This window comes from Corythoichthys intestinalis, chromosome 8, assembly GCF_030265065.1.
Source record: "Corythoichthys intestinalis isolate RoL2023-P3 chromosome 8, ASM3026506v1, whole genome shotgun sequence".
Taxonomy (NCBI): domain Eukaryota; kingdom Metazoa; phylum Chordata; class Actinopteri; order Syngnathiformes; family Syngnathidae; genus Corythoichthys; species Corythoichthys intestinalis.
Window position 1 is genome coordinate 53,308,584 of NC_080402.1, and position 248,136 is coordinate 53,556,719.

The following is a 248,136-nucleotide window of genomic DNA, read 5'->3' on the forward strand; positions in this document are numbered from 1 at the left end:
AAATTTGATGCACTTCTGTTGCTAAACGAGGGGGACTCCTTCTGCCTGTTTGTTGAAGCGCGACATTTTTTTGTTGTTGCTGTTGCCCTGTCATAAGTAGATAGGTTTGCTGACAGGTCTACTCATGTGATTTTATTACTATATCAATAGGTATTATGTAAATTCAAATGTCCCTAGCACCAAATAGGTCCTGGGCTCGTTGTTTTTTGGCCTGTCACAGGGTAAATATAAAGCCTATCTATAAACAATCCGCCAGGCCCTTATGTATCAAATACATCTCAATAAAACAATAACTATTGTACTACAACATCAACATCAAGGTCTGCCTATTTGAAGAGGGAACAACAGCATCAAATAGATGCTGCTTTGACTGGGGAATTATTATTTGATCACCATGAAATCATTATTAAATTAAAATTAGGATTCATCCAATATTTTCACGCTGCTGTGATTTTTTTTTTCTCTCCACCAGGAAGCCAAACATAAAAAATTAAGCGGCGGAAACCCTCAACACGATGAAAAAAGCGTTGCAAGTCAGTCGTCACCCAGTTTCCCAAACTCAAGAGAGTGTGGGTCGAGTCATATGATGACCCAAGTGATGCGGTGTCCAGCGATGACGACTGAAGAGATCCTATGAGGCTTGCCAGATGCTGAATTTCTTCCGTCTGCGACATCAGATGACAATGACTTAGGAGAAATAAATGTAGCAAATTTTGATGACATGAAATCATAAACTAGTCATATATACAGTACACATTTTTTAAAAGAAAAATCTAGTTACCTTAATATTTTAACAATGATTTATCTTTGTATAGAGGACACTTAATGCTACAAAAAGAGTAAATACATATTTCCCACTGCCATTATCATTTTTCAATGTTGCGCTAATCCGTTGCTATCCTAACTTTGTGTTGCTTACTAAATTTATGTTCTTTGTTTTTTTGTTTTTTTTTTTTTTTGTTTTGTTTTTTTTTTAAACCTGTCCTGTTCAGCTGTTTGACACAGAGAATGGAAGTCTAAGTGCCCGGGTTGTCTGAACAGTTTTAATGTTTCACATTGAGAATCTGATATACTCCCATTGTGATCATTCAAAATACCTTTTTATTATGACAAAGCAGCGAACAGGAAGGGATTATGGGGGGACAGAAGAAAAGCAACACAAGAGAAGAAAGAAAAGAAACACATACACAAACAACAACAAGAAATACATAGAACATCTAGACTAATTATTAATATGCTGGTGCCATCGTCAGCGAGATGTATTTCCGGTTTACACCATGTGGGGGCCTATTGGCCAGTGAAAGAGGGGGACAGGGGTGTCTATAAGCTAAGTGATTGAAAGAGGTAGAGTGTACACAAATCAGTTCTGTGATCTAGAACCCAGTAATCATGTGAATCTCTTATGAATGTAAGCCCGTTGGCGACCAACCCTACGCCGCCCCATCGCCAATCCCGGCACCAAGACCCCCAACCCGAGCATGCACTACCGCATCCCGCGGCACGCGAGCCCCACCGGACGCGCGACAGTCACGCAGACGGGCAGAGAAGCCGCGCGGGAGCCAACCCAGGGCCACGGCCCCCACCCAGCCAGGCCGGGGAGGGAGGGCCGGCAGGGGGTCGGGGGGTCCAGCGCAGCCCATCCCTCCTCCCGCAGCCCAGCAAGGGAGCCATCGCGCCCCCCCCCCCCCCCCCCCCAGGATCCAGGGTGGTCCCCCGGGCCACCCGCGCACCCATCAACCGGCCTTCAGGGATGGCAGGAGGGGACGCACCACCAACCCCACATCTATCCCCACCCCCGCCCGCCCACCCGGGCCACGAGCCACAGCCGCAGCCCCCCAACCGGCACGGCACGCCACGGGAACCCCAGCAGCCCACTAAGCCCAAGGCAGGGCAGGGCCCCCCGCCAGTGCAGGCAACACCCTGCTGATACACCGGCGCCCAGCCAGCGACCCGCGACAGAGCGCAGGGCGGATGCCCAGTCAGAGAAGAGGGGAAGGCGGAGGCAAGAGAACGCCGAGGAACTGCCACGGTGCGATGCAAGATCGGAGCCCCGACCCCCCCACCCCACTCCCGCAGCCGACAGCCCAGGCAGAGGGGAGGCCACACCCCAGGAGCCACGCCATGAGGAAAAAGTGTGGGACGCACCTACCACCCTATTACTGTGGCTGCCAGGTTCCCGGCTGGCAGCCATCACCCAGCACCGTGATGGGATTGTGAGGGGAGGGTAGTGCAATGTATGCATTAAAATAGGAGAGCTTGGCTTGGGGCAGTGGGACCGCAGCATGGATTTCTGCCCAGCCGCCCGTCCCACCGCCCTTTGCCGGAGCTCTCCTGTGGAGTATGATGTGTGTGGTGCATTTAAAAAAGGTGCAGGGATGGCGGGGCCTGTCGTGAGGGGGCAACCGTGAGGTACCCCCCCCCCCCCCCAACAGGTCCCAACCATCCCACAACCTTGGTGTGTGGTGCATTAAAAACAGGGGGGAGCCGGGCCGGGACTGTAAAGCCCCGTCCCAACTCTCCCCGGAGAAATGTATGAGCATGTAAGTGCCAGAGTGAAAGATATTTACAGTGCCGGAGTGAAAAGTGCGTGAGTTAAGAGGCAGGCTCCCGCGGGCGTGGCCCCGTCCACCAGAACCACCGGCCGCAGGCCACCCACGGCGCCTCCGCGACCGCCCCCCCCCACCCACCGAGCACCCACCCCGCACCCCGAGCAGGCGCCACGCCGAGCGCCGGCGACCAGGGGACGTCCACCCCACCGGCAAGGGACAACAAGCCCCACCCAAGGCCCTGTGGGCCCCAAGAGGCCCCGTCGATGGCCCCGCCGGCAGGGGGGCAGCGGCAGCCGCGGCGGCCCAGAGAGGCGGACGGGGCCGGGGACAGACCAAGGGGACGGAAGTGAACCCCTCACGACCCACCCCCGGGCCAGGAGGGCCGCGCGGTATGACACCAGAGGGCACCTCCCCGGCACCCGGTACAGGGAGACGCGACTCCAGCCGGGCGGACCCGGGAGGGAACCATGGCCACCCCAACTCCACCCCACCCCGGCCGGCCGGGGAAGGGCCGCGGCCCCAGACCGGCACCCGCGCGGCACCCCCACCCGCCCACGACACCAGCGCGCGCCCGGCGGGACCCCTGCACAGCCAGACGAGCAAGAGCCTACAGAGGCTTCAGTATGTCCAAAACAGCGCTGCCAGGGTCCTGATGAGGGTGCGTAAACATGAGCACATCACCCCCATCCTCCGCACCCTACACTGGCTCCCTGTTCACCTCCGTATTGAATTCAAAATCCTCCTTCACACCCATCACTGTCTACACGGTGTAGCCCCCACCTACCTCACCGAACTCCTCACATCACATACTTCAGACAGAACCCGGTCAGGCCAACAGCACCGTCTACTCCCGCCCAGGACTCGGCTCAAGACTATGGGCGACAGGGCCTTTACAGCCGCTGCTCCCCGTCTGTGGAACGCCCTCCCAGACCATCTCAGAGCCCCACAGACGGTGGATGCATTTAAAAAAGGACTAAAAACTCACCTTTTTAAAAAAGCTTATTCTAGGTAATTTTATTTGACTGTATTACTTTTATCTGATTGGTATCTGATTTTATCTGTGCTTGTGTCTGTTTTGCTTTTACTGTTTTATTCTTAGTCTTATTATTTTCTTTTTTTGCCAATGTGCACTTTGAGATTTGTTTTTCAAATGTAAAGTGCGTTACAAATAAAATGCATTATTATTATTATTAGACGCAACCAGACAAGCCCCGGCCGAAATCCCCGGGGGCCAAGACCAGCGACGGGACGGCCCAGGGCAGGACGCCAACAAACTCCACCTGTAAAGCTGACAGAAGAAGAGGTTTATCAAACACCATTAGATATGTGCCAAGGACCAGTGAAGTGTATTATTTAAGCATAGTTCCTTAATTGTTCCAAGTCTGATAAGTAATATATAGGGTGTTCCAAAAGAGTTGCATACGTTCCCAGCAGCTGGAAACCAAATTGTCTGTGGGTTTCTTTGTACATTAAACCCATTGACTGACTAAACTGTGAAGGAAGAAAAAATATTTATTATATGCTGCTGGGAGTGTATAAAACAGTTCGGATTTAAACATATCCAGTTTCCAGCTGCAAAAGGATGCATACAACTTCCCTGGACACCCCGCATACATCAATTTATGTATACATTTTATTATTTTTGTGACATTCCTTCGCAGGCGAGAGAGAATCCTTATTCTATGTTCATCATTCTTGCGACCGTTCTCCACTGTTGTTCGTATTTGTCCATTTTATTTGTCTGTTTGGCAGATATTTTCTCTAATGTTATATATTCAATGATTAGATTTAGCCATTGGTTAATGCTAATGTTTTGTTTGTTTTTCCAATTCAACAATATGTTTTTTTTGGCTATCGTTAAACTTGCTAGTAGTGGACGGGTTTGATGGTTAGAGATATTCACTGTATTCAGATCGCCAAGCAGACAAAGAGTTGGAGACAATGGAATCCTGCAGTTCAATAGGAAAGAGAGTTTCTTCGTTACCTGTGACCAAAACTCTCGCACTGATTTACATTGCCAAAGAGCATGAAAGTATGTGTCTGAAGAATCTTCGTTGCAGCTTGTGCATTTATCTGATTGGGAGCACCCCATTTTGTACATTTTAGATTGAGTAATATGCCATCTGTGCAGTATTTTGAATTGTATAAGCTGAAGGTTCTTATTCTTTGTCATTATAAATGTATTTTTACAGATGTTGGACCAATAGTTATTATCTAATGTTACCGAAAGTTCGTTATTCCATTTTTCGATTGGTAGGCAAGTTGAGTTGTTACATGAGAGGGCTTTATAGACTTTTGAAAGTATTTTTTTTTGTTCAGGGTGGATATTTATTATTTTATTTACGAAAGGTGGTGGGTCTAACGTACCCGTTAGTGATGGGAATTTGCTTCTGATGGCTGCCCTGATTTTATTGTATTGAAGGAAATTGACCCCTTTGATCTGGAAATTTTGTAGTATTTTTTCATATGACATGAATGTATTATCTTTAAACATGTGCTGTAGCTGGTTTATTCCCGTATCATCCCATGTGCTGAAATAAATAGGAATTTTATCAACTCCAAAGTCTGGGTTGTGCCAGATTGGTGAAAATTTACATGGGGCTTGTTGTGATTGCGTAATTTCCATACCTCTCCACCAGGCTTTCAAGGTACATGCTATCATTGGGTTTTTGAAGCAGCTATGGTGCTTAATACTAGAACTAATAAAGGGCAGGTTTGCCAATTGTATTTGGTTGCAGTCTATTTGCTCTAATTCTAGCCATGACTGTTGTTCAGTGTTAAGATATAACCACCGAATAAGATACTGTATTTGATTTGCTATATAATAGTGTTGGAAATTAGGGGCCTCTAGACCCCCCTCCGGTTTATTTCTTTGCAATTTATTAAGGCTAATTCTGTTTTTGTTGTTCTTAAAGTAGAATTTTGTGACGGCTGAGTCTAGGTCTTGAAACCATTTTTGAGTGGGTTTAAAGGGGATCATTGAGAACAAATAGTTTATTTGTGGTAATACTTTCATTTTGACTGTTGCTATCCGGCCCAAAAGTGAGATGGGTAGATTATTCCAGTGTGTCAAATCTTCACATATTTTTGCTAAGAGGGGTGTATGATTTAGTTTAGTTAATTCTGTAAGTTTTGGTGAAATGTTGATTCCAAGATACTTTATATTCCCTATTGGAATATTGTGATTTAGATTTTGATCTGCAGGATTCCATGAGTTTGTTGATAAGGGCATTATAATTGATTTTGACTAATTTATAGCATAATCTGATATTTGCGAAAATGTTTTTATTAGTTCAAAAGTCTCATTTAGGGAGGATTCTGGTTTTTCTAGATATAATAGTATATCGTCTGCGTATAAGTTAATTTTGTGTTCTGATGTTTGCGAGCAGATCCCTTTGATATTAGCATTTTGTCGTATTGCAATTGCTAATGGTTCGATAAATAGAGCGAATAATAGGGGTGAGAGTGGACAGCCTTGTCGAGTTCCCCTTTGAAGACAGAAACTTTGTGAAATGACCCCGTTTGTGTTGACAGTGGCTTTTGGGCCGTTGTAGAATATTTTTATCCAACGGATAAATGGCTCACCAAAGCCAAATTTTTCCAAAATTTTGAAGAGAAAAATCCAGTTGACTTTGTCAAATGCTTTTTCTGCATCCAAAGAGAGGATAATTGTTTTCCGTTTATAATTCTGTGCAATATTAATAAGATTTAACAAACGTCTTATATTGTTTGTAGAATTATGTCCTTTAATAAAGCCGGTCTGGTCTTTATGAATTATAGTGGGAAGAGTTTGTTCTAATCTAGTAGCTAAAGCCTTTGCAATAATTTTAATATCTGTATTCATTAAGGATATTGGTCTATAGTTTGCTGGTTGGGTTAGATCTTTCCCCGCTTTTGGCGGTAGTTTGATTACTGCAGTGTTCATATTGTCTCTAATTTGACCCTTGGCACTGATTTCTTGAACCATTCTATAGAAAAGTGGTGCCAGCATATTCCAAAAGTGTTTAAGATATGATGTCGAGAACCCGTCGGGCCCCGGTGCGCGACCTGTTGGCATGTCCTTTACAGCATTCCATAATTCAGCGAGGGTAAGTGGGGTATCTAGCAATTGTTGGCTTTCTAAGGTTATTTGGGGGATGTCAAGATTACTGACGAATAAGTCAGTGTCTTCTTCGTTATGATCGTTTGTCACCGAGTATAAGTTTTTGTAGTAGCTATAGAAAGTTTCGTTAATTTTTTCTGGTGATTGTGTTATTATGCCTGCTGAATCTTGTATTGTTGTAATTAATGTTTTTTCTTTGTTACGTTCGAGTTGGTTTGCCAAATATTTCCCGGATTTGTTATTATGCTCATAGTTGGTATATCGTAGTTGTTGTAACAGAAACTGAGTTTTTTTAGACAGAATACTATTGAGCTGTTCTTTGGCGCTGAAAAGTTCTTTTGTGGTATTGGTAAAATTATGTGGTAAATTTATGTTCTTTGATGTGTGCCATTGTGTGCTTGGTATAACTTAGCTTATATGTTGTGTTACAATCTGACATCGAAAGCTGATGCTGATTCAACATAAATCTGGTATCATTTATTATTGTGGCCTATTGAATATTGTTTCAGAATGTAATTTAATTACAATATGTTATATACCAATAGAATACATTAAACAGTCAACAACATGTGTCAATGTTGTTTACAATTTATGGTTTTATTTTTTTACTGTAATTCATGCCCCTGTCAGTGCTTCAGCCTCCTCAAGTTTGGCTCTCACGTCTGGTATCTCCTGACAACACCGGCATACGCTTGGAAGGGTAATTACTTGACAGTTTACAGAAACACCCGGAAAATAAAATCGTTTTGTCATTTATTTTGAAAAATCAATACCATACCATTCATTTAGCCACATTTGGGCTAGCTTTACCATATTTAGATCGGTAGGAGCTGTCCCATTACCTAATATCCAGTTTTAGCTGTGTGGAGAGCATGGAAAAATATACAACCATGTAATCGCATTCTCTCTAATAAAAAAATCACGATGCTGGATTTAGGCTTACCACTCGCTCTCCCGTTCGTGAAGGGTCGAGCTGTCAATTGGCGTCATGACGCCATCTGTTGTGTCAAGTAAATCGCCGTCATCTGACACCTCAGGTTCAAACATGTAGGGATTATTTGTAGTTCATCTTTCCTGGGAGCCTTTGCCATCGGTAGTGTCATGAAAGAGCGATCCTGAATGATTACCTTTGGTGGAAATATCACTGACATCGTTGTTGCTGCTCTGCTAGCTGTGGATAGTCCTCTCTGTTGCGTCGGGGAATCTACGTCACAATTCCGGGTTTGCGAAGGGACCATTAACGGAGTGCAAAAAAACTAAAAAAAACGCTAATTATCCTTGCAATTACGTTTTGATAATGTCATGGTTGTTATGACGAACTCGTCCAAAGTTTATATTCGTAATATTACACCAAAATCTGGAAAGATCTTCAGTTGCCCTTTAAGGCAAAACACTACCACTTTTGTCCACCGGCGTCGCTAAAATCGACCAAAACTAAAAAGTTAAATTGTCTTGCTTTAAATGCGATTTTAGTGAGAGGCTCTCAAGAGCTTTGTCTAATATTATGTTAAAATGATATGTGGTATTTGGACTGTATCAATACTGATGCTATTTATTGCTATTTGTTTATTTGACCAAAATGAATAGAATCCATAGAATCAATCCGTATGAACTAATCTTTGGGATATAACTGCTTACAATTTTGTATGTTGTCTCATCTGAATTTTCAGCTGTATTACAAGTATTTTATTTGTCACTGCAGTCCCCGTAATCTGTAACAAGATGTATTATTTTTATTTTGAATTTGACTCAAACAGCAGTACTCTTGCAAATGGATATTAGAAAGTGATTTGCTCGCAGCAAGGAGGAATGAGAGAGGTAAGCTAGATAACTCCCCTAGGCAACATAAACAACTTTTAGGTCACAACCTACCAGTTGGAAAACACTGATTAATTGCATAACCGTTACAGTGATATATCCCCATTTCTGAAAATTTAAAAACTGTTTTTAAGATGGATTCAAGTCAAGATTGTGCCGATTTAGAAGTATTTTGGATACAAAGTTCATTAGGTTGGCTTGGAAGGTTCACTACAACAGCTTTCTAGGGAAGTCTACTGATTTAAGATGGCGGCCGTTTACCAAAGCCGGCAAGTCTGTCATTTTGCATCTAGTTTTCTATACATGTGCTGCTAACGCCGCTGAGTATGTCATTTCGCATCTAGTTCTAAATACATATGATATCTATTATTTAACGTAGCATTATTTGGACGTAGTTTGTAGCTTGCCTGGCACAACCAGACTGTTCTCCCTGTAATTTTCAAACACTGTGAGAATAGTCTGGAAACCAGCTCCGTAATGGCCTCTCGAGGCCAACGAAATCAACCGTCCAATCAGATTCGATTATTTGTGTGACATGTTGTTAACGAGCAATGTCATTCTTGCGCGTCGGAAGTCGTCTCCGCAACAACACAGATGGTGAACGGGAGAGCCGAGAATATGTTCCAATCTGCGGTAAAATCAGTTTTAAATGACCAAAAACACATTGACACAAGTCATTGACAACAGTCCATCTCGCGCTAGCAATGTTGAATAAACTTCTCCATTCTCCGCTCGCGCTAGTTTCTTGTCGCTTTATCAACGTCATGATCGCCGGTCGCTGATTGGTCCACTCCGCTGTCTGTTTGCTGTGGCTTGCGCCGCCCTGGGAATTTGATCCGCTGGATAGTCGCCAGACTCAATCGCTGGAACAGTGAATAATCTAAGAATTGGACATTTCCCACACCTCTACAATGACTGAAAAACAAAAAAAAAGTGACTTTTTTTTTTTTTTAAAGATAAGTGCTTAAGAAAGTTTTGCTCGCCTGCCAGTGCCCCAGTATTGTATTAGGTCTAGTGACGCCCCTGGATGGCGGGCTTTCAAGGTTGGACGGAGCAGCATCAACTTTTTTAGCAGAACACGAGAGACAGAAACATTTGAACATTTTGGAGACTGCAAGACAGGAAAGGACTGAAATAATGGCAATGCTCATTAAATCTGTATATTTTCTTTTCCACGTGGCTTTCTCAGTGGCGGTAAGGAATCCAATCTCATTCTTGAAAATGAATGTTGTTATTTTTGCAATTTTTAAGAGGATCCAGCATTTGGTGGTTTTTGAACCAGTTAAACCAAAACACGCCAAATCCAGCAGAACTTTGATGGATTTGTTGTGTTTTGGGACTTTTGTTTTGCTGGTCAAAAGATATGCTGGATTTCTAAACAGGGATGTCATATTTCATTTTTCAAAAACTACCAGTGAGAGGCAATACAATTATATCTAATTTTTTTTTTCCAGTTGTTGCGTACCCTATTATTACAGTAGCAATCAGTATTTGTAATGAATACACCTTTAAAAGTTTGCTTTATGGTCTTCTTTTCAATTCATGATGAGTGATGGAGTTCTTATGTAAGTCCCACATTAATATGAAAGCAAACATTTGATTTTTTTGCCCAGGTACCTGTTCCATGTGAGCAGCAAGTGGTCCGCCTTGAAGCAGAGATTGCGGGTCTGACCAATTTGATCAATGAACAGCACCGGTACATCCAGGTGCTCCACAGCCATCAGGCTGAGCAGCTCGAGCACATCCCCAACTCTCATCTGGGCAGCCAAAACCTCTACAGAGGTATACTGTGTTTCCAATCGATTATTTCGGTAATCGATTAATGTAGCAATTAGTTAGTTCGAATAATCAAGTAATCGGATGTCGAACAATTAATACGTTGCAAAATATATTTTAGGATATGTAAAACAAGTGTTTATGCTTGCAATAACACTTATTTTGGCTTGGTAAAATTACACTTTCAAAAGAGCATTAAATGCAAATTCAATATAAAATTCCTGAGTGTTTCCTCAAACTATGCAGAATTGCACTTTCGTTTCACAAGACCACTAAATGCATTTCAAAATAAATTAAAATACCTGAGCTTAGCCTCAAACGATATAAAAAAATTAATAAATGAGGATCGAAATACAACAAACGAACAATTGGCCAACTTGAATAGCAAAAGTCCACTAGCTTAAATTATATAAACTGCTAACATTTTTTTTTTACAGTGCTCTTAACAAATCATCTAAACACATATTCCCACAAAAAACTGCTAAATAAACTAAAAAACGAAGGCATTAACAAACATATTAGCTCAAACAAAACCATACTTTATGTTGGTCTTAGCAGGGAGCAGCTGGATTCAGCCATGTTAGACGAGTTATGGCATATTCACTGTTGCCACTAGAAGGCAGCGTATCCACCCAAATCAATAAAACTAAATGCAACACTTTAAAAACAAACCATTAAAACGTCACTCGAATTAAACCAATCCTCGAAGCAGCAACATTTGATTCAAAGATTTTTTTCTAATCGAATTACTCAAGCAGCACTAGTTTCCATTTTAACATTTGTAACAAAAATTATAAGATGGCTCCAAATGTTTTTTTTCCACACCGCTTACAGCTCTTTGTAATCAATGGTACGATTCATGACTGCATCAGAAAATACTATGTGCTTTGCTTTGTGTGTAGACTGCTCTGAAATTTTTGCCAATGGAAACGTGGCCAGTGGCTTGTACGTGATTCGGCCCGACGGCTTCCCCACAGCCCTCAGTGTCTACTGTGACATGAATAACGGAGGAGGGTGGACAGTTTTTCAGAGGAGGAGGGATGGCAAAGAGGACTTTGACAGGTGCGTGAATGTAAGATTAAACATTTAAGTAGTAATTTGAGAAAATGGTCTTTGCATATGTTGCAGAGCGTGGGTGGAGTACAAGCATGGCTTTGGGGACCTGCATTCTCCAGATGGAGAATTTTGGATGGGCAACGATGCTCTACATCATCTCTCCTCACAAGGTTTGTGTTGCTCTAGGGCCATTTGTCAAACATTTTGAAGATAGTTCAACAAAATTCTTCTAGGAAACTATGACCTTCGCATCAATATGGAAGACTTTGAGGGGAAAGAAAGCTTTGCAGAGTACAAGAACTTTAAAGTGGACAGTGAAAGGGTAAGTTCACATCCCGTTTCCAAGTGCCTTATCTTTAACCTCGACCTTCCTGCTTTTCTCACAACAGCACAGCTCTTATTTAGACTAAGGTTTGCCGGTTCGAAGCACAAGCAAAGGTGTTCGGATTTGGACTTTCCGTGAATTGTTCAATGATGACGTTCTTTTCATGATCCACAAGGTGGGTCAGATAACTTTGTGTCACAAATGGATACATTTCCACTACAGACTACTCGTTAGGGGTGTGACAATATATCGAAATGGTGATCTATCGCGGTATTTTGCATCTTAAAAGGTTATCGATATGCTCCCGTCAAGAATTGATGATCATTTTGCCACTGTGGAAAAAAAGGTACCAACATGTTTCTACCAAAATCTTCAATTAGAATAGTGTGTTATTGTTAGCTCATTGGCTGCCATTGACGGCTCTAGACATTTAGTTCATTTTGACAAAACGGATTGGACGTCTAGCGCCGTCAATGGTACTCAAACATGACATCTTCCTGAATTTGGGGGCATTTATAGGTCAATTCGTGTTCATTTTTACTGCATTTACAGGTCATTTCCTGTTCATTTTGAGTCACTTCCTATTCATTTGGGGACATTCCGGGTCACTTTCTGTTCAGTAACCCAGAATCAACAGGAAGCAATCTGGAAATGCTAGAGCATAGACTTCATAATGTATTGACAGGACACGGGGTGCGGGTCCAATAAATAGGGGGCCTGCATTGTTGGCGAGGCCATCAAAGGTGACAGAGTGGAATCACAGACAAAGAGCTTTTTTCGTTGAAAATTCTTTCTAATAAATGCTTAAATCCCTGAATTCTTTATAGATATGGACGTAAAACTGTCTCGAATCTTGGTTAAAAGAAAAAAAAAAAAACGTTCCGTTAGCATTTATTTTACATAAATATGTCGAAGTACAAAGCTAGTCTGTTAGTAAATGTAGCTAGCGGCCGCCTAATGTAAACAGAGCTTTTCCGGTGAAAACTGTTGTGAATAAATGCTTAAATCCCTGAATTCTTTATAGATATGGACGTGAAACAGTCTTGGTTAAAAGCAAAAAAAACGTGCAGGTAGCATTTATTTTACGTAAATATTGCAAACTATGAGGCTAGTCTGTTAGGAAATTAGCAGCCGCCATATGTAAACAAAGCGCTTTTTGTGTTTAAAATTCTTGTGAATAAATGCTTAAATCCCTGAATTCTTTACAGATATGGACGTCTCGATTCTTGGTTAAAAGCAAAAAAAACAGGCAGTTTGCATTTACTTTACGTAAATATGTGGAAGAATGATGCTAGTCCATAGCGGTTAATTTCTCCCATTGATTTTTTTTCACGATGTTTCAAAATGCATGCATGGTACGAAAAATATAATACTTACCTTGAATCCTCGAACAAATCACTTTTGAGACAAACCTGTTTGTATGCAGTAGTTTTCATACTTTTTCAATCCTAAATCAGGTGTTGGATCACTGACTTTGCGACCGACTGCGAATAATGAAGTGGACTGTAGGGCGGCCCCCAACTTAAAGGCGTTGTGCAGTGAAGGTGGAATCTGACCCGTCACTCATTATAAAGTCTATGGCTAGAGATCGACCAATATGAGTTTTTCAGGACCGATACCGAATATTAGTAGTCAGAGGGGCCGATAAACAATTTTTGGAGCCAATATTCATTTGCAGTAAAAGTGTAAAAGATTGGTGTAAAAAAAAAACAAAAAAAAACAATGCAAACAGTGTACTTCATTGAAATGCTGAAAGCATGTCATAGACTTCACCATCAGTTGACTAGACAGCTCCTACAGACATTGCGCCATGCCTTCCTGTATGGGGCCAGGCCAGGCAGAGCGGCGTGTGGCTTTCACTGCTATGAACTCAAAACACATGCTGCGTTCAAATGCCAGATTTAGGTGTAAAAGGACGAAAGTTTTACTGCATACAAGCAGGCAGGAGTGTTTCAAGAGTGATTTGTTTGAAGATTCAAGGTAATCATTATTTAAAATAGCACCACACATGCAATTGAAACGTGAAAAAAATGAATGGGAAAAAATTAGCGTAACTTTATCTTGAAATATTTACGTAAAATGAATGATACCTGCCCGGTTTTTTGCTTATAACCAAGAATCTAGACTGTTTTGCGTTCATATCTATAGAAATTCTGGGATTTACGCATTTATTTACAAGAACTTTCAATTTAAAAAGCACTTTGTTTTGTGACGGCCGCCACGTTGGATTACACAATAGCGTAACTAGCTTGAAATATTTACGAAAAATGAATGATAACTGCCCCTTTTTTGCTTTTAACCAAGAATATAGACTGTTTTATGTCCATATCTATAGAAACTCCGGGATGTATGCATTTTTTTACAATATTAATAATAAATTATTTACAAGAATTTACAAGCTCTGTTTTGTGATGGCCGCCGTGTTGTATCCATACACAATAGTACATCTGTACAACTTTACATTCAAACGATCAGGTAATTTTCAGCCAACTGCCCATTTTTTGGCAAAAAAATATTAATTTAGACATTTCTGCATCCATACAAAAAAAAATCGCATCGCGTTTTATTTTTAATGTAAAATTTCAATGTAAAAATGACGAGGGCCCGAAAGCCTTGAAAGATGTGCTGAGGCAATTAACATCGGAATTAAACCCAAATAAGTTGTGATTGGAAATAGAAAATGAAAATTTTGCCTTTGTTGTGTAAAATTAAGATGATTCTGCATGCTTTCCTCAAGTATTAGTTTCTGACATGAAAATTGAGTTATTTATTAGCTGTTGAAAACTTGCACTAAATTAAAAAAAAAAAAAAAAAAAAAGTTGCTATTCCGAGCAAAAGCTTATGTCATATGTTAAATATTGCTATTGGTCATGAAAATATAGGTGATATTCTTTGCATTTAGTGATTTTTGTGCATCTGGCGGAAAATTTGAGAATTTTATAGCCATTTCAAGTTTTGTTATACTTATATAACAAAATTAGTTGGGATTTTATTAGGGAGCAACTATGAATTTTTAATGTCGATGCTCATGGAGACTCATATATGCCTAAGGGAGGTTCCTGTTCCGGTTTTAGGTCGATAGTGGCTTTAGTTTTTTGAAAATAGGCCCCCTAAGGATCGACCTCGAGCACCGTGTCCCGTCGACTGATAGTGAAGTCTATGAGCATGTTTATTAGGAGTGTGACAAAATATCGAAATGGGGATATATCATAATACTTTGTATCCCAAAAGGTTATCAATATGCTCCTGTCAAGAATCGAGATATCGTTTTAAAAAGGTGTCAATAAAGAAAAAAAAAAAGGCTGCCATTGACGGTGCTTGACGCCCAATCCATTTAGACTGGGAACGTTCATTCATTCAAAACCAGAGCATTCACAGACATTCGATCCGTTTTTCGGGGCATTTACAGGTCACTTGCTGTTCATTTTAGGGCATTTACAGGTCATTTCCTGTTGAGTTTGAGTCACTGCCTATTCATTTGGGTGATTCACAGGTCACTTCCTGTTCTGTAATGCAAAATAAACAGGAAGTGACCCATAAAATACCCCAAAATCAACAGGAAGTTACTGAAAATCAACAGGTAAATGACCTTAAATGGCCTAAAATTACCTCATTGCCTGGCATTGGCTGCTACTGACGGCCATAGACATTCAATCCGTTTGAAGTGGGAGGGGAACATTCGCCATCCCTCCCACTTCAAACTCATTCCAATTCACAGCAAAAGCTTGTTTTTCTGGTTATTAGTTTTTTGTAGAATATCCTAGAATGATTTCCTGACCAGTATATCGATAATCGTTGTATCGCCATATCGTCAGATCATTGTTATCGTGAGTTTTGTATCGCAAATCGTATCGTATCGTAAGGTACGAAGAGGTTCCCACTCCTAATGTTTATTGAATCACACAAATAAAAAAATCTCCAGAAGTGCCTAAATTTCATAGACTCTGAAACAACTCTTATAAAGTTGAATAAAAGGTGAAATAAATAGCTCTCCGGAAAAAAAAGTGTTGTTCCAAAAAAAAAAAAAAAAAAAAAAAGTTTTAAGCATGTTACTGTGCCACCGTGCCGCCTTCATAATACGAATATTTTTAAAACAAGAACAATGTAGAAAAATGCTTGTTTTCATTAAATGTTTTATTGAGTGAATCCAGTCAAACTAAGAACAGCTGCGCGCACACACATACAATGAGTTCAGAGCTGAAACGAATACTCGAGTAACTCGAGTTTGAAAACTGATCCGAGTAATTTTATTCACCCACGAGTAATTGTTTATTTTGATAGCTCTAAGCATCACGTTTTGCCCGGAGTACTTTTAATGCGGGACAACGCGGTGATGTCTCGTGCGTAGAGGAAGAAGGAAAAAAAAAAAAAAAAAAAAAAAAAACTTACTGCAGCTGACAGCCGCTACAAACGACGCCAACGTTGCTAAAAACTAGCCCGCATGATGCTACGTTGGTAGCAGGTAGCGTCTGATGCGTCTCATACAGATCACATGTATGTTGAACTAGATGCGAAATGACAAGAGTCAGCGGCGTTAGTAAACAGCCGCCATCTTAAAGCAGTAGAGCGCTAAGCGCTAATAAAGAGCGCTAAGCGCTAATACATTAGATTAACGTTACTGTCACTGGCTCACGTAACGTTAGCCCTGCGGAGGGCTAGGTTTCTATTAATTATGACCACTGTCGATGCGTGGCTAACGTGTGTTACATACAGGCTTTAACTTAACATAGCATCGTGGAGTGATGAGGGTGTAAAATAAAAACTTAATAATGCTAACTATCAATTTTAGCTCAGTAGTCATCAACTCAAAATCCTATCAGGACTTACATTTTAGACTAACTTCAAACATAACTAGAACTTAAAAATAGCTTGACACAAATACAAATTCAATTGAAACACGTGGGAAAAAATCCTAGCTTATAAGTGATGTGTGTTATCAAGCGTAATGGCATTTTTAGGTAAGAAATATATATATATATATATATATATATTTTTTTTAATAAGATCTAAAAGTTTTTTGAGTGAAAGCAGTGAATGTCTTTTTTTATTCTAGTTCCATCTGACATGCAATTGTTGGCTGTTTTTCAACAATGTACATAGAAAATAAAGACATTGACTGACTGAAAATGGTTCAATATTAGATGAAATGTCTTGTTTTCTCATGTATATTTCTAATTGCTCTTCACCTAAGAATATATGTTTTATCCGATTACTCGATTAATCGATAGAATTTTCAGTCGATTACTCGATTACTAAAATATTCGATAGCTGCAGCCCTAAATGAGTTGCTAGTGTTTAACAAGCTAAACGATGATTGACACATTCGGTGTCTTTGAAAGTAGTCCTGCCAAGCTTTTCTGGCAAGATCAAAGCTTCAACGGCTGTCAATCATCATTAACTTTAACAAACAAAACTCGCAGTGCACTGCTGACCAAGAAAAGCAGCAGGAGGGAGAGTAAGGCTGTACGAGCATGAAGCAGAAAAATATATATTTTATTTAAAATTAAAAATCCGATATTTTTCACCCGATTCCGATCCTATGAAAAATGGTGCGATCCCTAGTCCCGATCCCTAGTAATTTAATGGACTTTTTCATATCGGCCGGTCAGATTTTTTTTTTTTTTTTTAAAAAGGCTGATACCAATATAAACGTCATATTTCCAAATATTGGCCGGCCAATATATCGGTCTATCTCTTGTAAATGCCCCAACATCAACATTAAGTGACCCAGTAATGTCTCAAAATCAATAGGAAATAACATGAAAAGTCCCAAACTTAACTTAGTGGTTGACATAGACGGTCATTGACATCCGTCCCGTTTGAAATTGGAGGGATGCCACCCTCCCATCGTGAATTGTTGTCGTGAGCCTTGTATCGCATATCGTATCGTGAGCTACCCAGAGGTTCCCGCCCTTACTACACGCTGCCCATAGGAAGGATCTCTTAGGAGATGCACTGGTCAATCGTATTGCCCATATTCGAGGGAAAATCCTACTTTCTCATTTATATGAGCATTTTCACAATTGTTGGACCATTTTACATTGTCACGACTAATCTGTTCAAAGGACATGTACCAGTTGCATTTGGGGGAGTACAAGGGGACCGCAGGGGATGCCCTGGCTGATCTGCACGCCACCGAAAAACCAGCTCCAAAATTCAGCACCTATGACAACCAGCCTGGCGACGAGGTCAAGTGTATCAGACACAGCAAGTCGGGCTGGTGGTTCAGCAGGTCAGTGACGTTTTCTCATTTTCATGAATCCAGGGTTCCCACTGGCCCTTAAAAAGTCTTTAAAATCCGGATAATCAAGGTCCTAAATCGTCTCAAATGTTTGTGGAAAATTGCAGTAGGTATTACATTTCCAGAAGATGCATTTAATGCCAGGGCTGCTACCAAAATCTTCCATTAGAACAGTGTTAGCTCACTGGCTGCCATTGACAGCACTAGACATCCAATTCATTTTGACTGGATTGGACGTCTAGCGCTGTCAATGGCACTGAAACTAGGGCAATCACAGCCAGTCTTTTGTGTCCATTTTACGGGTTACTTCCTGTTCATTTTATGGCATTTACAGGTGACTTGCTGTTGATTTTTGAGTCACTTCCTATGCGACTGGGGACATTCTCGAGTCACTTCCTGTTCAGTAACCCAAAATCATCAGGAAGTGACCGTAACTCAAGAGGAAATGACGTGAAATGCCCCAAAATGAATTCATTGCTTGGCATTGGCTGCCACTGACGGACATATATGTCCAATTTGTTTGAAGTGCGAGGGATGGCAGCCACCCTCCCATATCAAATGAGTTGTACGTCTACCTAGTGATACTCATTTCAATTCAAAGCAGAAGAATGAAAAGGGTTTTTTTCTGTTAAGAATGATTTCCTGACCCATGTATCGATAATTGCACATTTGAGGAGGAAAAACACCAGTTACAGGAAATAAAATCTTAAATTGTATTTTGAAGGTCTTAAAAATGTCTTAAAAAGCATTAAATTTGACTTAAAGCTGCAACAACTAATCGATTAAAGCGATTAATAAATTACTTGCAACGAAATTGATCATCAAATTTTGCAGGCAGGTATGAGCAGTCCTGTTTGGGTCCTTGTTTGTGTGTTATGTGAAGCTGCGTACACGTGCCATTGATTTGAGTGAGAGTTCACTGCTACACTCAGGTTGCTGAATCAGTAATATTACGAAGTGTCGAGAGTTGGATTGTCTTTTGTGTTGTTAGATCCAGTGTGCCTCCATCAGAGTTGAGTAAATGAAGCCAATTGTATTGTTTGTATTCTTTGTTGATGAGACGTTTCTACTTAGCATGAAGCGCTAAGCTAGTTAGCGATTATGCTAATCTGTCTCTTAAGTGTCCGTTTGTAATGTTTTGGAGAAGCATATTAGCACTTGAGTTATTGTTATATAGTAATTTTCTCATTTCTTTTTAGAAATAAACCACACAAATAAACCCATTCATATAATACCTTAGTCTCCTTTCAAACTGTAAATTTTCATACAAGCGTGTGTGCTTTGAAACTGGATTCGGATTGTATTTATGAACAACTGTATGATAAAGAAAACGGATTCATTACAATCTGCTTCCTCCTTATTCGATTTTGTTTCGTTTGTCTAAAGGAAATAAATGAGTCATTGACGCAATTTATATTCGCGCTTTACCCACAAGAACAAAAAAGTCAATCAGCAGCACTTTAAAAATATATATATATTTTTTTGAATGAACAGGACTTTTTGTCTGATTTGTGTACCGAGAAATTATTTTTGTTTTATACTCAAAATCTTTATTAAAAACCTTAGTTTTATGTACTCAAAACAGTAGTTTTAGTCGACTACAGCTAAATCAGGAAGATGTCATAAAATATTATTTTTGAAGGAAATATTCATTTTGTCTTCATTTTTAGTTACAACATGCCTAAAACAACTTCAAGTTAATTTGTGAAGGTAATTGAAAAAATTGAGATTTATCTGATTAATCGTTTAATTAATCGTCCGATTAATCAATTGTAAAAATAATAGTTAGTTGCAGCACTACTTTTAAAACGGTGCAAGAACCCTGGAATCCACCGTGTCATGATTTTTTTAAAATACAGTAATCCCTCGCTACTGCGTGCTTCAAACTTCACGCCCTTAGTCTATTGCAGATTTTTCTTCCAATTATAAAAAAAAACAAAAAAACATTAATACAGATGAGCTGTCCTGATCCGATCTCATAGTCTCAAACTTCCTCCTGCTGCTTTTTTTTGTCGGGCAGTGCACTGGAGTTGCTCATTCAAGTTAATGATGATTGGCAGACATTAAGGTTTGATCTTGCCAGAAATACGTGGAAACCGAAACTTCAAAGCACTGCATGTGTCAGTCATTGTTTAGCTTGTTAAACACATGCATTGGCAACTCATTGTGTTTAAGTGAACAGTGTGAGCGGATTTTAGTGGACTCACTCAATGAAGCATTTAATAAAGACAAGCATTTTTCTACATTAGTCTTGCTTAAAAGTATTTCGGTGGGACATTTTTAAAACTTATCATAGTTATTAAAGTGGTTAAAAAACAACTTTTTGGACTATAAGCCACTTTTCCCCCTCATTTTGAATGGTGTGGCTTATAGTCCTGTGTGGCTTATTTGTTGGTTTGTTTGGTTCATAGGTAACGCTTTATTTGACAGTGATGTCATAAGACTGTCATACTAATGACATGACACTCTCATGGGCATTACTGAATGCTTATGACAGATGTCATTCGGCAAATTATGTCACTAACTTCATTTATGTCCAGCTCTGATCTTTTACATCCATTCAAAAGTCAAATCATTTGCCACATGACACTAAGTGACATATGTTATAAGCATTCATTAATGCTCATTATGGGATATTTACACCAAAAGATATTAACCGGTAACACTTTTATTTGACAGCGGCATCATACCACTGTCATAAGACCAAATGAACCACCATGACTAATTGAACCAATTGGCTGCAAAGCTTCATTGCTTCAAGAAGCTGACATTGTCATGTCAAAATTATGATTGTCTTATGACAGTCTTATGGCGCCACTGTCAAATAAAGATAAAGCGTTACCAAATACCACAACTAGCAATTAATGAAACAACATAACAGTAACTGAAAAATAATTAGCACAGAACATGAATTTTGATTATTATTTACACCTGTAGCGCTGCAATGCATGCTAGGAGGGAGGAGTGTGACAAAATATCGAAATGGTGATATATCGTGATACTTTGTATCCAAAAAGGTTATCGATAGTCAAGAATCGAGATATCGTTTTATAAAGGTGTCAATGTTTAAAAAAAAAACAAAAAAACATAAGGCTGCCAGTGACGGTGCTTGATACCCAATCCATTTAGACTGGGAACGTTCGTTCATTCAAAACCGGAGCACTCACAGTCATTCGGTCCGATTTTTTGGGCATTTACAGGTCACTTGCTGTTCATTTCAAGGCATTTACAGGTCATTTCCTGTTGAGTTTGAGTCACTGCCTATTCATTTGGGTGATTCCCAGGTCACTTCCTGTTCTGTAACTAAAAAAAAAAACAGGAGTGACCCATAAAATATCCCAAAATGAACAGGAAGTTACTGAAAATCAACAGGTAAATGACCTTAAATGGCCCAAAATTACCTCATTGCCTGGCATTGGCTGCCACTGACGGCCATAGACATTCAATCCGTTTTAAGTGGGAGGGATGGTAGCGAATAAACGCTGCCATCCCTCCCACTTCAAATGGATTGGACGTCTACTAGTGATAAACTCATTCCAATTCACAGCAGAAGCTTGTTTTTCTGTTTATTAGTTGTTTTTAGAAAATCCTAGAATGATTTCCTGACCAATGTATCGATAATGGTTGTATTGCCGTATCGTCAGATCGTTATCGTGAGCTTTGTATCGCAAATCGTATCATATCGTGAGGTACCAAGAGGTTCCCACTCCTACTAGGAGGCATGTTGGATGACAGCAGGTGGCAGCAGAGGTTTTGTCTCCCCCAAGGGAGCAGTTATGGCCAAATGAAGCTTCTTGAAGCTTTTCAGCCAATTGGTTCAAAGCTTCATGGTGGTTTATTTGGTCTTATGATGCCACTGTCAAATAAAAGTGTTACCGGTTAATATCCTTTGGTGTAAATATCTCATAATACAGTGAGGACAGCTGCGGCTTATAGTCCAGCGCGGTTTATCAATGAACAAACACATTTTCGTTCAAATTTGGTGGGTGCCGGCTTATAGCTAAGTGCGCCTTATGGTCTATAGATTATAAAAGTTTATTTTTTTAAATTATACTTTGGGGGGAAAAAAGCGGAAAAAACCCATCTCATATGTATCACTTTCCAATGCTAAATCTGAATCAATACATTGACCACACAAGAAAAAAAGAAACAGATGGGGGCGCTACTTTGCGATTTTTCACTTTTTTGCGGCGGGTTCTGGTCCACATTAACCGCATAAAATGAGGGATCATTGATTGTATCTATTTTTTCTTTGTCAGGTGCGATTCTGGTAACCTTAACGGCCACTACTACAAGGGACCGTACCAAGCCATGACCGATGACGGGGTGGTGTGGTACACATGGCATGGGTGGTGGTATTCCATCAAATCTGTGGTCATGATGGTACGAGCGGCCGACCTCGAGCGTCCGCAAGCCATGGTGTCGGGTCAATTGGACCCGATGAAAGCGGCAGGTGATATGCACTAATTCGGTTACAATGGCATACAGTATTATGTAGTCCCTATTATACAGTAGTATTGCTGTTATTGTTTTTGAATACCCCAAATTAAAACATTACAAGAATTGAATGTCATACTGCATTTATCCTGTTTTCAAAATAAAAGAGAACATGCTCTACTGAGGCATTGTGGGTACATTTGAGGTTTATAAGGATTCACAGAAAAAGTCCAATGTTGTCACTGTGGGAAAGGTTAGGCAATTGTGACAATATAATTAGCGATCAGCTACAAAATCAATGTGATTTTACAAGGTTTCGATGAATTCTACTTTTCTTTAGGATACAGCAGGAATATAATTACACGTGTTAACCTCCTCGAAATGGGAGGCAGGGTCTAATCTGGCCTGCACAGACATAACATCCAAGGAGAATTACATTCCACATAGTAGAGTAAGGTTGGAAGGAGCAAACATAGAACAAGAACATCCATCTGACGTCAACTTGAGTAGACGCTCTCGTTTGCCTATATAAGCATTTGTGAAGTCACATCTTCCGGAAGTCTGAAGCAGACCAGTGATTGAGCTTCGCTCTTTGGGGAGAAAACGGTCCTCGTTAAACGAACAAGAAAGGCCATCAATTCTTGTCAAACGTTGAAATGACAGGGGATGATTTGCAGACCAAACGCAACCCAAGTACATATCCCGGGAAGCTCCTTAATGTGAACATAACCAAATTAAAAGTAAAGGTAGACATAACATGGGTGACACTATATACAGACCCTGAGATTTTCCGTTAATTTTCTTTAGGAAAAAAGTTGTTGGCATTTGGTAGTCTGAAGCTGAACGAGCCCATCGCTCGCATCGTTGCGCATCTGTGACGATGTGGCAAATAGTTCATCGCAAAATGTGCAGCTGACTAGGTCCGATTTTGGGATCCTTCTCGAAATGAGTTCAAAGGCAAGGAGTACGCTGTTATCTTGGAGATAAGGGAGCGGCGGCGGGGAAAGACGCAGAGTTCCGAGGTGAGCCGAAGGGAGAGGTGGGGGACAGTCGGCGCGGGCTCCCCATCAGGTCACCGTTATGAAGTTTCCACAGCAGCTCCTCGTTCTCCATCGACAGACGTTTGTTGACCTTGGACTCTTTCTGCAGTGTCTGCTGGAGAATAGCTTGCTCACTGGACAGCTGCCTGCAGACGCAAGTAAAAAAATACTTAGAAATATTCAGATTTTTAAAAATGTATCATATTTGGTTGAGCTTGATAAACGTAGAGGGCGCTATGTGCCTCCCATCACTCACTGAAAAACACCCCTAATCACTGTTGTTGAGTTTAGGCACACCTTTATGCTGAGGAATTGTTCAATTCATCAAACAAAAGTAGTCCTTGGCCACCATCTTGTGGTATCTACAGTAGTGTTGCAATGATTAATCGATTAACTCGAGTAATTCGATGAGAAAAAACCTTTGATCAAATTCTGCTTCAAGGATTCGTTTGAGTGACATTGTAATGGTTTGAAATTGTTGAAAAATTTAGTTTTATTGATTGGGTGGATGCATTGCCCTCTCGTGGAATCCAGCTTCTCCCTGGTAAGACCAACATAGGGTATGTTTTTATTTGATCTAATACGGTTGTTAATGCATTCGCTATTTAGTTCAGAAGTATAATTTAGTAGTTTTTTTGTGGGAATATGTGTTTGAACAATTTGTTAAGAGCATTTTAAAATAAAAAAAAGTTGCTTTTGCTATGCAAGTTGACCCTCCGGTCTGCCGGGGCCGCAGCAGAACGACGAGCCGCAACTTGCTCGCCAACGGGCTGGCCGATTGGTGAAGACAATCAACCTCGCCGCAGTGTGTGACATGAGTCGGGGTAGTTTTGTGTGATTTTTCGTTTTCGAAAGGCGAGGAAAAGACTTGGAAAGCCGCTCGGTTCGGGTTAGCATGTCGCCTAGCTCTCACGCCTTCTGCTTTGATTACGCTCTTTCCTCCGTCTCAGAAGCCGGGGCAGGGAAATGACAAAAGCCGGACTAATTCTCGTGGCATAAATTCAATTCAGGAGGTTTAGGAAGTTTTGACCATTATGCAGTACTTTTGCCCTGTTGTACTGACTAAATGCATTTTTAATATTTCATATTCCATTTAGCACAAGACTGATATTTGTCATGACCATACCATTTATTTCGCAATTGGGGAAAAATATTTAGATAAAATTGTAAACATTCCTGTAAAAATATTGCAGTACAGTTATTAAAACAATGATGACATTTCGCATTTTCCTGGTTCTGAATCTTCCCCCTCAATGGGCTGAATTCTAAATCAGCTGAAATCGTTACTCTGCCGACGTTGTCACCCAGATGGAGGCGCTCGAGTGCTATAATGACAGGTGGGGCTAATCGGCAGATTAAAAGATTCATTTCTCGTCATTTGTGCTTTGCCAAATTGGTGTATACAGTCGAATCGTCTCGGTAATTCACATAATAATGCCATTTAAATTTTTTTTAATGGTGTCACAGGCACTTTAATGCACTTTTGAAAGTATAATCTTAGCAAGCCAAAATAAATACAAGTCCTTCTCAAAAGATTAGCATATTGTGATAAAGTTCATTATTTTCTGTAATGTACTGATAAACATTAGACTCTCATAAATTTTAGATTCATTACACACCACTGAAGTACTGAAGTAGTTCGAGCCTTTTATTGTTTCAATATTGATTCCTAGCCTATTTGTTAGGAAATTCCTTTCTGTGTCTAAGGGCCCAAGTACACCGCATGCGTGATCGTTGCGGTTCTGGTCCGGTTCAGTGTTGACTGCGTGCCACGCAGTCCGTCAAAAACAGGCAAATCATACCGGCTGCTGCACGGCTGCGGTCCGCCAACTCCGTCCCCTCGTGAGCTCTCGCGTGATCGCGCGCGATAATGTGCCATTTAAAACAACGACAAACACACGGAGTCTGTAGTATGTACTCATCAGAGAAGCAGAGAGAGAGCACATTTTTTCCCTTGCATATTGATATTGTACCGTTTGCTAAGCGGAAGTTTGGCCGCGAAAACAACACACGAGCTTCAACGCCTTTTTCCTCTTTTTCTTTATTAACTTACCGCCACCTCATCAATGCAAAAACAACAACTACAGTGGGGAGAACAAGTATTTGATACACTGCCAATGTTCCCATTGTCAGTGTATCAAATACTTGTTCTCCCCACTGTATTTACACTGACGCTATCTAGTCCACCAATCGGAGCGTCGGGCTGGTGCACCAGCACACCAATGACAGCCCCGCGTTGGTGCATAAATTAACCCACCGATGACAGCCCCGGTCGGCACGACACCGGCGACACTACAATATTTTAGTTGTGTCTGTCTCTTAATTCCAGATTGACTGCATCATGTTGAGATCAGGGCTCCGTGCAGGGGGGCTATTATGCCCTTGGTTGTCTCAGTGCGTTTATATCTTTGTGCACATTTAAATTTATGGTACGTAACATCTCATAGAGCTGTTATAAACAACTGATAAATAATCATATTTATAAAATGGATAGCGAATTATTTACGACACGAACTAAAAAAACAGGGTACTTGGAATTGGTGTCTCAACCCTGCAGATTCATGTGCCCAGCGCAAACTGTTGTTTTTTCTATTAAGAGTCAAGTGAAATGTAGGAAAGAAAGAGAAACGTCTTGAATAGACCACCAGGTCGAAACTTGTGGGTGTCTCTTTTTTCTCTTTCGTACTTTTCCCCCTCGACTCTGTATACAAACCGAGATTGTTTGTGCGCGGGGCACGAGAATGTCTGCAGTGGAACCACTTCCAGATACGCTGCCTTTTTTTTTTTTTTTTTTTGCTTAGCACGTCGTGTGTTTGATATCATTGCCAGAAAAACACACATAATAGGACACTTTGCAGTTTCGCTTTTAATTGTGTCCTTATAGTAACGATCTGCTGCATGTATATCACTTTGTGACTTTCCACCTCCATGTTGAAGCGCTCATCATCCATTTTCGCTCGTGTTTAAACCGTGATTAGGCACCTGGGCTTTTGACGTCAGGCCCAGCTCCGCCCATTTTGTCGGATGCATGTCCGGCAGAAATAGAAAATAGCCTATACCATCCGGCGGGCATGCGGCACGCCAGAGGTGGTTCGCAGTCAATCCGGAGCACTGACGCGGCCGGTATGCGTTGAACAATAGGATATAATGGGAACGGATTGGCTCCGGCGCTATTTTTTACCGGAGTCGGACCGGAACCGCAACGATCACGCATGCAGTGTACTTGGGCCTTCAGCCTCTAGCTTGAGGGTGTCAATGGCGGCCTTCTGGACAGCAGTCAGGTCAGCAGTCTTGCCCATGATTGCGGTTTTGAGTCATGAACCAGGCTGAAAGTTTTTAAAAGCCTCAGGAATGTTTCGCAGGGGTTTTGAGTTAATTCGTTGATTCAGATGATTAGGTTAGTAGCTTCTTTAGAGAACCTTTTCATGATATGCTGATTTTTTGAGATAAGATGGTTTTTGACTTTTTTTTTGCCAAAATCATCAATATTAAAACAATGAAAGGCTTGAACTACTTCAATTGTGTGTAATGAATCTAAAATATATAAAAGTCTAATGTTTATCAGTATATTACAGAAAATTAGGGCTGACAAAATTATCGCATTAACGGGCGGTATTTTTTTTTTATTAATCACATTAAAATATTTGACGCAATTAACGCACATGCCCCGCTCAAACAGATTAAAATGACAGCAGAGTTACTTGTTACTTGTTATTTGGTGTTTGGCGCCCTCTGCTGGCGCTTGGGCCCAAATGATTTGATGGATTTCAGCAGTATGAGTGAGCATGGTGTAATTATTGACATCAACAATGGCGAGCTACTAGTTAATTTTTTGATTGAAAATTTTACAAATTTTAATCAAACGAAAACATTAAGAGGGATTTGAATATAAAATTTCTATAACTTGTACTAACATTTGGTAAATGGTGTTAAATAGCGCTTTTCCACCTTTCAAGGCGCTCAAAGCGCTTTACACTATCTCGCCATCCACCTACTGGTGACGCAGCACCAGGAGCAACGTGGGGTTCAGTGTCTTGCTCAAGGACACTTAGGCGAGTTCATCAGGGCGGAGAATTGAACCCACAACCCCTGGGTTGGGGGACAACTACTCTACCACTGAGCCAAGCCACCCCCACCCCCAATGCCCTCATCACCACCCCGCACACCACATTTATATTTAAAGAACTACAAGTCTTTCTATCCATGGATCGCTTTAAGAGAATGTTAATAATGTTAATGCCATCTTGTTGATTTATTGTTATAATAAACAAATACAGTACTTACAGTGGGGAGAACAAGTATGTACCGTATGTTGAATGTATATATCAGTCTTGTGTCTTATCTTTCCATTCCAACAATAATTTACGGAAAAATATGGCATATTTTATAGATGGTATGAATTGCGATTAATTACGATTAATAAATTTTTAAACTAGATTAAAAATTTTAATCGTTTGATAGCCCTACAGAAAATAATTAACTTTATCACAATATGCTAATTTTTTGAGAAGCACCAGTATTCTTTCAAGCTTAAACACTTGTTTATTGGTTTTAAAGCTCCTCAAATTTATTCTGCAACACATTAAATGTTCGAAATCAGATTACTCAATTATTCGGATTAATTCACTAGCAATTACAGTAAACTGGAGGACCTTTTGGGAGGGAGGGGGTCACGTAAACAAACGTACATACCTGGAGAGAGCAGCATGTTTGTCCATCCTGGCTTTGTAGTCCTCATTCTCCTGTTGAACCTTCTTTAGACATTCCTCCAGTTTAACATTTGTCTCCACCTGTGACATGCATATTTTATGTGAACTCATTGGCTACCATTGGCGGCAATAGACGTCCAACGTCTACTATTAACAGCAGAAGCATGAAAACAGTCACATGATTGGACCTCTATCATCATCAATGGCACTGAAAGTGTTAAATGTAAGACTTTAGAACAGCGGTCTCAAACCGACTCCACAAAGGGCCGCAGTGGGTCCTGGTTTTTGTTCCAACAGATCCAGCACAAACAGTTCAACCAATGAGGTTTCTACTAACATAAGCAGCACCTGATTGCAATCAACTGATTACACTTGTAAGAAACCAGATTGGTGAAAAGGTATTTGTCTCGTTTGGTTGGAATGAAATCCAGTACCCCCTGCGGCCCTTTGAGGACCGGTTTGAGACCACTGCTTTAGAACGACAGGAAATACTAAGTCAATTCATTGTCTAGTATCAAATCCTATTTCTTTTATTGCTAAACTCTTTCGGCGCGGTGCATACACAGCCCACAGACTTTTTATTAAATTATATTAAATTAACACATGACACAGTTTACCTTTCAATATTTACCACCAAACAACAAATGTATTTTTATTACCAAAAAAAAGCCAATTTTTATTTCCAATTGCGAAAACATTTAGAATTTCAAATTATATCTAAACTAGTGCTGCAACGATTAATCAATTAACTTGTGTAATTCGATTAGAAAAAAATATTCGAAACAAATTTTGCTGCTTCAAGGAATAAATAAATTGGAGTGGCTCTAATGGTTTGTTTTGAAAGTGTTTGCATTTAGTTTTATTGAGTTGGGTGGACACACTGCCCTCTAGTGGCAACAGTGAAGTTACCAAGTGTTGCTTTAAGACCAACATAAGGTTGTAAGTTTTTGTTTCAGCTAATATGATTGTTTATACATCCATAATTTAGTTTAGAGGTATATTTAGCAAGTTTTTGTGGGAATATGTGTTTGAAGAATTTGTTAATAACATTAAAAAAAAAAAAAAAAAAAAGTTGCATTTTATAACATTTAAGCTAGCGGACTTTTGCTATGCAAGTTAGCCAAATGTTGTTTTGCTGTACTTCGAGCTTTATTTATTTATTTATTTCTACCGTTTGAGGCCAAGCTCAGCTTTATATTGAAATGCATTGATTGATCTTGTGAAATGAGAGTGCAATTCTGCATAGTTTGAAAAAAAAAAAAAACACTCAGGAATTTTATTTTGTATTCGCGTTTAATGCTCTTTTGAAAGTGCAATATTAACAAGCCTTTGTTTTACATCTCCTAAAATTTATTCTGCAACACATTAAATGTTTGTAATTAGGGTTGTTCCGATCGTGTTTTTTTTTTTGTGCTCCCGATCCGATCCCGATCGTTTTAGTTTGAGTATCTGCTGATCCCGATATTTCCCAATCTGATTGCTTTTTTTTTGCTCCCGATTCAATTCCAATCATTCCTGTTAATTTTTCCCGATCATACACATTTTGGCAATGCATTAAGAAAAAAATGAATAAAACTCGGACGAATATATACATTCAACATACAGTACATAAGTACTGTATTTGTTTATTATGACAATAAATCCTCAAGATGGCTTTTACATTATTAACATTCTTTCTGTGAGAGGGATCCACGGATAGAAAGACTTGAAATTCTTAAAGGATAAATGTGACTTTGTATATTGTGACTAAATATTGCCATCTAGTGTATTTGTTGAGCTTTCAGTAAATGATACTGTAGCCATTTAACTGTTCTGCCCAAATGCATGATGGAAGTGCAACCATGACTGTGCATAGTGACACCAATTACCAACCGACATATCTTCTCTGCGTTGAGAAATAACATAGGGTGTTAAGAAAAAGATCAACTAATACCTTTCTTCCCCACATTGCTTCCCACGATATTACTAATTGTTGAGAGAGGGATTGTAAGGCTTTAGTCATTTAAAAAAAGGCTCCAAAGACTGCCAAAATTCACTCTACTCATTTTACGCTGCCTTTTAGCGCTATATATAGGTAAAATGGCGCCATTATAGATGGAACGTGACAATGCGTGAGTGGGTCGTGCAGCGCATGCGTTAATTGCGTTAAATATTTTAACGTGATTAATTTAAAAAATATTAATTACCGCCGTACACGCGATAAATTTGATAGCCCTACTTTAAGCCAAAACTAAAGACTCTGGATGAGTGTAAGACATTTTGTCTGTAACGTTAAATACAATTAGAAAACGATTTAATAAAAAAAAATATATATATATATATGTATTTATATATATATTAAAAAAGGCATGTCCGTTATTTTTTTGCCGATTCCGATACTTTGAAAATGACGTGATCGGGACATCTTTATTTGTAATCCGATGACTCGATTATTCTAACTAGGTAGATTAATCAATTACTAAAACAATTGATAACTGCAGCCGAAATATAATAATCCTTTTTTCTTTTAATCCAATTCAAATAAATAACTAATAAAAACGTTCATCTGCTCAAGTTGCACAAACGTTGTATGCAGATTTTGAGTTCTCGAAGATATATCACGTACTGGACAATTTGGGAGTATTTTTACTCCAATGTTAACTTTATTTGACTCACAAAAACTCCCCAAGGAAGGCCTCCAAAATCAACAAGAGGTTTACCAACCAGCATGAAAGCATTCATTCGCAGTTTTATAGTTAAAGGATCATATGATTAGAATAACGCTGAAAAATGAAAGTAACTAACCATTTTGTCCAATTCCATGAGTTTCTTTTCCTTTTGGTGCAGCTGGTTATTCTTCATCTCCAGCACCACCTTCAAACTTTCAAGCTCCTGTTCCAGGTACAAAGTGTGGGAGTCCTTCTGCATACACATACCCACACAAACACTGCATGACTAAACATTGCACATACTTTTTGCTCGAATGGATTCGTAAAATCATCGAGTATTATAAACTCCTCTATCAGGCATAGACACACATAGCCACTAGGTGGTACTAAAGCACACATTTTTTTGTCTAGATTCTTCCTTTCACCTCCTTTGTTGAAAGTTGGATTATTTATTGTATTGGTTGTGTTAAATGATTCACACAGATTCCATTTTTTTTTTATGATGAATGCCCCTTACCCAAGTCTGCAAAAATGTGTGAAGTGCTTCTGTTTCCATTTAATGTGTTGTATTTGTCAGCCCTTTTAATTTTCGTCTTGGTGTTTTGGATAAAATACTTTTTAGCTAGTCATATTTTAGTAATTTCAAAATGTGTTTCTTTTCGTCTAGTTTCAATTGATGAACACTCAAAATGTTTTAGTACCTCCGTGAGGTTTGGCCCCCATCAGACGCAAATTCACCATAAATAAAAATGATGTCAATTGTTTGTGTTACGTTTGTGCTTGTTTGTGCTGTAAAAAGTTTCATTTGTAGTGCTATGGTTTTTGAGATACTGAAATATTAATTTTGAGTGATGACGTCACGCAAGCTCCCATTTATTGCAAAATGGACCCGAAGTGGTGGCATTCATTTATGCCATGTTTGTGCTGTACAAAATTTTTGTTTGTGCTGCTATCGTTTTATAGATATTGAGATATTAATTTCGAGTGATGACATCCCTCGCAACTTTTCCATATCTAATTCCCGCGGCTGATGGAGCCCACCAACTCTCTCAATAACAGATGTCCCAACAACTCGCGCAAACGTAGCACAAAGAAATGGCACCCCTTCGGGCCTTTTTGCAGTAAATGGGGGGCCTTGAGATATTAATTTAATGCAAAATGAACACGAAGGGTGCCATTCGTTTGTGCTACGTTTGCGCTAGTTGTTTGGACACCCCTGTTATTAAGAAAGTTGGTATGCTCTGTCAGCCGCGACGGAGGGGCGTCATCACTTGAAATTATTATCTCAATATCTATACAACGATAGCAGCACAAACGAAAAAATATACAGCACAAAGACCACGAATGAGTGTCACCATTCCGTTCCGTTCCGCCATAGATCGGGGGGGCTGCGTGACTTCATCTCTCGAAACTAATATCTCAATATTTAAAAAAAGATAGCACCACAAACAAACTTTTTTACAGAACAAACCAGCAAAAACAAAGCATAAACGATTGACACAATTTTTAGCCATTTTTCATCAAAATGGGGGGCTGGTTGACCTCAGACTGACCTATAAAAGACTTGTAAATATCTTAAAAATGATAGCAGCACAAACAAAACTTTTTACAGCACAAACCAGCACAAAACTACTGACATTAGTTTTATATATTTTATATATATTTTAATATGCGTCTGATGGGGGGCCAACTTCACCCGGGTTTTAGTGTATAAAAATTCAAAGGTTTTAGTCCAAATATAAATTTCAAAATTAGGTTTCCAACAATATCGAATGAACACAAACACAAGAGCACATATTGTAGCGCCTACAAGGAAACGCCAACTTGTTGAGGGTTTTCCAATGGTTTTATTTGCAACCATAGGCACGGAGCTCTACTACTGTAAGCCAGAACTGATTCCAACAAAACGAAAATAACACAACAACAGTTTCAGAGGACCCTTGATTTGCCAAAGCTAAAGCTAACGCGGTTGCTATGACCATGGTACGATTGAGTTATTATTAGTGTGTGATAATCACTAAACACGGACCTTTAATGGCTAAAGCAGCATTGCTTCTTCTCTATTGCCAAGATAGGAAAACACATGCCAACATTTGTTTCAATACAAGCAGGCTTGGAGCGCAGCCTGGCTTGTAAAAAATTATTTATACATCTTATACATGTAATTCAATGTGTTAACCACCAGTGAAGGTCAGGGGGGCAGCGCAAGACATGTCACATGAGTGACAGGACTCAAGATTCAGGCTGACTAACTACACGTACAATGAGAAAATGTCATATATTGTGAACACATGACGGAAACTATGGCGCATTTTTGTCTCGTGAGATGAACTTGGCATTCCTGTAGTTATGTCGAAGTCTCCCAAGAATCGTTTTAGCTCGTTGTCGTCATAAAATACATTCGTTATTGTCATTGTTGACAAAGACAACAATTCATTTGATTTTGCATGCCTGATTAATTCTGTGACCAGGATTCATATTTTGGGTGGAAGTCAGTTGAGCCTTGCGTTTTGATATTTAAGATTGCAAAGTGGCTGGAAAGTTGAGCGTTTGTGAAGTTGTAGCAATAATTTTGCAAATCAGCAGAGAGTGGCTGTTTTCATATCTGCCTTTCTTGTTCTTCACTACACCTTGAAAATGATTAGCTGAGTCATATGATGCCTTCTATTCATGCTGAACCATCATTACCAGATTCTTGTCTGAGAGTTGCCGCCTCTCTTCCTCTGCTTTCAGCTTTTCGTTCAAGGCTGCATTCTCCCCCGTAAGCTCAGATATTTTTTCCTGGTGGGAGAGAGAAATCAGAATGAAAGACATTCAAAGACAGACAACAACAACAACAAAAAAGACATTCAGAAAGGAGTTTTAAAGCAACAACAGTTAAGTTTTCCGTTTTGGTCGATTTTAGCGACGCTGGTGGACAAAAGCGGTAGTGTTTTGCCTTAAGGAAGACTGCGTTTCCCATGAGGACCAGCGCACACCCGCACAGTGTTGTAAAATCATTAGTCAATCAAAAATCAATCTCCCAGTCGCCTGCAGATGGATTAAACAACATTTTTGTTTCCAGCGGCTGTGTGAAGGATGAATAGTAATAAGGTAATGAATCCAGTTGTGGCTAAACAATAGCATATGACAGCAACCGAGTTGCTTAGTGTGGCCAACCCCACCCACCAAACCCGTTATGTATGCCGTAAAACAGTCAGCATATTTGTCTTTTTTTTCTGTGTGGCAGTGTTCTTGCCACCCTCCTCAAAGTTAATTCGTGCCGGTGAAAGCATTACAGACCACCTCAAGATATAAAAAGTGTCATTCAACTAGTTGTCAGTCGACATATCATCACGAATGTTATGAAAATATTCTATAAAGGTTGAAAAGTTATCTAATGTTGCTTTTAATTGATTCTCAGTCAAATCAGACTAAAAAACTTAAAATTGCTGTTCCTGCCCGGTACAATAGTGCTGGTTTATTGAAGATGAATCAAGTGATGTCCTGATTGAAAGGTGAAATAGTCTTACTGAAAGAGTGGTTTCTGTTTCCTTTAGTGTTTTGTCCAGGTTCTGCAGATCAATTTCCTGAATTCTTTTAAGCTCTGAAAAGGACAGTTACAGAAACCCGTAAGTTGTATGAAGTTTTGTTTTTGTTTGTCCTATGGGTTGAAGGACTCACCTTGTAGCGAGGTCTCATGCTGCTCTTTGAGAGACTCCACAAGTTGGTTGTGACTCGCTTCCTGGTTCTTCCTCTCAGCTTCCTCTCTGGTCCTCATCTCCTCCACCTGTGATCAGTTTTGGGGGGTTTTGTTTGTGTGTTCTAACCAGGTGAGAAATTTAATGGTGCTATGAAATGGTGAGGATGTCAAAAAATGAAAATGACTGCACTAATGTAATTGTACATGGAGACAACAAAATTGGCACTCAAATGTGGCTGGGTCGTTTATTTTTTACAGGGTGCCATTTGTATCCCCAGTATAAATTTAGCACTATATTCACTAAAATTGGACAAAATACTAATTCAACTTTTTGTTGGGGTGTATTATCAATTGCCATCTATTACAATTTCAATTCAATTTTTTTAAATGTAACGTACTTCTGGCGAAATGTTATGGAATTTTGCCATGTCCCAAGTGTGTTTCATTTAAATTCAGTCTACAAAATAACAAAAATTGCTAAATAATTGTGATGATTTTATTGTCCTGAACAAACTATCTTTAACCACGTGTTGTTTATAAATTAAAATAAAAATAAAAAAAATTGATTAGATAATGTAAGTTATTTTCGTCCCCAGAGTCACTGTTCACTCTGTTTTGTTAGCGTAGCGTCCCTTTAAGAAAATTCCCCATTCTTTAATGACATCACTCTTGTGCAATACCATCACACCAGTGGCGGGAAATTCAACTGTGGGAAGATATATTATTGTTTTACCTCCACTAAAAATCACATTTTGCAGTTTTATGAAGTGAAATTAATTGAATTGAATCATTTCAAAAGGTTTATTTGTAAAATGATAGATTTCTCATTAAGTATCCAAAGTCACGCTAGCTGTTATGCTAGCAAAGTTAGGCTGGGGGCGAACTTTGGCACAAATTGTCCCGTCTGTTAGCATCCACTCTGCTACTATTTAAAAAAAAAAACCTTTCTGGGTTTTTTTGTTTCGTTTTTGTTTAAACCATTTCATAGTTATTCCACCCAAAACAATGCATCAGCGAATACCCAATTATTTCAGCAATTCTGGTGGTTGATCATTTCTAGCGCTACACTGGGTCGTACATGTTGACAGGGAGAGAAGAACGGTCACACGGCAGCAAGAGAATAGCGCATCTATGGCTAACTTTAGACTGCGAAAATCTGCTCTTCTTTTTGGAGATTTTTTTATTGGGTGGGGCCAAGGCAGCTGAGAAAGAAAGACTAATGAGGATTGAACTTTATATTTAAGCCTTTTCCGTCAATTTTTTTGATGAATTTGTATCCAAAATATTCTCAGCTAGAATTTTGAAGTCACTTGCTGTAGTATTTCATAGCACCTTTAAGAATGCTTGTTTATGTTCCCTGACCTGCTGTTCCATTAACATGCGACATTTGTCAGCCTCCTCCTGGTAAGCTTGGTGGACTTTGTCCCACTCTGTTTGGTAAAAATTCCTCAACCTGACAAAAAAAAAAAACAAAAACAACATTAGACACAGATTTGAGCAGTTTTCTGCATATTTTCATTATAAGTGCCTTTGACAATGACAGACGTCAAATCATGTAGCATGTTTCATCCTTATGCTGCAAATTTAATTCGTCACCAGTAAACACCCGATGGATTACACGTCTATCACTGTCAATGGCAGTCAATGAATTAAGTGTTTTACCTTTCCTCCAGTTGCACCAGCTCCTCCTTATGCTGTTTATCGAGCCCTTTCAAGGTCTCTTCTGAACTGATGTGTGCCTCCTCCTTCTCCTTGTGCAAACGGTCACAACACTGAGATGATGCCACTGCACAGAGACAAGTAGGATTCATAAATTCCAACTTGTACATTTATGATTCCAGACCAGCAAGTCTCAAAGAATCTGAGGGATTCAAAAATAAGCAAAATGGTAACAACTATTTCATTCAATTTTTTTTGTAATGCTTTGACAAGAAATATGTGTTTGGGAGAGATCAGATACTACAATACCATTAAGCCTGTCATGATTGTAATTCGTTCTTAACCTGGGGACTACCCGTATAGTTGAAAATATAGTACCGCAACAACAGTCGTCTTTAGTTGTGACCAGAGCCGTATAAAGAGAGTCGCGACACTCTCATAGGGATCCATTATACAATTTTACTTCCGGGTTTTCCGGGAAGTGGAGCCTCGGGTAGTTCCAAACATGGCTTCGACGAGAACAGACCACATTAATACGAATGGCAGGCTGTCAAGTATATTCGGAGGTAAGTTGATGATTAAAACGATCCCTTTCGAATTTTAAACAGTCTATATTCTATAAGAGGCGCTTTATAATGAATACGTTGAGCTTTATTTGTATGTACATGGCGTAATTATACATATATTTTATTATGGTGACGAGCGATTTTCTCCTACTTTTTAAGCTGACTCTGCTAACTGGGAATGTATCGCCAGGGATAAATTCATTAAGTCGCTACCTCTTTTAAATTGTCAACTCTTTCAGAGGCCCTTTGTGACGTTCACACTCATCTATATTTGTGAGTATTGGTTGACGACTGGCTTTCACATGCTTATTAGCTTGATTTTGAAAGCTTTGAACCAAGGTATCACCCTAATGGAAGAGTACCAAGTCAATGCATGACAACCTGTATTCTTTCTACCATTAGAGATCTGTATAGATTGAAAAGTGATGTCAACAAACAATGAACCCAAATTTATAATAAAAAAACTAATTAAATGTTCTTTTTTGGGTCACATTTTCAAGATCCGCTTCTGCTGCGGAATGCTGCTGGTGCCTGCTGGCTGTGGGCACGAACCCCATTTTTCAAATAGCAAAAAACATTAAAAAAGCCTTTTATTTCATGTTTTGATGGCTGACCATTGCCATCCATTTTTTCTGCTGCTCTTGTTCTTTGCTGCACAACTAACCATCACAGGCCACTGATCTATAAAATGTTAGGCGTAAACAATGAACCATGACACCAATTTCACCAATTGTTCAATAAAAAATGTTTTTCTTTATCAAAGGGTAATAAAACATGTTTTTCTTTATCAAAGGGTAATAAGTTGTTATTCTTATGCATTACACCATGTTACAGAAAATAATACAATTTTGTTCCTGTCTTGTCATTATTTCATCTTATCTTATCATCATCTTATTTGTGTTGGATGGGTTCAAACTAAATGAAAATTGTCTCTAAAAAGGTATAGGTTTGGTTTTGCTAAAATTAGAGGCTATATTCAAAATTTGAGTTAAGCGGGAAATATTTGTTAAACGTAATTTCTTTGTGTTTCAGGTCAAACTAAGTCTATAAAACAAAAAGGAAACTGTACACACATGTATATAAGCATTAGAAAGTAAAACAGTAAAGATAAGTGGAAAATACAATTTAAAAGTCGTGACCTCCAACTTTTTGGGAAACAAAAGTGCTATCATATGTCAATGCGACGAAACAAACTAGGATGTGCCATTTAGAACTTGGGAACAAACTATGTTCTACATGGTGTTACCTTTAATATATTACCACAGGTAGGTGAATCAAGGAAATCTGGACATTCTCTGGAAAACCAATATTCTTGTGAAAAAAGAAAAACCTAAATCATCTTGCATTTCAATGTAAAAGTCGATTCCTCGTGCAAATGCTAACACAAACATGAAACTTTCACTCCACATGGGAAAGTTCCCTTCTTCCTAACATTTTACATAGCTTTCAGTTATCGCCTTACCCCTCCAAATGTAAAACTAGCATTTAGATATATGTTATAATGCAATGACATAATCAAACTAGTACTTAGATACGAGATTTTATCCATTTTCCCATAAATGTCGCAATTACCGCTCTCATTTCCATTGAAAACCACTACAGCGCTGCTTGTGCTTGGAACTACCCATACCCTAAAGGAACCACGTGACCACCTGCAGCGACCTCAAATAGTGTCACGACTCTCTTTATACGGCTGCGACCGACCGACCGACCGACCGACCGACCGGCACCGACACTGCCAATAGGAAAACCCATCGGCAGTGTATCAAATACTTATTCTCCCCACTGTATATATATATATATATATATATATATATATATATATATATATATATACATATATATATATATACATATATATATACACACACATAATGTATTTATTTATTTATTTTCCCCAAAGAGCTACATAATTGGATGTGAAATCATTGCTATCAAGGTTTTGTCAGGCTGTTGCTTACCTTTGCAAAATAGGAAAAAGTACACTAAACCCTAGTAGACAATCGTTGAATAAACCTTTGGCTCTCAAAAGCCAAAATAGTGCTAAATTTGTGAAATTAATGAAACATGTATAATACTAGCCCAACAGTAAGAAAGTAAAAATGAATTCATAATAATAAACTCTGAATGAACTGAATAAACTTTTTTAAACATCTCAAAGTCCAAACAGTGCAACTTTCATGAAATTATTGTCACATTCTGCTGCTGGTTAGATTGTGTTTTGTTGCTGGGCTGGTAGTGGGGGCGTTCCTGACGTCGCACCTGAATCCAATGCAGGCTCATCAACGCAGCATTTAAGCACGGGTGATCTCAGAGAAGGCTGCCGAGATATTTGCCTTGCTGATCACCATTTGACATCTCGCACTATAGTCTCGCTACATTTGCTTGTTACGCCCCTGCATTGGGTTTTTTCTGTTAGTGTGCTACTCTCGTTTGTAACCTCTACCCTGTGCAGGTATTTGAGTGTTTTTATTTTGACTTTTTGGCTCGCTGCCTATCGTCTTAGTTAACCTTCGAGTTTGTAGCATTGAGCTCCGTCGACCTGCTGTCACGGACTCCTTTTCTTATCTCTACTATCCCGCGATCGTGAGTTATTTTTTGTTTGCAATCATTAAACCCTTGTATGTATCCCCCGCTTGTTGTCTGCTTCGAGGTTCAACTTTGTTTCCGCATTTGCGGACGCTAACAATTATAAGTAATAATAATTGACCACAGCATCCTGTCTCTCTATTAGCCTCCTTTTCTTCGGGAGGGGGGAGTCCCTTATTTTAATTTCTGAAAGGTGGCAACCCTACTTTGGAAACAGTTCCCAAATTACAGTGGCATTTCTTTCAGTAAAACACAATAAAAGTAAAGACGTAGTGAACTGACCAGAGATTGTTGCTCTGGTCCAGCTCCCTTCCTCTGGAGAGCAGTCCTACTCTTCCAGGCTCAAACTCATCGTGTTCGTTCATGTTTCATCTTCAAATGTTTTATCAGGTTCGAGGTATTGAAACTAGGGCTGGGCGATATGGCCTTTAGTACGTATCACGATAAATTGAGCAGATTTACCTCGATAACGATAAATGACGATAAATTCGCCCAAGCAAACTGTTATATAATTTGAAAATTTGAATCAATGCATGGAATACAAATTAACAGTTTCTCATTAAATTTATTTACCAGCTTTCAATTTAACAATTGCACATGCAGTCTAAACATTAGGTATTAAAAAAAATCTTGTAAACAATAAGAATTCTTGTGTGAACATTTATAACAGCTTGTATGACTTGAAAAATATCATCACTTGAATTTCATTAAATTCATTCCGCATTGTTATACACTAGATAGTGGCATACGTTTAGATATTTAGAATAGATAAAAAATACGACACATCCACCCGCCCCCCAGACATTATACTTAATTAAAAAAATAAAATGTTTCACAAACCTTTCCTTTCTTTTATTCGGCTCAATTATTTACATCTTATGATTTTGGAAATCCTTACAGTATGCAATAAATAATATTCCTGTTCCCAAGCACTGTGCTTACTCTACTGTAATTTTTACAAAAAATAAACAATACATAGTTACTCCCCGTCATCTAGGACGAGCCACTTACAAGACTAGCACTGTCGTGTATTACAAATACTGCTTTGAACACATCTTCACAGACAAAAGCAATGACACAGGCTTAAAGAGGTCAACTTTAATTGTGTAAATCACACTTAATAACGACACGATCTCCTGGTTGAAATAGACGACATCCACTTAATTCTATTGAAGATATGTAATGCTGAGGCAATTTGTCAACTTTACTTTTAAAAAGAAACGTGCACTGTTTATCCAGTAGATGGGGCTCTTGCAGTGTGTCAAACAGTGATTCAATTTAGGGCAATTGTCTTAAAAGTGGTTCATTGTTTCAGAAAGCCTCGGTTTTTCCATCCCTATCTGGAACCCGTCAAGAGTTTACTTAATGTCGGGTGAAAGTTTGGCGAAGCTAACTTAAGCCCGACTTCATCCCGTTTACTTGTAGCGTTAGCCGCTAGCGTTAGCTGCTAGCGTTAGCCTACTGGGCTTCTGTTTGATTGGCTTCCTGAAAACCATGTGACTCCAAACGTAAGCGCACTGTCTGCTTTCTTAAAGGGGAATGAACATAGCCGAACAACACAGAGTCAAAGCGGGATGAAAAGACTATATTTTCTTCTTTTATTAAATTACCGAATTTACCGACATGGTCAAAATTACGTCGGTCATCGTGAAGACTTTTGGTAACGGTAAATTTTCGGTTTACCGCCCTGCTCTAATTGAAACTGACCGATTTAACTCCACATCTCGAAATTTTCAGGCCGCAATGCAGCCATTGATTTTAATCGACGGGATTTCTATTTTGAAATATTTCCTAACCGCCCCCATTTCTCCTGGTTTATTTTTCCTCCATATGAAAAAGCGCCCTTGTCATTGGTCAGAGTGGCTATTGGCCCGCTCTCATTGGTCAGGAGCAGGCCAATAGCGATAGCTGCTTGGTGTTCACGTGTCATCACACAACACAGAGACAATGTAGTGAGCGCCAGGAGGTAAAAAAAGGCTGCGGTCAAATGTTATAATAATGGACCGGTAAATGGTATCGGCGCCGTCTTTGCTGGTACTCGCCGATACCGATACCACCATTTCGGGCCGGATCGGCGCCCCCTGCCGATACTAGTATCGGTATCGGTGCATCTTTATAATTAATCATATTTATTATTCAAAACGTCTGTCGTTTTTAGCTTAGAATCATTAATTGATATATATGTGTGTCATATTTCGTTAAAAAAAAAAAAAAAAAAAATCGACGTTAAAATTTTTTTCACTCAAATATTTTAAACTTTTAGACAAATTATGTCACAATGAAAAAAATGGCGTCTGTAAAAAAGTCACGGATATATCTACCTCATAACTATCGATTAATTTTTTTTTTTAATTGTCGCATTTTCTCTGATATGTTAGATGATAAATAATCGATCCAAACAAAAAAAAAACAAACAAAAAAAAAAACAAACAAAAAAAAAACTTTTAAAGGCTAAATATATGAAAAAGAAAATCTCGACCACTCTTTGATGTCTGCGATTTCTGCATCGCGACCCTTGTCATATTTCCATGTTTCACCAATAAAATCTCCCCAAAATCCGGCTGTGGCCATTCACAGCTGTGTCTTGACACTCGGTGATGCATGCTACATGGACTTTGGGATCGAAACAGGGTAAGTACGCGATAATATCTCGTTAAAGTCATGGCGTCTGTAATTCTTGCTCGCGTGCTCTCACCTCCAGATGGGGTTTGCTATTTAAAAAACTTTTTTTTTTTTTTTTTAATAAAAATCCCCTCCTCTTCAAAAATTTTCTTCCCCCAGAAAATAGAGATTTTAAGCTTTCCAGTGATGTATCACACATGCATATCGGACAATTTTGAAAGTTGGCTAAATTGGGGGTCTCGGAGCGGAACTTCAAGTGTTTTCCGCCATATCCATGTGGTTGTTTTATCTAAGTTGTAGCAACCGGTTGGATTTGGAAGTGAGTACCAAAGTGGGCTCCCTTTGTCACATGCCTTTCTTATTTTTAACTCATTCACTCCCAGCCATTTTCACCGGAGCAACCCCCTTTGCTCCCTGCTGTTTTAGTGGATTTTGACTGATTTTGCAAGGCCCACAGAAAATTCTGTTCTATTGCTATATAAACATGGAACCCACCAAAAGAACGATTAGACTCTCTTCTTTAAGCAGAAAAAAAATAGTTAATATCTTTTTCCATTCTTTAGAAATCAGCATTAGAAAATAGCTTGGTTTGAGCAATTTTCCAATTTCTGATGAAAAAACAAGAGAAATTGAGCTTTTTGTAAAAGCATACATTTCAAACATAACTTTGACTTCAACACAGCTGTTTTGTGACATCCCATACATGTGAATGATGTTTTCCTTCTACAAAATAACAGAAACAACAAGACAAATAGAAAATAAAGCTTTTGATAGCAAAGTAACAATTTATTTACACATAACTAAACTATTGAACTGAGAGATGACGCTGTTGTGGCCGCGGCTGACGGGGTAAATTTTTCCCTCATCACCGCCTGAGAGATCATCAAGATAGATTTTTTTTAATCTTTTTTTTTTTTTTTTTTTGTAGTGACCACTACCTCATAACAGAATTCACCTAGGGAACTTGTGTTTGGGGCATGTGCCTTGTGTTTTTACATTGTTCTCCACATTTTTCTCACGCTTCTTACTTCTTCCAGCTTCTGTTTCCTGACTATTTCTTTTCATTCACTTCCTTTCATGGTCCGATATGAGTTCTTACCAAATGCACTACTGCCCTCCAGTGGCCACTTTTATTGCTTTAAAATGGATTGTGAGCATTGTGCTTTGGAGCAAAGTTGGATCAGAACCTAGAGATGTCTCTTGTGGAAAAAAAACCCCGTAAAAGACGTATAAATATGTTTTTAAGACACTGAAACAATTAAAAATAGAACGCATTTATACGTTTTAGGGAGCAAATGAGTTAATGAACTAAATTCCAGCTTTGAAAAAATATAATAATAATGATCAAACAGATCAAATATTTTGATGCATCACATCCCCTCAAATACATGTAGGAAAACACTACACATTTCCAAATTGAAATAGCAAAGAGATTAACACTAAAGTATGTTTAAAGCAGAAAGGAAAACCGCTGTGTTTACAGTTGGTTTGTGCAGTAGAGTAGAATGTAGAATTTATTGTGTAAAACTAATGGCTGTTATGAAAACATTTTGAGCAAGCACACTCATGCTTCTTCATGTTGTAGATTTCAATGTTGACAGGATTATTGGCCTGGCGTTTTTGTTTTTACTCGCAGATTTTGTTTTTTTTAAAATCTATCTACTTTGAAATTGTGTCCCATCACACTTGCAATAGTAGATATACGTAAGCTCCTTCAGAAGAAGCAGGTGTGGGGCCAGAAGCGGCTCCTGTGTAGCTACATGTTTAGTCTTTACACATGAGCGACACCAAAATTCAGCACCTCGCAGCTGGTAACAAACTGGCTGGTAACAAACTGGCTTTCTGTGCACGTCAACTACATTCCAGTTTAATTACGCTCATGAATGACAAGTCAGACGGAAACATCTGCTAGTGAGCTAAGAATTAGGAAGCAGAAGCAGAACTTGCACCTTGCATGACTAATTCAACTTTCACAAGCTGATGCATGCCTACCTGCACATACGTACATACTGAATTATATGCATTCCAATCAGAAGCTCAAGTGCTTTAAAAACACCATTAAATAAACGGAATCTGCTAGTTTTGATGGTTTTTGTGCTGGTCTTACTAGTGACATCAGTGTCCTGTCATACAGCTGTGACTCAGGACTCAGGAGTAAAGTTAACTTAGGTATTTCAGTAGATTTAAAGAGTTTTTAAGTACCGTATTTTTCTGACTACAAGTCGCACCTGAGTATAAGTCGCACCAGCCATAAAATACCCAACGAAGAGAAAAAAACATATATAAGTCGCATTTTGGGGGGAAATTTACTTGATAAAATACAACATATAGAACAGATATGCCATCTTGAAAGGCAATTTAATATAAAAATAAAATAGAGAACAACATGCTGAATAAGTGCACAGTGCATGAACAACGAAATGCTAATAAGTTTACCAAACCATCAGTGTCACTCCAAAACACCACAATAACATGTGAAATGATATCATAATGTGTTAATAATTTCACACATATGTCGCTCCTGAGTATAAGTCGCAACCCCAGCCAAACTATGAAAAAAAAAACTGCGACTTATAGTCTGAAAAATACGGTACTTTTAAGGCTTATATCACTTTATCCAGTAAGATTTAAATTACTCTTAGGCAGTGTTGTTTTCGTCAACGATAATGATAGTGGAAATATTTTGTCGACGAACACTTTTTCCATGACGATGATGGGCTAAAAATGTGTCTTGGGGGACTAAAACATAATGATACAAATGCCAGTTTTCATCTGACGAGACGAGAATGAGATAAAAATGCTCCATGGTTTATGTCATAAATTCGCAATGTGGGACATTTTCCTATCGTATGTGTAGTTAGCATGCATCGTAGCATTGTTTGGTCGTGCCACTCATGTGCCGTGCTGCGCTGACCCCCCTGCCCAACATGCACGCTTACTAACCGGCCACTCACGGCTCCCTTTCTGAATTGTGCTGCTTGGTAAGTTTTGTTTTCTTATCCTGGCTAGATAGGCCATGTTGCTTTAGCCTTTTTGAAGGTCGGTGCTGAGTGATCACCACACATAAATTTAACTTTTAGCATTAACATAGAGTTCACTTTAGCATTAGCATGTGGTGTCATCTTAAATTCTTTTAACATACAGTTCGTGGCGTCTAAGTGAGTTGAATTCATTGAAAATAATGAACTGTTTTACTGCTGAGTGTGTACACAAAGATGGTGATGTCTTTGTGCACTTCACAAGTATGTGTACATTAGTCAATGTTCATTCGATATTGTTGGGAACCTTTTATTTATTTATGTATTTATTTATGGAATAACACTTTTGAAGTTTACAAACGTAAACAGTTTGAGTAATTGTCAACACTTATTGGTATAGGATAGCCAAGGATTTCTGGCACCATGGCATTAACTGAAGGGCTTGAGGTAGGAATGGTAAATGGTGTTACATAGTGCTTTTCCACCTTTCAAGGCGCTCAAAGCGCTTTACACTATCTCGCCATCCACCTACTGGTGATGCAGCACCAGGAGCAACATGGGGTTCAGTATCTTGCTCAAGGACACTTAGGCGAGTTCATCAGGGCGGAGAATTGAACCCACAACTTCTGTGTTGGGGGACAACTACTCTACCATTGAGCCAAGCCACCCCCACCCCCAATGCCCTCATCAGATCACGTGATCACATTAAGAAGATGGCACGGTGGGACAATAACATGTTTAAAACGTTTGGTAAAAAAAAATCAGGACGTTGTACTGACAGATCATTTTTGCCAGTCATTTTCACGGCAAAGACAGCTAAAAAAAAATAGGTGTTTGTTCTTGCCCTCCTGGTAGCGGCTTATTGCATTTTGCACACATTATACAAGAAGGGCTTCCCCTTAAACGTGACAAAGAGTACAAGGTAACCGTTGGTATTGACAAAGCATGCTCAACAACCCCACAGTAACTGTGATCAAAAACGTCTTGTTATGTAACTATGGAGTAACAACTGGCTGGGGCAGTTGCTGTATCCCTTTGAATGGAACTTGTGCTGTGTGTGTGTGCAGCTGCTGCAGTAGTGATGGAAACAAAAAGCTAATAACAGCTGAGGAAAGCTGAAACTACAGCTCGTGCTTTCAGGCACACACTGAGCAATATAGTGTAAACGAACGTCACGTCCTCTTCAGAAACAAAAATATTGTAATCAAGGAACATGTATTCAAGAAACGAATTGCCTTTAAAACAAGGAAGTTGCAACAGGTAGAGCACGTGACTGTAGTTTGTCACAGGAAAACTATTAAACTGTTAAAGGGACATAACAGGTCGTTCCTGTTAAGACTGACTGGAGGAGTAGAAAGGTGTTACTGACAACTATGTCTCTTTGTGTTTGTGTCTGCACATGTCTGACATGTTCTACACACTGCAAACATTCTTCTGCTCTGTGTAAATGGTTTAAGCCAAAGGTCAAACACGCAGTGAAAGAACGTGGTGTGACAAAAGATGGAATCAAACTGGGAAGAAATGGGAAGTGTTCGAGGAAAAATGCCAGATAAAAAGAAAAGCTTTTCAGTGCTTTGATAGAATATTTGTGTGTTTTAGTGAAAGCTTAATACTCTACTGAAAAGCAGCAACAAAAAATATTTATCCATTTTGTATCATTACCATTCCTTACAACTGACGGTCGACTGATATATCGGCCAACTGAGATATACGTCCGATATATGGACTTTTTTCCAACATCGCCCATCAGTCGATTAACAAAAAAGTAAGCCAATAAAATAGGATTTTGATCAGGCACCTGTGCGGGCAACTGTGGCCACCGCTGACTGATGGTAGGACCCCGTGACTAGCATCAGCTTGAAGGCAGGCTGCTACAGATAAGTTCAGGCTTTTTTAAATCTTGCAATACTGAACATGCAATGATGCATCAGCCTTTTAAGATGTTTAGTGAGTGATCCTTATACTCTAAATGTAACTCGTAGCATTAGCATAGTATTCGCGTTAGCATTAGCTTTAGCATAGTGAGCGTCCTCTTCAACTCTCACTTGTTTACACCTCATCGTGACGTCCCGTTAGGTTTAATTGTTTGAAAATAATGTACTGTTCTTGCTGAGTGTGTATAATCATACAAATAAGTGCTGTGTTTAGAAGTGTGTTAACAGTGCACTAGACTGTATTAATCCTCTAAGTCTCAAGTCATGATTGTAAGTTTGAAGCTGTTCTCTACTGATGTTACCCGGTGAAATGAAGCTTACATACATACACATACATCTCGTTACATAGTAGGAATTAGACAGACCTGTTCCTCTTTTGATTATAATAGTTTACATGCATTTTTTAAAATGCACGCTGTGTTATATTACTAATGGCCAAAAGAAAATTGACTACAGTGGTATGAAAAATTATCTGAACCTTTTGGAATTTCTCACATTTCTGCATAAAATCACCATCAAATGTGATCTGATCTTTGTCAAAATCACACAGATGAAAAAAACGTGTTTAACTAAAACCACCCAAACATTTATTATTTTTCATATTTTAATGAGGATAGTATGCAAACAATGACAGAAGGTGGGGAAGTATGTAAGTGAACATTCACATTTAATATTTTGTGGGCCCACTTTTGGCAGCAATAACTTCAAACAGATGCCTTCTGTAGCTGCAGATCAGTCTGGCACATCGATCAGGACTAATCTTGGCCCATTCGTTCCTACAAAACTGCTGTAGTTCAGTCAGATTCCTGGGATGTCTGGCATGAATTGCTGTATTTAGGTCATGCCACAGCATCTCAAGGCGGTTCAAGTCTGGACTTTGACTTGGCCACTACAGAACGTGTATTTTTTTCTTCTGCAACCATTCTGAAGTTGATTTACTTCTGTTTTGGATCATTGTCTTGTTGCAGCATCCATCCTCTTTTTAGCTTCAACTGTCTGACTGACGGTCTCAGGTTTTCATGCAAAAAAAAAATCCTGATAAACCTTTGAATTAATTTTTCCATTGATGATTGCAAGTTGTCCAGGCCCTGAGGAAGCAAAACAGCCCCAAATCATGATGCTCCTTCCACCATGCTTCACGGTGGGGATGAGGTGTTAATGTTAGTGAGCTGTTCCATTTTTCCTCCACACATGACGTTGTGTGTTACTCCAAAACCATTCAACTTTGGTTTTATCAGTCCACAAAATATTTTGCTAAAACTTCTGTGGAGTGTCCAAGTGCCTTTTTGCGAACATTACACAAGCAACAATGTTTTTTTGTTTTTTTTAGATAGCAGTGGCTTCCTCCGTGGAGTCCTCCCGTGAGCACTATTCTTGGCCATAGTTTTACATATAGTTGTTGTGTGCACAGAGATATTGGACAGTGATTTCTGTAAGTCTTTATCAGACCCTCTAGGGTTCTTTTTTACCCCTCTGAGTATTCTGCGTTGAACTCTTGGCATCATCTTTGGTGGATGGCCACTCCTTGGGAGAGAGGCAACAGTGCCAAACTCTCTCCATTTGTAGACAACTTCCCTGACTGTCGATTGATGAACATTCATACTTTTAGAGATGGTTTTGTATCCTTTCCCAGCGTTATACAAATCAATAATCCTTGATCGTAGGACTTCAGACAGCTCTTTTGACCGAATCATGATGCACATCAGACAATGTTTGACATCAAGACAATTCTTACCAGGTGTGTGTTTTATGGTGGGTAGGGCAGCAATAAACCCCTAATCAGTGATTGGGCACACACCTGACTTAAATTGTTTGGTAAAATTGGTTTAAATTGCTGTTTATGTCTCCTTAGGCCAGTGCTTCTCAAATAGTGGGGCGCGCCCACCTGGGGGGGCGCAGAGCGATGCCAGGGGGGGCGCGTGTGACCTCGGGGAACATGCTTTTTTTTTTTTTTTCTGCCGTACTGGAATAAAGTGTACTTGCGCATCCACTCAGTGGGTGGCAGTGGCGCTCTCATTTTCAGAGTGCGTGCAGTATTTTTGAACTAAGGAAGAGCACTCATCACACAGAAAACAAATATGAAGAGCAGTGCGCCGCCGCCATTTTCGAAAGCCGTTTTCCGACCGGACTCACTCACGCAGCGACCCACTGTCTTGTCCGGTGTTCGGCCATTCCTTACTACGCGGCGAAACGTCCCACACCATGCTCAGGGCGCTTGCGCATGCATTCACACGCATGCGCACATCGGTTAGAGGCGGCGATTACTCACTATTTCTGTTTTTATTTAGTTATTTAGAACCTTTTCACAGCCTCAAAGATACTTGTGGCATGTATTACCCGCTCATACTTTTAATCATTGTGTTTTTTTGTGTTAGCTTTGAAGCAGTTGACCACATTAGTCACGTAGCGTGTTTAAACCGTCCTTATTTGATATAACTACATTTAAGTATTTTCTGCAGGCATTTTTTTAGTACCTTATTCCTGTATGCATCTAAACAAAACAAGTTTAGAGCGCACGGTAGTACTTTAGGTGTCAAATTCGACTAATGTAGCACGTTTCGCCGATGTAGGATATTTTGGCAGAACACCGGTTCTCACGCCGCCGCCCGATAAGTGCCATTTTCGGCTTGGGATCGTCACGACGACCGCCCTCACCTACGGTTCTACCTCGGCCGCCGAGAATGCGCTTTGTTCGTGCCGTTTGCCTTTTAGCTTTGACTTTTAATACTGTGGGTGATGAGGAAAGACTGTTTACTGTGTCTAAAAATAATTATAGCGGACCGCCAGAAGCCAAATCAATTAAGACGCCACTTAAAGACATTCGACCCCAATCTCATTGATAAGCCGCTTGATTGTTTTTCAGCGAAAACGTGCCGAATATTGCCAACAATTGTCCTGCTTTGTCAGTGTTATATCAGTAAACCAGTGAGCATTGTTAGCATGTTCATTGCAAAATGACTCCACACCATTGCAAAGGAGGTAATACTGAGTGTGAGCAGCAAAAATAAAAACTGTCCTTCTGTCCAAGGACACTCTTTTTTTCCTTTATTCATTTTTGTTTTTTCGGTCAAATTTTTTGGCATATTGTCCTCATGAGTGAATGTTTCTAATCAATTTGAATTTGTTATTATTTACTGATTTTATTACATTTTATTTTTCTGTATCAAATGGTCAAAAATGTACCTTGAGTGTATTTTTACAGTTTGAAAGTGACTTTTTTTTTTTTTTTTAATTCAGGCAAATTGATGCACGTCAAGTCTTCTCTGTTACAAACAAAACAATGTTAATAAAGTTATACTTTATTATAAGTTGATCTATGTTACTTTTTTTCTTTATTAGAAAAAAAGGACACAATATTAGGCAGATGCGTATTTATAATAGTAATTTTATAGACAAATAATACTATTTACAGTGGCGGCAGAGAGTTTGGGGGGGGCGCGAAACATTTACGTCTTGCTTGGGGGGGCGTAGCAGAAAATAATTGAGAAGCACTGCCTTAGGCAGAGGCTTCACTTACTTGTTTTTCCCCTTCTGTCATCTTTTGCATGCTATCCTCATTGAAATATGACAACCTGTAAATGTGTGGGTGGTTTTAGTCGAAGGAGATACTTTTTACATCTGTGTGATTTTGACAAAGATCAGATCACATTTGATGGTGAATTTATGCAGAAATGTGAGAAATTCCAAAAGGTTCAGATAGTTTTTCATACCACTGTATATAATAGCTATAATTTATTAACAATTAAATAGCATCAGTGTTGTAAAACAAATCAGTCATCTTAGTTATTGGATGCCATTGCCGGTGCTAGACGTCCAATACATTTGAGCTGGAAGGGCTGGTGGCAAATAAATCGTAAAGATAGCCAATAGCTCAGTCGGAGGAAAATAACCGTTTGGGGCAGCCCTAGTAGTTGCATATCCACTCCAAAAGGTGGCACTCTCGTCACTATGGTGTAGGCCTTTCTTACACCAAATACTAGTAATTGTTTTTAAAATTGCCTTTCACAATCTACGTGCTTTAGAGGGATCCATGGATAAAAGACTTGTAGTTCTTAAAAGATAAATGTTATTATGAGTTAAAATATTTAGATATTGACACCTCTCTTGATGTTTTCGTTTTTGAACAACTTGTAAAATTTGTTTAACTAATAGGTCGCCATTGTTGATGACGTCGCAGGGCGGTGACGTTACATGGTTACCCTGAAGGGCTTCCAGAGTTTGACTCTAGCGACATAAACATGTCATCTGTTCAACCCTTTCAATTTGAACCCGAGGGGAACACTAGCGAGTATGACAGCACTGTCGATATTTCACAAAACGAGCAGCAAAAGCAAAATGAACACGAAAGATGGGATGAGACTTGACGAGAGTAGGGGGGAAAAAAGTGCTACACAGGCGCAACGTTTACAAGAGGCAAATTTGACACCCAAAGTACCACTGTACACTTTCAACTTGTTTTTAGATGCATAAAGAAAGAACATACTAAAGATGCCTTAAGAAAATACTTAAACGTAGTAATATCAAATAAGGCCGGTTTAAATATGCTACGTGACTAATGTGGTCAACACATCAACAACCTGTTTTAAAGCTCAATGCTTAAAAGCATGACAGGCAAACACATGCAAACTGTATTTTGAGGCAATGAAAAGGTAATAAAAGACTCAATAAAAACACAAATAATAAGTACTCGCCGCTTTTAACCGATGAGCGCATGTGTTTCATGCTCACTGCGTAGAAGGAATTGTAGTAACCTGGTAGTATTCGTCGAGTGACAGTGACAATATACATCATCATCCCCGAACGTCCATAAAACATGCCTCCTTAGGTCAAAACGTACTAAATATTATAGACTTTTAAATCAATGGCAGTATTTGATGTGTTTCTAATAACATATTTTAGTAAAAGAAAAGAATAGTGGCTTATTAGAGCTTACAAGTCTCTTAGTCTGAGGTTCCCTATTAAAAAAAAAAAAAAAGTTTACCGCTAATTGGCAGAAAATATTCTTAGTTATCGGGTATTGGCATCGACCTTTAAAAATCCCACACATGTATCTTGTTGACCTCTACTTACAACTTTCTTTTATGTTGCCTAGGGTGACAACTAAGTAAAACAATCATAAACAGCGTATGTATGTGTGTACATCACAGACGGGTTAGAACCTGTGAAGTCGCCCTACAGCTCTATTTTCCTTTTTCTCAGAAAGGTGAGGAATTGCACCTCACCATTAAAAAAGTGAAATAAAGAGAGCACTGTTTGCATGGGATGCATTTTTTTCCTGTAAATACTGTGCTTGCACTTACCAAGCTCATCTTTGAGTTTTGCCAGTTCCAGTGACAAGTCATTCTTCTGCTTTAAAGCCTTTTCACGCTGTAGACAGAGAAGAATAAGACCATCACATGAATAATTCTTAATACCATCAATACATTTGATTTAAGTGACATACACAGTCAATGAGATCCAATTTAAGAAATGTACTGTACAGTATATAAAAGCTCAAATGCTGAACTATGACTGACATACTGTTCATGCCTTGTTGTATTGTGGTAGTGGTTTGAAATTTTGTTGCTAGAAATGGCAGCCAAATATTAGAAAACTCATGACCATAGGCTTAATTCATGGCGGGAATAGGTGGGTTGCAACCCTGTCAATCTAAACATGCCATCACAACCCATCCAATTTCATATCATAATTATTTAAAATAATAATTAGGTATTATAAAAACGACAATGAGATAGACTTTTGCAATAGCAGTCAAAATTAGCGACACTGTCCTCAAACCCCACCCCTGCTGAGATTTATTTTTGCCCGCCACGGACCCGTGTTCCTGTTACACATTTACAATATAGAAGAGATCAGCGCAACCAACAATATTAAATTGTTTGGGAAAAGAATGCAAAGGCCTCCCCAACAGAGGTAAGCTACCCCTCCATGAAGTTGGCCCCCCATCAGACGCAAATTTATATAAAAATGATGTTAATCGTTTGTGCTGCTATTGTTTTTAAGATATTTGCATTTCTTTTAAGGTCAACCTGAGAGTTCAACCAGCCCACATTGTAATTAAAAATGGCTAAAAATTGTGTCACTCGTGTAAGCTTCGTTTGTGCTGTAAAAAGTTCTGGTTCTGGTATCGATTTTGAGATATTAATTTTGAGTGATGACGTCACACAGCCCCCCATTTATTGCAAAATGTACCTGAAATGGTGGTTTCGGCCACATGTTCGCAATGTGTGACATTTCATGTGTAGTTAGTCTGCATCGTAGCCAGTATTGTTAATCTTACTTCAAAAAATAATTAATTACAGTTCTAAATTACTTCTCTCAAAAAGTAATTGAGTTAGTAACTGTTACCTGAATGTAAGAGTATTTAGTTACTTGGCAAAGTAACTGGTGTTTTGCCCAATTCTTTACCCTAAACTTAACTAGACACAGGGGTATTGTGGATATTGCGATAACTAAATAGTAACCTTTGCTATGTTTGGAAGTCATTTAATGTTGTGAATCAACCGTTAAAAGTTGTTAAAATTGCTCCCGTTATTGCATTAGTTCCCTTCTGTCTACTTACAACATGTCAAAGTTTAAAACTGTTTCGTCCTTTAAAGATAGTTTCAGGTCAAGATTTTGCCGATCGAGGAGTATTTTAGATAAAAAGTTACTTAGGTTCGCTAGGAAGGTTCTCGACAACAGAGCCTCCTGAGAAGTCTACTGCTTTAAGATGGCGGCTGTTTACTAACGCCGGCGAGTCTATCATTTCGCATCTAGTTCTCTTTACATGTGATATCTATCGTAGAATCATGTGGGCTTAGTTTGTAGGCTATCGGCTACAGTCAAGTATGGAGCCACCTAGCATCGCGTTTACAACTGAATCAGAACTCCCTTTCCTCCTCCTGCTCTGCTTTCTCCGTGAGTCCCTATCTCTCACTTTTCTCGCGTCATTCAACCAACGTAGTAACACATAATAACACACGCCTTTACATCCTCAGTAACGGTAACGGCGTTGCCAAGATGAGAAAACTAATTAATTAGATTTCTCATTACTGAAAAAAGTAACGCATTTAGTAACGCCGTTGTACTCTAACGCAGTTATTAACAACACTGATCGTAGCAGTGTCTGGTTATGTCACTCATGACGCGCTGTGACCCCCCCCCCCCAGTATGTCTGCTATAGTCTCCATGCACGCTTGAATATGCAATGCTGCTTTAGCCTTTAAAGGTCTGTGCTGAGTGATCATCACGTACTAAATGTAACTCGTAGCATTAGCATAGCAGGTGGAAATAATACATTGAAAAATAATGTAGTGTTTTCCTGCTGAGTGTGTATATAATCACCAAGTTGCCATTGTCCACGTAGACGCTACAATATGTGCTATTCTGTCAGTGTTCATTTGAAATAGTTGGAAACCTTTATTTATTTATTTTGGGAGTAAAACTGTTTAATTTTACAGACGAAAACATGTTTAGTAAACATAGACTAAACTATACGAAATTAGTCTTGAGTTTGTCAACAAAAACTAGACGAAGACAAACACATTTTGAGATGACTAGAATATGACTAAGGCTAGGTTCATACCACAGTTCTTATTGCACGAATCCAATTTTTTCTGTTTTTTCCAACTCGAGTGAGGCATTAACTTGATGGTCTGAACGGGAAAAGTAGCATAAAATTGGACCATTTCAAATCCGACCTAGGTCACTTTCATATGTTTCGTACATTTTTTCAGAATGTGGCTGCAGTCTGACTTGTCAAGTCCCCCAAATCGGAATTCATGCAGAAATAATGTCAGCAAAGAGGAAAAGAGACATGGCGCTACGGTAGCAGTGGAGCTGTGCATTAGAGTTAGCGCCTAGCTTGAACGCGGCTTTTGGGGAAGGGGCGGGCTTGACAACAGCCTTAAAAAATAAAATGGGTTGAGGATAAACCTGAAAATGCTCGGTTTTCTTTCTGCTCCAAATGAGCAATATTTCAAGATTGCTTACACAGCCGAGAGTCGGGGCAAACTGTCCGTATGTGTGTGTGTCATCCACAGACAGTCCGTGCATCATATCAATCCATATAAACTTTGAATATAAGACTAAACAGGAATTATTTATGTCTGTTATTTGTGTCCTCTTTTTGGAAATCTAAATATGATCACCCTTGAATAATGTTAAAACAGAATGTGTGGTCATTGGTTTTGATGCTCCTGCACATGCTGGTCAGTTTGCGCAGTGAATCTCGGACTGCGAAGGCAGTCTGAAGAAGCACGCCAAAAAACAGATATGACAGAAAAAAATTGGAATTGTGCATTAGGACCTGCGGTATGAACCTAGTCTAAGACTAATAAGTATTATAGACTAAGATGAAAATTAAATGGCTGCCACAAACAACACTGGTTATAGTACAGAAGAACAGAACAGAAAAGCCCTTTATTGTCATTATACAGTTGTACAATGAAATTGTGGAGCATCTCCCTTTACAGTGCACGATAAGCTAAAATCTCAAATGTGACTTGCAAATGTAAAAGTATAAAATCTAAATATAAAATGTGTAAGAGATAGTCCTATTTTCAGGTAGCGCAATTAATCGAGGTTAAGTAGCAGCAGTTTGACAGTGAAAGCATTGAATATTGCACGTTAATATTGCACGTAAGTAAGCATTGCACATAGAATTGAAGTAACAGTTCATATAGATTATCTTGTGCTGAGAAAAAAAAATACCATTGTTTAAAAAAAATATCACACTAAGAAGTACTCACAAAGTTACTCATTACTTGAGTATTATTTTCACTGGATTTTTTACTAGCACTTCAGTAAATTTTTTGGATGACTACTTTTAATTTTACTTGAGTGATATTCTTTTGAAGTGATTTTTTGGCTACTCTGATCACTTCTGCACCCTTGCTCTTGACACATGACAGTGCCACATACAGCAAACTACATGCGCAATAAACATGGCTAAGTGAATAACAAACTTAGTATTATATCGGCAAAAGTGGAATTTAGTTCATAAGAAGGTATATGAGAACATTTGCCGACAAAAAAATGAGTGGAAGTCCCTCCTGCATATTCATTCATACATGTGTCTGCCTACACCGAACCATTCATGCATGCACAGATTACAGACGCGACAAGCAAAATGAGCAACAATCCCAATAATTTTTGTTTTCAGTCCTACATCCTTTACAAACATGCAAACACATAATCGCAACAGTACAATTTACAATCATTAAGAAACTGGATTCATGTGTCTGCCTGTCTACACATACGTATGAAAACGCGCACGCACACAGCCATAAAGTCCATCTGTTGCCTAGGGGTCAGTTAAGTGAAAAAGCAGATTGCGGAGAATGAAAACAGTGAAAAGGAAAACAAAGTACAAAAAAGTCCGGCTGCCCCCCTTCAGGCAAAGTGACACGCTGGTAGTAAAAGCAGATGTCATAAAACAACATGATAAGAAAAGTTCAAGCTTCACTGTAGCATTGGTTCCAATTGCTTGTTTAACCAACACGGAAAGTAAACGTTGTTTTAGTATTTTGTATAGATAATCAGCAATTGTAAGGGAAAATAAAGTGGATACGCTGAAATATAGTCCTGTAATTTGACACATTCCTTCTTTATCCTAGATCTTTTTTTAGACCTCCAAAAAGGGTTCCCACAGAAAGAGTGTCTGCAGTGCAGAACACTTAAAAGACACACAGACCTTACGTTTCTTCTTGCGAGTGAGAGATTGAGTCTTGTAATGGCCTTTGCTGGCTGTGGAGCCCATGATGCTTTAAATCAAGACAGGCATACCCGCAAACACACATCAAACACAAACACACACATCCACACACTCAGTTCATTTCTCTTTCCTCATCCTTTCAGCAGCAAATGAGAAAAGACACCAACTCCAGCATAGCCTGTTGTGGAGGCACATTCAGTCATCTGAACTCCTCCCACACGCTACCTGTTCATCATAGAACTCCTTGTCCTCCCTCCTCCTGCTGTCCGTCCCGCCCCCTCCAAGTCTGGAATACTGTTCAATGTAGGAATTCAAGTTATTTTGACACCCACTTCACTCTCTCCCACATGAAGTACTTAGGTATTCTTAACTCCATGCCTGTTTTTTTTTTTTTTAATAATTATTATTATTCTTTTGATTTTTTTTTTTGTCATTTACATTAAAAACTTGAAAATCTAAAATAAATTGAAGTGTCTAACCATTTTCTCTGGTTGTTTACCAACATATGGTAGAAGCTCAAATATAATTGAAACCGCAGAGTTTAGCTTCTATACATTTCTAAGGTTTGTAGTTAGGCATGTGCCGGTGTGAGATTCTGACGGTATGATAAACTTAAGCAAAAATATCACGGTTTCACTGTATTGCAATTACAGCTCTAAAATGTGTTACTTTAGCTATCTGAGTTAAAATAAATAAATAAGTAAACAATTTTCATTGAACAAAATTTTTATTTTCAAAACATATTAGCAAACTGGAACATAAGTATAATGTTAAGTTAAAAAAATAAATTAAAATACCCGAAATGTTCAAAATAAAATTAAAATAAATGCAATTCTTTAGGTAAGCATAAACCCACAGCCACAGCTAAACATTATTACCATCACAGCAAAAATAAATGAATTATTTTCCATAAAAAGCACATGTGCATGACTCATATCATGTTTACCTTATACAGTATATACACACACACGCTCTCTTTGTCAACACAGACAGTTGCCAGTGAGGAAAAAAAAAATGTTTTACCACAGCTAGACATATTAAACACTAGAGGTGGGAATCTTTCTCTCTAACGATTCGATTACGATTCAGAGGCTACGATTTGATTATAAATCGATTACTGATGACCCCCCCCCCCCCCCCCCCCCCCCAAGATATTAGCTGCTTTTAATGTTTCGTACATTAGTTACAAAATTTGTACAAAAAGCCTCTCAGGCTCAAATAAACAACTATTTCAGTAGCAAGTTCTCAGTTCAAAACAGTACATAAAATACTCAAGTCCCCATTCTGTATCAGCAGCTTTAAACTACATTCAATTAATTTAATGTTGTCAATCAACCATTAAAGTTGTTAAAATTGCTCCTGTTATTCCATAATTTTTCTCCTGTCTACTTTCAACATGTGAAAGATTTAAAACTGTTTTAAAGATAGATTCAAGTCAAGATTTTGCCAATTTAGGATTATTTTAGATAAAAAGTTAATTAGGTTCGCTTGGAATGTTCGCTACAATAGCCTTCTAGGGAAGTCTAATACTGTAAGATGGGAGCTGTTTACTAACGCCAGCAAGTCTGTCATTTCATATCTAGTTTTCTATACATGTGCTGCTAACGCCACAGAGTCTGTCATTTCACATCAAGTTCTATATACATATGATATCTATTATCTATCATAGCATTATGTGGACGTAGTTTGTAGCGGCTGTCAGCAGCAGTCAGGTATTATTTTTTTTTTATCTAGCGGCATGAGTTGAGCCAGAGCCGTGAGTTGAGCATTGTCATTACTAGAGGTGGAAATCTTGGGTACCCAACGATTCGATTACGATTCAGAAGCTACTATTCGATTATAAATCGATTATTGATCACACCTACCCCCAGCTTATTAGCTGCTTTTTATGTTTTGTACATTAGTTACAAAAATTGTACAAAAACCCTCTCAGGCTTAAATAAACGACTGTTTCGGTATCATGTTAACAGTTCAAAACAGAAAATAAAATACTCAAGTCCGCATTCTGTATCAGCAGCTTTAAACTACATTCAATTAATTTACAGTTGTCAATCAACCGTTAAAGCTGTTAAAATTGCTCCTCTTATTCCATAATTTTCCTTCTGTCTACTTTTAACATGTGAAAGATTTAAAACGGTTTTAAAGATAGATTCAAATGAAATTTTGCCAATTTAGGAGTATTTTAGATAAAAAGTTAATAGGTTCGCTTGAAAGGTTCGCTACAACAGCTTTCCAGGTAAGTCTACTGCTTTAAGATGGCGGCTGTTTACTAACGTCGGCAAGTCTGTCATTTCGCGTGTAGTTTTCTATACATGTGCTGCTATCGCCGCAGAGTCTGTCATTTCGCATCATGTTCTTTTTACATGCGATATCTACCATAGCATTATGTGGACGTAGTTTGTAGTGGCTGTCGGCAGCAGTCAGGTATTATTATTTATTTATTTTTTTTATTTAGCGGCATGACTTGAGCCAGAGCCGTGAGTTGAGCTCATTACTCATTACCCGAGTAATGACAAGCATGATGTTTACTATCGGTCCGTTCCTCATTGCGTCCCGAAGATGGTGCTGACTGTGTTTTAGTTCCGCTTTACTTGACATATTTCAGTAACGGAATTTGGATGTTTGTGAATTGTTCTCGAATCTTCCACGGCTGAATCGCGAATAATTTAAGGATCGGAAAATTCGCACACCTCTACTCAACACGCTGGAGTTCACTCTCGTAGCTGGTGGGAAACATTCATGATAGTGTTTACTAACCTTTAATTTTGTATAAATGCGAAATCATGTCAGCGGTATTGCCTCCTCGGCCATATTTTACATGTCGGTTAGCCCTCCTCCTCTTACCCGCGGCCGTCTGTAACTTTTCTGTAGCCGAAGTATTCCCATAGCAGCGATTTCGTTTTCTTCGATGGGGGAAAAAGTTCACGAGTTTCACCTCCTCCAGCCATCCAGCCACCTCATTGACACTGAGCAACAACTGGTGGGGGAGGGTTAAGCCTTTCAACTGCAAACTCCCAGCATTTTTGGGACATAATAAAATTTGAATTTTTGCGATTTTCAAACCGTGACATTCCATACCACGGTATACCTTGAAACCGGTAATCGGCACATGTCTACCTGCAGTATAAAAATTTGAATTTACAGGAATGGTCTGTCATATAATTCTTTAGCAACAACTGAAAATGTTAAAAAAAAAAAAAAAAATCATATACCACTATAATTTGGGTTGAAATTTAGAATTCCACTGAAATGCTGCTATTCATGGCTGTAAATACCCGAAAAAGAAGACAAGTCGTTCTACAAAAAAAAAAAAAAAAAAAAAAAAGGCTTGAAATACCAATGTGGATATTAGGAGACGTTACCCTGACAAGCACTCTAAAAAAAGCTCCAGGCCTCTTCCCAACAGCAAAAAGCCAAACCCCACCCGAAAACCCTCAGGGGAAGGTGTTAGCCTTCAGTCGATATTCACCAATCACCTTTCAAGTGCAGGAGACAGATTAGATAATCATGGAATTCATGGACTCTTTATCTCACACGAATACACTAAAGAGGGATGGGAAGGCGGCAGCTGCATTCCTTCACTAAACTAATAATAACACCCTTCATCCTTACAACTACTTTTCACCATCCATCCTAATCGGGAGCAAACATACAAAACACTTAAACAGGCATTTTATTGCTAGTTTAGGATTTTTCTACAGATAAGGAGACACTTTTTCTCATGGCAACCGTGAACAGTATCCTGTCTACAAGAGCTACAGTGTTCTGTTCAAATATTACTTGGTGTGATTATGTACATTTGTAATGTAGATACACATACAGTAGAAATGTGAGAGTGGTGCCCGCTGCTTCCACAAACATGTTTCTCTCACCAAATATTTGTTTAAACTCAGCACACAATTTGGGACTTTCTTGTCAGTCAGTATCAAAGTAAATCATATCAGTCAGCTCAAATAAATACATACAGGTGGTTTCCTACGGACAAAAGAGAAGTACGATTTGGACAAGACACATGCAAACTATGGCCCGAGGGCATTTTAAATTTTCTGGCCTGATTAGCTGAGATTTTTTATTTTTTATTTTTTTATAATGACAAAGTACTACCATGGGATTCAACACCCCCTCACCCACTATTTAATAATAATATAGGTCAAAATGAGTGTGTGACCGAGTAGTTGAAGATATCATCTATGCCGTTTCATAGACTTCATAATGTTTTTGACGGGTCAGATCGGTCATGCACTGCGCATCGCCTGAAAGTAGGGGGCCGCCCACATCAAGAGGAGCTATTCACAAGCACACACACACACACACACACACACAGCTATCTAACGCCGGATTTTTGTTGAAAAAGTACGACACATGATTGACACGACCAAACACTGGATTGATGCGTGCTAACTACACATATGATAAGAAACTCACATATTGGGAACTTATGACTGACACTATGGCGAATTTCCATCTCGTTTTTTATTATGTTTTAGTCTCCCAAGACACGTTTTTAGCTCGTCACAGTCATGTCATCATCGTGAAAAATCTTTGTTGATGAAATATTTTCAATATCGTCATCGGCGACGAAAACACTGCTGTCCCGTTCACACAAGACCCTGAAACAGCACCACAAGAGGTGCATTTGGAAAATATCAAGTTTCAGTCCAACTAAGTCTTAGATGAGAAGTTCAGGTCTCTGAAACGTTTATGCTTCGTAATAAAGCCTCATTTCTAAACCTTCGCAAGACAGCACAGAAAATTGCTCGACCTACTGTACGGACGTGAGCAGATATTCAGCGTCCTGGACATCTACAAAGCTCTATACAGATCTAAAATAATTGACCAACACCTAAGATCTCCCATGAGAATAGACACAACTAGTTATACAACAAGTTATACTTGACTATGATGCCCTGCCAAAAAAGGCAGATCTCGCGTCCCACTTAAAATAAAAGAGTCGCTGCTACAACTGGCAGGAAAAAAAGGCGCAATCCAGGAGCTTACATTGAATAATGAGCAACTGATACATATCCTGAACTCTGAATCAACCACATCCTGGTCCCACCCAGAAATGGTGTTTATCCCTTAGTGATGAACGAAACCAGCTAGGCTAACCAGCAAAGTTCTCAAAGTGCTGTCCCTGGCTGTATCCTGTGCTAGTCCTCACATGGAACAGAGTTGCTTACATGGCCACACAACACAACCAATTCTGCTTGCAAACCTTGTTTTAGGGCATCTGTACACATGATTGAAATACTTCATCAATGGCAAAACAGAAAACAGAAGTACTAAGTGATGTACATTCAAATGCTTGACTGTCCATATTGTGTGTGGGAGGTGTGGCTCGGATGGGTATGTTGTGGTTCAAGTGTAACTGGGCGTGGACTCAAAACAACCTCTCCCAGTTCCTAAGTGTCCCTACTGACATGATCCACTCATACTTACTCATAAAAACAATATGATGTCTAACAGTTGTTGACTCATGCTTTAATGCAAGGATGCAGTTGCACTAGTCAAATAAGACAGGCTCCCGTATATCCTTTGAGACTGAGTACGAGAAACCACGTGCAAAAATGAATAACACATCATTCAACATCTCTCCTTTCTTCGTTACTCTACAGCATTCACTAGTCAACATAGATGAGATTTGAGCAATAAATGAAAAAAAAGCAACTAGTGAATTCAGCATCCATTATATAGAACATTATATCATATTAGTTAAGCTAGAAACCGCTCATGATTGTATTGTGGTGGTTAAAATACTAACTAACAATAGTTGGGTAGGAAAATTATTCTTATTTTTAATACATATATATAATACATATAAAAAATATATTGATGGATTTAAACATATACAAAATATAATAATGATGGATTATTCATTTCTTTTAGATGAATGCATTTTAGAAAATATTAGAGGTCAACCAGTATCGGATTTTCACCCGATTGCCGATATCCAAAGTCGATTTGGTAAGCCGATATACTTTTTTTTTTCTTTTTAAGCATATAGAATATTAAGGCAATTTTTAAAAAATTGCTTCAACCGCTTAAAAATTGCAATGATGACCTGAGACTTAAAGGATTAATTCGGTCTAGTGCTACCAAGCCAAGAACTCAGCACTTTTTAAAAATGATTTTACACACTCAGCAAGACAGTACATTATTTTCAAATAATTCAACCCACCAGGAAGTGACGACGAATGTGAACAAGTGAGAGTGAGTTTAAGAGGATGTTCGTCATGCTGAAGCTAATGTTAATGTGAATGCTATGCTAACGCTGCAAGTTACATTTAGAGTGTAAGGATCACTCCATAAAACACCTTAAATGGCTAAAACAACATTGCATATTGTCATGCAAGATAACATAAAATCTATCAATATTCACAAAACAGGCAAGCCTGAAGCGTCCTGTAGCAGGCTGCCTTCAAGCTGCTGTAGGGTCCTACCGTCAACCAGCGGCGGCCCCAGTTGCCCACACAGATGCCTGATCAAAATCCCCCTTTTTTTTTTTTTTTTTTTGTATCTGCTTATTTACACTACCGTTCAAAAGTTTGGGGTCATCCAGACAATTTTGTGTTTTCCTTCAAAAGTCACACTTTTATTTTTCAAATGAGTTACAAAATGAATAGAAAATATAGCCAAGACATTAACAAGGTAAGAAATAAGGGTTTTTATTTGAAATAATCATTTTCTCCTTCAAACTTTGCTTTTATCAAAGAATGTTCCCTTTGCAATAATTATAGCTTTGCAGACCAATGGCATACTAGCTGTTAATTTGTTAAGGTAATCTGGAGAAACTTCACTCCACGCTTCCAGAAGCACCTCCCACAAGTTGGATTGGCTTGATGGGCACTTCTTGCGTACCATACGGTCAAGCTGCTCCCACACCACTCAATGGGTTTGAGATCTGTTGACTGTGTTGGCCACTCCATTACAGATAGAATACCAGCTGCCTGCTTCTTTCCTAAATAGTTCTTGCATAATCTGGAGGTATGCTTTGGTCATTGTCATGTTGTAGGATGAAATTGACTCCAATCGAGCGTTGTCCACAGGTTATGGCATGACTGCAAAATGGAGTGATAGCCTTCCTTATTCAAAGTCCTGTTGACCTTGTACAAATCTCCCACTTTACCAGCACCAAAGCAACCCCAGACCATCACATTGACTTCACCATGGTTGACAGATAACATTGGGCACTCTTCCAGCATCTTTTCAGGTGTTTTGCATCTCACAAATGTTCTTCTCCTTAATCCAAAGTCAAAACACCTCAAACTATGATTCGTCTGTCCATTACACTTTTTTCCAATCTTCCTCTGTCCAATGTCTGTGTTTTTTTGCCCATATTAATAGTTTCCTTTTATTAGCCCGTCTCAGATATGCCTTTTTTTTTTTTTTGCCACGCTGCCCTGGAAGCCGGCATTCCAGAGTTGTCTCTTTACTGTTGACTTTGACACTGGCGTTTTACGGGTACTATTTAATGAAGCTGCTAGATGAGGACCTGCAAGGCTTCTATTTCTCAAACTAGAGACTCTTATGTACTTGTCTTCTTGCTCGGCCGTGCAGCGGGGCCTCCCACTTCTCTTTCTACTCTGGTTGGATCTTGTTTGTGCTGCTGAGTGGTACACAGTGTTATAGGAAATCTTCAATTTCTTGACAATTTCTGTTGTGGAATAGCCTTCATTTCTAAGAACAGATAGTCAGTGTCATGTAAAAAGTTGTCTTTTTCTGGCCATTTTGAGAGTTTAATCAAACCCACAAAGATGATGCTCCAGCAGAGGTTGCGCTAGACTTTTTTGCTGTCTGTAATTTTGACTGACAGTGTCATAAAAATCCGGTCATAATCTATTTTTACCCGTCACTTACAATTTTAAAATGACAATAATGACATATTCAATAGTATTTAGTTTCCATTCATTTTTAATTAATATTCTGTCCCAACAAGCTTAACAAGAGGCAAACAGACAGCGGAGTGCACCAATCAGCGACGGGCAGACGTGCCGTTAGCAAAGCGACGAGGGCAGGACGAGGGACTTGCGCGCGGAAGTAAACATACGAGGAGAACGGAGTTTATTCAACATGGCTAGCGCGAGACAGACTGTTGTCAATGTCTCGTGTCGATGTGTTTTAGCTCATTTAAAACTGAATTTACCGCGGATTGGAACATATTCTTGGCTCTCCCGCCATCCGTGTTGTTGTAGAGACGACTTTCGGCGCGCAAGAGTGAAGTTGCTCGTGAAGAACACGTCACGCAAATAAACAAATTTGATTTGTCGATTGATTTTGTACCTACTCGAAAGGCTGTGTCCCAGACTTTTCTCTCAGTGTTTGAAAAATACAGGGAGAACAGTCTGGCCGTGCCAGGCAAACACTCAGTTGCCTTGACATTTTTCCGAGTAAGGACAACGACGTCATGCATCAAGAGAGACAATAGCTAATTAATATGCTCACTCGCCACCCTGTGGTCTGGGGTGTGAATTGCAACCTGTCAAAATGACGGATGGACTTCAGTTTTTTCCGTCACCGTTTTAAAAAAACGGTCAATGACGGAAAATATTCAGTTAACGCGACCCCTGTGCTCCAGATACCCAACTACCTTAAAGGAAGATCACTTTTATAGCTTCTCTAACCACCTAAACTGTTTTGAGCTGTGCCAACATAATTGCACAAGGTTTTCTAATCATCTATTATCCTTCTAGGGCAACTAGCAAGCACACTGTACCATTAGAACACTGGAGTGAAGTTTGCTATAAGTGGGCCTCTTTACAAAACTACCCGGTACGTAGATATTTGCCTGGCACCGCCAGACTATTCTCCCTGTATTTTTCAAACACTGTGAGAAATAGTCTGGGACCCAGCCCATTAACGGCCTCTCGAGCAATGTACAAAATCAATCTTCCAATCAGATTCGTTTATTTGCGTGACACTCTTGCGCGCCGAAAGTCGTGTCTACAACAACACAGATGGCGAGCGGGAGAGCCGAGAATATGTTCCAATCCGCGGTAAAACCAGTTTTAAATGACCAAAAACACATTGAAACAAGTCATTGACAACAATCAACATGGCTCGCGCTAGCCATGTTGAATAAACTTCTCCATTCTCCGCTCACGGTAATTACTTGTTGCTTTAACAACGTCACGTCTGCCCATCACTTATTGGTCCACTCCGCTGTCTGTTTGCTGTGGCTTGCTTTGCTCTCGGAATTTGATCCGCCGGACGGTCGCCAGACTCAATCGCTGGAACAGCGGTGAGTCTGGTGTACCAGGCAACGTAGATATTGCATTAAAACCGGACGTTACCAGCTAGAATAGTCATTTACCACATTAAAAATGTGTAGTGTTTTTCTGGTTAGTTTTAATGTTATTTCCACTGAAAAAACAGTTTTTCTTACAAAAAGGAACCAATTTCTAAGTGACCCCAAACTTTTTAACAGTAGCGTATTTGGGTTATTCGGCTAATGGCCGATGTTGGAAAAAAGTCAATTTATCGGTCCGATATATCGACCTCTTAGTATTATTCACCACTGATTAATAATTTTGTATGAATACGATAAAATTACATGTATTATTTTCTTGTTAAACAATTTTACATTAACGGTTTATTCAATTATTGCATGTGTTAATTCATTCAAAGAAGACAAATAAAACTTCTAAAATACATTGTTAGAACTATACAGGACATTACATTATCCCCTTTATCAATTAATTGATTTTTTTTCAATTAATTTAAATGAAAAAAATGGAATATTTACAATTGAAATAAATTAGTTACACCTATTGCTCAAGCACACTAGAAATTCTTTAGCTGTTGTTGTTTTTAGCCTCATCAACAAATGACCTGTCCCAATTTAAGAATCATACGAGCACAAAAGCTTTCATACACATTCTATACGAGATGGTCCATTTCTCTCTTAACATAGAAAACATGAATAAATCATGACTGAGAAAATATACCTCATTGAAGAGATGTTGAATCACCGTAGCGAGAACCTCCACTTTTTTATTTGCTTGGCTGAGCAGTTTCCAAAGCTGGCTGGCCTGGTTCTTCTTTTCAGCTGGTTCTTTGCCCTGGTTGTGTTTTGCAGCGACCACACCAGGCTTGGGCGCACTTTGCAAGCGCGTCCCATGTTTAGGGCTTGACCGAGTGCTAGTTTTTCCTTTCAACGTGGGCGCAGGTGGTCCTATGGTTCCACTGTTGGTGGAAACACTGACAGGCACTGCTGGAACCGTTGTCACAGGCGCACTGGCATATACCCCGTTTGGTGCCTTGTAAAGAACAAACAAAAATCACACGCATCATCTTCAGATTCGTGGATTTGCAAAAATCTCAATCACATTACTTTGACAGAAAATTTGAGGGGATAGCATACCTGTGCTCGTGATGGATTCTGCTGCTTGTTTCCTGCTGCGAGTGCTGGAGCTGGAGAGCTGCTGCGATTATTTGCAGATCTTGCGTGGACGTCCCTGGGCTTGTTTTTGTCAACTGCAAAAGAATGACATCCTCTTATTTTGTGGTTGACGGGCACAACATTCAACATGGTGTGAACCCCCTTGACACACAGAGAGTACACAGTTAGACCATTAACAAAATATTGCAGCCAACATGGCAGGATAGCAAAGTTAAACTGGCTGAGCACAAAACAAAATCAGAGGGATACATTTGTACAGACGAAAGAGGAAATTAAATCCGAGAAAACGACACAAACATTTCCCATCCATCCGCCGTCGTCAGAGAATACGCCCTTCTGACTATCTAGGCTTGGACAGATGCATTATGGGATATTATGTTATTGATTGCGAGATTGTATGGGTGTTTGTGAGTGCTTGTGTGTGAGATGGACTTCTGGGTGTGCATTAAGGAGTGCATTATAAGAGAGAAAAGCCATTAGAGAGGAACTTAAAACATCACTGAATGTGCTTACTAGCAAAACTCCCAATAGTCCATCCCAGAACTCTGCATTCCCTTCCTATTAGTATCTCTCTAGTTGGCAAATATTTATTGATACAGCTGACAGGAGTAGCTTCCTGACTGAAAATACAGCTTCAGATACACAAATTAACCTGAGAAGCACCACCAGTGTAACTAGATGCAACAAAACAGATAGCTATGTATGTCCTACTACTGAAAAGACGAACAAAAAAACGTCTGTACGTAGGTTCATGTAATTGTAAATCCTAGAAATGATTGTCAGCAAGCTTTATGTACAGGAGGGTAATCTGAGTGATGTGAAGCTGGAATGGTGGTGCCATTTGAGTCTACAGTTGATTTAAAATTTTGAAAAACTAACTTTCTATATTTACTGTACTGGTTTTCCTAATTGAAATAGGATTTTGCATTTGGAGTGGCTGCCACCTGCTGGCAGAAACGACAAGATGATGCAGTACTTGTTGAATATAATTTTTGAGACACAGTGGGAACGAAAAGTGGTATTTGACATATGGCAAAATGGCTTTGGCATATGGATTTTATTTGGCTTATGAGAAAATGGTTTTTGGTATATGGCATTTTTTGCATATGGCAGTTTTTTGGTAAATGTCAAAACCGCTTTTGGTATATGGCATTTGTTTTGGCATATGGCAAAATGGCTTTTAGCATATGGCATTATTTTGCCTTGAAAATGGCATGGACGTCCATGCCACTGACGGCCATGCACATCCAAATTCCCTAATTATTTTGAATGGCAGAAAAATGTGGTTTTGTTTTTGGACCATACACGTACCATTACAATGTTCTTTTGCCATTGAAAATGAATGGGAAATTTGGACGTGCAAGGCTGACAATAGCATCGCCTTACTTTGCTGGCAGTTGAATGTCAATGCACTGTAAAAGCCATTTTGCCATATGCCAAGTATTTCACGTTAAAAGAAGAAACCGCTTACTGAAAAGTAACTTGAACCCAGAGTGTCTTTTACCAAAAGCTTATATTAAAGTGCGTATGACACCAACAAGCAATTTTATTTCATATTTCACGCGGTGTTTTATGCTCCTGAATGAAATGGACCGCTTGGAAGTGTTTGGAAGCGATCGTTTTATATATTCAATTTTTGAATCCCACGCCATGAAAATTTGTGACTTCCGGCTCCAGTCTCGGGCTTAGGACGAATGCGAATGTCACGTCACCCGGGTTTGAAACATTACTCGGTTCGGGTTAGCATGTCGGCTAGCTGTCACGCCTCTTGGTTTGTTTACATTCTCCGAAGGCGGGGCAGGGAAATGACAAAAGCCCGACAAACTACGGTGGCATAAAATATCGTTCGGGAGGTGCGAGAGTAAAGGTGGACAGTTTTGACCATTATGGAGTAATTTTGCCATGTCGTACTGAAAAATGCATTGTTATTATTTCATATTCCATTTAGCAGAAGACTGTTATTTGTAATGACCATACCATTTATTTAGCTTTTGCGGGAAAATACTTGGATAAAAAGAATATCCTGTAAAAATATTGGAGTAGAGAGACTGAAACAATGACATTTTGCGGCACTCGTCATCACATTTTCCTCGTTCTGACCGGCATATTAAAAGACTAATTTCTCGTCATCTGCGCTTTGCCAAATTTTTGTATATAGTCGAATCGTCTCAAAATATGATTCTAATTCACATAATAATGCTATTTAAGACATTTTTTTCTCATGTCGTACGCACTTTAAAGCATTTCATATCAAAGGTGAATGGGTTTAACATTAGCACTTACACTGTTAGCACTGTTATAGGTCTATATGTAAAAATGATGCTTTTTCTCCCCCACAGTAGTTCTTAATCATGAATTTCGTTCATGTAAGGCCAGAGGAAGCAATAACTCTGCTCAAAAGCCTTCGGTTGTCATTTAGGGAACGGTTATAGGGCCCTTCGCAACCATAAATGAATTCTGCTAGCCACAAACACGTATGCTATGTTTACAATGCTTGAAGTTCAATCAATCACTCAATATTCTCCCGCAATGGAAGTCTTTTCTTGTTACAATTCAATAGTAAAATTTGTCATTTATTATAATTCATCATACATAAAGCTTTATTTGTGGGCTGTATCCACATCAAATGGCTCATTGACGAAACCACTTCATTGTTAAGTATCTGAATAATCTAATGCTTTTTTGTAATTTGATCATCAGTTCATGTTCATTTAGAACAACCATTTTGCTTAAAGGCTGGTACATCAATATACATGGGCGCACATAACTGGTACGCACCTACGCATGGGCAACAGAAATCACATACACGTATAATGCCATGTGCATCATGAGTCATGCCACGCTTTTGCGTACCTGTAAGTTAAATGCCCCAAAAAAGCCCCAAAGCCTTTATGCGGCTTCTTTGGTGGTTCACTATTGAAAGAAAAACACCTAATTGAGCTGGAACTGAGCCGAACAAGTGTTTTTTTTCTGAAAAGTGGTTCCAAGACGTGCCGTGGCTAGAAGCTAAAGATGACATCACCGAAGTGTAGTGATGAAAATTTCCCGCTCACACCCACAGCTAGCAGTTAAAACAGGTGTGTTTTATAGAGTCAAAAGAATTTCAGCCATCTATTATTTGACAAACACGAAAAGAACACAGAGCACATAAAAATAGCGCAAGCTGTCACTAATAAACATGCTAGCCAAGAAGAATTAGCTAATATTGAGGAAGACTGGTTAAGACCACTCAGTGATTAACAAAAGCAATCTCCTGGTATTCATGTGAGTAATCCATGAAAAAAAATTATGTGCACCACTGCACTCCTATTTATACATATTTTTATATTGTTCATCTACGATAGCCACCATCACGACATCTTGGTAAAGTAGGAAATGTTGATTATTTTTTTTTCCCGTCATTATTTGTCTGTGTGTGATGTTGCTGTACCTGGAGTTTGCCAGTCATTGATGGAGAGCTGCTGTGCCAAGACTGAGAGAAATTATAGTTAGCATGAATACTACAAGTTTTTCATGTCATGATAATGTGCATACAGTACAATACGATGGCTCTCAAAACAAAGTAAAAATAGTAGTTGTAAATAGAAAAAGCTTAACTGTTAATTAGGTGACTGTAATTATATAAAGTGTGTGGCAACATTTTATACTTTCAAAGTGACATGAAAAATAAGGATGATAAGAAACTCGTCTTGTCAGCCATCTCATGTACGTAGATGCCCCGTTCACTACAAGGGAGTTTAGGGAAAGCTTGAGTAGGAAAGGTTATTTAAGATCAAAATGAAAATGAGTAGTGGAGTGCAAGATTTGAGATCTAGGAAAGTCACAGAAGGTTACATTTTTACAGCCCAATACTGAAACGATACATATACCAGAACAGAAAATAAACCGCAGTTGTTATCTCTATGTACTGAATGATTCGATTGTATCCCTCTGTCTCTGATATTGTTTCAAAACTGGTCAATGATATAACTGGCAAACAGGCAATAAATACATGGAGTAAAAGTTAATACACTCATGTAAACCTGTCATACACGAGGGGCGAATGAAGAGGACGCTGGGATACACACATACAATAGAGGTCCCTCATAGCCAGTTGGTTTCCAGGAATGTTAGGCAACAGCCAATGGCAGAGCAGCTATGTAGCTGCCATTCGTATCCCAAAATTTTTTTCCTAACAAGAGCCAATATTTTCCCTTTGAGGCGTGTCTTAACCTGAAAATTCTGTATGTAGAGATGTTCATAAGTAGAGTAACCACTGTATCACAATTTCAATACACGCACTTTTGTCTCCTAAAGTTATTTGTTTTTGACTAAAATGTACAGTGACTCTGACGTGTCATCTTTACATTGGCCAGCTCACTGATTACAAGTTTTAAGACACTTTTGATAGTAATGGAAGACATGTCATACAGTAGTTTGTAGTGATGCACGACAATACATTTTTCAACCAATATCGATAACCGATTATTTTCTGCCCCTTCCACCCGATAACCGATAATGTCACGCCGATAATTCTATTCAAATATGTATGTAAAATTTTAAAGTATACAAATATCAAATGTTACTGTGCAAAAATGTAATTTAGTGCTATTTTTTTCCACATCAAACGTGAATAAGTAGTAAATTCCAACAACTAAACAATTGCAATGACGTTGTGTAATGGTAAGCTTTTGGCAACAATTACTTAGAGAGTAAACACCCAAGTTGCACAAAAATGCCTTTAAAAGTAAGCCATTCCCAACATATATTACTACACTGCAAAAACACCTCCTTAAAACTAGCAGATTGGACAAAACTGTTGATTGCGCACATTTGGAGGCTAAATCAAGTATATAATTATCGGATTGCATTATCGGTTGAATTTCGTTTTATCTGGATTATCTGTGTGACATCATAATTGCCATTATCGGCCGATAATTATCGGTGACCGATATTATGGTGCATCTCTGGTAGTTTGCATGTCCTTTGGTCCAAGTGTTTTCTTGGGCTGTCACTTTTGGCCATGCCAGTTTATAAGGTTTTAATTTTTCCCCCACAGTAACTGACATGGTTTTAATTTTTCACCCACAGTAATTGACATGTGAATTTTATGTTTCATCCACTTTATTTCATTTTAACCAGACTAGCTAGTGTTGTGCTAACTGCCATTTGTTACATAAACTGATCAAGCCTACTCTTTAAGAGGCTAAGCATCTTCCAAGTAACCAGAAAACGACCTGATATGACCAGGACACGCCCACCAAATGTTTCCAAATGACCTGATATGACCAGGACACCCCCCCTAAAAGTCCCCAAATGACCTGATATGACCAGGACACGCCCCCCAAGTGACCTGATATGACCAGGACCCCCCCCCCCAAAATGACCTGGTATGACCAGGTCACGCCTCCCATATGTCCCCAAACGACCTGATATGACCAGGTCACGCCCCCCAAATGTCCCAAAATGACCTGACATGACCAGGATACGTCCCCCAATTATCCCCAAATGACCTGATATGACCAGGACATGTCCCCCAAATGACCTAATATGTCCAGGACATGTGCCTGAAATGTCCCCAAACGACGTAGTATGACAAGGACATATCCCGAAATGTCCTCAATTGACATATGACCAGGACATGTCCCCTAAAAGGTCCCCAAATGACCTGATATAACCAGGACATGTCCCCCAAATGACCTAATATGACCACGACATGTCCTTGAAATGGCCTGATATGGCCAGGACATGTCCCCCAACTGTCCCCAAATGACCTGTTATGACCAGGACATGTCCCGAAATGTCCTCAATTGACATATGACCAGGACATGTCCTGGTCACCTCAATTGACATATGACCAGGACATGTCCCCCAAAGGTCCCCAAATGACCTGATATGACCAGGACATGTCCACGAAATGGCCTGATATGGCCAGGACATGTCCCCCAACTGTCCCCAAATCAACACCCCCCACCTGATATTGTCCCTGAAATGTCCCCAGACCAACCTGGGAGGGGCTAAGATCTGTATCTCACCACACCAAAGCCCCATAGTAATTTATGCAGAAATTGCCGTTTCTAGTTGGTTATTTGCAGTGTATGTATGTATGTAGACATGTGCCATGGTATGAAAACATCACAGTTTCAAAACTGCAAAAATTTTCCGTCATACCTTCCCTACGGTATTAGCTATTTTTTCTGTCCCAAAAATATAAGGAGAAATTCCCCGCTTGCAGCTGCAAGGGTAAAACCTCCCCCACAGGTTGTTGTTCAGTGTCAACTGTGCTACACGATGGCTGGAGGAGGTGAAACTTCTGAACTTTTTCCCCCCGTCAAAAAAACCCCCAAATTGCTGGTATGGGAATGCTTCGGCTACAGAAAAGTTACAGACGGCCGTGGCTTAGAGGAGGAGGGCCAACCAACATGTAAAGCCGGTTTGCGGAGGGTGGCTGCTGAGGAGGCAATTCCTCCAATATGATTTTGCATTTTATTTACAATATTTCAGTTATTTTTTATTTATCTTAACCCAATTACAAATATACTTTTGTTCCAATTTGTAATATGTATTTGTTACATGTTTCGATGCATTTTATACACTATAAATGATTTAGATCTAAATTTTAGGGGGCTTGGAACGGATTACGGCATTTATATGGAAAGCGCGTCTCTACTTAAAAGAATTTTCAAGTTACTAAATTACTTCCAAAACCAATTAATTTCGTAAGCAGAGGTACCACTGTAAATGCGTAGCGCTTAAGTAACTGAGCGTGAAGTCCCCTGATGAAGCTTGATGGCAGTAACGATCACAGGATTAATTTCCGGCATTTTCAATCAGAAGTGATAACACCGATGGCCTTGATCTTCACAGAGAACATCTCGAATTAGTGACAACATTTTTTCCCCACATCTTTGCTGAGATTGGAGAAAATTCCGGTCAGTTCAGTAGATACAGCCTTTATAATGCCCTCATCTGCCACTGCATTAGGTAAAACTCAACATCAGATTAAAGCTTGCACTACTGGAGGAGCTTCAATTGAATCCCAGTGCAGTGTCTCCATGAGTGTATGTGCATGTATGTGTGTGTCTACACATGCACTCGAGCGCTGACTAAATCCTCTAACCTACATTTTAGGGTGATGGCAGGCAGCAGTGGGGAAGTGGGTCGGTGGAGCTCAGACCGAGAAAGGCATAGTAGCCAAACACGTGCAGCTGGCTCAGATGGCTCAGGGAGAATGATTCACATGATGATGATGTACGTAGCTGCGCACTCAAACAATTCACCAAAATAATTATATATACACAGTGGTACCTCTACATACGAAGTTAATTCATTCCAGGACCTGGTTTGTAAGTCAAAATGGTCGTATGTCGAGCGGGATTTTCCCATAAAAATGCATTATAATTAGATGTTCCACAGCCCCAAAACCTACGCTAAATCCTTAATAAATACTGCTGGTACAATTACAAATAGCAATTACACAGAGCAAAACAAGTAAATTATAAATATAAATCAGAACAATAATATCATACTAATGTAACGAATCAGGTTCTAATGTGGCGATTGTGTTTTGCATGCTCTTCCTGACTCTTGGCTCTTCCGTGTGACTGAAAACAGAGTGAGAGAGATGCGGAAGAGTTTTTAGTTTCTCTTTTTGCAATAATTGTAAACTGCTTTTGGCACAGTTATACCTATAACACACACAAACAGACACAAAAAAAACAACAACTAGTTTTACACATACATTAGGCTACTTCATTACACATACTGTCACAAGGCATACATGAGAAGCTGATTTTTTTTTGGATGATTTACAAAATAACAGTGAACAAAAACAGCAGTTAAGCTATCTCCTGATTTTTATTTTCCCTCATTCATTTCCTTATTCAGCTACATTGTTACATAACAATACGACCTTTATTCTCGTAGTAATAGTCCGAGAAAAAAATAAATAAAAATAAAAAATCGAACATACGAAATTAATTCGTTCCAGGACCTCGTTTGTAAGTCGAAATGGTTGTATATCGAGCAGGATTTTCCCATAAGAATACATTATAATCCCATTAATTTGTTCCGCAGCCTGAAAACCTACACTAAATCCTTAATAAATGCTGCTGGTACTATTGAAAATAGCAATTACACAGAGCAAAACAAATAAATTATGAATACAAATCGGAATAATAATAAAAATAATTATAAAAATACCTGTAATAATGTAACGAACGGGGTTCTAATGTGGCGGATGTGTTTTGCGTGGTGTACCTGAACGCACTGCGTGGCTGACTTGACAAAGTGAGGGAGGGATGGAGGGGGTAAGGACATTTTAACTTTCACTTTGTTCAGCTGGGGCGGACATTAGGCATGTTGTGTTGCACAAGTTCTCAAATAAATGATTAAAAATCTGACAAACCCGGCGATTTTTTGGTGATGTTAGTACAATAATAAATGTCACCTTAACTTAAAAAGACTGGCGAACGGAGTTCGGAGGAGGACCGTCGAGATTTTAGACATTCCTACAGCCGTATTGTCAAGTCAGTTCACGGACGCACCCACCATGCTCATATTTTTGCATCATTTTCATCTTCATTTCAATGGTAAGCCTCACCTTTTTCCATCACCTGCACTAACATTCTTGGAACCCGTGTTGGTTTCACTCACAAGAAAATCCACTGTCCGTCAGTCTTGCAGGAAAACAAAGTAACTGCGGCGCTGTCATAAATCGTTAAAGTTAAATTTTACGTCGGATGTTGAAACGATCGTGTGTCGAAGCGATCGTATGTCGAGGTACCACTGTATTACTACAAGAATAAATGTTGAATAGAATAAAAGTCGTATTATTACGTGGGGTTATTAATGTAGCTTAATAAGCAGCTATGTACTTCACGTAGCACGTTGCCGCCTCTGTTAGAATCAAGATTTCTGAAAGCATCTTGTGTTTTAGACTCAGGTTTACAAATAGGGAAATCCTTAATATTTTGCCTTATTTTCATCAAATTATAATTATCAATAGAATGATTTATAATGATGCTTTGTCATAGCTCCCAGCTGAGGTACAGTGGTATGAAAAAGTATCTGAACCTTTTGGAATTTCTCACATTTCTGCATGAAATCATCATCGAATGTGATCTGATCTTTCTCAAAATCACCCAGATGAAAAAACAGTGCCTGCTTTAACAAAAACCACCCAAACATTTATAGGTTTTTATATTTATATGAGGATAGCATGCAAACAATGACAGAAGGGGGGAAAAAAATAATTCGGTGAACCTTCTGCCTAAGGAGACTTAAAGAGCAATTGAAACCAATTTTTACCAAACAATTTAAGTCAGGTGTGTGCCTAATTACTGATGAGTGGTTTAAAGCTGCCCTGCCCACAATAAAACACACACTAGGTAAGAATTGTCTTGATGACAAGCATTGTCTGATATGCATCATGGCCCTGTCATCTTCATCTGTGTGATTTTGACAAAGATCAGATCACATTTGACGGCGATTTTATACAGAAATGTGAGAAATTCCAAAAGGTTTAGATACTTTTTCATACCACTGTAGATGAGAAACTGATTTTCATTCAAAATTGCATTTTTTAAAATCATTTGCAAAATAACAGTGAACAAAAACAGCAGTTACGCAAACCTCCATCTCCTGATTTTTATTTTCCCTCGTTTCCTTATTCAGCTACATTAGTGCTACATAAAAATATGTCTTATTACGTAGGGCTAATGTAGCTGGATAAGCAGCTACGTACTGTACATAGCGCGTTGCCACCTCCATTAAAATCAACAATATTGAAAACATCTTGTGTTTTACAATCCGTTTTACAAATGATAATCCTGAATATGTTGCCTCATCTTCATCAAATTATAATCAATAGAAGGATTTGGAAATTGTTAGATTGTTTTCGTCTTGGAGATGAAATGAGTGTGTGGCAGCCAGGCAGTTGTTATTTAACATGGGGTTTTGACAGTTGCCGTCATATTTTCGGAATCAAAGCACCATTCCGGCCCAGTTTTACCGCTGATGAAAACCTTGACTTCTTGTACATTGACTGCAAATGAATGAGATGATAATAAAAATTCTAAGTAAAGCCACATGAAAATAGGGGCCACGTGAGACACAAACCTTCCACAATAAGGAGCTATTTTATTGGATATATTAGTAAAAGCCAGATGAAGATTGTTGGCTAGTTAGTAGTGCATGTGTGTTGAGTCACGTGGCTGCTGCTTCTCTAGGCGTGGGTCGCACAACTAAAAAGGAGAGCCAAGCCATAGCTATTCATCACGCTACTGCTTAAGCACTAGTGCATAGCACTCGTAAAAATCTGCAGACTGATGCAGGCACACGAGTGTAAAGTTGACAGATGGCTACATTGAGCCCACATATACATAGTGGCTTCAGAATAACAAAAAAACCCCCACAGCTAAAGAGAGTGGAGCAACAATGGCCGCCAATGTGAAAGCGGAGCAGTCGGTGATGAGCGGCAAGGGGTTGCATTGGATGCATGTTAGTACTAAGGATGAGGAAAAAACAGCAGAAACAATCACAACAAATGATAGAAAATGTTGGGAACATATCAAAAAAGACAAACATTGATGTAGTCTTAGCTGTCAATGTACAAGATAGGTTGCTTAAGGATTGCACTTGTCACTCAAGGGATACTTGACATTGATGGGGGGGGGGGGGTGATTTCATAGGAAAACGATAAAACTGACAGATGGCAAAGAAGGACACGAATGTGTGACAAAAATATTAGAACTTTCTCAAATGGTTTCGGGTTTTGTCACACTGTCACATCAACAAGATGGTGGCTGATGGAATTGTTGGGAGACAGAGAACAGTGACATCTCCAGACCTGCATGGAAGACCACCGTGTTCTTCCTGTATCCTGAAAGCAGCTGAAGATTTCGGAAAAGTCCTTTAGCCGTCAGCTTCACATGGAAGTCTGACAGCGATAGTCTTGGAGACCATAACATCTTCTGTGCCTTTTTTCCCAGAAGTAAAAATCCTCTTCAGTTAAAAAAAACAGTAGCTAAGGCTTCAAAGGTCGACGCAAAAGTCTCTTCTCACCTGTTTGATTTGATTGGCAATTGCCCTTTTTGCCTTTTTAAATCAGATTTAGACAAAAAAAAAAAAAAAGTCCAACTTGTTTGTTAACGAACTGATTGTGGTACAAAAGCAGTTTGTCACATTTTAAAAACTAAATTCTTGACTCGCTACAAGAAAATGGATTAGGGGAATACAGTGAAAAACAGAAAATGGAAATCCTTTGAGTTGCCCTCCATTGAATCCGTGTAGAAGCCACAAAGGACTCCTTTCAAAAAACAACAACAACAAAAACAGCAGGCTAAAAATAAGTAGCTGAAGAAGAGAAAATGGCGCCAAACGAGCTGAAGATTTCACAGCTGTCAAGGTGGTAGTGAACCACCCAGCGACAAAAGATGGAGAGGGAGAGAGGGAGAAAAGCGGACGAGCAAGGGGCACCCTGGTATAGACGTTCTATTAAGGGAGGGAGGGAGGAATGGGAGGGGAGAAAATCCTCAGAGCTGCAGCTGATTTGTAGTCTGTCTCCGCTTCTACATGCTGGAACACAAACACATCCACCCAACTGGATTTATTAGCATATATTAGCCATGACGAATATAATGTACGTAGTTTATCTGACCGAGCAAAATGGTGATTTACGGCGCAGTCCATAAAAGCGATTTTGCTGCTATTCTGAAGATATGGAAAGCCAGGCCACACACAAACATAGATGAAATGGCGCATGGAGAGAAGGGGGAGGGGAGTGGGCGGGATATGAATAATCATCGTGTATTATCTCCCTCCGCTTCCATTTCTAAGACATCTTGCTCCTTGTTTTCGTTTCCTGCCGCATCTTCCGTCATAAATTTTGTTTTAATATTACATTAGTTGACTTTAATCATAGGGCTAGGAGTCAGAAATACTGTTTTAGTATGCAGCCATACAGTAATAAAGAAAAAAAGTACAGATTCAGAATACATGGAAAAACCTGTCTAGATTGTAACACTTATTCTGTTGCTGAATCTGACTTGTTTGTCAGTCTACAGCATTTCACAGTTACTTAATTATCCAAAGGACAACTCTATACTTAACAATTAACTCTGAATTAAAAAGCTGTTATGTCTCAAACAGGGCCGCAGCTATCGATTATTGAAGGAATCGATTAATCTATCGATTAGCTAGTTCGTAATCAGTCAGTAACCAGATTATAAACATTCAATGCGTTGAACCCGACAGGAACATTAATGAGCAAGACAGCACTGTCGTTATTTCACAAAACGAGCAGCAAAAGCAAAATGAACAGGAAATACGGGATGAGACGAGAGTAGACAAAATCGGTGTTTTGCGAATATGTTCTACACCGATGAAAAGTCCTAGAAGAGAAGAATTTGACACCCAAAGTACTACCGTGCGCATTCATCTTGTTTTGTTTAGATGCTTACAGGCAGAACATACTAAAAATGCCCTAAGAAAAAACTTTTAATATCAAATAAGGGTGGTTTAAACTAGGGATGTCAAACAATTACAATTTTTTATCGAGTTTAGGGATGTCCCGATCCAGGTTTTTGCACTTCCGATCCGATACCGATATTGTTTTGCACTTCCGATCCGATACCGATACTGGCCGATACCGATACCGACCTATCTGAGCATGTGTTAAAGTTATTTAGCCTCCTTACTTAGTTGTCAGACTCATGTTGAAAAAGGTTTTAGTACTCTTGATAACAACTAGCCAGCTGAATTAGGTGAGTTTGAATAACACACAACGGTTGGTAACAAGAAACTGACCTGTTTATTCAGTGACAAACACAAAACATTATAAATAACAAACAGAAATGGCAGTCAGTCAGTAAAACGTGCAAATAATATAATAACTGTATTAAAAAAGCAAAGCACACCAACAACCTCAGTGGAAAATCCCACAAATCCCCCAAGCTATTGGATCCTTTTAATGTTTCGTGCATTAGTTACAAAAATTGTATAAAAAGCCTCTCAGGTTTAAATAAACGACTATTTCAGGATCAAGTTAACATTATAAAACAGTAAATAAAATACTCAAGTCCCCATTCTGTATCAGCAGCTTTAAACTACATTCAATTCATTTAATTTTGCGAATCAACTGTTAAAGTTAAAATTGTTCCAGTTATTCCATAATTTCCCTTCTGTCTACTTTCGACATGTGAAAGTTTTAAAACTGTTTTGAAGATAGATTCAAGTCAAGATTTTGCCGATTTAGGAGTATTTTAGATAAAAAGTTAATTAGGTTCGCTTGGAAGGTTCACAACAGCCTACTAGGGAAGTCTTCTGCTTTAAGATGGCGCCTGTTTACTAACGCATCTGGTTTTCAATACTTTAATGTTGCTAACACAGTCGAGTCTGTCGTTTAGCATCTAGTTCGATATACATATGATATTTATTATCTCCAGTAAAACGACGTTGACATAGTTTGTAGCGGCTGTCAGCAACAGTCAGGTATTCTTGTGTTTTTTATCCAGCGGCATGAGTTGAGCTAAAGCCGTGAGTTGAGCATTGGCATTACCCGGGTCTATGACAAGCATTATGTTTACTTTCGGGACGCAATGCGGTCAGTTTCTCATTGCGTCCCGAATACCGCGCTGTGTATTAGTTCCGCTTTACTTGACATATTTCAATAATCGGAATTTGGATGTTTGTGAATCGTTCTCAAATCTTCCACGGCCGAATCGCTCAAGGATGTAATGATGGCTGGGCATGTTGTACCGTGGTTCTAAGTGTTGGATGGTGAGTCTTTACTCACATTAGATAATGGCTCGTCATCCAGAATGAATTCTTCGGCAATGACTCTTGTTATTCCCTGGGCTTTGGGACTGTCGAGTGCCAGTTTGTCACGCATAGCAAAAGTTTCTGCCAGTGTTAGTTGGACCTTTCTTTTTGTCTTCGGTTTTCTTAACATACTACTTATATTGTTTGTGGTGGTATTTCGCTAAATGCTTGATTAGGTTGGTTGTATTAAAACTTATTACAGCTTTACCAATACGCTTGACTTTATTGTGGCATATGTTGCACTCTGCCTCTTCGTCTTTGTCGTCCTTTAGGGTGAAATGATCCCACACAGCTGACATTTTTACCGATAAAGTCTCTCGGTAAATTGGGAGACGGTAAATTAGTGTGTTGAAGGTGTGCCGTAAAATGCGGACCGGATTTTAGGGAAACCGAAGCAAAAACTGGATTGGATTATGTAAATCGGTGCGATGGAAGACCCGGACCAGACTTTAAAAAAAAACTGGATTGGAAGTCTGGATCGGAATTTTTCCGTGTTCCAGTCCGATACCGATGCGCATTTTTTTTGCCCATATCGGCGTCCGATCCGATATTACATCTCTAATCGAGTTAATCACGGCTTAAAAATTAATTAATCGTAATTGATCGGATTTCAAACCAACTATAAAATATGCCATATTTTTCTGTAAATTATTGTTGGAATGGAAAGATAAGACACATGACGGATACATACATTCAACATACTATACATAAGTACTGTATTTGTTTATTATAACAATAAATCAACAAGATGGCATTAACATTAACATTCAGTTAAAACGATCCATGGAAAGAAAGACTTGTAGTTCTTAAAAGATAAATGTTAGTACAAATTATAGAAATGTTATATTAAAACCCCTCTTAATGTTTTCGTTTTAATAAAATTTGCAAAATTTTCCATCAAAAAATAAACTAGTAGCTCGCCATTGTTGATGTCAATAATTACACAATGCTCATGGTGCCTAAACCCATAAAATCAGTCGCACCCAAGCGCCAACAGAGGGCGACAAAACACCAAAAAACACAAGTAACAAGTCGACATGACACTGTGCTGTCATTTTAATCTGTTTGCGGGGCATGTGCGTTAATTGCATCATATATTTTAACGTCATTAATTTAAAAAATTAATTACCGCCCGTTAACTCAAATTTTGACAGCCCTAGTTTAAACGTGACTAATATAGTCAACAGATTAACAAGCTGCTTTAAAGCTTTCACAAGAAAACAATGCTGAAAAGGTTATAAAAGACTCAATAAAAACACAAATAGTAAGTACTCCCCGCTTTTAACTGATATGCATATGTGTAGACGTCTGACAGCGTAGTAAGGGATTACAGAACAATGGTAGTGTTCGTCTAGTGACAGTGACAGCTACAGACTCCGCATTGTTGCTGCATGCAGGTAGCGTTCAAAAGACCACTCTGTTTAGTAACTTATACTAACACCGCCAGGACCATGTTAACGATCTACTAGCTACAATCATTAACAAGTACTCAGATGAAAACAAACAAATCTGTTACGGTCCACAAATGCGGAACCAAGCAGACAACAATAACAGAAGGATTGCGTAAAAGAGATAATTGAACACACAAACAACACACGATCGCGTAAAGGGAGACAAAAAAAAGGGTCTGTGACAGTAAGTAGGGATTTAAAAAAAAAAAAAAAACCCGAAGGAAAACCGCGGTGAGAGGGAGACGAACGAAAAAACCAAGGCAAGGACGCAATTCGCAACGAAGGGGTCAAGAATACAAACTGTCAAATGGCAGCAAGTCAATAGCTCGGCAAGCCGCCTAGGACCGGTTTAAAAACACTGCTGACGAGCTGGAATTAGATGCAGGTACGACGTCAGGAACTCATCCCACAGCTCTGTAACAAAACAGTACTGTATGACCAGCAGCAGAATGTGACAAAATCATGCCAGTAGTCATCCTATCTTTGCTTGTATAGAGAACAGCTAATCTCCCAGTCCAGTGTAACCACACCATCATCACCAGTGTTCAATGCGCGTGTAAAACATGGCGCCCTCCGTAGGTCGTGGACTAAATATTATAGATTTTTAAATCAATGGCAATAATATATGTGTTTCTAATAACATAATTTAGTAAAAGAGAACAACTGTGGCTAATTAGAGACTACAAGTCTTAAGCCTGTGGTTCCCTTTAAAACCAGAGTGCTGTGCAAGTCATAGAAAGGAAGGGATATATCAAAATATTATTAAAAGAAAAAGAAAAGAAAAAAAAAAAAAAAAGAAAGATGACTGATTTAAAAGCCCACACTAAAAGCCACTATCGCCAGACATATGCTACAGTACATGCTAGAATCAGATGCATGTGCACGACTTCTGAGGTTACAGTATGTATGAGTGCATGGCACCAGAAGGCTGATAGCCCCTTATTGACTATTAGGTCCCCACAGGACACACAGAAACTTCCAGAGGCGACCACAAAGGGGAGGCAGCCTGGGGCTCTGGTTCAAACCAGAGCTACCACATAGAGGGACGCTGCCAACACGTTTCACTAACACACTGTGCTAAATCGTTTTAACTCTGCATCCTTTTGGTCAAGATACTGCATACCTTTTTGAAAGGAACAAATTTCTCTTTCAGCGGCTCCAAGTGAGGTTTTATGACATAACATCAAACATGTTAAGATTTCCCCACAAAACATTAGACTGTATGCAGATTAAATCCAAATTAAATATTACTGTAAATGTGGTTCATGTCGAAACTGTGTTCGCCTGAGCGTGTCTAGGGGCAGTGAAATAATTACAGAGGGACAGCACAGGGATAATAAGTATGTTTGTATAAACTCCAACTTAGAAGGAGCATAAGGGTGATGTGACTCAGTTTTAATGATAATCTCATATGATCTCAACTGATACAAAAAGTAGAAAGTGCGTCATCTCCACTTAGCAAATATTATGGGATCTTGAGGTCTTTTCTCATGTGGTAAGTGTAAACGCAGTTTGCTGGCTCAGCAGACATGGACATGAGTTTCAAGTCCGGTGAACATGACCAGCTTGTGCTATGTCTGAATGCAGCAAGTAATGGATGACATGTGGCATGCGAGTACAGCGTGCTGCACAACAATCCTCATTTTTCCTCACCCTAAGACAAAATACCATTTGACACAAAGAAAACCGATAACTAATTACTAACTTATTAACAAACTAGATTAGGGCTGCAGCTATCGATTATTTAGGTAATCGATTAATCCATCGATTAGTTAGTTCAAATAATCGAGAAATTGGATTATGAACATTTAATGTGTTGCAGAATAAATATTAAGAGATGTAAAACAAAGAAGCAAGTGTTTAAGCCTGCAAAAAACATTTATTTGGCAAGGGGAGTCAATCAAGACGAAGCCGAGCGAAGGGGCTCCCAGATGGATTAAACAGCGACACCCAGAGGCGGTGTAGAAGTCGCGGGGGAAAAAAGACAAAAAGAGGAAGTAGTCGTGCCATAATAGTATTGCACTAAACCACCGTAAATGCACATGAATCCATTTACAATTAGAGATGTGAACGAAAATTCGGCGCCAAAAACTTTCGGCCGAAAATAGCTAAAATTACATTTTCAGTTAAAAGGCTGGAAGTTTACCACCAAAAAGTGTGAAGAACCTTAGTCCTCTAATGACGTAATCAAAACATGGCAAGCTGCCACTATTTTGGCTCACTGCCAACACGTGGAATGCATTTTGAGGTATCAAAGAAATATATCAATTATTAAATGAAGGAAAATAAAATAAATTTGCTTCATCGCTGCTAAATGTTCGTTCTTAAGTTGCTTTCCATTGATATCCCGCATCATTTTGAGTTCAGTGCATTTGAGCCCGTGCGTGAGTAGTTTGGGGTTTGTTTGTATACTGTCCGCTTGGTTAAAGTAGTATTTAAATGAATAAATGTGGATATGCTGTGGATTAGTACATTATGTTTATAGGATGACCTATTCTTTTTTTTTTTTGTCACTTTTTTTCTGCGACTCTGTCAGTCGCTGTTTAATCCAGCCAGGAATGACTTCGCTCAGCTTTGACGCCACGAGATCTCTGCCCACTCACTGGCTCTCAATCGATTGTTCTCAACCACTGTTCCACACGAACGTACGTCGAGATCTCATTTAACTTAGCAATTGAAGGCATGAGACCCATTTTTCGAGTATCCCAAACTTGCCGTGAGTTGCAATTTTTAATGGAATGAAAAATCTGACAGAACACTAGGAACGCAACCTCCAATGGGGTTTCAGAATCGGCACCTTTCAAACTAAATGTCTCAAGCCTCCGGGGTTGTAGAACCAATTCCAAGGCAACGGGCATTAATCGGAAAATAATGAAATAAAATAATTAAGGGGGGGGAAAAAAGAAAGACTGAATGAATTATATGCATGTGTATTTTTCGGCCATTCGTTTTTTTGGCCAAATGTCTCCAATGTTAAATACTACTTTATTTGTATACTGTTCGCTTGTTAAAACTGCTCACGCCCGGGCTCAAATGCACTGTACTCAATGGGACACTGGACATCAAGGGAAAGCAACTTCAGAACGAGCGTGTAGCTTGCCTGGTACACCAGACTCACCGCTGTTCCAGCTATAGCCCCTACTCACATGACGTCACAAACACGCCTTCGCGCCATATTGTCCGTCAACTCGTCGTGTTGACGCATTACTGCTACGTAAATTCCTCCTATTATAGCGTGTTTTTCTGCTCGTTAACATTAATCATCAAAATGGTGAAGGCGTGTGTGGCGGTTGGTTGCAATAACAGAGAAGATAGACGGAGAGACGTGAAGTTCTACCGTATTCCGAGAGACCCGGAGAGGAGAGCGAGATGGACTGCTGCAGTTCGACGAGAAAACTGGGCTCTAAATGATTACCACGGATTATGTAGTAGTCATTTTATATCTGGTAAGATGCATTTAATATATATTTAGAGGGTTTTGGGTTGACAACCACAATTAAGATCATTGCGAGGCTAATCGCCGACAACATACAGTTTCAAATTCAAGATGCTTATTTCTTCCACCATCATTACATTTTGAATAATATTAAACTGGTACCAAGTGAAAGAAGCTGGCCTCGTCTACGGATCATCAGTTAAACAGGTGTGTCCAAACCTTTTGCAAAGGGGGCCAGATTTGGTGTGGTAAAAATGTGGGGGGCTACTTTGGCTGATTTACATAGAACAATATATTTAAACAAATTTTAGCAAGCCCTTCTGTGTGTCACATTTGCTTTATTATTTTTTTTAATTCATAATTTCAACAGTCTCGTCTTTGTGGTGTTCTCTTTCGACACTCGGGCTCTTGCGAAATACTGCTGCTGTGAAATTAAACTAGCTTCAAGTTGCTATAATTTCTCGCTGCGTATCTTCCCTGTAATGTTGTCGTACATGTCAGCGTGTCTTGTTCGGTAATATCATTATCGCGTCACATCGAACTCTTTGAAAACAGCGACTGTCTCTTTGCAAATGAGGCAGACACAGTTGTTGCGTGTTTTATTGAAGAAATAGTCCAATATCCACCTATCCTTGAAGCGTCGGCCATCGCAATCAATTTTTTTTTTTTTATTGATTGTCGCCATTTTAAAAAATTGGAAGTAAAGGGTCACACGGGGTTGCTTAGAGGGCTGCACTTAAAGTTTTTCAAACTTTCGTGAGAATAGGCTGATTTTGTGTGGACAAGATAGTTGTAGATATCAGGGTAGCAGATGTCAGGCAGAGAGGGCAAGACAGCGGGTCGAAAAATATCGAATTAGGCATCAAATATGGATCTGGCGAATGGATAGACTGAAGCTTTTCCACATAACGCCTTTTGTGCAACGCATCCAATGAGTTTACAGCGTCTGAAAGCACCGGGGTTCCATGAATTGCACTATAAATTGCACAACAAATTGAAACCATTGAGAAAACGGATAAACAATGACGGACAATATGGCGGCCGGATACAGCGACATATCATTCTGTGACGTTGGTGAGTAGGGTCTATTGAGTCTGGCCACCATTCAGCGGATACAATTTCCAGGGCGGAGCAAGCCACAGCAAACAGACAGCGGAGTGGACCAATCAGCGACGGGCAGACGCGACGTTAGTAAAACGACGAGGGCAGGACGAGGGACTTGCGCGCGGAAGTTAACATACGAGGAGAACGGAATTTATTCAACATGGCTAGCGCGAGACAGACTGTTGTCAATGACTCGTGTCGATGTGTTTTGGTCATTTAAAACTGATTTTACCGTGGATTGGAACATATTCTCGGCTCTCCTGTTTACCATCTGTGTTGTTGTGGAGACGACTTCCGAAGCGCAAGAGTGACGCTGCTCGTTAAGAACACGTCACGCAAATAAACGAATCTGATTTGTCGATTGATTTTGTACCTGCTCGAGAGGCCGTTAATGTGCTGGTTCCCAGACTTCTCTCTCAGTGTTTGAAAAATACAGGGAGAGCAGTCTGGCCGTGCCAGGCAAGCGTGTAGCAGCGATGAAGCAAATTATTTTATTTTCCTTCATTTAATAATTTATATATTTAGACAGGCTGCTGAGAAATATTGTGTGCCTAACACTTCGGATCATTTTCATGGACTTTGCACAAAATTCAAGCCTTTTTCAAACCGTCTACACTAGGACAGATAATGGCTTTAAACGTTCAAATTATTATACTATACGGCATGTCAGCTACACTTACTGTATGTACATCTTGTCCGGATATTTTATTACACAGGCTAGAGAGTCAGCTGATTTGGTAAACGCCGGATACCTTGTCTAGTGTAGCCGCTGGCTACCCATGTAAAATTGGAGCCAACGGAAATGACGTCATGGGTCATACCATCACCATTTTTTTGTGTGGCATTACGGCAACGTAAACAATGGAGGCAAATGATACAGATGCTGATTTTCTGCTCTTCTTTTAACAACTGAAAGAGATTGTAAATTTTACGCTTGAATATGTCCGAAGAAGACATCGAACAACGACCACAAATTATAAGCTTCCATTTTTGACACACACACACACACACACAAGCAAATGCAAGCGTCCCTTGCAGGAGCGTGGCATTTAACAAAACACCTTAAACGTTGTGCAGACAGGTATAAAATATTGTCTGAATGACAGAGGTAAAAAAATATCCTTTCTAGTACAGACGTAGCTTATAAAGACAAAAAAAAAACTTCTGTAATTTCTCTACTCAGAAGATCTTCTATAATTTTGTACCTGTTCCATTAAGTCCATTGAGCCTTGCCGAGCCACGTCTTTGCAATGAATGGGGAGCTTGCTTTGTCAGCACCTGAGTGACAGTTGATGGTATCTTTGGTATTTGATTGGCTGTTGCGATCTTGGCCAAGTTGTGGTTGCTGACTGAGGGGGCCTTCAAACCTAAAAGGGTGACAATAAAGACATTAAATCCGATTGCAGGTTTTGTTTAAATGTTGTGAGTTAAGGCAGGTGAATTCGTAAACAAATCGAAGTTATTAGATTTGATTTCACCCAAGATAATAAACATTTTTTCAGCTTCATGAGTTACACAACTTAATTAGAAAATGTACAACTGAGAGGAACAACATTGTTGAATTTAGGAATATGGGTTTGACGATATATCGAAAAGGTGATGTATCGCGATACTTTGTCGCCCAAAAGGTTATCGATAAGCTCCCGCAAAGTACAGATATGTTGTTTATAAAATGTTTCACTGTTTACAGAAAAAAGGAACCAACAGATTGCTATCAAAATCTTCTATTACAATTGCGTCGATGTTAGCTCATTGACGGTGACCGACATCCAGTTCATTATGACTTTATTGGAAAATTAGCACCTAGCACAGAGAATTCACAGCCAGTCTTCCCGGTTTTGTGTGAATTTACAGGTCACTTCCTGTTCATTTTAGGGCATTCATATGTTACGTCCTGTTGATTTTGAGTCACTTACTATTCATTTGGGGACGTTCCAGAGTCATTTCCTGTTCATTAATGCAAAACCAACAGGAAGTGACCCGTAAATGCCCCCAAAATGAACAGGAGGTGACCAAAAATCAACAACAAATTACAATAATTTCCGGAATATAACGCGCACTTTTTTTCCCCCAAATCAACTTGTAAAATCATGGTGCGCATTATAAATGGGTACAGGGATGGAGAAAAAATATATATATATAAAGACCGATTTTTTTAAATTGACACAGCCATGTTGTGTTGAAGAAACGTATGCGGCGATCCGTTGCCGACCATTACGGTACGTGACGTCACCATTTTGTTTCGGTTGTGGCGAGCTAGGGAAGGAATCGGAGGCGGAGTATCCAGAGGCGTAGCAAGGGTCCCCGAGGGCTCCAGGCAACACTGGGCCCTTCGAGCGTGTGCAAGTAAGGGGGACAGTTTGACTTGGAGCAATAGAAGAAAGACTAGCAACACAAAAATACCACCATCGGATGCGGAGGTATATACCTTTGTGTGAAATCAGTAGTCAGATTGGCCCTACGACCCACCAAATTCAAATTATTCCGTAAAAAACACTGATTGGTGGACTACCGACCGAAATGAGTATTAAATTTGCAAATAAAATTGTTTAGGAGTATTTTAAATGCATACATGTTATATTTTTCTTACAGAGTATTCGACGAGGAATACGAAAGACCCATTAATAGACTTTTTTGGGAAAAATCATCATATGTTTAAGTAAACACATGAATAATGAGGTGGCCTGTGAAAATCAGCGTAAAACAATTCGGCAAAAACTTTCCAGAGAGTAGTTGGTGAGTCGCTCTTTAAAAAAATCATGTGGTATTAATAGCTGATTGGACTTTCTTAAACATGTATAATGTAAGTGACATGATTAGTGCTGATTGGGATTCATAACAGAATCGTTAGATAATCTGCCAAATGATTCCATGGTATTGAAACACTCCCTACACTTGTCGCTGCGACAGTGCAGTAAAGCTGCGTGTGCTAAATCTGTTGGCCCTCTGGTGGCCCCTGCTGGCTGGGGGCCCTAGGCAATTGCCTGGTTTGCCTAATGGGACGCGACGCCTCTGGGAGTATCAAACAACGGAGCTAATCCGCGTTGCTTTATTGAAATTTAGGCTGCAACAAAATACGGTAGCAATGTCTGTCTCACATGCAACCCGCGAAATATAACTATCTTTCCGGCTGTTCCCTCAACAAAATACCGGGACCTATACAACGTGCCAACATAAGTTCCGCCGGTGAATTCTTTTATAACTCGCTACACGGTAATACTTCACTCTGATTGGTCGAATGATTTCGTCTGTGTTGAATTCTGATTTTTTTCACTCTTCATAAAAAAGCACAGAATTTAGTTTCTTGAATTCATTTGAGTCAACGTTTATTGCAGCTCCGCAACTCGGACTGTCACAAACGTACCACAACACAGACTTTCTGTGTCTGTCAACTATATCTGTCCCTGGGGAAACTCAAATCCAAATAACAATAGTTCCTATTGTTACTGTCGTGTCGACAGCGATGAGTTCTCTCAAATTTCCGACTTACGTTCTCACTTTCATTTTACCGTATCAATCCATGGAGGAAACATTTATTCATAATGATTAAACGAGCAAGTTATACAGTAGCCTTTAAAAGAAAAGTCACATCTGTTTTGTTTTCTCCTGGATTCAGGTGAGTTCAAGAAGTTATAAAATCATATTATTACCTACCAATATTATACTACCAATGTGCTATGCTTGTGCTGTGTTTCACCAGTCAGTAAAATGACATTTCTGTATCTGTACACGAGCTCTGTTTTCTTGTATTCTTCTATTTATTGGTGCTAAAATTAGGGTGCGCGTTATACAGGGGTACAATAATTTTCCCTAGATTTTACAATTAAATTTGGGGTGCCCGTTGTACACGGGTGCGCCTCATATTCGGGAAATTACGGTACCTGAAATGCCACAAAATTCACTCCCTCTCTGGCATTGGCTGCCACTGACAGCCATGGACAGCCAATCTGTTTCAAGTGGGAGGGATGAATGTTTATTCGCTGCAACCCTCCCAGTTCAAATGGATTGGACGTCTCCTAGTGAAACTCATTCCAATTCACTGCAGAAGGATTAAAAGAGCTTGCTTTTTTGTTTATTAGTTGTTTTGTAGAATACCTAGAATGATTTCCTGATTCATACATCAATAATTGTTGTATCGCAACATCGTGAGCTCATCGCTATTTTGAGCCTTGTATTGCAAATCGTATTGTGAGGTAACTCGAGGTTCCCATCCGTATTGCGGAAAGTGTCTAGACATGCTACCTACAACTCTAAAACCCATGTGTTGTGGCAATCTTCAACATCTGTTGAAACTGCTGACATTTTCAGTAGGGGCAATGCAAGTACATATTTTATACTTTGGTCGGTACAAAAGAACAATTAGTGAATTAGGGCACTTTCACATTAGTCCAAGAGGACTAGGGTCCGGTTGGGGAGCTACCTTACAACTACACTTGTGAATTACTTGTTGAAAAGGTTCAGTCCAGGTAGTCCCCGGGTTACGAACGAGTTCCATTTCTACGCTGGCGACATAACCCGAATTTCCCTAAATACCCTCTAAATCTTAAAATAACAATTCAGAAACATAATACAGCGTTCTAATTAGACAGTGAGCTAAACTCCGAAATCTCCGTGTGGTATGCTGACTTTATTCAGCTGCCATTGATGACATCAACCCTTGCACAATGAAACTAAAATAAAAACTAAATTAGTTTCATCTTCAATGACAGCAATTCAACATTTGCGTTTATAACCAGCGCTGATACAGCAATAACAATCCACACAAATGATTAGCATGTATCAGTTAGCATCCGCACATCATCAAAAACAATCACATAAACTCGCCCTAGTATTCAACCACAATTGAAAATGCACTAAAAACAGCACAAAAGGTGTTATATACAGGTGAAAGTCCCTCACACATTTACACTTTGAATATTGCTATATGTGCTTGGTGACCAACTCTACGGACCTTCATGAAGTCACCCCCCCATCAGATGCAAATTTATATAAAAATGATGTGAATCGTTTGTTTGCTTTTCCATAGCCTAGCTCCCGCGGCTAGTGGAGCGTACCGAATGTCCGGGTGTCCAAACAACTAGCATGAACGTAGCACAAACAAATGGTACTACTTCGGGTCCATTTAGCGGTAAATGAGGGGCTGAGAGTGACGTAATCACTCGAAAGCAATATCTCAAGCCCCCTATTTACAGCAAAATGGACCCGAATTTGTTTGTGCTATGTTCGTGTTAGTTGTAGGGACACCCCTCTGTTATTGAGGGATTCGGTACCTTCCATTAGCCACGGGAGCTAGGCTGAAAGCAACTAGTGACGTCACCACTCGAAATTAATATCTCAATAAAAGCATAATATCTACAACCCCTAGCAAAAAGTATGGAATCACCAGTCTCGGACGAGCACTCACTCAGACATTTTATTATGTAGAACAAACTCCGCTAAAAAGCTTGAAAAAAAAAATGAATTAGTTCAAAAGTGCAACTCTTTAGCATTCAGAAAAACTAAAAGAAATGAATAAAAAACATTGTGGTGGTCAGTAAATGTTACTTTTATAAAGCAAGTGCAGGAAAATAAATATAGAATCACTCCATTCTGCGGAAAAATATAAGGAATCATCAGAAACAAAGAAATAAAAATCAAAACACATCTTTAGTATTTAGCTGCACCACCTCTGGCTTTTATGACAGCTTGCAGTCTCTGAGGCATGGACTTGATGAGTGACAAACAGTATTCTTCATCAATTTGGTGCCAACTTTCTGATTACAGTTGCCAGATCATCCTTGCAGTTCGGAGCCTTGCTGTGGACCATTTTTTTTTCAATTTCCATCACAGGTTTTCACAGGTTTACCTTCTTCAAGAAGTTTGATAATCCTCTCCTTGGTCTCAAGAGACATCTCTCTTGTTGGAGCCATGATTCTTGTGAATCCACTTGGTCCAGCAGCCCTCCAAAGTGTGAGGGCCCAAGTACACCGCATGCATGATCGTTGCGGTTCCGGTCCGGTTCAGTGTTGCCTGCGTGCCACGCAGTCCGTCAAAAACAGGCAAATCATACCGGCTGCTGCACGGCTGCGGTCCGCCAACTCCGTCCCCTCGTGAGCTCTCGCGTGATCGCGCGCGATAATGTGCCATTTAAAACAACGACAAACACACGGAGTCTGTAGTATGTACGCATCAGAGAAGCAGAGAGAGAGCACATTTTTTCCCTTGCATATTGATATTGTAACGTTTGCTAAGCGGAAGTTTGGCCGCGAAAACAACTTTATTAACTTACCGCCACCTCACCAATGCAAAAACAACAACTACAGTGGGGAGAACAAGTATTTGATACACTGCCAATGGGTTTTCCCATTGTCAGTGTATCAAATACTTGTTCTCCCCACTGTATTTCCACTGACGTTATCTAGTCCACCAATCGGAGCGCCGGACTGGTGCACCAGCACACCAATGACAGCCCCGTGTTGGTGCATAAATTAACCCACCGATGACAGCCCCGGCGACGCTACAATATTTTAGTTGTGTCTGTCTCTTAATTCCAGATTGACTGCATCATGTTGAGATCAGGGCTCCGTGCAGGGGGCTATTATGCCCTTGGTTGTGTCGGTGCGTTTATATCTTTGTGCACATTTAAAATTTATGGCACATAACATCTCATAGAGCTGTTATTAACAACTGATAAATAATCTGTCATATTTATAAAATGGATAGCGAATTATATACGACCCGAACTAAAAAAACAGCGTACTTGGAATTGGTGTCTCAACACTGCAGATTCATGTGCCCAGCGCAAACTGTTGAATTTTCTATTAAGAGTCAAGTGAAATGTAGGAAAGAAAGAAACGTCTTGAATAGACCACCAAGTCGAAACTTGTGGGTGTCTCTTTTTTCTCTTTCGTACTTTTCCCCCTCGACTCTGTATACAAACCGAGATTGTTTGTGCGCGGGGCACGAGAATTTCTGCAGTGGAACCACTTCCAGATACGCTGCTTTTTTTTTTTTTTTTTTTTTTTTGCTTAGCACGTCGTGTGTTTGATATCATTGCCAGAAAAACACACATAATAGGACACTTTGCAGTTTCGCTTTTAATTGTGTCCTTATAGTAACGATCTGCTGCATGTATATCACTTTGTGACTTTCCACCTCCATGTTGAAGCGCTCATCATCCATTTTCGCTCGTGTTTAAACCGTGATTAGGCACCTGGGCTTTTGACGTCAGGCCCAGCTCCGCCCATTTTGTCGGATGCGTGTCCGGCAGAAATAAAAAATAGCCTATACCATCCGGCGGGCATGCGGCACGCCGGAGGTGGTTCGCAGTCAATCCGGAGCACTGACGCGGCCGGTATGCGTTGAACAATAGGATATAATGGGAACGGATTGGCGCCGGCGCTATTTTTTACCGGAGTCGGACCGGAACCACAACGATCACGCATGCAGTGTACTTGGGGCTTGATAGCGGCACTGTTTTTAACTGCTGACTAACGAGCAGATCTAATCTGAAGCAGTGGCCCAATTAAGGAAAGGAAATTGACTGGGTGTGTATGTATTTTTTACTCAAAATGGAGTCATTCCATATTTTTTTCTTCAGAATGGAGTGATTCTATATTTATTCCCCTGCACTTGCTCTATAAAGGTAACATTTACTGACCAACACAATGTTTTTTATTCATTTCTTTTAGTGTTTCTGAATGCCAAGGAGTTGCACTTTTGAACTCATTATTTTTTCAAGCTTTTTAATCAGAGTTTGTTCTACATACTCATTTTCTGAGTGAGTGCTCGTCTGAGACTGTTGAGTCCATACTTTTTGCTAGGGGATGTATAAATTGGCGTCTGGTTTGGAGACTTCGTGAAAGTCCGTGGAGATGGTCACCACGCACATATAGCAATATTCAAAGTGTAAATGTGTGAGCGAATTTTTTTTGTCTATGTTTTCCAGCTATGCACGTGTGTGGAAATGATGAGTTGCGGTTACGTAGTAGCAGGAGGAGGGCAGTTGTTCTAGTCCTCATCTCTACTTCCGTGAAATATAGTCTATTTTCGGTTCTTCCTCTTGGAGTCGCGCTGTGGCCATTTGCTGTCGTGTTGTGGCCATTTGCTGTCGTGTTGTGGCCATTTGCTCACGTGTTGTGGCCATTTGCTCTTGAGCTGTGTTGCGTTGTGGTTATTTGCATTTGCGTTGTGGCTATTTGCATTCGCGTTGTGGCAATTGAGGTTCGTGCTTTTGCCTATTTGTAATTGTGCGTTTACAATTGGGGCTTTGTGTTGTGGCTGTTTGCATTTGTGCTTTTTTCTTTTGCAAAGCATTTGAAGTTGGGGTTCGTGGTTTTTTCTTTTTGCAAAGTGTTTGGAATTTGCATTTCGCCTGACAACTCTTGGCCAGCGTAGCTCAATGTTTCCCGTGCCAAAATAAAAGCGTGCATCACAAAACGAAAGTAGGCATTATTTAAAGACTGAAAACAAAATGGCGAACGAAACCCTGGCGACGTAAAGTCAAAATCATGTAAGTAGGGTACGTCAAAAGTCATAACCCGGGGACTAGCTGTATTCACGCAGCACCGACTGACCTTTTCAAGCAGCATCACGTGGACAAAAGGCGCACTCATTGATTGGACAAATTTAGAAGAGGAAATACTTCCCTCCTGGGAGGAGAGGGAGCATGGAGTGTCACAGCGTGACCAGAATTCGTTTGTTTAGTCTGAAATACAGTTCGTATGCGCATTAACATTTACAAAACGGAGCGGCCTATCTGAGAAAAAGAACTCTGGTCCGTTTATACAAGGACCAAACAGTGGTAGTGTGAAAGCGCCCTTTGTGATTTGTCAAAAGAAAATTAATATTATCAAACATTTTTTGAGCGAAAGAAGCACCTGCACTGACACCATAAAAAAAAAAAAAAAACAATCACACACGCAAGTATACCTGTATTTGTTGATCGAGACTGGAGAGACGCAGCTTTGCTTCTTATTACAGGAGACTTTGGAACATCAGTAAGACAAGGGCTGTTGAAATAGCTAACAGTCTCAAAGGAACTAGCGGGACCTGCCAGGGTTTTCCCGCTCTGACTGCCCAGTGAAGGATTTTTGCTGGCCCTCTCATCTGACTTGATACCAGAACATGAAGATTTGAGAGAACCTGAAAAATACAATGATTGTATAAATTAAGGGTGTAACGGATGTAGTGAACCATTTCAGTTTTGCAAGTTTGGTTTGCTTCACCTCGTACCATTTTGTTCTTCATAAAATTTATTATTAGCGGAAGCGCTTCGTGTGGAACCTAGGGAATACAGTATTGGGAGTTTCTGCACAGATGCATTAAAGCGGAAGTTCAGAATTTTTGACATCAGGCTTAATCTTCGAGTTAGCGGAGGTTTAATTAGTTGGAGGAGTTCTTTCAAAATATTCCGTGCAGTTTGTAAGTTATTTGTTAGTTTCAGGGCTCCGGAGTAGCTAAACTAGCGTGAGTCAATTGGGCCGATTTAACATGCCAATAAAAAAATTATACAGATCTACGAACGGATCCAACATAGTCAAATGAATTCAAAATGCAGATCGTTGCTTTATAATACTCATGCAGCCAAAACAATGTCACACTAAACGCTGTTCTTCATTTCATTCATCAGGACTATTTTTTTTAGATGCGTAATACAATCACAATAGAGAGGAGTGCTTCGGCCACTTGTGCTCACGCTGCTTTCGATGAAGGTGGGAAGTCGGATTTATCCCACTCGGATGGTACCAGTTGCGACCTCAAAGCTTTACTTTTTTTATTTTGGCCAAGACATTTTGACCTCCAGAAAACCTGCCTTCTCGTAAGCTATTAAATAGTGGAGGCATTCCAATGATATTTTTCCAGATCAGAGGTTGGAAACACTGACTTCCCACCGTCCTCGAATGCAGCATCCGTCTGCTGAGTTAACTGACAGCAGGCAAGATGGTGAAATGTGCATTTAGAGGCTGTAGAAACAGAAGAAATTGGCATAGAAAAGTTTCCACAAATTCCCTTTGAAGAACGAGGAACAATATAAACTGGTTACTTGCTGCTGGCTACGACGAAAAGTCTGATCCAAAATACTGTAGTGCTCCCGATAGGGGGGAAGAAGGAGAGGAGTTGGTATTGGCTTACCCACTTTATTGTGGCAACAATAACAAAGAAAACCAATAACAAAAACACAGCGGGCTGCCGCGACATGCGACCGCTATCTTGCCCATGCTCCTTCTCGCTTCCTTGTACGTCACAGCTCGTCTCTTAAGAGGGCCGCGCATAGTTACGGACATTACAATACACAACGAATAGTTTGCTGCTGAACCCTTCACAATAGGCTGCCGCTAGTTTGAAACAGCCTTTAAAAAAATCTCATTTGCAAGGCGTGACGGCTTTTATTTTGGTGTGGCCATGCGCCACAATAATTTATTTTTAGGGGAAATCCTGAAATGTTGCTGCTCATACTGCAGTTATTGACATGCAATGGTAAGTTTTAATAACTTTATCCTGAAAATATAGCCAACACTATTGATTGCATGGGTCATCGATGATTTTCATGTGTGTAGACAGTGTGTTGTTTTTAATTGGCATGCTAAGTCAGTCCAATGACATACCGCACGCATGATATTTTTAGACCGTGACGTCGCATCGTAAAGCGGAAGTAAAGCAGAAGTGTGAGATTATAGACCCGCCCTCGCATAGATACCATGTTAATTCTGATACTTTTCTCCGGTAATCTTTCAAAAACGAACATGCCAATCACACATTGCTTTTTTGGAACTTGTAGAAACGACTCTAGACATTACAACATATGAAGGATGTTTTCTTCATACGTTTCCCAAAACCAAAAACTCGGAGGAAAAAATGTTAAGAATGTATCAACTTGTGCGGACTTTTAATGCCAGCTTGGTGAATCCATTCACATTTCATATGCAGTAAACATTTTGTTGGGTTGCCATGGTCTTTCAGAGGACAAAGAGGTAAGCCATTTTGATATTTTTAACTAATTTTTTAGCATGACGTTGTGTGGTGCCGTTTCTGTCTGATAATGAATGACCTGAAAAGAATTAAAATGGTATCTGACTGCCACTGTTACCTTTTCTGTTGTAAAAAAAAAAAAAAACTTAGTAAGGGTAAGTGTAAATAAATTATAGAATTAAGATTTGTTATCAATGAAAAAATTAAAAGTGTTCGTTGGCTGTCAATGAGTAGCATTTGCGATCGCTACACAAAACTAACAATATAAATTACCCCCCAGAATGGTCATAGACGTAAGACAACCAGAGGATATAATATATAAGGAAGACAGGGCTGGTGGTAAAGGATAGCTTGTTTAAACAGGAGAATGTCATTGTCAGTCACGTAAGAAAAGGGTGTCGATAAAAAAGCTAAGGCTATGCTTAGGTCGGCTGTTTTTTTTCTCGTCTTTTTCAGCCCTCGACACTCAAGCCATCTCTTTAGCTGAACATTTTTAAGTTCTTCCACATCTTTGCCAGTGAATTTGGCACCAGAGACATCATTTTCTGAGATAATTGGTAGGTTTAGCTCTAAACATCTCCTTTGTACATGATTTCCATTCATTTCCTATTGGGGACAAACAGTGGCATGTCCCCCCTTAGCAACAGTAGCTAACGCCATGAATATTATTGAGCGGAAGTGACGTGCTACTTGCGGTACGCCATTGACTCGGGCTAGCTTAGCCACTCCAGAGCCCTGAAACTAACAAATAACTAACAAACTACACGGAATTTGTTGACATCAACTCCACATACTAATTAAACCCTTGCTAACTGAAAGATTAAGCCTGGTGTCAGAAATGCTGAACTTCCCCTTTAAGTGCCAGATGCTCGGGCTTCCTTTAACCTCACTACTGATAAGCCTGGCCGCCAGGAGCAGCTGACGGTGTTCCAATGGACGCCCAGGCTACGCACGGCGGGAGAGCCTAGAGCTAGTGGCTTAAAAGTGTTCGAGTGGGTTCTCCATTAAACTTACCAATGAACCAATTTTTACTTTACTTTCTTTTACTTTCTTCTTTCCCCTTTAGCATGGATTTAAAGACAGAGACAAAGCCTGTATGCTACACTTATAGAGAGGCATTTTTTAAATGCGATGATTGCATTTTCACACAACCAGAATTAGACAAATTATTTAACACTTACTCATAAGACTGATGATTACATGCAAACATGATCAAAAATGTTCACTTGTTAAAAACCTCATGAACCTTAGTTTGCCAAATCAAGCTCCATTATTGTCCTGAAAATGGTTAACAGTGATTCACGTGTCTGTGTTTACAATATCCTGACCAGATGTGCCCCTTGACCTCAACAGAGGAAGACTGAGCGCAAATGTCAGCACACACATACATTCAGGAAACTGTGGAGGAGGTGGATGTATCATTAGCTCACCTCTGCTTGTGGGTCCGCTGTTCTCATTGAAAATAAGGTTTGAAGATAATCCTTTAACAGGAAGCTTGGATGCAGGGTTTAAAACTGGTCGCCCACATAACCCAGAGGCCGGCTGGTGACTAACTGTAGATTTTGAATTGAAATTGGAAGAGCCAGGGGCCGTTGGTGAAGCCGTCTGTTCCAGAACGGTGTGAGGTTTGGAGACACCTGCAAGCATTGTTCATTAGCTGTTATCATGCTGACTTTTAACTTTAAATGGAAAAATGTAAAACACCTTTATATTTAGTGAGCACTTTGATAGAAAAATTACACAGGTTTATACTTCAATGTTGTTTTTGGCAGCCCTTTTAATTTTTGTCTTAGTCTTTTGAACAACAATACTTTTGAGTCTTTGTCATATTTTAGTCATCTCAAAATGTATTTGTCTTAGTCTAGTTTTTTATTTTTATTCAACAAAAACTCAAGCCTAATTTAGTCTAGTTTTAGTCGACGTTTACTAAAAACGTTTTCGTCTGTAAATTAAAAAAAAAAATCCAAATGAATAAATGAAGGTTTTCAACTACAGGCAGTCCTCGGGTGACGTCATACCCGACTCACGCGATTTCGACTTTACGACGCCTAAGTCTTGTCCGCTATTTTGTCTCCTGTCGTTTTTTTTTTTTTCAAATTCCATAAACAGTACCTTAATATCCCTCACAATATTAAAAAAAAAAAAAAAAAAATATTTTTTTTTTTTAATATGGTGTGTTCTGTCCTCACTAAACGTGAAGTTGTCCAGCTTGACAGACAGCTAACAAGGCAATTGTGCTTTGGCCAAACCAAAGCGCAGCTGTCCTTAAGCCATGTCAGATGAGTCTGCTCCTAAGTCAATACAAGGCTAGATTCAGCCAGAACTAACACTGCCACCAGAGGGCAGTGTATCCTCCAACATTAAATAAAATTCAATACAGTACTTTCAAACAGTTCTTTTGAAATTAAAGGGTATTTGGGGGTACTTAAAGGGTTAATTCCCACTTATAAGGAAATTCGGGTTACGTCGCCAGCATAGAAACGGAACTCGTTCGTAACCCAGGGACTACCTGTATTTTGATTGACAGACGAGCACATATTGGACCGTTTACAAGGACAACGCCAACTTGCTGATTATACACACCCAGCAGGAAAACAGTATGGTATATTATTTTCAATTAATTATACCCACCTGGACGCCACAAAGTCAGAAAAGTTGTCCGAGAGTTTAGGAGGACGCTTGTCGTTACCATTAGCCAAATGCTAACACATATGCTATGCTAACGCTATGAGTTACATTTAGTGTGTGTTGATCACTCAGCAAAGACCTTAAAAGCTAAAGAAACATTGCATATAATCTCTGGCTAAGATAAGAAAACAAATCTTTTACCATGTGTGCATGCCTACATGGAGGGCACAGCACGTCAAATGAGTGACACAAAAAGACACTGCTACGATACAGGCTAGCTATACATTAAAACAGGGGTCCCCAACGACCGGTCCACGGACCAGTACCGGTCCATGGCGCATTTGGTACCGGGGCGCGAAGAAATAATAAAGAATTTATTAAAGACTGCGTTCTGGCCGATTGACTTTGGCCTGTGCCGCTTAACACACCAATATCCCTGTCTACTCTAGATATACAACTACAGAATGGGAGGTCGTCATAGAAATGCCTGGAAATGCTTGGCCTCGATAATAACATATGACGTAGGTCGTCGCCCATCACATTTGTTCCCGGAAATATTTAGCCTCCACACTAGAATGACTGAAAAACAGACGTCTTTGGACAGATTTTTACGGGGAAAAGGGAACCTCACGAGCCATAAGATGAGCCTACAACCTCGAAGAAAACAAAATCTATGCTACTTCCCAATCACTAAAGACCCACGAACTGCGAAGGAGTGGATTCGTGACCCGTATGTGAATAAACCGAGTGATTCAAGCATGTCTGTGTAACAGGAATATCAGCTTGTAGAGATCGCAAATCACGGGGACCTTAAACGTACATTTGAGACAACAACTCTACCGACGTTCTGGATTAAAGTCATCTCGGAATATCCTGACATCACTAGGAGAGCACTGAAACAAACCAAACAAGCTCAGGCCTCCCACTGATTCAGCGAGTGAGTTCTATTTTTTTCCCTGCACTTAACACGACGGGGCTAAAAACAAATGTTATTTTATATTTGCTGTATTTTTCTGCCGCACATTGCCGGTGTTCTGACAAATATGGCATGCGCATAATGTTAAAAATGACGCGAATGCGGCGATTCCAAAGTCCACGCTACAAACTTTCTTTAATGAAAGGAATATTAACTTACGTTTGCCATGTTAGCTGCACACAACAACTGCACGCAGCTCTGTCACTTAACGACTTCGCCATGTCATTAAGCATTAATTTACGCCATTTTCGTGTTGCACATGTATGTTTATGATGTAAATATTTTTTTAGCACCGTTGGATAACATTGAGAGTCCAACTGAATATAAAAGAGGGATTTTTTCACTGCCACAAAAGCTTTGGGAGCAAAATTTTATAAGGGTGCAAAATTTGAAAAAAAAACACCGGTCCGTGAAAAAAAGACCCAAATCACACTGGTCCGTGGTGCAAGAAAAGGTTGGGGACCCCTTCATTAAAATGTCATATATTAGCAACACATGACATTGCGCATTTTCGTGTCGTTCTCGTCTCGTCAGACGAAAACTAGCATTCATCTCGTTATGTTTTAGTCTCCCAAAACACGTTTTTAGCTCGTTATCGTCTCGTCATCCTCGTTAAAAGTGTTTAAGGACGAAATATTTTCATCATCATCATCATCATTGTTGACAAAAACAACACTGGTATTAATATAATTCGGCAAAATTGGAGGCACTTTTTTCCTTCTCCTTCTAACTTTTTTTTCCAAAACCCACGTAATTGGGCAGTGTGTTGCATTGTCTCTTTTCTGTTTAAGCAGAAGGGGGATGGGTGGCGGTAACACACAGGAGAAAAGGAGAGACAAGAGAGAAAAGCACAGGACCACAAGAAACAATAAGCGAGCACAATGAATAGTAAAGTTTAGAAAATTACTGTCAGCAAGGAATACAAATTTCTTATCAAGCTTCCTATTGTAGGAAATCCAGTCAGGCTGTTATTTCACACTCAGGTACTGTGCCCACTGCCCAGCCAATATTTAGCAAATCGTTTGCTTTTGTCAATCAAGGCTTGTATGATACTTTCACTTACAAGTCATTCACATTGCACATTTGCATTCAATTGCACTTTACTTTCACTGATCCAAATGGGCAAGCAATCCACATTCCTAGTAGACCTCATAAGAATGTGTCCTTTCTGACTAACGGAGGAAGAAAAAATGAAATCTCTTCATATTTTTTTTCTTTTTTACCTCAGTTACATTACGTCACTTGAACAAGAGACCCTCTGTTGATGAAGGCTGAGCAGCAGTAAAACTGTGTGTGTAAGTGACTGAGGCTAGCAGGAAACATCTGGCTTCATTCTCTTTGGATTTTAATGACACATCAGACCAGTGAAAGCAGCTGGATTTTGTTACCTAAGAAATCAATGTTCTGTAAGAACGGGACAGCACAAATCAGGAGTAAATAGGACCCGTAGAAAGAAAACCTAAAAAGAACGTTTTTAGTCCAAAGTAAAAAGTCTTTTTGTTTTTGTCTAAGTTAATAATTCTCAAATAGTGGGGCGCATCCCCAAGTAGCGCTTACGACCTCGGGGAACATACTTTTTTGCCATACTAAAATAAAGAATAATTGCACATCCACTCAGTGGGTGGCAGTGGCACTCTCATTTTCAGAGTGTGCGCAGTATTTGTGAACCAAACAAGAGCACACAGAAAAAACCACTGGAGATATGAAGAACCAGAGCCATGTAGAAAGACAGTTGTAACACTCTGTTCTCGCCACCTTAGGTCGCTAGTCCACGTAGGCCTAAATAGTTCCAAGCACAAACATCGCTGTAATGGTTTTCGATGGAACTGACAGCGGTAATTGCGACATTTATGGTAAAAATTGATAAAATCACGTAACTAAGTACTTGTTTTATTATCTCATTGGGGTCCGCCCTCATCAAAGTGATGTTTGGTACTATTCAAGGCTCCATTATACGGAAGTAAAATCATATAATGGATCCCTATGTGAGTGTCGCAACTCTCTTCCTACATGGCTCTGTGACGAGCTAAAACGAGGAAATACGGTAAAGTGTACGCAGCAATTGGCAATTGGCTTTGACTTTTAATAAAGTGGGAGATGAGGAAAGACCAGTCTGTTTACGGTGTCTAAAAATGTTTGCAGCTGAAAGCAGGATGCCAAATTAAGATCTCACTTAGAGACATTAGACCCCAATCGCATTGATAAACCGCTTGATTTTTTTTCTCTGCAAAAACAACTTTGTCAGTGTTACATCAGTAAACCAGCAAGCACTGTTAGTATCATATAAGGTGGCATGCCAAGTTGCAAAATAACCTCATACCATGGCAAAGGAGCTGATATTGCCTGCAGCGAAAATAAAAACAATCCCTCTGTCCAATGACACTGTCGTTTTTGTTCTATTCATTTTTGTTTTACAGACAAATTCTTTGGCATACTGTAATCTTAAGTTAATGTTACGAATCAATTTGAATTTATGATTATTTATTGATTTTATTTTTCAGTATCAATTGTCAAAAAATGTACCTTGAATATATTTTTACAGTTTGGGTGTGATTTTCTTTCTTAAGTAAGGCAAATTGATTCTAGTTTGGATGTGACTTTTTTTTTATTTTAAGGCAAATTGATGCACTTGGTCTTTTCTGTTCCAAACAAAACAATGTCAGAAAAGTACTTATTGTAAGTCGATCTATATTACTTTTTTCTTTAATATTAAATAGGACACAATGTTATGCACAGGTGTATTTATAATTTTATAGACAAATGATAGTATTGACAGTGGCGGCAGTTCAATTGAGACGGGTGCGAAACATTTAGATCTTCCTGGGGGGGGGGGGGGGGGGTAACAAAAAATAATTGAGAAGCACTGGTCTAAGTCAACAAAGCTGTTGTTCCTAAAAGTGCAACTTAACACAAAGTACCCCCCCCCCCCCCCAAAAATAAACCAATATATACAAATATGGGTACGCTGAAAAAATTAATCATCCCCTTAGTCACATACTGACTTTGTAATTCGTACTGTATTTGCAACATAACTTCAAAGTTTTCAATCCCCCCCCCCCATTCTTAATGGGCAAAGGCCTCTTGTTCATTGTAATTCTTGGGCTTGCAAATCACAGCTGGCCGCTTCAAGTCCTTCCGGAGATTCTCCAAGACTAAGGCCTGATAATGCTGTTGTATTTCATTGACGGCTAAGGCCTGATAATGCTGTTGTATTTCATTGACGGCGGAGCGACGGCATAGGCCCTACCTCATTGAGAATTCGAAGTTCTGTGTCAAGGGAACATGTTGCTCTGTAATTCACCACCAAGCCACTAGAGAGGTGTGGCGTTGTCTTTGTACGGTTTTAGGGGACTCATGTCAAATTCCTTTTGTTTTCCTCTGTTCATAGACGGCAATGGTAATGGGGATGGAAGGTGTGTATTTGGCAGCTGCAGCTAATCAATATTGAAAAACAAATGTTGTTAATACAAATGTTGAAGCGTTGGCAACACAGACGACGTTCACGAATGTTTGAAAATAGCGGCGTTATTGTACTGAAACAGAAACAACGTTCTGATTAGAACAACCACATTCCTCTGGCGTTCACAACGTGTTGACGTGACGTGTACTCAAGATTTTTTGGAGGCGCACGTCAGGCTACGGCGTAGGGTCGTAAACTAGGTCTGCGTTAGGTCCGCCGTCACCACAACGCAGAAGAGGCAGAAGAATAAATCAGCTTTAAAGACCCATTCAGACATACGCAGAACTCCGTTTAAATCTCCGGATTCAAACGGGTAGCCCTCATGTCTGAAAACAATTTCCCGGGTCGACTGACACGGACATTAACCGGGTCACGTCCTAGTATAACCTGGCACGTGGCATGTGTGAAAACAGCCATTTAATTCACGAGTCACAGCGCAAAGGGTAATAACGTAAATATTATAGCGGGCTGATCGTCATTTCCTCTTTCTTTGCAGTAAGATGAAAAGCGGTAAAGAAACATTGCAATTATCAACATGGCAAACTGGAAATAAAGCAAAATGATACTGGAAACATGACGAAATTGAATTGCTACTGCCAAGGACTTAGAGCCAAGGACGAGACCGTCCATCGTCCATCTTCGGAAATGTGTTGTTTATCTTGTTGCCAAACCAACTAAAATGACATAATCATTGTTTTTATGCCTGATTTTTTAATGTCTTTGCAATCTTGTTTTTATCAACATCTTCGCTTGACTTCTTTGCGATTCCCTGGACTTCCACCATTTTGCAGATTTAACTGTCTGGAAGAAGTACCGTAACACAGTCGTTTTTGATCTACTTATCTGTTGCCGTTCATGGTTCTGTTTCCATTTACACTTGGTTTCAAAACCTATTTGAAAACACCTGATTGGAACCTCTGTTCTTAAGAGGAGAAATCTTTAAGGGGATGAATAGTTTTGCCGGTGAGGAAATAATAAAAAGCACATTTGTTGGCTGATGAAAAAGAAAAATACTATAAGTTGTGTCTTTGATCTGATGATAACAAGAAGAAAAAGCATGTCAACTTGCCAAATTTCACCTATGGTAGCGAGTATCATTGGCTGAAAAAAATATGTCCTGGAAGCTAGTACAGCAGTAAAAGATTTGGATATTTTGGTATGTGCAGGTTTCTAGCTTAAGACTTGATTTATTGTCATGTCACAATTGTTTGTTTTATGTGTACAATTAATTTGTTCTGATGCTATTCCGTGAATACATTCAGGCTGAAATAGGACCATAAAATTAATAATAATAATTAAAAACAGATTTGAAATTACTGTAAGCTATCACTTGCACACATTAAGAGTATTTCCGTTCACACAAAAGAATCTATTCATGGCATTCTTAGTCTAAGGTCAAGAAGCAGTGGTCTCACAAAAGCCAGGACAGGCAAGCCATTGTCCACTAGAATGTGAACTTCACAACATACAAGTTTCATTTTACATATGCACAGCATACGCATTTTCCACAATGCAAATAACATACGACAGCAAGTCATCATGGCATACAAGGGCCACATTACCCACGAGAGTGGAATTACAGGCTACAGGAAAGTGGAAACCAAGCTGGGGACACCATGCTTAAGTTGAGAGGTGCAGTGTCTCATTACACTACTGATTCTATGTTTACAAAGACAAACAGACTAAGTAAAATATTCATTCAGGAAAGAAAAACAAGGATGAGGATGGCGAGCAATCAGCAGCTGAGAAACAAATGGGTTCTTCCACACGGTTTGATGATTAGAACACACCTTAGCTGCGCATGCAAACAAACTCAAAGGACTTAAAGTTTCCAACTTGATTAGAATTGCTGTCTGTCATCTTCAGTCAGAAACGTCACATGTCTAACAAAGGGTAGGCGTCACAATGTGTACAACTGTGTGGTTCAATGGTATGTGGAAGGTATTTTAACTCTTAGCTCCAGTGTGTCCGACTGCTCATTTCTTGAACCTGCTCCAGAGGAACTTGATTTTTTTGGTCCATTACACACGCAAGAACACATGCATGTCTACACTCAACTAAGTATTGTATGACTCTTGTTCTGTAGCGGTTTTGATTTCAGGTTTCATACAGTAAATGATGCACAGTATGATGATATAGATTAGGTTTGACTTACCATGGCTCTGATTTTGAAGATGTTTTACTCTCAATGGAGACCCATCTCCGGCACTCTGGCTAACTTCTTTCAAATTAGGTCCATTTGTATGGCTTTGCCGGTGCCTGAGGCTCTCCGGTCCTGGAGGTCCAGTCCCTGGAGGTGGGACTAGTCCCTTTTTCCTTGGAGGTCTTACAGTAGGCCCCAATTTAGATACTTTCTGTAGGAAGAGTTTATGCTTAGTGACAGAGTTCCAGCCAAGGGTCCTAAGCTCAGAGCTGTGCACCGAGACCATAGTGTTAGCCATTCCCTTCTTCCAGCCAAAACTGAGAGAAGAGGAAGGAAGGCAGTGAAGGAGCAAAGGGGAGGAGTGAGGGAGCGTGCATGTGTGTAGCGCGAGTGAAGGAGGGGAAAAAAAAAAAAAAAAGAGTAGAAGAAAAAGGGGAACGAGTGAACAAACACAAAATGAGTACAAAAAAACAATCTAAATGTGTAAAACATCCAGACTGGTACCATGCAGGTTTTCCCAGACATAACCTTAAAAAAATTATGTTTTTCTGTCACAAACACCAGTACATATGGAGTGAGTTTGTCCGGTGCGCGGATGTGTGTGCATTTTCGAGCCCCTCTGAAATTGTTCTCACATATTACTGCTCAATTATTGCCAAGAACAAAGTGGTCAGGGATCTATTTCTGTGTGTGAGATCCTATCGGAGCACTCAGGTAATCTTTCTCTCACATTTTGTAGACGTCATTCGTTACAAACAAAAGGTGTCTTTGTGTTTTTCTCTTGTTTCTCTGAATTAGGGCTGTGAAAAGTAAAAGTTGGAAGTTTTTCTAAAGTACCCTCTGCAGTACCAGAGTTCTGATGCGTAAGCTGGTGTAAGAGTGACGAGAGCTGCAGAAAGAAGGCGTACACTCAGCCAAGTCATTTAAAGGCACAACGCTGGAATGTACTACAGTCTGAGTGCGCGCACGTGTGAGTGAATGACTTTTGGCTTAATGCTTTTAAATCTCTTCTGTTTTCATTTGCATTTTATAATTCACTATTTCATTTTATTTAAAAATGTGACATGTAATATTGCTGTTTTAAGCGGTTTAGAAAGGATTAATGACATTTTCCATAATTGTTCTCATGGGACTTGATCAGAGATATGAATGACTTAATTTCAGTGTGGTCATGGAGCAAGGCTTTTCTGAGGCAGACCACGTGGATTATTCTTTCATTTCCAAAGAGCCAAAAACACATGTACACATGCGAGCCAAAAATGGTTATTGAGTTAAATTATAAGCCCAAATTTTTTTTCTAGATTAGGCTAATGTTTCTAACTACCGTTTTAAAAATGCCACAACTAGAATGTTCTAATAGTCAACTATCTTTGCACGGTCAACCCAACTGAGCTATTATCATCATGATCAGCAAGATCAGTGGTATAAAACTTGTTACAGTCACTAGATCTAGCACATATTTGTGTCATGTATCCACAGGCATACGTGCGTGTTTGCATAAATGACAGTGTTATGAACACACCCTTCGTTGACACAACCCTTAGGCTCCATAAGAGACTATGTTGGGACAGGTTTTAGACCTGTCAGGGAGGGGAGTGTAGTTTTTTGTGTTTTTTTAAAGAAATACCCCAAAGGCAGCACATGTGAAATTAGATTGTACTCATACCACAACCTGTAATGTGCTCTTTTTGAGGTACTTCATTGTTACTACTATGTTTATACAGTACATCTATCAAACCTTTGTTGAACAAAAAGCTAATGTACACTACTGTTCAAAAGTTTGGGGTCACTCTGTGCTTTTCTTTATAAAATTAGGGGGGGGAAATGAAGTTTTTTTCAATGAAATAATGTGGTAAATGACTATTCTAGCTGCAAATGTCCGGTTTTTCATGCAATATCTACGTAGTTGTATAGACGCCCAATTTTAAACAAACATCTAATGGTACATTGCGTTTGCTAGTTGCGTTAGAAGGATAACAGATGATTAGAAAACCCTTGTGCAATTATGTTGGGACAGCTGAAAACAGTTTAGGTGGTTAGAGAAGCTTTAAAACTGACCTCCTTTCAGCTAGTTGGGTATCTGGAGCATCACCTTTGTGGGTTTGATTCAACTCTCAAAATGGCCAGAAAAAGAGAACTTTCACGTGAAACTGGACAATCTTTTCGTGTTCTTAGAAATTAAGGCTATCCCATAACAGAAATTGCCAAGAAATGGTAGATTACCTACAACGGTGTCCCTTCAGAAAGCAGCACAAATAGTCTCTAACCAGAGTAGAAAGAGAAGTGGGAGAACCCGCTGCACAACAGAGCAAGACGACAAGTACATGAAAGTCTCTAATATGAGAAATAGACACCTCGCAGGTCCTCATCTACCATTTTCATTAAATAGTACCCGTAAAACACCAGTGTCAACATCTATAGTATAGCGATGCCTCAGGGATTCTGGCAAAGAAAAAAGTTATATCTGAAACTGGCTAATACAGTGGTACTTCTACATACGAAATTAATTCGTTCCAGGACCTTGTTTGTAAGTCGAAATGGTCGTATGTCGAGCAGGACTTTCCTATAAGAATACATTATAATTCCACTAATTCGTTCCACAGCCCAAAAACCTACACTAAATCCTTAATAAATACTGCTTGTACAAATGGCAATTACACATATCAAAACAAATAAATTATAAATAAAAATTGGAATAATATAAAAATAATGATAATAATAATTCCTGTATTACTGTTACAAATCGGGTTCTAATGTGGGGGACGTTTTTTGCTGTAAGTAAACGCACCGCGCTGCTGACGTGCCAGAGGGAGGGAGCGGTGGAGGTTGAGAGATTCACTTTCACTGTCAATGTTTTCTTGAGAACACCGTCAACTTTGTGTTGGATAAGTTCTGTAATAAATGATAAAAACCTGACGAAGCTGGCGATTTCTTTGGCGATGTTGCCACAATAATAATTTTCATCTTAACTAATAAAGACTGACGAACGGTGGTCGGAGGAGGACCGTGGAGATGTACTGTTGAACCAGTTCACGGATGCGCACCCAAATGATTGTAAGGCGACCTTGAGTGCCAGATAGGCGCCTTCAAATAAAATGTTTTTTTTATCTATAATTTGCATCATCATTGCAATGGTAAGTGTCACCTTTTTCCCTGTTTCACCACCTGTACCAACCTTTTTGAAACCTGTGTTGATTTCTGTCACAAGAAAATCCACCGTGTTTAGAAACAAATGGCAAGTCAAATTTTACGTCGGATTTCGAAAAGATCGTGTGTCGAAGCGATCGTATGTCGAGGTACCAATGTAAATAGGAAGTATTAATATGGGCAAAACACAGACAATTGACAGAGGAAGATTGGAAAAAAGTGTTATGGACAGACGAATTCAAGTTTGAGGTATTTGGACTGTGGCTCACAGAGAACATTAGTGAGATGCAGAACAACTGAGAAGATCCTGGAAGAGTGCCTGATGTCATCTGTCAAGCATGGTGGAGGTATGGCGCTGGTCCGGGGGGGCTTTGGTGCTGATAAAGTGGGAGATTTGTACAAGGTAAATGGGATTTTAAATAAAGAATGCTATCACTCCATTTTGCAGGGCCATGCCATACACTGTGGACAACGCTTGATTGGAGTCAATTTCATCCTAAGAAAGGACAATGACCGAAAGCAAACCTCCAAATTATGCAAGAACTATTTAGGGAAGAAGCAGGCAGCTGGTATTCTATCTGTAATGGAGTGGCCAGCACACTAAACAGATCTCTCTGTATTGAGCTGTTGTGCGAGCAGCTTGACAGTATGGTACGCAAAAAGTGCCCATAAAGCTAATCCAACTTGTGGGAGGTGCTTCTAGAAGCATGGAGTGAAGTTTCTCCAGATGACCTCAACAAATTAACAGCTCAAATGCCAAAAGTCTGCAATGCTGTAATTGTAGCAAAGGGAGCATTCTATCAAGAAAGCAAAATTTATAGGAGAAATTTATTATTTCAAATAAAAATCCTTATTTCTAACATTGTCAATGTCTTGACTATATTTTCTATTCATTTTGCAACTCATTTGAAAAATAAAAGTGTGACTTCTGAAGGAAAACATAAAATTGTCTGGGTGACCTCAAACCTTCGAACATGTATATGTATAGTATAGATTAGGCATGTGCCGGTCACTGGTTTCCAGGTTTACCGTGGCGGTTTCAAAACCACTAAAATTTTCTGTCATACCGTAGTACGGTCGTAGCCATTTTTTATTTCCCATAAATGCTGCAAGAAATCTGCGCTCACTCCTCCCCCTCCGGTTGTTGCTCTCTCCTTTGTCTGTCGGTGACACTACACCTGAGCTTTTTCCCCTCTCAAAAAAGACCAAGTCGCTAGTATGGGAGTACTTCGCTACTGAAAAGAAGCAGACGGCTTTGTCTTAGAGGAGGAAGGATAGCCGACATGCTTGCTGAGGGTGGTTGCCAGGGTTAGCAACACCTCCAACATGAGTTCACATTTACATGACCATCATCCGTCACTTTACACAAAATTTAAGGTAAGTAAACACCGTCGTGAATGTTTCCCACCAGGTACGAGAGTTCACTCCAGCGTGTCTAGCGATGGTAAAACAAATACTATAACGTAAGCTTGTTAATGAGGCAGATAACGTGTCTAGTTAGCATGCCAAGACTGCTAACTAGTTTCCTCTCGAGCATTAGCCTACTTTTGTAAAGTCTTCCCCATTGTAAACATTTGTTCAAAATAACATTTTCATAATGCAGCCTTTGGCGTCTCTGGCGACTTTCTGTGTTGAGAGAGGGTGTGTGTGTGTGTGTGTGTGTGTGCGTATAATGCGTAAATGCGATAGTCATACACGCTCTGTGTCTTACTCTCACTCTCCATTAATATTCAACTAATTAATATTAATAGTAGTAGTGGTATGAGTTTTACATGAAATCAATTTGATCATATATTGTTTTTAAGTCCAGTTCGATATTACCAAGGATTCTTGTTCCGATGTTGAGCAGCTTGAGCTGTTGCTGTGGGTTTAGTCTATAAGTTCAATTTTTTCAAATTTATTTAAAATACTTCAGTTTTTTGTTATTTATTTTAAAATCTATTTTAACATTCCATTCATGTTGATGTTCCAATTGCCAAAAATGTTTAAAAAATATTTTTTAAATCCTGTTCAATGGAAGTTTTTATTTATTTATTTTTAAATTTAACCCATATATCTCAAAATAACAAATTAGAGCTATAATTGCAATACCAATACAATGTGAAACCGCCGTATTTTTGCTTAATCATACCGTCAAAATTTCATACCAGCACACGCCTAGTATAGATGTTTAAAATGTCAATTATAAAGCTCTAAATCTTGAATTAGGAATTTCATTGGCTTTTCAACCAACCAGTAACTCCAGTTCAAAAAGCTGGCGTTAATGATGCAATGATAACTTCATAATGGTAGGAGTATTTTCTTTAAAAAGAGAATTATTTGCCCCTACTGGAGCCAAGCATTGTGTAACTATTTTATTGGAAACCACAATGATCATGTCCCGACCTAACACACATTTTTCATACCACTAATATTACCATATGTTATATCTAGTGGAGATACAAAACCTTTTCCTGTAACTCATTTGATGAAAAATGACTTAAAGTTTGGTGCAAGTCTGAAGCCAAAGAACACAAATGACAGAAATTAATTAAAATTAGACTTACCTGGGTGTGGTTCCTTGGTTTGTCCATATTGGCCAGAGTCAGTAGTGCCTCATCACTCCCTTCCCAATAATCCTCCAGACATTCTTCACATGGTATTGCACTCAGATGCTTGGAGTCTAGTTTTATTAGACACTTATCAGTTATCTCCTGGACTACCTTTCTGGGTGAGACCCAGTGTTGGTCTTTAGTTTTCTCTTTGTGCAAGTTACTGGTGCAGCGTGAAGGTGTTCCGCTGAAGGCCACTGTCTGCCTTTTTGACTTTTTGGAGTCACAGGCTGCTGCATTTTGGTTGCTTTTGGTTAAAGTGCTCTGTCCTCGGATGGGTTTCAACACCAGAGCTACTTTAACAGTACCTACAGATGGTCTCGGCCTTTGAGATTCATAAAAACCCTTTGCTTCTTCCTTCCTTGGAGCAACTTTTCTTCCAATTTCTGAAACAGATATACTCTGCAACAGATAAAAAAGAAGTAAATTAATCAGACGAACAATATATAGCTACAAGTAAATACAACAACAGTACCTGGCCAGTTTGTTTTGGTGCGGACTGTGCAGGTCGTGATCCAACTTTAGCCTTTATGTTTTTAAGGTCCACTTTGTAGATCTTATTTTCTTCCTTAAGTGACATTTTGGGAACTTCAGCCAAGGGGACTGTCACGTCCGGTTTGAGTTTTAGTCTGCTTGAGCGGGTGGGGACCACCACAAACTTTTCTGTGCAATTTAGTAAATGTGCTATATCTTTGGTATCCTGGACAAGATTGATTACTGAGGGAGTAACACTTAATCTGTGGGTGGTGTCACTAATGTCCTCAGACTTGCAATGTGGATCCCTATGACAGGTCATCTGTAATTCTTCTAAAACTCCCTCTGAACTCTCATCGCTCATGATTTGAGTTACCCTTAACTGATCGGGCATCGGTGAAGAGGAATCGCTGCTAAAGAGGCTTGGATTAGATGAGTTTGTGTAGGTTGCACTAGTTCGCCGTAAATCAACGTCTGAGCTGATTGAAAAATACAAAGCCTCATCGTCTACAGTATCGTCATCTGGAAGAATTTCTGTTGCTTCTGAGTCAGGTGTTGACGAGCCATGTCTATTTTTAGATCTGTTATTAGAATTATTAACATGATCAACAGTATCGCATATCAGAGATAGGGACAGAGCAAGGTCATCATTGTCATTCCTGGTTTCCTGGTGTCCACCAGCGCTGGCGTCAAGGTAAACCGACACAGAGTTGTCATTGGATTCTGACAGCTCATATTCTGTTTGAATCCTTTCAATTCCAGCATCTTTATTTTTGTCAAGTTTCTTTTTGCCCTCTTGTTGCCAGTTGGAAATGGCATCTTCTACAATTTGCTTAGTTCCAGTCAGTAAAGAAGCTGCCACTGTGATTTCGAACATGTCATAGTCTTGTGGGCTGTCAATACAGCCACTGCTGATGCTGTTCCGACTACAAAGTGACTCCAGAGATGATTCCCCAAAACATAAGGAGGGCGAGGAAGAAGATGAGGAAGTTGGACAAGCATTTCCATTGTGGTCTCCTGTAGTGTGAAGACAAAGTCTAATGCTGGTGTCGCTCTTCCCTTTGCGGGCGATACTCTCAATGGGCTTAGAAACACTCATCGTTATATACTGGGACTATTAAGTCACCCTACAATGCTGCAAAAGTGTTATACAGAACAAACACCTTGAACCTTTAACATGTTTAGACGCTACACTGATGTTTGATCAAAAGTCCAATCCATTGTCTGGACTCAGACGCTTTGAGTGTCACTTCAGTATCCAAACAGGATGCCAGTTCTAGTTTCAAAGTTGGACCAAAACATCTGAAAAGGAACAGAAGACAGATACATTTTTGTAAATATTGTGTAAGTTTGAAACATAAGACTTCAAATAGTGGAACTGATTTAAACGTTTGGGCTAGTAGTTTAGAATAGTGGAAAGTTGGTTTGAATCTCAAGCTTACTGTGGGAAGTTTGCATAGCAAAACTGGGTGCAATGGATGGATGATTACACTGTATTAAAAAAAATAAATACTGTATATGGGCTCTCAAAAATGCATTGCCACATTCTGCTTTATTTACTGAGATATCTAGCAATAAAACCCCCAATTTAAAAAAAAAATAGTAACACACCCGCCCATACCATCGGCAACAAAAGCAATGATGAATGACTCGAACTGTGCTACCCTCTGCAGGCTAAACCTGACTGATACATGGCTCAGTGCAATGTTCACTCAACAAAACAACACGTGCCTAAAGCGTTACTAACACTCTTCGAATGGAAGAAAAAGCAAATCTGGTTAGAGAAATACCTTAAAAAAACATATATATATATATATATATATATATAAATTAAAATCAACCTTTGCCAAATGCAGCAAAGGAGCCCCAGATCAGAACAGAGCCTCGTAAATGTTTCAATGACTACTGTGGGATTAACACTGGGGTACTAGCACTTTGGAGTACATGTAGAAAATCAGAATCAAATCCATACAGCGGCAATTTTTATCAGACATCTCAAATTATATTTTGTGGCCAACTACCTGACAAAATTTAGAATGGACCCATCTCAAAACCACACCCCCAAATCTCAAAAGTTGGTCACCTAGCCGTATTGTTGCACAGGAATAATAAGTGGTCGTGACTTAAAATCATTTTTCTAACTTTAAAATGGAAAAAAGCCGATGGTTTAATGTTGTGCATGGAATGCCTGTAATTATGACAGAAGGCACAGTGAAAGATTGGTGGGAAAAAATTTTTGTGCCTTTGTCAAAGCCAAAAACAGAAGGCTCACCAAATGCACGCTATGGCTAAGACTCTGTCATCACCCACATAAACAACTGAATGTTAAGGCAGGAAAGGACATGTATGCTTGGTCAAAGGTAAATTCATGATCGATTTGTAAAAAAAAAAAAAATGATAGCATATAGTAAAAATGTAGACTTAAATATTAACGTTAGTTTGCTAATGTACACACGTATGATCACGGACGCACACGAAGGAAAGTTTTCCTCACACACATACCCCAGCATTTTACTGCAATCAAATCAAATTCATGCAGATTCGTCAACTTCTAGCTCTTATTTAAGTTTGTGCTGTAAGTTGTTTATTTAGCACCTCTGGATAATATTGATAAACCAACTGAATGTAAAAAAAAAAAAAGCTTATTCATCGCCACAAAAGCTTTATGAGAAAATCTGACATACCAAATGACAACACATTACTAAGTATCTAACGTTATAGCTCGACAGATATTCGACCTGTGGGTTTTTCATTTTTAAGTTGGCAGCAGTAGCATTACGCCTTGATTATAATAATAGTCGCCTCTCTGTAAAGTTTACTACCATGGACACACAGCTCCACTGTGTACTGCACCCCTCTCTGTCTGCTTCTAGACTGATTTATTCTAAAAAAAAATTAAATAACATTTCATTTTTATTGACAGCTGTGGTAGTGCAAATTCAGAAATTTTAACTACCGCCATCATCCATAAATCATTCATTTACCCAATCACTGTCACTGAGAGAATAAGACACAGCCTTGGGTTGACGGAGTTTTACAAGGGGGCGGGGCTTTTGCGATAGGTCCATTAATGTGGTCCACACGAATTTTGCTCTATGTATTTTATGTTTTGTTCTGTTTTCTAAATAACTCAGAAACAAGCTTATGGACAAAATACCTGTTGAGATGTTTATAAATCCTATTGTAAGTTACAAAAAAATCATCTGATTTCAGTGACTGCCCCAAAAGCTAGTTGAGATAAAAATAAATAAATAAAAGCTTCTGCAATAAAATAAAGCTAAGGTCACATCAATACCATCAAAAGGCCTTTAAAATCATTGTGTTCCACTAGTGCTGCAACGATTATTCGATTAACTCAAGTAATACGATTAGAAAAAATCTTTGAATTAAATTTGACTGCTTCAAAGATGTGTTTAATTAGAGTGGCGTTGTAATGGTTTGGTTTTAAAGTGTTTTCCTTTAGTTTTATTGATTTGGGTGGATCATATGCCCTCTAGTGGCAACAGTGAATAAGACATATCTAACATGGCTGGATCCAGCTGCTCCCTGTCAAGACCAACATCAGTTGGAGTTTTTGTTTGCGCTAATATGATTGTTTAGGCATTCGTAATTTAGTTTAGAGGTATATTTAGCAGTTCTTTGTGTGGGAATATGTGTTCGGACTAGGGCTGTCCCAAACGACTAATTTCCTCCCGATTAGTCAGCCGACTATTTTTACGATTAGTCGACTAATAAAATTTAAAAATTTATTTTTTTACTAATTTAATAATGAAATTTTTGTTAAAGCTTATTAATTCACAAAAAACATTTTGGAACACCTAAATTATTAACGTATAAATAAATAACATAAATATCAATAATAAATCACAAACAATGAGGTCAAATGCTGCTGGCATAAACTGTTGCAAAAAAATGTAAACGGAAACACTGTGACTTCACCTTTTTAACAGGAGTCAAAACAATTCTTACTATTTTTGCGGTATGTCATTGTCTATATTGTTCTAAATGTTAAAATGAATTGCAATGTCCCGGACAATCATTTTCAGAATACTTTGTGTGAGTTCAGATGCTCTTTCCGGTGTGCATTCCGCATTTTGGGGGGAGGGGAAAAACTGTTCAACTTTTGTTTGTTTTAACCTGAAAATAGATAAAGCAGAGGGCACACTGAAATATTACCACAATTATTTTGAATGAAAGGCACACATACCCACAGTAACAAAAATTATAGTATTAATTTTATAGTATACTACTATATGTAACTTTATAATATTAAATAACTAACATTAGTGCAGACATGGATTACAGTAAGCAGGCCAGTGGTGTTTCCATATATATTTTTATTATATTATTTATATACAGGATATATGTATATATTTTCCTTCAGTGGGAGCGTCCATGATCCTAATAAATTTAACAATAATTTTAAAAAATATATAATTAATTATTTTATTAAATAAAAATGCACGTTGATACGACGCACATAAAGGCAACTTCCATTTAAAAAATCGTTGGACTTACAATCCGCTAGCTTGTTGTTTCTTGTTGTCTTCGAAAATTATACTTGGGTGACGGCGCTTCAAGTGTTCGTTTATAGCCGACGTGCTACCGTGGTATGCGAGCTCAGTTTAGCAAAGAGTACACACGGTGGCACCATTCATATTTTCCTTGAAATAATTCCAGGCTCTGGCTATTCTGGTCCGCTTTTTTGGCTTTATGCCGCGTTCACGTGTTACCATCTCTGCCCTATTTGGAAATTGGCGGTGTTTTCAACTCCTCACCGGCGATTCACTTGGCTCGTTGTCGTCGGTTCGTCTGGGTTCGTCCGATTTCCTCCTCGGGAAGGCGGTGGCGTGCATAAAAACACCGAGAGGCGTCGGATGGCTCTTTATGGATACTTTTATTGACCAAAACAAAAACGTGGGGGATGAAACCACTCAACTCTCGCTCCCTCTCTCTCGCTCGCTCGCCCACTTTCTTCCTCTTTGCTCAATCTGACAACGCCGGTCACATTGAAATAACAGCGGCCCCCTTGGGGGTGCCAGTAACAACCGCTTGTATCGCGAGCGCCCGCCATTCTAAACTTTATTCGCATGTAATTTTTTTTAACCCGTCATTGCCCGTCTACTTCGATCCTCATTTATTATTTTTTTTTAAGCTCTGGTATTTTAATTCATTGTTAAATGCATTAATTGCTCTTGTGAAAGTGCAATTCTGCATAGTTTGAAAATGGAATGGAATTTTTATTTTGTTTTCCCATTTGATGCTCTTTGAATGTGCAATCTTAGTCTAATATGAATACTCCATTATTGGAACTAACTGATAGATTAATTGATCACTTAAATAATCGACTGCTGCAGCCCAATGTTCAACCGAAATTCAAAAGTAATGTCTGATGTGATTGATTTTTATCAAAATTAACACAGGAATAGCAACACTTTTAGGTCTGTGTGGATTTGTGATGCACTTTCAGCTTTTACAACAGGTCAAAAAACTGATGTCAACGACCCACATTGTGATAGTTGCTCCACATTAATGGCCTTTTAATTATTATTGTATTTCCAGTGAGACAAACTATTTCCAGGATCACAAATATTTCAGGTTTTCAACATAGTTTCCTTTATTCAACAAACAAACTACATTTTAAATGCATGTGCGTCGGTGTACATATGTGCTTGCGTGCATGTGTACAGTACTGTATATGGGTCAGGGGCAAAGTATTGGGAGGAGCAGCTATATAAAGATGATCAGATTAAGGACAGCTTGCCATCTTCATTATCGTGTTATGGCACAAGCACTCTCCAGGTATAGAGAAAAGGAAGATATGCCTTTGGTAAGTGATTGATGATGTATTCACACAGTGGAACTATTTTCAGCCAAAACAGTTTTGGAAAAATAGGTCTTTCAATTGGCAGGGAAGCCCTGTTACATGGACAATGCCACGCAAGACTGCAGCATATGCTGTGTAACCCCCTTCAAAAATATTAGAGCGTGATTTATCGCTCCTGTAGAAAAAAATAGTGTAAGAGTTTGACATCCAACAGTCCATTTTATTATTAGTTTTTAATTTGCACCTTATTTCTTTCCCTTAATCATGTTTTTTATTGGCTTTTATAAAAATGCTACCAGATGTGGACATGAACATAAAACTGGAATTTACTGTATTATAACAATAGCACAGTAAAATGTCACGAAAATAAAAACACTAATACAATTATGCAGAGTAGAAATACCGGTGTATTTATCATCATTGGCCAAAGTGCATACTGTATGAACAAACTCAATGTAAAGTGATCTGCATGTAGTATTAACTAGGCTAGGTAATCTTCCCTTAGAACGTGTTTCTTCTGAGTCCTTCATTTGTCAAATTAAAGATTGACTAAACTGTCTTTATATCACTTTAGACTATGTATCATTAGGAACATTACGTAACACATTGTCATTAAAGATTTTTTTTTATTGTAACAGTTTGACTTTGAAACTAATTATTTTCTTCTATTCCTTTTGCTAATTCTGAATACATTTTGTGCACAATTCTTAAGAAAACCAGCTCTGAAGAACACATGACTTTGGCATGAAAGGTGGTTTCACTAGTTGAGGAGGCCTAATCCAATTAGATTGTGAACTCACTTGACATCTCAATCAGCTTGCTCCTGTGCACGGAAATTCAGCACAGCAAAGAGCAGACAATCGCTAACACATTAAGGTCATGTAATAGGGACTGCGGCTACCTTCAGGCGTTCACTGCGATGTAGTCAGTCAACTATGTAAAGACTATACAGCGCCTCCCTTCATCGCTATTTGTATTCCAAACAGGGTTTGAGACAATGCAATTACTTCGAACAATGTTCAAGTATTGTATTATTTAAGATAGTGATGCACGATAATGCATTTTTCAGCCGATACCGATAACCGATAATTTCCTCCTCGTTCCAACCGATAGCAGATAATTTTATTAAAAGATTTATGTAAAATTTTAAAGTATACACAAGAGAAAATATTACTGTGCAAAAATATTATTGCTCTTTTTTTCCCAACATCAAATGTGAACAAGTAGTAAATTCCAACATCTAAATAAAGACAGATTGTCTGACATTGTGTAAAGGTAAACCTTTGGCAACAATTACTTACAGAGTAAATACATAAATTGCACAAAAATGGCTTTAAAAGTAAGCCATTCCTAACGTATAACATTGGTACACAGCAAAAACACAACTCCTTAAAACTAGTTAAATTCCCTTGTTTTCAGTGTAAATCTATTGGAAATAAGTGAAATTAACTGCCAGCACTTCAAGTATATTTCACTCAGATTTTTTGAAGAAAAATAGCCAGCTGAAAATAAGCTTAACAGAAATGTTCTTTATTCAAGAATATATATGGTTCAAAACATTATTTGAAAGCATTTTTTTCTTGATTTAGGTAAAAAAATGACATTTTTTTTTTTAGATGTTTGGGCTTAATAAGAACAAATGGCAATATTTAGTTCAAGTAAGTGGAATAATCTGGCGCATTCATCTGTTAACCCTTTAAGGTCTGGGCCTATTTTGTCTGATTTTGCATGCCTTTGAAGTTGCCTTTATATTTCAAAGAAAGAATTGTTTATGATGGCCTGGTTTGGTCCCTTTTTTTGTGACACCTTGAACTTCATGTCCAAACTGTTGTTTCCTTCACTGACCAATTATAAATCATCATTTTGGGCCCAAAAAGACCAAAAATTCCAAAATCGTTTTGTCAAAATTTTTAATACTGATGTCCAATTGACAACCAAACATGCGTAACGAACCTTTTTGAAACTTTGTAATATTTATTCAACATGTTAGGATGAACATTCAACCAAAAAAATTTAGAATAAATAGTCTATATTTGACAATTCAACATAAACAACAGGTATAGCCATAGGCGTTTTTTGCCTTTATACATGCTCTAGGCAAAACAGGTTATATACAGCAGACCAAACAGTGAAGAACAGTGAAGAAATATACCATCTAACACAAAAAGTGTTTAGAGGCCATCTCTTTATGAGTTTAGGTATTGCGGCCCGTCACCTGATGAAAACTATGTACACACAATCAAGCTTCTTGAACACACATTTATATACACAAATTGAGAAGACTGATTGTGGGGGGAAAAAAAAATATATATATATATATATATATATAACATTGGGAAAAAAGTATTTTCAAAAATATTTACAATAAACAAGTTAAATTTTTTTCAGGCATGCCACTCCGAAAAGCAGTTTCGTTCTGGAATTAGACACAGTGCTACATCACACAGCCCACACTTCCATAGGGTGTCGGTCCTCTTTCCACCCTTCCATTTTCATTTCACTTTACTTTCATTGTCACTATAAATGTACATGAAAAAAAGTCAGTATTTATGAAAATAATAAAGTATAAAATAAAAATATATACAGCAATAAATAATAATGGAAATCTATATGTATGACAATAGAAAGAATACCACAGCTGAATATGTGCTACATCCCTAATCTTCATATAGAAAGAAGACCACAAATTATACTTTGATCTGATATGCACATTTTATTATTATATACACAAACACACACTTATATTGCATCAAAATTAACTTTGTCTTGCAATATCAAAAGAAACTTTCAAAAGAAACTTTTTCAGCATTAAAAAAAAAAGTGAGTTGGCTTACCTCTGCTCGTCGATGGCGTCACCCACGTGTTCAAATCCGTCACTATCTTCACTCGAGGACTCTTCCGAAGAAGACGATGATGACGAATTTGGACCATCCTCTTCCTCAAGTTGATCAAAAAGCACAATTGCTTGCGCTAAATTTAGTTTTCCGTTCATTCTCAAAGTCACACAAAGTCGCTCGCTCGCTCGTTTCAAACGGCCGCCGCTCGCTCCCTCTCGTTCGGTGGAACCTCGCACGGCAGTTATATTTATAAAACATAAAAAAATAAAAAACGCATTTTGTGCTTCCACTGTGACTTCGAAAGGGTTTGTTTGATTTGTGTTTTTTTCATGGAGCTTCCGTTTTGAAAAAGGGCAAGAAATGATGGAAATATAGACATAAACAAATGATCCATGCAGCGTTTTAATGTTTTTTTGAGAGGACAATAAAACTATAAAACTTAAATGACAATATCTCACGTTTTAGTTGGTCGATTGACTTCAAACAACAACGAGAGTAAACCGCAACTTCCGCACTTTAAAACGAGACCAACCAACGGCATGTGGGTGACGTAATTAAAACGTGAGGGTGCTTCAAAGACGACGTGCGCTGAGGACGCGCCAGCGCGTCCTTCGACTCTCAAGGGTTAACTAGTCTTCAACACTCAAATAAGATTGTGTAATTGTAACTTGTGTAAATAACTTGTGTAAATGTCCGTGGTAAAACTGACGTGATCGGCATGTCTTTCACGAAGAATCGTGGTCGTATAAACTGCATTATTTTTTCATCCAGGGGTTTGGGTATCGGGTCATTTCGGGAATTTCTTCCCGCCTGTGTCCTTCAGTCTGCCCGGCTGGCTCCGTCGGAAGACAGTTAGCTACTTCTCGACTATCGGTCTCGTGAGGTGTTTAGTCATAGATGGGAGTTTACCACCCGCTTTGGGCTGCATTCCCAAACAACCCGACTCCGGGAGGACCGCAGCGTCTCTGTATCGTCACAAGCCCCGTAGCTTCCTTTATAGTTTATTTGCGTTTACAATAGCTTTAGCATTTGCGCTAGCAGCAGCCTCGTATTCGTTCCAAAAATCATTGTGATGCAGTTTTAAATGGCTGCTGGGTTAGTGGTGTCCAATGAGGACGCTTTCTTTACGCCTCGTGGAACTGTTTTGTAGATGGCGAGAGCGTCGTTTATTTCATTCACACACGGGAAAAGCAACACACGCACGCTAGTGTGAGCGCCTCAACTGATGTTTAACACCGCCTCCTCTATGACGCCGTACTCCTCAACCCCTCCTCCCACAGGAGCTTCAGAGAGGGGAGGGGTTGAGCAGGCGGCGGTGGAGAAGTGGAGAAAACTGCTTGGTTGCGCACATTTGGAGGCTAAATCAAGTATATAATTATCGGATTGCATTATCGGTTAATTTAAAAAAAAAAAAATTATCTGTATTATCTGTGTGACGTCATAATTGCCATTATCGGCCGATAATTATCGGTAACCGATATTATCGTGTATCTTTAAGATAATAATTACATCACATACTGTACTGCTGTAAAGCTAGAAATCCCAAGTGCTGGAGGGATCTTGAATTAGTTTTTTTCCTTTTAGGATTGCTCTCATGTTTTAGGTGTTTGCAATCATACACATTTTACACATTTACTGTACTTGATAGAGTTAATAGTGTAGTGTGACCATATTTTGATTTCCAAAAAAGAGGACACTCGGCCTGGCCTCGAGATGCCTGAATTTTACTGGAAGTTCACTCAAAGATGCCTATCTAATACATTTATTTCTAGAGCGCTTTTCAAGACACGCAAAGACACTTGTCACTTTAATATATTCAAAGAATGCCTCCTCCGTCTGGATAGAAAAATTCAGTTTTATGAAAAAAAAAAAAAAAATACTATAGCCATATAGCATATAACCAAAGACACAAATTCAAATTCTCAGAGGTTACTCAACAGGCTTTACTATTCCTATAAAATAATCGAACAATTAAAAAAAAATGGTTAAATAATGATTTTTTAAAAAAAATTCTTATAATATAATGACTCATTGAAATGTAGTCCATTCAATACACACACACAGTACGCTATATGCGAACTAAACATTTCCCATAAATTTCTATCATAACAATTGTCGTTTACAAATTTTTATTCCCACTCAGTTGTTGTTCATTCAAATGTCCCCAAATGACCTGATATGACCAGGACAAGTCCCTCAAAAGTCCCCAAATCAATAGGAAGTGACCTGATATCTTCGCCGAAATGTCCCCAAACCAATCTGGGCGGGGCTATGATCTGTATCTCCACACAGCAAAGCCCATACTAATTTCTCCAGAAATTGCAGTTTCTAGTTCTCATTCAATGTTCTAGATTGCAAGTAAACCATAACCAAAATAAACTGAAAAACGATTCAACCAGCATCTTATCAAACGCAGCAGTTCGAAACTTCATTTCCCATAATGCCCAGCGCGGTTTAGCTCACTGACAGCTGCCCTATTAGTGAACACCAGTAGCAGAGGCAAAATGAAACATTGCTATAAAAGTTTACAATCATCGGCAGCACAGCGATGCCACACCAAACGTGATTTTACAGATCACACCAGTACAAACCTCCGACAGAAGTCAACAGTTGCCATAAGTAAAGTAAGTTTAGCAAGTGTACATACCGATAGCCTGTGAGCTCCTGTCATGACGAAGGTATGTTTGTGAATGAGAATTGACAGTTGACGCCATGATAAAACCAGTCTGGTACTGCTCACGCATGCGAAAATTTGTATCTAAAGTAGAATAAAGCTATTTTCGACTTAATTATTCTTTTGGGTATAGGAGTATTTGATTACATACATATTGATCGTAATAAAAGTCTTAACTACTGGCAGTGGGCAGTCTCTCTGAGAACACTTACAGGCAGCACAATACCGTAGCATTCTGTGCAAAGCGTCAATTTCAACACACGCTAATTGGTCCGGTGAAAAATAATGAAAACCGGACATTTTCATGAATTTATAAAACCCCACCGGACGTCCCGGACAGGATATGAAAAGTGGACATTTCCGGGCAAAAGAGGACGTTTGGTAACCCAATAACAGTGTCAAAGTCAAAATGTTATTGTGAGTTTTGATAACACTAATGGCAAGAGTATTACTACATTTGTTTTAACAATGTCACTGTAAAATTGACTTAAGAATTGTTTGGTGTTTCAAAGAAATTGAAAAAAGTATATATTTTCAGGAAATTAACTAAATATGGTCAAGCTTGTAGGCTATACATCTACCTTTTGGTGCTACATTGTGCTAGAGCACAGGTGTCAAACAGATTCCAGAAAAGGCCTAGTGGGCGCTGGATTTTGTTCCAACCGATAGCGCGCAGAGAGTTTAACCAATGAACTTCATGCTGAAACAAGCAGCACCTGACAAAGTTTAACTGATTACACATGTAAAAGATATAATTGGTGAAAAGGTGTCCTCTTCATTGGTTGGAAAGCAAATCTGCACCCACTAGGCCCTTTCTGGAATTGGTTTGACACCTGTGCGCTAGAGCAACTGTCATGTTGTTTTAGCTAACACCAGTTTTCGGCAGCCCTTTTAATTTTTGTGTTAGCCTTTTGGATGAAAATACTTATTAGTGATAGTAATATTTTAGTCATCTTAAAATGTGTTTGTCTTCGTCTAGTTTTTGTTGACGAAAACCCGAGACTAATTTCATCCAGTTTTAGTCGATGTTTACTAAAAATGTTTTCGTCTGTAAATATAAAAAAATAAAAAAATACTCCAAAAATACATGTTTCCAAGTATTTCGAATGAACATTGACAGACGAGCACATGTTGAAGCGTCGATCTACAAGGACAACGGCAAATTGGAGATAATACACACTTTGCAGGAAAACAGTACATTCAATTAATAATACCCACCTGGACGCCACGAACTGGAAGTAAAAAAAAGTTTAACTTTAAGAAGACGGTAGCCGCCTAATGCTAACGTGAATACGATGCTAACGCTACAAGTTACATTTAGTGTGTGATGATCAACTCCCAAATCACATTTTTAGCTCATTATAGTCTTATCATCATGAAAAAAGTTTTCGTTGACGAAATATTTTCGTTGTCGTCATCGACAACGCTGTCTAACACTGTATGTATGCATAAATGTTGCCTACTCAGTATCTGTTGCAGCCTGGCCATCCTCGAAGGGGGATCCTCCCTCCGTTTGTGGTTCCTTCTTTTATAGCGTTTTTAGTTTTGTTGTTGCCAATTGGGTGGTAAGATCAGGGGATATTGTTTTTTCTGTCAACTATAGGCCTATAATCCCATTTGAGACTGTTGCGATTTCAGCTACATAAAAAAAAAAAAATGGATAAATACTATGTCTGTATATCGTATGTTTATATTAGGCAGATATATACAAATCTAAAACACACATTCGTCTATAAGACCAGTAATGCAGCTCGTCAAAACATTTGGTAAGCGCAGCACTGCGTCACATTACAGCAGCAAAGTGCCCTGTGCACCCTTCTGCAGCCTGAACAGATGCTGCCAAGAGTATATGAGGCACTGGTCCAAGCTACACAATCTTTTGTGAAATCACATCCACATTAAAAGTGGTTGCTATAGAAATAACAGCCTTCTCAGGCTACAGCCAGCCACACAAGGATGAATAGCTATAATACTAGGTAAACAATATTTGTTATCTTAAGCCCAAAAACTGTTTTTAACTATTTTTTGGTTAGGGACTAGATATATGGCTAGTGGCAAGCTGTGTGAATGCAGTAACATCAAAGCACGTAGGTATATTAATTTTGATTCTGCCCTTAAAGATTAGTTCGGCACAGTGTGTGTGTGTGTGTGTGTGTGTGGTTGGCGGGGGGGGGGGGGGGGGGGGGGGGGCTTGTACACACTGCTTAAATGTCTGTGTGGTCAAATATGTTGAAGACCCTGTATAACATAATAATGCAGACGTAGAATCAGTCACTCTAAAAAATGTGTGAGAGATCAACATTCTATCCATTATATCACAGCTGAAGGCATGTCTATTTTAAATTGTTCTGTGGTCAAACACTCAAGTGTTTAGTGTTCTGGGAAGTGACTGATAGTGTTGCAACAGGGTGTGCTTGCATGAAGCAAAAACAATGCTCGTGGATCAACATGTTGATAGGAGTTATATAGTAAATTTTAGAGCTGAAACGAGTACTCGAGCAACTCGAGTAACTCGAGTTTAAAAACTGATCCGAGTAATTTTATTCACCTCGAGTAATCGTTTATTTTGACAGCTCTAAGCATCACGTTTTGCTAGGACTACTTTTAATGCGGGACAACGCGCTGTCACGTGCGGAGAGGAAGAAGGGAAAAAAAAAAAAAACTTACCGCAGCCGACAGCCGCCACAAACGACGCCGACGTTGCTAAATACTAGCCCGCACAATGCTACATTGGTAACAGGCAGCGTCTGGCGCGTCTCATTGAGATCACATGTATGTTGAACTAGATGAGCATTGACAGACTCGGCCGCGTCTGGGCAGCGTTTGTAAACAGCCGCCATCTTAAAGCAGTACAGCGCTAAGCGCTAATAAAGAGCGCTAATAAAGAGCGCTAAGCGCTAATAAATAAGATTAACGTTACTGTCGCTACTAGCTCACGGAACGTTAGCCCTGCGGAGGGCTAGGTTTCAATTAATTATGACCACTGTCGATGCGTGGCTAACGTGTCTTACATACAGGCTTTAACATAACATAGCATTGTGGAGTGATGAGGGTGTAAAATAAAAACGTAATCATGCTAACTATCAATTTTAGCTCAGTAGTCATTGCTGGATAAAACACCAAGTAGCACTGGTCCCTAATGTGCTCCAATACAGCCTGTATCATACATTTATTTTGAACACTGCAAAAACTCAAAATCCTATCAGGACTTACAGTTTAGACTAACTTAAAACTTAACTAGAACTTAAAAATGGCTTGACACAATGAGAAATTCAATTGAAACACGTGGGGAAAAAATCCTAACTTTTAAGTGATGTGTGTTATCAAGCGTAACGGCATTTTTAGGTAAGATATATATATATATTAATAAGATCTAAAAGTTTTTTGAGTGAAAGCAGTGAATTAGTCTTTTTTTTTTATTCTAGTTACACCTGAGATGCAATTGTTGGCTGTTTTCAACAATATACAACGAAAATAAAGACATTGATTGACTGAAAATGGTTCAAGATTAGATGAAATGTCTTGTTTTCTCATGTATATGTATAATTGCTCTTCACCTAAAAATATATTTGTTTTATCCGATTACTCGATTAATCGATAGAATTTTCAGTCGATTACTCGATTACTAAAATATTCGATAGCTGCAGCCCTAGTAAATTTATTCACTGATACGACATCATTCTATTTAATTCGTGGTGGAGTTATTGAGACTGTTACAAATTCATGAAAAAAAAAAATACCAGCAAAATGTACATGAGAGCAGTATTTGCAAATAAGATGGTAAGCTAAACAATTTTCTGAAAGACAACCTGTATTATTGCAGGAATCAGCAATACAGCAATACACACATGTAAGAAACAAAAGCAAAAAAGGGATCAGTTTGGCTGTTTGCCATTCCAATCACAATGTAGTCCTGCAGTAACTGAAGTGCATCTCGAGCTATGATGTAACCATCTAACATTTTCTTCAACTTTGGCACCATCTTAACAGGAAAACATGCACCAGATTGGATAGAGATTACTTTGAACTACAGAAAAGAGAGTTAAATCATTTGTGAACTGCTCTCAAAAGAAATATTTGCCATTACAAGAGAGCTCTGGCTAGCACATCGAATGGCCATACATGGTCAGAACTCTTCATGCAGTCTGAACTGCAGAGGAGCAGAACTGCTATATTGAAGCAATAATGCAGACAAATCCTCAGCTCTGCATTGTTTCAACTTGACCCCAGATGGCTTTCTCCAATGGGAACAATCAGTTAGCTTTTACTAGTCAGTTAATTAAAGCAACCCATTTTATGCAGTAAAATGATATTCTTTCAACAAATCTCGATTCCAAATGTATGAATAAGTTCCAGTTTCGATTGGACATAAAAGAAATCAATTTGTAATATGGACCAAGCTTAACATTTGTGCTTTGATCGTAGAGCCATCGAGGCATCTCTGGCCTGATCAAAGCTACAAACCTGTCAATCATCATTAACTAAGTTCCAAATGCCAGCTGCACTGGTGACCAAGAAAAACAGTTTGGTCACACTGCTTAGCAGGAGAGAGGGTGAGAGGCTTCACGAGTATGAAGCAGAAAAACATAAAACCCGATCCTTTTCACCCGATTCCGATCCCCTGAAAAATGGCGATGATTTCCGATCATGTGATCGGAACGGGACATCTCTAATGATTACAATGTGCTCATAGTGAGTCAACTAAAGTCTTCCTAAACAGAGCTATTCAAGTAAACTGGTGAAAATTCTTCTAGTTTTGATATCGCAATATATATCGTAACATATCGCAAACCCCCCAAAAGTCGCAATGTCAGTTTTTTTCAATTTCGTTCAGCCCTAATTTGTACAATGATGATGGTCTATTTTTGCCTCAGTAAATCTAAATAGAAGAACTAAACCAATAATTGACGCAGCGCAATACAATGACTGAACTGTACAGCAGGGGATCGCTCAAACAGCAGGACAATTGTCACCATACAACACTGAGAGAGAAAACAAAATATATTATATTGATCATCTGCGTCTTAAATTTAATCTAGCAAATCAGGTGCATCCACCTGTGCCTCTGTCACATGCTTGTGACCTGGGAAAACAACAACTAATGAAAATGCTTAAAAAATGTGTTAGCATAAATTTTCAAGAAAAGCAACCGGCCAAATACTAGAATGAAAGAAAAGAATACAAACTCCAACAACAAAAAGCTGTTTCTTAAACAAAATATTAGCAGTCTTGGTATGGTCTTCTTGCTAGTTCATGCACAGGCACCAAAGCAGCTTGCCGTAACATGTTGTAACATAGCTGCCAAATGAAGCAATGAAACCATCAAAATGGCTCGCAAAGCCTGCACTAAAATACTTTGGTTCTTTTTTCTATGTAAAATATAAAATACACAAATCTCAGGAATTTACCATCTAGAGAAACGAGCACAGCACTCCCACCAGTTACAGTTACATTCACTGTAATCGTGACTTCTAGATTAGCTTTTGTATTTACTTTGATGCCAGTCCCACAAAATATTATGCATATTATCAAGACAAGGCCGTAGGTTTGCGTAGGGATGATAGGGGCATAACACTACCAACTTATCAGATTGCTCAAATTGCCCCCCCCAACTTTTAAGCAACCTTATTTGCATTATAAAATGAGTTCAGTTATATAGGCAACTTAGATTGTCTTCCCATATGTTGTAAGGCTAGAATAGACCCTCCCATTAATAAGTGAATTATTTTCATTTTGTGCAGACTTACATTCATCCGTTTTTACTTGATGAATGTGCCGGTCCATTTTTCCCCCCCCCATCAAACGCACCAACCCACACACACGCACACTCACACAGACCCGACAGATTCATGCCAACAACATGCCACCTTCAAAGAGGAGGGACTGAAAATCCGACCTGCATCAGAGTTACCATAACATTTAACTGTGTGAACTTGCTAACCTACAAAACTACCGCGGTCAGGCCAGCCAAGGAAAAACCAAGTCAAGCTAGTCGTCCCTCATTTAGATCATTGTTTGCATTATGTGCATTACGGTAATGCAACGTTGTGGCTTCACAGTGCAAGTCCCTTTGTTTAAAAAAAAAAAAAAAAAAACGGGGAGCTATCGTCCACTTCAGTGGGACCCTAACTTGAACATGAACTGACATGAAAAAAAAGATGATTTTGTGAAATGGAATCACACATCAGAATTTCATGAGAGTACTTTGCTTCGAGTCTTGGGGTAGTCTAGTATGCCTCAGATGTAGATAGGTCCTTGGATAGCTCAGATTAATTTTTAGTTATTTTTTTTCCAAAAACACTTTTATATTACAGTACTTCAGTTTCAGTCTAAGTGTGCTGCAGTGTCCCACAGAAGTGGACCTATTCTTGGATAGCTCCCCGGGTTTTTTTTTTTTTTTTTTTTTTAAAAGGGACTTGCACTTCAAAATGTTTCTTTAGTAGTTTTTGAAAACAAAGGTTTGAATCGAAAGTTGTATCACCGGAACCAATACACATGAAAGTGTTTATTAATGTCCCATTCCCAGCAAAAAGTGTACATGCTACACTGTTGTATATTCCCTACCAATGTTGTTGTACCTAAACCCTTGGTCCAGGGCAACCAATAGCTTTGTTATCAGCTGCCAGACTTTTAATAGGGCACAGTATAACTTTGTAGAGGAATGGTGCATGAATGAACAACCAATGCACCCTATGAATGACAAAACATTAAGCGATTCCTGCGGAAAGATCAGACGCCTAACAGTTTCTGCCGTCAATACTGTATTATTACAAGGTACATGGACCACTCAATAACCTCTGCTATTCTGTTTAATAAGTAGGTTCAGTAGCCCAATATGGATATTTTCTAAATTAGAAATGCGTCTATTTTTTTTACTTTTCAAATGGTAAATGGTGTTACACTTATATAGCGCTTTTCCACCTTTTCAAGACATACAGTACATAGATGTTTTGGTGTGCCACCATATTGAGCATCAACTTAGTTTTGTGTTTTAACACATTTTCCAACATGCACAACTTAACCCGAATGCTGCATAGAGTCCATTACATTTCAAAAGATAATGGTCATTATTTAGTATTTTGCATCAATTAAATCAAATCAAATTATAACCAACAGCTTGAATCTAGCATGATAATGCATTTCTAGATCAAACAGATTTGTAAATAGCATTTACAAACAAGGCTAACTTTTCTACCATACAGGTTAATGTTAAATGATTGACTAGCATTGGACAACTCAAGATTTCAAAGTCCATAAGCCATTCACATTTCAAAAGCCCTCCATGAATACACACCTTCAGATAAATACTCATGATGCAGAAAGTAAAGAGGCACGAATGCTATCCAAGGACATAACTTACCTTACCTCTAACTTACAGTTCAGTATTCCATTCAGGCTGCACCGTCACAAAAACGGGGGGGAGAAAAATCATGGAAGCGCAGTCAGATTGCCTCCGCTCCCTGCTTCAGTCTGGCATGTACTTGACTGTGTGTCCTTGCATACACACAACCCTCTACAGTCATTCCTCCTCCGCAAACACACAGGCATACACCAACACAGCGAGAACCCTACGCTGCACTGCACGCTCATGCGTCACATCACATTATCACTTTTGTGGGCAGGCGCCTATACACATGAGAGGGAAAGACTACGCAGAATGTGACGTGGTCGAAAGAGGAAAGGGGGAGGCAGGGAGCCCAAGGCACTGCATTATATAGTCACTTTTTTGCTTTTGGTAATGCACACCAGCCAAGAAAAGTACTTGTGCCAAAGACAGAACAGAATTACGCAAAGAAAGGTGGGAGATATGACTCATGACTCAATATAAAATAAAATAATCTTACTGTACTAAGTAACGCTACTCTTACCTGAGTAAAATTTTCAGCTACTCTACCCACCTCTGCCTAAACCCCCCCCCCCCCCAAAAAAAAAAAAAAAAACGTGGGGCAATAAATTGTGCCCATTCCCCTGGTCTTATCAGGAGAGAAAATTAGGTTTTGAGCGAATTATGTGAATAATGTAATCTTAAAGTAGGAAAACAAAAACAATAGTCCTGATTTCTGATCCTGCTCTGATATGTTATCCGTTAATTTATACGTAGTCGCTATAAAATTATACAGGAATAAAATTGACACTGTGAGGTTAGGTGTTTGAAAGTGAACTGTTTGTTTTGAAAGTGTTGCATTTTATCTAATTTGGGTGGATACCCTACCCTCTAGTGGCAACAGTGACTATGCCATAACTCGTCTAACATGGCTGAATCCAGCTGCTTCCTGTTAAGACCAACATAAGATATGTTTTTTTCAGCTATCATGTTTCTTTATGCATTTGTTATTTCGTTTGGAAGTATATTTAGCAGTTTTTGTTTGTGAGAATATGTGTTTGAACATTTTGTGATGAGCATTGTAAATTTAAAAAAAAATTAAAAACCTTAGCATTATATAGCATTTAAGTTAGTGGACTTTTGCTATGCAAGTTAGCCAATTGTTCTTTTGTTGTACTTTGAGCCTCATTTATTGATTTATTTTTATCGTTTGAGGCTAAGCGTAGGTATTTTCATATATTATTAAATTAATTTATTGCTCTTCTGAAATGAAAGTGCAATTCTGCATAGTTTGAAGAAACACTTAATCTGAATTTTTTGTATTAGTATTCGCAATTAATGCTCTTTTGAAAGCATATCCTAAAATTTATTCAACACATTAAAAGTTCGTAATCTGATTACTTGATAATTCGAAGTAACTAATTGATAGATTAAACGATTAAAGACATAATCGATAGCTGAAGCCAGAGTTTCCATTGAGGCTAAATATCTCTGCCACTTTAGATGATTGACAGCTTCGCACGCTCCCTCCTGCAGTGGGACAGGAACATGTTTGGAACTTCTTATTTTTTTCAACAAAACTTTTTTTCCGGTATCGGCTCAGGACCAGTGTTGTTAATAACGGCGTTACAATATAACGGCGTTACTAACGGCGTTATTTTTTTCAGTAATGAGTAATCTAATTAATTACTTTTCTCATCTTGGCAACGCCGTTACCGTTACTGAGGCGGGAAAGGCGTGCGTTACTATGCGTTACTAAGTTGGTTGAACAAAAAAAAGTCTGAGAGAAACGGACTCACGGGGACGAGAGCAGAGCAGGAGTGGGGAAGACCCTGTTGCAACCGCGATGCTAGGTGGCTCCAATAATACCTGACTGCAGCCATAGCCGACAAACTACGCCCACATGACACGGTAGATATCATATTATAGAACTAGATGCAAATGACAGCCACTGCTGCATTGCCAACATGTTTTAAGGACTACATGCGTTTGTAAACAGCCGCCATCTTAAAGCAGTAGACCTCTCAGGAACTTAGGAAGGCCCTGATGTAGAGATCCTTCCTAGCGAACCTAAGTAATTTTTTAAAATCTAAAATGCTCCTAAATCGGCAAAATCTTAACTTAAATCTATCTTTAAATGATGAAACAGTTTTAAAACTTACACATGTTTAAAGTAGACAGAAGGGAACTAATGCAATAACGGGAGAAATTTTAACAACTTTAAAGAATGATTCACAACTTTAAATGACTACCACACATAGCAAAGGTACTAGCTAGTTATCGCAATACCCTTGTGTCTAGTTAAGTGGAGGGTAAAGAATTGGGCTAGGGCCAATTGTCCCCCAAACCCTTTAAGCTTCACATTGTGTGACCTGTGTTTTTTTTTTTTTTTTGAGAAAAAAAAAAAAAATCACTAGTTACTTTGCCAAGTAACTAATTACTCTTACATTCAGGTAACTGAGTTACTAACGCAATTACTTTTTGGGAGAAGTAATTTGTAGCTGTAATTAATTACTTTTTTAAAGTAAAATTAACAACACTGCATGGCACTAAATGCGTTAGTAGACAGCCGCCATCTTAAAGCAGTAGACTTTTTAGGACGGCTCTGTTGTAGAGAACCTTCCTAGCGAACCTAAGTAACTTTTTATCTAAAATACTTCTAAATCGGCAAAATCTTGACTTGAATCTATCTTTAAATGATGAAACAGTTTTAAAACTTTCATATGTCGAAAGTAGAGAGAAGGGAACAAATGCAATAATGGGAGCAATTTTAACAACTTTTAACAGTTGATTCAGGGTAAAGGGTAAATTTGGGTAAAGAATTGGGCTCGGGCCAATTGTACCAAAAACCTTCACAAAAAACTTCACATAGTGTGGCCAATGTTTTTTTTTTTTTTTTTTTTTGTTGAGGGGAAAAAAAAAAAAAAAATTATCACCAATTACTTTGCCAAGTAACTAATTACTCTTACATTCAGGTAATTGAGTTACCAACGCAATTACTTTTTGGGAGAAGTAATTTGTAACTATAATTAATTACTTTTTTTCAGTAAGATTAACAACACTGCTCAGGACTCGGTATCGGCAGATTCTCAAAATCAGGTGATTCGGACTCTGGTACAAAAATGCGTAATAGGGATTGTTTATTGTGCACTGATTGCTTGTGCCTTCTTAAAGGGAACCACAGATAGACATGTAGTTCTTAAAAGAAATGTTAGTACGAGTTATAATTTGATATTAAAACCCCTCTCAATGTTTTTGTTTTAATGAAATTTGTAAAATTTCAAACCAAAAAATTAACTAGTAGTTCATTGTTGTTGACGTCGAGGGGCGGTGACAGCACATGGCCACGCTGACCGTGCTTCCACTGTACTCTCACTATTTAACTATGTAAGGTAGTGATTTAAATACGCCACAAGGTGTCAATGACGAGTTTCAAATTAATTAGAGATCAAGCCAATGAGTGTGTCTTGTCCCGATTGACGCCACAGTTTTCTTTTTATCCAACAGTGCGGGTCCATTGTGCCTTAAGTTCAATTGTATGTTGTGATGGTAAGGCACCTGATAATGGCTCTCAGCATCATAGTTTGTATATTATGACTAGGGATGGGAATCGAAATCCGATTCCAATTCGGAACCGGTTCCGAGTGTTTCGAGGCCTCGACATCACAATGAAAAAGCCTTAACGATCTTTCATTCCGTGAAGAATCCAGAAAGGGTTATTTGATTGTGGCTTTCTGAAAAACAATAATTTTTTACATTTATGCACTTCTGCAATCGTCACACTTTTTCTGTTACAAACTGACCCCGGCCCCTCATCAGAGAAGGGAAAAGTTATGTGGCCCTCACAGGAAAAAGTTTGGGGACCCCTGCTTTAACACATATTGCCAAAGGCAGAACAACAACCTGCCAATATATACCAATATTTTTTATTTCTATTAGATAAATGTTTCAGTAAAATGTTACACATTCTTGTGTATTTGCCACTTATTGCCACAGTTAACATTGAGGCTTTGGGCCTCTTTTGATTTCGTTGTGAGTTTGTAAGGTTGTGAGTTCTGATTAAACAAACTCGATGCCAATCAAAACGTTTGTTCTTTTTCCCCAAATTAGAATCGATAAGAGAATCGATAAAGAATCGAATCGTTAAGCAATATCGATAATGGAATGGGAATTGTAAAAATCCTATCAATTCCCATCCCTAATTATGACTAAATATTGACATCCAGTGTATTCGTGGAGCTAAACCAATTCCTACAATGTTTAAATACAGTTTGACCAAAGTCTGAGTAAGTTTTATGTGTATTTTGCATATCTATTTTGATTGTGAATTTGTGAATGCCAGTTCTCTTTGCATTGTTCTTTAACTGTGTGAGAATAGGGCCTCATTAATACAGATTAAAGCACTTTTCTTTTTGTGAACACTATTTTTTAAGAGATATGAATATTATTTTTGTTGTATTTTCACTATATGATACAAATGTAAGTTGCGAAGGAGGACTTGCCGAAGTTAATGCCAATAAACGGCGTGGTCCGAGCTACGAATGTGAACGCCTGTGTCCACTCGCCTTCTCTCTGCCTTACACCCCATCACCATCCTCTTGGATCACAATGTGCAAAATAAGGCGTCAATATAATCTGTTGGGCAGAAAATGATACGAATAGCCAGCAATCAAACTAAGTTTAATAGATTTATTTGTTTTCCGTGTTGCTTATTCACCGGGAAGCTAGCTTCGGGAGCAACATCTGATAAGTCTAATATATCTGAGAACACCGGCATGATATATTCGATCTGGACAACGCTTTTACGTGACAAAAATAAGGTAAGACGTCATTAGATGTCTCACTATAGGCGAACTGCATCAAAGTTTTCATGTGCTGTGATGTACAGGGTATCTGCAAAAAATAAAGTGCTGTATTTTACTGTATACACTATGTAAAGCACACGACAGCTCTGGATGCTAACTATTTCCATAATAATATTGGAATAAGTTGGATAACACAATAGTTTATCGTGAAGATCTGTAAATAGTTTTTGACATCAAACACTCTCATGCTCTCGTCACTCAAGGAGGAGAGTGCTGTCACTAGCGAACTTGACACATGAGACCTACTCATCTCATCCCGTCTTTCCTGTTCATTTTGCTTTTGCTGTCCTTCTCATTAAAGTTTCACTCGGGTTGAAATTAAAAGGGCAGAACCGATGACATGTTTATGTAGTTAAAGAGTGACACTGTGGAAGGCAGCGTACCCATGTGGCGTCACCGCTCTGAGAGGTGAACAACAATGGCGACCTACAAGTTAAAATAATTTTACAAATTATGTTATTAAAATGAAAACATTAAGAGGGGTTTTAATATCAAATTATTATAACTCGTACAAAAATTTATCTTTTAAGAACTACATGTCTTTCTATCCGTGGTACACTTTAATTTTTTTCTTTGTCTTCATTTTTTGGGGGATTTGTGTGCTATGGACCCCCTTTGTAATTCCTGAATAAAGATCATGGAAATATCCTCTGTAGCCATCATGTTTTGAAAGACTTAGATCAGCGTTAGTCCCACCCACTGACTTTGATCGGTGAGTTTGACATAAAAAAATGAATTCATGATGTGCTGCAACACGTGTCCATGAACTAATTAAATAGTGACATAATTCTATATGATTTTACATTAAATGAGCTGGTATTTTAATGAGACATTTAATTAAACTTTTATTTATTCAATTCTCACTCGAATAAATTAATTACACATTTATGTATTTATTTACAGATGTGTTTATATATTTAATTCTGTCCCATTTGGTCCTCCAAATTAAACTCACTAATCTCAAAATTTAAGAAAAAAATGTATTTCCAGTAGGCTATCTGTAGGCATATACTGGACATGAACCCTATTTTCATATTAGCCTAAATCGAGTACTGTTCAACCATACCTCCATACCATAGCGGCTTGAAAACATCCCTTGACTACAACAGAACTACAACAGGAACAAAGTACTAAATACATCCATATATTAAATTCTAAATTATACTACACGTTTTAGTTTTGTGTCGTTGACACAGCCCCTACCTTTATTGAAAATCCAGCAAAATGAACAATATTAGCATCTTCTTGTGTTGCATCCTGGAACTGTCAAAGTAAAATACGCCGTTTCTTTGACTTATCATCTTAAAGAGTTGTATGACTTGGCGTCAAATGTTTTCTAAACGTTTCTATACATGACAATCAAAGGAAAACATGTTGAAAGAGTTATTCCATTGGGTCAATTACATTTAAAACTCGGCCAAACAAAAACACGCCACAGGTGCAATATGAATCACAGTTAAGGTATTCGTGCTCAAAAAGACAGCAGTAGAGTGGTAACAGAGGTTAACTCACCGTCCTCAGGAGGCAAGAGTAGGTATTTTGGCACAATTAGCTGTAGACTACGCGGTTTTCACCAGCTCTGCTTCGGAGGAAAATGACAAATGTTCAACACAATCACTGCCTGTCTTCCTATGCCACTTGAAAAACGCAACGCGCACACACCACAACGCTCTCCTGCACTTCCTAGTGGTCAAATAAAGAGTCACATCAACGCAGCAGAAGTGCTTCTGTACACTGTACAATACTCGGGGAATGGGGGCGCTGCAAAACAGCTAAACGATGCAAACTCATAAAAAAATATGCAACAGAAGAACGCAAGAAAATATTTACAAATAATTATGATTAAAAAATTTTTTTAAAGCACGCTTGTTTTTTTAAAAAAATTGAAAACCATTACAGGGCGATTCAAGGTGTTTTACGGTGAATGAAGGATATGAATGAATGAAAAATAAATGATGGCATTGTATTTTTTTCACCCTGCATTCACCCAGATAAATGAATGATGGAACGAATGAATACCATTGACTCTCTCTTAGCCAGTGGAGAAATGTAATGAAGTAAAAGTACTTCGTTATTGTACTTAAGTACAGTGGTATGAAAAAGTATCTGAACCTTTTGGAATTTCTCACATTTCTGCACAAAATCACCATCAAATGTGATCTGACCTTTGTCAAAATCACACAGATGAAAAAACACTGCTTTAACTAAAACCAACCAAACATTTATAGGTTTTCATATTTTAATGAGGATAGCATGCAAACCATGACAGAAGGGGGGAAATAAGTAAGTGAACCATCACATTTAATATTTTGTGCCGCCCCCCTCCTCCCCTTGGCAGCAATAACTTCAACCAGACCCTTCCGGTAAATCCAGATCAGTCTGGCACATCGATCAGGACTAATCTTCTCTACAAAACTGCTGTAGTTCAGTCAGATTCCTGGGATGGATCCATGGATCGCTGTCTGTAGGTCATGCCACAGCGTCTCAATGGGGTTCAAGCCTGGACTTTGACTGGGCCACTCCAGAACGTTAATTTTGTTCTTCTGAAGCCATTCTGAAGTTGATGTTCTTCCATCCTCTTTTTAGCTTCAACTGTCTGACAGACAGCCTCAGGTTTTCCTGCAAAACATCCTGATATACCCTTGAATTCATCGTTCCATTAATGACTGCAAGTTGTCCAGGCTCTGAGGCAGCAAATCAGCCCCAAATCATGATGCTCCATCCACCATGCTTCACAGTGGGGATGAGGTGTTGATTTTTGTGAGCTGTTCCATTTTTCCTCCACTCATGATATTGCGTGTTACCCCCAAACAATTCAACTTTGGTTTCATCAGTTCACAAAATATTTTGCCAAACATTCTGTGGCGAGTCCTAGTTCCTTTTTGCGAACATTAAACGAGCAATAATGTTTTTTTAGACAGCAGTTGCTTCCTCCGTGTAGTCCTTCCATGAACACCATTCTTGGCTATAGTTTTACACATAGTTGATGTGCGCACAAAGATATTGGACTGTGCCAGTGATTTCTGTAATGATTTCTGTAAGTTTTGAGCAGACACTCTCGGATTCTTTTTTACCTTTCTGAGTATTCTGCACTGAACTCTTGGCGTCTCCTATGGTGGACGGCCACTCCTTGGGAGAGGAGCAACAGTGCCAAACTCTCTCCATTTGTAGACAACTTCTCTGACTGTCGATTGATGAACATCCAGACTTTTTAGAGATGGTTTTGTATCCTTTCCCAGCTTTATACAAATAAACAATCCTTGATCGCAGGTCTTCAGACAGCTCTTTTGACCGGGCAATGATGCACATCAGAGAATGCTTCTCATCAAGACAAATCTTACCAGTTGTGTATTTCATAGTGGGCAGGGCAGCTTTAAACCACTCATCAAAAATTGGGCACACAAGTGACTTAAACTGTATGGTAAAAATTGATTTAAATTGCTCTCCAAGTCACCTTAGGCAGAGGGTTCACTTACGTATTTTCCCCCCCTTCTGTCATTGTTTCCATGCTACCCTCATTAAAATATGAAAACCTATAAATTTAAAGCAGATAGTTAGACACTGTTTTTACATCTGTGTTATTTTGACAAACATCAGATCACATTTGATGTTGATTTTATGCAGAAACCTGAGAAATTCCAAAAGGTTCAGATACTTCATACCACTATACATTTTTGTGTGTCTGTAGTTTACTGGAGTACAAATATGAAGTGGTACTTTTTACTTATAATTTACTACATTTTACAGCACGTATCTGTACTTTTTACTCCACAACTTTTCAAATTTTCACCTGCGTTACACGTTACTTTGCTTTGTTTTCTTTTTTTCTCGTTGTGAAATGATAGTTTCGTTTTCATGCCTCCGGCGTAATCGATAAGCCCCGTGTATACCATGATTGTACACTAGAGGCAGCAACATGAGTAAAAGCAAGATTAAGCAGGTGAACAAGATATTGACCAATAAAAACCAACGGAACCGAGGGGCTCTTACAATCTTTTTCGCTTTTTGAAAATGAAAAATCACACAAAACTACCCCAACTCATGTCACACACGGCGGCGAGGGCGACAGCCATCACCGATCGGCTAGCTCCCGTCGTTCCCCTGTTGTGGCCCCAGCAGGAGTGCTCGTCGGAGCGGTCGCAGCTGGAGAATAAACGCCAAGCGGCTCTTCCAATCTTTTCCGCCTTTCGAAATGAAACATCACACAAAACTACTTTTGGATTTCATAAGAACAAACAGTAATATTATCATTACTGAGCCAGGCAGTTCTTGTGAGTGTGGTTTGGTGAAAAGTGTTTTTCCCAAAGAATTTTTTTCATAGTGTCTTTTTCCATAATGGCCTTTATATTTCATAATGTTGTTTTCAGCACAATGAAGCATGTGCTGTCAGTCAAATACATTATGGAAAAAATGAAATTGTGAAAAACTCTTTTTATCTCTTTTTTTTCTCTTTGTTGTGAAAAGTGGATGTTAAACCAAGGCTTATTGGACCTTTTAGTTTTCAAATGTGTCATTGTGCCGTCTAGCTGCGGGGATTTGCATTATAATAAAAAAAAAAAAAAATCCAACATACACATACCTGTCAAGTTGTACGGTTTCGGCGTAATTTGTACAAGTGAGCAATGATTACGTGCATTACGTTTTTTTTTTCCGTTTGGATTTTGTCACCGTTTCGGCTACGAGACAATGTGCATTATTATGCGTTACTACGTTGGTTAAATGACGCGAGAAAAGTCCGAGACACAGAGAGAGAAGAGTGTTGCGACGCTGTTGCAAACGCGATGCTAGTCTAGGTGACTCCATATTTTCCTGACTGTAGCCGATAGCCTACAATCTGAGCCCAATTGATGGTACACTAGATATCACATGCATATAGAACTAGATGCGAAATGACAGACTCGGCGGCGTTAGTAACCATCTTAAGGCAGTAGACTTCTCAGAAAGGCTTTGTTGTAGTAAACCTTTCTGGCGAACCTAAGTCACTTTTTATCTAAAATACTCTTAAATTGGCAAAATCTTGACTTGAATCTATCTTTTAATGATGAAACAGTTTTAAAACTTTCACATGTCGAAAGTAGACAGAAGTGAACTAATGCAAAAATGGGAGCAATTTTAACAACTTTAATCTAATTAAATGACTTCCAAACATAGCAAAGGTCACTATGTTTTTTTTTTTTTAATGGAAAAAAAACATGAACAGTAACACCAGTTACTTTGCCAAGTAACTAATGACTCTTGTCTTACATTCAGGTAACTGAGTTATTAACTCAATTACTTTTTGGGAGAAGTAATTTGTAACTGTAATAAATTTTTTAAAGTAAAATTAACAACACTTGTCATAAAGATGCAGTCTGTAGAATAAAAAGTGACGAAATCAAAGATTTTATTCTGCCAAGTTGTTGCGGAACGCAATTTGCCTGCAACTATTGCTGATCACTTCTCAGAATGAGCAAAAGAAATATTCCCTGATTCAAAGATTGCATCGATAAGCTGAAGGTAAAGTAATTTCAAAATAAGAGAAAACAGTGTTTTACCATGCATAACTTTAATCAACAGTCAAATGTAATGGCAGAGGCATTCCTACAAGTGTCAGGGAATAACATAACAGATGTGTGTGAAGGCACAATTACAGGACTTGCAGAACAAGCCCACAGTCAACCACAGGAAGGGGGGCAGACGCTCCCTTTTGTCTCAAAAGGCGGGAAAATAACCCGGCTGTCCCGCATACTGAGAGGGACCCCCACTGAGAGGGACCACCCGGAGAGGAAGAGAGAAGACCACGCCATCTTGCAGGGGAATTTAAACCAATCAGAGCAAGCTAAGGATAACTGCAGGTATCACATAGCCAATCAATAGTCGCTAGGAACATGTATTTGCATATTGTGTAGTATGAATCATTCTTGGGCAACTCGGGATGTGTGCTTCTCCTGATAGACACAGGGGAGTACGAGGCTGTACTGAGGGACCTGAGACCCAAGTGCTGTATTAGATTTCCTTGTTAGGAATAAATCCACTCGTGTGTGAAAATGCCGGCTTCCTGACGCCTTTCTTTTCAGAACGAATACGCGTAATTGTTGGAAGAGTGTTTGGTGATAAGGTAAAACTTATATAACACTAAAACGGAGTCAGGTAATTATTGCGTAATATTTTAAGGTATGAATGATTCCCAACAAAGCTAATTTTATCAATTGACATTTTTAATTTCTAATTGGACACGCTAACGAACTCCCTTCAAGTCAAACTGACTTCGGAGCTGAAGTGCCATGAAGTGCAGCCATCAAAAGACATGATAGAAATTGCCAAAAGTGCCTTATACAATTACAACAAAAGTCACTGTTAAATTTTAGTAATCATGATGTAGCTGAAGATAATGATTGTTCTTTGATTGACCAGGTTATATGTGACAATATTACCAATAAATTCATATTATTTTAAAACTGAGTTATATTTTTGTTTCATATTGCACGCTATATACAATGTTGTAAGATTAGTCACCAATTTTTAAGGGCGTACGTCACTATTTGTAAGATTGCCAACGGCCTCGGGCTGACAGGTATGCATACACTGTAGGTGAAATAGAACGACGTCTTTGTAGTAGCCTAATAGTGGTACGTAAACTATCCAGCATGCGTGTGTACTGCCATTGTGCATGCCATGTATGGAGAAGAGGCTGATTTTGGATGGGAAAAACAAAAGATCCTCAGCACCACCTGCTGTGAGTATTTAATTTAGAAATTTAGATTATTATTATTAGTATTTTTTTTTTAAAGAATAAAATTTATTCTGACCTCTCAATTTAACTCGTTGGCTGCTATTGATGGCTATAGACGTCCAATCAATTTTAACTGTTAAAATAGATTAGACCTTTATTGTCGTCAATCGGTGATTTCATCAATTTCCCTCGATTACTAACAACCACAACACATACTCTATGACCCTGTTTGGCAGTGAATGAGTGAAGCCAATGATAACTTTTGAATGGATGTCCACTGTCGTGCCACCTGTCCCGAAAGGGTTAAGAAAAAAATACTTTTTATGGTTAATAATGATGAATAAATAAAAAGAAAATAAATAAAAGAAAGAAAAAAGATATTAGTTGAATTTAAGTTCTCCCGTAGTAGGTCCAGAGGAGTTGGCGCCAAAACATTATGACGTCATAAAGAGACGACTGGCCTTTGATGTCACGTGAGCATCTCAACAGCATCCAAACGAGCAGGTAGGAATCGGTCAGATGCTGCATTCGAGCGCACGCGATTCATCGGAAGGCACGCGTCTCATTTGGAAGAAACTTTTCTACCATGGAACACCTCACGTCTGAACTTACTGCATTCGTTGAATGGTTAGGAGGTGAGTTTGATTAAACTTGTTTTATTTGCCATGAAGTTTTGCGTCGTGCCAAATTGCTGTGAACTGCACCGTGTAAATTAGCATTTTGGTCGTCATGCGCTAATGGAGAATTTGGTACTTTTCAATAACTTAACGCTTTACAGCTAACATTTAACTTTTAACTGTCATTCAGATTTGCCGAGTCAAAAATAACTTGGGATATCGCGTCGTGTTTAATCGTTTGCACGCTTACTACATTTTAGAATTTAATATGACAAGATACGTGTATATTTTCGTGTTTTTCTGCGCATGGGCGATCATTAATCCTCGGTTTTTCCTCTTCCGATGCATTGCGATTGTCCGCTTCAGTTCAAGTTTAAGAACGTGAACGTTATTCATGTCTACTGTATAAATTAAATTTATAGGGAGGTATATATAGTGTTGTATGTTCGTTAATTTGTAAAACACTTTACAGGTTAACATTTATATAACCGTTATCTAGAGAAATTTGTTAAATTCAAACTTTTTTTCACAATAAAATAGACAATAAAATTTGCGAATTGGCTGCAACCTAATCAGGATTTTTGTACCGCTAACGTCCGTTTAAAAAAAACAAACAAACAAAACAAAACAAAAAAAAACTGCGAAATCCTGAAAGGACCTCTCCTATTTTATGAAAAGCGTTGTGGTTTTGCCTTTCACCAAATGTCACATGAAAGGGTGTAGATGAAGTTAACATTATTTTAAGTAAATATATAATCATCTGACTTGTGCAAATGTTTTACAGTTGGGAATCAGTGGTTAATCAAACCACTCAATGTGTCCATCCATGGCAGAGGTGGGTAGAGTAGCCAAAAATTGTACTCAAGTAAGAGAAACGTTACTTCAAAATAATATTACTCAAATAAAGTAAAAGTAGTCGTCCAAAAAATGTACTCAAATACAAGTAAGAAAGTATTTGGTCAAAATAATACTCAAGTAATGAGTAAATTTGTGAGTAACTGCTTGCAGATTATATATATATATATATATATATATATATATTTTTTTTTTTTTTTTTTTTTTTTAAAGTGGTCTTTTTGTCTGAGCACAAAGTTATCTATATGAATTGTTATTAATTCCGACGAGAGAGAACACAATACATCAATGAAGAGTTGTTCATCCAAAGAGCAGGAGTGCCCTCTGGTGGAGAAAACAGTTCCTAGTTTTAATAGTGAGTCGTTCCTTCAAAATTATGATTATCAAATTTAAAGGATCATATCTCTGGTATTCCGTGGTCAATCTGTGTCAAGTAAAAAAAACTAGGAAAGAGGTTAAAGTCTGCACTTTTGAGTCATGTTAACTTTTGTGTAGCCCAAAGTAGCGGAGTAAAAGTAGCTATTTTTCTTCACAAATCTAGTCAGGTAAAAGTAAAAAGTATAGCTTAGTAAAACTACTCTTCGAAGAACATTTTTCTCAAAAAGTTACTCAAGTAAATGTAACGCAGTACATGTAGTGCATTACTACCCATCTTTGATCATTGGTTGCTCATCCATGTTTTTGTCTTTTTGCCTGCAGAATACAGCTCAGAGCTTACTGCTGGTTCTTCAGAAGGCAAAGGCTCTGCAATAGGGAAGACCACTCCTCATGACACGGACTGGAAAAGAGACAACGCTGAGGATAAGACAACTAACTGGCTACAGCTCTTGCCCAAAACACACGGCAAACGGCAAGTGGTCATTGCCTCTCTGGCTTTCCACAAGACCTGGGCACAGGTAGGTAGATGGTTTTGGAAGGGTCCCCCCGCTTAAAATGCCTGGTTCATTCAAACTCTATTCACAATAATACTTATTTTCCACTTGCAGGTATGTCGTCAGCTGGAAAGCCTGGAGGAGGAGTACAAGAGAATGGATGACTGCTGCTGCGCAACAGGCAAGCCTAACTCCAGCGCTCAGATGGATCTTGTGACTTCCATGATCAGGAAACACCTGGAACAGAAGGAATTCTTCCTCAAGGTTGAAATCACACCATTAAATATTGAAGCAGAGTTCATACAATGTTACATGCCTAATCTTCCGTAATTGTGTTTTTTGTCATTCAGGCCTTTATGTTAACCGAGGGAATCGCAGATATCTTCTACCAGTACGTGGAGATGAACGGCTCTACAATGGGAAGGCTGGGTCACGACCAAGAAGAGAATGTTGCAGGTCAGTTTGGAGGATAATATTTTCTTAACTATATAAAGCTCTAAAGAGCACTCAAAGTTGATGGGTGGGGCTGAAACACCTGATATTTGATATTTGATCTCCTATAAGTATTTATTAGCAGAAGTAACAAATCACAAATGTAATGGACAAATAATGCTGTCATTTGCCAAAGTGAGTGGGATTTACAGAAGTTAAAGATTATTTAACATCCTAGAAGTCGCTAGAAGTCGCTAGATGGTGCCATCACCTAATTTGCATAATTGGCACTTTGCATTTAATTCTAATGGATGCTGTAGGGGAGAGGAATAAGGTGGTGGGAGAAGCAAAAAGTGAGTTAAAAAGCACCCAAAATATCTTTAGAACTACAAATGAAACCTAACATTTTTTTAATATCGCCAAACTAAATGGGCCTGAAGTACAATTTGGTACAAAAAGAATGATAGTAACTTGTCATTAGTTGCGTTTGACAAAAGAAAAGTCGCCAGATTTAGCAAGAAAATTGCCAAGTTGGCAACACTGAGTACTTTAAAACTCACTTACACAGCTTGCCAAAGGCATACAGTATATTAGCTGAGTTTTACAGTCATAATTTTGCCACGTTTGTGTGCCTTCTCAGTTATTTTTCTTTCATTCCAGCACATGAATCAACTAGATGGGCGGGGCTGCACACCTGCGACGCATCAGGAGCACTTATTATTTAAGGAGTCCTGTCACCATACACAAGTGTCGGACTATTGCATATGCTTGTTACCTGCCTTGCTTACCGCTGTGTGCTCATCGTCATCCTCGGTGGTTCCCGACGTTCTTCGGTCGTGTTCTGGTTTGATCTTATTTACTTTTGTGCTCTTTTGGATTTTGTAGTTAGGATTTTGTACTCGGTTATATTATTATTTACACCTGTAACTAACATTGTTAAATTATTTGCAGTTATTCCTGTCATTGTTTTTGACATAAAGTTGGTATTTATTTACAGACACATTGCATGGGGAATACATGATGCCAAGATTGTGTCATACACTCAAGCGCGGGCATAAACTGGAGTTTAAAGGAACAGGTATATTACACGATATCACCTATAAAGTCTGTGGAAAGAAACAAATGTCAGAACAAGCAGAGTTGACGGATGTTTATCTTCTAGGTCTCGCTTGGCAAAAGTGGCTCAACAAAAGCGTGTGGTGGCCAAACCATAATTAAGAAGTCAGGTGGTTGGCAACAAGTTCAACAATGGTCGTGAGATGAGAGCGCAAAAAGAACAACACTTGGACCACAACCATGATGGACAACTGTAAAATGTAAAAAACTGTATAGCTGTATGGTACCGGTCCAAAAAGTGAAGTTTTCATTTATTTTTGTACTTTTGGGCTGTTGTACTAGTGTATATATTTTTTGTATATAGTTATATGTATTTTACTTAATAAATTGCTATTGGTATGTGTAACAGAATGTTTTTGGTCTTGTTTGAAAACTGTTGAAACGTGTTATTGCTTATTGGGGGCCATACTGAGTGTATTTCTGTGTTCATTTTAATTTTGCTTTTATTAGGATTTGATTAATTTGAAAAACCTGGGAAATTAGAACAAATACACTTTACAGTCATAAGCGGATTTTAGGGGGGGGGGGGGGCTGGCACCCCTGGTGGCCGAAAAGTGTCATTACATGAAATTGACTTTCCAATATATATATATATATATATATATATATTAGGGCTGTCAAAATTATCGCATTAACGCGCAGTAATTAATTTTTTAAATTAATCACGTTAAAATATTTGACGCAGTTAACGCACATGTCCCGCTTGGACAGTATTCTGCCTTTTGGTAAGTTTTACAGCAAGGTTTTTTTGTGCTGTCTAACAGCGAACTCTTGTGGTCACTTTGTGACATGGTTTATTGCTTTCTTGCCAGTTCAATATGGCTGCACGACGTCTCTGGCTGACGCCTACGATGTAATGTGGTGCTTATATGATCCTTGGACAAGATTTGTCCGTAAGTATGGTTGTTGTAAAGAATGTACATATTATGTTAGTATGCGAACTGTTATATTTTTTGTATGAGACGCTTTTTGTTTATGTTTAGTGAACCTGTATAGCATGCTAAGCTAACGTTGTTGCTAATGCAATGCTTGTGTACTTTTTTTTTGTAGTTTCACTACGGTCTAAAGAGGACAATGGTTTGAGGCCATTTTTATTAATAAATCAGATGAAAAAGGAAGAAGTCTGATTATTAAGGCGTCGTTCACTAGCTGTCTAGCTTTGGAAAAAGTAGACGCTTCGGAGTGAGGACAGCATAGACAGATTTAAATGACAGTAGAGTGAAATGCCCACTACAGTCCTTATGTACCGTATGTTGAATGTACATATCCATCTTGTGTCTTATCTTTCCATTCCAACAATTTATTTTACAGAATATATAATTTACAGAAAAATATGGCATATTTTATAGATGGTTTATAATATAATTAATAATTAATATTAAGCTGTAATTAACTCGATTAAAAATTTTAATCGTTTGACAGCCCTAATATATATATACTGTATATATAAAAGTTGTAAAGCAATAAAACTGCAAACAAAAAGATATATTTTTGTAATGGGTCAAAATTATTTTTCGGAGAGATCATGTGACGAGCACCTTAGACGGTCATTTGCTTTGCATAAATTTTTTAAAAAAATAAATAAATTAGGGGAGGGCAACTTGAATCAACTTTTTAGGGGATTGAATGATTCAGATACAAATGTCCTCCCCATAATATGGCCCAAACACAAAAAGGATTGCTTCAATGAAATTAAAACTTTTTCAATGAAAATTAAGTGTTCAAATGCAAATTTTTGAATCTCAAATATTTTTTCCAATTCAAAAACCTTTTCTATGATTGAAATTTTCTTTTTTTTTTTTTTTGATTGAAGTGATTTTTCTTTTTGAAAATAGATATTTTTTCTAGCAACTTATTTTTTGATTGAATAATAAAGACAAAAACGTACAAACCAAAATGTGGCCCAAACACAAATCAACATTTCTTCAATCAAAAAAGTTGCTTCAATCCCAAAAAAAAAAACCTCAAAGAAAAATAGCTTTCACATGCATTTTTGGAGTTTCAAATTCATTTTTGCATTCAAAAACTTTTTTTTTTTTTTGATTGAAGCGACTTTTTTTTTTTTTTTTTTTTTTAACTGAAAATATATATTTTGATTGAAGCAACTTTTTTTTATTGAAGCAACTTTTTTTTGGGATTGAATAATAAAGACACAAATCTACCTCGATATGGCTCAGGCCAGGGGATACAGTTTTTGACTGGGTTAACTACATTGGCACAACACCGGCGGGCGTACCGTATTCAATGGTTGACGATCTTGACAAAAAGTATTGCCTAAGCAGCCTGATTTAGAATTCCCCTCAAGAATGATGGGAAACAAAAAACACTCATTGTAAATATTATAACTATTATTATTATATATTATATATTATATATATATATATTATATATATATTATTATATATATTATATTATTATTATAATATGTAAATAAGTATTCTTGTAAGTTAATTTTATTGTTGACACTGCTTTTCGGGGTCATCAACAAAAGTATTTCTAATTTTGATTAAAGATTGTCATTAACATTTTATAAATGAATATATTTATTATTAAAAAAAGATTTATTTAAAAAACGAAATATAAACAATAATAATTGAGAATATATAAGTTAAAAAAAAAGTGACTGTGAATTAGCCTTCGAAATGGGGAAAAATAAGGCGATCGATTATTTATCATCTAAAATATTGGGGAAAATTCGACAGTAACAAAAAAAAAAAAAAATACAATTAAGCTATAACTATGAGGTAAAGTAGACATCCGTGACTTATTTACAGACACTGTTTTTTTCATTGTGATGTAATTTGTTTAAAAGTTTAAAATATCCGAGTGAATTTTTTTTTTAATTCGTTTTTTTAAAAAGTAGACATCAATTAATGATTCTAAGCAAAAAATTACAGCCATTTCGAGTTATAAATATAATTACCTTCTTTTTATGGCTGGGTTGAAACAAACCCGGGTGCGCGACGTCTGTAAACGGGGGTCTCCAGGGAAAAACAGACAAAAAATTTGGGGGGGCTTAATGTGCCATGAATCTGCTATGGCACATAGACCAGGGGTCCTCAAATACAAATCTTGAAGGTCCACAATTATTTTTTTCATACAAACCTGGGTCCATTTATTCATGTCGGTCAAGTACAAGGCAGGTCGAAGGAGGAAAAGGTGGTTTTCTTTTGACCAGACAAAAATACAATGTTCAGTGTATCACAAAAGTGAGTACACCCCTCGCATTCCTGCAGATATTTATATCTTTTCATGGGACAACACTGACAAAATGACACTTTGACACAATGAAAAGTAGTCTGTGTGCAGCTTATATAATAGAGTTAATTTATTTTCCCCTCTGAATAACTCAAAATATAGCCATTAATATCTAAACCCCTGGCAACAAAACTGAGTATACCCCTTAGTGAAAGTTGTCAATATCGACATACAACATGTCAACTGTCAATATTTTGTGTGGCAACCATTATTATCCAGAACTGCCTTTACTCTCCTGTGCATGGAGTTGACCAGAGCTTCACAGGTTGCCTCTGGAATGCTCTTCCACTCCTCCATGACAACGTTGCGGAGCTGCCGGATATTTGAGACTTTGCGTACCTCCACCTTCCGCTTGAGGATCCCGCAAAGATGTTCTATTGGGTTCAAGTCTTGGCCAGTCCATCACCTTTACCCTCAGCTTCTTCAGTAAAGCAGTGGCCATCTTGGAGGTGTGTATGGGGTCATCGTCATACTGGAACACTGCCCTGCGACCCAGTTTCTGGAGGGAGGGGATCATGCTCTGCTGCGGTATTTCACAGTACATGTTGGAGTTCATGTTTGCCTCAATGGAATGTAGCTCTCCAACACCTGCAGCACTCATGCAGCCCCAGACCATGACATTCCCACTACCATACTTGACTGTAGGCATGACACACTTATCTTTGTACTCCTCACCTGGTCGCCGCCACACATGCTAGAGACCATCGGAACCAAACAAATTAATCTTCTTCTCATCAGACCATAGGACATGGTTCCAGTAATCCTTGTGCTTTTTAGACATGTCTTCAGCAAACTGTTTGCGTGCTTTCTTGTGTACCGTCTTCAGAAGAGGCTTCCTCCTGGGGTGACAGCCATGCTCACCAATTTGATGTATAGTGCGGCGTATGGTCTGAGCACTAACAGGCTGAGTCCCCACCTCTTCAATCTCTGCAGAAATGCTGACAGCACTCCTGCAACAATCTTTCAAAGAAAGCATTTGGATGCGACGCTCAGCACGTGCGCTCAGCTCTTTGGACGACCAACCTGAGGCCTGTTCTGAGTGGACCCTGCTCTTTTAAAATGCTGGATGATCTTAGCCACTTTGCTGCAACTCAGTTTCAGGGTGTTGGCATTCTTCTTGTAGCCTTGGCCATCTTCATGTCGCGCAACAATACATCTTTTAAGATCCTCAGAGAGTTCTTTGCCATTTGGGGCCATGTTGTAAGTTTCAGTGACCAGTATGAGAGAGTGTGAGAGCTGCACTACAAATTTGAACACACCTGCTCCCTATGCGCACCTGGACCTAGAACACTAACGAGTCAGATGACATTTTGGAGGGAAAATGACAAGCAGTACTCAATTTGGACATTTAGGGTTGTAGTTTCTAAGAGTGGACTCACTTTTGTTGCCAGGGATTTAGATATTAATGGCTATATTTTGAGTTATTTTGAGGGGAAAATAAATCAACTCTGTTATATAAGCTGCACACAGACTACTTTTCATTGTGTAAAAGTGTAATTTTGTCAGTGTTGTCCCATGAAAAGATATACTTAAATATCTGCACAAATGCAAGGGGTGTACTCACTTTTGTGATACACTGTCATATGCTTCAAGACAGTTGCTCTGATAAAAAGTGAAAATGTGAAATGCCATTATGTTACAGAGCACAGCTCTTTTGAAGAGAAGTTTCCTCCTAAATCAGAATTGAGAAGGCAAGAAATTAACAGGTTGAAGCTGTCATATCAAGAGTCAAGCAAGTCTATTGTTAAATCTATGACACAACAACAAATTGCAACTGAATGCTCACTCAGAGTGTCATGGGTGTTGGCCAAACATAAGAAGCCGTTCTCTGATGGAGAAATAACAAAATAGTGTATGGCTGAAGTGATGGCAGCAAAACTCACTCTCAGATTTATCAACCTCAAGACGCACTGAAGTACTGGCTGATGATGTGAGTAAACGACTTTGTGACCCCCAAATGCTATTTCTCTGATTGAACAGTGTTTTACAGTTAAAGTTATTGTCAATAATTATTACGTTTGCACCTTAATGACAGAGCTTGTCTTTTATGTTCTGTTCATGTGAACATGCACTGTACTACTATACTTGCATGTTTTCTTTTTTGTCCAGCAGTGTTTTACAGTTACGAAATGTAACTGTCAATAGTCCTTGTTTGCACCTTAATGACAGATTTTGTCAATTATTTAGTGTACATGATGTGTAAGCATTGTACCTGCATGTGTTTTTTTTTTTTTTTTTTTGTATTTTTATTTTAAGTCAAGAAAATGTTTTGTTAAAATTTATTTTTATTTAATCAGAATGTGCATTGTATTCTTGTTTGGTCAAAAGAAAACCACCTCTTCTATCTTCGACCTGCCTTGTACTTGGCCGACATTAATAAATGGACCCATGCTGGTATGAAAATAATAATTGTGGAGCTTCAAGATTTGTATTTGAGGACCCCTGCTCTATGACCTTATTTGGCAGTGAATGAGTTAAGCCAGGGATGCCCAATCCCGGTCCTCGAGAGCCCCTATCCAACTTGTTTTCCATGTCTCCTTCCTCTAACACACCTGAATCAACTAATCAGGATCGTTATCAGGTTGCGACAGAGCTTGCAGATGAGCTGATCATTTGATTCAGGTGTGTTAAAGGAGGGAGACACGAAAAATAAGATGGATAGGGGCTCTCGAGGACCGGGATTGGGCACCCCTGAGTTAAACTAATGACTTTTGACTTTTGAATGGATGTCCACCATAGTGCCCCTGTCCCGAAAGGGTTAAAAAAAAAATACATTTTATGGTTAATAGTGATGAATAAATAAAAAGAAAAAATAAATACATGAAAGAAAGAAAAAAACTTGTTATTTGAAGTTCTCAAGTAAGACGTCCAGAGGAGGTGGCGCCAAAACATGATGACGTCACAAAGAGACGAAATGGCCTTTGATGTCACGTGAGCATCCAAACGAGCAGGTGGGAATCGGTCAGATGCAGCATTCGAGCGCACGCGATTCGTCGGAAGGCACGCGACTCATCTGGAAAGAACTTTTCTACCATGGAACACCTCACGTCTGAACTTAATTCATTCGTTGAATGGCTGGGAGGTAAGTTTGATTAAACTTGTTTTATTTGCCATAGCGTTTTGCGTCGTGCCAAATTATTATGAACTGCACGGTGTAAATGAGCATTTTGGTCGTCGTCCTTTCACGAAGAATTTGGTACTTTTCAATAACTTAACGCTTTACAGCTAAAATTTAGCAAACCTTTAACCGTCATTCAGAATTGCCGAGTCAAAAATGACACTTGGAATATCGCGTCGTGTTAAAGTTAAATCGTTTGCACGCTTACTACATTTTAGAATTTAATATGACAATAAACATGAATATTTTCGTGTTTTTCTGCGCGTGAGATCGCGGTTGTCCGCTTCAGTTCAAATTTAGGGTGAGGTTAACATTTATATTACCGTTATCTAGAGAAATTTGCTAAATTTCAATATTTATTCACAATAAAATATTATTCTCTGCGGAAAGGTTGCCACCTAATCAGGATTTTTGTACCGCAATCGTCCGTTAAAAAAATAAGACAGAAAACCCGAGGAAATCCTGAAAAGACCTTTCCTATTTTTTTGGCGTTTTGTGGTTTTGCCTTTCACCAAATGCCGCATGAATGGGTGTAGATGAAGAGAACATTATTTTAAGTAAATATGTAATCATCTGACTTGTGCAAATGTGTGTTCCTGCACCCCACTTGATGGTACTTCATAGTTTTACTGTTCAGAATCAGTCAAACCACTCAATGTGCCCATCATTGGCAGAGGTGGGTAGAGTAGCCAAAAATTGTACTCAGGTAAGAGTCGCGTCACTTCAAAATAATATTATTCAAGTAAAAGCAAAAGTAGTCCAAAAAAATGTACTCAAGTACAAGTAAAAAGGTATTTGGTGAAAACAATACTCAAGTAATGAGTAACATTGTCAGTAACTGCTTACATTTTTTTTTTTTAAACAACGGTATTTTTTTCTGAGCAAAAAGTTATCTATATGAACTGTTGTTATAAATTCCGACGAGAGAATAACAGGCATGAAAATCTCGCACCTTTCGGCGAAATTCGCCGTTTTGAAGTCAAAAAGGATGACCTACGTGAATCGTGTAGATCCGAGGAGAAAAAAATTTAAGGGGGGGCGGGGTCGTTTGTAGGCATGTGCCAGTTACCTTCACGGATTACCATGCTATGAAAACGTCGCGGTTACAAAACCACTCAAATTTTCCGTCATACAGTAGTACGTATTCGTTATTTTTCATGTGTCGAAAATGCAGCCAGAATTAGCTTGGCGCGGCAGCGCTTACCCCTTCCCCTGTTTGATGCTGCGTGTGTCAGTGACGCTATTCCAGCAAACCCAAAAACAAGCACTCCAAACGCAAGGCGTAAATTCTTCAATTTATTGATCTCTCAAATCGTGGTAACTGAAATATACCAAATGAATACATTTAAAACGTTGTACACTCGTATTTTTCCACATGTGAGTAGCTTCAACAGTTTAGCTTCATGAAAAAGTTCGTCAAAAACAAAACACACATTTTCCTTTCAAATTCAATACACAAAGTTACTAAAAACTTACAAAGACGAATGATAGGCAAGGCTTAGCTAGGACAGCAACTTCATTGAGGTTAATCACAGCCGCTGAGAGAGAAACAAGTTTGTATGCGGGGAGGGAAAAAAAAAAAAAAGCGTCAAAGATCGCTAATTGCGACAGATGATCTTGTACTAAGCACAAATTCACATTCGCTGGAGGAGGTAAAGTATCACTCCCAATTGTTTTTAGATGAATGCATTTTCCAGCATATTGAATTTAGTGAGTAATGGTTTTCGTTTTCATATTTTGTGGTATGACAAAGTTACTGCCGTTCGTTGCAGCTTGCGTTGAACACTGCCGGAGCGTCCGGTGAAAAAATAGCTCCCGTTAAGGTAGCGTCAAGCTTGTGTATTTAACGGTAATATAAAAGCAGTGTTGTCAATAACGCGGTATCGTAATGCGTAACTAATCTGATTACTTTCTTTCAGTAAAGAACAATCTAACGCGTTCATTTTTCTAAATCAGTAATCTGAGTAAAATTACTTTCCTTGATGCCTGTGCGTTACTATTTTGTTATTGCCCCATAATGTGTGTAGAATGAAGAATACTGTAGTCATGGGAGTGACATCACATGTCACATTTTTTAATCGGGGATGGAACAAAAAGGGTCTCGTGTATTACCATGATGCGTGAGCGCTGGGAGTTTGCGGCCAAAACAACATAGCCTTGCTACCTCACCAGGATGCAATGAAATAGGCAGGAGATATACTACAAACGGCTGCATTTGCACACTGGAAACACAGCCATTACTTCACATTTTTGTCCAGTAAAGATAACAAAAATATCCCCGTGCGCTGCAAACTTTGCGCTGGCTCAAAAAGACTGTCCACCGCTATAAGCATCCAATTCAAGCACCACTTGGAATTACAGCACAACAGGTAACACGACAGCCAGGACTTTTTGATACTGCTCGTGCTCAATCCTCGGTTCAAGCTCAGTTGTTGTTGAGGGTTTTGAAAGCTTAGGTTTAAAGAAATTCTAAATATCCATCTTGCCTCCTCAGCTGTAGTTTTGGCTAAGCAATGCAAACGGCTGTCTCTAAGGTTCTATAGTCACATGATCTGTTCGAAAAATAATTTGGACCCATTATGAAATACTTTGAAGGATACCTGTTCATTTTATTCATTTGTTTTGTTTGTTTTATTGCTCTAAAACTTTTATAGACAACATTTTAAGGGCCATATTCAATGGTCTTTATTTTAAAGGGGAAGTTCAGAATTTTTTACATTAGGCTTAATCTTTGAGTTAGCCGGGGTTTAATTAGTCGTTGGAAATGATTTGAACAATTTCTGTGCAGTTTGACAGTTATTTGTTAGTTTCAGGGCTCCGGAGTGGCTAAGCTAGCGCGAGTCAATGGTGGTTGAAATCAACTCCTTCAACTAATTAAACCCCCGTTAACTCGAATATTAAGCCTTATGTAAAAAATTAAAATGGTCAAATTCGCCACATGTAGGACGTTTTGCCGACGGCGGACATTTTGTGCAGAACGCCGGAACATATTTCCTCCACACCTTTCTCACCTTTTTAACCCCTGACCCATTTTCATGCCTGGAATAAAAAATTCATAATTGAAGCATTATTTGTCCAAAATGCATGAGTGCCCTCTGGTGGAGAAAATAGTTCCTAGTTTGACTAGTGAGTAGTTCCTTTCAAATTATTTTAATGAAATTAAAAGGATCATATCTCCGGGTTTCTGTGGTCAACCGGTGCCAGATAAAAACTAGGAGAGAGGTTAAAATCCGCGCTTTTGAGTCATGTTGAGGGGAGCGCTCCATGTCAAATACTTCATTTTAAAGGTGCTTTAAAGACACCACATAATTGAAAAGGCTGTTGTGAACATAGAACGGCAACCTTGGAGTCATGTGATTATTGTTGTGACATTTCATTGGTGTAATTGGTAGAGGTACTCTTGGCATTGCTGGCAAAAAAATAAAATAAGTGAATTTAATATGTAAAGAGGAACGATTTAATCATTCATGTGTAGCCTAAAGTAGCGGAGTAAGAGTAGCATCTTTTTCTTCACAAATCTACTCAAGTAAAAAGTATAGCTTAGTAAAACTACTCTTCAAAGTACATTTTTCTCAAAAAGTTACTCAAGTAAATGTAACGGAGTACATGTAATGCGTTAAGACCCACCTTTGATGATTGGTTTCTCATCCATGTTTTTGTCTTTTTGTCTGCAGAATACCCACCGGAGCTTACTGCTGGATCATTAGAAGGCCAAGGCTCTGAAATAGGAAAGACCACTTCTAATGACACGGACTTGGAAAGAGACAACGCTGGCAGTACGACCACTAACTGGCTGCAGCTCTTGCCCAAAACACACGGCAAACGCCAAGCGGTCATCGCCTCTCTGGCTTTCCAGAAGACCTGGGCACAGGTAGGTAGATGGTTTTGGAAGGGTCACCCCCCTTAAAATGCCTGGTTCATTCAAACTTTATTCACAATCATATTTATTTTTCACTTGCAGGTATGTCGTCTGTTGGAAATCCTGGAGGAGGACTATAAGAGAATGGAGAACTGGTGCTGCCCAACAGGCAAACCTGACTCCAGCGCTCAGTTGGACCATGTGACCTTCATGATCAGTAAACACCTGGAACAGAAGGAATTCTTCCTCAAGGTTGAAATCACACCATTAAATGTGTGAGCGGAGTTCATAGAATGTTACATGTCTAATCTTCTGTAATTGTGTTTTCCCTCATTCAGGCCTGCACGTTAACCAAGGGCATCGCAAAGATCTTCTACCAGTACGTAGAGAGGAATGGCGATACAATGGGAAGGCTGGGTCACGACCAAGAAGAGCATGTTACAGGTCAGTGTGGAGGATAACATATACTTATCTATATATAGCTCTAAAGAGCACTCAAAGTTGATGGGTGGAGCTGAAATACCCAATATTAGTAGTTTGATTTTCTCTTAGTATTTATTAGTATAAGTAACAAATCACAAATGTAATGGACAAATAATGCTGTAATTCGCCAAAGTGAGTGGGATTTACAGAAGTTAAAGATTATTTAATTTATGGGGAAAAAAAAAAAAAAAACTGCTTTGTAGGTTTTCTCTCATCACTGAAGAGTGGACAACTTTCAGTGTTGCCAACTACCCAGTTAGGTAAGTAGCTATTGGCTGTCCTAGTATTACTAAGTTACTATATGGTGTCATCACCTAATTTGTATAATTAGCAATTTGCATTTAATTGTAATGGGTGTTGTATAGGAGAGGAATAACGCAGTGGGAGAAGCAAAAAGTGAGTTAAAATGCACCCCAAATATGTTTAGAACTACAAATGAACCCTACCATTTTTTTTAATATTGCCAAACTAAATGGACCAGAAGTACAAAAACAGTACAGTTGTACAGTACAAAAAGAAATGATGGTAACTTGTCGCTAGATTTGTCGCTAGCTGCTTTTGATAAAAAAAAAAAGTCGCCAGATTTAGCGAGAAAATCGCCGAGTTGGCAACACTGAGCACTTCAAAACTCACTTACACTTTAATAAGTTACAGTTTATTCTAAATATTTTTCAATAGAGAAACATTAAAATAACATTATGATCTCTTACGTTAACACTCAAACAGCTTGCCAAAGGCACATCTTGCATCATTATAATATTTCCCTAACGGGTGGGTGTTTTTTTTTTTCTTTCTTTTTATAGGCATCTTAACTGATTTGTGTGAGAGGGAGAACCGTCTCCTCTGTTTATGGAATGTTAGAAAGCAACAACTGGACCAGTGTCTGCAGTATTTGGCTTTAGAACGCCGTGCCATACAGGTGACTGAGTTAGAAATCATTAGTCTCAGACAGTCAACATTGTGTGACTTGACCAAAAACATAACAAGTTTTTGTCTTTAGGCCCAGAAGAGCATACAAGACATGGGCGAGCTTTACCTGTCGATGCACTACTCCACCGGCTCAGGCATCAGCTTCAGGCAGAAGCTGCTGAAGGATAAGGAAAACATTAAAATAATCAGCAAGGTAGGTTCCGTGTCACACCCGCATCTGAATGTTTGGATGCAAGCATTTAAAAATGGTCTTATTGGCTCCTCCACAGCAAATTGAAGAATGCGTTAAGCTTCTCATCCAACTGGCAGACGGGTACTGTGCCAAAGGACACAGCCATGCCGGCAAGATGATAAAAAGTGTTTTGGCAGTCGACCGGTGCTACCAAGATTTGAACCGCCGAATGGAAAAGCACCGCTCCAGCTTGGAGAAAGTAAGTCTAATTTGACAATGATACCAGCTATGAAGCTTTTTCAACGGTGTACAGGCTACACAAGGGGTATGATGTCTATCAATGTCAATGGCAGTGAATGAGTTAAGGGCAACTAGCAAATAAAATAATATATATTGCAACAAATGTATTTATAGTGGTACTAAGAAAATTCGAATATCCTGAAAAGGTTGTTGTATTTCTGCAATTCAACTAAAAAGATGAATTTGACATGTTAAATGAATGACTAAAACAGAAAAGATTGTATTTCTGGCTCAATAAATGTTTTCTTCCATGTTAAATTTCCAAAATAAAACAACTTTCACTTGATATTCTAATTTTAATTTTTATTGTGCATGCGCAATAGTTCCTTCATTATAATTGTTAATTATTATTAATAAATACAAAAATATATAAATACACGTGCAATAATCTCATTGTAACATTTATTTATTACATGTTTTGATGCATTTTTATACATTATAAAAGATTTATGTCTGAATTTGGGGGCACTTGGAAAAGATTCCGGCATTTACATGTACAACGTGTCACTACTGACAGACGCAGAACCAGTGATTTTGTAAATAGGTACCACTGTACATTCAAGTACCTTTAATCTATAATGCAACAATAAAACATGTACAGAAACTAACATTTGACAAATTATTGAAATATTCTATATAATGATATGAACTAAAAAAATAAGAATACAAGGATAAATGAAGAGAGAAACAAGGGAGAAACTCAGGAAAAATAATCTAATAAAAAGCTGAATGCAAACAGCATCTTCCCAAATAGAACCATGCAAGTCATCTGGTGAAAATTCTTCTAGCTTTAATATTTTAATATACTGTATATCACAATATATCGCAAACCGCCAAAAAGTCACAATGTCAGTTTTTGTCCAGTATTGTTCACCCCTAATGTAGGCTGATTTCAAGCTTATTGTGCGTGCCATATACAATGGTATTTTCATAATTTGCTGCGGGTCAATAAAAACCGGGCATTTGGCCAATGGGCCTTAACTTGGACACCGCTAATATCAATAAAAGTGACTTGACTGACTGAACTGTTAGAACTTCTAAGACTTCAAAAATCGTACAGCTTATTACTAACGCAAAAAACAATTAATTCCTCTCTGTTTCTTGGTCTATTTCTAGTTGAAGAACAAGAACAAGTGGAGTTGACGGATGTTTTGTCTTTTAGGTCCCAGTTGGCAAAAGTGGCTCAACAAAAGCGTGTGGTGGCCAAACCATAATTAAGAAGTACAGTGGCTGGCAAACAACTTTTTATTCATTTTTGTACTTTTGTATTATTGTATATATTTTTGTATATAGTTATGGTTTTTACTAAATAAATTGCTATTCGTATGTGTAACAGAATGTTTTATGTCTTGAATTGTTTGAAAACTTGTGTTATTGCTTATTGGGAGGGCATAATGAGTGTATTTCTGTGTTTGTTCATTTTAATTTTATTATTATTATTTTGGTTTTTATTAAGATTTGATTGACTTAGGAATTTTAAACAAATGCACTTTAGAGTGTTGTTTGGGCCATAACAAAAGTGTATTTCTCATTTTGATTTAATATTGTCATTCACGTTTTATAAATAAATATATTAATTTTAAAATTATTTAAAAAATAAAATATAAATAAAATATAAATAATACCAAAATTAGTGACTGTTAATAAACCTTCAAAATGGGGGATGGGCGGACATTTTACAGGTCACGTGCACCATGATAGAAATAAAGTAGTCAATAGTTGCATGCAGTCTTGCAGCAGCTGTAAAGTGCAAAATACAGCAAACGAAGTACTACTTCACCTTTGGTTGCTGATTTTATTTGGCTGCCCACAAAGCCGACCCATAAATTCTCACTTCATCCTTTCATGCATAAATGATTTTTTTTTTTTTTTTTTTTTTTTAAACTTGAACATCATTTAACTCATTAGCTGCCACTGATAATGCTAAACGTCTAATGCATTTTAACCGGGAGGGGCGAATGAACAAATCTTCATGATGAACGCTGAAAGATAAGCATTCACGTATGGGTCACCATTTGTGAAGCAGCACATGCTGAAGATGACGGCAACATTTTCTCACATCTAGCGCTACACAGTGTTTAAAATGGTGTGAAAATTTTTGAGTCACTCTTCCATGCACATTCACTGTAGAAGCCTTATTCACTGCGTCAATTTGTTTATTTTGAAACTGTGTTATTGTTTTTGCCACAACCCATGTCATTAAGTATTTTACTATCTATGTGCGCCGAGATTGGCTGTTCTAGTGAGTGCACCTGGTGGACATACGGTGTTTACCATAGCACGCCGTAGCATGAGCTGCATTGGAAAGGGAACTGTTTGCTGAACTACTGGAATAAATCAACCAAACCAAAACCATCCATGTGGGCAGGTCATTGCCAATAGCCTATGCGTACATTCGGTTACAAAGGTGTAATGTTTGCTAAAATGCCAGTACATTTACAACAATATCTTGCAACTTAAACATTCATTTCTAAATAATACGTATTACACTTCAATGTTTGAATCTAAAACTAAATATTTAATTTAAATCTGAATGTGAAATTTAAATTTTAGGATTAAATATGAATCCTAAATCTTAAATCTAAATCGCAAATCTAAATCTTATAAATATTAAATCTAAATTTTAGATCTTAATCTAACATCTTAATCTTAAATTTATATTTAAGATTTGGATTTATGATTTATATTTAATATTTCGATTTCAAAATGTATACGTCTGGATTCAAACATCTAAGAGTAACCCTTTTCCCTGTAAAACTACAAATTTTAACTTGTAAAAAAAAAAAAAAAAAAAACTTGAATTCCCAAATTTTGCATTTTAAACTAAACTTGAAAAAAAAATGTAATGAATTTTTCTACAAGTTTTTTTTTCTGTTTGCAAGTGATATTTTTTTTTTGTTCTACAGGTGTTTTTTCTTTGCTACGGGTTAAAATTGACCAGTTACAAGTGCACAGGTTTTGTCACATTCCTGTCTAGTTTTTGGAGCACAAAAGTTACCTGTAGCCTAGTTGTAAACTAAAATTCCTTGTAAAATGGCAAATTTAAACTTGTAAAACAAAAAAAACCTCCAACTTGTATTCCCAAATTTTGCGTTGTGAAATAAACATGAAAAGAACTCAATGTAATAAATTGTTCTACAGTAGTTTTTTTTCCCATTTGCAGATGATTTTATTTGTTCTTTGGGTGTTTTTTCTTTGCTACGGCTTAAGAATCACCAATTACAAATGCACGAGTTTTGTCTCCCACTTGTGGCGTTTTTAGAAACAAAAGTCACCCATGACCACTACTTGTATATCCAAATTATATGTTGTAAAACACAATCACAAACTATTACTCCAAATCTTGGTTTAAAAAAATAGACTTTAAAAACAATCAAATGAATAGTTCTTTGGGTGTTTTTTTTGAAGGTGTCTACAAGTGTTTTCTGAGCATGTAAGATGGATTTCTGGAGAAATGCCATGTGTGTCAAAATTCTAACCAATCAGAACGGCGATTGTTCAACCATTCAAACGGAGTAGAGGGCGGGACACACCATTGCCGACCTGCTGAGAAGGCTCTGATTGCAGTCGCAGCCACACTACAAACCACACTTCATCCAAACTACGCCCCTCCAAACTACTACGCCTGCTTTTGTTGCGGTGGCGCGAAGAATTCGTGTACTGTACTATGAGAAGTCCAAAAGGTTTTTGCCCTAGCCCGGGGGTCGGCAACCCGTGTTTTGAGAGCCGCATTCGGCTCTTTAGCGCTGCCCTAGTGGCTCCCTTGAGCCTTTCAAAAATGTTTGAAAATGGAAAAGGATGGGGGAGGGAAATATATTTTTTGTTTGAACATGGTTTCTGTAGGAGGACAAATATGACACAAACAATCGTAATGTTTTCCAATACTGTAAAAAATGTGTAGAATAAATATTACATTTCAACATTTCTGTCAACGAAGATTGTCGTCATATCCTGCTACGCACTTTTCTATCAGCAGGGCAGCTGTTGTAAGCAAACAGGCGGCTATATCATGGGCCATGGAATGGATCCCAAAGGGGAAAACAGACAGAAACTGAGAACAGTGGATTCAACGTTTCTTGGGCCGAATCAATTGCATTCATTGCCAATGTGGAAGGATTTTCTGAATGTTTGCTCTGTAGCGAGAAGTTGTCAAATTACAAAAGGAGAAATATGGAAAGACATTTCCAGGGAAAGCATACTACTTTTGCAGCCGAGTACCCAGTAAGTTCCATTGCATTACTTTTGGAGAAATTAAAGGAATGCAAAAATAGTGGCTTGCATCTCCAAACTCCTCCACTACTGCTGCAAGTTTTGTTGCCACCCGGGAGATTATAAAGCGTGGAAGACCGTTCACAGATGGTGATTGGTGAATGAAGATGTCATTCATCAACATATTACAACACCTATTTGCAGACTTCAAAAACAAAACCGAGATAATACAGAAAATCAAATACATGCCTCTTGCACTAAGACAGTGAAGGAAAGGGCCATAAAAATGGCAGGCAACATCACTAATCAGCAAATCAAGGACATTAATTCAGCGGCACCATACCTATGATGAGTCGCGTGATATGATCGATATTGAACACCCTGCGCTTTTATGCAGCTATGAGAACTCTAATGCTACACTTTACCTTTTAAAACGGGGTGCTGTTTTATTTTTTTTTTATAAATGCAGGCATGTTTGTTGCCTAGATAAGGTGCACATTATGCACATTCTATTTTTTGGTTGTTTTTTTTTTTTTTTTACTTCGAATCTTCAAAATACAAATGATATCCAAATTTGGATTTCTTTATTGCATTTCTTTAATTTTATCAAGCAATTAAAGATAATTCGTTCATACTGAAATGAAGTTAAACTTGAGGCAGCATCATACAACAACAAGTAGTTACTGTACGTGCTGCATCATTCTCTATAGAATGCACTGCAAGGAAAATAAACATTTAATCATGAAGGCTCATTATGTATTTATAGCCAACTTACCGGTAGTCATTTTGATAGTAGGCTAGTAGATAGTAGATACATACAACATATGTTGTCTTCATTATAGACAAATTTCCGAGGTACTTCCGCTTTACTTCCTTATGTCTGCCTACCACTTTCGTTTAAATTTTTTTTCCCATTAACTTCAATGGCGCTGGTGTGGCATTTTATTAAAAACTCAGAAAAAAACACGTTTCGGAAATACCACATCCTTCTGCCATCTCGACATGGGAAGACAACATAAAGTAAAATATTATCTTTCTATATTATCTCTTATGATAATATTATATTATTATTTTATTGACTCTATGGCAGTGGATGGAAACGCCATCAGGAAGTCCCAAGGCATTCCAGTACCTGCACAGCTACAACGTTGCTCCTCATACACGAACGCGGGAATTTTGTCTTCATGAAGGCGGAAGTAGAACCAAGCCAGTGCCTCAATGCACCGTACTACAAAGCATGGGTGCTGGTAACATCGGACGGAGACGTCGAAACTGTAGGCCGTACATGTTCGTGTAGTCATGCTGCCGCTGTCTACTGGAATCAGGAAACCTCTGACATGTTTGACTGCGGGGACCGTGTTCTTTTTTATGAAGGCCTCGTTTTTTTCCCTGTTAACTCTATGTTAAAGCCTTTTCTGAAAAAGCTGTACTTTTGTTTCGTCTGACCAGAGAACATTATTCCGAAACTTTTAGGCTTTCTCAGGTAGGTTTTGGCAGTCAAAAGTGGGGTCTTCTTGGGTATGCCACCATAGAGTCCCTTTTTATTCGGATGCCAACAACGGATAGTACGGGTTGACACTGTTGTACCCTCGGACTGCAGGACAGCTTGAACTTGTTTGGATGTTAGTCGAGGTTCTTTATCCACCATCCGCACAATCTTTCACTGAAATCACTCGTCAACTTTTCTTTTCCGTCCACTTCTAGGGAGGTTAGCCACAATGCCGTGGGCTTGACACTTATTGATGGCACTGCGCATGGTAGACACAGGAATATTCAGGTCTTTGGAGATGGACTTGTAGTCTTGAGATTGCCCATGCTTCCCCACAATTTTGCTTCTCAAGTCCTCAGACAGTTCTTTGGTCTCCTTTCTTTTCTCCATGCTCAATGTGGTACACACAAGGACACAGGACAGGGGTTGAGTCAACTTTAATCCATTTTAACTGGCTGCTTGTGTGATTTAGTTATTGCCACCACCTGTTATGTGTCACCAGTAAGTAAGAGGTGCTGTTAATTACACAAATTAGAGAAGCATCACTTGATTTTTCAAAGGGTGCCAATACTTTTGTCTGGCCCATTTTTGGAGTTTTGTGTAAAATGATATGATTTTTTTTTTTTTTAATCATTCTCTTTTCCGTTTTTTTATTGCAAGAAAAATAAATGAAGATATTACTACCAGAACATTTGTAATTGCAATCATTTCCTGGGAGAAATTGAGCATTATCTGACAGAATTGCAGGGGTGCCAATACTTTTGGCCAGCAGTGTATGAAGTATGATGCAATGTATGGGATTAAATACAATTTTTATTGTATATGTGTGAGAGAATAGAGAAACTAATGCCAATTTTTTTGCTGTTTGGAATTTTATATACATATATAAGGGTGAATCTAAGGCTTCATGTTCTTATTTACGATAGTAGTATTATTTCGCTATTGTTATTAGGTGATGTCCTAATGACAAGCTGTTTGCCCACTGATCATTTTCTCAAAAACAGTACAAATTAAAAAAAAAAAAAAAAAAAAACATAAAATGATTCAGGTGGACTTCTGACCTTTTAGCCAGATTGCTGGAATCAGTCAAGCATGGAATGTTGTTCCGTTCGTATTCAAAATGCACATACTAAAAACCTATAATTGTGGATTACCTACATCTTGCACCATTTGATTTCAGTTTAGTTTAAAATGTTCATAAAGCCAAATCAGAGGTTTTATAATTCAAAACATAAAAGTACAAATTCAAACAAGTGTGGCCAATGTATATTTTATATTTGGGAATTTTATTTGTATCATTATCATCAAAAGCATCAGAAGAAAAACCTGAAGATCCCAAATCCTAATTTCTTCTACCAATTCATGCCCCCAGAAACACATGTATTTAAATTATTTTTAAACAAGGACAAACGCATTCCATGCAAAAAACAATTACATTTTATTTAGTAAAATATATAAATTTATCCAACTATATACAAGAAATCTTTTTTTTTAAGTATACACAAACTACAAAAATCATTTACAGTATGTACACTACAGTTCAAAAGTTTAGGGTCAAAGCGACCCCAAACTTTCGAACCGTAGTGAATCATATGGGATTTTCCATTATGTACACTTCGGTTCAAAAGTTTGGGGTCGCCCCAAACTTTTGAACAGTAGTGTACATATATTAAAACTTGACTTTTTTAAATAGTCCGAAGCTGTTTTTTTTCTTTTTACGAGGTTCTTGTCAAGGTGTGCAAGTTCATGCAAGTTCCTATTTGTATGTCATATAATTTGTATGAGATACTTTGAGAACCCCACTTTTCTTTGATCCAGGTAATAGCCAGGGTCCTCCAATGTAGCGGGCCTCAATCTTTCCTACTGGCCCCTCTATTTCACTGTATTTCACCTTTATCTTCATGATGTTTTCCATTCCTTAAAAAAAAAACGGGGTAACGATTCAACAAGGAACAGGTGGGTGACACAGGAGGGTGCAGGTAGGAGGATACACTAAGAGTTGGCACAACAGGTGAAATCAATGGGCAATCACAGGGAAAAGTCACACTCGGAGGAAACGAACAAAACCCAACACACTCTTTTCACACAAGTCTGAACAAAACACATAACCACCTCTTATTGGGTTGCGTTTCAACTAATCTATGATGTTCTTCTACAAAACTTTTATTCATGTTGATGAAAAAAAAAATACAGTCAAGGCTAAAAATAACATTCAGAGAAAAACTTTAATTAAAAAAAGAAGTCAAGGTGGACACAAATCCTCAGCATCATGTCATAGTGGCTTATAATTTTTCAGTGCAGTGTGTGGAAATCTCACACTGGTCAAACCTAAGGAGGAAAAGAGGAGAGGAAGAGCGTCTAACCTTTAGAACAATCTTGCTCAATGTCCAGGTATGGCCAAACGAAAAAGCAAACTTGCGGGAGTCTCCCTTCTGGTGCTCTGTCAGCTTTATCTCGACTATCTAAGGAAGAATTGGAATGAACAGCTTTATTGAAAATGAGCATATCAGAGGGACAGTTAGAGAATTTGACAAGAAAGTCAGAGAGGCCAGACTGATATGGTTTGGGAATGTAATAGTGAGTATATTGGCAAAAGGAAGCTGGATTTCCATATGCCAGGCAGGAGGTCTAGAGGACGACCAAAGAGGACGTTGATGGATGTAGTTAGAGGATGTGAAGGATGCCGAGGATGCAGAGGACAGCGTTAGATGAAGTCAACTGATCTGCTGTGGCAACAGCCGAAATGAAAAGAAGATTGTATCGATTAGAAAGTGTGTTAAAGATGACTTACATTATACTGGTATATGTACCTGCTCTTCCCCTTGTCCTCCTTGACTACCTTGAAGACCATCAAGGACGTCTTCAAGAGGAAGAGATGTCTATTTTTCCCCATCCTGAATGGTATCTTTGAATCCCACACCTTGAAGGACTCCGGTAAAGCCGGTCATATTGTAGGGGACAGCGGCCCCTTGGGGATGCCGGTAACACCATGCTCTCCATTGAGCGTGACCATGCTCAAAAACTGGATTTCATGGATGTTATGACTTTGCTGCCAAAAAATCTAGGCGCATCACTGTTTGAGGGCTTGATAACCCCAGGGATATGGAGGGGCAGGCACATGATGTTTATTTATGCTGTTTTGTTGCTTAGCAGGCAGGCATAACACCCTCAGTTGTATTGTATTGCAGCCTACATGGGACAATAGATAGAAATTGTTTGTTTATATTGTGTCACATCACATTACTATCTGATAAATTTAACTGTCCATCTCAAATTAAATGATTTGATAACTTACACTGTCATTGCTTGCAAAGTGTTAAAGCACTGCGTATGTTGTCATGACAAGCCGGTTGCAGGGGCGGGGTGGGGTGGGGGGCTATAATGGTCTCTTGTCCCCGGGCCCCTGCAAGTCTGGTGACAGCCCTGTAACTATTAGTTCATCAAACTTAACTCCGAGGCTTTCAGTGTGGGCAAAAAGTGGAGATTTGAGGTGTTCCGTGGTACAAAGGTTTGTCCAAGTGAGTCGTGTGTCTCCAGATAAGTAGCGTAAGCATCTGCTGGATGCTTAAGGTGTAGGTGATGCTGCAGGTGACATCAAAGACCAAAGACACTTCCGGTCTTAACACGTCATGCTCTTTGATCTCGATTTTGACTTGAACCCCACCTCCTTTGGACCTCTGGTATGTGATGGGAGCACTTGTAGCCATTTTCTCCTTCTCCCAAATTAATTTTACTAAGTAAATAAGTGTTTCAAATATTTTACAGTAACAATAACCTATTTTGTATGGAACCACAAAAAGGTCAAAAGTTTCCGAGGTACACGATAAAAAACTACTTTTGTAAGTAGTAATTATGATCCATATAAATTGTATAAATTATACTAAAAGTATTTAGGAAAGCAAGTGAACTGTATTTTGACAAATAACAGACAAATTGTGTAATATGGCCCTTAAATTGTAAAATAAGGTGATATTATTATAAAAAAAAGATTTTATTATTTTAAGATAAAAGCATTTTTCACAAGTAATTCTTTTTAATTTCATAATACCCTTTTTCCACAATAGCCCTTTTATTTCATCATGTCATTTTTCAGGACAATGATATTTTCGAGATGAAAAGCGTTTTTCACAAATACGTTTTTACAGTGTCTTTTTCCACAATGACATTTAGATTTCATAATGTCGTTCTTAGTTTTATGATAAATTTAGATTGTTATTATTAGTATTTATAAAAAATAAATCGATTTTGACCTCACAGCTTAACTCGTTGGCTGCTTTTGATGGCAATAGACGCCCAATCCATATTAACCGTTGAAATAGATTAGACCTCTATTGTCATCCAACCTGTTTCATCCAACCAGCAACGTAGCATTTATAAGCCTCCAAGCTCTTAAAGTTTTTCAAACTTTCGTGAGAATAGGCTGATTTTGTGTGGACAAGATAGTTGTAAATATCAGGGTCAGGCAAAGATGGCGAAGACAATGGGTCGAAAAACATCGATTTAGGCATCAAATACGGATCTGGCGAATGGATAAACTGAAGCTTTTCCACGTAACGCCTTTTATGCAACGCATCCAATGTGTTTACAGCGTCAGATAACACCGGGGCTTCCATGAATTGCTCTATAACTTGCACGACTAATTGAAAACAATGAGAATAGGTCTAAAAATAGGTACAATATGGCGGCCGGATACAGCGACACGTCATTTTGTGACGTAGGTGAGTAGGGTCTATAAAACCCGCCCGGACAACGAGGATACTGCGTGAAAGTAGGACGTCCAAAAGAGGACGTTTGGTCACCCTACGCTACAGCATATCCCAAATGTTGTTTTCGACCCGACAAAAGTGAATTTCGCAAACAGTTAGTCAAATATTAAGCACAGTTAGGTGAATACAATAACAAAGATGTTAGAAAACGGGCTGCAACTAATATTTTGCGCCAAACAATGTCACAAATGAAACGTTAATTAATTTAAAAGAATTTACATGATAGAAAGCATTTTTCACAAAGTATTTTTTTAACTTTGTAATACCATTTTCCACAATAGCCCTTTTATTTCATAATGTCATTTTTCAGCACAATATTTTTGAGATAAAAAGCGTTTTTCACAATTTGTTTTTTCACATAATGTCTTTTTCCACAATGGCTTTTATATTTCATAATGTCGTTTTCCAGCACAATGAACGAGTGCTGTCAGTCAAATACATTATGAAAAAAAATGAATTTGTGAAAAACTGCTTCTTTTTATCTTGTAAAATCTCATTGTGTTGAAAAACAACATTATGAAATAAAACGGTTGTTGTGGAAAAAGGTATTATGAAATTTAAAAAAAAAAAAAACACTGTGAAAAGTGAGTTGGGCTAATAATAAGTTGATAACTTTTGAATGATGTCCACTGTAGTGTGCCACCTGTCATGAAAGGGTTAAGAAAAAAAAACTTTTTATGGTTGGTAATGATGAATAAATAAAAAGAAAAAATAAATTAAAGACAGAAAAAAATTATCAGTTGAATTAAGTTCTCGAGTGGGACGTCCAGAGGAGGTGGCGCCAAAACATGATGACGTCACAAAGAGAGTAACGAGCCTTTGATGTCACGTGAGCATCTAAACAGCATCCAAACGAGCAGGTGGGAATTAGTGACGGGATCTGTCGTTCACTTGAGTAAACGAATCCATTCCGGTTCGTTCAGTAAAACGATTCGTTCAAACGAATCGTTCAACGAATCGTTCGCCCCCCTCATCTCCCTCCCCACCCAAATGAATCGTTCGGTTAGTGAACGGGAAGTGACGTTGCTGAACGAATCCCCAAAGACCGCTTCGCAGTATAACTGAACGGGAAGTGACATTGCTTGGTCCCTCCCTCTCTTGCACATTGACCACTCGTCGTAGTTTCAGAAATGAATGACAGGCGATATCATTCTGCTCTCAGAGACAGCCTCGTCTCCCTCCCGCTGCTGCAAAAGCGAGGGAGAACTTCCGCGTCGTCTGTCCTAGTTTAATGGGATCAAAGTCATGGCTCGTGCTTGCATTTCGATTGAGGACACGGTTAAACATTTTCCTTTTGTGGGGGGAGCGGGGGGTTGGGGTCGGGGGCGCACGGACTTTCTTTAGCATGATCTTGCTCACATATACAATGCTGCTGCTAACAGCCAACGCGGCATGCCTGCTGTCACGAAAACAAAAATAAATCGAAAGTTTAATTTCTAATTATGGAACGGCCAACACATCATATTAACCTCTCGCTCTGTTGTATTTTTGTTTTTTATTATTAAGATGATCGTTTTGAATTTTTGCACTGGTATTAATAAATAAAATAATCCGGTCAGCTCCCCTGTCGTCCCCGCATCTCAGATCGTCAAATGCTGACGAGAAATAATTGTTTGCTTTATGATTTCGCCTTTCTACTCTCATTAGTCTGTTAAGAAAAATGTAGACATATTGCGACATCTCCCGTGTCCGCGCGCTTTGTTTTTGGGGCGCTTGAGTAGCACATGATGGACGGATTGACATAATTTGTCAAACCAACCGACACCCTCTGACACGAAAAAAAAAAAAACCACTCGGAAAAAATTGACATGTATATACAGTTTCATTGCAAATCAGTATTATGGTGATCATACTAAATATTTTTTTCTGTGCACATATGAGGTACATATCGCTGCCATGAAGCCTCCATATAGTGACAGTTCTCTGCCCGCTTCACTGCCGTCACGCGACCGCAGCTCAGGTTTTGCTTGCCTCGTAGCTACGCGTGTTTTAAATTACTGTAAATTTGATAGTATATCGTCATAGGCACAGTCCCGAGTCTGTTGAGAAAAGTAGAACACTAAACCATGCTCGCTAGATTTGTGTGGTGTTTTTGTCTTTTTGAGCAGCATTTGATAGGCTCCACGTTAACAAATATGTGACAAAGTCGTTTCCTTTCATTTTATGACTCGTTCACCGCATAGTCATTACTGGAAAGTCAAGTTAGCAGCAAGCTAGGTCAGGAACCGGAGGACCGAATCACTGAACGGGAAGTGACAAAACTCAGTCTTTCCCCCCTGCCTGCACGCTGGCTGCTTATTGGCCACACGTGGAAATGAGTGACATACGCCATGATTCTGTTTCCGCTCCCTCCCCTGCCCGCGATGAGGCTGGCGTCTGATTGGTCGTGTGCGATGTCAGAAGACGCTGCCGCTTGCTCAACGCCCTCCCACGCAGCGAACAAGCGCCACCAACTTCATAGAACGAATCAGTGCAGATGGTGATTAGTTCGGTCTCGTTCACCCAAACAATTCGTTCAAAAAGAACGAATCGTTCGCGACCGATACAACACTAGTGGGAATGGGTCAGATGCTGCATTCGAGCGCACGCGATTCATCGGAAGGCACACGACTCATCTGGAAACTTTTCTACCATGGAACACCTCACGTCTGAACTTACTGCTTTCGTTGAATGGCTGGCAGGTATGTTGGATTAAACTTGTTTCATTTGCCATAACGTTTTGCTTCGTGCTAAATTGTTGTGAACATCACCGTGTAAATTAGCGTTTTGGTCATCGTTCGTTAACGAGGAATTTGGTACTTTTCAATAACTTAACGCTTTCCAGCTAACATTTGGAAAGCTTCTAACTGTCTTTCAGATTTGCCGTATCAAAAATAACACGTGGAATATCGCGTCGTGTAAAATCGTTTGCACGCTTACTACATTTTAGAATTTAATATGACAATATACATGTATTTTTCGTGTTTTTCTGCGCGCGAGTGATCATTAATCCTCGCTTTACAAACGACGCATGGCGGTTGCCTGCTTAAGTTCAAGTTTAAGAACACGAACGTTTTTCATGCCTGCTGTATAAATGAAATTTATAGTGAGGTATATATTGTGTTGTATGTTCGCTCATTTGGACACTTTACAGGTTAACATTTATATTAACGTTATCTAGATAAATTTGTTAAATTCAAATATTTCTTTACAATAAAATACGATTGTTTGCGAACAGGCTGCCTCCTAATCAGGATATTTGTACAACAATCGTCGGTTAAGAAAATGAGAAAGAAAACCCTCCGAAATCCTGAAAAGACCATGGCTATTTTATTAAAAACGTTTTGTGGTTTTGCCTTTCACCACATGCCACATGAATGAGTGGAGATGAAGATAACATTATTTTAAAGTCAAAATAATCATCTGACTTGTGCAAATGTATGTTTTCCTGCACCCCAATTGATGGTACCTCAAAGTTTTACAACTGGGAATCAGTGGTTAATCAAACCACTCAATGTGTCCATCATTTGGAGAGGTGAGTAGAGTAGCCAAAAATTGTACTCAAGTAAGAATAGTGCTACTTAAAAGTAATATTACTCAACTAAAAGTAAAAGTAGTCGTCCAAAAATGTACTCAAGTACAAGTAAAAAGTATTTGGTGAAAAGAATACTTAAGTAATGAGTGACATTGTGACTATGTGCTTACATTTTTTGTTATTTTTTAAAGAATGGTATTTTTTTTCTGAGCACAAATGAACTGTTGTTATAAATTCGACGAAAGAAAAAAAAAACACAAAAAAGCATTAAGCATTAAGCACGTTGTGTCTGATTGGTATAATGGAGCCATGTGATTATTGTTGCCACGTCTCATTGGTAAAAATTGGTAGGGCTACTCTTGGCGTCACTGGCAATAAATAAATAAATACATCTAATATGTAGTGTAAAGAGGAAAAATGTAACGACTCTTGTGTAGCCCAAAGTAGCGGAGTAAGAGTAGCATTTTTTCTTCACAAATTTACTCAAGTAAAAGTATAGCTTAGTAAAACTACTCACCGAAGTACATTTTTCTCAAGTAAATGTAACGGAGTACATGTAATGGGTGACTACCCACCTCTGATCATCGGTTGCTCATCCATGTTTGTTTGTCTTATTGTCTGCAGAATACCCAGCGGAGCTTACTGCTGGATCATTAGAAGGCCGAGGCTCTGCAATAGGGAAGAACACTTCTAATGACAAGGACTTGGAAAGAGACACCAGTAACTGGCTGCAGCTGTTGCGCAAAACGGACGGAAAACGCCAAGTGGTCATCGCCTCTCTGGCTTTCCACAAGACCTGGGCACAGGTAGGTAGACGGTTTTGGAAGGCTCCCCCCCCCCCCCTAAATTGCTTGGTTCATTCAAACTATATTCACAATCGTACTTATTTTCCACTTGCAGGTATGTCATCTGCTGGAAAGCCTGGAGGAGGATTACAAGAGCATGGAGGACTGGTGCTGCGCAACAGGCAAACCTGACTCTTGCGGTCATATGGATCATGTAACTTCCTTGATCAGTAAACACCTGAAACAGAAGGAATTCTTCCTCAAGGTTGAAATTACACCATTAAATATGTTAGCAGAGTTCATACAATGTTAGATGTCTAATCTTCCGTAATTGTGTTTTTTGTCATTCAGGCCTGCACGTTAATCAAGGGCATTGCAGATATCTTCTACCAGTACGTAGAGAGGAACGGCGCAACAATGGGAAGGCTGGGTCACGACCAAGAAGAACATGTTACAGGTCAGTTTGGAGGATAACATTTACTTCTCTATGTATAGCTTTAAAGAGCACTCAAAGTTGATGGGCGGGGCTGAAATACCTGATATTAATTGTCTGATTTCCTATAAGTCTTTATTAGGAGAAGTAACAAATCACAAATGTGAAGGACAAATATTGCTGTCATTTGCCAAAGTGAGTGGGATTTACAAGAAGCTAAAGATTATTTAACATATGTAGGGGGGAAAATCGTTTGCAGTTTTTCTCTCGACTATCACTGAAGAGTGTAGCACTTTCAGTGTTGCCAACTACCCAGTAAGGAAAGTAGCTATTGGCTGTCCTAAAAGTCACTTGAAGTCGCTAGATGGTGTCATCACCTAATTTGCATAATTGGCAATTTGCATTTAATTGTAATGGACGCTGTAGGGGAGAGGAATCAATAAGTGAGTTAAAAATCACCCAAAATATATGTAGTACTACAAAAGAACCCTAACATTTTTTTAACATTGCCAAATTAAATTGACCAGAAGTACAATACAGTATAAAAAGAAATAATGGTAACTTGTCACTAGATTTGTGGCTAGCTGCTTTTGACAACAACAACAAAAAAATTCCACATTTAGTGAAAAAAATCACCAAGTTGGCAACACTGATCACATTAAAACTCACTTTACACTTCAATAAATGACACCTTATTAAATGTTTTTCAATAGAGAAACATTAAAATAGCACAATGATCTCATACGTTAATGCTCAAACAGCTTGTCAAAGGCACTAGGGTATACATTATATGAGCTGAATTTTACAATAATAATTTAAATGGAACATCTTGCATCTATATAATATTTTCCTAACGGGTGTTTTTTTTTTCTTTTTACAGGCATCTTGAATGATATGACTGAGAGAGAGAATCGTGTCCTATGTTTATGGAATGTAAGAAAGAAGCAACTGGACCAGTGTCTGCAGTATTTGGCATTTGAACGCCGTGCCATACAGGTGACTGAGTTAGAAATCATGAGTCTCAAACAGCCAACATTGTGTGACTTGACCAAAATCATAACAAGTTTTTGTCTTTAGGCCCAGGAAAGAATTCAGGATATGGGGGAGGTTTACCTGTCCACGCACTACTCCGCCGGCTCAAGCATCCGCTTCAGGCAGGAGCTGCTGAAGGAGAAGGAAAACCTTAACATCATCAGCAAGGTAGGTTCCGCGTCACACCCTCATCTCAATGTTTGGATGCAAGCATTCAAAAATGATCTTATTGGCTCCTCCACAGCAAATGAAAGAGTGCGTTAAGCTGCTCATCCAACTGGCGGACGGATACTGTGCCAAAGGTCACAGCCATGCCGACAAGATGAAAAAATGTGCTTTGGCAGTTGACCGGTGCGACCGGGATTTGAAGAAGCGAATGGAAAAGCACCATTGCAGCTTGGAGAAAGTAAGTCTAATTTTGACAATGATACCAGCTATGAAGCTTTTTCAACAGTGTACAGGCTACACAAGGGGTTTCCAAACTATGATGTCTATCACTGTCAATGGCAGTGAAGGAGTTAAGGGCTACTAGCAAAAAAATATATATAGTTCAACAAATGTATTTATCGTAAGACTCTGAAAATTTGAATATCCTGAAAAGGTTGTATTTCTGTAATTCAACGTCAAAGGTGAATTTGACATTAAATGAATGCATAAAATGCAAATTATTGTATTTCTGGCTCAATACATTTTTTTCTTCCATGTTAAATTTCCAAAATTAAACAACTTTCACTTGATATTATTATTTTGACAGGTGCTACTGTATATTTACACGACTGAAACAAACTTTATTTAATCTGCTAACTCCATCCAGATTTGATGCTGATGAGTGCAACAGAGTATAGGCTGAATTCAAGCTTCTTGTGCTTGCCATATTCAATGATATTTTCATAATGTGCTGCGGGTCAATGAAAACTGGACAGTTGGCCCACGGGCCATAGTTTGGACACCGCTAATATAAGAAAAAGTGACTTGACTGACTGAATGGAAAAATCATACAGCATATTACAAACTCAAAACAATAAATTCCTCTCTGTTTCTCGGTCTGTTTCTAGTTGACTGGCGCTAAGTACTCGGCTGCCCATTACCCAAAGGAGAAGAAGCATGAAGATAAAGGTGAGTTAAATAAGGTCTCCTTATGGTGTATTTTTACAACTGTACAACGGAACCTCTGAAATGAAATGTTCCAAAGTGATACTATGGAAGCCAGTTGAAGCATTTATTTGATATCTTTGATATGGAGCGTAAGGGTCTATGTACTAGCACGCTCTTTGCCCTAACTAATAGGACATTTAGTGTCTTAGTAGTACCATGATGAACGTGCTTTTTAATTGTTTTTTTTTCCGACTACGCGATGATATTTTTGCACACAAATAGGACAACTACAATATATACTAACGTCGAGGATTTTTGGGCCAATTTTAATACCAATATGACTACATCACAAATAAAACTCTTTTATTGTTATTTAAAAACTAAATTTGCATTATTTGACACTTGCATATTTGGCTGTTGGTTGTTGGTCTATTCCTTCCTTGGGCAGGTTTCGTTAATAAGTACTGTTTGCCTAAAGTACAGTGCATATTTTTGTGGTTGTACGAGATGTTGTATTTTTTATACTGTATTAGATATTTTTGATTATTTGGAACTTAACTTGCCTGTATAGTTAGCATAAGTAGCTAATGCTAAGTTGTATGCTTTCAAAGTTTTACGATGGTCTAAATTGGGAAATGGTCAGAGATAGGAAAGCATATGAGGCATATAGAAAAATTTCAGTAAAAAAAATTGCGACCTACTGAATACGTGAGTACAGTATATTCCGTACATGTTAGACAAGCAAAAATATAGTAGTAGATGAGCATTTTGATGCTCCTATTTTTGGTTACTAATGTTTAACTTATTGGCTGCCATTTACAGCAATAGACATCCAATTTAGAGATTGGCAGTGAGCATTCAAATGGATTCGTTGTTTATTGCTGGATGAAACAAAAGTTTCTCTTAATAAACGTATTTTACTAGTTGTTTTATGCGAGTTTGTTGATTTTTCTTTGCAATGACAACAATGATTAGGGTTACAGTTCAAGCTGGATGTCAAGGATGATCTATCAATATTAAAATGGAATTCAAACTTTTGGAAACAAAAAGAGAAAACAATGATTAAGGGTCTTGTACTCGCATCCTCAAAGATTTGGACGTTCCATTGTACCACACTTGTAACTAACACATTGTTAAATTATTTGCAGTTATCCCTTATTTCATTGTTTTTGACACAAAGTTGATATTTATTTACAGACACCTTGCACGGAGAATGCATGATGCCAAGATCGCGTCGCACACTCAAGCGCGGTCTCAAATTGGAGTTTCGAGGAACAGGTAGATTCCACGATACCACTTATAAAATCTGTAGAAATAAACAAATGATGTCAGAACAAGCAGAGTTGACGGATGTTTTGTCTTCTAGGTCCCAGTTGGAAAAAGTGGCTCAACAAAAGCGTGTGGTGGCCAAACCATAATTAACAAGTGCAAGAATGGTCGTAAAATGAGGGCACAGAGAGAACAATGAAAAACACTTGGACCACAAGAGATCCCCTCTCGGGAACCAACTGTAAAATGTAAAAAAAAAAATGTAAAAAAAACAACTGTATAACTGTATGGTACATGTCCAAAAAGTCACATTTTTTATTTATTTTTGTACTTTGGGGCTTTTGTACTCTTGTATATATTTTTGTAAATAGTTATGTTTTTTACTCAATAAATTGCCATTGGTATGTGTAACAGAATATTTTATGTCTTGTTTGAAAACTTTAGTGTTATTGCTTATTGGGGGCCATAAAGAGTGTATTTCTGTGTTTGTTCGTTTTAATTTTATTAAGATTTGATTCATTTGAAAAACGTAGGAAAAATAAAACAAATGCACTTTAGAGTGTTGTATGGGCCATAGCAAAAGATTTATTTCTCAATTTGATATTGTCATTAACATTTTATAAATGAATATATTAATTTAAAATATATATAAATAAATAGTATTATAATAATTGTGACTGTAAAGGTATTTTTTTAATACCAAAATTAGTGACTGTTAATAAAGAATTTCATTGTACAACTGTATAATGACAATAAAGGGCTATTCTATTCTACCGGTATTCTACCTTCAAAATGGGGGGAGGGGGCATTTTGCAAGTTACGTGCACCATAATAGAAACAAAATAGTCAATAGTTGCATGCATGCTCGCAGCATGTGTAAAGTTTATAATCAGGCATGAAAATCTCTCACCTTTCGGCGAAATTCGCCGTTTTGAAGTCAAAAAGGGCGACCTACGTGAATTGCGTAGATCCGAGGAGAAATTCTTTTTTTTTTTAGGGGGGGGGTCGGGAGGTTTTATTTAATTATTATTATTATCATCATGTAATTAACTTAGTACGTAAACTGAGCACTTAAGAACACCGTCAGCAAATCCTTCTAGATGCTTCGCTGACGAGAAACAATCATCGGCCCAAGCTGCGTTCCATTATTCCAAACGCGCGCACTCCTTACTGTACATGGAGTGCTCGGAGAGCCTTTGGTTGCACTGCAAAGCTGCGAAAACAAAAAGCAGGCCTTATCCACACCTGGGCAGACCAGAGCGCAGCATACACACTTGCCTGTATTTGCCAGCAGATTGAATTTGGTGAGTAATGGTTTCAATCGTTTTCACATTTTGCGATATAACAAAGTTACTGCCATTCGTTGCAGCTTGCGTTGAACACTGCCACAGCTAGCCAAATCTCCCATGAAAAAAAATAGCTCCCGTTAAATTGGCGTCAAGCTTGTGTATTTAGCGGTAATATAAACGAAGAAACACACTGTTGAGTCAAATTAAGCGGCATGCTCTCGGATGGAGGGGGCGCCTCGCATCGCTCCCGTCGTCCGCCTGAGACGCGTTATTTTCGCCTGGGACTTGAGCTGACGGCCGGTGTCGGCACAACACCAGACCGACGAGTGGTGGGAATGACTCTTGCGTCTTAAAGCTTTTCAGCAGAAATACAGGGATCCCTCGTTTTTCGCGGTTAATGGGGACCAGAACCCGCCGCAATAAGTGAAAACCGCGAAGTAGCGCCCCCCACCCATTTTTATGTGCGTGTTCAATGTATTTATTCAGATTTTACATTGGAAAAAAGATACATATATATATGACATGTTTTTTTCACTTTTTTCCACCAAAGTATCATTTATAAATGGTTGTCAAGCAATTCAAAATGTAAGAATTATGATAAGTTTTAAACATGTTACTGTCCCACCGAATTATTTTTAAACAAGAATAAAGTAGTAAGAAAATGCTTGGCTTTATTAAATGCTTCATAGTGAGTCTACTCAAACCCTCTCAGGCTTTGTTAAACAGTGATTGACACATGTGCAAAGTTTTTCTTTTTATTCTATTCTATTATTATATCTTTTATTTTCTTATTTGATTGAATAATAAAGACACAAATGTCCTAGCCAAAATGTGGCCCAAACGCAAAACAACATTACTTCAATGGAAAAATTTGTTTCAATCAAGAAAAATAGTTTTCAAATGCTTTTTTTGTCTCAAATTTATTTTTGCAATCAAAAACAATGTTTTTATTGAAGTGACTTTTTGGGGATTAAAAGTATATACTGTATTTTGATTGAAGCAACTTTGTTTTTGATAGAAGTAACTTTGTTTTTTGATTGAATAATAAAAACACAAATCTACCTCCATCGTTATTGAGAGAGAAAGAAATTAAGAAAGCTTTAAAACTAAAAGCCACCGGGGAGTCTGTTTTTTGTTTGTTTTTTTTAATATTTATATTTCATTACATAGACATGCCTCGTAGGGAAGGGAGATTGAGGGATTAAAAAAAAGGAGTTAGATGAGGCTGCTAAAGGCAGTGAATACCTCATCAGCTGGGTGAATAGCAGACCTGGTAAGAACAAGTTTGCAAGGATAGTCGGGTATTAAATACAGTTATAAACACAATTACAATGTTATTTTTCTATAAGATTTTATGTCATTGCTTTATTAATCATTAGGTGCTAGAGTTGTTAAGTATGGATAATAATGAAATAATAGTTTTAAGAAAACTGTGCTGTTGGTGGCTCAGTGACGATCTGATGTGGTTTGTTCTCAGATGAACAAGTTGAGGAAGGAAGTTTTGATGCAGAGGTTGAAGGAAGAAAATAGGCAGACTGACCGAGTCACAGCCAGAAAGTGTTGATGACAGTTTTGATTTCTATTCACTGTTGCCCCCTCCCAATTAAAGTATGTCACAGTCGCAGCCAATTATTATCTAAAGCTGGTTAAAATTGAAGTTAAGTTGTTTTAAGGTGTATTAAATACTTGTTCATGTGCCCCTTTTGATCTACGAGCACCCGCCCCTCCACCGGTCCCTGCACGGCCCTGCTGAAACACAGTGTGGGTCGACAGAGCTCAATATTTTGTTGGGGTGTACAGTGTACTGAAACATATTTCCTCCACACCCTTCTCACCTTTTTAACCCCTGACCCATTTTCATGCCTGTATAATACAGCAAACGCCCACGTACTACTTCACCTTTGGTTGCTGATTTTGTTTGGCTGCCCACAAAGCCGACCTATAAATCATAAATTCTCACTTAACCCTTTAATGCATAAATGATGGCTTTTTTTTATTTTTTATTTTAATTCTTGAACATGATCATCATCATTTTACTTATTGGCTGCCATTAATAATGCCAGACGTCTAATCCATTTGACTGGGAGGGGCGAATGAACAAATGTTCATGATGAACATTGAAAGATGATGTGTGGTTTGTTACACATCACCACCAATTAAGTTCATACCAGTGTGCGGCACTGCAGCAGATCACATCAGATATTTAATTTATCCGATATCTTGACAAACGTAAGACTTATCAAAATGCGCCTAAGGTGTTAAAAATAGGAATTGTACTTATTTGCAGGAACTCAGAGAGCCATATACTTCCTCGGGTGTATGGAGATAGATTTGTGTCTTTATAAATCAATCAAAAATAAAGCTGCTATAATTAAGAAAAAAAAAAAAAAGAAAAAAAAAACGACTTCATTTAAAAAATGTGTTTGAATGGAAAAATACATTTGAAACTCAATGTATTTGAAAACTATCTTTCTTTGATTGATTTTTTTTTTTTTTTTGATTGAAGTCTTTTTTTTTTGGATTGAAGTAATGTAGTTACGCTCGCGGGCCTTCCACTCCCCGCCAGGCGACACCCGGCCACCGCAGCCATTATCCTTGCTTAATCATGGTTTTATGGCTTACGCCATTGGTGGCGCCACAATATAATTCCTAAAAGGTATCAGATAATCGGATTTGGTATCAAATTGTGTTTGTAATTTTGTCATTTATACTGATTTGCACCCATGGGCGAGTGTGGTTAGCTGCACTAAGCCACACGGTTACTAACCCTCATATGCTATTATTTAGCCACAACTGTATTCATTGTATTATTACTATTTGTCCTTCACACAGCTGCTGGAAACAGAAATGCTGTTTAATTCATCTGCAGGCGACCAGGAGAATGATGATTGTATGACACTGTTCGGGTGTGCGCTGGTCCTTATGGGAAACGCAGTCGTCCTTAAGGCAGAACATTACCGCTTTTGTCCACCGGCATCGCTAAAATCGACCAAAACTGAAAAGCTACCAAGTGTTGCTTTAAGAAAGAATAATGATGATCTTAGTTATTAAAACCCAAGAAGTTTTTGACATTGGTATTTTTTTCCACGTGAAGTTTCAAATGATTTTTTTAAGCAAATAAACACTGGTATAACAGGTCATTAATCAATAAATACTGGTGCTGCAACGATTAATTGATTAACTTGAGTACAGGTAGTCCCCGGGTTACGACGTACCCGACTTAGGTGATTTCGACTTTACGACGTCAAAGTCTCGTTCGCCATTCTGTCTCCAGTCGTGTTTTTTTTTTGTTTTGTTTTGTCGCATAAACAGTACCTAGTTCTTGCCATGCCTTCTTCTCCAGCAGCGTAGGTGCCATCCTGCAGTTCCTGACGGTGTCAGGTCCTACCCGCTGTCATCTCCGGTTCTCATGTGTACGCCCGAAAAGTGCCCTTTTCGGCTTGGGAGAGTCATGACGCTCGCCCCAACCTCCGGTTCTTCCCTGGCCACCAACAATGCGCCCTTTTCGGACTTCCCACTTCCTTGTTCTCATGCTGCTGCCGCCATCGCTGCTGCTGCTGCATCTCCCCTGGCGCCGACTCCTCTTGCGAGTCCCGATCCGTTTTTTTTTTTTAGTTCGGATGGCGGGCTCGCTCTAAGAGACACGTCCTGAGCGGCCATGATATCCCCCCTCTCTCGCCTTCCTACTCTTTCCACAGTGCCATTTTCTCTCAGCAAAGCGACTCACTCGCGAGTAAAGCCCGAATAGTTTTTTTTTTTTTTTTTTGTTAAAGCCCGAATAGTGATATAATATAACAGCATTTAACACAATTTGTTTAATTACAGTGACATTGTAATGGTTTGTTTTGAAAGTGTTGCACGTGGTTTTATTGATTTGGGTGGATACACTGCCCTCTAGTGGCAACAGTGAATATGCCATAACTCTGCTAACATAGCTGAATCCAGCTGCTCACTGTTAAGACTAAAGATGCACCGATACCGATACTAGTATCGGCAGGGGGCGCCGATCCGGCCCGAAATGGTGGTATCGGCGAGTACCAACAAAGACGGCGCCGATACCATTTACCGGTCCATTATTATAACATATGACTGCAGCCTTTTTTCCTCCTGGCGCTCACTACACTCTGTCTCTGTGTTGTGTGATGACACGTAAACACCAAGCAGCTATCGCGATTGGCCTGCTCCAGACCAATGAGAGCAGGCCAATAGCCACTCCTGACCAATGACAAGGCCGCTTTTTCATATGGAGGAAAAACAAACCAGGAGAAATGGCGGCGGTCGGGAAATATTTCAAAATAGAAATCCTGTCAATTAAAATCAGTGGCTGCATGCAAGATTTGCGGCCTGAAAGTTTCGAGATGTGGAGTTAAATCGGCCAGTTTCAATACCTCGAACCTGATAAAACATTTGAAGAAGAAACGTGAACGAACACAACAAGTTTGAGCCTGCAAGAGCAGGACTGCTATCCAGAGGAAGGGCGCTGGACTGGAGCAACGATCTCTGGTCAGTTCACTACGTCTACTTTACTTTCATTGTCTTTTACTGAAAGAAGTGCGGCAGTAATTTGGGAACTGTTTCCAAGGTAGGGTAAGGGACCCCCCCCCCCCCCCCCCCCCCCCCCCCCCCAAAAAAAAAAAGCAGGGCTAATAGAGAGACGGGATGCTGTGGTCAATTATTATTACTTATAATTGTTAGCGTCCGCAAATGCGGAAACAAGGTTGGACCTCGAACTAGAAAACAAGTGGGGGATACGTACAAGGGTTTAATGATTGCAAACAAAAAAATAACACGCGATCGTGGGATAGTAGAAATAACAAAAGGAGTCAGCAGGTCAATGGAGCTCAATACTACAAACTCGAAGGTTAACTACCAAAATCAAAACACTCAAATACCTGCAGGGGCGTAACAAGCAAATGTAGCGAGACTATAGTGCGAGATGTCAAATGGCGATCAGCAAGGCAAATATCTCGGCAGCCTTCTCTGAGCTCACCCGTGCTTAAATGTTGCGTTGATGAGCCTGCATTGGATTCAGGTGCGCCCCCACTACCAGCCCAGCAGCAAAACACAATCTAACCAGCAGCAGAATGTGACAATAATTTCATGAAAGTTGCACTGTTTGGCCTTTGAGAGGTTTAAAAAAGTTTATTCAGTTCATTCAGAGTTTATTATTATGAATTTATTTTTACTTTCTTACTGTTGGGCTAGTATTATACATGTTTTATTAACCCTTGTGTTAGCAAAAAAATTATATTACGCATCATACAAATTTTACAAAAATTGTAAAAGTATTTAAAGTGTGATAACTAAGTTATTTCTGAATATTTTTTTACTTTCAATTACTCAAAATTTTCAGTGGCATCAGAGCTATCTATTCACATATAGTTTTTATTTTTTATTTGTACTTTTTTGCCCTCTTGACAATAAAACCAGTACTGTGCTACGACCAAAACTATGTTGGATATATTTGTATAAAACAAAATTGAATTGGAAAATTTCATATCACACAATTACAGCCTTGAAAAGGTCAAAGAGTTATAACAACAGAATTTTTTTTATCCATGCCCATTTTTGGCAATGTCCGTTTTTGTGTATAATACCCCTAAACATACAATTGTTTACAATAATTGTAAATGTTTTGAGGTGCAATAACTAAGCCATTTCTGAATATTTTTTTACATTCAACCACTCAAAATGATTCAGTGGCCTCAGAGCTATCCATACCAGTGACGTGCGGTGAGGTTCATGGTTGGTGAGGCACTGACTCCTTTAGTGTCAGATTTCCAAATATATAAACCAAAAAGGGTAGCTTATTCAATTGGCTACTGGTTATTTCATATCTCATCAGCATTCTTCACAAAACACGCACACACGGTACATATTATCTATACGTAAAAGTAAGAAAATAACATGCATTTGCTCTACACCCTCAATGTGTTGGCCATCGCAATTCTATAATTCATGCAACACAAATGAGAGTAAAGAGTGGTGTACAAAACCACAGAATTCAATTCTGACCTTTAGTGAAATATTCAGTTGTTTTTAAAACTTTTAATTCTGATACTTTAATCAATTTATTGCTGATTGCTAAACAAAAAGTGTGAAAATAAAAACAAAGAATATTTTATTAAAGGCCAAAATTTAGTTTTTAAATATTCTATTGTATTTTTCTTAGTCTAAGCTCTTTTTTATTTTTTATTTTTTTATTTTATTTTTTTATTTTTTTTTTATAAGATTGAAATGAAAACTGTTTGTGGTCTTGCGCCTGTCCTTCACCAGAAAAAAAACCGGCGTTACTTTGGAAGGGCATAGGTCTGGTCTCAACATTCGTAGGGACGAAATAACAGCATAACCTGCATGTAGGTACACTTTTTGCTGGGGACGGGACATTAATAAGACCAAACAGATTGGATGAAGGAGGCAAAGGGCCACATTTCTCATGTATATGAACCTAATTAATTAATAGGAAAAATGATCAATGCAAAATATATCCTTATCTACTGATAATAACTTTTACCTGCATTGGTTCAGATGATACACTGTTCGATTCAAACCTTTGTTTTCAAAAAATACTAAAGAAACATTTTGAAAACTTCCTGAACAAATGTCTGGTTTTTATTAGCAAACATAAACATAATGAAAATAATTCACTTAATAATGGTAGGGTCAGTTCTATCCTTACAACATATGGAACTATTGAAAGATCTAAATTCTTCATATAACTGAACATTATATCATGCAAAAAAGGTAAGGTTGCTTAAAAGTTGGTGGGGACAATTTTAGCATCCTGAAAAGTTGGTAGTGTTATGTCCCTGCCGTCCCTATGCAAACCTACGCCCTTTTTGTAAAAGTCCTCCTTATTTTCCTTTACTTTAAAAAATCTCTCCGCCTCAATGGAGAGGATTGCTTCAATTAGATCGTTCTGTGTTCTATTTGACAAACCAGAAAACACAGTGGATGTGTCCAAATGTTTAGCTAACCTTTCATCTTTCTCAGCAAAACCATGTAATTGTTCTACATATATGACACGTTTAGAAGAGCTTACACGCTCATCGTTACCGCGAAATGTTAACTCCTGTTAAGCTAGGATGCAGGTTGCACTAATGAGGTCTTTCAAACTCTTTCGGTTTTCCTTTACCTTAGAGTTCTGGATGCTACCGTTGAGCTTCCGCTGTTCGTCAAAGCCAAATCGATCCTTGAGCTTCCAAAAGTTTTTAAAGCAATCAGGCTTTGAATGTGAGTGGTCGAGCTCTCATGTTTGCTGAGGCTTCGTGGTAGTTTTTTAATGTCACAATATCTCGTGTTAGTCCAGACATTGACACAAGTTGAGAAGAAAAGGCAGGGAAAGCAGCAAAGGCGATTTTTCGAAGGACAGCCACATAGCCAGTCTTTTCGGGTGTACCAGTCCGTTTAAAAAGCACAAGTTATCTTCTGTCCCGTAGTTTGAAGCAAACCTTTTAGCTCCGGTGTTGTGTTAATCGCGTCCACTTTTAACGGAAAGTCCAGTTTCGCGTACGCCCCCTTTCAGTGCGGCAGAGTACTATCTGCCGCAACCTGTGCCTTTTCACTGCGGTTTTATTTCCCATCAGCAAAACTAAATATGTCACTGACAAACATTACACTTTAAGGGCTAAAGACATTAGCCAGACTGTGGAAAATCAGGTCAAATAAACGTATCTGGAAACATTATAATGGCGACATACAGATGTCAACCAGCACGCTCCAATTCCATGTATCAACCCAGTTTGTTATTGATTGCGCATTCAGAGGCGAGGCTTTACTCGTTGCTGCCGCACCTCTCGTTTCATTTCTTTATTTGAACAGGAAATAGGCAAATTCAGCGATTTTGACTATATAAAATGTTTGAAATGAGTCATACATACAGAGCAATGGACAAATATTAATATAAATTTGATGCTATAATTATTTTTTTGTCATGATGACAGGTGAGGCTCTGCCTCACCTGTCATCATGACCGCACGTCACTGATCCATACATATAAGGTTTTTATTTTTTTATTCGTATTTTTTGCCCTCTATTGACAATAAAAGCAGTACTGTGCTACGACCAAAACTAACTATGTTGGATATATATGTATAAAAGAAAATTGAACTGGAAAATTTCATGTCACACAATTAGAGCCTTGAAAAGGTCAAAGAGTTATAAAAACAGAATTTTTTTTAATCCATGCCCATTTTTGGCAATGGCTGTTTTTGTGTACAATACCCCTAAACATACAATTGTTTACAATAATTGTAAATGTTTTGAGGTGCGATAACTAAGTCATTTCTGAATTACATTCAACCACTCAAAATGATTCAGTGGCCTCAGAGCTACACTGTAAAAAATTTCAATGTAAAATAACGGTAAAGAGCTGGAAGCAAGGTTGCCATTTATATACTGTTATTTTACAGTCTTGGTAATGTAAAAATGCTTCACAGTAATAGTCCGTTATCCAGAAAAACTGTTGATTGCTGTATTTATAGAAAATACAGTAAAAGTCTGTCAGCAGGATTGCCATTACCTGACTGTTATTTTACAGTCTTGGTAATGTAAAAATGTTTCACAGTAATAGTCCGTAATCCAGAAAAACGGTTGATTCCTGTATTTATAGAAAATACAGTAAAAGTCCGTCAGCAGGATTGCCATTACCAGACTTATTTTACACTCTAGGTAATGTAAAAATATTTAACAGTAGTAGTCTAATCCAGGAAAAACTGGATATTCCTCTATTACCAGAATTCACAGTAAAGAGCAGGCAACTGAGAAGCTGCAGTATGCTGCGTTTTTAAGGATATATTGTGTTTCAACAGTATTTGGGAAAATTACAGTCTATGAATGCCTACATTTCCGTCTAGTACAGAAAAAAATGCTGATGTCAGGTGCGAAACAGAACAGGTTTTATTTCATCGCGTTGGCAGGCAGTGAAAACGTACAGGAACTAGAGAGATGGTGCAGTCGGGTCTTGTAGGTCAGGCTGAGCAGGCTGAAGATCTGCCGTAATCAGGTCAAGCAGGACAGGTTGAGCTCAATGGAGTGTTGGCATAGTCTGGTCAAGCAGGACAGGCTGAGCAAGTTGATTGGGCTGGAACTCTGGCGTAGTCGGGTCAGAACTTTAGTTTAATATACAATAATTTAGGTAATATGAGTAAGAATTAACTCACCGTTTATAAACTGGTACACATAAATCCCAATATAAGTTAAGAACAAGCACTGAAGAGCAGCAAATGTCATCTAAAGTCATCCTCTGAAGAGTCTCCAACATCCAAATTATAGCTAATTATGTCCTCCAAGATTTTATGGCAAATTATTTGTGGTGTCTAGTTATTTTAATTTAAATTGGCAAAAAACATAGTCTATATTGCCACAATGTAAAAGATGTCAGATTTCTGACCATGCTCCAAATTTCCAGTCAAAACTCAGTTTCCAAAAAATACGGTAGTGTCATGTAATTGAAACATTAACGTACCGTTTACAGCATTTGTCTTGTTGCTTTAATGCTGGTAACCCACAATGCATTGCTAACTGCAGTAATAAACTGTTTAACACAAAAACGGTATTTTAGTGTTCAAAATTGGCCGTAAATTTACAGCAATTTTTTACAGTGTATCCATACATATATAGTTTTTATTTTTCTATTTGTATGTTTTGCCCTCTATGGACAATAAAAGCTGTACTGTGCTATAACCAAAACAAACTATGCTGCATACACACACATACACACATATATATATATATATATATAGATATAGATATAGATATATATATGTGTATATATAAAACATGAATTTGAAAATTTCATATCACACAATTAGAGCCTTGAAAAGGTCAACGAGTTATTACATTTTTTTTTATGCACGCCTATTTTTGGCGATGGCCATTTTTCTGTATAATACCCCTAAACACGCAATTTTTACAATAATTGTAAATGTTTTGAGGTGTGATAACTAAGTCATTTATGATTTTTTTTTTTACTTTCAACCACTCAAAATGTTCACTGGAGCTATCCATACACTATAACCTTGAAAAGGAAAGTCAACAACTGTGAAGAATTTATAACAGAATTTATATAAAGCAATCAGTGAGTCCCAGCACCACAAGCAATCCCACGCTGTGTTCACGCGTGTCCCCCTCCAGCTTTGATGCGTAGGAGGTTCGAGCGTCACAGAGGGGCCAAATCTTAAGCAAAACTGCAGGCTGTACATGTTCATGTTCTCTTGTCCCCGGGCCCCTGCAAGTCTGTTGACAGCCCTGTAACTTAGTTAATCAAACTTAACTCCGAGGCTTTCAGTGTGGGCAAAAAGTGGAGATTCGAGGTGTTCCGTGGTACAAAGGTTTGTCCAAGTGAGTCGTGTGTCTCCATATGAGTTGCGTAAGCATCTGCTGGATGCTTAAGGTGTAAGTGATGCTGCAGGTGACATCAAAGACCAAAGACACGGTCTTAACACGTCATGCTCTTTGATCTCGATTTTGACTTTAACCCCACCTCCTTTGGACCTCTGGAATGTAATGGGAGCACTTGTAGCCATTTTCTCCTTCTCCCAAATTAATTTTACGAAGTAAATAAGTTTCAAATATTTTACAGTAACAATAACCTCTTTTGTATGGAACCACAAAAGGGTCAAAATTGCAAATCCAAATAAAACCATTTTGAAATAAATAGACAAGTTTCCGAGGTACAGGATAAAAAACGATTTTTGTAGGTAGTAATTATGATCCATATAAATTGTATAGATTATACTAAAAGTATTTAGGAAAGCAAGTGAACTGTATTTTGACAAATAACCGACAAATTGTGTAATATGGCCCTTAAATTGTAAAATAAGGTGATATAAAAAAAAAAAAAAAGATTTTATTATTTTAAGATAAAAGCATTTTTCACAAGTAATTATTTTTAATTTCATAATACCCTTTTTCCACAATAGCCCTTTTATTTCATCATGTCATTTTTCAGGACAATGATATTTTCGAGATAAAAAACGTTTTTCACAAATTTTTTTACAGTGTCTTTTTCCACAATGGCATTTAGATTTCATAATGTCGTTCTTAGTTTTATGATAAATTTAGATTGTTATCATTAGTATTTTTAAAAAATAAATCGATTCTGACCTCACACCTTAACTCGTTGGCAGCTTTTGATGGCAATAGACGCTCCGTCCATATTAACCGTTGAAATAGATTAGACCTCTATTTGTTGGGGCAAACTTGGAAAAGTCGATGCGGACCAAAGTGCGACCAGGAAACGGAAGTGGAGTGAAGGGTTTTTATTAAACAATGGCTGTGGCTGCGTCTGTGGCTGCGGCTGCGAGGGCTTGGAGTGTGGGTGTCCTGATGGCAAAAACAAGATTAGTCAACAGTTCAATGAAAGATCGTCAAAAACTACAGACTAGTTGGCCGATGTACCAATGGTCACTGACGGAATCATCTGGCACCTGCTTGCTGCCCAGGCAGCGCCTTATAAGCAGGGTTAATTGAGATGAGCTGCAGGTGCACTCCCAGGTCTGCCACACCCAGCCTGCCAAGGTTGAACTCATGCCACATAACAGGAGGTGACACAGCGCAGGGCGGCCTCCAGGTCTTGGTTGGCCCTCTCGGTCTGGCCGTTGGTCTGAGGATGGTATCCCGAGGAGAGACTGGCAGCCGCTCCCACCACCTTGCAGAACTCTTTCCACACCAATGAAGAGAACTGAGGACCACGGTCTGAAACAATATCTAGGGGGAGGCCGTGAAGCCGGAACACGTGCTTGACTAAGAGGTTGGCGGTCTCAAGAGCAGATGGCAGTTTGGGAAGGGGAACATAGTGAACAGACTTTGAAAAACGATCGATGACTGTAAGGATAACTGTGTTACCTTCAGAGGGAGGCAGACCGGTTATGAAATCAACTGCAATGTGTGACCAAGGTCGACTGGGAATCGGAAGGGGACATAGCAAACCAGCAGGAGGTTGATGGGAGGCCTTCCCTCGAGCACAGATTGCGCAGGCTTTGACGAAGTTACGGGCATCTTTGGCCATGCCTGGCCACCAGAATGATTGGCGGAGGAAACCGAGGGTCCTATGTATACCAGGGTGACATGTTAGTTTGGACGAGTGGCTCCATTTTAGGACTTGAGAGCGTGCAACAGATGGGACAAATAGGCGATTCGGGGGACCGTTTCCCGGGTCTGGATCAGTTTTTTGAGCTTCCCTGACCATTGATGTAATTTCCCATCTGGCTGCACCGACCACGCAGGCCGAGGGAAGAATAGTTCCAGGGTCTACAGAGCTTGGACATGGTGAATGGAGCCGTGACAGTGCATCAGCCTTGGCATTGCGTGAACCTGGGCGATATGACAACGAAAAATTAAACCTGGAAAGGAACAGTGACCAGCGGGCTTGTCGGGGGTTAAGACGTTGTGCAGATTGGATGTAGGAGAGGTTTTTGTGATCTGTCCAGATAAGGAACGGGATCTTAGCACCTTCCAGCCAGTGACGCCATTCCTGCAGGGCCAAAACAACCGCCAGCAATTCCCGGTTGCCCACATCATAATTTCTCTCGGCAGGGCTCAGCCGCCGGGAAAAAAAGGCACATGGATGCAATTTCTGGGTAGTGGGATCCCGCTGGGACAAAATGGCCCCTACTCCAGCGTCGGATGCATCCACTTCCACCACAAATTGGCGTGAGGTGTCAGGGTGTTTGAGGATAGGGGCAGAGGTGAAGAGGGACTTCAAACGTGAAAACGCGTTACCTGCGGCTTCAGACCAGGTAAAGGGGTGTTTGGTGGAAGTGAGTTGGGTCAGAGGGAGTGCCACCTTGCTGTAGTCCCTAATGAAGCGACGATAGAAATTGGCAAAACCCAAGAATCTCTGTAGTTCTTTGCAGGTACTGGGAGTAGGCCAGTCAACGACTGCCTTTATCTTTATGGGGTCTGGTTTGAGTTGGCCCTGGGCGATGATGTAGCCCAAAAAGCTCACTGATGACACGTGGAACTCGCACTTCACCGGTTTAACGAAAAGGCGGTTCTCCAAAAGTCGCTGCAGGACCATCCTGACGTGATGGCGATGGTCCTCTAGGGAACGGGAAAACACAAGTATATCATCAAGGTAAATAAACACAAAGCGATTCAGAACGTCTCTGAACAGGTCGTTCATGAGTCTCTGAAAGACAGCGGGGGCATTTGTTAGCCCAAAGGGCATTACTAATTATTCAAAATGACCAAGGGGAGTATTGAATGCCGTCTTCCACTCATCCCCCTCACGGATTCGGACGAGATGATATGCTGTACGGAGATCCAGCTTGGTGAACAACCTGGCGTGACTGAAGGGCTCAGAAGGGTCAATTAGGGGCAAAGGGTACTTATCTTTTATTGTTATCTGGTTTAGACTGTGGTAATCAATGCAGGGCCGCAGGCCACCATCCTTCTTGCCCACGAAGAAGAAGCCTGCGCCGACCGGGGAGGAGGAGGGACGGATGATACCAGAAGCCAAGGAGTCTCTTATGTAGTCTTCCATAGCTTCTCTTTCAGGACCGGATATGTTGTAGAGTCTGCTTGTTGGAAGGGGTGCCCCCGGCAGGAGATCAATGGCACAATCATAGGGGCGATGGGGAGGTAGAGCGTGGGCGAGGTCCTTGCTGAACACTGTCGCCAAGTCATGGTATTCGGCGGGTACGTTGGAGAGGTCAGGAGGCTCTGGAGGATGGGCTGGCTCTTTGACCGATTTGCCAGGGGTATGTGCTGAGCCAAGACACTCCAGATGGCAGTGATTGCTCCACCCCACAATCTTCCCCTCCGTCCAGTTGATGTTTGGGCCAGGGGAGACCAAGGATGACAGGTGCCACTGGAGAGGAGATAATAAACAATTGTATTGATTCATGATGATTACCAGAGACCTTGAGCATGAGAGGGACGGTGCGATGAGTTACTGAAAACAGTTTTCTACCATCCACTGCTTCCACCACTTTGGGGGCCTTGAGGGGTTCGAGAGGGATTTCAGCTTGTTTCGCAAAACCTTCGTCCATAAAACTGTCGTCAGCGCCAGAATCGATGAATACATGAAGTGGCATGGCGTCTAAACCATGGGAAACACTAGCTGGGAGTACGAGTCGTGACTGAGAGCAGGAATCTGAGGAGGTTTGGCTCACCATGGTGCTCCCTTTTATCTGGTGAGACCAGTCTTTTGGCTGTGCAGGGCAGAGAGGGGGTTTTGGTCGCTGTGTGTCACTGGGGGATGGTTTGATGATATCGGCAGAGGGTGACATGAGTGGCAGAAACAGACGTGACTTGATGGCTTTCTCCCTCTTGCGTTCTCTGATGCGATTATCAATCTTTATTGCTAGGGAAATTAGCTCCTCCAGGGTGGAAGGCTCATCCCGTATTGCTAGTTCATCCTTTAAGTCATCTGCCAAATTACGGGAAAATACAGAGATTAAAGCTTGCTCACCCCAGCCACTTTCTGCAGCCAAGATACGAAAAGAAATTGAGAAGTCCGCCACTGATTGGGAACCTTGCTGGAGAGAAAACAGACGGCTTCTGGCCTCTCCCACGAACAGGGTGGTCAAATACTTTGCGTAGCTCTCCAGAAAAAGCGTCAAAAGAGCACAGCACCGGGGAATTCCTCTCCCAAAGTGCGGTTGCCCACTGACCAGCCTTTCCCCTCAAGAGGTTCACACAAAAAGCAACCTTAGCCGCGTCAGAGGCATAACCGGAAGGCTGCATATTAAAAACAAGGTTGCAATTAAGCAAAAAACGACTACATGAGCCCAACTCCCCAGAATAACACTCAGGAGTTGGTATAAACACGCCCGGCCGAAGTGGGGGTGATGGCCCACCAGTAGGACTACTCACGGGCAAATTAGGTCCGGCCCTGGAAGTGAGGGATTGTGAGAGCCGTGTCCTCACCTGCTTCAAGTCCATAGAAACTGCTTTTAGCGTCTCTTCCAAGCTGCGCAGTATTTGCTCATGATTACCTAGCATGTGTCCTTGGTGTCCGAGGGCCTCTTGGAAGCAGTTGGAGGTCGCTTGGTCCATTCTGTTGGCCAGATGATTATGTTGGGGCAAACTTGGAAAAGTCGATGCGGACCAAAGTGCGACCAGGAAACGGAAGTGGAGTGAAGGGTTTTTATTAAACAATGGCTGTGGCTGTGGCTGCGTCTGTGGCTGCGGCTCAGGCTGTGGCTGCGAGGGCTTGGAGTGTGGGTGTCCTGATGGCAAAAACAAGATTAGTCAACAGTTCAATGAAAGATCGTCAAAAACTACAGACTAGTTGGCCGATGTACCAATGGTCACTGACGGAATCATCTGGCACCTGCTTGCTGCCCAGGCAGCGCCTTATAAGCAGGGTTAATTGCGATGAGCTGCAGGTGCACTCCCAGGTCTGCCACACCCAGCCTGCCAAGGTTGAACTCATGCCACATAACAGGAAGTGTAACAACAATAAAAGCCAGTAGAGGGGAGTGTGGGCTAGGACCACCACACTATTGTCATCAATTGGGGATTTCATCCATTTCTCCCTATTACTAACAACCACAACACATACTCACTGACCTTGTTTGGCAGTGAATGAGTTAAGCTAATGAAAACTTTTGAAGGGATGTCCACTGTAGTGCCACCTGTCCTGAAAGGGTTAAGAGGAAAAAAAAGTTTTTTTTTTTTTTTTTTTAATAAAAAGAAAATAAATAAAAGAAAGAGAAAAACTTATTTGAATTGAAGTTCTCAAGTAGGACGTCCAGAGGATGTGGCGCTAAAACATTATGACGTCACAAAGAGAGCACCTGGCCTTTGATGTCACGTTAGCATCTCAGCAGCATCCAAACGAACAGGTGGGAATTGGTCAGATGCTGCATTCGAGCGCACGCGATTCATCGGAAGGCACGCGACTCATCTGGAAGAAACTTTTTTACCATGGAACACCTCACGTCTGAACTTACTGCATTCGTTGAATGGCTGGGAGGTAAGTTTGATCAAACTTGTATAATTTGCCATAACTTTTTGCGTCGTGCCAAATTGTTGTGAACTGCACCATGTAAATGAGCGTTTTGGTCGTCGTGCGTTAACGGAGAATTTGGTACTTTTCAATAACTTAACGCTTTACAGCTAATGTTTAGCAAACTTTTAACCGTCATCCAGATTTGCCGAGTCAAAAATGACACTTGGAATATCGCGTCGTGTTAAATCGTTTGCACGCTTACTACATTTTAGAATTTAATATGACGATGAATGAATGACAATATACATGTATATTTTCGTGTTTTTCTGGCCGTGGGTGATCATTCATCCTCGCTTTTCGATCGATGCATCGCTGCTGTCCGCTTCAGTTCAAATTTAAGATGAGGTTAACATTTATATTACCGTTATCTCGAGACATTTGTTAAATTCAAACATGTTTTCACAATAAAATAGGTAATAAAATTTGCGAATAGGCTGCCACCTTATCAGGATTTTTGTACCGCAATTCTCCGTTAAAAAAAGAGAAAACCCAGCGAAATCCTGAAAAGAACTCTTCTATTTTATGAAAAGCGTTTTGTGGTTTTGCCTTTCACCAGATGCCACATTAATGGGTTTAGATGAAGTTAACATTATTTTGAGTAATTTATAATCATCTGACTTGTGCAAATGTATGTTTTCCTGCACCCCACTTGATGGTACCTCATAGCTTTACAGTTGGGAATCAGTCAAACCACTCAATGTGTCCATCATTGTCAGACGTGGGTAGGGTAGCCAAAAATTACTCAAGTAAGAGTAGCGTTACTTCAAAATAATATTACTAAAATAAAAGTAAAAGTAGTAGATGTTTGTTGAAAAAAATACTCAAGTAATGAGTAACAATGTGAGTAACTGCTTACATTTTGTTGTTTATTTTTTTTAAACAATTGTATGTTTTCCTGAGCACAGTTATCTATAAGAACTGTTGTTATAAATTCTGACGAGTGAAAAAAAAAAAAAAAAAAAAAAACACAAAAATGAAGCGTTTTTAATCCAAAGAGCATAAGTGCCCTCTGGTGGAGAAAATAGTTCCTAGTTTGAATAGCGAGTAGTTCCTTCAAAATTATGATTATCAAATTTAAAGGATCATATCTCTGGTTTTCCGTGGTCAATCGGTGTCAAATAAAAACTAGGAGAGAGGTTAAAGTCCGCACTTTCGAGTCATGTTGACTTTTACGTAGCCCAAATTAGCGAAGTAAGAGTAGCCATATTTCTTCACAAATCTAGTCAATAAAAAGTATAGCTTAGTAAAACTACTCTTCGAAGTATTTTTTTCTCAAAAAGTCACTCAAGTAAATGTAACGCAGTACATGTAATGTGTTACTTCCCACCTTTGATCATTGTTTGCTCATCCATGTTTTTGTCTTTTTGTCTGCAGAATACTGCCCAGAGGTTAGTGCTGGTTCATCAGAAGGCAAAGGCTCCGATACAGGGAAGACCACTTCTCATGACATGGACAACGCTGAGGATACGACAACTAACTGGCTGCAGCTCTTGCCCAAAACACACGGCAAACGGCAAGTGGTCATCGCCTCTCTGGCTTTCCACGAGACCTGGGCACAGGTAGGTAGATGGTTTTGGAAGGGTCCCCCCACTTAAAATGCTTGGTTCATTCAAACTCTATTCACGTGATATTCACAATCATACTTATTTTCCACTTGAAGGTATGTCGTCTGCTGGAAAGCCTGGAGGAGGAGTACAAGAGGATGGAGGACTGGTGCTGCGCAACAGGCAAGCCTGACTCCAGCGCTCAGATGGATCTTATGACTTCCATGATCAGGAAATACCTGAAACAGAAGGAATTCTTCCTCAAGGTTGAAATCACACCATTAAATATGGAAGCAGAGTTCATACAATGTTACATGTCTAATCTTCCGTAATTGTGTGTTTTTTTTTCAGGCCTTTATGTTAACCAAGGGAATCGCAGATATCTTCTACCAGTACGTAAGGAGGAATGGCTCTACAATGGGAAGGCTGGGTCAAGACCAAGAAGAGCATGTTGCAGGTCAGTTTGGAGGATAACATTTTCTTATCTATATAAAGCTCTAAAGAGCACTCAAAGTTGATGGGTGGGGCTGAAACACCTGATATTAATAGTTTCATCTCCTATAAGTATCTATTAGCAGAAGTAAGAAATCACAAATGTAATGGACAAATAATGCTGTCATTTGCCAAAGGGTGTGGGATTTACAGAAGTTAAAGATTATTTAACGTCCTAAAAGTCGCTAGATGGTGCCATCACCTAATATGCATAAATGGCAATTTGCATTTAATTGTAATGGACGCTGTAGGGGAGAGGAATAAGGTGGTGGGAGAAGCAAAAAGTGCGTTAAAAAGCACCCAAAATATCTTTATAACTACAAATGAAACCTAACATTTTTTTAACATCTCCAAACTAAATGGGCCTGAAGTACAATTCGGTACAAAAAGAATTATAGTAACTTGTCATTAGTTGCGTTTGACAAAAGAAAAGTCGCCAGATTTAGCAAGAAAATCGCCAAGTTGGCAACACTGAGTACTTTAAAACTCACTTACACTTTAATAACTTTACGTTCACGCTCAAACAGCTTGCCAAAGGCATACAGTATATTAGCTTAGTTTTACAGTCATGATTTAAATGGAACATCTTGCATCTGTATAATATTTTCCTAACAGGTGGTTGTTTTTTTTCTTTTTACAGGCATCCTGAATGATTTGTATGAGAGAGAGGACCGTCTCCTTTGTTTATGGAATGCCAGAAAGCAGCAACTGGACCAGTGTTTGCAATATTTGGCGTTTGAACACCGTGCCACAAAGGTGACTGAGTTAGAAATCATTAGTCTTAAACAGCAAACATTGTGTGACATGACCAAAAACATAACTTTTTGTCTTTAGGCCCAAGAGAGAATTCAAGCTATGGGAGAGGTTTACCTGTCGATGCACTACTCCACCGGCTCAGGCATCGGCTTCAAGCAGGAGCTGCTGAAGGACAAAGAAAACTTTAACATCATCAGCAAGGTAGGTTCCGCATCACACCTTCATCTAGATGTTTGGATTCAAGCATTCAAACATTATTTTTTTGGCTCCTCTACAGCAAATGGAAGAGTGCGTGAAGCTGCTTATCCAACTGGTGGACGGGTACTCCGCCAAACGTCACAACTATGCCGGCAAGATCAAAAAATGTGGTTCGGCAGTTGACCGGTGCTACCGGGATTTGAACCGGCGAATTGAAAAGCACCGCTGCAGCTTGGAGAAAGTAAGTCTAATTTGACAATGATACCAACGATGAAGCTTTTTCAACGGGGTACAATCTACAGAAGGGGTTTCCAAACTATGATGTCTATCACTGTCAATGGCAGTGATTGAATTAAGGGGTACTAGCAAATAAAATGATAGGGATATTGCAACAAATAAATTTATAGTTGTACTCAGAAAACCCGAATATCCTGAAAAGGTTATTGTAGTTCTGCCATTCAACTTAAAAGGTGAATTTGACATATTAAATGAATGAATAAAATGCAAATTATAATATTTCTGGCTCAATAAAAATTTTCTTCCATGTTAAATTTCCAAAATTAAACAACTTTCGCTTGATATTCTAATTTAACAAGTGCTACTGTATATTTACACACCTGAGACAAACTTTGTATAATCTGCTAGCTCCGTCTAGTGTTGATGCTGATAAATGCAACAGAATACAGGCTAGGCAATATATGCAAATATATATAAATATATATGCAATAATCTCATTGTAACATGTAGTTGTTACATATTTTGATGCTTTTTTATACATTATAAAAGATTTATGTCTGAATTTTGGGGGGCTTGGAACAGATTAGGGCACTTACATTTACAACGTGTCTACTTACAGACGCAGAACCAATGGTTTTGTAAGTAAAGGTACCACTGTACATTGAAGTACCTTTAATCTATAATGCAACAATAAAACATGTACAGAGACTAATCTTTGACAAGTTATTGAAATAATATAAAAGAAAGAAAAATTAAGAATACAAGGATAAATGAAGAGAGAAACAAGGGACAAACTCAGGAAAAATAATCTAATAAAATATATTTTTTTAATTATATATATATATATATATATATATATATATATATATATATATATATATATATATATATATATATATATATATATATAGTACTGTGCAAAAGTTTTAGGCACGTGTCCTGCCTAAAACTTTTGCATAGTACTGTATATTTTTATTATATTATGTATATACAGGATATACTGTATGTATATATTTTCTCCAAGTGGAAGCTTCCATGATCCTAATACATTTAATAATTAAAAAAAAAAAAATACAGTACTGTGCAAAAGTTTTAGGCAGGTGTCCTGCCTAAAACTTTTGCACAGTACTGTATATAATATATCGCAAACCCCCAAAAAGTCACAATCTCATTTTTTTCCCAATATTGTTCAGCCCTAATATAGGCTGAATTCAAGTTTAATGTGCTTCCAGACGCAGAATCAATTTTTTTTTAAGTAGAGGTACCACTGTACATTGACAACTCTAATCTATAATGCAGCAATAAAAAATGTACAGAAACTAAGATAACAGTTGTATAATTAAGAATCTTTGACAAATTATTGACAGAATGTAAGATTTAAAAAAAATTAAGAATACAAGGATAAATGAGAGAAACGAGGGACAAGTTCAGGAAAAATAATCTAATAAAATAAAAATAAAAATACTAATAAAAATAATAATAAAAATTGGGCAGCTGGCCCATGGGCCATAGTTTGGACACAGCTAATATAAATAAAAGGGACTTGAATGACTGAACTGATAGAACATGTAAGACTGCAAAAATCATACAGCATATTACAAACTCAAAACAATAAATTCCTCTCTGTTTCTTGGTCTGTTCCTAGTTGACCGGCGCTAAGTACTCAGCTGCCCATTACCCCAGGGAGAAGAAGCATGACGGTAACGGTAAGTTAAATAAGGTCTTCTTTTGGTGTAGGGCACTTTTAAAACTTTACAATGGAACCTCAGAAATGGAATGTTCCAAAAGTGATACTATGGAAGCCAGTTGAAGCATTTATTTGATATCCTTGATATGGTCTATGTACAGGGTGACCCAAAAAAAAGTTTACACTCAGTTGACTGCTTGTTTAAGAAAACTTTAGCTGTACCTGAATTGCTGCGTGCCGGTCTGACACCTACTGAGATTGCAGCAAATCTGAGAATATCCAAATGTGCAGTCTACAAAGTTAAAAAGAAGCTGAAAGATACTGGAACAGCCTCACGAAAACCTGGATCTGGAAGTGCCGATCTGTGCGGACCAAAAAGTTGATTGACAAGGTGATATGTGGCCACCCCAGAGTCCAGATCTCAATCCCCTGGATTATAGCATATGGGCAACTGTGGAGGACAGTGCCTGTAAGAAGCCACAAACTTCTGTGGCAGCCTTGGAGAGGTCCATTGTTAGATCTTGGGAAAAGATGACAGCATCCTACATAAAGAAGACCTGTCAAGCGTTCCGCAGGCGCCTGGAGGCTGTTGTGACACTTAAGGAGGACACATTGAAAAATAGAGTGTACTGTACATGTTCTTTACAATAATGTATAATTTGTGATTAAATTCTAATTCTAAGCTGAATAAACATGGCATTTAAGTTGTATTATGGCAGTGTAAACTTTTTTTGGGTCACCCTGTACTAGCACACTCTTGGGCCTAACTAATAGGACAATTACTGCACTAGTACCATGATGGACGTGCTTTTTAATATATATTTTTTCCCCTACTACGCTATGATATTTCTGCACACAAATAGAACAACTACCATATACTAGTATACTAACGTAGAGGTCGCACCCCTAGTTTGTAGTTAAAAAAGAAGGCATTTCACTGTAACTGGACCTTCTATAAGTTGCAATATAGACAGTTTTTGGGGCAATTTTCTATACCAATATGCCTGAAACACAAAGCACGGTACATTTTCTTGTGATTTAAAGACTATATTTTCATTATTTGACACTTGCAGCTTCGGCTGTTGGTTGTAGATTATTTGGAGCTTAACTTGCCTGTATAGTTAGCGTAAGTAGCTAATACTAAGTTGTATGCTGTTAAAGTTTATGGTCAGAAGAGGACAGCATGTCGGGCGTATAAAAAATGTCATTAAAACATTTGCGAGTAAAGTACATGTTTATTAGACAAGCAAAAATCGTTCTGGGTCTTGTACTCAGATCCTCAAAGATTTGGACGTTCCATTGTACCACACCTGTAACTAACTCATTGTTAAATTATTTGCAGCTATTCCTTATTTCATTGTTTTTGACACAAAGTTGATTTTTATTTACAGACACCTTGCATGGAGACGGCATGATGCCAGGATCGTGTCGCACACTCAAGCGCAGTCTTAAACTGGAGTTTAAAGGAACAGGTAGATTACACGATACCACCTATAAAATCTGTGGGGGGAAAAAAATGATGTAAGAACAATCGGAATTGACGGATGTTTTGTCTCTTAGGTCCCAGTTGGCAAAAGTGGCTCAACAAAAGCGTGTGGTGGCCAAACCATAATTAAGAAGTACAGCGGCTGGCAAACAAGTACGAGAAGAGAGGTTTGGCGAAGAGATCCCCTCTCGGGAACCAGCTGTAAAATGTAAAAAAACGGCTGTATAACTAACTATATGGTACCTTTCCAAAAAGTAATCTTTTCATTTATTTTTGTACTTTTGTGCTATTGTATATATTTTTGTATATAGTTATGTTTTTTACTAAATAAATTGCCATTGATATGTAAAACAGAATGTTTTATGTCTTGTTTGAAAACTTTAGTGTTATTGCTTATTGGGGGCCATAATGAGTGTACTTCGGTGTTTGTTCATTTTAATTTTATTAATTTGTTTTTTATTAAGATTTGATTGACTTCAGAGTGTTGTTTGGGCCATAACAAAAGTGTATTTCTCATTTTGATTTAATATTGTCATTCACGTGATATATATATTGATTTAAAAAAAATATAAAATATAAATAATATAATAATTGAGGATGTATAAGTATTTTTCTTGAATACCAAAATTAGTGACTGTTAATAAACCTTCAAAATGGGGGATGGGGGGTCATTTTGCAGGACACGTGCACCATAATAGAAATAAAATAGTCAAGAGTTGCATGCAGGCTTGCAGCAGCTGTAAAGTGCAAAATACAGCAAACGAAGTACTACTTCATCTTTGGTTGATGATTTTATTTGGCTGCTGACAAAGTCGACCCATAAATTCTCACTTAACCCCTTCATGCATAAATGATAATGCTAGACGTCTAATCCATTTTGACTGGGAGGGGCGAATGAACAAATGTTCATGATGAACACTGAAAGATGAGCATTCACGTATGGGGCACCATTTGTAAAGCAGCACATGCTGAAGATGACGGCAACATTTTGTTAGATCTAGCGCTACACAGTGTTTAAAATGGTGTGAAAATTTTTGAGTCACTCTTCCATGCACATTTACTGTAGAAGCCATATCACTGCATCAATTTGTTTATTTTGAAACTGTTATTGTTTTTGCCACAACCTATGTCACCCATGTGTGGAAATCTCACACTGGTCAAACCGAAGGAGGAAAAGAGGAGTGGAAGAGCGTCTAACCTTCAGAACAATCTTGCTCGATGTCCAGGTTCGGCCCAACGAAAAAGCAAACTTGCGAGGGTCTTCCTTCAGGTGCTCTGTCAGCTTTATCTCGGCTATCTCAGGAAGAAATGGAATGAACGTCTTTAATGAGAATGAACATATCAGAGGGACAGCAAATGTTAGACAGCAGACATGCCCAAAGTCCGGCCCGGGGGCCAAATGCGGCCCGTGGTCAAATTTCATCTGGCGCCCAGCCTCTGTCATGAAATCAATAATGTCTGGCCCGCACACAGACTTAATAAATTGCTCAGCAGTACTGCTACCAGACACACACTACCACACTAAATGCTGCTTCTCATTTACCCACTAAAAGACAGCAGCACTCTAAGCAACATTACCCCGCGTGACATTTTACTCCCAATTTTCTAAAATGGCGACAATCAACAACAACAAAAAAGTTGACCGCGACGGCCGATGTTTCAAGGATAGGTGGAAATTGGACTATTTCTTCACTAAAATACGCAAAAACTGTTTCTGCCTCATTTGAGAAGAGACAGTCACTGTTTTTAATGAGTTCAATGTGGGGCAATATTACCAAACAGACACGCTGACATGTACGACAAGATTACAGGGAAGATATGTAGCAAGAAATTGAAGCAACTTTAAGCTAGTTTAATTTTACAGCGAGAAGAGATGAAAGAGAACGCCACCAAGGCGAGTTGCAACACTTTGTGGAAATTATTGATTAAAAAAATAATAAAGCAAATGTGACACACAGAATGGCTTGCTAAAATTTGCTTGAATATATTGTTCTATGTAAAAGACGTCAGCCAAGGTCGGCCCCCACATTTTTACCACACCAAATCTGGCTCCTTTTGTAAAACGTTTGGACACCCCTGTGTTAGAGGATTTGGAGAGAAAGTCAGAGAGGCCGGACTGAGATGGTTTGGGCATGTGATAGTAAGTATATTGGCAAAAGGAAGCTGGATTTCCATATGCCAGGCAGGAGGTCGAGAGGACAACCAAAGAGGAGGTTTATGGATGTAGTTAAAGAGGACATTGTCGTCCTTGACTACCTTGCAGACCACCAAGGACTTCTTCAAGAGGAAGAGATGTCTATATTTCCCTATTCTGAATGGTATCTTTGAATCCCACACTTGAAGGACTCCTGTAGGAGCACCTCGCCTTGGGACTCAATGTTCTCATCAAAACCTGAAGGAAGAGACATAGACATCCAAATTACTTGACTGGACACATTTGGCATTTGCTGCGCCCCACCTGCCCGTAGGGGGCTATGTGACTCAGCTTCATTTATTAGATATCGGTGGGAGTGAAAAGAACGAAATCTGGACCACATACTAACAAGAAGGATTGTCTCAAGTGTGATTTGTTCGAGGATTCAAGGCAATTATTAAATTTTCGTACCATGCATGCATTTTGAAATGTGGTGAAAAAAATCAATTGGAGAAATTAGACGCTTCATAACTCGTAACATTTACGTCAAATAACTGCCAACTGCCCGGTTTTTGCTTTACCAAGAATTTACACTGTTTTACGTCCATATCTATAAAAAAATTATCGCAAGAATTTTCAACGGAAAATTCAACCCCTTATCATAACAACGAGCTAACAGACTAGCATCATTCTTTGACATATTTATGTGAAGTAAACTGCCCATTTTTTTGCTTTTAACCAAGAATCGAGACTGTTTTACATCCACATTTATAAAGAATTCAGGGATTTAAGCATTTATTCACAAGAATTATAACTTAAAAAGCTTTTTGTTTTGGACTTGTGTTAAGGCGGCGCCACATATGACACACATGCCTCCTTGGAACCTCTGTCTAATGTCTTTTTCCGCAATGGCATTTAGATTTCATAATGTGGTTTTTCGGCACAATGAGATTTTACAAGATAAGCATTTTTCACAGACTTTTTTCCCCCATACTGTCTTTTTCCACAATGGCCTTTATATTTCATATCGTCATTTTCCAGCACAATGAAGCGAGTGCTGTCAGTCAAATACATTATGAAAAAAAATGAATTTGGGGGGAAGTGTTTCTTTTTATCTTTATAATCTCATTGTGTTGAAAAACAACATTATGAAGTAAAAAGGCTTTTGTGGAAAAAAGATTATTAAAATTGAAAAAAACACTGTGGAAAAAAGCTTTTTATCATAATAATACCCAATATTGCATTATTTTACAGTTTGAGGGCCATATTCCACAATTTGTCTATTTTTTTTTTTTTTTTTATCAAAGGGCATTCATTTCAAAATACACTAACAAAAATTCAATTTTATGTATAAATTTAGATTATTATTATTTGTATTTTTAAAAAATCTATTATGACCTCACAGCTTAACTCGTTGGCTGCTGTTGATGGCAATACACGCCCAATCCATTTTAACTGTTGAAATAGATTAGACCTCTATTGTCGTCAATTGGTGATTTCATTCATTTCTTTCTATTACTAACAACCACAACATGTAATCTATGACCTTGTTTGGCAGTGAATGAGTTAGGCTAGTGATAATTTTTGAATGGATGTCCAATGTAGTGCCACCTGTCCTGAAAGGGTTAAGAAAAATACTTTTTATGATTAGTAATGATGAATAAATAAAAAGAAATTAAATAAAAGACAGAAAAAAACAATTACAGTAGTTGAATAATTGTAGTTCTCAAGTAGGCTGTCCAGAGGAGGTGGCGCCAAAACATGATGACGTCACAAAGAGACGACCTGGCCTTTGATGTCACGTGAGCATCTCAACAGCATCCAAAGGAGCAGGTGGTAATCGGTCAGATGCTGCATTCGAGCGCAAGCGATTCATCGGAACTTAGGCACGCGACTCATCTGGAGACATTTCTACCATGGAACACCTCACGTCTGAACTTTCTGCATTCGTTGAATGGCTGGGAGGTAAGTTTGATTAAACTTGTTTTATTTGCCAAAACCTTTTTGCGTCGTGCCAAATTGTTGTGAACTCCACCGTGTAAATTCGCGTTTTGGTCGTTATGCGTTCAAGGACTTTTCAATAGCTTAACGCTTTACAGCTAACATTTAGCAAACTTTTAAATGTCATTCAGAATTGCCGAGTCAAAAATAACACTTTGAATATAGCGTCGCGTGAAATCGTTTGCACGCTTACTACATTTTAGAATTTAATATGACAATATACATGCATATTTCGTGTTCTTCTGCGTGCCGGTGTTGTGCCGAAAAATAGCCGCCCCGCGTGAAATGTCCCCCCTGACGGGAGCGCTTATTTAAAACGCTTTATTGAGGTGAAAACATCAAATGTTTTCATGGACGCATTACAGTAATGGATTTACGACTGTAAAATCAAGTTTTAAATAAATAAATTACACAAAATATTAGTACTGTATTTTGGTAACAAATCGTGGACTGGGCCACATAACCATCTTTGAACAGAAATGTATTTGTCTACAGGTTTTCACGACCATATCCCAATGACAATCACGCAGGTATGACGTTTATTAGTTCAAGCAGAGTAAAATAATACATATTCACAGTACAAGATTTATTTGTTCTAACAGAGTAAAATAATACATATTTACAGTACAACATTTATTAGATCACGCAGACTAAAATAATACATATTCACGGGACAAGAAAGTCGTTTCCGTGTCCACCGATTGGTAAGAAAAAGCTGTTTGTACGAGTGACATGTGGGCGTTCCCGTTAGGGGGGACATTTCACGCGGGGCGGCTATTTTTCGGCACAACACCTGTTGTCTGTGATCATTAATCCTCGTTTTTCAAACGATGCATCGCGGTTGTCCACTTCAGTTCAAATTTAAGAACGTGAACGTTATTCATGTCTACTGTAAAAATGAAATTTAGGGGGAGAATATATTGTGTTGTATGTTCTATCATTTGTATACTTTTCAGGTTAACGTTAAGATTGCCGTTATCTAGAGAAATGTGTTCAATTATTTCTCCACAATAAAATAGGCAATGAAATTTGCGAATAAGCTGCCGCCTAACCAGGATTTTTGTACAGCAATCGTCCGTTAAAAAAAAGAAGAAAATCCTGCGAAATCCTGTTATTTAACATTATTTTAAGTAAATAAATAATCTTCTGACTTGTGCAAATGTATGTTTCCTACACCCCTCATGATGGTACCTCATAGTTTTACAGTTGGTAATCAGTCAAACCACTCAATTTGTCCATCATTGGCAGAGGTGGGTAGAGTTGCCAAAAATTGTACTCAAGTAAGAGTAGCGTTACTTCAAAAAAATATTACTCAAGTAAAAGTTAAGTAGTCGTCCAAAAAAATGTAGTCAAGTATAAGTAAGTATTTGGTGAAAAGAATACTCACCTAATGAGTAACATGGTGAATAACTGCTGACATTTTTTTTTTCAAACAATGGCATTTCTTACTGAGCACAAAGTTATCGATATGAACTGTTGTTATGAATTCCCACGAGAGAGTGAGAGAGAAAAAAAAAAGAATCATAATTCGTCCAAAGAACATGAGTGCCCTCTGGTGGTGAAAATAGTTCCTAGATTTAATAGTGAATAGTTTCTTCAAAATTACTATTATGAAATGAAAAGGATCATATCTCCGGTTTTCCATGGTCAATCGGTGCCAAATAAAAACTAGGAGAGAGGTTAAAATCCACGCTTTCGACTCATGTTGAGGGCAACGCTCTATGTCAAATACAGTGGTACCTCTACATACGATCGCTTTGACACACGAACCTTTCGACATCCGACGTAAAATTTGACTCGCCATTTGTTTCTACATCCGACGACATGCTCGAAATACGACGACAATGGCAGCACCGCAGACGAATGCACGGCGGATTTTCTTGTGTGACAAATCAACACAGGTTTCAGAAAAGGTTGGTTCAGGTGGTGAAACAAGGAAAAAGTTGACGCTTACCTTCTAAATGAAGATGCAAATGACAGAAAAATATGAGCGTGGGGTGAAATGGCTCAACAATACATCTCCACGGTCCTCCTCCGACCATCGTTCGCCAGTCTTTATTAGTTAAGCTGACAATTCTTTTTTTTTTTTTTTTTTTTTTTAAACCTGTCCTGTTCAGCTGTTTGACACAGAGAATGGAAGTCTAAGTGCCCGGATTCTGAACAGTTTTAATGTTTCACATGGAGAGTCTGACATACTCCCATTGTGATCATTCAAAATACCTTTTTATTATGACAAAGCAGCGAACAGGAAGGGATTATGGGGGGACAGATGAAAAGAAATACAAGAGAAGAAAGAAAAGAAACACATACACAAACAACAACAAGAAATACATTGAACATCTAAACTAGTTACTAATATGCTGGTGCTATCGTCAGTGAGATGTATTTCCGGTTTACACCATGTGTAAGCTGACAATTCTTATTGTGGTAACATCTCCAGAGAAATCGCCAGCTTCGCCACGTTTTCATCATTTCTTTCACAACTTATTCAACACAAAACGCCTGCTGTCTGCCGCAATTGACGATGTTCTCAAGAAAGCATTGAAAGCGAAAGTAAACTCTCACCCGCTCCCCTCCCTCTTTGTCACGTCAGCCCTGCGGTGCCTTCAGGTACAGAAAAAAACGTCCGCCTTATTAGAACCCGTTTCGTTACACTATTACAGGAATTATTATTATTATTATATTATTAATCCGATTTGTATTTATTATTTATTTGTTTTGCTATATGTAATTGCCATTTGTAATAGTACCAGCAGTATTTTTTAAGGATTTAGCGCAGGTTTTTGGGCTGTGGAACGAATTAATGGAATTATGATGTATTCCTATGGGAAAATCCTGCTCGACATACGACCATTTCGACTTACAAACAAGGTCCTGGAACGGATTAACTTCGTATGTAGAGGTACCACTGTACTTCATTTTTTAATCGTGCTTTAAAGACACCACATGATTGAACAGGCTGGCGTGAACATAGAACGGTACCCTTGCGTCTGATTGGTATAATGGAGTCATGTGATTTAGTTGCGACGTCTCATTGGTGAAATTGATAGAGCTACTCGAGGCATCGCTGATAAATAAATAAATAAATCTAATATGTTGAGTAAAGAGGAAAAATATAACAACTCTTGTGTAAAAGTAACAGAGTAAGGGTAGTGTTTTTTCTTCACAAATCTACTCAAGTAAAAGTAAAAAGCATAGCTTAGTAAAACTACTCTTCGAAGTACATTTTTCTCAAAAAGTTACTTAAGTGGCTTACTACCCACTTCTGATCATTGGTTGCTCATCCATGTTCTTTTCTCTTATTGACTGTAGAGTACCTACCAGAGCTGACTGCTGGTTCATCAGAAGGCCGAGGCTCTGCAATAGGGATGACTACTGCTAATGACATGGATTTGAAAATGGACAACGTTGAGAATACGACAACTAACTGGCTGCAGCTGTTGCGCAAAACAGACAGCAACCTCAAAGTGGTCATTGCCTCTCTGGCTTTCCACAAGACCTGGGCACAGGTAGGTAGAAAGTTTTGGGAGCCCTCCCCCTTAAAATACTTGGTTCATATAAATTATATTCACAATCATACTTATTTTCAACCTACAGGTATGTCGTCTGCTGGAAAGCCTGGAGCAGGAGTATAAGGGGATGGAGGACTGGTGCTGCCCAACAGGCAAACCTGACTCCAGCGCTCAGTTGGACCATGATGTGATTTCCATGATCAGTAAACACCTGAAAGAAAAGGAATTCTTCCTCAAGGTTGAAATCACACCATTAAATATTTAAGCAGAGTTCATACAATGTTACATATCTAATCTTCCATAATTGTTTTCCCTCATTCAGGCCTGCATGTTAACCAAGGGCATCGCAGAGATCTTCTTCCAGTACGTAGAGAGGAACGGCGCTACAATGGGAAGGCTGAGTGACAACCAAGAAGAGCATGTAACAGGTCAGTTTGGAGGATACGTTTCTTATCTATATATAGCTCTAAAGAGCACTCAAAGTTGATGGGCGGGGCTGAAATACCCAACATTAGTAGTTTGATTTTCTGTAAGTATTTATTAGCATAAGTAACAAATCACAAATGTAATGGACAAATAATGCTGTAATTCGCCAAAGTGAGTAGGATTTACAGATGTTAAAGTTTATTTAGCGTATGTTAAAAAAACAAAACAAAAAAAAACTGGTTTGTAGTTTTTCTCTCTACTATCACAGAAGAGAGTAGCACTTTCTGTGTTGCCAACTACCCAGTGAGGTAAGTAGCTATTGGCGATCTTAAAAGTGTCATCACCAAATTTGCATAACTGCCAATTTGCCTTTAATTGTAATGGATGCTGGAGGAGAGAGGAATCAAAAAGTGAGTTAAAAAGCACCCAAAATAAGTTTAGAACTACAAATGAATGCTAACATTTTTTTATCATAGCCAAACTAAATGGACCAGAAGTACAATACAGTACAAAAAGAAATGATGGTAACTTGTTGCTAGATTTGTCGCTAGCTGCTTTTGACAAAAAAAAAAGGTCGCTACATTTAGTGAGAAAATTGCCAAGTTGGCAACACTGAGCACTTTAAAACTCACTTACACTTTAATAAATGACACTTGATTCTAAATATTTTTGAATAAAGGAACATTAAAATCACACTATGATCTCTTACGTTAACGCTCAAACTGCTTGCCGAAGGCACTAGGGAATACAGTATGTTAGCTGAATTTTACAGTAATGATTTAAATGGAACATCTTGCATCTATATAATAATTTCCTAACAGGTGGGTGTTTTTTTTTCTTTTTATAGGTATCTTGAATGATTTGTGTGTGAGAGAGAAACGTGTCCTCGGTTTATGGATTGTCAGAAAGCAGCAACTGGACCAGTGTCTGCAATATTTGGCGTTTGAACGCAGTGCCACAAAGGTGACTGAGTTAGAAATCATTAGTCTCAAACAGCCAACATTGTTTGACTTGACCAAAAACATAACAAGTTTTTTTGTCTTTAGGCCCAGAAGAGAATACAAGAAATGGGCGAGCTTTACCTGTCGATGCACTACTCCACCGGCTCAGGCATCGGCTTCAGGCAGGAGCTGCTGAAGGAGAAGGAAAACCTTAACATCATCAGCAAGGTAGGTTCCGCGTCACACCCTCATCTCAATGTTTGGATGCAAGTAGTGATGCACGATAATACATTTTTCAACCCATACCGATAACCGATAATTTCCTCCCGATTCCAACCGATAACCGATAATGTCAAGCCGATAATTCTATTAAAAGATTTATGTAAAATTTTAAAGTACACACAAAAGAAAATATTACTGTGCAAAAATATAATTTATTGGTCTTTTTTTCAACATAAAATATGAACAAGTCGTCAATTCCAACATCTACTAGAAAGGTGGAAAAGCGCTATATAAGTGTAACACCATTTACCATCTAAATAATGACAGATTGTCTGACATTGTGTAATGTTAAACTTTTGGCAACAATTACTTACAGAGTAAATACTTAAGTTGCACAAAATGCCTTTAAAAGCAAGCCATTCCTAACATATATAACATACACTGCAAAACACACCTCCTTAAAACTAGTCAGTTTTAAGTGTAAATCTATTGGAAATAAGTGAAATTATCTGCCAGCGCTTCAAGTGTATTTCTCTCAGATTTCTTGGAAGAAAAATAGCTAGCTGAAAATCATCTTAACAGCCTTATTTTAAGCAATACATTATTATACTTAATCCTACCAAAAACCTGGAAGAAGGAAAGATTTTGAATAATATTTGTGGCTATAGAATATTATTGTTATTTCATTACAACAGGAATGTGCATATTTAAAATATAAGTGTTAATAAGTGCCAATAAGTTTTGATTATCTACTGTGACTGTAAATAATTTGAAAAGCGATTGCTAATGTTATATGCTTTGTTGCACACCGTGAAAATGATTAACTCAAAAGAGCGAGATGTCATGTACCCATTCTGCAGCGCTTTGTTTACATTTGCGGCACTCACGACATTTGCTTTACAGCAGCTAAACTGATACACGGCAGTACTATTTGGACAGCGTTGGAGCTCGCATCCGTGTGCGTGTTGTTTTGTGCCTGAGTTTTGTTAAGCCGAAAATAAAGGCAGCGTTACAAAGTCATCTGACCGCTTGTCATTTTACATACTGAATGCATTATTGACTGGCTGACTTCGTTTTCTCCATGTTTAAATTATTATCTAACCACTGTGCCGTCATGATAAGCTTGCTTACTGGACATCACTTGTCCAAATGTCCGTGGTTAAAAAATGATGTGATTGGCATGTTTTTCATGAAGAAGGGTGGTCGTATAAATTGCATTATTTTTTTATCCAGGGCTTTGGTTCTCGGGTCATTTCGGTAAAAAAACAAAAGTCGTGATTTGTCTCGGCGGCGGCAGCTACGTTCGTACCGGATAATCCGCCCGCCCCGGCTGGTTCGCCGCGGGTATTCAGGTCCTGGCTCTGCTCGCACGCCATGGGGGAACGCTCGAGAAACCGGGTGTTCGCCGGAGGTCCCGAAGCCGGGGAACCGGGCTTGGCCCGCCCCGCGGCTGCCTGCCGGACCGGCCAGAGCAGCGGGCTCTGTCGGAAGACGGCTACTTGCCGACAATTTGTCTCCAGTCGTGCCGGTGTTTAGCCTTAGATGCGAATTTACCACCCGCCTTGGGCTGCATTCCCAAACAGCCTGACTCTGTATCGTCACAAGCCCTGTAGTTTAACTGAGTTTGTGTTTACAATACCTTTAGCATTCCCGCTAGCAGCAGCCTCGTATTCGTTCCAAAAATCTTTGTGATGCAGTTTTAAATGACTGCTGGGTTAGTGGTTTTGAATGAGGACGCTTTCTTTCCTTCTCGTGGAACTTCTGCGGTACAGATGGCGAGAGCGTCGTTTTTTTTTTTTAGTAACAGCCGCCATAATATTCAACTACTTCTTGTCGTGTAACTCCGCCTCCTCAACCCCTCCTCCCTCAGGTGCTTCAGAGAGGGGAGGGTTTGAGGAGGCGGCGTGCTGAATTCTTCGGTTGCGCACATTTGGAGGCTAAATCAAGTATATAATTATCGGATTGCATTATCGGTTGAATTTTTTTATTATCTGGATTATCTGTGTGACGTCATAATTGCCATTATCGGCCGATAATTATCGGTGACCGATATTATCGTGTACCTTTAGATGCAAGCATTCAAAAATGACCTTATTGGCTCCTCCACAGCAAATGGAAGAGTGCGTGAAGTTGCTCGTCCGACTGGCGGACGGGTACTCCGCCAAAGGCCACAGCCATGCCAGCAAGATCCAAAAATGTGTTTTGGCAGTTGGCCGGTGCTACCGGGATGTGAAACAGCAACTGGAAAAGAACCGCTGCAGCTTGGAGAAAGTAAGTCTAATTTGACAATGTTACTATCTATGAAGCTTTTTCAACGGTGTACAAGCTACACAAGGGGTTTCCAAACTAGGATGTCTATCACTGTAGATGGCAGTAAACGAGTTCAGGCATGCTACCAAAAAATAATAGAGATATTGCAACAAATATTTTATAGTAGTACCAAGAAAATTTGAATGTCTTGAAAAGGTTGTTGTAGTTCTGCAATTCAACTTGAAAGGTGAATTTGACATATTAAATGAATGAACAAAATGCAAACTATTGTATTTCTGGCTCGATGAAATTTTTCTTCCATGTTAAATTTCCATAATTAAACAACTTTCACTTGATATTCTCATTTTAACAGGTGCTACTATATATTTACACGACTGAGACAAACTTTGTTTTAACTGACTAGCTCATCTACTGTTGACGCTGATAAGTACAACAGAATGTACTGACCGTAGGCCTGCACAATGTGCGCATGCACAATAGTTCCATTATTATAATTGTTAATTATTATCAATAAATGCAAATATATATAAATAAACATGCAATACTGTTATTTCATGTATTTGTTTCATGTTTTGATGCATTTTTATACATTATAAAAGATTTATGTCTGAATTTTGGAGGGCTTGAAAGAGATTAGGGCATTTACATTTACAATGTGTCTCTACTTACAGACGCAGAACCAATGATTTTGTAAATGGAGGTACCACTGTACATTGAAGTACCTTCAATTTATAATGCAACAGTAAAAAAATGTACAGAAACTAAGATAACATTTTATAATGAAGAATCTGACAAATTATTAAAATGATATAAAATAAAGAAAAATTAAGAATACAATGATAAATGAAGAGAGAAACAAGGGAGAAACACATGTAAAATTATCTAATAAAATACCGAATGCAATACAGTATCCTCCCAAATAGAACCATTCAAGTCATCTGGTGAAACTTCTTGTAGTTTTAATATTGCAATATAGTGTATATCGCAAACCCCCCAAAAGTTACAATGTCAGTTTTTTGCAATGTTGTTTAGCCCTAACGTAGGTTGAATTCAAGCATACAGTATTGTGCGTGCCATAGTCTGATATTTTCATGAATTGCTGCAGGTCAATAAAAACTGGCCATAGTTTGGACACCACAAAGATAAATAAAAGTGACTTGACTGACTGAACTGTTATAACTTCTAAGACTGCAAAAATCATACAGGACATTACAAACTCAAAACAATAAATTACTCTCTATTTCTCGGTCTTTTTCTAGTTGACCGGCACGAAGTACTCAGCTGCCCATTACCCCAGGGAGAAGAAGCATGAAGGTAACGGTGAGTTAAATAAGGTCTCCTTATGGTGTAGGGCACTTTTACAACTGTACAATGGAACCTCTGAAATAGAATGTTCCAAAGGTGATACTATGGAAGCCAATTGAAGCATTTGTTTGATATCTGATATGCAGCTTAAGGTCTATGTACTAGCACGCTCTTTGTCCTAACTAATAGGACAATTAGTGCACTACTATCACGATGGACGTGCGTATTAAATGTGTTTTTTTTTTCTACTACGCGATGGTATTTCTGCACACAAATAGGACACCTACCATATATACGAGCGTATAGGTCGCATCCCTAGTTTGTTGTTTAAAAAGTAGGCATTTTACTGTAGGTTGACCCTCGTATAAGTTGCAATATAGAAGATTTTTGGGCCAATTTTCGATACCATTATGACTGAAACACAAAACACGGTACATTTTGTTGTGATTTAAAGACTATATTTTCAATATTTGACACTTGGTTGTACATTATTTGGAGCTGAACTGGCCTGCATAGTTAGCGTAAGTAGCTAATGCTCAGTTGTATGCTTTTGAAGTTTAACGACAGTCTAAATTGGGACATGGTCAGAGAGGACAGCATATCGGTCGTATAGAAAAATGTCAGTAAAAAAATTGCGACCTATACGCGAATACAGTATATAGAGTACATGTTTATTAGACAAACAATAATTATTATGGGTCTTGTACTCGGATCCTCAAAGATTTGGACGTTCCATTGTACCACACTTGTTACTAACACATTGTTAAATTATTTGTTATTCCTTATTTCATTGTTTTTGACACAAAGTTGATATTTATTTACAGGCACGTTGCACGGAGACGGCATGATGCCAAGATCGTGTCGCACACTCAAGCGCAGTCTTAAACTGAAGTTTAAAGGAACAGGTACTGTATATTACACGATATCACCTATAAAATCTGTGGGGGGAAAAATGATGTAAGAACGAGCAGAGTTGACAGATGTTTTGTCTTTTAGGTCCCACTTGGCAAAAGTGGCTCAACAAAAGCGTGTGGTGGCCAAACCATAATTAAGAAGTGAGGTGGCTGGCAACAACAAGAAGAGAGGTTTGGCGAAGAGATGCCCTCTTGGGAACCAACTGTAAAATGTAAAAAAAACAACTGTATAGCTTAATGGTACCTGTCCAAAAGTGAACTTTTTATTTATTTTTGTACTTTTGGGCTTTTGTACTATTGTATATATTTTTGTATATACTTATGTTTTTTACTAAATAAATTGCCATTGGTATGTGTAACAGAATGTTTTATGTCTTGTTTGAAACTTTAGTGTTATTGCTTATTGGGGGCTATAATGAGTTCATTTCTGTGTTCATTTTAATTTTATTAATTTGTTTTTTATTAAGATTTGATTCATTTGAAAAACTTAGGAAATTAAAACAAATGCACTTTAGAGTGTTGGTTGGGCCATAAAAAAGTATATTTCTCATTTTGATTTAATATTGTCATTCACATTCTATAAATGAATATATTAATTAAAAAAAAATAAAATACAAATAGTATAAGAATAATTAAGGATATATAAGTATTTTTCTTAAATACCCAAATTAGTGACTGTTAATAAACCTTCAAAATGGGGGGACATTTTGCAGTTCACGTGCACCATAATAGAAATAAAATAGTCAATAAAAACTTCACCTTTGGATGCTGATTTGGCTGCCCACAAAGCCAACCCATAAATTCTCACTTAACCCTGTCATGCATAAATGATGACTTTTTTTTTCTTTATACCGTAATTCTTGAGCATCATCATCATGTAACTTGTTCGCTGCCATTGATAATGCTAGACATCTAATCATAGGCGGAGTTTGACTTTTGGGGTAGGGGGGGGCACAACATGTTGATGACCCCGAAACGTAGTGTCAGCAATAAAATTAATAAGTTGACGATGAGCGTTTTTTTCCCATCATTCTTGAGGGGAATTCTAAATCAGGCTGCTTAGGCAATACTTTTCACCAAGATCGTCATCCATTGAATATGGTTCACCCGCCGGTGTCGTGCCAATGTAGTTACACCAGTCAAAAATTGTATCCCCTGGGCCGGGCCATATGGAGGTAGATTTGTGTTTTTATTATTCAACCCAAAAAAATGTCGCTTCAAAAAAAAAAAAAAAAAAAAAAAAAAAAGTGTTTGCAAAAATAAATTTGAAACTAAAAAAACTACAAAAATGCATGTGAAAGCTATTTTTCTTTGATTTTTTTTTTCGAATTGAAGTCAAGTTTTTTTTTTTTGATTGAAGTAATGTTGATTTGTTTTTGGGCCACATTTTGGCTCGGATATTTTTGTCTTCATTATTCAATCAAAAAAAAAGTTGCTTCAAAAAAATATAGATTTTCAAAAGGAAAATCACATCAATCAGAAAAATAACCAATTCAATCATTGAAAAAGTTTTTGAATGCGAAAAAATATTTGAGATTGAAAAATTTGCATTTGAACACTTGATTTTTCATTGAAAAAGTTTTCTTTGATTGAAGCAATCCTTTTTTTGTTTGGGCCATATTATGATTAGGACATTTTTGTCTAAATCTTTCAATCCCCAAAAATTTGCTTCAATCAAAAAAAATATTTTCAATCAAAGAAATCAATCATTTTTTAAAATATTTTTTTTCCAATTTTTTTTTTTTTGGGGGGGGGGGGGGGATTGTATGCAAAGCAAATGACTAAGAGGCTCGAAAAATAATTTTGACCCATTATAAAAATATATTTTTTGTTAATTTCATTCATTTTTGTTGCAGTTTTATTGCTCTACAACTTTTATATGTGTAGGAAAGTCAATTATATGCAATGACACTTTTCGGACACCAGAGGGGGCCTGGCGCCCCGCCCCCCACCCCCTTAAAATCCGCTTATGCGTCTAATCCATTTTGACTGGGAGGATCGAATAAACAAATGTTCATGATGAACACTGAAAGATGAGCATTCACGTATGAGGCAACATTTGTAAAACAGCACTTAGGCTAGGTTCATACTACAGGTCTTAATGTATGGGAGAGATTTGTCTCAAAAATATTCTCTCAAATACTTTCGCAATTCACACATATCTTTTGTAGATACACAAATATATCCAAGATTTTCACGTGTTTTTGTAATCCACAAATATATCCTCGAAATTCACGTGTTTTTTATGTTGTACGTGCACTCATCATGAATTATTGTCTGCAAACATTCGAATTGTATTTGTGAATCAGTGGCCGCATGCATTTATTTTTGAGACAGACATAACAAGAAATGGTCATATTTTCTCACACAAGTGCATTCGCGATTCACACGTGTTTTTCAAACTCACAAATACATCCGCGATTCTCACAAATACATCAGTGATTAGGTTAGGTAGTGATTAGATTTTGTTTCAGAGCCGCCTGTGGGGGCGTTCTCGACATTACAGTGAGATGGGAGAGCTTCATCAGCTTCTACAGCAGGCTCTCATCCAGCTCCTGTTGCCCCGCATGGCTTGGAGTGGCAGCCACCGACAGACGAGGAGGCCATGCAGCTCGGTGGGAAGAGATTCGACACAAGGGCGCGCAGCCGGCACATCAAGGAGCGACTCTGCCTGTACTGCGGTGAACCAGGTCATAGGGTCGCTTCCTGTCCGGGATATCCACGTGCAGCCCGCTGAAGCCATCTGGACAGGCTACCGACGTTGAACGCCGCCACCGCACCGGCTAAGTCAAGTAGAGGTACTCCACCGTGACACTGTGAGTACCCACCTACAGCTGCAAAGACTAAAACAACTAAAAACACCAGACTTTAATGACCTGGGATTATTACGGGCAACGGTAGCAGCTGTAAAGTAATGGTTTTGTTTGATGAGGGGGCGGATGACTGTTTTGTGGATTTTTCAGTCACAGAAGTACTTGGCGGAGCCCTGATTAAGTTGAAGGAGCCCCAGGAAGTCTGGGACCTAAATAGGGATCTCATTTCCACCATCTCGCATGTAACAAAGAGCCTCCAGTTGGTAGTGTTGGGTAATAATTAGTGTTGCACCGATACCATTTTTGGCCCCGATACCGATACCTGGCTGTGCAGTATCGGCCGATACCGATACCATACCGATACCACCCCGTTTATATATATATACAGGTATATACACTCACCGGCCACTTTATTAGGTACACTTGTCCAACTGCTCGTTAATACTTAATTTCTAATCAGCCAATCACATGGCGGCAACTCAGTGCATTGAGGCATGTAGACATGGTTTAAGACAATCTCCTGCAAACCGAGCATCAATATGGGGAAGAAAGGTGATTTGAGTGACTTTGAACGTGGCATGGTTGTTGGTGCCAGAAGGGCTGGTCTGAGTATTTCAGAAACTGCTGATCTACTGGGATTTTCACGCACAACCATCTCTAGGGTTTACAGAGAATGGTCCGAAAAAGAAAAAATATCCAGTGAGCTGCAGTTCTGTGGGCGAAAATGCCTTGTTGATGCCAGAGGCCAGACTGGTTTGAGCTGATAGAAAGGCAACAGTGACTCAAATAACCAGCCGTTACAACTAAGGTAGGCAGAAGAGCATCTCTGAACCCACAGTATGTCGAACTTTGAGGCAGATGGGCTACAGCAGCTGAAGACCACACCGGGTGCCACTCCTTTCAGCTAAGAACAGGAAACTGAGGTTACAATTTGCACAAGCTCATCGAAATTGGACAATAGAAGATTGGAAAAACGTTGCCTGGTCTGATGAGTCTCGATTTCTGCTTCGACATTCGGATGGTAGGGTCAGAATTTGGCGTCAACAACATGAAAGCATTTATCCATCCTGCCTTGTATCAACGGTTCAGGCTGGTGGTGGTGTTGTAATGGTGTGGGGAATATTTTTTTGGCACTCTTTGGGCCCCTTGGTACCAATTGAGGATCGTTTGCCACAGCCTACCTGAGTATTGTTGTTGACCGTGCCCATCCCTTTATGACCACAGTGTACCCAACTTTTGATGGCTACTTTCAGCAGGATAATGCGCCATGTCATAAAGCTGGAATCCTCTCAGACTGGTTTCTTAAACATGACAATGAGTTCACTGTACTCCAATGGCCTCTGTAGTCAACAGATCTCAATCCAATTGAGCATCTTTGGGATGTGGTGGAACGGGAGTTTCGCTTCATGGATGTGCAGCCGACAAATTTGCACCAACTGTGTGATGCCATCATGTCAATATGAACCAAACTCTCTGAGGAATGCTTCCAGCACCTTGTTGAATCTATGCCACGAAGAATTGAGGCAGTTCTGAAGGCAAAAGGGGGTCCAACCCGTTACTAGCATGGTGTACCTAATAAAGTGGCCGGTGAGTGTTTTTTTCCTCCAAAGAGCTACATAATTGGATGTGAAATTATTGCTATCAAGGCTTTGTCAGGCTGTTGCTTACCTTTGCAAAATAGGAAAAAGACTAGTACAAAGTATAATACTAGCCCAACAGTAAGAAAGTAAAAATAAATTAATAATAAACTCTGAATGAACTTAGTAAAGTTTTTTAAACCTCTCAAAGGCCAAACAGTGCAACTTTCATGAAGTTATTGTCACATTCTGCTGCTGGTTAGATTGTGTTTTGTTGCTGGGCTGTTAGTGGGGGCGTTCCTGACGTTGCACCTGAATCCAATGCAGGCTCATCAACGCAGCATTTAAGCACGGGTGATCTCAGAGAAGGCTGCTGAGATATTTGCCTTGCTGATCGCCATTTGACATCTCGCACTATTAGTCTCGCTACATTTGCTTGTTACGCCCCTGCATTGGGTTTTTCTGTTAGTGTGCTGCACTCGTTTGTAACCTCTACCCAGTGCAGGTATTTGAGTGTTTTTATTTTGGCTTTTTGGCTCGCTGCCTATCGTCTTAGTTAACCTTCGAGTTTGTAGTATTGAGCTCCGTCGACCTGCTCTCACGGACTCCTTTTGTTATTGGTACTATCCCGCGATCGCGTGTTATTTTTTGTTTGCAATCATTAAACCCTTGTACGTACCCCCCGCTTGTTGTCCGCTTCGAGGTCCAACCTTGTTTCCGCATTTGCGGACGCTAACAATTATAAGTAATAATAATTGACCACAGCATCCCATCTCTCTATTAGCCTCCTTTTTCCGGGATGGGGGGGGGGGGAGTCCCTTATTTCTACTTCTGAAAGGTGGCAACCCTACTTTGGAAACAATTCCCAAATTACTGCAGCATTTCTTTAAGTAAAAGACAAGTAAAGTTGACGTAGTGAACTTACCCGAGGTTGTTGCACTGGTCCAGCGCCCTTCCTCTGGATAGCGGTCCTGCTCTTGCAGGCTCAAACTCGTTGTGTTCGTTCACGTTTCGTCTTCAAATGTTTTATTAGGTTCGAAGTATTGAAACTGGCCAATTTAACTCCACATCTCGAAACTTTCAGGCCGCAAATCTTGCATGCAGCCATTGATTTTAATCGACGGGATTTGTATTTTGAAATATTTCCCGACCGCCGCCATTTATCCTGGTTTATTTTTCCTTCATATGAAAAAGCGCCCTTGCCATTGGTCGGGAGTGGCTATTGGTCCGTTCTCATTGGTCTGCTTGGTGTTCACGTGTCATCACACAACACAGAGACCGAGTGTAGTGAGCGCCAGGAGAAAAAAAAGGCTGCGGTCAAACGTTATAATAATGGACCGGTAAATGGTATCGGCGCCGTCTTTGTTGGTACTCGCCGATACCACCATTTCGGGCCGGATCGGCGCCCCCTGCCGATACTAGTATCGGTATCGGTGCATCTTTTGTAATAATTGCGAGCATAGACTGATTTTTTTATCATACCGACATGGCTTATGCAGCACTATCCGGACATAGACTGGGAGACCCGCAGGATCATCAATTGGAGCATACACTGTCATTTACATTGTTTGCGCGCTGCCCTGTCCTCCTCTGGTCACACAGTGGCCACGTGAGCCAGAACACATCGGTTTGTCTTTGGTGCCTGCCAGTATCATGACCTCAAGTTGATTTTCAGCAAAGACCTAGCAAAATCGCTGCCACCACATCGACCCTATGATTGTTCCATTGATTTGGTTCTTAATTCATCGTTGCCCTCCTCAAAGCTTTTTCCAGTGTCCAAACCAGAGCAGGAGGCCCCAAACGATTACATATCGTCATCCCTCGCGGCCGGGCTGATTTGACCGTCGAAATCCCCTTTTGGGGCTAGGGATGGGAATCGAAATCCGATTCCAATTCGGAACCGGTTCCGAGTGTTTCGAGGCCTCGACATCACAATGAAAAAGCCTTAACGATCCCTTTAACGATCCCTAAAAACGCATATTGCGTCGTGACGTGTCTTGTTGTCCAGACGCATCAAACTAGCATGGCGCCAAGAACCACTCGCTCCAAAGTTTGGCTACACTTCACCAGGAAAAAGGGTGAAAATGAAAGGTTATGATAGTTTAGCACGAGCATTGCCGCTGTAAACATAACAATGACAGCACGTAGGTTCGAACGCTCGAAAGTGTATCTTCACTTCACGAGGAAAAATTACAACAAAGCGACTTGCAGTCATTGCGAGATGGAAATAACTGCATCGGGAGGGAATAGACTGCACTGTCCTCACCGAGACGCTAAGGCTCAGTCCTGGCTATACAGCTAGCTAACCTCCCATATGACGATGCAGAAGACGTTGCTATAATTTGCTGACTTTATTCAACCATCACTTGAAACTAAAAATAGAAATGAAACAAATCAATTTCGTCCCCAATAACAAACAAGTTTGCATCAACGTAAATCAGCGATGATTAGCTGCTAACACAGTAATAACAAACAGTTAGCATGCGTTCGCTAGCATTAGCACATTGTTTAAACCACTACACAACTGGATTTAAGTGTCCGATCACGAGTGGAAACACACAGCAACAACACAGAAGATGATACATACAGGCGTTGGCTCTGTAGATATTTTACAAACATTAACAAAGAACGTAGGCTCGTGGCAGTGTTTCCCTTTCTCACGAACTCGCTCACTCACTTGGATACGGCATTTCTTCTTCTTCGGTGTAAGCGCGCTCTTCTTCACGTGAGCGCGCTCTTCTTCGCGTGAGGAAGCGCAAGGGCGCCACCACTTGAGCGTGAAAGCACCATAAAAACTACAAGGCATGCATTTCAATATACTGGTAAATAAAAACAGGGGTCCCCAAACTACGGCCCGCGGCTCCATATTTGATCCGGCCCCCTGAACAATTCCAGAGAGCATTTTGAAATTTTTTGGGTTTTTTTCTCCCTCAGTAGTGTTATTTATTTCCTGGCCTTTTTCAGTGAATAACTCAGAGAGGGTTATTTGATTTTTATCTATTTAATTTATAGTGCTATTGTTATATTATTATTTTTATTTATTTACTTTTGTTCCGTGAAGAATCCTCAGAGGGTTATTTGATTGTGGCTTTCTGAAAAATAAAAAATTTTTTACATTTACGCACTCCTGCAATCGTCACACTTTTTCTGTTACAAACTGTTTGACTGTCATCAGACTGAGAGTTATTTGGCCCTCACAGGAAAAAGTTTGGGGACATTGCCAAAGGCAGAACAACGACCTATATGCCAAAATATACCAATATTTTTTATTTCTATTAGAAAAATGTTTCAGTAAAATGTAACCGTTGAAATAGATTAGACATATATTGTCGTCCATTGGTGATTTAATCAATTTTCCCTCTATTACTAACAACCACAACACATACTCCATGACCGGGGTCCTCAACAAGCGGACCGCGGTCCACAACCAGACCACGCCACACCTCTCTGCGGACCCAGAGCAAATGGCATTATTTTTTCATGCAAAAAAATATGTATATACTGTATATAGAAAAGTGCTACTATTCAATCGCTGAATTTTGTTTCATTTTTAGTCAAATAGCTTCCAATTTCCCACTTCTGTTGTCATCTCTATGACAACGATGCGCAAATTGGCTGAGAGAGCGTGCATGGATGCGGCGATTGGCTGAAAGAGCCTGCATGCTACTCGCTAGAGTGGACAGACCGCAGCGGTGTGAAACATGAGTCGCACCCGGCACTTTGGAATCCCAGTAGAAGACCAAATCTTACAAAATGGCTTGCTCAAAGTTGACCGAGAGAAGAAAAATGGACAACGAAAATCTCTGTTTCAATTAGGAATGGACTGACAATTATGCGTCCATTTTACCAACTGCAAGTACCAAACCTATGTGCTTAATTTGCTTCAAGACAGATGCTCCGATAAAGAGTGACAATGTGAAACGCCATGATGTTGCAGAGCACAGCTCTTTTGAAGAGAAGTTTCCTCCTACATCAGAATTGAGAAGGCAAGAAATGAACAGGTTGAAGCAGTCATATCAAGAGTCAAGCAAGGTTATTGTTGAATCGATGACACAACAATAAATTGCAACGGAGTGTCATGGGTGTTGGCCAAACATAAGGAGCTATTCTCTGATGGAGAAATAATAAAAGCGTGTATGACTGAAGTGATGGCAGCAATGTTCGAAGCATAGGCGGAGTTTGACTTTTGGGGCAGGGGGGGCACAACATGTTGATGAACACAAAACACAGTTTCTGCAATAGAATTAACTTTTCATTTTTCAATTTTCATAAGTTGAAAATAAGCGTTTTTTTGTTTTCCATCATTTTTGAGTGGAATTCTAAATCAGGCTGCTGAGGACAGCTATAATTTTTGCCAATATCGTCATCCAATGAATATGTTACGCCCGCCGGTGGTAACAGGTGTTCTGTCAAATTTTGCACTCCATCAGAAATTGCAACTTTGTGTTAAAAATAGCCGCGAAAACAGCAGTTACATAGTGAACACTTCAAACTTTCTACAAATAAAGGAATATTTAGTTACGTTTGATCATGGACGGACATGTAGAAAAGCTCTCCTCAGACACATTCTGCCATGTTAGCTGCACATAACAACTGCGCGCCGCTCTCTGATCAACCAAGAGGGGAAAAAAAAACACAGTTCACTTTCCCCACCCCAACGTTCGTAAGTAACAAACAGTCAATCGTATGAATGAATTCCTTCAGTTTTAAGGAGGTACAAGTTGAGTTTCCATTAGCTCCGCTTGAAGTCACAAGTTGAATGGGTATTTGAAGTGCTTGACCTGAGTATTGGGGAGAGAAAAACAGGCTGCAGAACCTCCTACCAGACCCCGTCTTGACAATTTTGTTTAAGACAAGGAAAAGGACAGTCAGGCTCCTGGCTCGAGTTCTAGCTCGCAATCCTTTTGTTGGAGTGGTCCCAAGGCAGGGCAGTACTACCTGACCTACATATACCAACTAACCCAGTTACAAAAATGCAGTAATATTCACATGTTAGCATGATCATACTAACAGAAAAAAATACAATAATAAAGAACCAATAGACAATGAAAAATCACATGAACACATAAGGTAGCCTAAGTTAGCATAGTGACTAATCCCCTAACAATAGATGGAAAAATTCAGACTCACCAGTTCACTTGGATGTAGTTGAGCACAGATACTGACAGGTCCCCAACACAACTAAAAAGGGCTGGCTCTATAAGTTATAAAACAGCCTTTAACAAGTTTGAAAAAAACAATTGGTTGGATGCATCAAAAACTGTTTGAGACTGACCTGCAGCTGTTGCTCCTTGGCTTCTTTCCCACACGAGTGAAGGGAGCGGTGTCAAGGAAGCTTATATAGTGCCTAGGTGACTGGTGATTGGATAATTGGTAAAATGTGACTTGTCATGTGATGTGGTGCATTCAGGTAGTGTGGGAAAAACAACTACTGGCTAAAAACAGGGAATCTTAACCCATGTTACACCCTCCCCCCCTAAACCTTGCAAGTCCCATTACAAGAGGCACTTAAACGACCTGGACAACGGTTAAAGCACCCAAAGAATCAGCCAGACTATGTAACAAAGACTGAACGACAGAAATCAACGGATTTCCCAAAGAAGCATATGCCAAACTCTAAGGAGTTGACCTATGACGAGTTATGAGTCTAACAACGGGCTCAGTGTCAGGTAAGTCAGATACACACCCAAGATTTTGCGGCTCAGGCAGATTCAATTCTGAATGTTCATCCTCTTCTTCAGGAACATTGTTGTCGAGAGGGACATCGAGGAGCGGCGGACAACCAGGACCAGATAAGTTTCCTTCCACAGGATCAGGTATGTTTGTTCAGTGGCATGCATGGTGTCTGGCACAGACGGCTGTGTGCTGCTGCATGGCAACTCCGTTGGCGTACAAATTCTCTCCACTGAAAATGTAATTGGATCTAGACACTAATTGGTAGGCTGGTCCACCACCACTTTCTCTTCAACCACAGAGTCGTCGCCGGACACAGGATGTGCTCTTGACCTTTGACGAGACATTCGAGGTTCCGGTACGGGAACCACCTCCTCTGATGGGACTGTCACAGGAAGAAACCCACAAGGAAGGAGAAGATCCCGATGTAAAGTGGAAATGGGGCCATCTTTGTTCACAGGTTTGACGACATACAATAGAAGGTCTCAAGTTTGCTTAACCACCTCAAAGATGTCTTGTTCCCACTTATCAGCGAGCTTATGCTTGCCTTGGAGTCTCACATTTCTCACTAGAACACGATCCCCCAACTCTAGCTTGGATGGTGTAATACGCTGATCAAACCGAACCTTGTTCCTTTCTGCATTTTTAGCGGCATTCCTTGAAGCAATTCTGTAACTTTTTTCCAGTCTTTGCTTCACATCATGGACATATTGCGAGTGAGGTTGAGGCTTCGCATCAAGCAATTGCAAACTAAAAGCCAGATCCACGGGTAACCGAGGAGATGGCACCTGCGAGTGAGTAATAGTCGAGGTTCATTCTGTGGAATGGCAGCCAATAGCGTTCTCCCATTTCTTAAAAATGGCAGCCTGATTTCTTGGAATGGCAGCCAATAGCGTTCTCCCATTTCTTTGCATGGCGTTCTCCTATTTCATGGAATGGCAGCCAATATCATTGCGGGTTCCTCCAAGTAGCAGCCAATGGCGATACGAGTTGCCTTTTAAAATTCATCCTACCGTTTCGGCCAGTTTCGGACGGCGTCGGACAAGAACAAAGATAATCTGCGATTTACAGACGGACGGCCTCCAAAGAAGTAATTGAAAACGGTGAGTTTCTTTCAAAATTAAGGCTATAACCATGTTATTTTAAAAAATATTCTGTGTTTTTGTACTGTTTAAGAAGGTAAACATAATAAAACAAACCTAATTTCAATGTTTTGATATTCCAACAAGTGAATGTTCTTTACTCGCCTGATTTAGGTGACTTGCCTGTTGTTTTTAAAAGTATTGTTTTTAGTGCATTTCTTTTAAGTCTGTAAACCAAGTGAGACTAACCACAATCAATGTTGATGTGGTGTTCTGTGTAGCCTCGTTGAAAAATGTTTTTATTTACTTGAGTTTGGCTACTGGCCTGTTGTTTTAAATAGTACAATTAATAGCAGGTTTTTTTTTATCCAGTCCTTTTGAGATATAGTTTACCCCAGAGGTAATGTGTAAGTATTTAATTGTTACAAACCTAGTCATTAACTATGTGTTTTCATTATCAAAACGTTTTTTTGTTTGCTTGCCAATTTATAATGTGTTTTTAACGTGTTGTTGTTCATCTCTTCGAGATGGATCCACTATTCAAAAAGAGACCCGGTGGGAGCATCATTTTTGAATTACTCCAAAGAGGCGGCACAGTTCAAGAGGGAAAATAAGGGCAGACCTTGGGCCCATCCTGCACTTTCTGAGGAAGTGGAGAAGTCTGCAGTGGAAGAGGCTCTGAAGATGGGTGTGGACCCCAAAAATAGGATGAGTATTTTGGCTTTTTACAAACTCCAGTTTGGACTCTTTAGGGGACAAACATTCAAGTGGGTATTAGAAAATGCCCTTGGCTATGGTGCTTACCTGGTGGCCTCTATGTTGTGTGAGACAGGTGTGTCAAAAGACTCCTGGAGCCACAAGGTCATCAAAAACTTTTTAAAAAAGTACATGGAGATGTTTCCAGAGGGCTGGGAAGCTATTTCCCAGTGACATAGTAAATCAGTGACATTGGGTTTCTGGCCATCACTGAAAGTCTAGAAACTAGTGTTGTATCGGTCGCGAACGATTCGTTCTTTTTGAACGAATTGTTTGGGTGAACGAGACCGAACTAATCACCATCTGCACTGATTCGTTCTATGAAGGTGGTGCTTGTTCGCTGCGTGGGAGGGCGTTGAGCAAGCGGCAGCGTCTTCTGACATCGCACACGACCAATCAGACGACAGCCTCATCGCGGGCAGGGGAGGGAGCGGAAACAGAATCAGGGCGTCTGTCACTCACGTCCACGTGTGGCCAATAAGCAGCCAGCGTGCAGGCAGGGGGGCAAGACTGAGTTTTGTCACTTCCCGTTCAGTGACTCGGTCCTCCGGTTCCTGACCTAGCTTGCTGCTAACTTGATTTTCCAGTAATGACTATGCGGTGAACGAATCAGAAAATGAAAGGAAATGACTTTGTCACATATTTGTTAACGTGGAGCCTATCAAATGCTGCTCAAACAGACAAAAACACCACACAAATCTAGCGAGCATGGTTTAGAGTAGTACTTTTCTCAACAAACTCGTGACTGCCTATGACGACATACTATCAAATTTACAGTAATTTAAAACACGGGTAGCTACGAGGCAAGCAAAAGCTGAGCTGCGGTCGCGTGACGGCAGTGAAACGGGCAGAGAACTGTCACTATATGGAGGCTTCATGGCAGCGATATTTACCTTATATGTGCACAGAAAAAAATATTTAGTATGATAACCATAATACTGATTTGCAATGAAACTATATACATGTCAATTTTTTCCCGAGTGTTTTATTTTTTTTTTCGTGTCAGAGCGTGTCGGTTGGTTTGACAAATTATGTCAATCCGTCCATCATGTGCTACTCAAGCGCCCAAAAACAACGCACGCGGACACGGGAGATATCGCAATATGTCTACATTTTTCTTAACAGACTAATGAGAGTAGAAAGGCGACATCGTAAAGAGCTAACAATTATTTCTCGTCAGCATTTGACGATCTGAGATGCGGGGACGACAGGGGAGCTGACCGGATTATTTTATTTATTAATACCAGTGCAAAAATTCAACACGATCATCTTAATACTAAAAAACAAAAATACGACAGAGCGAGATGTAAATATGATGTGTTGGTCGTTCCATATTTAGAAATTAAACTTTCGATGTATTTTTATTTTCGTGACAGCAAGCATGCTGCGTTGGCTGGTAGCAGCAGCATTGTATCTGTGATCAAAAACCTGCTAAAGAAAGTCCGTGCGCCCCCGCCCCCTACTCCCCTCACAAAAGGAAAATGTTTAACCGTGTCCTAAATCGAAATGCAAGCACGAGCCATGACTTTGAGCCCATAGAACTAGGACAGACGACGCGGAAGTTCTCCCTCGCTTTTGCAGCAGCAGGAGGGAGACGAGGCTGTCTGTGAAAGCAGAATGATACCGCCTGTCACTCATTTCTGAAACTACGACGAGCGGTGCCTGTGTGCAAGAGAGGGAGGGACCAAACAATGTCACTTCCCGTTCAGTTATACTGCGAAGCGGTCTTTGGTGATTCGTTTGGCAACGTCACTTCCCGTTCAGTAACCGAACGATTCGTTTGGGCGGGGAGGGAGATGAGGGGGGCGAACGATTCGTTGAACGATTTGTTTGAACAAATCTTTTTACTGAACGAACCGGAATGGATTCGTTTACTCAAGTGAACGACAGATCCCGTCACTACTAGAAACCCCTCAGCCAGGTAAAATTTTTAAAAAGTCATTGTAATACTAGAGGTTATAGTTCAATTCATGGTTGCATTTAACAGTTTACATTTAATTTATAATATGTCTCTCCTATTCAGCAAAGAAAAGAATTTGCCTCCCTGCTGGTTGGATGTCTGCCTTGCTTGCCGTAGATCAGCGGTGGATATCCAAGGCTTTGTTCAAGTGGTCCAGGATTGGACAACCGGAAATGGACTACTCCAGAGTGACAGATTTGTGGATGTTCCCTCCCAAACCAAAGTTTGTTCCTGTGGGCATCCCGCCTAATGAATGTTATATTGGACATCGACTGTTTCTGTGGATGCCAAGAAAGTTCTGGCGCATCCACTTGTTCTATCCACATCCAGAATGCGGCCATGGTGAGCTGACATCAGCAGGAGTCCATCATCGGACTCGACAGATGGTAGACCTGAGCAGTACATTTTTCATGGCAGCAGAGTACCTCAGCTGTCCCATCTGCAAAAGGAAGGTCATCAGCTGGAGCCACAATGTCATTAGCCAGCTGGACATAAGACACCAGAGTGAGTTTCCCCGCATCCTAAGGTTAAAATTAGGCTGCCACATGCGGGTGGTTCGTCTGATGAGACAGTGAGGCCTGGGCAACACAGTAGCCAGCTCCAAAAACAGCTTGAGGAGGAACACGTTGAGGACTGGCAACAGAAGCAGATCAAGTATTTGTCTGATTGTAAAGCTGTGTCCAAAGCTGCAGTTAATGGGCTTTTCAGCCACAGTGACTTTGGTGCGATGCCTCAGATGGTCCCTGTCCCAAAGTATCGCTGGCTGATGCAGGTCTATGCCCAGGACGTACTTAAAAGGCTGGAGGAAATTAAGGCATCAATCCCCTCTCAGTTTGGGAGCGTCCTGAAGATGGACTCAACCAAAAAGATTGCCAACAAGCTGATAGGTGAGAGTCGGTCCACAGCCTCTTGGGTCACCAATGTTGGGAATGAACATGGCCAAATCATCATGTCCGTGCTCTCAGCCAGTAAGGGGTATGGACTCGGCAAAATGATCGATGGCCTCATCTGCCGGTACGGAAATGCTGCACTCCCCCCTCTTGAGTTTAAAAAAAAAAAAAAAAAAATTATGTCGATAGAGACTGCTGTGGGCCCACACATTTCCATGGGATGGTCAGGGCATGGCACACATATGGCGATCTGCTTAGATGTGTGGCATTTCATGCAGAGGATTGCAGTTGGCTGCACCACCAATTCCCATGCCCTCTATGCTTCTTTATTGAGCAGGCTGAGCCATTGCCCGTTTATTTGGGATGAGCAAGATGTTCAGGCTCTCATGGAGGCTAAACGTGCAAGATAGTGGCAAAGCTGATGCAGCCTACTGACGCCGTTGTGAAGTGCTACATCACGAAAGCAGAGATGGCACTGCATTGCCGACGAACCACCCGAAGCCCTGCTGATATGGAGACCCTCTTATCGGCTTTGATCCAGGCTTATGATGGGGATAAAGGGTGTAACATTCTGGATGTGCCTCTCATCAACTCCACTGGGATGGCTGAAATCTGGAAGGTGCAGAAGAAACACCTCCTCTACCTGCAGGACCCGCCTGGCATGCAGCTGTATATGCAGACAGGCACAGTGAAGAAGGGGGGACACACCCTGCCAATGTACAGGTGTGCCAGGGGTTCCACATCCTTGGAGAGTTTCCACCTCCTCCTAAAAAGATTCGTCCCTGGTTTGAAGTTTTATTATTGAATATGAAAGTTAATATTCTGCGTTTTCTAAAATAGTGAAATGTAAAACAATAACATTTCTATCCTCTCATGTTTTCAGGAACGCTGGCAAGTCCAACCTTCTTCCAAGCATACCTCTTGGATGGTCTGGCAAAGACCAAGGGACCAAGCCAGGGCAGCTGAGGGAAAGCAAGGGCCCCATACCTACAGTGGCCTCAATAGGCAGGCTATCAACCAGCTTTCTGTGGAGGTCCTCGGGACGCACCTGGTTGACTACAAAGAGCCTCGCAAATATACAAATATAGGTATCTAGTGTTGAAGACTATAGATGGTCAGTTGCAGTGTTGTTAATAACGGCGTTACAATATAACGCCGTTACTAACGGCGTTATTTTTTTCAGTAGTGGGTAATCTAATTAATTACTTTTCTCATCTTGGCAACGCCGTTACCGTTACTGAGGACGGAAAGGCATGCGTTACTATGCGTTACTATATTGGTCGAAAAGTCTGAGGGAGACGGACTCACCGAGACGACAGAGCAGAGCAGGAGTGGGGAGGAGGCAAGAAAGTTGTGACGCCGAGCAAACGCGATATAAACGCGCCAGTAATACCTGTTGTAGCTGATAGCGTACAAACTACGCCCGCATGTTATGGTAGATATGGTAGACATGGTAGATATCACATGTACTGTATATAGATATAACTAGATGCAAAATGACAGACACGGCACTAGATGCGTTAGTAAACAGCCGCCATCTTAAAGCAGTAGACCTTTTATTACGGCTCAGTTGTAGAGAACCTTCCTAGCGAACCTAAGTAACTTTTTATGTAAAATACTTCTAAATCGGCAAAATCTTGACTTGAATCTATCTTTAAATGATGACACAGTTTTAAAACTTTCATATGTCGAAAGTAGAGAGAAGGGAACTAATGCAATAATGGGAGCAATTTTTAACAGTTGATTCAGGGTAAAGGGTAAATTAGGGTAAAGAATTGGGCTCGGGCCAATTGTACCAAAAACCTTCACAAAAAACTTTACATAGTGTGGCCAATGTTTTTTTTTTTTTTTTTTTTTTTTTTTTTTGAGGGAAAAAAAAAAGTAATTATCACCAATTACTTTGCCAAGTAATTAATTACTCTTACATTCAGGTAATTGAGTTACTAACGCAATTACTTTTTGGGAGAAGTAATTTATAACTATAATTAATTACTTTTTTTCAGTAAGATTAACAACACTGGTCAGTTGTAACACATATATATTTGCCCACGTTTTGCAAAATAGTTTTAGTGTTAATGTAGTTATTGTTTAGGAGTTTAGTTTTGCCTATGATTTCTCTATTATGCTTTTGTCATTATGGTATTTTTTCAGGTGAGCTCATAGGTATTGAGTACTTATACGACCAGACAGGAAGTGCTCTGGAGGACCACAAGTTTACCTTAACCAGGATGAAGACTGAGGATGTGACCACGGCAACAGAGGATGAGGGCTATGTGGAGGCTGAGGAGTTTGAAGACCTTACCCTCAGCACCCTTGAGGATGGTCCAGTGCCACTCCCCCCAGAAGCCACAGCTCCACAAACACCTTCAACCTCTACCACCTCTGTCTCTGCTCCTTGGTCTGTGGCTGCTAGTCGTGGTATGCTTTTATTCAAAGTATTTATATATATATGGCAGAAAACACAGACAAGACTGAAAAAGCAGTTTCTGCTCTTGCACTCCTCTTTAAAAGAAACTGCTGCATTTTAAGCCAAAACAACTGTTGTGTTTGATAGAACAACATGTCTATATGCTGCCATAGCAGATTCATGGCGTATTAAGCCGCCGAACTATTTTTAATATGTCCATTTTACTCTGAAAACCCCCGTTTACAGACGTAGCGCAACCGCTGTTGTTTCAACCCAGTCATGAAACGAAGGTAATTAATTATATGTATTATTCAAAATGTCTGTCGTTTTTTAGCTCAGAATCATTGATGACTCATATTTTGTATTTTTTTTTCAATCGACTTTTAAAAAATTTTCACTCACATATTTTAAACTTTTAAACAAATTATGTCACAATGAAAAAAATGGCGTCTGTAAAAAAGTCACGGATATCTACCTCATAACTATCGCTTGATTGTATTTTTTTTGTCACAGATGCATTTTCTCCGATATGTTAGATGATAAATAATTAGGGCTGTCAAAATTATCGCGTTACCGGGTGGTAATTATTTTTTTAATTAATCACGTTAAAATATTTGACGCAATTAACGCACATGCCCCGCTCAAACAGATTAAAATGACAGCAGAGTGTAATGTCCGCTTGTTACTTGTTTTTTGGTGTTTGGCACCCTCTGCTGGCGCTTGGGTCCAACTGATTTTATGGCTTTCAGCACTATGAGTGAGCATGGTGTAATTATTGACATCAACAATGGCGAGCTATTAGTTTATTTTTTTATTGAAAATTTTACAAATTTTAATAAAACGAAAACATTAAGAGGGGTTTTTAAATAAAATTTCTACAACTTGTACCAGGGGTCGCGTTAACCGAATATTTTCCGTCGTTGACCGGTTTTTTAAAACGGTGACGGAAAAAACTGAAGTCCATCTGTCATTTTGACAGGTTGCAATTCACACCCCAGACCACAGGGTGGCGAGTGAGCATATTAATTGGCTATTGTCTCTCTTGATCCATGACGTCATTTGCCTTACTCGGAAAAATGTCAAGGCAGCTGAGTGTTTGCCTGGCACGGCCAGACTGTTCTCTCTGTATTTTTCAAACACTGAGAGAAAAGTCTGGGACACAGCCTCTCAAGTAGGTACAAAATCAATCGACAAATCAGATTTGTTTATTTGCGTGACGTGTTCTTCACGAGCAACGTCACTCTTGCGCGCCGAAAGTCGTCTCTACAACAACACGGATGGCGAACTGGAGAGCCGAGAATATGTTCCAATCCACGGTAAATTCAGTTTTAAATGAGCTAAAACACATTGAAACGAGACATTGACAACAGTCTGTCTCGCGCTAGCCATGTTGAATAAACTCCGTTCTCCTCGTATGTTTACTTTCGCGCGCAAGTCCCTCGTCCTGCCCTCGTCGCTTTGCTAACGGCACGTCTGCCCGTCGCTGATTGGTGCACTCCGCTGTCTGTTTGCCTCTTGTTAAGCTTGTTCGGACAGAATATTAATTAAAAATGAATGAAAACTAAATACTATTGAATATGTCATTATTATCATTTTAAAAATGTAAGTGACGGGTAAAAATAGATTATGACCGGATTTTTATGACACTGTCAGTCAAAATGACAGACAACGAAAAAGTCTAGCGCAACCTCTGACTTGTACTAACATTTATCTTTTAAGAACTACAAGTCTATCCATGGATCGCTTGAAGAGAATGTTATTAATGTTAATGCCATCTTGTTGATTTATTGTTATGATAAACTAATACAGTATTTATGTACCATATGTTGAATGTATATTTTCGTCTTGTGTCTTTTCTTTCCGTTCCAAGAATAATTTACAGAAAAATATGGCATATTTTATAGATGGTTTGAATTGCGATTAATTACGATTAATTAATTTTTAAGCTGTAATTAACTTGATTAAAAATTTTAATCGTTTGACAGCCCTATAAATAATCGATCCAAACAAAAAATTGGGGAAAAAAAAAAAAAACGTTTAAAAGGGTAAATATGAAAAAGAAAATATCGACCACTCCTTGATGTCTGTGATTTCTGCATCGCGACCCTTGTTATATTACCATGTTTCACCCATAAAATCCCCCAAAAATCCGGCTGTGGCCAATCACAGCCATTGACACTCGGTGATGCATGCTACATGGAGTTTTTGGATCGAAACAAGGTAAGTATGCAATAATATCTCGTTAGAGTCATGGCGTCTGTAATTCTGCTCTCGCGTGCTCTCACCTCCAGATGGGGTTTTGCTGTTTAAAAAACATTAAAAAAAAAAAAAAAAAAAAAAATGCCCTCCTGTTCAAAATTTTTCTTCCCCCAGAAAATAGAGATTTTAAGCTTTCCAATTATGTATTACACATGCAATTTTGAAAGTTGGCTAAATTGGGGGTCTCGGAGGTGAACTTCAAGTCACCTGAGTGTTTCCCCAAAAAATATATAACACACACACACTGTATATGTGTGTGTGTGTGTCTAGTTTTTTAACTTGTTTTGTGACACTACAATCAAGCTAACCTGGGTCAATGTCCAACCCCCCCCCCCCCCCCCCCCCCAAAAACAAAAAAAAAAGTCGTCATATACTGACACGTGTTGTCTGGAGAATTATCTAAAAAAATTAGGCGATGTTGGCTAAAATTCAACTAGCAGCTCCCTCATCTTCATGCCTCCAGGTAACATTTTAGTCCATGTATTTATTTAGATTATATCAAATTCTTTCAACAATATGATTTTTTTCCTATAATTTTCACAGAACTCCATCCCACTTAAGAAGCCTAAGCCTGTTGACGTTGGGAGTGACAGTGCAGTCCAGTCATTGGCCAACTATTTGTACACCTTGAGGGACCATAGCCTTGTGTTGTCTACGGAGGAGTCAAGTCACGTCGTGTCCCTCTGGATTGCACTGATTGACTTTGACAAAGCCAGGACAGTGTATCCACCTCGTCATCAAGACATGCTGGCGAAAGGTCGCTTCAAGGCCACTTGAAGAAACTTGTGGTACCAGGAGTCGAATCCAATAGACGGTATGTAAAGATAACTACCAATACTTGTTACTTATCAACTGATGTCAAAAGCTGTGTAAGCTTTGTGTGTTAGTCAGTTTAGTTTTCTTTGAACTGTTGACATATTTTGGCCAGTGCGCTTTTTAACAATCAAGTATAAAACAAGCAGGTCAAGGTAGTTAACACCATATGCAGTAATTTATTTTTCACATTTCAGCTTTTTCGCTGGCTCCAATACCCCAGCTCAATGGCCTGAATGCAACCGTGTGGTCGAGGCCATCTTTGTTAAACTCAGTTTAACAATCACCAGTTGCAAGAAGACCCCAGAAGGCACCCGAAGCAGGTGGACTCAGGTCATCCATGCAAACAGTACCATTAGGGAGTCCATCGTGACCAATGCAAATGTGATGGAGAGGTCAATACAGCCACCTTGGCAAAGTGGTTAGTAAATAACTCAGCATTTCATTTTATGCTTGTGTGTAAAACCAACAACAACAATACAAAAAAATCATGTTATTGAATTAGACATGGAGTAACTTAATGTTTCATGTCATTAATACAAACATCTTTGCACATTCTGTTCATTAGGTACAACAAGCGGAAAAAAAACAAAACAAAACAAGAGGCAATTATGCTGCAACAAGGTATTGCCCACCCTGATGCACCACAGGACGGTACTGTCCGCCTTCTTTCCACTCCTCAAAAGGAAGCTTTTGCTATCCCCCCAACTGGCAGTGAGCATGTGTTTGTGCTTGCCTGGTACACCAGACTCACCGCTGTTCCAGCTATTGAGTCTGGCCACCATTCAGCGGATATAATTTCCAGGGCGGAGCAAGCCACAGCAAACAGACAGCGGAGTGGACCAATCAGCGACGGGCAGACGTGACGTTAGTAAAACGACGAGGGCAGGACGAGGGATTTGCGCGCGGAAGTAAACATACGAGGAGAGCGGAGTTTATTCAACATGGCTAGCGCGAGACAGACTGTTGTCAATGACTCGTGTCGATGTGTTTTTAGTAATTTAAAACTGATTTTACCGTGGATTGGAACATATTCTTGGCTCTCCTGTTCACCATCTGTGTTGTTGTGGAGACGACTTTCGACGCGCAAGAGTGACGTTGCTCGTTAAGAACACGTCACGCAAATAAACAAATCTGATTTGTCGATTGATTTTGTACCTGCTCGAGAGGCCGTTAATGGGCTGGTTCCCAGACTTTTCTCTCAGTGTTTGAAAAATACAGGGAGAACTGTCTGGCCGTGCCAGGCAATGTTTGTGCTGCCACAAAACACAACTGGGATGGCAAAAATAAAAAAGGTCCTCCACTTTGGTGCCACAGCAGTGTCACCTCCCATCCCGATTGCCCCGTCTCTGCTACATCAGTGCCACATCACCAGCCTCCAGTTAGCCTACGGACCTCTGTCCAGCATCTGCCACCAACTCCTGTTATGGGCTCTATAACACCTGTCCCTACCACCTCACTGTCAGCCAAACCAGGAGCAAGTGGAGCAGCCTTCCTGCTCCCTGGACCCCATCCTCATGGTGGTCAGCAGTGTGTAACACCAAGGCCAATCCTGCGTGCCACCGGAGCGGCCCTTACTGCACCCGTGTCCTCACAGTGGTCCCTGCCTCTCGGCCCAAGCCTTCCATCCAGTACTTTCTACTACAGAAGGCGGAAGAGAGAGAGGGAGATGACAGTTAATTTCTCCAGAAAATATGTGAGGTGATCCATTGCAAAGCATGCAAGAAAGACAGAAAATCAGATGGCCACCACCACCACTGTGGCAAATGGTACTGCCAAGAAACTGCCAGTCAAACTTTAGATGAGTGGAGGGAAGCAATGGCAGCCAAAGGCTATGGCAAAAAGAGCAAAAGCCAAAATTAATATGGTAGATGATGTAATATTATGTAAATAGGTTTCCAAATCTGTTTGAAATGTTTCCAACCAACTTTCTCACAACACTTTGTATTGCAGTGTTGGATTTGTTTTAAATGCTTTAATATACACATTGTTAATGATAATGTTTTCTTGGGTTTACTTCATTGTCATGTAGTTATTGTTGGTTTGCACATTTTACATCAACATATATGGGCGAAAGTGTTTTGAAAATGAAAACCTAAAAAAGCAGGGAAGGAAAATACTCATAAATCTTATATATATATATATATATACTCACCGGCCACTTTATTAGGTGCACCTGTCCAACTGCTCGTTAATTTCTAATCAGCCAATCACATGGCGGCAACTCAGTGCATTTAGACATGTAGACATGGTTTAAGACAATCTCCCACAGTTCAAACCGAGCATCAGTATGGGGAACAAAGGTGATTTGAGTGACTTTGAACGAGGCATGGTTGTTGGTGCCAGAAGGGCTGGTGTGAGTATTTCAGAAACTGCTGATCTACTGGGATTTTCATGCACAACCATCTCTAGGGTTCACAGAGAATGGTCCGAAAACGAAAAAATATCCAGTGAGCGGCAGTTCTGTGGGCGGAAATGCCTTGTTGATGCCAGAGGTCAGAGGAGAATGGCCAGACTGGTTCGAGCTGTTAGAAAGGCAACAGTGACTCAAATAACCACCCGTTACAACCAAGGTAGGCAGAAGAGCATCTCTGAATGCACAGTACGTCGAACTTTGAGGCAGATGGGCTACAGCAGCAGAAGACCACGCCGGCTGCCACTCCTTTCAGCTAAGAACAGGAAACTGAGGCTACAATTTGCATAAGATCATCGAAATTGGACAACAGAAGATGTGAAAAACGTTGCCTGGTCTGATGAGATTCGATTTCTGCTACGACATTCGGATGGTAGGGTCAGAATTTGGCGTCACAAACATGAAACCATGGATCCATCCTGCCTTGTATCAACGGTTCAGGCTGGTGGTGGTGGGTGTGTAATGGTGTGGGGAATATTTTCTTGGCACTCTTTAGGCCCCTTGGTACCATTTGAGCATCGTTGGAATGCCACAGCCTACCTGAGTATTGTTGCTAACCATGTCCATCCCTTCATGACCACAATGTACCCAACTTCTGATGGGTACTTTCAGCAGGATAATGCGCCATGTCATAAAGCTGGAATCATCTCACACTGGTTTCTTGAACATGACAAAGAGTTCACTTTACGGTGAGTATATATAAAGAATTTAAAAAAAAAAAAATATATATATATATATATATATATATACTGTATATAATTGATAGAATGAAATACAAACGCTACTAATAATTAATGATGGGAAGATCGATACCAAAATATCGATATTTCCATCCAGCGCGTTGAGTTTTAGGTATCGATCCCCAAGCAAAAGTATCGATATTTGGAATTAATATGCAGTATTATATATTTTTTTGTCTATTTTTTGGGTATATATTTGTGCACTTTTTGTACTACTTTTCCCTTTTGCGTTTACACGCACGTAAGCAGTGCACGCACATCAGCAGTACACCGGCGTCTGCTCCCGCCCCCATTTACGTCCCTATCATGTGTATCGATCAGCATGCTTTTCCTCCGCCCTTTTCACGAGGCACCAACACACAGCCACAACAAACATTTGGAAGCTGGTACTACCTAGTACCTACCAGTCTGGTAGCATGGCAGCGGCATTGACGACGGACCGTAAAAGAAGTCTGGTTTGGACATTTTTCAATTCACTAAATACCAACAAGGCTAAGTGCACAGTTTGTGCCAAAACTGTCAGATATTGTGGTAATACCACAAACCTCACGAAACACCTTAAAAACGTGCATCCTGAAGTACATGACGAATTAAATGAAAAACGTGCCGCTCAAGCTGAGGAGGACACGAGAAAAAAGACCATGCTGCCGAAGCAAAAGCAAAGCTCTTTAGAAGTGGCATTTGCGAAAGGCAGGACTTATCCAGGTAATGGAGGTGCAAATAGATAATCCGAGACGATATAAGCATTAGTGGCTGATGTGCAGTATGAAACGATAAATATGGCGTTTTTCATCTTGCATAAAAAGAACTTTGCAGCACTATTGAATATGCTTTGTAATGGAAAGTTATAGCTCCATCTTATTTGTGAAAAGCAAAGATCATACCGCATTATATAAAAAGTGTAAAATGACCATAGTGACATATTTAACATTGAAGTATTACTGTAACCTAAATGTGAGTCTCCATTTTATTAATTTTTGATACAATGAGGACAAATCGGCCCACATCACATTCCATTGGATAGTCAAGGGAACTATTTTGCCTGGCACGGCCAGACTGTTCTCCCTGTGTTTTTCTAAACACTGAGAGTATAGTCTGGGACCCAGCCCATTAACGGCCTCTCGAGCAAGTACAAAATCAATCGACAAATCAGATTCGTTTATTTGCGTGACGTGTTCTTAACGAGCAACGTCACTCTTCCGCGTCGGAAGTCATCTCCACAACAACACAGATGGCGAACAGGAGCGCCGAGAATATGTTCCAATCCATGGTAAAATCAGTTTTAAATTACCAAAAACACATCGACATAAGTTATTGACAACAGTCTGTCTCGCGCCAGCCATGTTGAATAAACTCCGCTCTCCTCGTATGTTTACTTCCGCGCGCAAGTCCCTCGTCCCGCCTGTCGCTGATTGGTCCACTCCGCTGTCTGGTTACTGTGGCTTGCTCCGCCCTGGAAATTTTATCTGCTAAATGGTGGCCAGACTCAATAGCTGGAACAGCGGTGAGTCTGGAGTACCAGGCTAGGAACTATTAGCATGCAAGTTGGGTATAAAAATATATATATATATGAATTATTACTTAACATTTTAAATACACACATCTCCCCTTACTGTATTTCTAATATTAACTATTATTACTTTTTTTTTTTTTTTTTTAAATTGCACATCTCCCCTAATGCATTTCCAAACAGTACAGTACAGTACACAGTAATACATTATTGGTTTTATTGCTTGTTTCAATAGATGACTCTCCAAGAGCAAGGAACATTACCAGGCTCATTGCAGAGATGATTTGCCTGGACCTCCAACCAATTTCAATTGTAGAGGACAGTGGATTTAATGCTCTTTTGAAGTATGTTGATCCATGCTACAAAATACCTTGCCGCAAAACAATGAAAGAAGCAACAATCAAACAATTGTACACAAACGTTGCAGTGATGTAAAGAGAGCTTTAGATGGTGCTGAAAGTGTAGTTTTAACTACAGATATGTGGACTTCAAGATGTACTGAGGCCTATTTGACAGTAACCTGTCATTTTGTGCACAATTGGAAGATGGCAGAATATGTCTTAGAGGCTAGTTCCTTTACTGAACAGCACACTGCCGCCAACATCAGTTCAGCGTTTAGAAAAATCACAGATCATTGGGGCATTACTCACAAGGTGATTGCAGGCATCACAGACAATGGTGCTAATATCGTCTCTGCAGTTCACAAGGCTGGTTGGAACTACTACCCCTGTTTCACCCACACGTTGAACTTGGTTGTGAAAGATGCCATGAAAGCTGTCCCTGAAACTGTTACCCTGTTGCAAAAATGCAGCAGCATTGTTTCATTTTTTCACCACAGCTCCAAAGCCACAGGGAAACTTCCAGACCTGCAGATGCAACTGAACCATCCAGAACACAAACTCATTCAATCCATTGAGACTAGATGGAATTCTGTATTTTACATGTTGGAGAGGTTTCAGCAGCAGAAAAAAGCTGTCACCACTGCTCTTTGCCTACTTGGAAGGAATGACCTGTGCCTGAGCAGTGAAGAGATGGACTTGATCCTGCCTACCTTTGAAGCTTTGAGGCCATTTGAACAGGCAACCCAAGAGATATCAGCATCAAAGCATGTGTCCATGTCAAAGGTGATTCCTCTTGTTTCAGTTCTTCTCAAAGCTACAGCTGCTGTCACACCAATGCCAACGCAGATTCCATTCTATTGAGACATTTTACTGTATCGCAGCTTGCACATTCCTAGATGTTCGCTCTCGAGGCATTGCTTTTCGCAGCAAAGACAATGTGAAAAACATAAAAAGGCAAATACTTGCAGAAATAAAAGAAAACCTACAAACTTCGCCTCATCTGTGCCTCAAGCAGAAGCATCTATATCTCCAACAACTCCTGCATCTTCCACACCTTCTTGTTCTGCCACATCAGGTTTTTGGTCCGATTTTGACATACAAGCACATTCATCACAAGAGCACCGTAGTGCAGACACTGCTGCACTCATTGAGATGCGCCATTACATGGAAAAGAGGATAGTCCCGAGAAATCATGACCCACTACAATGGTGGAAAGATCATGAACAAGCATTCCCATCTCTCAGTCGTCTGGCATCAAAATACCTGGGCATTGTAGCATCCTCAGTTCCCTCGGAGAGGGTGTTTTCTAAAACAGGAGAGCTCATAAGCCTAAAGCGAAACAGTCTGAAGGGTAAAAATGTTAATATGCTTCTTTTTCTCAACAAGAATCTTGCCCTCAAAGGATTTCGTTGGTGTGAACAGCTATGTGTTCTTGACATTTTCGTGCTCATAAAAATGTTCATATGTTGCTTAAAAGAACCATACCTGATTTTACAAAGAAACAGGCTCACACAAATTGGGAATTATTATTTTCCTGTCCAAACTCAAAAATACATATTTTATCTTATTCCACAAAAAAACTCAGGTATAGGGACTTTAATAAAAGTATAAGTGAATGATTTGTTAAATAGAGATTTAAACTATCCTGCTGCAGACTTCCAAGGTTCTCAAGAAAAGCAAAGCAACTGACCTAATCCCTTACTTGACCTTCTTATTTCTTATTCATTTATTAATATTTCTTGTTAATTTATGTTTATTATTTTGTTTAATATTTTATTTATTTTTCTGTGAAATATATTTTTCCATATTGTTTTATGTTGCAAACAATTAAATGTTTGATTTCTTATTTTTTGTTGCTATTTATTTTTATTTTGTTAAAGGTCTGTTTCAATTATTTCAAAATCTGTTTGAAAATTGAGTTAGTGAAATTAAATTAAAAAACGGCACGTGACAATTGTTTATTGGATTTGTTTTTAAAGATCTAACATTAGAGGGCGGTAACCTGGTACTATTAATTTATTCTGTAATTAGATCCAAAATATTTAACTTAGGTAGATTAAAAGTTGATCAAATACAACGTGTAGCTGGGAAATGTTCTGTGCATATGAATATAAGGGTCATGGTTAAAGAGTGAGACTGACTAATCAGATTTTGTTGTTGATGGATCGGTTTGTGAGTTTGTAGGGAAACTGCTTTGCTAGTTATTATCCCGATCAATCGGGTCCGATCACGTCATTTTCAAAGTATCGGAATCGGCAAAAAAATATCGGACATGTCTTTTTTAATATAAAAAAATATTTTTGGGGATTAAATCGTTTTCTAATTGTATTTAACGTTACAGACAAAATGTCTTATACTCATCCAGAGTCTTTAGTTTTGGCTTAAAGTAGGGCTATCAAATTTGTTGCGTTAACGGCGGTAATAACATTAAAATAGTTAACGCAATTAACGCATGCGCTGCACTACCCACTCACGCATTGTCGCGTTCAATCTATAATGGCACCGATCTACGTATACGTAGAGCTAAAAGGCAACATAAAATGAGTAGAGAGAATTTAGGCAGCCTTTGAAACCTTTTTTTAATTGGCTAAAGCCTTACAACCCCTCTCTCAACCATTAGAAATATCGTGGGAAGTAATGTGGGGAAGAAAGGTAGTAGCTGATCTTTTTCTTAACACCCTATGTTATCTCCCAACGCAGAGAAGATATATCAATTGGTACCACTACGCACAGTCATGGTTGCACTTCCCATCATGCATTACTACTACACTAGATGGCAATATTTAGTCACAATATACAAAGTCATATTTGTCCTTTAGGAATTACAAGTCTTTCTATCCGTGGATCCCTCTCACAGAAAGACTGTTAATATGCCATCTTGAGGATTTATTGTCATAATAAACAAATACAGTACTTATGTACTGTATGTTGAATGTAAATATTCGTCCGAGTTTTATTCATTTTTTTTCTTAATGCATTGCCAAAATGTATATGATCGGGAAAAATTATCGGGAATGATTGGAATTGAATCGGGAGCACAAAAAAAAAAAAAAAAAAAAAAAAAAAAAGCAATCTGATCGGGAAATATCGGGATCGGCAGATACTCAAACTAAAACGATCGGGAGCAAAAAAACATGATCGGAACAACCCTACTAGTTATTAAAAGCAGCAGTTTTTCCATCGCAATGCATATTTGACACAGAGACTTTTCATAGTTTTTGAGTGCTTGGTGTAGTTATACGTACATTAGATATCATCAGAATGGCTGAGAACTCCGGTATCGATATCGGATCGGGATCGCAATATTTGGCCTTGGTATTACTTGGTATCGGATCGAATCCAAAATCACTGGTATCGCCCATCACTACTAAAAATTAATGTATGGAAAAAATGTGAGTTTAAAGCTAGCTTATTAGGTCATAAAATGCAAACAATTTTGTCTTAATTTATATCCCATTATATAATTTTCCAGGAGTTACAGTTGCTTGACACAAGGCGACATTTTCGTTCAGTACCATAAAAGGGTTGTTGGGAAAAAAAAAAAAAATCTAATATAATCGGGAATCCTTTCATTCGTTTTCCATGCCATTTAGCCTTACTTAGGCTCTCGGGGTAATCGAGAACTGAACAGCCGTTTTGTGCGCAAAGTTTATGATTATTATTATTTTAATAAAAGTCATTAAAACTATTATCTAAATCTATATTATTATTATCTAATCTCTAATAAAAATTAACCCCCGAATAGTGTGCTATTCTTAATTAAATAGAGCGACACGACCAGGAATTGAACCCTCGTTTTGTGCGCTATTCTTTAAGTAATCATTGAGCGCAGGCGTGACAAACACACGATTGCCTTCGCCCAAACATTAATTCATAAAGCGTAAACCCCGTTACTTCATTTATGTACAGTTGTTTGCATGCACCAATGGTTTGATGTACTCTCTCTATTTGGACTTCTGTTTTGTCTCCAGGGTTCCCAGCATGTTGAGTAAAGTTCTGTTAAATCGCTCAACTGGATTTCCTCAAGGATGATAAGGTCTTGTATGACCTTTCTGTATGCCAGCCACTGTACACAGTTCACAGATCAGCTTGGATTCCAAATCCGGGCCTTGGTCTGTATGCAACCTCTCAGGGATCCCATAATACACAATGAAATTGTCCCATAGACTTCTAGCCATGGTTCGTGCCTTCTGATTTGGCGTTGGTATGGCCACGGCGAACTGTGTAAAGTGATCAGTCAATACTAGAATTTCCTTGGTGTTGCTGGTGTCAGGCTCCAAGGAAAGGAAATCCATGCAGAGGAGTTCAAATGGTCGAGATGTTCGGATGTTGACGAGAGGTGCAGCCTTCTCAGGCAATGCTTTACGTCTAACACACAAGTTTTGATCTTGTGCTCCACATCAGCAGCCATTCAGGGCCAATAAAACCTTGAGCATCCGAGGTCAAGGGTTCGCTCGATCCCCATATGACCCATATCGTCATGCAGCCTCTGGAGAACAGTAGGTTGTAGTTATTCTGGCAAAACCAACTGATAGGATGATGGGTGATCGTTTTCTTTTCTCTTCTTGTACAGAATACCATCAAGGAGCTCCAGCTTGGGTAACGCTCTCAGGAGAAGTGGCAAGTGTGGGATCTCTTCCCGAGCTGTAGGTGGTATCTTTTCGCCAGTTTCCAGCTGGTAGATGATTTCACGAAGTGCTGGATCTGCCCTTTGCTTATCTTGGAGGTAAGTTTGTGACAACACAGGAACAATGGGCAGGGCATTTGAACCTTCCGTGAATATTTCAGGAAGAACATCACCAGTGATGTTTAACGAGAGTGACTTAATGAGAGTGGCATCAGCTAATGAACAGACAAGGCTACTTAGACATACACCTTCAACCACCTCAGAGGATAACTCATCCTCACAAGTGGTGACCAGACGTTGCTTAACAAACTTGTTAAGGAGATCATGATTTTTTTGTTCAGTTTCGGAAGTAACACTGTCGTGTGGGCGTCGGGAGAGTGCGTCGGCAACCAAGTTCTGCTTGCCTGCTCTGTACTGAATCTTGAATGAAATTGTTGAAAGCGCTGCAAGCCAACGTTGGCTGGTGGCATCCAGCTTTGCTGTTGTAAGGAGGTAGATAAGGGTGTTACTGTCTGTGACTACAGTGAAATTAGCCCCGTAGAGGTAATCCTGTAACTTTTCCGTCACACTCCACTTGAGTGCTAAGAATTCCAACTTATGTGCTGGGTAATGGGCTTCACTTTGCGACAGCCCTCTGCTTGCAAAGGCAATTACCCTTAATTGTCCCTCCTGTTCTTGGTAAAGGGCTGCCCTGAGCCATGTAGTGCTGGCATCTGTGTGGAGTATGTAGGGCAGCGATGGATTGGCAAATCCCAACACAGGAGCAGTGGTAAATTTCTCGATTAGCGTGGAGAAAGCTTGCTGGCATGAAGGAGTCCAACGGGCATCAGAAGGTCGCTTTGGATCAAAGGATGAAGTGGAGGCTTTGTTCTTCGATGCTCCCCTCTGTGTAGGTGGATAACCATTGGTTAGATCATTGAGTGGCTTCACAATGCCGGCATACCTCTCAATGAACCGTCGGTAGTAGCCGGTGAAACCAAGGAAGGACCGCAAGGTCTTAAGATTGTGTGGAACTGGCCAGGATTTTAAAGCGGTGACCTTGTCAGGATTCGTCTCAACGCCTTTCTCTGACATCACGTCTCCCAAATAAGGGACTGTCTGCAGGAACTTGCACTTTTAGGGGGAAAGTTTAAGCCCATACTGCTGGAGCTTAACAGAACAATGACTCAGACTCTCTAATCACTCCGGCATCTAGAAGTTTATGGAGATGCTTCCGGAATGCTTCGTTGTCATTTGGGTAGATGGGCCGTGCACGATGTTTGAAGGGTGTATTGTCGTGGAGGTTGATATGATCTTTAACCTGATTGGTGCAGCCAAAATCAAGGCCGTGGTGTGAGAACACTTCTGGCATGGTATTCAGTTTGGCTGTAATTCTCCCTTGCCATTCAGGTGGAATTGAACTCTCGCCAAAATTGAAGGAGAGTGCAGTCAAGCTCTCGAGGTTGACTGGTGACATAGTTGTCCGAGATGATGCAGTTATAGATGTCGATGTCTGTAATGACTGAGCGTGGAGGGATGTAAATGTTCTGCTCCGATTCATTCGTCAACACCACTGGAATGTTATTAGACGAGTAAGGTGGTAGGGCAACCAAGCTACTGCTTACACACAAGCCACCTGGCAGGCCTGAAACCGGGTGCTGAATGATTACAAACTGGTTGGTTGTTGGAATGGACACCTTAGCAGAGCCTTCAATTACCACAGTGCGACCTGCTGGAACGAGCACTGGGGTCTTGCTCCAGAGTGTGGTGAGTCCAATATTGTTCTGATTTCTCAGCTGAAGGGTTTGCAAAATAACCTTGTAGCCATGAGAGCTGGGCTGGAAGGTAGAAGATTCACTGCTGCAGAACAATTCACAGAGATTACAACGGAAGTGGGAGAACCAGGTCTGACATGTGGAACAACTGGTGCCAGGGTTTGAATTTCAAAACTGGTTGCAAGGAAATCTGCTGGGAATGTTACTGTAGTGTCAACATAACCCAGATATGGAACACTTTGACCTGCTGCACCTTCAATATGAAGAAGTCCGTTCAGAGAATGAATGTGTTTGTCTGATAGGTAGTTATTATAAAACGACACTGGGATTTTGGTCACTTGTGATCCTGTATCAAAAAGACACCAACAAGTTTGGCGAGCAATGTTGACTTCTGCTGTACATCTGGAACCAATCAACCCCTTTGGTGTTCGTTTCTTTGATCACAGGCATTTCCGAACAATGGACAGATTCCTCAGCCGGACAGAATTTGTCCGGCACAGCTCCTGATTGTCCCTCAACAGGAGCTGAGATTAGTTTAAATGTCCAGAGGTGCTTGGTTTCTGCCACTTTTGTCGACTGTTGAATCGCTCTCTTTTTGGAGCTTACTAGTGATGAATAATGGGCATTCTTACATTGTGGCTTAATGTGGCCATCCTTTCCACAGCGGAACAAAACCCGGGCTTTGAAGAAGCAGCAGCTTTCGAGTTGCCAGCTTTTGGTGGGCTGAAAGTCTTTGCAGCAGACGGAGGGGTCTGGGTCTGACTTGCTGTTAACACTAGAAGTACCAGGGGTTTTGGTGCTCCCTAATATTACCAAGGGTGTCCCAAAATGGGTAATGCTGAGCCATGGAGCAGTGTCATCCGTCCAGGGGGATACGAACGCCACACCGCCCTGCCCTAGCTGGGACCGATGCAACCCTCTTTTAACCTGTTTTTAGCCTGTCTTATTGTTTTTTTAATAAACCAGTGGTGCAAACCGAAAAGCCTCTTCAAGCCTCCTCCTTGCTGCCGTCTCAGGGGTAAACGAACTTCCGGGTTTGTTACACAACTCTTTTTCCGTTTCAGCTGTAGTTCCACGATGAGATTATTGTCCCAACACCCCTGACAGAATTGGGTCAACAAGCACCTGTCCACATGTCTCACAGGAACTCCTCCTCGCCTCACGGCAAGCTGCAAAGTGACCTGAAGACGTTGCTGGTACGTAGATGTTTTTTCTCCAGCATTTTTGTAGGTAACGAGGAACTTTGCGTACAGTTTATCACCGTCCTGCACACCATATGCAAAGTTAAGTTGCTGTACATAGATCTCAGGAGCAG

General features: G+C 39.2%; 6 protein-coding genes and 1 long non-coding RNA gene across 14 annotated transcripts; 5 read left to right on the top strand and 2 right to left on the bottom strand.

The window, feature by feature from the left end:
- The first annotated feature begins 9,576 nt into the window (after window positions 1–9,576).
- Window positions 9,577–22,435, top strand: LOC130920054 (fibrinogen-like protein 1). The gene is made up of 7 exons (XM_057842889.1): window positions 9,577–9,663; window positions 10,083–10,251; window positions 11,148–11,307; window positions 11,374–11,471; window positions 11,535–11,623; window positions 17,692–17,858; window positions 22,127–22,435. Exons 1-7 carry the CDS (start codon window positions 9,607–9,609, stop codon window positions 22,332–22,334), a joined length of 948 nt encoding a protein of 315 aa, XP_057698872.1. The 5' UTR covers window positions 9,577–9,606; the 3' UTR covers window positions 22,335–22,435.
- LOC130920053 (microtubule-associated tumor suppressor 1 homolog) lies at window positions 22,414–138,180 on the bottom strand. 5 transcript variants are annotated; one of them, XM_057842883.1, is made up of 18 exons: window positions 138,027–138,180; window positions 112,989–114,289; window positions 112,469–112,915; window positions 106,788–106,986; window positions 98,999–99,205; window positions 95,529–95,741; window positions 87,824–87,985; window positions 66,789–66,901; window positions 66,373–66,684; window positions 52,032–52,098; window positions 36,046–36,169; window positions 35,746–35,836; window positions 34,365–34,470; window positions 34,214–34,287; window positions 33,390–33,482; window positions 30,838–30,954; window positions 28,037–28,134; window positions 22,414–23,490 (listed from the first exon to the last, which is right to left on the bottom strand). In XM_057842883.1, the coding sequence occupies exons 2-18, from the start codon at window positions 114,084–114,086 to the stop codon at window positions 23,277–23,279; spliced, it is 3,735 nt and encodes a 1,244-aa protein (XP_057698866.1). In that variant the 5' UTR covers window positions 114,087–114,289; window positions 138,027–138,180; the 3' UTR covers window positions 22,414–23,276. The 5 variants fall into 5 exon arrangements, with proteins under 5 accessions (XP_057698866.1, XP_057698869.1, XP_057698868.1 ...); XM_057842886.1 differs by lacking the exon at window positions 138,027–138,180 and adding an exon at window positions 131,702–131,881; XM_057842885.1 differs by lacking the exon at window positions 138,027–138,180 and adding an exon at window positions 131,691–131,881.
- Window positions 138,181–143,584: 5,404 nt separating this feature from the next.
- Window positions 143,585–147,488, top strand: LOC130920601 (triple functional domain protein-like). 2 transcript variants are annotated; one of them, XM_057843931.1, is made up of 7 exons: window positions 143,585–143,861; window positions 145,398–145,594; window positions 145,685–145,834; window positions 145,921–146,026; window positions 146,663–146,835; window positions 147,000–147,080; window positions 147,165–147,488. In XM_057843931.1, the coding sequence occupies exons 1-5, from the start codon at window positions 143,813–143,815 to the stop codon at window positions 146,725–146,727; spliced, it is 567 nt and encodes a 188-aa protein (XP_057699914.1). In that variant the 5' UTR covers window positions 143,585–143,812; the 3' UTR covers window positions 146,728–146,835; window positions 147,000–147,080; window positions 147,165–147,488. The 2 variants fall into 2 exon arrangements, with proteins under 2 accessions (XP_057699914.1, XP_057699913.1); XM_057843930.1 differs by having other exon boundaries at window positions 146,663–146,846; window positions 147,165–147,485.
- A 5,846-nt stretch (window positions 147,489–153,334) lies between these two features.
- LOC130920600 (triple functional domain protein-like) lies at window positions 153,335–160,473 on the top strand. The gene is made up of 8 exons (XM_057843929.1): window positions 153,335–153,458; window positions 157,169–157,365; window positions 157,456–157,605; window positions 157,692–157,797; window positions 158,640–158,755; window positions 158,837–158,959; window positions 159,036–159,197; window positions 160,355–160,473. The coding sequence occupies exons 1-8, from the start codon at window positions 153,410–153,412 to the stop codon at window positions 160,379–160,381; spliced, it is 930 nt and encodes a 309-aa protein (XP_057699912.1). The 5' UTR covers window positions 153,335–153,409; the 3' UTR covers window positions 160,382–160,473.
- A 5,933-nt stretch (window positions 160,474–166,406) lies between these two features.
- LOC130920787 (uncharacterized) lies at window positions 166,407–169,199 on the bottom strand. Of its 2 annotated transcripts, none has more exons than XR_009064216.1 (3): window positions 167,747–169,199; window positions 167,300–167,659; window positions 166,407–166,853 (listed from the first exon to the last, which is right to left on the bottom strand). It is a non-coding gene; the product is annotated as an uncharacterized LOC130920787 (long non-coding RNA). The 2 variants fall into 2 exon arrangements; XR_009064215.1 differs by having other exon boundaries at window positions 167,300–167,662.
- A 2,275-nt stretch (window positions 169,200–171,474) lies between these two features.
- On the top strand, window positions 171,475–178,234 carry LOC130920780 (triple functional domain protein-like). Its single transcript, XM_057844237.1, has 10 exons — window positions 171,475–172,383; window positions 173,841–174,022; window positions 174,117–174,266; window positions 174,353–174,458; window positions 175,315–175,430; window positions 175,512–175,634; window positions 175,711–175,872; window positions 176,522–176,582; window positions 177,759–177,839; window positions 177,928–178,234. Exons 1-10 carry the CDS (start codon window positions 172,335–172,337, stop codon window positions 177,981–177,983), a joined length of 1,086 nt encoding a protein of 361 aa, XP_057700220.1. The 5' UTR covers window positions 171,475–172,334; the 3' UTR covers window positions 177,984–178,234.
- A 27,217-nt stretch (window positions 178,235–205,451) lies between these two features.
- On the top strand, window positions 205,452–215,388 carry LOC130920874 (triple functional domain protein-like). Of its 2 annotated transcripts, XM_057844395.1 has the most exons (10): window positions 205,452–205,579; window positions 208,928–209,124; window positions 209,213–209,365; window positions 209,450–209,555; window positions 210,401–210,516; window positions 210,600–210,722; window positions 212,826–212,987; window positions 214,247–214,307; window positions 215,117–215,197; window positions 215,289–215,382. In XM_057844395.1, the coding sequence occupies exons 1-10, from the start codon at window positions 205,531–205,533 to the stop codon at window positions 215,342–215,344; spliced, it is 1,104 nt and encodes a 367-aa protein (XP_057700378.1). In that variant the 5' UTR covers window positions 205,452–205,530; the 3' UTR covers window positions 215,345–215,382. The 2 variants fall into 2 exon arrangements, with proteins under 2 accessions (XP_057700378.1, XP_057700379.1); XM_057844396.1 differs by lacking the exon at window positions 215,117–215,197 and having other exon boundaries at window positions 214,247–214,301; window positions 215,289–215,388.
- The last annotated feature ends 32,748 nt before the right edge of the window (window positions 215,389–248,136 follow it).

What these genes read in the sequence shown, in the direction of transcription:
- LOC130920054 (XM_057842889.1), top strand. Translation starts at nt 9,607, where the DNA reads ATGGCAATGCTCATTAAATCTGTATATTTTCTTTTCCACGTGGCTTTC. An exon ending in TTAAAGTGGACAGTGAAAGG is followed by an intron (nt 11,624 to 17,691) that starts GTAAGTTCACAT and finishes ATCTGTTCAAAG; the next exon opens with GACATGTACCAGTTGCATTT. An exon ending in TCGGGCTGGTGGTTCAGCAG is followed by an intron (nt 17,859 to 22,126) that starts GTCAGTGACGTT and finishes TTTCTTTGTCAG; the next exon opens with GTGCGATTCTGGTAACCTTA.
- LOC130920053 (XM_057842883.1), bottom strand. Translation starts at nt 114,086, where the DNA reads ATGAGTGTTTCTAAGCCCATTGAGAGTATCGCCCGCAAAGGGAAGAGC. An exon ending in CTGGTGCAACTGGAGGAAAG is followed by an intron (nt 35,837 to 36,045) that starts GTAAAACACTTA and finishes TTTTTTTGTCAG; the next exon opens with GTTGAGGAATTTTTACCAAA. An exon ending in TCATGGAATTGGACAAAATG is followed by an intron (nt 28,135 to 30,837) that starts GTTAGTTACTTT and finishes TGCATGTCACAG; the next exon opens with GTGGAGACAAATGTTAAACT.
- LOC130920601 (XM_057843931.1), top strand. Translation starts at nt 143,813, where the DNA reads ATGGAACACCTCACGTCTGAACTTACTGCATTCGTTGAATGGTTAGGA. An exon ending in TCCACAAGACCTGGGCACAG is followed by an intron (nt 145,595 to 145,684) that starts GTAGGTAGATGG and finishes TTCCACTTGCAG; the next exon opens with GTATGTCGTCAGCTGGAAAG. An exon ending in AGAAGGAATTCTTCCTCAAG is followed by an intron (nt 145,835 to 145,920) that starts GTTGAAATCACA and finishes TTTGTCATTCAG; the next exon opens with GCCTTTATGTTAACCGAGGG.
- LOC130920600 (XM_057843929.1), top strand. Translation starts at nt 153,410, where the DNA reads ATGGAACACCTCACGTCTGAACTTAATTCATTCGTTGAATGGCTGGGA. An exon ending in CCAAGAAGAGCATGTTACAG is followed by an intron (nt 157,798 to 158,639) that starts GTCAGTGTGGAG and finishes TTCTTTTTATAG; the next exon opens with GCATCTTAACTGATTTGTGT. An exon ending in ACCGCTCCAGCTTGGAGAAA is followed by an intron (nt 159,198 to 160,354) that starts GTAAGTCTAATT and finishes GTCTATTTCTAG; the next exon opens with TTGAAGAACAAGAACAAGTG.
- LOC130920780 (XM_057844237.1), top strand. Translation starts at nt 172,335, where the DNA reads ATGGAACACCTCACGTCTGAACTTACTGCTTTCGTTGAATGGCTGGCA. An exon ending in AGAAGGAATTCTTCCTCAAG is followed by an intron (nt 174,267 to 174,352) that starts GTTGAAATTACA and finishes TTTGTCATTCAG; the next exon opens with GCCTGCACGTTAATCAAGGG. An exon ending in GAAGAAGCATGAAGATAAAG is followed by an intron (nt 176,583 to 177,758) that starts GTGAGTTAAATA and finishes ATTTATTTACAG; the next exon opens with ACACCTTGCACGGAGAATGC.
- LOC130920874 (XM_057844395.1), top strand. Translation starts at nt 205,531, where the DNA reads ATGGAACACCTCACGTCTGAACTTTCTGCATTCGTTGAATGGCTGGGA. An exon ending in TCCACAAGACCTGGGCACAG is followed by an intron (nt 209,125 to 209,212) that starts GTAGGTAGAAAG and finishes TTCAACCTACAG; the next exon opens with GTATGTCGTCTGCTGGAAAG. An exon ending in TTGAACGCAGTGCCACAAAG is followed by an intron (nt 210,517 to 210,599) that starts GTGACTGAGTTA and finishes TTTTGTCTTTAG; the next exon opens with GCCCAGAAGAGAATACAAGA.